We start from the raw sequence: 224,580 nt of genomic DNA, 5'->3' as shown, positions 1-224,580 counted from the left end.
GCACATTGTCGCTCCTGCTTGTCAGTTTTCCTAAACTCCTTATCCGAATCAATTTTCGTGAGTGATGTTGTTCGCTTTTGCTGACCTCTCTCCATCTTGCGAAAGTACTTCTTTATCAACAAACCCACCTTTTCTTCATCCGCAATCTCTTGAGATTCAACAAGTTTTTGTTCTTCAATAGCTTTGAGCGCAAACGACTTTTCATTCATCTTCTCTTTCTTCTTCAGCTGTATTTCAAACGCCTGCATCATTCCAACTACCTGATTGTACTTGAGCTCATCAGAATTTAAGGACACGTCTATGGCAGACCTGTGTGGTTGAAACTTGTCAGGCAGACTTCTAAGAATATTTTTCACCAGCTTCTTGTCCTTGTATCATTTCCCCTAAACTACAGCTTCTTGCGCAATACCACTCAACCGACTACTATAATCTGCCACTGACTCGGTTTCAGTCATGTGCAAGTTTTTGAAGTCTGATGCGAGATTGTCCAGCCTTGTGCGCTTAACCCTGCATGTGCCTTCAAATGTGACGACCAAGATATCCCATGCTTCCTTGGCTGCTACACACCCTTGAACTTGATTGAAGATGTCCCTTGGCAGAGATTTGAAGATAACTAACAGCGCCTGCGAGTTCTTGATATGTCTATATTTTGTATCTCCTTAGCATGCATTTGTCAAACATTTAGCTAGGATAACTAGTCGTTTTGCATCATTTTAGAACCTTTTTTATACACTTTGCATGTTTAGGAAGTTTTTGCATCATCCTTGCATACATTGTGCATTTCCGAGTATTTCAGGTGTTTAGGAGACATCGGAAACGCAGACTCTCAGACACGCAATCGAGCCACTCTGAAGTCACCAGTCGGGAACACTCAATCGAGCCATTCTGAAGTCACCAGTCGGGAACACTCAATCGAGCCACTCTGAAGTCACCAGTCGGGAACACTCAATCGAGCCACTGGACGCACACTGACAAAATCGCGCATGTCAGGAAGGTGCTCCATCTTACACGCTTCAGCAGATTCCCGAACCGACGTTCTATCTTGTCGTTTTAAGTTTTAGGGATTCACACGTTTTTTTAACTATAAATACATTTTGTTAAGTCTTTGTCCTGGGACATCTTATCTTTTATCCTGTATTGTTTCTTTTCCTTAAGGTTAACCTAGCCACCGAAAAACGTTATGAGACTTGTAATCCGAGACCTTTGTGTTTATTCAGTATTTTCAACTGATTTCTTCTACAAGTTGTTCATCTTATTTTTATCTACCTAATAATGCTTGTTTCAATGTTTTCTATGTTTGCATCCTTGATGATGATTTTCGGATCTGAGTAGTGTAGTAGTTCTTGAGGATGGGATAAATTAGGTGGAAGATCTTAGGATTTAGAGTGTTTAAGCTTTGATTTGTATGATTCCCTTCTGGACTAGAGTTAGAAATACTTGTTTCTCTCTGATCAATTGGAACTAGGTTTTAGACATTTCCGCACCCAAAAGGTATTCGATGAAATGTCTGACCAACTAGTGCCAGAGACTTACGTTCCTAGCCTAAGAAATTAGTTGTCTAGGATGTTTGTTGACGTGAATGAACTTGTTTTTCATGCCATGCTTGATCATGTTTTTCTAGCGAGAGCTAGGTTTGGAAGTGATTGAGTTTGAGTAGCTTCCGTCAAGAGATTGGATTAGCTAAGAAGTGATTTTCATTGTTTAGGGATGGTTTGCTTGTGGCATGTTAAATACTCTATAGACTAGGATACTCCACCGACATCAATTACTCCCATCCTTAGGACCTCTTTCTTTCTAATTTTTATTACATTCCTGAGACTGTTTCGTTTCTTGCCTTTTTAGTTCATGCTTAGACTCGCTTATGTTTTTATTCATTTTCGCTTCTTGTCATGCATTCTCGTTTCTAGTTCTGTGAATCATTTTTCGTTTTCTATTGTCATCATTCTAAGACTGTTAAACAAACACTCTTTTTGAATTGGCTTGACTTGAGATTTCTTGATTGCATCTTAATTGTTAGTAAAGTTTCCCAACTGGATTGACACCTTAAGTATTACAACTGCATAAGGTTAATTGAACCTGCTAGGATAGACACACAAAAAGCCCAGCATCAATTTGACGCCGTTGCCATTTGGGATTCGTTTTGCTACATTTACGATTTCAAGTTTTGCAAGATTAAGTTCTTTTATACTCATCATTCTGAGTACTGACTTGTTTTGGTTGTCTGCTTGTTTGTTTTGCATCTCAGGAACCTGTTGATTGCAACCTTGCATGCACACCAGATCAAGAAGGCATCAGAATCTCCTTCCTGTTATCGATGACATCAATCGGTTACAACGACCACGAAAAGCTCGTCAACTCACTGATCATCCTGCACCCGTTACAATGGAACAACCGAATGGACCACATCCAGGACCGCGAAACATTGGTGTTGGGGATGCACTGAACACTCATACTCAGCGTGCTGTAATCGTCCCTCCCGCCATGCAGAACAACAACTTCGAAATCAATAGTGGTCTGATCTCCATGATCTAAGGAAACAACTTTCACGGCTTGCCTATGGAGGATCCACTCGACCACTTGGACGAGTTCAACCGTCTGTGCAGTCTCACCAAAATCAACGGCGTGAGTGAGGATGGTTACAAGTTGCACCTCTTCTCATTCTCCCTGGGAGACAAAGCTCATCAATGGGAGAAAAACTTTCCCAAGGGATCAATCACCACCTGGGATGGTTGCAAGAAAGCATTTTTGGCCAAGTTCTTCTCCAATTCCAGAACAGCACGTCTCAGGAATGAGATTTCTAGCTTCACTCAGAAGAGCTCAGAATCATTCTGTGAAGCCTGGGAGCGTTTCAAGGGTTACCACAGCCAATGTCGACACAATGGTTTTAGCAACGAGTCACTGCTGAGCACTCTCTACCATGGTGTACTACCAAAGATACGCATGCTGCTTGACACTGCTTCTAACGGTAACTTCCTGAACAAGGACGTAGATGAAGGTTGGCAACTGGTTGAGAATCTCGCCCAGTCTGACGGCAACTACATTGAAGACTATGCCCGCACAGTTAGAGGCGACGCTGGGTCTGAGGAGATGTACAAAAAGGACCTCAAGAATGTCAATGAGAAACTTGACCGTATCTTTCTAAGCCAGCAAAGGAGCATTCACTTTGTATCTGAGGATGATCCTTTCCAAGTTCCAGATGGGGAGGGTGAGCAGACTGAGGAGATCAGCTATGTCCAGAATCAGGGTGGGTACAACAAAGGTTACAACCAATACAAGGCAAACCCCAATTTGTCTTACCGAAGTAGCAGTGTTGCCAATCCACAAGATCAGGTGTATCCGCCTCAACAACAACAGCAAGGTCAATAAAAACCTTTTGTGCCTTACAATCCGGGATTCGTTCCTAAACAACAGTTCCAGCAGGTTATCAGGCTCCCTCAGGACCACCGACAGGATTCCGCCCTCAACAAGTTCAACCTACTACAGCCCCAGATCAAGAAATGAAGCAAATGATGCAACAACTTCTTCAGGGTCAAGCTAGCGGTTCTATGGATACTGCTAAGAAGTTTGCTGATATTAGTCAGAGGATGGAATGTTCCTACAATGATCTGAACGTCAAATTCGAAGCTCTGAATTCGAAGATAAGGTACATGGAAGGCCAATCCACATCTACTTCTGCACCAAAGTCTGGCTAATTCCCAGGGAAATCTGTTCAGAACCCCAAAAAAGTTTGCAAACGCAATTACGCTAAGAAGTGGGAAAACATTGCCTCCCAGACAGGGAGTTCCAGACGTCACTGAGGACAGTGAGGAGTTAGATGGGGATGATTTTGTTCAGGATGAAGCTCAGATGAAGAACCCAGCCGAAGCAGTCAAGGATCAGGTTGAACCAGTGAAGCATTCCGAACCTGAAGCTGCTAAGGAGCATGTTGTTTTTGATGACGGACCTGCGAGGTTCATCCCTCCACCGTACAAGGCTCCTCTACCATTCCGAGTGAGGTTTAAGAAGCAGCTTACTGAGAAGTACAAAGCCTTGTTCGAAAAACAAGTCAAGGAGATTGAGTTGAGAATGCCATTGCTGGATGCATTCGCACTTGTTCCTCACTACCAGAAATTCCTCAAGGACTTAGTGATGGAGAGGTCAAAAGAAATTCAAGGCATGGTGGTACTAAGTCTTGAGTGCAGTGCAATCACCCATAAGAAGATCGTACCCAAGAAGCTCAAAGATCCTGAATCATTCACTCTACCTTGCTCCCTTGGACCTATGTCTTTTGACAGGTGCCTATGTGATCATGGCGCTTCAGTTAATCTGATGTCACTCTTTGTTGCTACGAGGTTGGGTTATACAAGGTTCAAGGGTTGCGACATCTCTCTCATCCTTGCAGACAGATCAGTGAGACTTCCAAATGGTGTTTTAGAAAACTTATCCATCAGGATCAGAGACGTGGAAGTGCCAACCGACTTTGTGGTTCTGGAGATGGATGAAGAACCAAAAGATCCTCTGATCTTGGGAAGACCGTTCCTGGCGACAGCTGAAGCCATCATTGATGTCAGAAATGACAAGATTGACCTCAATATGGGCGACGACTTCACTATGAAGTTTGACATCAAGGATACCTTGAAGAAGCCAACGATAGGAGGACAAGTCTTCTACATTGAAGAGATGGATAAATTGGTTGATGAGTTGTTAGAGGAATTAGCTGAGGAGGATCATCTCAAGACTGCTTTGACCAAGGGTGGAGAAGAAGGGTTCCTGCATGAGGAGACCAGTTGTTACAAGAATCTGCTAGACTCCACCAGAGGAATTCGAGCAGCTATCTAGAACTCAAAACTCTCCCTTCCGGACTCATGTACGTTTTTCTGGGAACAAATTCTACTTATCCTGTCATAGTGATGCTAGGTTGAGTGATGATGAATTGAGGGTGCTAGTAACTTAGCTTAAGAAATTTAGAAAGGCTATAGGTTATTCTTTAGATGATATCAAGGGAATCTCACCTAGTCTTTGCACACATAGGATCAATCTTGAAAATGAGTCTTATGCTAGCATTGAACCCCAAAGGAGATTGAATCCTAACTTGAAGGAAGTAGTAAAGAAAGAAATTTTAAAACTGCTTGATGTTGGAGTTATCTATCCTATCTCTGATAGTACTTGGGTATCTCCAGTGCACTGTGTACCTAAAAAGGGAGGAATCATTGTTATCAAAAATGAAAAAAATGAGCTAATCCCAACTAGGACCATCACAGGACATAGGATGTGCATTGATTATAGGAAGTTGAATGCTGTTAGATCATTTTCCTCTGGCTTTCATTGATCAAATGTTGGAGAGACTAGTTAGTCATCCTTATTACTGTTTCCTTGATGGGTATAGTGGATTCTTCCAAATCACTATCCACCCAAATGATCAGGAAAAGACAACCTTTACTTGTCCTTATGACACTTTTGCCTACAAACGCATGCCATTTGGTTTATGCAATGCTCCTGCCACCTTTCAGAGGTGTATAACTTCGATCTTCTCGGATTTGATTGAGGAGTCAGTGGAAGTGTTTATGGATGACTTCTCTGTATACGGTTCCACTTTCTCCTCTTGTTTGATAAATCTGTGTAGGTTATTGACGCGATGTGAGGAGACAAACCTGGTGCTGAACTGGGAGAAGTGCCATTTCATGGTTGAAGAAGGGATCGTTCTGGGACACAAATTTCTGAAAGAGGAATTGAGGTTGACAAGGCAAAGATTAAGGTCATGGTTCAGCTTCAACCGCCTAAGACAGTGAAGGACATTAGAAGTTTTCTGGGACATGCTGGGTTTTACAAGAGATTCATCAAAGACTTCTCAAAAATTGCAAGACCATTGACAAGGTTGTTGTGCAAGGAGGTTGAGTTCGAATTTGATGCAGCATGTCTGGAAGCCTTCAGCAAGATCAAGGAGGCGTTAGTTTCAGCACCCATAGTACAAGCTCCAAATTGGGATCACCCTTTTGAGATCATGTGTGATGCTTCAGACTTCGCAGTTGGAGCATTCTGGGACAGCGAATTGACAAGAAGTTTCATGTCATCTACTACACCAGTCGCACCTTGGACGAGACTCAAGGAAGATATGCAACCACAGAGAAGGAACTCTTAGCAGTTGTGTTTGCATTCAAAAAATTCAGGAGTTACCTTGTGGGTTCGAAGGTCATTGTGTATACCGATCATGTTGCTCTGAGACACATATACTCGAAGAAGGATACCAAGCCAAGACTGTTGAGATGGATTCTGCTTCTTCAGGAGTTTGATATGGAGATCGTTGACAAGAAAGGAATAGAAAACGGAGTTGCAGACCACTTGTCAAGAATGAGGATTGAAGATGTTGTTCCCATAGATGATTTAATGCCTGAGGAACAACTTTTGGTCGCCAAAGTTTGTGAGCAAATGCATGACACAGAGCTTGACAACCTCGGAATCAGATGCATGGTATGCAGATGTCGTGAATTACAAGGTTTGTGGAGAAGTTCCTGATGACATGGATCCCTACAGGAGGAAAAAGTTTTTCAGAGAGGTCAACCACTACTTCTGGGACAAACCCTACCTGTACAAAAGAGGTTATGACGGTCTGTTCAGGAGATGCATAGCAGAAGGGGAAGTGCAGGGAGTGCTTGAGCACTGTCACGCCTCCACCTATGGAGGTCACTTCGCCACATTCAAGACAGCCCAGAAGGTTCTTCAAGCAGGTCTCTAGTGGCCAACCTTGTTCAAAGATGCTCACAGCTTCATCACCAAGTGTGATGCTTGTCAGAGGATGGGCAACATCACAAGAAGGAACGAGATGCCCCAGAATCCGATCCTGGAAGTGGAGATATTTGATGTTTGGGGTATAGACTTCATGGGACCTTTCAACCCTCCATCAAATGGTAATGTCTATATTCTGGTGACAGTTGATTATGTATCTACGTGGGTCGAAGCCATTGCCGGTCCTACCAATGATCACAAGGTTGTTCTAAAGCTGTTCAAAAGTATAATTTTTCCAAGGTATGGGATACCCAAAGCAGTGATCAGTGATGGGGGAACTCACTTCATCAACAAGGTGTTTGAGAGTATGCTGAGAAAGTATGGGGTCAAGCACAAGGTGTCTACTACGTATCACCCTCAGACCAGTGGACAGGTTGAAGTCTCAAATAAGCAGATCAAAGGTATCTTGTCAAGGATTGTTGGGGTTTCGAAGAAAGATTGGTCTGTCAAGCTGGACGAAACTCTCTGGGTGTACAGAATAGTGTTCAAGACGCCAATAGGCAGAACACCATTTTAGTTGGTATATGGTAAAGCATGTCATCTCCCTGTGGAGGTTGAGTACAAAGCGCTTTAGGCTATCAAGCTTCTGAACTTGGATATTGATACAGCTCATGCCAAGAGGACTCTCGACCTACATGAATTGTAAGAAATCAGACTTGACGCCTATGAGAGCTCAAAGATTTACAAATAGAGAACCAAGAATTTTCATGATAAGAAAATTGTTGTTAAGGAGCTCAAGGCTGGAGATCAGGTTTTGCTTTTCACCTCCAAACTTAAGTTATTTCCTGGAAAGCTTAAGTCTAGGTGGTCTGGAAATTTTGACGTCAAGGAAGTTCTGCCATTCGGAGCCAGCACTCTTCTGAACAAGGATGGTAGTGAATTCACTGTTAATGGTTAGAGAGTCAAGAAATATTTAGCTGACCAAGTCCGACCAGAGGGGTCTTCTGTGCTCCTCCTTGAACCCCAAAAAGCATAAGGAACTGAAAAGTCAAGCTAAGGACTTTAAACAAGCTCACTTGGGAGGAAGTCCCAAATGTATCACTGTAAATATATATATATTTTTTTTTAGGATCCTTGTGTTTTTCATTTTTTGTTTTTGGTTTTCTTGTATTCAGTAATCTACTGAAGGGAGTATGGACAACAGAGATAGAAGATACAGAGTGAAAAGGGAGAGTGGGGTGAAACTTCTCCTTCTTTCAAAAAAAAAAAAAAAAAAGAAAGAAAACGCCCACGTGAAACCTCCCTCTCCACTTAATCTTCACTCACTCTCTTTCACTCCACTTGCTTTTCTCCCCCACCACGTGAATGTTCAATGCTCTTGTCACTTCACCTCCCATCCTTCTTGCTCCCTCTCATGAGACACAAAGACTTTGTGTCAGCTCATCCACCCCATCACTCCACTACCCCTCCTTCTTTCCTCTCCTCACTCTCGCAACTCTCCTCCTCTTTAAATTACACTCTCCCCTATCTTCTTCACTCACCCTCACCCTCACCATTATCATCTTACTTTTACTTTCTCTCATCTCTCTTGTCACCTCATCCACAGAACAAGCAAACCCTCAACAACTCACTTCACTCTCTCTTTCTCTTGGTTTAATTTTCATACCTCATTGACTGCCGCCACGCCACTCCACCGGACTTGCTATGCGAATATCTCCACGCAACCGTAGAAGTCACCAAGCAGAGACCGACGATCTCGACGACCCTGGACCGGCGTGAAGTTTCCCCGCCGAAATCTCACTCAAACCGACCGAAGCTGCAATCTCCGCCGTGCTCCGTTCACTCGACCGAGTTTAGTCTCGACCAGTTCGTCGTCGCCAGTTCAACATCCGTTCCCAACCATTCTCTCGAGCCAATCTCAAAATACCGTTCGAGACTCTGCAATCGAGCCGACGACATCAAGCTTTACTCGAGCCTCGGTCGTAACACCTCTCTCGAGCCGTTCTCACACCGCCAATCGAGCCGTCGTCATTTGCACCGCTAGAACTAGTTCCCAACCACTCAATCGAGCCAGACTCTCGCGCCACAGCCAAACTCATCAATCGAGCCGGTGTACCTCTTTCTCTCGAGCCACTCTCACCGACGTCTTGTTGCCTCAATCGACCCCTCAATCGAGCTGTCAGTCGAAAACTCACTCGACCGGGGTTGACCTACAACTCCGATGAAGCTGTTCTCTCTTCGTCTTCAATTGAGCCACCGCTGCACAACACTCCCAGAACCGTTCCCATTCCAGCCGACGAAGTCACTCTCCCAACATCAATCGAGTCGTATCCGAGATGCGTCAATCGAGCCGTGTCCGAGAAGCGTCAGTCAAGCCGTCTCTAGGAAGCGTAAATCGAGCCAATCGAGCCACCACCAAAGTCCTGCTCGAGTCGTCGTCTTCACACCTTCCGCTCTTGATACCACTCTCGACTTTATCTTCAACTCGATCCGAACTCAAGCAACCGAGCCACATCCCGAACTCAAGCAATCGAGCTAGTTTCACCTCCCCAATCGAGCCGATTTCACCTCCCCAATCGAGCCACGCTGTTCTCGCCTGTCCGACCACCGCAATCGAGCCAACTCCGCTGCACACGCTCGTTTGGATTATCCTCTCTTTGCACTTTACAGTTTTAAACTTTATAATTGCTTTTGTCACTTGTGCACTAACATATTAACGCTTATCTTTGAGTTCATCATGTCTCAACGGAGCAGAAAGAGTACTGAGATAATAGAGGAAATGCGAGATGCATATGGTTGTAAGGCTGGAGAGCGCTCATCGCCTAAGTCTATGGTGAAGCGCTTCTTAGAAATGAAAAACATGGTCGGCGAAGTTGTTGGAGGTTCAGGCCAAGCGGCGGGGTCAAGCAGACCAGCCAATCCGCTCACTAAGAGCAAGAGTCGCGGGAAGAGACCGGCACAAACTTCTAACTCAAGAGAGGAAGGCAGTGATTACGAACAGGAAGAACTTGAGTCACGTTCCGCGCAAGCTCCCAGGAAATCCGTAAGACGGAAATCAACCGAGACGAAACTGACTCCCAAGGAGTATTACAAGCTGTTTCAGCAGTTGGAGTTCAGCGGAACAAGATACCCTCATGTCGAGACTATGGAGCAACTCGGGATTGCGGAGGATGTTCAGTACTTATTTAGGCGATGCCATCTGGAGCGACTCATGAACACCCCTAAGAATGGGTACAAAGAGGAGACTATCCAGTTCCACTCTACTTTGTAGATGCACTTATACGCGGATGAGCCAGGCATGATGTCTGATGGAGGGCTGGGGTACATTACCTTCCGCGTTCATGGTCAGTTCTACACCCTTACTTTCAGAACCATCAAAGAGATCTTTGGATTTCCCAGCGGAACGGGGACTATGCCGCAGTTCGACAGGAACAAAATATCAGCATTCTGGGCGACGATTGGTAGCACGCCCACATTCACTTCATCGAAAACAAAAGCGATGAACGTGAGAAGCCTAGTGTAGCGTTACTTCCAGGAGGCACTGGCCAATGCATTCTACGCCAAGGAGATTAAGGGATACATCACGAACGGCGAGCTCGAGATGATAGATCTAGCGCTCAAGGGACTCTCATTCACGGTAATGGATGGCACCGAGCTGCAAGGTGACACGTCCAACACTTCCGTCTTGCTCTACCTCCTCAACTACATGATGTCATACAAGACTTGGGTCTCGAGACTCAACAGCAACAACTCTCCTTGAGTGATGTGTATGGGCAATGTGGCGACTTGGTTTCTTGAGGCTGTTGGTGTTCCATTACTATCCGAGCCACACTCACCACGCTAGATTGACGCGAACAACCTGCGGCAGTTGCGCACTCTGGAGCGGGGTTTGAGGCAGGGACGGTTGATTTACAAGTTTGTGCATCCAGAGGTTGGTCCCTCAAGATTACTCCTGCCTTGCATCGAGCTGACTACTATCTTGAGGGGTGAAAATGTAAAGTTCATACCTCCCACGGACACTCTGTACGAGTGTGGGGATGAGATGCCGCGGGTAGAGATTGCAGAAGCAGGAGCAGACCCGATGGAGGAGGACGAAGTTGAGTACCGCCCTGAGCAGTTTCACTTCGAAGAATACTCAGACCCGAGAATGGCTAAGGGAGTCAGAGCAGCTCATGAACGCCTCAACAAGCTTCAGCAATGGGGGAAGGCCAGAGACAAGGCGTTCAGCAGCTTCACCAAGACAATGACAAAATTCATGCGCAAGTTTAGCTGCCCGAGGACACCAGACCCATGCCGGGACAAGCCTCCGTGACACTCGAGCCAACTCGTCAGAGAACACTCTGTCACGGGATAAGCCTCCGTGACACTCGAGCCAACTCGTCAGAGAACACTCTCTCGGGAGCGTCAACCTACACCCGCCCCTTCATGCCACTCGTCACATGAATCTCGGGAGAGAAGGAGACAAGGTTCACGTGGTTCCAGAGCCTCTTCAAGTTGTCGATCAGCGCGTCGTTCCGCAGCTCAAGGTGAGCAAGAGGTTGAGCAACATGTCGAACATCAAGGCGATTATCCGCCTACCGACGTAGTTGTGCTAGAATCGGACCATGGAGAGTCCAGAGTCGATGACATGCAGTGTGACGAGCAGCCGAACATGTATCAGAACACGCAAGCGGTTGAGCAGCAACTCGACCACCCAGCTGAGGTCACTCCTGCGGATCCCGAACACGGTGAAGGACAGAGCCATTATCACGCACCAACTCCATGGGCGAGCACCGACTCCTTCTTCTACTACTGAGGTACTCCCACCTTTCCTTGTATATACCATTTCATTCCTGCATTGTTTCTGTTGTGATTCTTAAATCCTCCTGCAAATTTTTCTTACACAGGAGACTGTGTAATTTAAGTTTGGGGGAGGATTTGAGATGATGTATCTGACGTTGTGTCTTGTGATTCTTATTTCAATTTTTTTGCATCATATCATGTTTGAGTTTGCATCCATATATTTGCATAGAAAAACTATAAAAATTTGAAAAAAAATCGAAAATTTCCACACAAAAAAAAACAGAATGTTCATGTTGTTTACATTTGCATATTAGGATTGAGTCTAGTGTCATTCATATAGGGTTGTTGCATTTAGCATAGGGGTTGATGATGATTGTAACCTTGTTAGCATGTTGGATTCAATAGGATAAGATCAAGGCCCTTGTTATTAGTTCTTTGATGCTTGTTGATTGAACTTGAAATTGTAAGATTGAAGCATGTTTTGAATTGATATCATTCCCTATCTACCTGAACCTAATCCTGACATACAATTATCTTGTTATGCATTGAAACTGAACTCATGGATACCACATACATACTTGGATTATCTTTCTCCTTTTTACCACCCTTGTTAATCCAAGTAGTTGATTCCCATCTTTGGAACAGTTCCCCGCACCATTAACCAACCCTTCTTTCAAGCCAATTGTATTCTTGAGTGTTAGGCCTTTTTCCGAGTTGAGCTTGTTAGAAAGTGTTAGGTTCTAACCAACAAGAGTAGGATCCTGTGTAGTTCTAGTTAGCGTTATCCGGACTAGTAGGACTAGGTGAGAACTCGATTTTGGGCATTGGGTATGGATTTGTGCAGAAAAGTGAAGAGTAAAAATAAAGTAAAGAGTAGAAAGTCTTTAGAAGGGGAATGTGTTTTCAAAGTTTACAAGTCTATTAAAGGATTTAGGTTGAGCAAAATAATGAGTTACTGGTTCTGGACATAAAATGAAAAGATTAAAAAAAAAAAAAAAAAGAGTAAAATGTTTAAAATGTCTAGAGTCTGGGATATAGTTTAGCATGTGACTCATTAACACTTTCCTTAGCATGTGACTCATTAACACTTTCCTTAGAAATATGGAATCGTTATATTTTGAAACTAAACTATATCCCCTCGCATGTGACTCATTAACACTTTCCTTTTTTTCTTAATCATTATATATAACATGCATTTTAAAAATAGACCTTAAGAAGGTTTTTGATACAAGAACACTACCTCAAATAGTAGATAGTAATATTGGATCATGAATTCTGAACTTGCAGTGGTAATTTACAGCTTAACTCCCTTCTCTCTTTTGTAGAAACTTTGAATAAATATATTTCAATAACAATTCTTTCTAGCATATGCATTTGCGGTTGATCCACTTTATCATTAGACTTTGTCACACTTTGTGTAGGTGAGTCAAAAAAAGTATGGTACTTAAACTTTGTTCCTTACAAGAATACTATGCATTTTCTTTGAAGAAGAGAAAGTAGGCAAGGGGAGAGCGCCATGAAGACTATGTATAGTATTTTCTGTGCATATTTAAGCGCCATGAAAACTACTAAGTCGGAGATGAAAAGATTGGCATTTGATTTAGAAGAGGATATTTCAGTTTGCTGCCGATCCATTCAACTCGATCGGGTCAATCTTTCTTAATTCTCCCATCCACATATTATTCTGAATTTTTTTAGGTACAATCTCATATTACGGTGTACAACTTGCCATTTTCTATTATTTGCAGTTGTATTTATACTAACCAAATTGATGTATGCGTGTATACAAACAAGGTCATCAAGTGAAGAAAGAAAGCGCTGCTACCCTCCAAACCTGTGATTCGGAAGAGAATATTCAAAAAGCATGGAAAAGCAAAACATGCATACAACTCCTACTAATTATTGCCTCGAAGGTATATTCAAATCTTCTTTGAATTGGTCAAATCAAGCAGGGTTTAACAAGGTGATTAAGATTATAGATTTGACCCTCGCTTTCCTAACACTTCTAATTAACTTCTTTGTTTTTTCAGACCATGGTTGATGCAAAGAGAAAAAGTATCCACTCACTCGAAATCTTGAAATGATTTTTCTGGGTACAAGTTTCAAGCCATACTTGATAAACAACGCAAACATGGGCCACATTACAAAGTTTAGAGTGCTAGATGGCTACAGATCAACGTGTTGTACGTAATATTTTCTAAGCGTGTTCTTTAGCTAGAAAATTATGTCCAGCAAATGTGATGTGGTTTTATAAGGGCTATGAGTGTTTAAATAAACTTTTGTTTGTCGTTTTAATGCCATGACTATTTACCTACTCACTTGAAGTATCTTTCTTTTTGAAATCAAACACAATATATAAGAAAAGTTAACTCGTCACATGATTTCAACTTATATTTTTGGTAATACTCTTAAACTTTTTCTTACCATTCGGTGACTTGTGAAACTAAAAACTGAAACTGAAAATGTTTAAGCATACATCGGCCGACCTTAGAGGTCTTTTCTTTTCGTAAGAGCATTAACGTCTGATGACACACAAAACAATTTTTTTAGAAACCCAACAAGAAGGGATGACAACAACAAAGATAACATCACAAATATAGCAATACAAGTGAATAAAATGCTAATTCAAAGGGTGAGGTTGAAGATCGTTCGAGTGGTTGGCACATGAATAATTTCTTGGTGACAAGTTAGTTCGGCTTCGTATATGTTTTCCTCAAAGTACAACAAGGGAATGTAACAAAGCTCGGTCAGATGACATATATAAGAATCAGAAGCTAATATACTCATATGTTTTAAACATGTTGTCAAGTTTTTCCTTTTTTTGACATATTCAACTAAATCAGAAAATATATAGTGATGGGACTGATGGTTAAGTTACATGTCTCTTTGATGAATTCTGTTCTGGATGAGGGCAATGATCATGTAATGGGAAATGCACATCAATCGAATTCTGTAATCAAGGACTAAATTTGGGTAAGATATATTTTTTTCATGTCTTTTATGATTGTAGTTTACATGGATGATTTACATTTTTTCACTCTATCAACTGATTTTTCGTTCCTTCTATAATCTACCTTCGAACCCATCAAATGTTTTACAAGCAAAAGAAATTCATTTACAAGTCGGCCATGGTAGATGGCATTGCTTATCCGTGGGAGATGGTTCCTGTCATTTGCGATGGGAATGGTGATCGGAGGTGGTTTCTCTGGTTGCCCATAGATGCTCCTGTAACCATCGGATTTGTGAACTAGTCCATTGTTGTCATTGCGTTTTTGCGTTAGTTTGCGGAGAAGTTGTAGGCGCCTTATTCGGAGGTTTTGAAGACTGACCTCTATTAGGATTGCTCATGGCAACTAGGATGGGACTCCAGCTCTTTGGCAACTTGGAGTTGTGGAAATCACTCAAATTTCCGAGGTTGGCATCTCGGAATCGGTGTTTCTTCTCTCGTTTCCGCTAAGGATCAATGTTTTCCTTCATTGTTGTTGTTTTTGTCTGTTATTCTGTAGATTTTATTTTCTCAGCTACTTGTATTCTTTGTAACTTCTGGCACAAATTCGAAAATGGTATAAATACTTCACATTTTACCCAAAAAAATAATAATAAATAAAAAAAAGTCGGCCATGGTAGAGATCCAAAAGTTATACCGTACCATGAAAAAAATTCTCATAGTTCGCAGATATTGCGATAGTTGGGCGTATTTTGATGTCCAGGTAGGTGATACTTTGACATATAATTGGGTTGATATATACCGTATCATATTTTTTTTGATATACATATAGAGGGTTGAAGGATGTAGAATATGATTCTGAAAAAAATACAGTTAGTGAAAAGGGTGCTGGCATGAACAACTTCAAGGTGTCTTCTGATGTACCTTTAGTTCAGTGTTTGATGATGATGACCAAAAGATCTAGAAAGCATAAGGCATTGCTAATGTTTTTTTAAGACTTTTATGGCCAAAACTTTCCTTTTTTTTTGGTGAACGGCCAGGGGAAGAGACCCCCAGGATTTTATTAAGAAAACTTCAAACAACAATTACATACGGACTCGCCTATGGCTTTGAACACCACACACATCATCACGCAGCAAAGGTTCCACTAAAACAGGAATTACAGCAATACATAAATTATAGATGCTATATTGTCACTACAAGAAAACATGATGTTTTCCTACGACAGTAGATACCAAAAGTTTTGGAAGGATACTTTTCCTACCAAAAAAACTTCAATTTTGTGACCAAACATAACATTGGAAGGAAATAAGAAGTAAAAATCCTACCAGAAAGTACATGAAAAACGGAATGAAATTTCCTTCAAAAATCTTTCAAATTTTGTTGTCGAAGGAAATTTAGAAGGAAAACAGCAGGAATATCAAAGGAACAGACCCGTAAAGAATTTAGAAGGAAAATATCTTTTGCATTTCCTTCTAAATATAGTTCGAAGGAAACAAGTAGGATTTTGAAAGGAAAAATTGTCGTAGGATTTTAAAAGGAAAATTTTCTTCTACTTCCCTTCTAATATTATCTAATAGGAAATATTTGTAGGAAATTGGAAAATAAAGGGAAAATAATTTTGATGTCGGCACGTTAAAATAAGCGGGATATAAAGCGGGTGAGTGGTGGGTGAAATAGTAAACTTTTTGGTAGGAAATGAGAAGGAATCAGATCTTTACTTGCCTATATAATTGAGTTCCCTATACATCTATTCGTATCTAAAATCACAACAACAAAAAAAACAAAAAAACAAAAATTACGCTTCAAGCAAAAATATTTTTGTTATCAAATTAGTTTGTTCTAAAGAGAAAGAATGAATAATTTTCGCTCGTGGTTGGATATGGAAAGATATGCGGGTGGCTTTCCGAACGGGATGCTTACGACGGAATATGCAGCAGGATTCACTGAATTCATGAATGTCGCTTTGAATCAAGAAAGCTGCTTAAAAAGTGGTAAGATGTTTTGCCCTTGTCCATCTTGTAACAATAATAATTTCATCGACAAGGATTTAGTATGGGGACATATTTATAGAGATGGAATTATGTCAAGTTACAAAGTATGGTTTTATCATGGGGAAAATGATGCATACCATGTGGGTAGTACTAGTGGAAATGTGACGGAGAGGGTTGAAGAATCTAGATTGGGAGAAGAGGATATAGGAACAGTTCAAATGGTTCATGACGCATATAGGGATAATATGCAGGCATATCCAGAACCTATAAATAGAATAGAAGAACCAAATGTAGAAGCAAAAAGATTTTATGATATGCTAGATGCTTCAAAGAATAAGCTATATGAAGGTTGTAAGGAAGGACATTCTCCTTTATTCGCCGCAACTAGGATGATGAATATAAAGACGGATTACAATTTGTCAGAAGATTGTGTAGATGCTTGGGCAGATTTTGTGAAAGATATTTTGCCAGAAGACAACATTTCACCAGCTGCTTATAATGAAATTGAGAAGCTTGTTCATGGACTTGGTTTGCCATATCAGATGATCGATGTTTGTATTGACAACTGTATGATTTACTGGCAATCAGACGCTGACTATTTAGCTTGTCGATTTTGTGGAAAGCCCCGGTTCCAGGATACTAGTGGAAGGTCTCGAGTACCGTTTAAGCGTATGTGGAATTTACCGTTAGCAGATCGATTGAAAAGATTATATCAAGCAGAGCGCACCGCTGCAGCAATGAGATGACACCAAGAGCATTCAACTGACGGGGAGATCGCGCATCCCTCAGACGCAGAGGCATGGAAACATTTTCAGAGATTGTATCCTGCTTTTGCAGCAGAAAGTAGGAACGTCTACCTAGGACTATGTATAGATGGTTTCAACCCTTTTGGAAAGCATGGGCAACAATATTCTTTGTGGCCAGTTATTCTCACACATTACAATCTGCCTCCATCATTGTGGATGAAGCGAGAGTTTCTATTTCTCTATGTGCTTGTCCCTGATCCAGAACACCCAAAGAGATCTCTTGATGTGTTCTTACAACCTTTGATTCATGAGTTACAAGTCCTATGGGAGCACGGAGTTCAAGCCTATAATATCTCTTGGCAGCAAAATTTTACTCTTCGGGCGGTGCTAATGTGGACAATAAGCGATTTTCTAAAGAATATCTACCTCAGCAAAATGGAAAAAAAAAACAAAAAATCTTCAAAGCATTCAAAGTTTAGGAATCCTCTACGTTTTTTTGTGAAATGTAGATATAACACGTCGGTAGATTTTTTACTGAGCGTAGCCCGGATTATCCCCTAGTATAATTTTAAAATGAACTAAAAAAAAGAAAAAAAAAAAAAACATGCACACAGACACAGTCTGCATTAAACAAACAAAAATTTTAGTTAAAGTTTTGGCAACCCTGTTTAGTGTTTCCTAACCAAATAACAAATTGATACCCAATTTAAACATCTCACAAATATACTCGAAAATCACAAGAAGTTTTTTTTGTTTGATAAAAAAATTTGACGAGAGAGTTTTAAAACATTCCAAAGCCGACTCAAAAAGAAGCTTTTCAAACGTTGTTTTGTATAATAACAATCTGTAAGCGGCTGGAAGATTTTTTGATTTGCTAAACCGTATAAGCTCCAACAAGTGCATTGTTCCTTTGAGCTTCGTCCACATACAGATTAAGCCGTTCCATAACACGACCATACTGAATCAAATATTGCATATTTATGTACACGCAACTCGAACCATGCAACCAGCCACCACCAAAACCCTTCACCTCAACGACTTTAAGCGTCCTTTCCAAACACTATAGACTAATTTGATATAGCCAATATTTACTTGGGTCAATCTCAACCGGTAACAAAAGCGTCTGCACATTTTAAATCAATCCATTAAACCCAATCATTACTCTTTTGACATCTTGATTTACTGTGTGTTTTAACAATAACAAGATCTATATATTGTAGTAACTTAATTTATTACCTTCATAATTGGTCTTGGAGGAACCATTTAAAACTTGAGAGATTCCAAATCCGGACAGTTATTAAAGTACCTAATCCCTACAAACTCATATGGATGCAGACTCGTCTTCAACTGTTTAACACCAGATGTTGCAACTTTATCCTCCACATTTTGGAATTTGGACCATCTTTCTCCCCCGAAAAAAAAACAAAAACGTAAGTAAAGGTCTGATCAGTGATCATGAGTGTGTAAGATGTTAGATATGTAGAGTGATTTTGTATATACCTGGAGGAAATATGAACAGACAGTTAAAGTCTTAGCATAAGAGAGATGTCGTTACAAGATGTGCAAGGATTTCTCCGGTTCCAATAGTATATGTCGTCTCCAAATCAAAATCTAAGTCTTCTTGCATCTGCATGCTCGTTAACTCTCAATAAGTAAAAAGTAAGGAACTATTCCAGAATACTTGAAGATTACTGCTTTTGGTATATCAAATTTACAAACCGGCTCAGCGATCAATCGCAGTCTTTAGAGACTAATTCTCTTAACTAAACGTTTTGGGTTTTCACCCAAAACCATTTCTTCATCTCCAAGACTCGCACAGTTTATGAATCTCAAACTCTCAAGAGACGGAAACTTGGAAAGCAAGGTAGTGACTTCAGAGATCTGAAGCCAACCGATTGTGAAGCTTATTAGCGCAGAGTCGAGTTCTTGAATCTTGTCGAGTTGTTTCCACAAGCGTATAGTTTTAGTGACTCAATGTTCGTTTGATTGTAAACACAAATCGGGTAAATTGATCAAAAATTGATGATTTTCGTCTAGGTCCCTTCGAAGTATGAGCCATGATGAGTTTTTTGAAAATCATAGAAATTTTAATTTCGAAAATCATAGAAGAATTGTATTAAAGATATATAAAAACGAAGATGTATATAAAATCTTAATATTACTCAATAATTCTTTATTATCTATGGTTCACATAGATGACCAAGTCCTCATTGTTTCCAAGAAGTTCAAATTATTTGGAAAATCAACCAAACAGAGAACAACATCATTAAATGGGACAAATAAACAACCCACTACTACTGAGAAGTCTTGATCATAGGCTCTGCAACTCTTCGAGGATCGTGTACAAGAACCTGCACATCCCCTGAAATATTCTGTAACATCTTGGCTCCATCATGTGCCTCCATCCTCTGGCATTCCGCCATATCATTACGCACGTAAAGCTCCACTCTTTCTAGTACAGGCCCATGCGCACGTCCGGGACAACGCCTACGTCCGGACTGAATCAAAACCGTCAAAACATTTAGCTCTCCATAGCAACCACTGAAGTTTCTCACGACCACGACCTTAAGTGTCTTAGGAAGATTCTCATAGGCAAGATTTTTTTTCCAATATGAACTTGGACCGACGCCACAATATGATTTAGCGTACTGCGATATATCAAAACGACAAATTCTGAACTTTCAGGGAAAATCATACATAGTAAAAGGAACTATTGTTCTCAAATTCAGTACTACTATATATAGTAATCTTACCGAGAAAAGGCTTCGACGGATGCATTCGAAAGTTAATGTTTCCAGGTTAGGGCAATTATCGAGGAGGAGCCTAATTCCTTTAAACTCCATGACATGCAACCTCGTTCTCAGCACCAGATGTTGTGTTTCCATAGGACGAAGTATAGAAGACGGATCATCACATTCTTGGATAGCCTTCAAAAAGAAAAACACATGCATGCACTATACTCAGATAAAGATAACTGTCAACTAACCGTCTTTATACAATCAATTACAACGCAATAGCTTATAAGGTAAATATACTACACATACTACTATATTAGCTACTACTACATATTCCTTTTATCCACTAGGCTATATATTAAAATCTTTCATCGGGAGAATCGTTATATTTTGAAACTAAACTATATCCCCTAGTAAAATATTGTTCTCAATTCTCATTCTCAAAGATATGTTAATAACGTGAATATGTAATGTAAAGATGTTAAGAGTTAAATGTGTACCTGAAGGAGAAAAGAGCATACACTTAAGGTTCTCGCACCTCGAAGACTGTTAAGGAAGCCAGAAAGCATAGTTCCTTCTAATTTGGTTCTTTGATTGGGTTCTTCGTATTCGCCCTCTGCCTCAAAATCTAAATAAACTTCTTTAAACTTATTCATTTTCTTGACATCAAAAGCAAGTATTTGGCCTGAGTACTTGAATATCTCTACATTAGGCAGATCAAAGGAACAAGCCATGTAAAGAGAGAATTCACAGTTCTCAAATACAAATTCCTTGATATCTCCGGCTATGTTGTTGATAACAACGCCCCAACAATAACTAAAACTTAGACTCTTGAGCGTAGGAGAGGTTAATATCAAAGACTCGGCCCCTGTGAGTTCGATCCAACCTATAGAGAGCTTTCTAAGCGATCCAGAGTTTGTGAACTTCGAGGGGTCATACCCGCACGAATATATCTTCAGCGATTCGAGGGTTCTTAGATTGTAAACGCTTGCTGGTAAATGCACATAAACCTCGTAATACCTCGACGCATCGGTAGTGACTGACCAATAAAAGTCTGTGAAATCAAGAACTAGGTTCTTGACTTTTCTTGCGACTGCGAATTCGACCAGGCACTCCATCTCTGCCGCAAATCCCCATGGAAGAGAGAACTTAATCTAGAAGGTTTCTATGCAGTAACCGTGATATCGAGAGACCCATTGACACATATAGTTAACAAACGAAATCCTTTTGGATCTTTTGTCGGAGACAGAGCGGGCCACATACTCGGACTCCTTGAAAGAAATGTTTTTGGTCTCACGACAGAGATACCTCCACCTCTTAGAGAGTAAACTGGTCCTTAAACATTCCTTAAACGACAAACAAGAGATGATCATAATCAGAAGAACATCCGGTAGATTGGATAATGCGTCTAGTTCGATACTTGAAGCCATTCTCTTCGAAGTCATATTTTCCAATCGAAATCCTAATATGCATAAAACAAAAATCGTTAGTGAATTGAAGTTATCTCCTTGGCATTTACAGTTTTAAATTTTCAATAAACATGTCCGAATCTATTGCACTAGCCATAAAACAATAAAACAAAATGACATCTTTATATATAACTTTTTAAAAGGAATAACAAAACAAAATTACAATAAGAATACATACAACATCATTTTTATCATTCAAAATCAGTGGACGCAGATGGTGGAGCAAGAAAAACATTAAAGTAAAATCATTAAAATGTAAATACAGCACATATATCTCATAAATATTTAAGCAAAATAAAAATATTAAAACAACAACGATTTTTAAAAATAAAATTAAAGAAGAACTGATGCACCTGAAAACTTTGTCTTCTTGCGGTTATGCCTGTTTAAGATCTCAAGATTTCTTTTTCTTCTTTCATTAAAACGTATTTTTGAAGGTTTTTTTTTTCTTCTCTTTTAATCAATATGTAATTTTGTAATTCTGATGAGTCATAGTCATATAGTGAATGTGGTAAATGTTTAAAAAGGGAAGAAATATAGGTACATGATATATATTTCAAATAAGGGTAGGTGATGGCTATTGGCTCACTTGGATATATATTTCAAATCATGTGTTAACATCTTATCTCATTTTTTGAATTACAGCAAACAAATTATTTATTAAGAAAAAAATCTTATTTGGTTAAAATCTTAAATTAAAAGTCAAAAGACACAAATATTTATTAAGAAAAAAATCGTATTTGGTTAAAATCTTAAATTAAAAGTCAAAAGTCTTAATTTGGTTAACTTATTTGCTTTTTTCTTTTTGGTAAAAAATCTTATTGGTATTACTAAAGATGCATTTTTATTGATTATATATCTTTTTGTGGTCAGAAATGTGACCAATTATATAAAATCCCTTACTCTGAAGGATAATTTAAAGAAATGAATATGTTATGGGATTTGTTTTCGATAATTTTGTTCAAGTGAGCCAATATCCATCAGACCATCACCAACCCTAAACCCTTATCTTTTTACACCATCATATTGATTACCCTGAATTGCTCTTCCTTTTAAACCATTTTACCAACCCAAACGTAGAGCAAGACCCTTCAAGTTTCATCATCCACCCATCCATTTGCCACGTATATCTCAATATAGTTTCTAACACAGTAGAGCAAGACCCTTCATGCGGTGGGGGACACACAACATTTGGTGAAAACGAAAGATGCTTAGCATATAAAGGATCGTCAGCATTTTTGAATCACCTTCAGTGCATACATGTTCCGACCAAGAATATTTTTTAACAATCTATCATCTATGCCATATGCTAACTGAAAAAAAAAATGTTGTAAGGGTATTAGGGTAGAGTCAAGAATACGGGTAGGTGATGATGGCTCATTTGGATATGTTTTTTCTTTCTTTCAAAACCATGTGTTAAAATACTCTTTTCATTTTTGGAGTCATACCATCTTTTTTCGTTTTGGTAAAAGTATTATTTGGCTAAAATCATATGTTCTGAGTCAGAAGCTTGAGATGTTAATAAAAGCCCCAAAAGCAGCTGACAAGTCCCTAAGATTTAAATTTTGCCACTAGATGTCATCTTCTCCACTCAGCGTTTCAGCAATCTTTTCTAGACTAAGTAGGTCTTGGCATTTGGGTATCCGATAGGGTTCAGATCGAGTATTTCGGTAAGGGGGTTCTAGACATTTACATTCAGGTATTTTTAGTATTTGGATCGAGTTTCGGATGTACACCCATCGAGTTTGGTCCAGATTCGGGTACTCGAACTTAATCCAAAATTAAACAAGACCAAACTCAATGCCATTCATTCAATCCAAAATTAAACAAAACCGAAAACAAAGAGAGACCAATGTTCAAACTTCAAACCACAAACAAACATCTCCATGTCTTAACAAACCAAGTACTAAAGAAACAACAAAGTAAACAAGTTTTCCAAATGAAACACCAAGTGAAAAACTAGCTGACACACCAAGTGATTGTAACACCAATTGCACCAAGTGAAACACCAAAACAACAAAACACCAAAGCCGATAGTTCGTGTCCTCTTAATGATGAATTCCTAAGAAAATAAGAAGCATATTAGACGATTATGAATAGAGTAAAAGAGTAAGAGACAGACAATACATTGAACTTATTTACCTTGTAGTTGTAGTCGAGACCTGAGTGTGACTTACTCTTCAATGTAGAACTCTGAAAACAAAAGAATTGGATGAGTTAACATAAAGTATAAGAGAGGCAATAACAAAAAAAATGACAAGATATACAAAACTATTCCAAGTCTATCTTCATATTCCACTTCTGCAAGTATTTGTGCATTTGTAAGCACTTTTGATTCAATTGCAATGTATTGTTTCATCCACTGCTCTATACACATCAAAATCTCAACCATATAGGGAGTTAGGCAACTTCTATGTGGTTCTATTATCCTACCACTTGTGCTAAAAGCACTTTCAGATGCTATAGATGACACTTGCATAACAAAGACATCACGAGGCATTTGCGATAAAATAGGGTACTTGCCACAATTGAGTTTCCACCAAGAAATAACATCATAGTCAGTTCCCATCATCATATTCGGATTCTCAACAGCCTCTTTCAGATATGTAGTCAACCCATCATTTGTTTCTTTAACTTCAATCTCATTTAACAATGCTTTGTACCTTTTATCAATTGTAAAAAACCGAGGAGTTTTTCACTCACATCCGACTGAGATAACTGAGAAGGCTGAGATTTAACAGACCTTTCACTATACTGCTTGAACATATTAACCAGAAGATTATATACCTTGTCATACATTTCTTTAGCTGTCGGAGTCTCTTCACCATACAACTCTGCAAAACAAATCTTTGCCAAATGCAGCTTCTTACTAGGATCAAACACAGTTGCTATTATCAACATTGTATTGATATTACAAATGTCATCCCAATACTTATCAAACTTCTTATACATTTTCTCAGCCTTTTTCTTCAACTCAGAATCATAACTAGAACACAACATGTCAAGATTTGTTGAAATGTTGACTATATCCCCATAACACTTATGCACATTCAGTCTAGTAGAAGCCGAGACAATCAATGTTAAGTTGTAAAAAATCTCCAGAAACTTGTCTAACCTTTCAATAGAACGCCAATTATTCAAGTTAGTAGGTCGAATTCTCTTTCTTCCATTATCAATCTCCAAGAAATGATCATTGTATAACTTGTCTTTTGTCTCCATCTTATCAAATGCTACCCTATACTTAATTGCCCTCTGCAACATCAAATAAGTCGAATTTCACCTAGTCCTAACATCCAAAGGCAAACTACCCCCTGTCATCTTAACATAATCTATCTTCTGGTCAAATTCGTTTTGCCTGTTTGTGTCGGATCTAAAATACGAGATAGCATTCCTGATTGCAACTACATTCTCATCTACTTCAGCAAATCCATCTCTCACAATCAAATTAATGATATGACAAGCACATCTCACATGCATAAACTCTCCTTTCATAACCAAAGACTCATCAGACACAAGAGAGAAAGTAGTCTCAAACTTACTCAAAGCATTTGTATTTGCGGTTGCATTGTCCACTGTCACAGAGAATACCTTCTCTATGTCCCACTCAGCTAAGCAGTCAAGAAGAGTAACTGCAATTTGTTTACCTTTGTGGTCTGTCACATACTTGAATCCTATTATAAGCTTCTATTACCGCCAATGTGGATCAATTTAATGTGCTGTTTTAACCATATAACTTGCACCTGTGAATATCAATCAATATTAAGACAAAATATAAGTGAACTCAAGAATGAACAAATATCCTGTCACATATATATGAACTCAAGAATGAACTTCTTGAGTAAAAGAAGGATATATGACATTACCTGTCACATATATCACTAACCCAAATATATGTTGTATGTGAGACTCTTTGCTTGTTAGAAATGAACCATTTCCTCATAGTAGATTTTCTCTTAACAAACATCTCAAAAATGTTCCTCATGGCAGTCCTTCTGAAGTGGAGTTTATATAGATTCACCCACATGCGTATACATAAACATATATATATTAGTACTAGTTTAACAATGAAATCCAAATATATGTAGTTAAAGGAACAAACAAAAGAAAACAGAAAGACATACCTTATTACAGAAATGTCTCCAGGCCATATTTTCAAGAAACAAATGATGTTTGGATGCTCAAACCACCGATCAGAGCAGAACTCATGTTTGGTTTGCCACATCGTCACAACTCATATTCGAAGATAGTGTCTGGTCATCAGACTTAAATGGCTTCGCCATTATTCAAACTTCATATATTAAGAGCATCAGACCTTACCGGTCATTTAATATATGTTTGGTTTGCCACATTGTCACGACTCACATTAGAAAATAGTATCTGGTCATCAGACTTAAGTGGTGGAGTATCTGGTCATCAGACTTAAGTAGCTCCGCCATTATTCAAACTTCATATATTTTGATTAAATTTATAAAAATAAGATGTACATAATATCTTTTTGTACCACTTAATAAATTTCGTCTTAGCTATGGTTCACATAGATGACCAAGTCCTCATTCTTTCCGAGGTTCAAGTTATTCAAAAAATCAAACAAACCGTGAACATCATTAAATGGGACTACAACAAAAAAAAAAACAAAACTGAGTGAAGTCTTGAAATAAAATAAAATAAATTCTTGAGTAGCTCAACATTTCAAGGTTCGTGTACAAGAACCTGTACATCCCCCGAAATACTATGTAACATCTTGGCTCCATCCTCTGACATTCCGCCATATCACTACGCACGTAAAGCTCCACTCTTTCTAGTACAGGCCCATGCGCACGTCCAGGACAACTCCTACGTCCCGACAGAATCAAAACCGTCAAAACATTTAGCTCTCCAAAGGAACCACTAAAGTTCCTCACGACCACGACCTTAAGTGTCTTAGGAAGATTATTATAGGTAAGATTTTTTTTCCAATATGATTATATGAACGTGGACCGACGCCACAATATGACTTAGCGTACTGCAATATATCAAAACGAAAATTTTTGAGTTTTAGGGAAAATCATACATAGTAAATGTAACTATTGTTCTCAAATTCACTATTATACTATATAGTAATCTTGCCGAGAAAAGGCTTCGACGGAGGATATTGAAAGTTAACGTTTCCAGGTTAGGGCAACTGTCGAGGAGCCTAATTCCTCTAAACTCCATGACATGCAACCTCGTTCTCAGCACCAAATGTTGTGTTTCCAATAGGACTAAGTAGATAAGACGGATCTTCACATTCTTGTGGATAGCCTTTCAAAAAGAAAAACACACATACTCCGTTCAAGATTTTATATATATACATCAATCAACAACGCAATAGCTTTAGCTTATAAGGTAAATACACTACATACTACATATAAGCTACATATTCCTTTTATTCACAAGCTATATAAATCGAGGATACATTTTATTTTGAAAGAGTGGAAAAATAGACCTATATCCCCTCTAGTAAAATATTTTGTTCAATTCTCATTCCTCAAAGAAATGTTAGTAACGCTGAAATGTAATGTAAATATGGTAAGACTTAAATATACATACCTAACGGAGAAAAGGGCATACACTTAAGGTCCTCGCACCTCGAAGACTGTTAAGGAAGCCAAAAAGAATAGATCCTTCAAACTCCAAATGAACTTATTTGATGACCATATTCATTCTCTTAAACATCAAAGGAAAGAATTTGGCCTGAGTACTTAAAGATCTCTACATTAGGAAGATCAAAGGAACAAGCCATGTAAAAAGAGAAGTCACAGCTCTCATATACAAATTCCTTCATATCCCCGGCTATGTTGTTGATATCAACACCCCAACAATAATTAAAACTTAGACTCTTGAGTGTAGGAGAGGTTGATAACAAACACTCGGGCGGAGGGAGAGAAGGATCATATGACACCCATGAATTTTTTTTTTTTTTTTCAGTTTAGCTTTTGTTAAAATTGTTGTAAACTAGAGGATTTAGGGAGCGAAATCTCTTAGTCTTATTGATGAATGTCGAGGTTACAAGTATATATAATAGGAGTACAAAAGGCTAAAGCCCATAAAGCAATCGAGTACATAAGATAGGCCATGGGCCGTAAAGCAATGGCCAATGGGCGTACATGCGCGGACCGGTATATGGGGCGTAAGGCCATGTCCTAACGGACTGTGAGCGGGCCGGTCCATAGAGTCCACAAGTGTTTTACAACACTCCCCCTTGGACGAGATGACTGTGCCATGTTGGATAGGATCGCTGCAATGTGCTTAAGGGATGCTGCCTCATTAAAACCTTACCAGGAAAACCCAATGGGACAAAACCTTGGTGAAGGAAAAAGAGTACAGCACACATTGCTCCCCCTGATCCAAACATCACTCCAAGTCCAGAAGCCTCCGCATCCCAATCTTGTGCGTGAGCTTCCTGAACGTCGATGTCGGCAATGCTTTGGTGAAGAGATCGGCTGAGTTGTCGCAGGACTGTACTTGCACCACTTGAACTTCTCCGGCCTTTTGTAGTTCATGTGTGAAGAAGAACTTCGTAAGTATGTGCTTCGTCCGATCTCCCTTGATGTATCCTTCCTTGAGCTGTGCAATGCAAGCCGTATTGTCCTCGTAGATGACGGTTGCTTCCTTGCTGTCTTCTAAGCCGCTATCCGTCCGAATATGCTGAGTCATGGACCGCAACCAAACACACTCACGGCTGGCTTCATGGATGGCTAGGATCTCCGCGTGATTTGACGATGTGGCAACAAGAGTCTGCTTCATCGAACGCCAAGAGATCGCCGTACCGCCGTGCGTAAACACATAACCTGTTTGTGACTTACCGTTGTGTGGATCGGATAGATAACCTGCATCAGCAAAACCAACTAGACCATCTTTGTTATGGTTAGTATAACATAAACCAAAAACAACCGTCCCTCGCAGGTACCGTAGGACGTGTTTAATACCATTCCAGTGCCGTATAGTTGGACAAGAACTATATCTTGCTAGGAGGTTCACGGCAAAGCATATGTCCGGCCTAGTGTGGCTAGCGAGGAACATTAACGCTCCTATATCACTGAGGTAAGGCACTTCAGGTCCAAGAATTTCTTCATTGGCCTTCTTAGGAGCAAATGGATCTTTATCCAAGTCTAAGCTTCTAACAACCATTGGGCTAGTCAATGGGTGAGCTTGCTCCATATTAAACCTCTTGAGTACTTTTTCTGTGTATGCCTTTTGATGCACAAGGATCCCATTATTTCTGTACTCAAGCTGCAATCCCAAACAGAATTTTGTTTTGCCTAGGTCTTTCATCTCAAATTCTTTCTTGAGGTATTCTACAGTTTGGGCGATTTCCCCAGAGGTACCGAGGATGTTTAAATCATCCACGTAGACTGCTATTATCACAAATCCTTTGTTTGCAAACTTCTTTATGAATATACATGGACTGATTGGGTCGTTCTTATAGCCTTTCTTAGCTAAATAATCACTTAGTCGGTTATACCACATTCGACCACTTTGTTTCAGTCCATAAAGCGATTTGTCTAGCCTTATGCAGTATTGGTCTCGAGAACCACTTTTACCTTTATGTTCTATACCCTCTGGTAATCTCATATAAATCTCATTATCCAGTGGACCATATAAATAGGCGGTTACAACATCCATTAACCGTAAATCCAAATTTTCTCTTATGGCCAGACTTATTAGATATCTAAAAGTCGTTGCATCCATCACAGGGGAGTATGTCTCCTCATAATCTATGCCGGGTCTTTGAGAGAATCCTTGTGCTACAAGCCGTGCTTTGTATTTCACTATCTCATTTTTCTCATTTCTCTTTCTTACAAAGACCCACTTGTGTCCAACTGGTTTAATGGTAGGTGTCGTCCTTAAGATCGGACCAAACACACTTCTCTTCTTTAAAGAGTTTAACTCCACATCAATGGCTTCTTTCCACTTAAGCCAATCTTTACTTTGAGTGCACTCTAATATGGATGTGGGTTCTAGATCCTCATTTATCTCAAGTGCTACCTTGTTTATAAATATTTCATCAATGTCGACATTTTTCCGGTTCCATTTTATTCCAGACATTATGTAATTGATTGATACTTCATTGTTATCAATTCCTTCAGGTTCTTGAGGTTCAGCGTCCTGAACTTCACCTGGTACATTAATTATTTCCGCGGCCATGTCTGGTTTTTCGATAATTCCCTGAACCTCGGCCTGTTTTGCACCTTTAGACTTTCGAGGATTTTTATCTTTGGAACCTAACGGTCTACCTCATTTCAAACGTGGTTTAGACTCTGTAGCAACTTGTTTATTGTGTTCCTTCTGAACATCAATACGTACTGGTGCATTGCAAGCTGGTATGTACGATTTTGTTACTCTCTTTGGGTCAGCAAAGGAATCTGGCAATTGATTAGCTAGCTGTTGTAAATGTATAATCTTTTGAACCTCTGCATCACATGCTAGAGTTCGAGGATCTTGCCAATTTAAGGATGTTTGATTCCATGTTAATTCCTTGACCAGCTTGCCGGTCTCACCACCTATCGTAGGGAATTCGGACTCAACGAATTGACAGTCCGCGTATCTGGCCTTAAATAGATCTCCTGTCAATGGCTCAAGATACTTTATTATGGTGGGAGACTCATATCCCACATATATTCCCATCCTCCTTTGAGGTCCCATCTTAGTTCTCTGTGGTGGAGCAACGGGTGTATAAACGGCACAACCGAATGTTTTGAGATGGGATAAGTCTGGCTCTTGACCCGATAATAGTTGGGATCATGAATATATGTGTTCACTAGATGGCCTGATGCGTATGAGTTCTGCTGCATGTAAGACCGCGTGTCCCCAAGCCGACACAGGAAGCTTCGATCTCATTAACAATGGTCAAGCTATTAATTGTATACGTTTAATGAAGGATTCGGCTAATCCGTTTTGTGTATGGACATGTGCCACAGGATGTTCCACACTCACCCCCATGGACATACAGTAATCATTAAACGCTTGGGATGTAAATTCACCAGCATTATCTAGACGTATAGTCTTAAGTGGAAAGTCTGGAAAGTGTGCTCTTAATCTTATGATTTGAGCCAACAGCCTAGCAAATGCTAGGTTCCTTGTGGATAACAAGCAAACGTGAGACCATCTGGTTGATGCATCAATCATAACCATGAAATATCTAAACGACCCACATGGTGGGTGTATTGGTCCACATATATCACCTTGTATCCTTTCCAGAAAATGTAAAGTCTCTTTTGTGACTTTTACTGGTGACGGTCTTTTGATTAGTTTCCCTTGTGCACATGCTACACAATTGAGATTTTTAGGGAAAACCTTTTTCTCTTTAAGATTGTGCCCATTCGAACTCTTAATCACTTTACGCATCATGTTCGAACCCGGGTGGCCTAACCGGTCATGCCATAGAGTGAATTGTTCAGTGAACATTTTGTGCTTAGCCATGTTAGCTTCTATCATGTTTATCCTAGCATGGTATAAACCAGTGGCTAGTGCGGGTATAGTCTCTAGGACCTTCTTTTGGCCATTTACATTTTCAGTAATGTATAGGAATTCTTTAGTTCCTTCACCCTTGGTTTCAACATGGTAACCATTTAATCTTATATCTTTAAAGCTCAATAAGTTTCTCTTAGAGCTGGGTGAGTATAGGGCATCACTTAGTTCAATGTGTGTGCCGTTACGCAACAAAACGTGAGCCTGGCCGTAGCCTTCTATCATGTTGGCTATACCCGCAATTGTACTAACATTTGCACTTTTCATTTTGAGATCTATAAAATATCTTTTGTCTCTTAGTATAGTGTGGCTGGATCCACTGTCCACCACTAGTTCACTCATGTCCTTGGCCATTTCTATAAATAGGACATAATCTTGTATTTTAATAAGACAATTATAAAATAAAAACCATTGCATTTAAATTTAAATAATCATCCAATACAATAAAGGAAAATAAAGCATAAAAGCATTGAAATTAAACCCCATTAAAACGAAAATCAATCATCATCTTGAAGGCAATCGGAAGTCTCTAGCAAGTCGTCATTCTCATGATCGAAGTCTCCTTCATCATCGATGTACGCATAGTTGGCTTCCGGATTTTTCTTTAGAACTTCTTGGTATGCACCAATGAGGTGTTTGGGAGTTCTACAAGTCTTGGACCAGTGGTTTGACATACCACATCTGTGGCAGACCGATTTGACCTTGGTATGTGGTTTAAAGGACCTACGGCCCTTACCACCACGTCCGCGGCCTCCTCGGCCGGCCTGTCCGCCACGTCCGCCACGGCCACTACGTCCTCTGCCACCACGGCCTTGGTCGTAGTTGGTCTCATGGGGCTCTTTTGGCTCCTTAGACTCCATTGTAGTTTTCTTTCCCAAATCAACCTTATTTGCTTCCGGTAATGGGACTGTACCGGGAGGTCTCATAGCACTGTTCATCAGCAACAACTCATCATTCTGCTCAGCTAGCAGTAAACATTCAATGAGTGCCCCATAATCGGCAAAGCCTTGGTGCCGATACTGTTGCTGAAGAACTCTATTGTTAGGGCTGAAAGTAGACAAGGTCTTTTCTATCAGCTCCCTTTCAGTCACCTCTTTTTCACATAACCTAAGGAGTGAGACAATCCTAAAAAGCTCAGAGTTATACTCCTCCACGGATTTGTAATCCTGGATCCTTAGGTTCTTCCAATCAAACTCGGCCTTTGGAAGGAGCACCGTCTTTTGGTGCCCGTAACGGCGTTTAAGCTGTGTCCAAAGGGCGAGTGGATTGTCTATAAAGAGGTACTGGCTCTTGAGACTCTCCGCAATGTGATGGTGCATATGTTGGAGACACTTTTTCTTTTTCTTATCAGTGCTCTCAACTTCCTCATCAATGCAACCAGCAAGGCCGTTTGACCTTAGGTGGATTTCGGTGTCTTTCACCCATTCCAAGTAGTTCTTTCCAGAAGCTTGCAAGATGGGGTAGTCTAGGCTTTTGAGGTTTGCCATCTGCATATAATATAGACAACCGATAGTTAGCATGCAATATTTGAGATCGAATCATGCAACAAATATTTATTCAGGTCATGCAGTATTTGAGACCGAAACATGTCTTGGGCCATGCGGTATTTGAGACCGAAACATGCCCTTTGGCCATGCGGTATTTGAGACCGAAACATGCCCTTGGGCCATGCGGTATTTGAGACCGAAACATGCCCTTGCCTATTATAGATTTCGTATGGTTTAAATTCATGCATGCAAAGACAACAAAATCAAATATGTATGCATGCAACAATTTCCTTATTTCTAGATAGGATTTCCTTTTCTTAAATTTCCTTTTAGTCTAGGATTTAGTAAATATTATTTTTAGGGTGTTTTAGATAATTACTATAACCGATTAGGAACTTATCCTAATCATAGTTTTTAATTTCCGATTTCAAAAGTTTTAGTTTTAGAAAATTAACAATTTTACTGAAAGCTTAATCGGATTCACCCTTAACTCAAGTTTATCAAATTCGGTTTTGAGTTTAAACAATCCTAGAACATGATTCATGCAGCCGAAATTTACATGAACAATTTATGCTTGAATAGATCCTATCTTTATACATGATCCGATTTCAATATGATGCATGAATGATCCGGTTTTTAATATCCTAGAACATGTTTAAACAACAAAATATTTCTAGGTTCTTATGCATCACAACAAGCATCAAACAACCAAATTTAATTCATAATATGATTGGTTTTAATTCTCAAGGAATCTAACAACCTAAACACCAACTGATTTTAAGTTTTAGGTTTTAGGGATCTTAAACTTTGTTGGTTGTGTACTTGTTTGTTTTAGGGTTCTGTATGTTTAAGTCCAAATTCGGATCATAGGGTTTTTAAGAGGGTTCGGCCATATCTTTACCTTTCACCGATTTGGATCTGACTGGATATGGACCGGGAGCTAACAGACCTCGGTTTTAACTCTCTCTCGCTCACGGACCACGAACAGGACCACGAACTGGATCACGAACAGAACCACGAACTGGATCGCGAACAGAACAACGAACTGGATCGCGAACAGAACAACGAACAGCTTCCCACGAACCGCTTTGTACTTCTCTCGTCCGGAATCACGAACCACGAACTCACCCCCGAACACGGACCACGAACTTCGATCAAGCTGTCGATAGAAGCTTGATCACGAGCTTAAGGTATGCTCGTGAACAAGGAGATCTTCGAACAGAAAGGTGTTTGATCTCGGATGGAAGCAAGAACGAAGACGGGTTAGGGTTTGTGAAAGAGAGAAGAAGATCAGCGGCTGCCTTAGGGTTTTAGGGTTTGGGAAGCGGCGGCTGCTTTTAGGGTTTAGGGTTAGAGGCTATCGTGCTGATAACGTGTTGTAAACTAGAGGATTTAGGGAGCAAAATCTCTTAGTCTTATTGATGAATGTCGAGGTTACAAGTATATATAATAGGAGTACAAAAGGCTAAAGCCCATAAAGCAATCGAGTACATAAGATAGGCCATGGGCCGTGAAGCAATAGCCATGGGCCGTAAAGCAATGGCCGATGGGCCGTACATGCGCGGACCGGTATATGGGCCGTAAGGCCATGTCCTAACGGACTGTGAGCGGGCCGGTCCATAGAGTCCACAAGTGTTTTACAACAAAAATAAGTAATTTACCCTTGTTGAAGAAACATATTGTCTTATTGACACCCCTCTCAAATTTGATTGACACTCCTTTCAAATTTTATTGACACCTCCCAATTTTCTAAGCAATCCTGACTTTGTGAACTTCGAGGGGTCAAACCCGCACGAATAAATCTTCAGTGATTTGAGGGTTGTGAGATTGTACATGCATACGGGCAAATGCACAAACACTTTGTTAGAGTCCCACATCGAAAGAAAATTAAGTCATTGGGCAATATATATAGTATGAGGCAAACCTCCTCCTTTGAGCTAGCTTTTGGGTGTTGAGTTAGGCCCATTACTAATATGGTATCAGAGCCTAGGTTCAAACTTCTCGAAAGTGGACTACCACCCGTGGATGTCCAGTCCCACAAACTTCACGCTACAGATGTCCAATCCTGAGCGTGAGGGGGGTGTGTTATAGTGCCACATCGAAAGAAACTTAAGTCCTTGGACAATATATATAGTATGAGGCAAACCTCCTCTTTTGAGCTAGCTTTTGGGTGTTGAGTTAGGCCTATTACTAATACACTTCGTAATACCTCGACGCATCGGTAGTGCTTGTCCAATAAAGTTCTTTGAAATCAAGAACCACTACAAGAAAACAGTCGATTTGCGATGGAAGAATCCATCGCAATTCCCTCGCAAATCGACAGTCACAAGGGATTTGCGAGACACAACTATTCCTCGCAAATCGCTTCTCGCAAATAAGCAGACATCGCAATTCCCTCGCAAATCTAACGCAATTTGCGAGGGATATATTCCTCGCAAATCCCACGCACATTGCGAGAGACGTTTGTACTCGCAATTGTCAAGCAAATTGCGAGGACTTTTTTCCATCGCAATGTTCGATCCGTCGCAAATTTTGCGACTACTTTGTGACGTCCATCTGCCTAGTACTGTTGGTATTCGCTAATTTGTAGCAATTCTTCATTTTTAATTTTTTTTTCTTTTACCATTTTTATGTTTGATTTTTTTTTGTGAATAATGTTTTAGATGTTAAAAAAATAATAATAAAAAGAACAGAATTGAAAATTCAAAATAGAATAAAACATAAATATTACAAAAAAAAAGTCATGTTTAAGTTTTCTCCCTCACGGGGATATCAGAACAAAGTGAGAAGAGTTCTTAAAAGGATTGAGAGAGAGAGGTCACGTTTCTGGTCCCAGTTTGGCTACCAGCTGCTCTCGTTTCACCTGTGTTGCCCTCTGGATTGGTGCCTTCCTGGTTGGTGCCTTCTGGGTTGGTGCCTTCTGGGTTGCTCCCTTGTTGGTTGGTCGGGTATCGAAACTCGGCAGCAAACTCAGGATCCTTTTCCGCGAGATAGTCAAACTAGGTTCTTGACTTGTCTTGAAACTGCGAGTTCGATCAAAACAGCTTTAAGGATCTTTTCTCGCGAATGTGGTTTCGCTTTATGAGTTAAGATTTTAAATTGAGTAATGTTATTTTTTAAATAAACTTTTTTTTATCTTATGATGCTTTTGTTGAGAACCATTTCGACTACAAATATGGTAACTTAACCAAAATAAAACTTTTTTCGTTAGGTACACATGTACTGCAAACTTTTTAATCCCTACAAAAAAAAATGTTTAAATTTCTTTACTTGTCCATTCTTTTACAACACTTTGTTTTAATTTATATATTCCCTAATTTTATTTCATTGTTCATTCTTGATTCCTGCGAAATTTTCTTTTCACAGTTTCCATAATGAATCCGATCGATGAAATACAAATGACAGTATAAACTTCTTTCTCAATATTGTGTATGTCTGAGATGGATTTCTGTTGCCAAAGTGTTGAGAGATGTTTGAACGATTCAACGTAAGTAAAGAGGCGGTCTTGAACACAAAAGGAAACACAAGTTTTATTTATTATAGCAACGACGGAGCGGTTCGAAAAAACTGTAAAATATGACAAACACATGCACAGATAAAACAAGGACAGAAACCACAAACCAAACAATAATTTAAGATATTAAACATTCACGCACTGACGCGCACACACACGCATTCAAAGCTAGAGTGAGGTCAATGACCAGGTCCTTGTGTGCCTTTGAAAGGCCTGTGGGGCGGAGGAGATTTAAAATGTAGGCCATGAACAGGACGACAAGCCCTGGGGAATCTTTGACATATACGGCCGAACGCAGGAATGCCGCCGGCACTAGGATGGTAAATATCTTCTGCACCTGCACCACCCAAAAAGCATTACATTATATATTACATGAGTCAATGTTTGATCATTTTAGTGCTCATTTGTTAATTTATATACGGATTAGTTCCAAAACTCAAACCAAAATCAGGATCCAACACAACTACAAAAATAATAAAAACCTAACTAATTAACGTAAAATGATACTAATTATGACCTCGGAACATCTAAAAGACCAAAAGACTCACTTTGTTTCTTGGCTTCCTCTTGTGCGCCAAGGGCTTTATCCATATGCGGAAACACAAGAAGAAGAAGGAGAAAGAGAATCATTGAAGAGACCATCGAAAATGTCATCTTAAGTTCTTAGTATTACCTCTTATTTTGCTTATTAGTGTCGCTCATGCTTATGCGTTTATATAGGCTAGGGAGGTAGCAATTAAAGAAATTTAAAGATATGGTGGGGATAATATATAGAAAAGGCTAAAAGACAAAGAAGATGAAGAAACCTGTGGACAGTCTAGCGAGAGACTTAAAACTTATAGTCATCGACGACTTAGTTGTGTCACTTATGAGTCTCGAAGTTTTGGTAATATTATTCGGTGAAAAGTCTTCAATCGCCAGTTCGCCATGCATGTGTCTGGCTTGTGGGTCTAGTACTGCATTGAATTGGATTCTCTTCATGTTACTTACTTCCTTACATATTTCTAATATCCTATATTTACTCCATGGTTATATTCTGTTAATCCGTACAAAATAATGTAAACAAAATCGGATTATACGTGAAAAAAAAAGTTGAAAACAAAAAAAATTAACATTTACCGTATTATTTTTTTCATTCTGCAAATGTTCAATTATCTTGACTTTGGCAACTCGCGTCGTCTAAGTCGGATAAGGATAGACCAAATCCGTGATTGATTGTTATTTTTGCTTTTTTTGATAATTCGTTGAAGAACCTTGGAAGGGTTTGGATAGCCCTGCTAAAATCTTTTATTTATCCCATAAATATCAACTAACCTTGTACGAGAACCAAAAACCACAATTTGTTCCTTTTTGTTTTTTTTGCTGCGGTTGGATTTAAGATGATGGACTAAATAAAAATACAATTTCAAAACGAACTAAACCAAAAAAAAACAGTCTGCATTAAACAAACAAAATTTTCAGTTACATTTTGGGCAACTCTGTTTCCTAACCAAGTAACAAATTGATAGCCAATTTAAACACTTCACAAAAAGACACTCGAAAATCACAACAAAAAAAAAAAAAAAAAAAAAAAAAAAAATTGGATTAAAAAGTTTGACCAAAGAGTTTTAAAAACATTCCAAAACCGACTCAAAAATAGGGTTTATTTCAAACATTGTTTTGTATATATAGTTACAATCTGTAAGCGGCTGGAAGCTTTCTTGATTTGCTGAACCATATAAGCTCTCCAATAAGTGCATTTGTTCCTTTGAGCTTCGTCCACATACAGATTAAGCTAGCTCCATAACATGACCGTACCGAATCAAATACTGCAGTACACGTAACTCGAACCAACCACCACCAAAACCCTTCACCTCAAAGACTTTAAGCGCCATTTCCAAACACTCTAGACTAATTTGATGAAGCCAATATTTACTTGGGTCAATCTCAACTGAAAACAAAAGCGTTTGCACATCAAAAATCAATCCATTAAACTCAATCTTTCCTCTTTTGACATCTCGCTTTACTGTATGTTTTAACAATTACAAGATCTAGTATAGTAACTTAATTAATTACCTTCATAATTGGTCTTGGAGGATCCAATTGAACTTATTAATCAAGTTCGATCTTGATCCCTACAAACTCATATGGATGCTGACTCGTCTTCAAATCAAAGTTGCAAATCTTCATCCTCCACATTTTGGATCATCTTTCTCCAAAAAAAAGAAAAAAAACGTAACTTAAGGTCTGATCATGAGTGTAAGATGTTAGATATGTTGAGTGATTTTGTATATAAACAGACAGTTAAAGTCTTGTCGAGACTCGAGTTGATTCCACAAGCGTATAGCTTTAGTGACTCAACGTTTGTTTGATTGTAAACGCAATCGGGTACATCGATCAAGAACTGATGATTTCCGTCTAGGTCACTTCGAAATATGAGCGAGGAGGAGTTTTTGTGAAATGCTTTATATTATTTTATATACGAAAATCATATAATTTTAAATATATATATAAAAACAAGATGTATATAAAATCTTAATATTTCTCAATAATTATTTATTATCTATGGTTCACATAGATGACCAAGTCCTCATTCTTTCCAAGAAGTTCAAATTATTCGGAAAATCAAACAAACAGAGAACAACATCATTAAATGGGATAAACAAACAAACCACTAATACTGAGAAGTCTTGATCATAGCGCTGCAACTCTTTTAGGATCGTGTACAAGAACCTGCACACCCCCTGAAATACTCTGTAACATCTCGGCTCCATCATGTGCCTCCATCCTCTTACATTCCGCCATATCACTACGCACGTAAAGCTCCACTCTTTCTAGTACAGGCCCATGCGCACGACCGGGACAACGCCCACGTCCCAACTGAATCAAAATCTTCAAAACATTTAGCTCTCCAAAGCAACCACTGAAGTTCCTCACGACCACGACCTTAAGTGTCTTAGGAAGAATCTCATAGGTAAGATTTTTTTTCCAATATGAACGTGGACCGACGCCACAATATGATTTAGCGTACTGCAATATATCAAAACGACAAATTATGACTTTTAGGGAAAATCATACATATATAGTAAATGTAACTATTGTTCTCAAATTCCCACTGATATATATTTATAGTAATCTTACCGAGTAAAAGCTTCGACTGAGGATATCCAAAGTTAACGTTTCCAGGTTAGGGCAATTATCGAGGAGGAGCGTAATTCCTTTAAACTCCATGACATGCATCCTCGTTCTCAGCACCAAATGTTGTGTTTCCATAGGACGAAGTAAAGAAGACGGATCATCACATTCTTGGATAGCCTTCAGAAAGAAAAACACATGCATGCACTTACTCAGATAAAGATAACTGTCAACTAACCGTCGTTATATCCATCAATTACAACGCAATAGCTTATAAGGTAAAGATACTACACATACTACTATATTAGCTACTACTACATATTCCTTTTATCCACTAGGCTATTAAAAACTTTCATAGGGAGAATTGTTATATTTTGAAACTAACCTATATATATCCCCTAGTAAAATATTGTTCTCAGTTCTCATTCTCAAAGATATGTTAATAACGTGAAAATGTAATGTAAAGATGTTAAGAGTTAAATATATACCTGAAGGAGAAAAGGGCATACAGTTAAGGTCCTCGCACCTCGAAGACTGTTAAGGAAGCCAGAAAGCATAGTTCCTTCCAGTTTGGTTCTTTGATTGGGTTCTTCGTAGTTGTCCTCTGCCTCAAAATCTAAATAACCTTCTTTGTACTTATTCATTTTCTTGACATCAAAAGCAAGTATTTGGCCTGAGTACTTGAATATCTCGACATTAGGCAGATCAAAGGAACAAGCCATGTAAAGAGAGAACTCACAGCTCTCAAATTCAAATTCCTTGATATCTCCGGCTATGTTGTTGATATCAGCACCCCAACAATAACTAAAACTTAGACTCTTGAGCGTAGGAGAGGTTAATATCAAAGACTCGTCCCCTGTGAGTTCGATCCAACCTATAGAGAGCTTTCTAAGCGATCCAGAGTTTGTGAACTTCGAATGGTCATACCCGCACGAATATATCTTCAGCGATTCGAGGGTTCTTAGATTGTAAACGTTTGCTGGTAGATGCACATAATCCTCGTAATACGTCGACGCATCGTCATTGTCTAACCAAGAATAGTCTGTGAAATCGAGAACTAGGTTCTCGACTTTTCTTGAGACTGCGAATTCGATCAGGGACTCCATCTCTGCCGCAAATCCCAATGGAAGAGAGAACCTAATCTCGAATGTTTCCATGCAGTAACCGTGATATCGAGAGACCCATTGACACATCTAGTTAACAAACGAAATCCTTTTGGATCTTCTGTCGGAGACAGAGCGGTCCACATACTCGTGCTCCTTGAAGGAAATGTATTTTGTCTCACGACAGAGATACCTCCACCTCTTAGAGAGTAGACTGGTCCTTAAACATTCCTTAAACGACAAACAAGAGATGATCTTAATCAGAAGTACATCCGGTAGATTGGATAATGCGTCTAGTTCGATACTTGAAGCCATTCTCTTAGAAGTCATCTCTTCCAATCGAAATCCTAATATGCATAAAACAAAATCGTTAGTGAATTGATGTTATCTCCTTTGCATTTACAGTTTTCAGCTTTCAATAAACATGTCCGAATCTATTGCACTAGCCATAAAACAATAAAACAAAAAGACATCTTTATATATAACTTTTAAAAAGGAACAACAAAACAAAATTAATTACAATAAGAATACATTTGTCTCTACAGACAACATATCCGTTACTTACCTTCCATACTGGTACACAATTATTTTACCTCTGTTTCAAAAACATAATTAAAAACAAAAACTATTGAAAGCTTTAAACTATAACTACTCTCTCACAAAATTTTCTAAACAATTTATTTTTCTTTTCGAAAATATCAATATAAGTTTTTTTTTTTTTTCAAAATCTGGCTATGAAATTCCTTGTAAACGATTTCTACAAAATATGCTACATATATATTGGTGAACATAAAAATAAAAAATGATGTTGTATGTATTCATATCCATAATCGATATGACAATTTTATCATTCAAAATCAGTGGACACAGATGGTGGAGCAAGAAAAACACTAAAGTAAAATCATTAAAATGGAGGTCAAAAGAAAAGAAAAAAAATCATTAAAATGTAAATACAGCACATATATCTCATAACATTTAAGCAAAATAAAAATATTACAACAACAACGATTTTTAAAAATAAAATAAAAGAACTGATGCACCTGAAAACTTTGTCTTCTTGCGGTGATGCCTGTTTAAGATCTCAAGATTTCTTTTTCTTCTTCTTTAAAACGTATTTTTTAAGGGTTTTTTCTTCTTCTCTTTTAATCAATATGTGATTTTGTAGTTCTGATGAGTCAGTCATATAGTGAATGTGGTAAATGTTTAAAAAGGGAATAAATATAGGTACATGAATATGCTACTGTAAAATATAAGGGTAGGTGATGCTTATTGGCTCACTTGGATATATATTTCAAATCATGTGTTAACATCTTATCTCATTTTTTGAATTACAGCAAACAATTTATTTGTTAAGAAAAAAATCTTATTTGGTTAAAATCTCAAAACAAAAGTCGAAAGTCTTAATTTTGTTAACTTATTTGCTTTTTTCTTTTTGGTAGAAAATCTTATTGGTATTACTAAAGATGCATTTTTCTTGATTATATACATCTTTTTGTGGTCAGAAAATATGACCAACTTTTATTTATAAAAAGAATATATAAAATACCTTACTCTGAAGGATAATTTAAAGAAATATATATTATGAGTTTTTCTTCAATAATTTTGTTCAAGTGAACCAATGCCCATCACCTACCCTTATCTTTTACACTAGCATATTCATTACCCTAAATTGCTCTTCCTTTTAAAACACTAGGTTTTGAACCAACTTGGGTATTTTTGATATTAAATTATATATAATTGACGATAGTTATGAAATATTATTTTTTTAAAACTTTGAGTTACTATTACGACAATAATTTTATTCTAAATACACAATTAAAAATTATAAAAATCAATTGAGTTTAAGAATCTAATCTGATCAAAAAAAGCATGAACCAATTTTGGTTTTTCTTATTCAATTGAAAACCATCAATTATGTCTTCATATTTTTTCATTTACTCTGCATATTTTTTCTTATTATCTTCTTTGTCAATTTTGCATGGCAGTTGTTATCGTTACTTTCACTGTCTGCTTCTTCGTTATACTTTTATATATACTTCATATTTCTTGTTTGATTTCTCGATTTCTTCTAGTGAATAATCATTGAGAACATTTTTGTTTTAAATTACAACATAACTTTTGTCCACTTTTTCATTATATTTTAATTTTTCCTCTTCCACGTCCGCTAGCTTCTTCACTTTTTTCATTGAATAATTATTCAAAACCTTTTTGTTTTAAAGTACTATACTACATCACTTACTTTTTGTTCCTCGTCCGATGTAAAACGTTGTAGATAATTATTTTATGTCCATAAATTAGACTTTTTCTTTCTTCTCAAAAAAATCTTAATAATACATGAAACTGTTGTGTTTTTAAAAATATTAAATAATGAAGTGTCCAATTCTGGTTTTTATTTTTTAAAATCCCATGTGGACACCATAAAGAGCTTATAGCTCATTTATCTTCTTAAATAATCTTAATAATATGTAAAACTGTTATATTTTTCAAAAATGTTAAATAATAAAGTGTCCAATCCCAGTTTATTGCTTCAAATCTCATGTGGACAACCATAAAGAGCTTATAGCTCTTATTTTTAAAAGAATTAAATATTATAATATTTGAAGGTTTTTAAAAGTTTTTATTTGCTCAAATAAAACATCAAATTAAATCGAATAAAAATTTTAAATTGGGACGCTTGATAAATCAAGTTTTTCTGCACATTCGTAGTTGGAACTATATTAGTCTTATATATAACGAGTCTGAACCATTGTGTAAAAATTTTCTAGCCGATGTGAGACGTTGTACATATGTCTTTTATTTTTATAGATTTAACTTTTTCCTTTTTTCTAAAAAACTATTACAGAAAACTTCTATATTTTTAAAAATGTTAATTAGTAAGATGTCTAATACCTATTGATTGTTTAAAATACTATGTGGACATTTTAAGCAAAAATGTTAATTAGTGACATGTTGAATCCCTATTGTCTTTTTTAAATCTCATGTGGACAGCTTTGAGAACTTATAGCTTCTCCTTTTATTTAGTATAGATAAAACATCAGATTAAACCGAATAAAACTTTTAAATTTGGACGCTTGATAAATCAAGTTTTTCTGCTCATTCGTAGTTTGAACTATACTAATCTTATTTATAATGATTCTGAACCATTGTGTAAAATTTTTCTAGCCGATATGAGACGTTGTACATATGTCTTTTATTTTTATAGATTTAACTTTTTCCTTTTTAAAAAAAAACTACTATAGAAAACTTCTATATTTTAAAAAATGTTAATTAGTGAGATATGTAATCCCTATTGATTGTTTAAAATATTATGTGGACACTGTAAACAAAAATGTTAATTAGTGATATTGAATTCTTATTTGTTGTTTTTAATCCTATATACACAGCTTTAAGAGCTTATAACTTTTTTATATATTTAGCATAAATTTACCAACCCAAATAACAGTGAAGTTCTTTCTCGTTACTTTAACGGTTTTCAAGAAATAAAATATCTGGTTTAAAAAAAAAAAATAGGATAATCTTAATGTCCTGTCATTTGCTTTACCGTGTGACAACAACACGGTACGGTGAAGCAACGTTTCATAAACGAGTAGAGCAAAGCCCTTTCATCATCCACTAATCCATTTACCACGTAAATCTTAATATACTTTCCAACACAGTAGAGCAAGGTCCTTCATGCGGTGGGCATATATAGGGGTCTTAATCGGGCTGGCCTCTAGGCCGGGCCGAAATCTGTAAAACCAGTATATGTTTGATCTCAGTCCTATTTGATCCGAAATATTTCCGAGCTTATATTTCAAAGTCCGAACCCGGTTCTAACAAGATTATAGGGTTTTCCTAAGTTTTTCCGGGCTTATCTTACCGATCAAAAAATCAAATTTATAGTCTTGAAGTAATGTTTAAAGATGCACTATAAAACAAATCAATCAAAATTTTAATAACTCATCTATATTCACTAAACCAAGAAAAGGTTTAAAACTAAATAAGATTTTTATACTTTAACCAAATAAAATAATATAATTCATATAAAATACTACAGATAAAAAATTTAAAAGTATTAAGTAAAGTTATTAAGTAAATAAGAAAACTAGAATTAGAGTTTTAAACTTTATTTACAATAAATCATTAATCAAATACTACAATCAAATAAATATATTACCAAAAAATTACAAATGTGCATTTTGGGTTGGCCTGAACCCGATTGGACTAAGCTCGAAAAACCCTATAACCTGAACGGACTAAGTCTGAGAAGTTCGATTTTTTTAATATATATATTTAAATCTGAATCCGGTATTTTTTAGAGTCGGGTCGGGCCAGCCCGTGGGTTTTGGCGCTAATCGGCATACCTACAACATTTGGTAATGAAAACGAAAGATGCTTAGCATATAAAAGGATCATCAGCATTTTTAAATCACCTTCAGTTCAGTGCATACATGTTCCGACCAAGAATAATTTTGAACAATCTATCATCTATGCCATATACTAACTGAAATAAAATAAGGGTACTAGGGTAGAATCAAGAACACGGGTAGGTGATGATGGCTCATTTGGATATGTTTATTCTTTCTTTCAAAACCATGTGTTAAAAATACTCTTTTTCATTTTCGAAGTCATACCAACTTTTTTCGTTTTGGTAAAAGTCTTATTTGGCTAAAATCATATGTTTTGCTTCATAATAAGAAGACCACAAATAACCAAATTGATTTGCTCAACAATAATATTATAATATAATTTTTTTTTGTGGTCAGAATTTTTGACCAATTGTTTTTGAAAAAGAAAAAAGGAATCTATCAATGAAATCTATAAAAACACCCAAACAAAAACACTTTGAAAGGGTATCTCAAAGGAGAAGGAGGAAGAAGAATATATAAATTTGTTTGACTCAGAGAGATTCAGTAATGGCAGCCTCTGCTACTTTCAGAGCCTCCGTTTCTTCATCTCCTCCTTCGTCTTCTTCTTCTTCCTCTTCTCAGCTCACCCATTTGAGATCATCACCCTTCAAAGCTTTCAACTTTACGCCTCTGTCATCGTCTCGCAGCTCCAAGTCATCATCTTTCTCCGTCTCCTGCACTATCGCCAAGGACCCGGCTGTTCTTATGGCCCCCGGATCTGACCCGGCTCTCTGGCAAAGACCCGATTCCTTCGGTCGGTTTGGCAAGTTTGGTGGCAAGTATGTCCCTGAAACCCTTATGCACGCTCTCTCTGAGCTCGAATCAGCTTTCTATGCTCTCGCCACCGACGATGATTTCCAGGTATGGAATCAAACTGATACACTTTTGCGTTTTGAATTTGCGTTTATCATTTGCAGATTCATAAAAAGTTTGGATCTTGTTGATGTGAAATGTAAATTCTAGGGCACTTGAATGAATGAAATGGTTAGAGATAATAGGGAACAGAGCGAGAATGATATAATTACGAATCTTGTTTTTGGTTTGGTTCATCTTGTTTCAATGTCTGATTCATGTGTGTTTTGTGTCAATGAATCCTTTGTTAGAGAGAGTTGGCAGGGATCTTGAAGGACTATGTGGGTAGAGAAAGCCCTCTGTATTTTGCAGAGAGGCTCACTGAGCATTACCGGCGTGAAAATGGCGAAGGGCCGCTTATATACTTGAAGAGAGAAGACCTGAACCATACTGGTGCTCATAAGATTAACAACGCTGTGGCTCAGGCTCTTCTCGCTAAGCGTTTGGGGAAGAAGAGGATTATTGCTGAGACAGGAGCTGGTCAACATGGTGTGGCTACAGCTACTGTGTGTGCCCGTTTTGGTCTGGAGTGTATTATCTATATGGGTGCTCAAGATATGGAGAGACAAGCACTCAATGTGTTCAGAATGCGACTTCTTGGTGCTGAGGTGATGCTTAAGAAATTATCTCATTGGTTAGCCATCTGTTTTTTAAATGCGAGAAACATTGTTTCTGAACCTTTTTCTCGGGTTTCTGGTGTTACAGGTGAGAGGAGTTCACTCTGGAACAGCGACATTGAAGGATGCTACATCAGAAGCAATAAGAGATTGGGTGACCAATGTGGAGACTACCCATTACATTTTGGGATCTGTGGCTGGTCCTCATCCTTACCCGATGATGGTTAGAGACTTCCATGCTGTGATTGGTAAAGAAACTAGGAGACAAGCGTTGGAGAAATGGGGTGGGAAGCCAGATGTCTTGGTGGCTTGTGTCGGTGGTGGTTCAAACGCTATGGGACTCTTCCATGAATTTGTAAACGACAAAGAGGTCCGGATGATCGGTGTGGAAGCAGCGGGATTCGGATTGGACAGTGGCAAACATGCTGCTACATTGACAAAGGGAGATGTCGGTGTCCTCCATGGAGCTATGAGTTACTTGCTGCAAGATGATGATGGACAAATCATTGAACCACACTCCATCAGTGCAGGGTACGTGAGATTCTCTATTTGGATCCACTAGCCATCATAAGTAGGGATGTTGGGATGAGCTAGATTATCGAATAGTCTACTTAGTTACCCGCGGTTGCATGAACATGGTTTGATTTTCTCTTACAGATTGGACTACCCTGGAGTCGGACCCGAGCACAGTTTTTTTAAAGACATGGGACGGGCTGAATACTATAGCATAACCGACGAAGAAGCGTTGGAAGGTATGTATCAATGCATAGTCTTTAGTTCTGTATCAATACATAGTCTTTAGTTCTGTATTCAATAATCTGTTCTTTGTTTTGTAACTTGCCTTTTGCATTCTCTTTGATTTGCGGTTTGCAGCATTCAAAAGAGTGTCCCGGTTAGAGGGAATAATTCCAGCGCTCGAAACCTCACACGCATTAGCTTACCTCGAGAAGCTATGCCCCACGTTAGCAGACGGAACGAGAGTGGTCTTGAACTTCAGTGGAAGAGGAGATAAAGATGTTCAGACAGTGGCTAAATATCTTGAAGTTTGAAGAGAAACACTTTTGTTTGTGTTTTAGTTTTCATTTTCAGACAATGAAATCCTTTTTGTACTTGTAATATGTTTGTACTTTGCTTCTCTCTGGTCAAGAACGTTTCCAAAAAAATTGGAAATAGAAAATGATTACCAATAGAACATAATCTGAATAAATGTATGATTTCCGAAAGAGGTTCGAGTGCTTTGTTCCTCAATTTGCTTTCTTTTTCTCGTAATCAAAACTAAAACCTACTTCTGCAGATACAACAAACATGAAAATATGAATCTCAGAACTCATACCTCAGCTTTTTTTGAAATTAATAAGCCTATCAAAGAAGACCTCTATGAGACTATGACCAATGCAGCCAATTTAATCGGTTAATAACTCCATCTCAATGTTACATTAGAAATTAAAGAATGAAAGAGGTCCAATTGTTGGAAGACATATATATTCGCATATACTATAGCATCTGCTACTGTGTCATGTTCCCCTTGTGATCCTTACGATTTAAGCAAAAAATAAAAAGAGAAGTGGTGACTTTGATGAATAAATAAAAGCAAAATAAGCAAATTGCAAATTCCCACTGGAGAGACTAGAGAGGATATTTTTTTAGTATATTCTTCACCACAAACATCTCTCTGCCTCTTCTGAACTCCCAATAGACATCTCTCTGACTCTTTTCCAAGTCTGAACCAAATCTAATGCCTCTGTTCCATTTCCAAGCATCAACATTAATTTTGTAATAAAATCCATTATTGATTACTATTGTCTGTTTGGGGTCCTTTGGTCAATAGACTCAATAGAAATAGAATACTCAATACTCTAGTAAAATATAACTTGGACATCAACTCTTTCCGACATAACTAGTTCATGTAAGTTAAACAAGAACCTTGTGTATGCATAATGACAGCAAAACAAGAATAATCTGGAGATAATATATTCTCTATTTCTTTATAAATGATATTTTCTCTCTTAGTTGAAAAGAGAGTTTCAGGGTGTCGTCTTATTCTCAAGGGGACAATATCTATATCCCACTTTAGTTACAAAGAGGCAATCTTCTCACTTCCCCCAAATTCAAAAAAAAAAAGAAAAACTCAAATTAAAAAACTGCCTAACACACTCTAAAAGCATTCTCGTGTCTTATCTCATTATTGAGGATATCTACATTAAGCTCTTTCCCTCGGATTAAACCGAATTCACTAGCTCAACACCACACCCGTACACCCTTATGTCTTCCAAATCAGAGTTTTGCCTGCACGAAACGCCAAAACAAGGATAAACAAACGCGAATCTTGATTCTTGAATTATATCAAACCAATAAACTTAAGACGGTTTCTTGATAATGTCTGAGGAAGTTGTAGTTAAGTGACTTAAAGTCTAGTCATATGGCAAAGGTACATCATGTGGGTGTGAAGTGAAAGCCAAGAGACGCTTATTTATATGGAGAATAGTGGTATTCTGGTCATTTGAAGGTTTTGTGTTGAGTGTTTTACCTGGGAATACAAGAAGGTTCCAAGGATAGCAATGGCAGCTCCAAGGGCGTTAACAGGCTGGACTGGAGTGCGGAAGATAATGATGGAGGAGACAATGACGGAGATACGTTTCATCGTGTTACCAACACTGAATGTCAAGGGAGAGATTTGGTCTAAAGACATGTAAGAGACTTGGTTGTAAAGGTGATAGAACACACTCTGCGCGACCACCCACCTGTAAATTTGATAAAAGAAACAGTGGAATCGTATAAGCTAATGGGATGGATTCAATGTCCTAATCACTAAAAAAGACTCCAGGAGGATACATAATCATTTGGATGATAACAACAAAAAGTGAGAGCTAAAGACAAAACTTGACAAGTGGGTCTTTCACAACAAGGAACAAGACAAAGAATGCACATAACACGTAAAAATGTAGTTTTAGTGTTAAGAGTTTAAAGAGTTGTCTTCTCGTAAGAGATTTTAAAAGGAACTTACCAGACAAACTGTGGTCCGACAGCAGCGAGCGCATTTTGCCAACCATCAACCCACATCTGAGGTCCTTCAACCGCAATCGCAAAGGGAGTGAGGATCAATAAGGACAACATTGAGAGACAGGCGTAGTAGTTCATTCCGCTCACAGACTTTCCCTTCATTCCTTTCTTGGAGAAGATGTTACGGAAGACGAAAGCCAAGTTCGAAATCATCGCTCCCATAAAACCTGAAAAGCAAAGCCATTTCAAAATCAGTCCCAACCTCAATATAGAACATTGGATATATGACCAACGTATCAAGAGATATATATTACCAATCATGTTGAAGTTAAGCTCAGTAAGGGCAGAGAGAGCGCAACCACCAATGATTGGAATGAGAGACAGGTAAACCGAAGTAGGGAAGGTTTCACCCAAAATGAACCTAGAGACAAGCACACTAAACGCAGGTTCACCACTCTTGATGATGTGAGTGAACGAAACCGCAACCTTTGACATACTCACAGTCGCAGCCACATGACCAATTGTATGCGCCACAGCAACCTTTACGCAAATCCAAACAAAAACAAACTTTTTAATACAACGAACATATCAAAATAGTTCAATACTTTAAAACTATATACTAGAAGCTAAATTATGACTCTTGATTATTTCAGAATTTAGCTATGAAATTCAGAAATTATAACAACAAAATTCAGTAGCCTATCAATACAAACACAGCCAAAAAAAACATCACTTTCTCTTCTCTCTCTCTCCCTCAGTAGTTTTTATCTCAGGAAGCAAACAAAACTAAGCATATCACTCAGGTAACAACAAAACAAACAACAAATATTCCTGCAAGATCTGCATCAATTTGACCTTAAACCTCAAACACCCATCATCGTAAACATCGAAATCAAACCTAAAGTTTCAACCTTTTTTTTTTTAACCCGAAAGCAAAAACTCACCAAACCCACCAAACTTCAAAATCCCCCCCCCCACCAACCCCACTTACCGGAAAAAGAGTTTTCCAGAAATCGAAATCAGTCTTGGGAGTCTCAACGATCCCAACAGCCCAAGAGATAAGCATCATCAACGAACCAGCGGCAAGAGAGAGCGTCGAGGTAAGCCATGGGTAAGGGTAAGCGTTCAAGACCTTCTTGTTGTAGATATTGAACACAACGTTCAAAGCCCACCAAGTAGCAAAGTAAATCCCGATCTTCAAACGCTTAGCCGCCTCCGATTTCGTTTCCAGCGCCGTAGCATCATCACCACCGATCGGAGGCTGAGGCTCTGATCGGTCAGCTTCGTAAGCTTCACAGGGTCTCACTAACGGAGACTTGGCTCTCAGAGAAGAGAGGTGAAGCGGCTTCGTGACGGATAAAACGGTGCGTTTTGGAAGCTCCGTCGTCGATGGAAAGGAGAGAGAAAGTGGAGATCTTTGGTGTAGAGAAGAAGGGTTTCGTCGGAAAAGTCCGATCTTAGTTGAGAAAGTTTGCTTCGCCGATAAAACCATCGCCGGAGAGGTTTTTTCGTCGAATTAAAATAAAATAAAAAATAAAAATAAAAAAAGTTTAAACCTTTCGATCACAGAGAGAGAGAAGAATGGATCAAAAGTTTTGACCTAAAATCTTAAGAAAAAAACGAAGAACAATTCAAATAAAAACGAAACAGAGATCTTAGAAAGTAAAATTAGATGGTCTTTGTTTGTTCGCTATGTTGTTTTATTTACTTTATATAGACTGAGAGAAAGTGAATTATATACTTCTAACAACTTATTAGAAGTATATATACGATATTGATTTTTTTTTTTATTTTCTTTTCTTAAATAAATGGTTATTCTTTACCAAAATAATAAAAAAGGGAATTAGTCACGTACTATTAAATAGGTTTTCGACTTTATGGTTACAGTTTCGGTTTTTGGTATTTTTGGCTTTTCATGTTTTATGAAAAAAATGTTACCTTATTTGAAAAATATACGTATACTTAAAAATCAAATTTTGGAGATTTTGTTTCTCCAAATAACGTTGTGTCAAAAATCGTAGGTGTGTTATGAACAGATTACATGTTTTTTTTATGCGTTATAATTATATGTTTTGCATTGGTGACATACTTTAGGAATCATTTTTGATTACCCTAGAAAAAAAATCACATAGAATTAGAGACGCCTGGTATGATTTATTATTTTCAGATGATTTTTTGTCCTTTTTTATTTTTATTTTGTTGTTTGTAGATTAATAAATACTTACAGCTTATATATATACATCATATTTTTTTTGGCAGAAAAAAAAAATCTAGTCATGAAATAAGATGCTTCGTAATATATAATAAAAAAAAAAGTCAATGGTGGTTGTACGTATCAACTCAAAAGTTTGCATCTCAAGTTACTTTGCTTTTAAAAAAATATCTCATAAACTAGAACCAAAGAAGAAGAGTCAGTGTGCCTTCATGCTTCAGCCCCATGCATTTCACACGAATAATAATGGTAAAAGATCAATTGGTTCAACCAAACTTCGTTGAACTAAAACCATCTTCTCAAGAAGTGTAATATAAAATTTAAAAAGGTTTATGAAGTTTGAACTGAAACTAAATCTCAACTTATGTAAAAGAATTAAACGAGTTTAGAAATTTTGAAAACTCTGATCAATGACGAGTCGAAAACTGTAACCATCGGATTGGTCACCCTAGTTTCAAGCATCTTTTACCCCAAACAAAAAAAAGTTTCAAGTGTCAACCATCTTCAAAAGTTATATGTACATCTAGGAGTAGGTGTGTTTTAGTACATGTCAGAAACTGAACTTTACTAAATTGTAGATACACGTTATAACTTGCCCGGCCGAAGCCCATTAGCCCCACCAAATCGTTATTGTGTTTTACTCATTTCAGAATATAATAGTATCAATTTGATTATCTTAACTAGTGCTATTCTTAATAGTTAATACGCAACAATATTACAGAAGAAAAATCGATAATCAATATACATTATGTTACAGCACTCGCAAAACTCATTATCTGCTAACGTATTTTGCATCATCACTCAGGAAAACAAAAACTTTGCAGCTAATTAAATGATTACATAACTTCAACTAATCTAATTTTTTTCATAAGCTCACAAACTTGCACTTTCACCCCAGTTTTAGAGAAACATAGATGTGATGGTTTTATCATTTCGAACATCTTATTAAAAAGAATTTTCTAGTTATTCAAAATGTTGATTTCATTTTTAATACTATTCTTCCTAAATTTTTACCAGTCAGCTCTTGTGTTCGTAATACGTGTTCTGTTTTAACCGCAGTTTTGACTTATGAGCTTCCGCTCAATTCCATAGGTTGGAGCATCCAATGCATGTATATGGGAGATCTGGTGTCCTGTCGGAAAGAATCGCTTCACCTAGCAGTGAGAATTTGGTGTGCTAGAAAAACATTAAAATAGTTAAATTTATTTTAATATTGTCTAACATTTAACAAAATAGACAAAGTATTAGGAAAAATATAAAATATTTTTCTCTTTGGATACGGCGGCTTAACAATCTAAGTCCTAATCATTAATTGGCCTTAACCGCTCTCTCATGATCATGTTTAGCTTAACAACTTCGGAATCTTTGGTGGCTCACATGCGAATGTCATAGCATGTGCATTTCAGTTTCCCGTGGCGGCACATTGCTATACGTGTCGATTTGCAATTTCACTTAGTTTCTCCTTATTTGGCCTAACTCAGAAGAAATTTAGAATGGGGAAAAAACACATATGAAATTTACTCTATGAATCTATGATTTTACTTATACAGTTATACATCAAGAAAAGAGATGCAATTTTGTAAGTTCGAATACTAACTTTCGATGAACAACCATATGATATGTTGAAAGGCTAAAAAGCTGTATGTTTATCTAACCATATGATATGACTTGACGCAACAAAACTTACTTTAATTGTAAATATACAAAACCATTGACCTATTTGATTATGTGTAAAGTACAAAATAATATTCCTTAGTTCAACAAAAGATTCCTTTGATCGCAATTTATTTAATTTTAAAGCGTTAATTGGAAACCCACTAATCCCTCCATTGCCACGTAGACTTTATGTCAAAACTACTATTATTTAAAAAAAATTATTTAAAATTTTAATAAAATTGGGTTATTGGATTCAAAGTTTTATAAAATCATTAAAAGTTTTTTGTTATTCAATTAAAATAAAAGAATCTAAGATTGTTAATGAATTTAATTATTCTGTTATTGGTTCATGATTTTAGACATTTTTTTTACAAAATAAAATCATGGAAAGTATCACAAAAATATAAGGATTGTTTGGAGCACTTTACAAGATTTAAAAAAACTAATCAACAAAACTCTCTAGCAATCTTTAACAATCTTTCACTTATTCACTTTTAATAATTTTGTTGAACTCTTCAAAAATCTTTATAAATTAAAATCCAATAACATCCCTTTACTGTCTTTTTTTCTTCACCCTAATTCATTAATAGAATACGGTTGAATTATACAAAACCTCTAGAAGAGTCAAGATTTCTTCGGAATTAAACCTAGTGATACATAAAAACGTCCAGAGAATTAGACCTAAAAAAAACATATAGAAAATATCTTGGCATCTCCAAACCCACTCTATTTTAGAATTAAAATTCTATTATAAAGCAACATTTGTTTCAGTTCTACTATATATTTTATTTTAAAATAGAGAAAATGATAGGATTGCTCTATATATACTATTTTAGAATTAAAAATAGAGTAATACATGAGAAAAACACAATACTCTATCTAATATATATATATATATATATATATATATTATACATTGGAGATAGTCAAGAAAAGTTAGAAGAATCTAACTAAAAAGCCAAAGCAAGGATACTAAGAACTTTTCTTTTGTGAGTAATCGATTAGTATTTCTATAGAACACTTTACCAATAAAGAAAGATTAATGATAATAAACAAGAAAATCCAAAATAAAAATGCTTCAGAGTTCAGACTAACTTAAAATAAATAAAAAAATAAAAATTAAAACAAGTTCAAATTGCTTTGATCTAGTGGTAAAGGGAGAAAAATCTCACAACTTGAGTTCGAGTAGCGTTGGTTATAGGAGTTCAAAATTTAAAATGATTTCTCCCACCTTTGAACTAAGAAGTGTTTAGGATCATTTCTGAATTATTAAAAAAAAAAAAAAAAAAAAAAAAAAAAAAAAAAAAAAAAAACCATCTCCGCCTGCAATAGTAACAAAACATCAAATTTATTTTCTATATTATCCGAAGAACGATGGTCCAAATTTCGTGTGTGTAATATGTTATGTACCTATATTACGACAGTCTATAAATCATCGGAAAGTATAGTGCTAATTCACTTTCAATAGTACTAACTACTAAGATATATTTCGTAATAGTTTACATTAGTGTGGTTTGTATCATCGTTCAAATTTAAATGTATATCCGTTTTTGAAATTTGGTTACATTATCATATTAATACATAATTTAGGTGTTACAAAACAATAACAAATTTCGAATTATATATTTTTATATTTTCATTATTAAAGCTAAATACTAATTAGTCACTGGAAAGCACTTCAAACCAGCGATGGTTTCAGTTTCAGAATGCTTTCGACAACCAAAAAAAAGAAAACGCATTTTTTGTAACTTCGCTTATTTTGTTTGATGTATCTTTCAAACCACTAGTTATGTCACCTTTTGTATATTTATAATCTTCAGCCTAGATGTAAATAGATGCTAAAGAAAAGAAAACCAACACCCTCAAATTATTTCGGCTTGGAACAATTGCGTTGTTTTGGATGAGGTGTGGCTGTCGATCCTGATATCACCATGGTGCGTTTATTATATCCAACCAACTGTCTACCTTCAAATTAACCGAGTTCTAGTCTAGATTTTTGTCAAAAATAAAAATCAAAAATAAAAGTCTTGGCTGGTTTCAACTCTCACGTTAGTAATCGTGTAAAACAAAGAATATATAACATGACGAAATAACAATTAAAATAAAGAAAATAAAGGACACATATTTATATAATTAATCCCTAAGTTCGGCATCTCAATAAAAGAATAGATTAATTTTTAAATGAAATAAAATCTTGGCAAGATCTTCTATTGACGTATGTCAAAGAGTTTTACAAAGTCAATGACGATAGATTACTAAATTAGAGGTTGACAAATTCTAAATCATTTTTGTTGGTTTTTTATATTAATTACCGAATAAACTTATGTAAAAAAAAAATTCAATTTGTGGACATTGTTCATTTGTTCTCACCCTCGTTATTTTTTTTTCGAGATCAATACACTTAATTCGAGCTTTAACATGCAAGGTATTACGGTATTTCTGATCAAAATTTCACATATAAAATGATAGCCTTGAACGAAAGCGTAAATTGATCTTAAAATATGTAAGAAAAACATTAAGTCCTTTTATTACAATGACTTACCATGAATATAGTTACAGAAAAAAACTAGACCTACATAAGATTTACAACTATAAGCAACCCATGAGTTAATTAGAAAGAAAGTGGCCACAAAGAAAATGAAGATTGACAAAAAGAAAAAAAAAAAAAAAAGACAATGAAGATTACAAAAACAAAAAACAAAAGACAATTAGGATGTCAACTAATGTCGGGTGAAAGTAGGACTTATGATCAATTTGCACCATGTTTCTTTATATTTTAGGTTTGTAACCCCATGCATTCAACATTCACATATATGCTCTCACATGCATCGATAAATGTTTGATTTTATGCTATCACATCCATATATTTTCCCTCTTAATCAAAAATGTTGTTTTGTTTGGAAGTGTAACAGCGAACGTGTGATTCACGAAAATTAAATTTAGTATCAGTATGTATGGTCTGCAGAAGTTTAACTTTATCAGCATGACAGCCTTCGATATTCTTCTCTTAAATCATGAACCATGCTCCTCAAGATATTGATACTATATTATTATAAGAAAAAAATGAAATGAGTCTACTATCACCATACAAAAATAGTTTAGTAGTATTGGTTTCATAATTAGATTTATTTGTGGATAACGTGAAACCGGCGCATTTTCTCGTTGATTTATTCATAATCCAGAAGTTAGTAAATTGATTATTCAATTGTGGGTTTCTTATGGACCAACAAGTGGATAAATAAGAGAACAATTTAAATAGGAATCTAATGATGTTTCAGTCCACTCTATTCATCAATTTATAAATCAAGAATGAAAATTCGAGGTCATACAATTTACAGTTGCAAGTTAATATCTTTTGTTTTTTTCTTAATTCCTTCCCATTAAAATTTTTTTGTTTAGGTTTTCAATGTAAAAATTGATATAAAATTTTATATTTAATTCAGATTACAAAAGAATATCATATTCAGTTTGAATTTAAAAGATATAGTTTAGTAAGAGAAATTGTAATATATTTAAGAAAAATTGTAATTTATTTTATTAACTGATATGAAAAGTGTCAATACGACAATTACTGCAAAACAGAAAAGTATTACAAAAGTTATTTACTGTGAAATTGACGATATATAGCATTATCAGTTTATAAGTATGTTATTATGGAAGCACAAATCCTGATACATAATTTTTTTTTGAATGATATTAAATTAGTCAACCAAAAAAAGATCTTTACTTTGTTTCTGTGATACATAAATTTTTTTGACACATCAAATATATTGATATAAAAAATACAAAAAATCATTAATTCAAACAAGTTGTTATAGATAAAATACAGGAGTATGAAACAATTTCGATAAAAAACTATATAATTTACAAATTTAAAATCAAAACTACTGTAACCCAAATTGAAAAAAATATTTTGAAGAAAAAACAGAGAAAACCAGAGCTTTTAAATTTCTTTCCACATACATATGTTTTTTTCCCTTCGACACACATACAAGGATTAAACGTGTTAATAAGAAATTTTAAGGTTTATATGATACACTTGGAGTATCCATTTTCGTGCTATCTTGTAAAATTTACGTGTAAATACTAAGTTGCATATTGTTTATCGACATTAATTACCCGAACAAGTAATTTACTTGTTAAAACCTGCTCCTCATTTTCCATTTCATATTATTTATATGGAGCAGAATGTGACACATCTCCCTCCAATCGTCACACTAGAATGCATAACATTATTTATAATATGGGTACCGGCTTCGCTTTTGTTTCAGATATCTATATGTTAATATGTATATATACCTATATATATAATACTTCTATATTATATATAATTAGGGGATAATGCACCAAACGATTATTCGATAGAAATTATATAAAGTAATCATAGAGTAGTTCGAGGGAAAATCATGTCCAAAAACTTGGAACCTTACTCTTTTTTTTTTTTTTTGAACAAACGGAACCTTACTCATGAGCACTTTTTATATGTGTAACCATATACAAATACATATATATATAGCCGTGATTAAGATATTACAAAATTTCGACATTTTTTTTTTGATATTACTATTCTAGATTATTGATGTTACAAACATTTTGATAATTCAATACTATTCATAAAATTTTCATAACTCAAGCTTGAATTTTATAATTAACTATGTATGTAAAAATTCATATTTGTGTTTTGATTTGTAGAATCACAGTATTAAACTGGTTTGAACATTTCAAACCAACTTTTATTACAACCTAATAGAGAAAAGAACAGATAGAGCGACCCCACAAACCAAGATTCCAAGCCAACATTCCCCATCATTGACAGCAAAATAAAATTAATTTGTAAGAAAACAATTATATATAATAATTTGATTAATTCATTAAATAGTTCACTAAGCTTATTAAAAACATATATTTCTCAAAAACTCTGCTATGTATATAATACACCCTCACGCATGTTTCATCTGTTGCCACCAAATTGCAAACCAACTAACCACACAAAGAAAACTCTCTTCTTCTTCTTTTTTATTTTTTCGTTTTCTCTTCCGAATTTTTCATGGAGAGTTCAATGAACAATGCTTTCATTATGAGCAAACTTGAAACAACGGCGTTTTCAGGCGACCAAACTCCGGAGGAAAGCAGCTGGACTATGTACTTTGAGGATTTCTTCGAGGCTTCTTCAAGCATAGTGCACGTCGGAGATTGCAGCTCTTCCTCCATCTCCGACGCAGCGTCGTGCGTGGCCACTAAGAAGACCCTCCACGTCTCTAAGCAAGAAGGATCTAATAGTAATTCCATGAACATCATCAAGAGGACAAGAAATAGAGAGATTCCTTTTGGTCGCCATCATGATCTTGAAGACACTGCCTCTTCTCCTTCTCATAGCCCTAACGTCAGTGTCTCCCTCTCTCTCTCTCATTCTCTCTACGAATATATGAATACGATTTTAACAACCAAATGGTGATAATTTAGTGGTTTTTGCCGCGTTGATCAACACAAAAGATCGAGTTTACTATTCACAATAATGCGGTAAAAACAAAAAAAACCTTGACTTAATCGTGGAAACACTACGTATTAGAGTTTACAACGCAACACCTTAATGGAAAATTTATGAACTATATTTAGTTATAGCATATATTATTCATTTACGTACCTTTGAACAATTTCCTTCTTTATTTTTATTTTCGTTGTATGATTTTTCTAACAACGTGTCTTTAGATAATCTTTCCCTCCTATTAGTTTTGCAAAAACACTCGATCGACTGTTTATTTATAAATTATAATCCATGATACATATATAATTATAATATCTTATCTATTCATTTTCTGATTATGGGGACATTGGATTGATAAGGTTAGACGTCAATGATAAGAGAATACTTTCTTTTTCTTTTCTTTTTTTTTGCCAAGAGAGACGACCAATTTTTAAATATTTTGGGTTTTGACTAGCTCATAATTGAATTATACTTCAAAAAAAAAAAAAAAAAAAACCAACAACTTACAATCTGTTCCATTTCTTAAGTTCCTATTTGACATCAATGTATATCATAATCAACTTTAAGAAGTCAAATGTACCTAATTAATTTAGGATATTAGTAAATGAAACTGTTATTAATAATTAACAGTTTATGATTTTTTTATTTTCTTTAGGTCTGTAGCATGATGAACCACCTATTGGACAACAACACTAGACACGGGGGTTGCATCGTTGGTGATGACACAATTAATGTAAGAAACACACTAACAATAATTTTAACTTTATATCGCTAGCGTTAGAGTTGATCAATCATATACGTTATACGAATTATTTTCGATGTCTAACAATAATTTACCATACGATAATTTTCAATAGGAGAAAAGAGACAGTGCATTGCAAAACCAAGGTGGATTATCAGTAGCCTTGGAGAAAAAAGGGCTTTGTTTAGTTCCTTTATCTATGGTCACCAACTATCTTGGTTGATATTTATATAATGGTCCTTATTCATTCTTTTGGTTTCCAATAATTTTTTTTCCTTTTAGAATATAAATATTTGGTAGATATTTTCAGTCATATATGTAATATAACTGTTGAGATATGCTTGTGTAACAAATTACATATGGCAAGTGAGTTGTACGGGGGCATTCATATTTTCACTGGAATATGCATATTTCGATTATGAGTTATGATTCTTCACACAATCATTAAGAAAAGTCTCAAAAAAAATTTATTTTTATTTTGTCTCGCTGGCTATGCACCAAAAATCAGTTTTCTATTTACCACATTCTTAACAAATGTGGTAGTACTCACCTAATCGCCATAGGTCACAAGATGACCGTGCATCTAGTTATATATTTTATTCTCCACACCAGAATAAAAGCCACAACGTGAGAAAGCTAAAAACGAGATACAAACAAATACATAGGTCTGAAATTTTTTTCTAAAGAGAATTGTGATTATGATTCACTAAATCTAGGGGTATATGACATACTTTGTAGTTTCTACTATAAACTGCATTTCAAATTTTGTATATGTAGTATAAGATTTTCAATTTGGAAAGCATTTAATCCTAACATGGCATGTTTAAGATATGCATATAGTTTCTATATTGTTTTGGAAAGGTAATCATATTTACTTGTTCCCCCTAAAATGTCAATCTCCTTACTCGCTCTATAATTTACGTTTTCTTTTCTTTGGGTATCAATGTTAAGTATAATTAACTTCTTCTTTTTGACATCATAATTTATCGTTTCTTTAGATACATGAGCTATAATAGGAAGATATATCATTCGTTTGCCCAAAAAAAAAGGAAGATTTATCATTCACTAGTCGTATCTAAGTTTTCCATTTTTTGGTCATCACTAATACTTTTTTGGTCATCACTAATATCGAAGCTAATATTAATATAAACCTCTTCTTTTTGATAGAGAATATGTAATATTTTCTTCGGCTTTCAATACGGAAAACCAAAACACAGAAATTAAAAGAGAAGGGATAAGGGAGAATGGAGGGCTGGGCGCCAGTGGTGCTTATAGGCTTTTTTGCAGTTTTTGCATTCTATTTATGTTTCTTCATCTATGTGTTTTACGTGTATTGTACCACCAAAGACGATAATCCTTCATAATCTGTTTTCTAGAAACATAATTTTGTCTATGTAGTTTTTTTTTTCTTTTTTCTTTTCTCATCAATATTAATCTATCGTTCCATTATTTTTGTTCATATATCTAAAAGTAGTTCTTTTGGCCAAAGTTTGTATATAGCCTTGGATCTAATTTTGTCCTTTGGCTGAAACGATGAACGTGACTTAAACCTCTCTAACTACTAATCAATGTCAGAGACTCAAAGTTGTTGAAACAAAACAACTAACAACTTAACTCGACGAAAAATCTACGATGTTGTTTACATATGTGACCCTGATTAGTTTCTTCGATAGTTTTCTAAACCTAATTTTCGTTATAAAAAAAAAACAAACCACATCGAAATATATAAACAGAAGATAAATTGAATATAAACCAATTAGCCAAACCAAAATCGATTTTGGAATAATCAAACCAAAAATTACGTTATTATAGAGATGAGAAGTCGTTACGAACGGTCATGGGTTTGGGCTTTTACACACCCCACCGTTTGTCAACAAACGCATCTCTCCCTCTCTCTCAACGAGCTTTGACCTCTTAATTAATCACCATAAAACATGTTAACGAAACCTATTTGATTAGATTAGTAGTAAAATAATTTGAATTTCTGTCTTTTAATCTTTTCTTGTAATCCCATTCCAAAACTGGACCCCCTCTTAAGATCTCTATTTGTTTTTGATAAGTTTTATGTAAAACGGAAAAAACAATCAGTCACAAAACTAGAGACCATTTTTTCATATATATATGCTTTGATAGTTCATTTTTAATATATATACTAGGTATCAACCCGCACTATGTGCGGGATAAATCGATTTAAATAAAGTATTATATGCAAAATTATTATTTGAGATTTAAGATTTATTTTGTGTAAAACAAAATATGTAAATAAAGTTTTTTTTTGTTTATTCAAATTTGCGTTTACTTTCGGTAAAATTCGTTTTACCAGTAAAATATTTGAACTTGGAAACGAATTATAAGGTGGTGTAAAAATTTTTGATGTGCTTTTGTGTTTCTAAAAATCAAATTCACATATTTTATGTTTAACATTATCATCTACATCACTATACCATTAAATAGATAAAAAAAATACTTTTTAGACTAATGGATTTAATTTAATCTAATCATAAGTTTAAAAAATGCAATGAGAAAAATGTATAAAAGTAGTAAATAAATGAATAATTTTTTTATTGTTTGTGAAATGTAATTTATTTCTAATAATTAAATATGTTATAAAAAATTGATAATTAAATACATTTCTGGATTTTAATTGTTGATTAATTTTTTCATTTTTAAAAACTTATAGAAAAGAACATTATCTTATATATGTCAATGATATATTTATGTAAACAATAATGAGGTGAGAGGAGAGGATTATAGATTTGTTTTTTTTTATAATAAATACAATTACAAGGAATTGTAAATAAGTAGATGTTTTGAGGGTTATTTGATAAAAGTGTTCTGAGCTCTGTAACGTTGACACATCAGCGTTTTTCTCAAGTGTGCTTCTCTATTAATATATAGGAGATTTTTCATTTTTAAAAACTTATAGAAAAGAATATTATCTTATATATGTCAATGATATATTTATGTAAACAATAATGAGGTGAGAGGAGAGGATTATAGATTTGTTTTTTTATAATAAATACAATGGCAGAGAGTTGTAAATAAATAGATGTTTTGAGGGTTATTTAATAAAAGTGTTTTGAGCTCTATAATGCTGACACATCAGCTTTTTTCTCAAGTGTGTTTTTCTATTAATATATAGGAGATATATATTTTACAAAACATTATTCTAATTTATTGGTGTTACAACATTTTGATGATTCAATACAAATAATTTTAGATCAACTTTAAGTAATAATATCAATTAATATTAATAGATAATTTAAATTTATACATAACAGAGCTTAATATATAAGATAATTTTATTTTGTTATTTATAAAAAATAATATCTGACCTAATTAATTAATATTCTAAGATCAAATATTATCTAGATTTCAAATATAATATATTTTTCTCAAATGACCAAAAATAGTATTTCAAATCTAAAATGTAAATATATGATTTTGTGACCAAAAAAAACTGTGAATTAATCACAAAAAAAACATATGAGAAACATATCTATTTATCTATTTATATGTTTTGATGAGAGAGATGGTCTCTCATTTGAGAAACATATCTATTTATCTAGCCATTTTCAATTAATATATATTTTTACTTTTAGTTTATTTTTAAGACAGCTTTCTCATTGACAGACTTGAGACTCAATAGAAGTGCTTTAAAAGCCACAACGTGAGAAATCTAAGTACGAGATACAAACTAAATACATAGGTCTGAATCTTTTCTAAAGAGAATTGTTAGAGACTTTTTTTTGTATTGTTTTTTCTTATGGGAGGAACAAGGAAATATTGTTGCTTCACACAAACGTTTGTGATAAGTTTTTGTGTATGATGTTAACATTAGTTTACAGTTTAGACTCGAAATCATTAGTAAATGATACTAATAGCTAAGCTATGATATTTCAGCAGTCTTCCTTATGTTTATGAGTTTATCTTTCGTTTATCTTTGGATTGCTAACTATTACCGCCTTACCGGCTTTCTATTTTCTTAGCCTGCCATAAAAATAATCGTTTTCAGTTATGATATTATATATATATATATATATATATATATATATGACATGCTTTCTACTATAAACAATATCGAATTTTGTATATTTAATATACGATTCTCAATTTTGGAAAGCATTTAAACCTAACATGGCATGTGTAGGATACGCTTATATATTGAATATACGTGTTTAAGATAAGCATTTAAACCTCAGTTTTTTTTTTTGTTTTTTTTTTTTAATTTTGGGTCCTAAAAGGTCAATATCCTTACTCGCTCAATAATTTACCATTTCTTTAGATTCAATTAGCTAATTGTATCAACGTTTTCCATTTTTTTTTGGTCATCAAAGTTTTCCATTAATTTTTTTTTGGTCATGGGTTTGGGCCATTTAACACCCCACCGTACGTCAACAAACTCAATCTCTCTCTCTCTCTATTGAAAAACTCGTTTACTAAAAACGGGAGATAGAGATAATTAAAAAAAAGACAGATCAACGAGCTTTGTTTGACCTCTCTTAATTAATCACCATCAAAAAAAAAATCATAGCTTTCTCCATAAACCACACAATTTTTTAAAAACATGTAAAACGAAACCTAGTTGATGATTAGATTAAGATTAAAGATTAGTAGTAAAAAAACAATTGCAAAACCAAGAAAGAATAGTTCTGTCTTTGTTGATCTTTTCTTTTCTTTTAATCCCATTCCAAAACTGGACCCTCCTCTTAAGATCTCTCTATTTTTGTTTTTTTTTCTTTGTTCTCCAAAATCGATAAAGAACTTAAAAGAAAGAATTGATCTTTAGAGAGGGTGCCAGTTTTTTGCTTCTTTTGTTCATCTTCTCCAATCTTGTTTATAGAAATAAAAACCCATTCTTTTGTTTGTTTTCTCTATCCTTTTCGTTTGATTTTCCCGGGAAAGTTTGCATTTTTAATTGAAAAAAGTTTGACATAAATGTGGGGAGCCTTCGCAGAACCAGCAGATTCTTATTACCAGATTCGTCCTGAGTGCACTGATGTCCCCAATACCAAATTCAAGATCAAAGTATGTTCCTTTTTCTCTGTCCAGCATTTGTATTCGTTTTCTGTTTTATCTATGAGATTTGGCTTTTTGCGATTCCCCTTTGTTGATTTGTTTCATTCTCTTCTCCTGTGAATTTGCATCCAATGAACTTTTTTCAGCTAAACTGTAGCATTGGGTTTATTATGAATGGGTTGAGTTGAATTCTCTGTTTTTGGAACTTTTAGCATTGGAATTTGATATTCTCATGGGTTGTGTTTAGAGAGAAATGCAGATTCCTCCTTTTGGAATTTGGAGATTTTGTTTGACGTTGTTCTGATGTGATTAAAACAAGAGAAGAGAGCTGTACTTGTTATGGTTTAAAAGGGTTGTGTACATCAATAGTGCTATGACTTGCTTAGAGTTCATGTTATTGTTTCCTTATGCTGATCTTCCTTAGTAGGATCATTTGATTAGGTTTTTTAGAGAATGGCAGAGTCTCGTTTTGCTGACACTACCTGACTTTTTTTTTCTTTCTTGATTATGTTTGTGCAGCCTGGTAAAACTCTGAGTGTAAGAAAATGGCAAGCTGCATTTACAACAGAAGGGTTCCTTGATATTGGCAAAACTCTAAATCGAATCCAACGAGGGGTAAGTCTCAAGACATTGTCTCCAAAGACTGCAACGTCTACTAATTTGTTCTGTATATGCAAACATTACTTAAATATTCCTGATATTTAGCCCTTATGTACCACGGTTTGCTCATCTATTGTTTGCATCCTTGACTGGTCTAGGGAATCCATCCATCGATTAGAGGAGAAGTCTGGGAATTCTTACTTGGTTGTTATGATCCAAAGAGCACATTTGAAGAAAGAGAGCAAATCAGACAACGTAGAAGGTGATTTTTCACACTCATACAAACAGTGAACTAGTTCTATCAAAATCCTATTTACCTTGAATTCTCTTGGCTGCTATATATATTTCCTTTCAGATTGCAGTATGCTTCATGGAAAGAGGAATGTAAACAAATGTTTCCTGTTATCGGAAGTGGTGGATTTATTACCGCACCTGTAATTACCAACAAGGGTGAACCCATTAACGATCCTCTTGTACTACAAGAAACAAATTTAGGTAAACAAGTTTTGCTTAAAGAAATAGTAGTCAGTAGATCATCAGTTCGTACTAGAAATTTTAAGCATCTTGATTGTTAAGTATTATCTCAGGTGCGAATGGTGCTGATTTCTTCAAAGAGCTTGCAAGCCGCGGACCTTTGGACAAGAAAGTTATTCAATGGTTGCTAACACTTCACCAGATAGGTCTGTGATCACTTGGCTTTGGTCACAAATAGAAAGTAGTTGTGAGAGAGATGATTCAATACTGTATATCATTCAATTCACTTGCGTATAACTCTTCTTTTCAGGTCTTGATGTAAACCGCACAGATAGGACTTTGGTATTCTATGAGAAAAAGGAGAATTTGTCTAAGCTCTGGGATATTCTAGCTCTTTACGCCTGGATAGATAACGACGTTGGTTATTGCCAAGGTAAGCAGTTAAATTCAGAGAAAGAACAGGTGTCTCCTTTGTTCAAGCCCTGAAAAGTTGATTTATTTACTGTTTCTTCTGACCAGGTATGAGTGATCTTTGTTCCCCTATGATTATGCTTCTTGAAGATGAAGCTGATGCTTTTTGGTGTTTCGAACGATTGATGCGCCGATTGGTACACTCTACTTCAATGGTTTTGTGTTCATATATGTTTGTCTTGACTCTCTAGTCAGATAATGTTAAAAGGTCTTTTCTTATTTTTCTTGAACTTGAAAGCGAGGAAACTTTCGGGATACGGGGAGATCAGTTGGAGTCGAAGCACAGCTTACTCATTTGGCTTCAATCACTCAGATTATTGACCCCAAACTTCACCATCACTTAGGTATCTATTAAAGCTTTTCTCACCTCACTTTTAACGTTGAGCAAAAGAGATCTTGATATAAAATTATGGATCTTGAAATGCAGAGAAATTGGGTGGTGGTGACTATCTCTTTGCGATCCGAATGATCATGGTTCAGTTCCGAAGAGAATTCTCTTTTTGCGACTCCTTGTACCTTTGGGAGGTAACGTTTATTGTTTTCTCTTTGTAAACTCATAAACTCAGAAACATTGCTCTTTGACTGCACACTAATAAAGAGTGATACATTATTTCATTGAGCAGATGATGTGGGCATTAGAGTATGATCCAGAAATGTATTCTCTATATGAGGAGCCTCAGTTCGAGGGAGAGAGAACTATTGAAGGTTCCTCCAAAGGTAAACCAAAGTCGATAAACCAATGCGGGAAGTACGAGAGAGAGAACATGAAGAACGGAGGGAAAAGCGCAGAAGGTCCTTTGCCTATTTCGGTTTTCTTAGTGGCTAGTGTTTTGAAAGACAAGAGTTCTAAGCTTATGACAGAAGCTCGAGGACTCGATGATGTTGTAAAGGTAATAATGCAGAGAGATATCACCGGAATGTATCTCATTTCCAATGAATAAACTTCCTCATCGATCCTTGTGTTTTGCACAGATCTTAAACGACATAACTGGAAACTTGGATGCAAAGAAAGCCTGTACTGGTGCAATGAAACTTCACAAGAAATATCTAAAAAAGGTTTGCTTCTACTGAGAAACTCTTATGATCCTTCTTCAGCTATCTTCTAAGTCTTGCTGATTGTTCTGTTTTTGTAATCGCAGCAGGCAAAGAAATAGTACTGGAGAAGATTGTGAGTAGTAGCGTTTTTGTATGTTGTTGTTATACATATTTGAGATAACTCACAAAATCCGGCGACAAAATGTGACTGGTCAGAGATTTAACGATTCATTGGGTGGCTAAGCATTCTGAAGAAAAGTAACCATGGAGCTTAACTTACACAACAACTTACTCGTTGTAAAAACTGTTCATACAAATCCATGTTGTAATCTTTGTTTCCACGAAAAGAAAAACTTATCATCGCTTCCTTTCTAAACTCATTGTTCCACTTGTATAAGCCGGATTATATGTGTAAATAAAAATGGAGTATTTGAATTACAGGTCAGACATATGAATATGTTCATGCATAAAAGAATTGTAAACTTCTTTTTTTTCCTCCTATTTTATATGGTTTTCCTCTGTTCTCTGAACATCTAAAAGTATAAACTCTTTATTCACTCATCAGCAGAGAAACTAGAGAGACATTGGACAGCTCTATCTATACATAACTACCACATAAATTTTAGCCCTCAAAAAGATGAATCATATGTCCTGCAATGAGAGAAGCCATTCTAAATAATCTAAAGATTTTAATAGCTACAAAACAGAACATGCCAACGGCCCAACGACATCTAGAAAGCTGCTTGTAAGAAGGAGAATAACGAGAACATACGCATTACGAATGAGCAGATAAGATATTTTACATAGAAGAAACACATCTCATTGAGAGGAGAAACAAAGACACCAGAGAAAGTTCAAGACATAAATAGTCACAGCTTAAACACCTAAACTCCTTTATTGCACTCCTTCAAACATACGAAGGATCAAGGGAAATTTTCATGAATTTAAAAAAACACCCTTTTTGTCTTACGCATCTACGGTTTCAGCTGACTCGGCTGCGGCTAAGACCAGCTCTGGGCTTAGATTTCCGACGAGAGTTCCATCAATGGCATTTGGTAGTCCCAAAGCTTTAAGAGCAAGCTGTCCAGCCTTTTGTCCCGAGATCATCATAGCACCAAAGGTTGGTCCCTATACATCACAACAGATTCACTCAGGACATGATATTAAATGGCTATCGAATATATAGATTGGTCCAGGAAATTGAAAAAAAACTCACCATTCTTGGTGAGCCATCGATCTCAGCAACTTCCATACCGGTAACGATCATACCAGGAACAACCTCTCTGGTCAATCTCACAATAGCGTCTTCAGCAGTGTTCATGTCCAAAGCCTTCATCCCAGGAACATGATCAATCATCCCAATGCTCCTCAACCTCTTGACACCAGTGGCTCCAAAAGGACCATCATGTCCACATGAGCTAACCACAATCTTGGCCTCCATGACGTTTGGGTCCATGCAAGACTGGGAGTCGTGGTTCTGAGCCACAAGAGCCCAGTTAGTGACCACACCACCAACTCTGTTTCCTTTCACGATCAGATCCTCAGCAGCCACGGCGTTGAAGAGCTTCACGTTAGGACGAGCCAAAAGCTTGCTCATGATGGTAGATGTGAACAGAGCAGCGTGCTTAACGACAACGTAGTTGTCTTGCTCATCGTAAGCAACACCAATCTCGTCAAGGAACAAGTGAGCTGGTTTGCGAACAATCTACCATAACGCATACAATCAAATTCCAGAAGAATAAAACCCTAACCCTAAATTAAGATCAATCTAAACCTAATTCTCAAATGAAACAGAATAAGATCTGACATGCAAATCAATAAAAGATCTTACCATGGCGGAGAAAAGCTGACCACCGAGCCAAGCACCACCACCAGGACTAACAGATTGCTCAATGATAGCAACCTGAACATTAGGGTTCTTACTGATCTCATAAGCACAAGACAAACCAGCAGATCCAGCACCAACGACGACGACGTCAGTCTCAGCGTAAGTAATCATATCAGTCATGTACCTTCTCGTCATCTCACGAGACACGATCGACTCCTTGATCGGGTCGAAAGTGAAAGCGTTCAAATCGTAACCAGCGGTGCTGGCGCGAACGGAGACAGAGGCAGATCGTGGTTTAAGACCGATGGAGATAGGTGCTGCGGAGATGGATGAGCCATGGAAAGAGGAATCGAAAAGCCTCTGTGGCTTGGTTGAAGAAAGAGAGAGAGTTGAAGCCATGGCTGCCATGTTTTTTTGTTGTTGTTGTTGTGAGCGAGCTTTAGGTTTTAGGGTGCAGTGACGAGGATGGTGAAGTGATGAAGTGAGGGTTGGTGAGTATTTAAATTAGAAGTGAACCAAGTAGAAAATATCTGGAGAGTGATGGCCACGTCAGAGATAAGGAACGAAGGGTCAGCGAATTTTTGTTCTTTATTTTTATTTTAATTTAATTATTTTTAATGTAATTATCATTTATGATAATTTTATTTTTTTGCATCAATGGAAAGCAACGGTCTCCTTTCTTCACGGTTTTGATTGAATGAAAATACTTTTCTTAAATCAACCCATATTTAGTAAAGAATTAAGCATAAATCCCGTGGAACATTGTTATATAAGGTAAGAAATATTATCAGATAATAATATATTTCAATTCTGAATTTTAGTCTTTGATTTGATGTATGAAAAGAAGAAATATATACTAATTATTTAGATACTATTGATTGCATGTTACAGTTTCAAAAAATTGATTTTGACTGATTTTATCGGATTGCCCTATTGCCCTATGGAGTGGAGTGGTGCCAAAAACCAAAAGATACGTGCAGTATGTACATGGAAATTAAGAATCATAGATTTGATTATGTTTGTTTTGTCCAAAAAAAAAAAGAAAAAAAGATTTGATTATGTTTGTATAAATGAATAATTATATTCAAATTCAGGTAATGTTATACAAAAATATCTCGAAGCTTTTGTGTGGAAACATCCATAGCCAGTTGCAGTGCCTGTGTGACCATTTGCAGCGAGTGTGTGGTGACACGAATTTCACAACAAGGTGAAATATCTTTGTACGATGGAGACGGCTTTTGGACTTTACTTGTGACAAAGACAGTTCATTTATCAACAGATTTGTGTGTTTGTGAATTATGAGAGAAGATACATCAACCTTTTTGATCATTCAACTTTTTGTGGTCCGTAACAAAATCTGCAATTTAGTACTTTGGAAAGAATCACAACTTCAGGTTGGTACACTTATATAATTTTTAAATTGTGAAGGAAAAACCAATAAGTATGACAATTTAGAAGAAGTTATCTTAACAATCTGATATTATTACATAGGTAAGAGTTGAAACAGAGTAACGCAGAGACAGGGGAAGAAGATGAATAAGTATGGGCATAAGCCATTAAATTCGAATACCAAACAGGAAGGACACTAGGAAGAAGACAGATTATGATCTTCCTCTACTCGAATCAAACCCGAAATTCGCAACAAGAAATCAAAAGGAGGGAAATGATATGTTTTTTTTTTATTATAAATAATATGCTTCTTCACTAGATAGCTTAGAAACCATGGATCTTTATGTTATCCTTCTTCACCAGACCAGCCTGTGCTTACACAGAAACAGTGAGAGATGAGACAATCATTCTTACACGGTTTGTATGATTTAAGAAAACTCGTAGAGCTAATTGTTTTTTACCTGAACAAGGAATGTGGAGACGTTCTTACGCTGGTCACCTTGAAGCTGTATAACCTACAAATCAACACAAAACAACATAAGCAAAACTTTAAAACAGAGAAGCTCAAATGTTCAGATAAGAGGCGGCCAAAGCATTTCGGTTCGTTCAAGCCAAACAAAGATAGTACTATATGATTAAATACAAACAACAGAGATATTATATCATCCAATGGATGATGTATCAATGAAGATTTGTTTATATAACCAACCTGTCCAAGTTCGGAATCCTGAACCACAGTGCCGTTGCAGCAAAACTCTTTCTTGAGGTCCTTAAGAATCTTGGTATAGCTGTACTCTTTCTTCAGGCCCTGGACGGTTGTCAAGCTTTTCCTACCATTTCGCTGCTGGACACGGATGTGAACGTACTCTTTTGTTCCGGCACCTGAGTCCTCAGCATTCGCATCAGCAAACGGATCTAAAACCAAACAAGAGCAAATGGAGAAAGAACACCATTAGAGTCTTCAAACTAAAAATGATGCTTTGAATAACATGTTAAAAGATATAAACAAATCTTCCAGGCAAAAACTTTTACAAGAAAACGAGCGTGCTAGATACAATTTCTGTAATCAGAAGAATCTGACAATAAATTCGTATGAGCATATATGAAACAAGATGAAGAAGATCAATGACTAACAATCTCAAGTTTTGGTACAGTAGATGAAACTTACCAAAGGCAGTAGGAACCTGGGAGTCAAGTTCAGACATGAAACTTAGTTGATTTGAGGGTGAAATTAACCGGGAAACTGAGATCTGTACAAGAAGGTTTAACCCTTTAGATTAAAATTGGGGAGGAAACATATGATACAACATGAAAACATCCAATCACAATCAATTCAGACATTAAGATAGTTAAAAAGAAATGTTTACATAAGAGTTAAGACACTGATTGGATCACAAAAGAACATTAACCTCGTACAGAAACAAGTAAGAACTACAAACAAACCCATCTCTCCAGATTCAATAAACCTCAAAAGAGGCCACGAACAATTCAAATGATCATCCTCAAAGTAGGATTCACAGAACAAAACTGTGCCTCAATTAAAAAAAAGTTCAATGTTTATATGTGTAATCGAGATCTCAATAAAGCCTGATCTAGTTCCAAATTACAATCTAAACTGGTTAATAAACAGTACAGCGAGAAATTATCAATTGACGACCAAAAACAATCATCGGTATTGAATTGTTACAAGAAGAAAGAACAAACTAAAAAGCAAGATCATATCTTATTAAATATCAATAACAAACAATCTAGAAAAAAATTCTCAATCGAAACACAAACAACGATGTACCCAAAAAAATTGAAGACGAACTCAAATTCAATCGCAGATCGGCAAAAAAGAAAAAAAGGAAAATGAATTGAATCGGTAAATCTACGAGAGAGGATTACAGATGAACAAAAAAGATACAAAAAGGGAGAAACTTTTTACCTGATTTGTGAAATTGGGGTTTCGAAGATCTGATGATGATCTGAGTTTTGAAGAGGACGAAGAAAAAAAGAAAACCCTAAATTTGGATAAAGTCTGCAACTTGTGTTTACGCCTCGACGGTGATAAAAAGACAAGAGATATTATATTTAATAACCGATAATGTCCACGTCGGATTTATTTCTACCAATCATACGATGACAACTCACTGCTATTATTTTCATTTAATTTTGTTTTTTTTTTTTTTTTAATAGAGAAAATGAGAAATTGCAAGTACAAAACTCTGGTCTTACTGAATACAGAATTGTTTTTTTGTTGTACTGACAATGATACGGTTTAACTCTCGTCACATAAGAAAACTAAGAAATGTAGGATTTGTACCAAAACATCATCACACGGTATTGAGTTTCGTAGCTTATAGTTTGCTTAAAAAGCTAAGAATGCAGAGAAAGAGAAAGATACTACAAACGACAGTAATTAAATGTCTCTTTGTTGCAGAGGGGAGGAGATAAAAGATTGCTATTTTGTTTATTCATCATCCTTGTAAGGGTACTCCTCTGCGACTTGTTTCAGTAGCTTCACCTGCAACTCATAAGCATCATCTCCTCTAAGAACATCACGTGTCCATGTAACTTCGGTCTTCATCGAGACCTGATCATTATGTGCAGACAATAGAAAATGAACATATAAACACTCAGCACAAACAAGTTCTTCTATGCTTGATAACGGAGGAGTAAGAGAAGTTCTTTTTCAAGTTTCTAAGGGAACTGTTTGTATTGAGAAGCTTGAAAACGCAAACTTATGTAAACAAAGAAGTGGAGATAAAAAAAAAGAAAAAAAGAAGAGAGGACTGACCATTTCCAAAGCTCCTCTAATGACTCCACTTAAGACATTGCAGTAGTAAAGACCTTGGCAAGTATCGGGAAGCTCCACAAAATCAACGAGCGGGTTGTCCTCCAAGATTATACTGCAGCAAGTCCCATCCGCGTCCCAGCTTGACACTGATGCAGTCACCCCTAAGAACATCTTGAAACCCACCTGTGTAATTAATAAGGTAAAGCCTGTTACTGCTTCTAAATATCATAATACCAAAGGAGATTAAACACTATGCCCTAGTTTGATACATAAGGTTTATCTATAGTGTAATATCACGCTGTTTGACGCCCAGGGAGACACTTGAAAACAGTAAAATCATGATACTAAACACGTAAGTCGGTGGAAATGGCATACCTTGGCAATCATTTCAGCAGTTTCCTTAAAGTCAACGCATCTGGAAACACCAGATTTGGCTAGAAACTCATCGATAAGTCGGATTCCAATGTTGTACCCCCTGCAGAATAAACAGAAAGCTAGTGATAATAATCGAACACTGACCAGTATAACCCTAGAAGTCTGAATGCTTTATTTGTCCCATCAAATGGCATATAATGAGAAAGATATATGAACAAAGGAACTACAGACATAATGTAGCAGAACTTCAAAAACAAGAAAGAAGACTTCAAACTTTCAAGGGCTCAAAAGAAACCGAAACAAAAAGCATAAAAGAAGAATTACATTTGATCAAGCTGTTTGTTAACTTCCTCGACTTCTTCCAGGTCAGTAAGTAACTGACGCACGATTGCACCATAGGTCAACGTGAACAACTCAGCATTCTACAAATACATCAGATTCCAAAAAAGAGATCAAACACTATCTCCATAACAAAAGATTCGGAATTGGCTTCTAGGTTTACTTCTCAAACCCTTACACAAAATTACAACAACACAACCGACAGCAATGAAGCATACAGAGAAAGAGGCTTATCATATGAAATGAACCATATACCAAATTCCAAATTCTATGACTCGAAGAGGCAAAGATAAAATCAAAAGAAACAGAGAGAAAACAAAAAGGAGGAAACTTTGAAATCTAAACTTACCACACGATCAATGCTAGAGAAGATCGCATCACCGGATCGAGGACCAACCGGAGCCATCTCCCAATTTCTCGAAACGGCAACTCTTTTTCTACATTAGATCCATATAGAAAAGTTACACTTCATCAGAACAGTACAAGGATTCAACTTGATCAGATCAGAGATAAGCTATAGAATTAGAATTAAAATTAAGAACCAAAATGGGATTGAATAAGACCAACAAAGTTAATCTCAGGTAGATCTACTAACAGAAGAGAGTGGCTATAAATGGAGTTGCACTTGACCCTTTTGTTTCGATTGAAACAACCAACCCCCAACAAAATTATCAATTACAAAGAAAAGATAAATAAAACAAATTCGTAAATTAAAGAATGGTCGCCGCGGGATGCAGATCAATTAACGGTCTAAGAAGCATCAAATTAGAAATGGGGTGAGAGAAAAATCCAATCTTACCAACTGATGATCCCTAAGTAAAACCCAAAAAAGCTATTTTGGCGATGGCAGAGACAGAGAGAGAGTATCGCTCGATCGCCAAAAAAAATTGTTTTCCATTGTGTTTAAATATATGGGCCGAAGCCCATTGGACTTTTCATTTCACACTATAGTAAAAAGAATAAGAATAGCTTGGTTGTTTGTTTAACTACATTGTATTGTAAATTGTTTGTTTAACCATATTCTACATCAAAAGATTTCCCATAGGCTTTTTTTTGTTTGTAAAACAACTGCATGTATCATATCATTAAACATGTCATTAACAACATTATTTACATATATACTAACACATGGACATATAAATTAAATTTAAATCATTTGATTTGTTAGATGAAAAAGATCTAATCTAAATAAAGTTAAATCGGCAAATAAAACTAATCATTTTTTTAGGCTCTTAGTTAGGTTTTTAGCAAAAAAAAAAAAAAAAAAAAGGAGATTTTCAAAAATATCCTTTTTAAATATCACTTTTCAAAAATACCCTTTAATAGTTTGTATTTTCAAAAATACCATTTTTAATATATAAAATGACCAAATTTTAAACTTTAAATCCCAAATACTAAACCCTACCTCATAAAAACTATACACTAATATAAAATAGAGAACTCAAAGCTAAAAAAAATTTCAAAAATTAATTTAACATATTGTAAAAGTGTAAAAGATGGTAAAATTGAAATTGTTAAAAAAAAAAAGAGTATTTGTGAAAAGGAGTATCTCAAAAAGGTATTTCTAACAAATTCTCAAAAAAAAAGATCAAAATTAAATCGAAGAGCAAGTGCAGTGCAAGATTTTCAAAGAAATTCTCATAAAAATAAATTAATTAACTATTTTAAAAAGTAAGAATCTAATTGATTTCAAATTAGAACTTTTGAGAAGAGGAAATTTTTCAAAATACCACATTTAAGTTTTTTTTTCAAAAATACCATAAAAGTTTTAATTTCCAAAAATATCAACAAAAGATTGTTTTTTTTTATTGGTAGAATAATTTTTTTAGATTTGGATTGACAAATTTATATTAAAGATATAGTTTTTAGAGGATAGGGTTTAGTGTTTAGATCATTTAAGTATTAATTTTTAATATAAAAAATTAATTCAATTTTGTGGTATTTGGGGATACATTTTACTATTTTTGTGGTATTTTTGTAAAAAAACTCATTTTAATGGTATTTACAAAAATTGCCCTTTTAAAAACGAGAGACTTTTTTTTCTACACATGTTACTATATAATTGGTTTAAATTTTGATTTGTATTTAAAATTTAAATAAATTAAGGGGGTGGTATTGGTCAGTGGATTGTGAGAGAATTTAATTGAATAGAATTTTAGTCATAATTTACAGATTTTTAGTGATAGTAAAAGATTCTTAAATCTTTTTTTATCAGTCCACCCATTATATTTTAATGGAAAATTATAGAATTTTAACAGAAGATATTGCCCTCGGCCTCATGACCTCTCTTTCTCCTTATGGCCACCGTCGTTCTTCTTCGATCTTTACGCCGCAGTGAACTCTTGATTGATTCAATTTTTATTTCACTAAAAAACTGCAAACATTGAAGACGGAGAATCAAATTAAATTTCCAAATTTAAACTCAGTAGTTATGCCCTTAATAAATAGCAAACGAAGAAGAGCAAACTCAGGGAAAAAAATATAGTTCATACTCGAGACTCGAGAGATGAGAACAGCCTAGCATAATAGATAATGTTGTCTTCTCCGTATTCAGTAATTTTCATAAATCAAAACTGAGACTAGAAGAATATGACGTGCTAACACAATACTGGAAACAGAGGATCAAATATACAAATCAGAATTCGAAATGAGAGAGGTTATGTACCCAATCCCTTTATTAGAAGAGAATTTGAGATTGATTGATTTTTCGTTTCAATCTTGAAGTCACTCTTACTTACATGGAGGGAGAGCTTCTGGTTCTATTCCAATGGAGAATCTTTAATGGAGAGCTTCTGACTCGATGAATCTATGACCCATAAATTGTTTTTGGAGAAGATAAGAATTTGGAAAATATGAGACGTTTTGATAGTCGGCAGGAACTTGAGCGATAGTTGCCGTCGGAGACTAATGATGAATTTGTCACGAGTAATTGATGAGTATATATATATATATATATATTTATCTATCCAAATCTCACCTTAAAAGCTAGGAATCTATTCTTCACATTTTACACTAATAATTCTCTTGAATTCTCGCTAAATAATGATGTTGTGTAAAACTAGATAACATCCAATAACACTGAAATTTAATAGAGTTAAAAAAGTAACAACTTGAATAACACTAGACTTCAAAAGAATTTATAAAATGTTTGATCGAATAACACTCGAATTCATCATTCTATTAAATTCTTTCACGTTCCACTGTCCAATACCCCCACCTAAAAGGTAATTAGATACTATTTTTTGGAAGAATATAAGAACAATTTCAGTGGTCAAAACCGATTCTCAAAAAACAATTTAATAGTTATATTTTAACAAAATAATTTCTTTTTATTATTTTTTAATAAATGAACCAATAGATGATCGCCGCTACAGTCGTCTCTATGAAGATACCGACGACGGTGAGACTCCTCGACTCTAATCCGCTGATGATTACACTAACGTATCTCTCTTCCTCTCCCTACCGAATCCACTCATTCCTCTTCGTACCAGAGGCGAAGTTAGAAGTTTCATAAAGCTTTGGATTGAATTCTTTGTGGGAGTGAGTGATGATGCTTTCTTTACCTGTTGATGTAGAAGAGAGGTACTGTCTCTGTTTCGTCTGCTTCTACTTGTTGGTTCTTTGGCATTGTTACACTTTTTGGATTGATGATTGATTTAGGTTTAGGTAGGTTACGGCTATGTTTGCCTAAATTTAGAGGCTATCCTTTTTTTTTGTGGAATAGAATCGACGCATTTTACTTGAAACTCATGAACGCCAATGACGTGTATATATACAACAAAGACTCTTTAATCTGTGCTGATTTTAGTTCAGGGAATGTCATTTTGAGTCTCACACATTGAAACTATAGAAGATGAAGCCAATAGTGTAGTCACTGTTGTGTGTGCATTTTGTCTAAATTTTGAAACTGATCAAATGTCATGTTTGTTCAATTGTTTTTAACAGTATTGAGGTGTATATACCAGACTCAAGATACATTGAAGATGGAGAAGTAGCAGCACACCAAGAATCATTTGATATGGTAACATGACCCATTGACCAAGATCATTCACACCATGTCTTGTGATCTTAGCTTGTGTTGTTTGTGCTGTTCTGATTCCAAAAAAAACTGTCTTGTGTCAGTTTCTGAATTCATATTAAATCAACCCACATGACTTCTGGTTGGATTAAAGAAATTGTGATGTTCTACAACTTCTCCACCTAAAACCCTACGTTAAAACAGAGGAAGTCACTTGCTAGCCAAGTATACATTTTAATTTAGTCACATGCTACTTAATTATGGTCAAAAGTCAAAACCTCTATTAATTAATCAACTGGAGACAAATAGGGAGAAAGCTACTTTAGTGTAACTCCATTATCATCATCATGTATTGTCTTCCGGTCAGTTTTTGAGTTAGTGATCGGTCTAACTAAACCAAACATATCTACGACTATATTGAACCGAGTTGTCCTCCAAGATTATACTGCCGCAAGTTCCATCTGCGTCCCAGCTTGCACTAATGCAGTGACCCCTAAGAACATCTTGAAACCCACCTGTGTAAGTAATAATAAGGCAGAGCCTGTTATTGCTTCTCAATAACCTCCTCCAATATTATGCTCTAGTTTGATATATATATAAGGTTTATCTATAGTGTCAAGTAGAATAAACATGCATACAACCTGCAGGGTAATTTCTCGCTGTTTGAAACTTCAAAACTGTAAAATCGTGATACTATAACAAGCAAGTCAATGGAAATGGCATACCTTGGCAATCATTTCAGCAGTTTCCTTAAAGTCAACGCATCTGGAAACACCAGATTTGGCTAGAGTCAATTGTGCTAGTTTCATTTGATTATGTTTCCTTTAAATCTTTAAAATATATTTTGAGAAGTTTAAATCTGAAAAGAAAAGGAAGTAGTGTAATAAATTCATGAATCGTATATGACTATCAAGTAAAATATATATATGTATATCGTTCGTAAATACTTGTAACATATACACTTAACATGTTCTTCCGGTATGTTCCTTTTGTGGCAAGGTTGTTCAACTCCACGAGCACTTCGGTTCCTCGAATTTTCTATTCTCCTTCCCTTCTTCCTCGCTATAGTTCGTCTTTTCATGCTTCTTTGATATCTCGTTATTGTACTTCTGTGTGCGCGAGTCGTCCTCATATCGATGTGGCCCTAAACTCGGTGGTGAAGATCTTCTACTTTTCTAGAGAGCCAGATATTGTTCGACCTTGGCAAACAACTGAGAGAGAATACTCAAGCTCCGGTGTAGTAGCATCTTCTAGAAGGTAAGTTTAAATATCTTTTAGAAAATTAAAACTAAGATATCTATGTACTAATAATTTGTTTTCTTGAGATTGCAAACAAATAGTTTAACTATCATAATTTTTTTTTTTTTTTGTGGTGTTGTGTGCAGCTATTTAATCCCAACTCCAATAATTAAGCATTTTTTAACTAGTGTTGAAAAAACCGGCCAATACACTGGTCTATGTTCTCTGGATATATTATATCAATCTATGGAGAATAGTGACATACGTGAACACTTCAAAATGAGTCTTGAAATGACAGGGGTTCTTATAAACGAAATAAATCCGCACTCAAGTGCTCAAGGAATTCTGAGAAAAGATTATGTCATTCTAGCAATTGATGGTGTTCCTATAGGAAATGATGAGACAAGTAATACTCCTGCATGCATACTTCTTTATTATATACCCCATTGATGAGTTCTCTCCATATGTGCAGTGTTGGTGATGTGAATTTATGTTTGTTGCATGCAGTTCCTTTCCGTAAAAAAGAGAATCAATTTCGAACATTTGGTTACTTTGAAGAAATCAGGTGAAACAGTCTTACTTAAAGTCTTAAGAAGGGGTAAAAAACGCGAGTTCAATATCAATGTAAGACATGTAAGTCATCTACATTTGTATCGACATATTTTTTATTAGAGACTTATAGCTTTGTAACTACTTTTATCAGATTATTAAATCATTGGCCATGCAATTCTTGCGTACAATCATTATTAATTGGTTCACTTAACCATTGTTACGGTTATCTCTTATATGCAGGAGCAGCAACTGGTTCCGGACCGATTTCTTCCAAGTTATTACATACTTGCGGGTTTTGTCTTTGTGTCTCTCTCTAATCCATACGTAGAAAATTCATATAAAATATGTAAATGTTTATTAGACAGAAAGGTCAAAAAGGCTGGTGAACAGATAGTCATAATTTCACAGGTTTGTGTTTTTCCATTACCCAATTTATTTTTCTTCTTAGTAAGTTTGGTTATTGAGTTGTTAGACTGAGGATAACTTGAGCTAACAGTTCCCTCTCTTTGTATCTCAATTTCAATTTAGCCATGAAAGCCTGCCTAGTGATAGCAATGTCTTAGTTATTTTGGCATCAAGATTTGACGGAGTTTTTGTTTTATGTTTTTTTTTTGGGGTGTATATTAGGTCTTATTGAATGACATAACCACAGGATACCGTGATTACAAAGAATTGCAGGTAATTCATTATAATTTCTTATTCTCAAATGAAAGTAGTCTTGAAGCACCGTGATCAGTTAATAATAGAAAACCATAATATATAAAAGAGATTTATATATAGTTTTACTTCACCTATATAGTTTTACTAAATCCTACAGGTGAAGAAAGTGAACGGAGTGGAAGTGTTGAATCTCAGACACCTAAGTGAGCTCATTGAGAAGTGTAGTGAAGAAGATTTGAGATTGGACTTAGAAAATGAACGAGTTATTACCGTGAACTATAAATCTGCAAAAGAAGCAACTCCGTTGATCTTGGAACTTCACGGAATACCATCGGCCATGTCCAAGGATCTTAAGAAAGAAGACGCCATACAATTAGTATGTTCCTCCGCAGCCGCAGCTTGACAACCAATGATTATTTATATGTCGCTAATGAGATCGAATTAGTTCATTTATTTTGTTTGATTCTTTTAAAATTATTAATCAGTTTTTAGTGTACAAACAAAAGCTTTTGATGAATCACTCTTCTACGCCTAAACACTCTTCTACGCCTCTGTTACTTGTATAAGAATCATCCATTCGCATCTAGGGTTTAACTGAACCAGTCAGCTCTATATTCGCCTCTAGGCCGAGTTTCAACCTAGTGAAAAAATAATGAGTGGCCATCAAGTAAACAAAACGACGACTCATAATCTCTCTCAAAACCCTGTGGCAAAAGCCCTCAATATCGTAGCCGCTCAACCATGTCGTTATGGTCTATTCGTATTGTGACCAGGTTCTGCAACTCCTCGAGCACTCAGGTTCCTCGGTTCCTCTCCTCTCGTTTCCTTCTTCTTCGTTCTGATCCTGTCCGTAACAATCTACTGCCAACGACGAGAGTTTCCCGTCTTCATGCTTCCATATCTCGTTGTTATCATTCCGTGTGCATCGATTCACAAAGTGAGTCAAGGCACACAGAATTATCTGCAATTGATACGGCTCTTGACTCGGTTGTGAAGATCTTCTGCTTCCGTAGTGACACAGATGTTGATAAACCTTGGAAGAATAGTTGGGAGGGATTTGCCACGGGCACTGGTATCCATAACTTTCTCTCTCTCAAAGTTTTTTTTCTTATTTTCTTTTGTGTGATTGGGACGTTTTGGTTGTGTGGTTTTTTTTTTTTTTTCTTATATAGTTTGACTTATATGAGGGATTTATTTAGGATTCGTAATTTTTGGAAGGAGGGTTCTTACAAACGCTCACATTGTGAAAGATCACACAGACTTGCAAGTGAAAAAGCATGGTTCACCCACCAAGTACGAAGCAATAGTTGAAGCGGTTGGGGATGAATGTGACTTGGCCATCTTAGCTGTTGATAATGAAGAGTTTTGGGAGGATTCAAATCCTTTGGAGCTTGGAGATATACCCTATATGGGCGATACTGTCTACGCTTTAGGTTATCCTCGTGGTACGTACGTGTTGAATAAAATGCTTTAACTTTTTTTGTATGAGTAACAATCTGGTTGGGATAAATTGACTAAATTTAGAAGCAAGAACAAAGATTTGAATCATGTATGGTATTTAGAAAATAATTACATTCACGACTGCCTAAAGATTAAGTTGTGGAATTTTCCGGGAATCATTTAACTAAAATTAACTGCTTTCTTAAGGTTATTATTATTATTATTTTTTTGGAATTATATTTTATTGCTCACCTTGCACATGGTAAAAAAATGGTCATGGTAGATGATATATTCATAAAAGAACTAATGATTTCTGTTAAGCGCTCAAACGCAGGTGGTGACACTATTTCTGTTACAAAAGGTATTGTATCGAGTGTTACAGTTAATCCTTACTGTCACAGCTCCACCGAGCTATTGACAATACAAGTAGATGCAGCCATTACTTATGGAAATAGCGGTGGTCCGGTCATTATGGGAAACAAAGTTGCTGGTGTAGCATTCCAAGGTCGTGTACTAGGTAAAAATACAGTGTGAGTTTGAAACTTTAAATCTTGAAAAATCTTTTTCCAAGTTACTAGATGAAATATGGACAATAGACCCATGTATTGCAAGCTTAAGTTTTTGCAAACAAAAGATTTGACTAACATTCACCTTCTTTTGTGGTTTTGTATAAAGGTACTTAATTATCCCAACTCCAGTAGTTAATCATTTCTTAAGTGTTGTTGAAGAAAAAGGTTACTACACTGGTTTTGATTTGCCGGATATATCCTGTCAAGCTATGGAGAATTCTAACATACGTAAACACTTTAAGATGACACATGGAATGTCAGGAGTTCTTATAAATGAAATGAACATGGTGTCAGCTGCTCATAAATTTCTGAAAAAAGACGATGTCATTCTTGCAATCGATGGTGTTCCTATTGGAAATGATGCGACAAGTAATATTTAGTTTTTTTCTTCTTTTTTTTTTCTCTTAGCTCACGAAAATATATACTTACATATATTTTGCACTCAGTTGATGAATCTTCTCCAACTATGTTGATGGAGTGAATTTACATTTGCTTCATGCGCAGTTGTTTTACGTGGAAAAGAACGAATAAATTTCAATCATTTGGTTTCTATGAAGAAACCAGGTGAAAAAGGTCTGTTTAAGGTCTTAAGAGATGGAAGAGAGCATGAGTTCAAAATCAGTTTAAACTCCGTAAGTCATCTACTTTCCTAGTGACATATTTGCTTTAGATAGTGAAACTTATTATTGTCCCCTATTTCTTGTTTAATTCGTTGCTTTCACATTGGATTTGAATGGAGGATATAATTATGAGAAACAATACGCATGCATGCAGGTGCAACCACGGCTGGTTCCGGTGCGCCAATATGATCCATTTGATCCAAGGTGTTACATATTTGCGGGGTTTATCTTTGCGTCTCTTTCTAAGCCAAAGATTGACAATTCTTCTGACGCCATATGTGATTGTGCTTTGAAAAGGAGGCCCGAAAAAGCTGCTCAAGAGATTATCATCATTTCAGAGGTTTACTTCTTTTTTTTTACCCAATATAATTTTAAAAATCTAAAATAACTTAGGAGATGAGGGGATATATATAACTTGAACTATCATGGTCCTTCTCTTGTGTCCTATTTCTTTGGCCATGAAAGCCTTAGCTAGATTAATTATAGTTTGAGTTCCACTTTCAAATATATGCATGAAAACAACAATTAATTATCTTTAGTTATTCTTGTATTAAGTTTTTTTTTTCCTCTTATTTTTGGTGTAGATGTTAGAGGATGACATCAACGTCGGATACTATAGTTTCAAAAAATTGCAGGTAAGTCATTTATTGCTTATTTTCAAATTAAAAGTTGTCCCAAAGTTATTGATCTTCATGCGTGTCTTTGAGAATCAGAGCTATAGAAGTTTTGCTAATTCCTACCCGATTAGTTTTTGTGTCTGAAAACGAGATACTACTATTTATGGTGTAAAAAGGTGAAGAAGGTGAACGGAGAGGAATTGTTGAATTTGGATCACCTACGTAGACGCATCGAAAAATGTCGCACCGAAGTTCTGAGGTTGGACTTAGAAAAGGGAAAGGTTATAATCTTGCACTATAAATCTGCATGCGAAGAAAATTTGTTGATCTTGAAACGTCATAGAATACCATCGAGCATGTCCTAGAACTCTATACTCAAATACTTTTCTTGGGTGTTATGTCATATCTGTGTCCTATTAGAGAATCCATATGAAGCCCAAAGTAGTGTCTTCTAAGAAGTCCAAAAGCTCATGTAAAGACCACCTTCAATGGTAAAAACCCCTCATGGGTCCTTACCATTATGTTAAACATAAATTTTGGAAAATTTCTCCTCCAATGGTAGAAACCTACTTGGGGTTTTTTAAGAATAAATACAAATATACAAAAAGAAACAAAAGGAGATGCTATCTTGCACATACAAGAATACAAAAAGAACAAAAACTCATTCGCTTGTACTCATGGACTTGTTGGTGTCAATGTGTCATCCAAAGGCTGATTCTGTTTGAAAGTGCTTGTACTTGGGTCGTTGCTCTTTGTTTTTGCTTCTTCAGTTTCCACCTGCAAAATCACAAATTACGGAGAGAGAGAGAATCACATAAATAGGGAGTGTTACTGTGTCCTATTTCTTTGGCCATGAAAGCCTTGCCTAGCTTAATTAATTTGAGTTTCAACTTTCAAATATATATGTATGATATGAAAACAAACCTTTGCATGGTAGGACAAAGAAGAAGCAAATGCAATAACAACACACGTTATTCGATTGATTTAATTTGTGAAATATAGCTACTGGAACCTTTTAAATGTTGTGCAACAAAGATTGGGATCCCTTATTTCTAGAGTGTTGATTGTAGTATTTGATCCAAGAAACTGTTATAGTCCGCAAAACAATCTTGTTTATATATATTCATCCTCAACGGATAGACTTAAAACAATTCTTTTAATCATAGAAATGCAAAATCATGAACTTAGCAGCTGGTCTCTGCTTATAACTAATGACACACAAGAATCTGAATCTAACCTTGGGAATCATTCACTGATATCTTTGAGGTAAACACAACTTGATGTGTAAATGCCTTCAAGTTGTGGGAATCAAACCACAACGAACGTGAAGCAGAGACATGATACATGAATTAAAAGATCTTGAAGCGAAAAGCAAGAAATGGTGATGTTTTACATCTTCCCCACCCAAAACCCTACATTAAAACACAGGAAGTTACTTCCTAGCCAAGTTTTCAGTTTAATTATGGTCAAAACCTCGATGCAATGTAATCGGATCAGTTTATGAGTGACGGTCTAACTAAACCAAACATATCTAACTAAACCGAGTTGAACCAAGTTTGTTTATAAAAAACCAATGAACTAGTATTATAGAAAGAAAAAAAACATTAAAAAATATATAAAATAACGTTCAACATTCCTCATCTAAGACCAGCGCACGTCACAGGGAAAATAAAAATAAAAAAGACTAACGCACGTCGTCGTACTCGTACTTACGGTGAATTTAATTGGTTTAGACTTTAGATTTGATTAAATGTGAACATTAGCTAAACACGGTTCGCTATAAACGATAATAAACTCTTTTTTTTTTTTTTCTTGGCTAACCGATAATTAACTCTATAATAAAATCAATAAAACTTCAATTAATATAAGGATCAAAGTATATAACCAACAAAACGAGACATTCCCAAATTAAATTAACTAAAATTAAGAGGAAGAGACGTGGAAGGTGGGTCTCTTTCTTCTTCTCTGTAGTAAATTACAAAGACGATACGTAAAAGAAACAACTTAATCCAATTTTTTTTTCCCCCAAGTTAAAAAAAAAAAATTTATATATATATATATATAAATAACGAACGAAAAAAATCGTAAATGAAGAAGGTTTGAAACAGCAGCTTTCGTCTCTTAAACAGTCTCTCTCTCTCTCTCTCTCTATCTCTGTCGCTCTTATCCTCAAAATCTTTCCCCCTTTTCTTGTTCTTAAGCGTTTCCAAAGTCTTAAATCAAAGATTACTCCTTCGATACGACGCTTCATTCTTTTTTTTTTTAATCTCTTTTAATTCTTTTACAATTTTTTACTGTTGCTTTCGTTTCTTCGATTTTTTCAATCGTTGATTGATTCTTTCTTCTGGGCTTTTGTAAAAATTCGATCTTTTTCTTTGTTTGTTTCTTCGATTGTGTGTTTCTTGCTTCGTGACAACTTGAAGAAGAAGCAAAAAAAATTCGAGTTTGCGTGTCTCTTTTTTTCAAGATTCTAATCAAAAAAATTTGTTAAATTTGGCTTCTTTTTCTCATCTTCTCCCCCGTTTTTCTCGGAGATTCATTTTCTTTTTTTGTTTGTTTCTTGGGAAAAATCTCAGGCGTAGATATAGAAAAATCGAAACTTTAGTTTTGATTCGGAGAGGGCTTTTAAAAAAGATCAAAGCTTTTTGATACTAAAAAGAGTTTTCTCTCCAACATTATGAAGAAGAACGGCGACGGTTCTTCTCCCAAGTCTCCGGACGGAGGAGTTGTGTCACGATCAGCTCGTAGCTCGTTTCGTGCTTTGTCTAATTGCCTTCGTGTGATTTCATCTGGTGCTTCTACTGTTGCTCGTTCCGCTGTTTCTGCTGCTTCTTCCGCCGTCAGGGACGTTGATTCTCATCACGATCAGGTACTTTTTCAATTTGGAAACTTTTCTTTACCTTAAAAGAGCGATCTTTAGGTTTTGTTGCAAGTGTTTGATCAGTCTTGGTTGATGAATTTTGAATCTTGGAAATAGGTACTATGGGCGGGGTTTGATAAGCTAGAGAAAGAGGATGATGATGCTCGAAGAGTTCTTCTACTAGCATTTCAGTCTGGGTTTCAAGTTTGGGATGTTGAAGATACTGAGAATGTTCATGTTATAGTTTCTGCATATGATGGTCAAGCATCCTTTATGCAGATGCTACCTAATCCATTAAACTCTGGAGTGTTAGATGATAGGTTCTATGAGAGCCGTCCGCTTTTGGCTGTGTGTGGTGACAGTTCTTGGGAGGATAAGTCAAGTAAACCGATTGGTTCTGAGGATCCTGGAAGTGAAACCGTAGTTGTTCCTACTAATGTCTATGTCTACTCGTTAAAGTCTCAGTCTTATGTGCAAACTTTGAAATTCCGGTCTACTGTTTACTCGGTTAGGTGCAGTTCTCGGATTGTTGCTGTACTTCAAGCTTCTCAGGTTCGAATGTCATATTGTTGTCACTTTTGCTTTTTTGATTTTGTGTGTTCTGAAACTAACAATGTGAACATGTATTTGCAGATACATTGCTTTGATGCTTCAACATTGGAAATGAACTACACGATTGTCACTAACTCCATTGTGTGTGGCTCCTTGGGTGTTGGATATGGCCCTCTTGCTGTTGGTCCACGATGGATTGCGTATAGCGGAAGTCGTATTGCTAACTCAAGCTCTGCAGTTTTCACTTCAGAACTTCTCTCACTGTCGTCATCACCAAGTGTTGCACAATTTGCAAGAGAATCGAGTAAGCAGCTCGCCTCTGGGATAGTAAATCTTGGAGACAAAGGGTACAAGTCATTGTCTCGATACTGTTCAGAGGTTCTGCCTAATCCATATATTCCTGGTTTGAAAAGCATTGGAGTTGCTAATGAAAATGTGCCAGATGCAGATAGCATAGGAATGGTAATACTCAAAATCTTCCTCAAGTTGCTTTGCTCTCAATTTGATTTCTAATTGGTTTTTTGCTTTGACGATATCGATGTTGTGTGCAGGTTATTGTCAAAGATATCACAAACAAAAGCGTCATGACACAGTTTAAGGCACACAAGAGTCCAATATCAGCTTTGTGCTTTGATCCAAGCGGCATGCTTTTGGTGTCTGCTTCGATTCAGGGGCACAATATTAACGTCTTTAGAATAATGCCAACAATCTCTACTAGCAAGGATGTGAACACAAAGACTTTTGCCCATCTGTTCAGGCTTCAACGCGGTTTTACTAATGCGGTAAGCAGAGTTCTTCTTCACCTACACATGTGGAAACTTTTGGTGCTTTTGTGTAACCTTAAATGCGGGGTTTTTTTTAGGTGATACAAGACATCTGTTTCAGCAATGATAGCAATTTGATAGTGGTTAGCTCTTCAAGAGGGACAAGTCATCTGTTTGAGATTACTCCTGAGAAAGAGGGAGATTCTCCGGTTCCTTTATCTGCAATCAATAGGATAAGAAGCAAAAACAACAGCGGATGGATTGGAACCATGAGTGATGCAGCAGCTGGAATTGTTGGAGGCTCTGTTCCGGGTGCAATCACATCCTCTTTCTGTTACTCCGATGAAAAGAGTAACAATAACTACTATGGTTCTCCTGTTGATTTTTGCTCCAAGACGAATCTTCTGGTTTTTGCTCCTTCTGGATGTCTGACACAGTATGCGTTACGTGAGCATTCGGTTGGTGTTGGTCATGAGAATGTGGCGATGACAGGGTTTGATTTTGAGTCTGGTTTAGAGACTGAAGGAAAACTAGCGGTAGATCCAATAAGAAGGTGGTCTATGATCCAAAACCAATCTAGGAGGGAGACGCAAGATCACCACAGTGACATATATGGAGGTGGAACATCAGTGGACTCTAAAAGTAAAGTGTTTCCGGAGGTTGTTAGAAAACAGAATGTTGAGGAAGCTTGGAAAGTGACTAAGAAAGGAACAACAAGCCGTGTGGAGGATAAGCGTCATTTGTTCATATTTGAAGCAGAGTTGCAAATGCATCTGCAGACTCAGCTACCGTTATGGGCAAGGCGAAAGGTAAAACATTTCCTTCTTCTTTGAGCAATAATGTGTTGTTTGAATGATCTCTTATACTTTTGTTATTTTGCACATAACAGTTTAGGTTTCAAGAACTGGTATTGAATCCGGGTGGAGAGATTAGTAGTGGTGAAGGAGGAGGGGAGATGGAGATTGAAGACATTCAAACTCGAACAATTGAAGCAAGAACAAGAGATTTGGTTCCAGTCTGGGGATATCTCCAATCTCCAAGATCCGAACAAGTGGTAAACGAGTGAGTTTTCTGAATCTGATTATGCTCAACACGTTTTTAAAAGTTTTTGTATTTGTCTCTGTGTCACTTTCCTGGCACTGATATTATGATACACAAACAGATCAATGCAGAGTCCTGCAGAAGGTGACAAAGTGACTCCTCTGGAGGGTCATGGAACAGAGACTGATCTCGGGGCTGTACATAGCGAAGAAGAGGAAGTGGATTAGTAGAAGAAGGTGATGTTACTATTGGTTCATTTTTTTTTTTCACACAAACTCAGGCTACGACTACAAAACAGAAGAAGAACACAACACAAAAATAACTCTGGAAAATTGTATAGAAAAGAAAAAGGGAAATTGACATATCTTTTTAGGATGTAAATAGCTTTATTACTCTTCTTTTTCTCTTACAGAATATTATTAGCCTCATTGATTCATGAACTATATAACCTTAGGATGTTAAACGTAATAAAAAAATAAAAAAGTTCTTTACATTTTTTTTCACGCACCTTTGTATAGTTTGTAATCAAGTTTGGAAAGAAAACGATCTTTTTCGACATATTGTTTACAAAGTACAATTTATGTTGTTTGTTCTTTCCTATAGCATAACTTTTTCTTTTCGTCGAGCAACGAAGCGTTGGACATAGTGAGATCAGTGATAACTGTCTGGACATAGTGAGATCAGTGATAACTTGACGTGCTATTTTATATCCACGGGGAGGCGCAACGTAATGTCCTAATTTCTCTTGAGCGTAAAAGTAAGAATTTCCCTTCAAAGACACGCCGCGTTGGTAATCTTGTATATGCCAGTTAGAAGTGACGTCGAGAACCCTCCATGAATGAGAGATGAAGTCGTAAAGTTCGTACCCGAAAAAGTCCTTGTCTTCAAAAGGGCGACTATCCATGAACTTCAAGATTTTGTGGTTACGGTTGATATCGTATCCTAGAGCATACGTGTCCAGTGTGTGGAATTTTGTTCTAGGTTCGATCCACCTTGTTTGACCCAAATAGGGGTTCCACACCATGAGCCTTGAGTTGTCTTTGGCTACGCATAAAGATAAGCCATCGCAGTAAAATATTTTAGCTATGTCGACTCCTTTAAGTAAATCTACCTGCTTTATAGATAGTTCAAGAAAATCTCCGTCTTCCTTGCTGTTGTTTTTGCGGCGGAGATGGAATCTCAGTGAACAAACCTTCGAATCCATCGCCATGAGCCCCAAAAACTGCTCCCTAGCCGCTCCTATACCCAAACCCCAATATTTGGTTAAAGCTTTCCACATCGTGCAAGTGGATCGCACGGTTCTTATAGATGTTATGGGAATCTTGGTGAATATCAACCCTACTAGTTCTGGTGGAAGATCGCAAATCCTCGTCATTCTCCCAAGTGTAAGGGTTTCGTTAACGATGCAACATATTATTTCTTTTATTAATTAGGGTTTTTTGAGAGCACACAAAAAATAACTCTCAAAAATTGTATAGAACTAGGATTTCACCTCCACTACACAGCTAAACTAAATTATAAATTATTGTATTTTAAATAATAATTTTAAATTTATTTAGTTTTTAAATTCTTAATTAATTAACTTTTGTCTAATTAATTTAGAATTTTGTTTAGAATTTTTTTTTCTTCTTACGTTTTATAAAGTTTATAACTTAATTACATTAAATTTGTTATTAGATAGAATATAAAATTCTAGATTTGTTTTGTTCTCTAGAATTAAGCAGAGGTATATGCTTATATATTATGTTGGTTTATATTTTTATGTGTATTTCATTTTTTTTGGAATATTAAGAATGTGTTATAGTATGTGTAATATTTTGTAGTTCATATACTAAATAATTTATAAGTTAATTTTCAAAACTATGATTACAAATCTATAGTATATATGAGATAAACTAATACTCACTCTGTTTCAAAATATAAGATGTTTTATAGAAGTTTTTTGTTCCATAATATAGGATGTTTTATAGAACTTGTTAAAAGTAAAGATTTCTTAATCTGCGTGTTTTAGTTAAAACATCATATATTTTGAAACGGAGGGAGTAGTTTTATTGTTGGTATATAGTCCAAACCCGCCATGCTAGACGGATCAAGCAACATGTTTAAAGATTTTTTAAGCCGTAAAAACTCATCATACGAAACCCGTGAAAGTAAAAATTAGTTTTAAATACGTTGAGATAAAAAATCTCGGCCATGGATCCTCCTCCAAGATCAAAAATCAATTTGTTTATTGATTAGACCGATTGTTTAGGAAATTTGTGTATGGAGAAAATATTGTTTTGTAAAATTGGAAAGTTAATATTAATTAAATTAATTATAAACTTAATACTTAATGTTAAATAAAATGGTTCCAATTTTTTTGGAAATTTATTTAGGATGGGAAAACTTTTTTTTCTAAAATAGAAACTTAATATTAATTAATTAAATGAAAAAAAAATAATAATTAATACCAATGACATGCTTGTAAATAGGTATGAATTTCAGGATTTATTTCATAAATGTTTCCAAAAATATATATATATATAGATATAAAAAAGGGAAATTGACATATCTTTTTAGGATGTATATAGCTTTATTAATCTTCTTTTTCTTACAGAATATTATTAGCCCCGTTGATTCATGAACTATATAATCTTAGGATGTTTTAACCATAATAAATATATAAACATCCTAAACATCCTAAGGTTTCTTAGGTGATAAAGGTCTAATCTAAATATAATTAAATCGGCAAATAAAACTAATCATTTTGTTTTTAGGCTCTTATTTAGGTTTTTAGCAAAAAATAGATCAAAATAAAATCTAAGAGCAAGTGTAGTGCAAGATTTTCAAAGAAATTCTCATATAAATAAATCAATAAAATATTAAAAAGTAAGAGAGATATATAATTGATTTTCAAAAAAGAAATTTTGAGAAGACTAATTTCTCGAAATACCAAACCACACTTAAGTAAAAATGGACTTAAGTGAAAATGGATATATTTTCTAAAAGGAAAATGCATAAAAAACACACACAAAACCTTTGCTCCACCACTCCATCGAAACAACCTTTCTTTCAATCATCTGCTCCACCATCGATCTCTTGAAGTGTGCAAACATTTTCTCACCGTTATTCCTGGCAATAACCCTTATAACCCTGTCTTTGACTTTCTTTTTCCTTCACCAAAGATGGGGCAATCTGCTGAGATGGGAAAGATATGGGAGTGGGCATACTCAAGATCAAGGACCCTGTCAAAATTACCAGTGACCTTTCTCGTTTCCACGATTTTTAGCTCTGAGGTATCTTCGTAATCAGCTGGCAATGACAACTAGACCAAGAACAGTCCTTGAGTCTCGTCTTGGATTTGATTGGGTCAGAGAATGGTGCCAAAACGGATGCCCTTGTTGCAAGGAGGTAATCCCAGTCATTATAAGAAATATATATAATTATATCCTTTAATTATTATGTAAACAAATCGGTTCTTCTTCCTGTGGAATGTAACTTGCTTCGCCTTTACTTGTCGATTCTTCACATCAACTTTGTTCCCACACATAACAATGGGAATGTTTTCACACACCCTGTTTAATAAAATATCCAACTCCCACGTTACAATTTTGAGCTTTTCTTGTTAATGACAAGAAAATATGCAATTAATTAAAAAAAAAAAAAAAAAAAAAAAAAAAAAAAAAAAATCTTGTACCTGCAGTGATCACTGTACCATGATGTCCCAACGTTCTTGTATGTGATCTTTGCTGTGACATCAAACATAATTATGGCACAGTGACCATGGATGCTGCAAAAAATTATTTTATTAATGATTAATTGATTAGCTAAATCCAAATCAATATGGAATTTTTTCAATTCATATTCTTATTATCCACGCAACTATAACAATCAGGCCCTAATGTGCAAACAAGAGAAGTAAGATTACACAACAATGTCATCTACAGAAATCATTATACTACAAATCTAGGATTAATATTTGGATTGATCGGATCTGAGTCAATGTATTGGTGCATAGTGATTGATTTAATGGAGGTGATTTTTAGCTATATATATATATATGTATTCACTTAGTTGGGATGCCATATGTGTATACATTGTAACCGACCATATTTAGGTGTAGGTTTTTTTTAACATCAATACAAGTTTAGTCTTGAGAAGAAGATACAATACAAGGACTGTTCTTGGGCGAGCTCCGTGGCTCTCTACCTCCTTCCCACTTGCACCAATGGGACCCCCAACAAAGGACACTTAACACCTGAGAGTTGCTGATCTCCTTCTCCCAAACTCTCGAAACTGGAACCTTGACCTCATAAGACTTATCCTCCCTAATTATGAAAAGGAGATCTTAAAGCTCAAACCAAGTTCCACAGGAGCTCTAGATATTTGGGCATGGCTACAAACAAGTGATGGAGTATACTCAGCTAAGTCAGGATATCTCGAAGCCTCCAAGTTTGCTGAATCCTCGAACATTGATACTCCGATCCACCCGTCTTACCTACCTCTGAACCTTTCAACTGGAAATCCGATATCTGGTCCCTCAAAACATCTCAGAAGACAAAGCTATTGTTGTGGAAAGCAGCCCAGAATGCTCTCCCGGTAGGAGAAAATCTCAAATACCGACACATAACTGATTCTGCATTATGCCCCCACTGCGGAGAGGAGGAGTCTTCCCTACACTTGTTTTTCCAATGCCCTTATGCACAGAAGTTGTGGGCTGCCCTGGTAACCTAGTCTCAGTAAAGGAAGGAATCATCAAAACAGCAAAGCTTATCTGCCTACCTCCTTCAGGTATAGGGTTAGGACCGATTGCCCCTTGGATCCTCTGGCCTCTCTGGACTACTCGTAACCGGCTGATCTTTAATAAACTGCGAATACCGGTGGAAGAAGCCTTTCTCCTCGCTGTTTCCAGAGCAAAAGAATGGCAAGCGGCTCAATCCCCTCTACCCAGAATCAACAAAAAACCGCGACCCTCTCCTCGATCCCATCGACCATCCACCTCTCTCATCTGTTATACTGATGCCTCTTGGAAGGATAATGAAAAGGCGGGACTTGGATGGATTATAAAGGATCGATTCGGACTCACCGTCTTACAGGGATTTATTTATTTTACTTCGGATATGTGTCTTTCCTCTAATCTCATATTCTCAAGATTCTTTTCTCGAGTTTGTGTGTGGGGGTGGGTGGATAAAGAGAGAGACTAGACAATTAGCATGAGCCATGAAACTCTCTTTTTCTAATTTCAACTGTTAAAAAAACACGACTTAGGTTACACCACCAAAATCAATTTGTTCAAAGGTTGAAATATATTGTGGAAACTCCCAAACCAAACCAAAAAAGTAACAAAATGTTTGAAAATTTCGAGTTGCTTTCACCGTGATGTTCTCAGCAAACAAAAAAAAAAAAAAAAAAAAAAACAGAGTTGTTAGGCATCAAGTGAATCTTTTGGCCTTAATTAGCCGCTAACTCGACCAAATGAATCTTTAATTTTAATCACTGTTTCTTACTTATTAAAAAATATATTTTATTGAGTAATGCATGTATGTAAGCATGGAAATGAAACAAAAATAGAGAAGAGAAAATACAGAAAATGGATACATTTTTAGAGTCTTACAGTCACAATGCAAGACAGATTTCATTATGGTCATTGGTGTCTCATAGAGGCCGTTTAAAGACTTATTTGTTTGGGAGGGGGAGAGTTAAAAATAACTTAAGAAAGAAAGGGTCTCAATCGAAATTAGAGAAGAAATTAGTCCTGAAAAAGTAAATTCTGAAGTTGAAGCTCCAATGTCTTTGTTCAAAGACTTTATTTAGATGTAAAGTTATGTCTTGTAACCACCAAACAGCTCCTTTTCATCTACACTCTCAATATTTTTTTAACATCTGGGCGTTACATTTTTTGCCTTTGACTTGTCTTTTGTCTCTCCAACTTTCTCTCCTTCAACATAAAGCCAAATCCTAAATCCACATCCTTTCTAACCAAACCGACTTATATCGAAATGGACCAAATATAATCCGAATTACATGTAATCAATGAATCATATATATGTTGAATTCCACGAAATTTCTAGGTACAGTACATCATAAAAAGTGGCATTCCATTAATTTTAAGAGTTTTGTGATTCGAACACTTAACCGAATGGTATACCGAAGCTTTTCATAGTTTATACAAATACAAAAAGAATACCCTGAATCCAAAAGTACCAAAACGTGCCAACAAGAATCGGATACATAAACAAACAATTGATACCACCAGCTTGGAGAATGGAACCGAAAACCAGGTAGCATAACCGGAAAAAACCAAAGTATTCTAACAAATACAGAAGAGAACCGTAACATAGAACCGAGGTGTTTCGACTTGTAACAAACACACATGATGACACATTTCTTTTGCCCTACGTGAAACATCAGAGTTAAGTTTTTTTATCCCAAAAAAAATATGAAAAAAAACAAAAATAACATCAGAGTTATGATCTGCCATTAATAACCTAAACACAAAGCAAGGTTAGGTAAATGACATGGACCCTTTTGAAATAAACCATACAATACATAACAACGTGAGATCCGGTTTCCTTCTTCGGACATTCAGAAAGAAAAGAAAAAAAAAAACTAAAACAGAGAGGAGAAACAGAGGAGAGATGCAATTGCATATATCTCCGAGCTTGAGACATGTGACAGTGGTCACAGGGAAAGGGTTGAGAGAGTTCATAAAAGTGAAGGTTGGTTCTAGAAAATTCTCTTATCAAATGATGTTTTATTCTTTGCTCTTCTTCACTTTTCTTCTCCGGTTCGTCTTCGTCCTCTCCACCGTTGATTCTATCGACGGCGAGCCCTCTCCTTGCTCCTCTCTTGGTACGTTTCTATCATTTCTTTTTTTTCTTCTATATCCGGAAATTATGTAAATAGTGAACTGTTGAATTCGTTATTAAAAAAATTATAGCTATATCTTTTTACTGAATACACAATTTACTTATTTTATGTATACTACATGCACAATTACGTCGAGCTGAGATATAAATATATTATCCTTAACAAATAGAATAATCTAAACCAAGACAGTGGAATAATTTCTAGAGATTTACGCTCAAAAGTGAATAATCCAAGTGCTGGTCGGTTTGTTTCAGCTCAATTTTGTGGTATTATGGTCAAGCTGAATCAGATTTATAAGACATTTATCTTTGTAATTAACAGCTTGCTTGGGGAAGAGACTAAAGCCAAAACTTTTAGGAAGAAGGGTTGATTCTGGTGTAAGTCCTCTCTAACCTCAGTTTTAGATTAAAGAGCGCATTTTATATATTTACCGTGGTGAAAAAGAGTGGTGAAGAAAGTAAAGTTATTTTTGGTTATTTTCTAGAATGTTCCAGAAGCTATGTACCAAGTTTTACAACAGCCTTTAAGCGAACAAGAACTCAAAGGAAGAACAGATATACCTCAAACACTTCAAGATTTCATGTCTGAAGTCAAAAGAAGCAAATCAGACGCAAGAGAATTTGCTCAAAAGCTAAAAGAAATGGTGACATTGATGGAACAAAGAACAAGAACGGCTAAGATCCAAGAGTATTTATACCGACACGTCGCATCAAGCAGCATACCCAAACAACTTCACTGTTTAGCTCTTAAACTAGCCAGCGAACATTCGATAAATGCAGCTGCGCGTCTCCAGCTTCCAGAAGCTGAGTTAGTCCCAACCTTAGTCGATAACAACTACTTTCACTTTGTCTTGGCTTCAGACAATATTCTTGCAGCTTCGGTTGTGGCCAAGTCTTTGGTTCAAAACGCTTTAAGACCTCATAAGGTCGTTCTTCACATCATAACGGATAGGAAAACTTACTTCCCAATGCAAGCTTGGTTCTCATTGCATCCTCTGTCTCCAGCAATAATTGAGGTCAAGGCTTTGCATCATTTTGATTGGTTATCGAAAGGGAAAGTTCCGGTTCTGGAAGCTATGGAGAAAGATCAAAGAGTGAGGTCTCAATTCAGAGGTGGATCATCGGTTATTGTGGCTAATAACAACGAGAATCCGGTTGTTGTTGCTGCTAAGTTACAAGCGCTTAGCCCAAAATACAACTCCTTGATGAACCACATCCGTATTCATCTACCAGAGGTAAGTTTGATCTGTGACTAGTGAAGATTATTCAACGGCATTAGGGCCTGCAACCTAAAACCGTCTTCTATTTTTTTGCAGTTATTTCCGAGCCTAAACAAGGTTGTGTTTCTAGACGATGACATTGTAATCCAAACTGATCTATCACCTCTTTGGGACATTGACATGAATGGGAAAGTAAATGGAGCAGTGGAGACATGTAGAGGAGAAGACAAGTTTGTGATGTCAAAGAAGTTCAAGAGTTACCTCAACTTCTCAAACCCAACAATTGCCAGAAACTTTGATCCAGAGGAATGCGCTTGGGCTTACGGGATGAATGTTTTCGACTTAGCGGCTTGGAGAAAGACTAACATAAGCTCCACTTACTATCACTGGCTTGATGAGGTAAATGGAAACACTAACTATTCAACAATCTCTACCAAGCAGTAATCAACTTAAACTCGAGACTATTTTTCATGTTATATGTTGCAGAACTTAAAATCAGACCTGAGTTTGTGGCAGCTGGGAACTTTGCCTCCTGGGTTGATAGCTTTCCACGGTCATGTACAGACCATAGATCCGTTCTGGCATATGCTCGGTCTGGGATACCAAGAGACCACGAGCTTTGCTGATGCTGAAAGTGCGGCTGTTGTACATTACAATGGAAGAGCTAAGCCTTGGCTTGATATAGCTTTTCCACATCTACGTCCTCTCTGGGCTAAGTATCTTGATTCCTCTGACAGGTTCATCAAGAGCTGTCACATTAGAGCATCATGATAACCACAAACCAAATCTCAATTTTTACATTGGCATCCCAGAGAAGAGATTCACAAGATCAGATCAAAACATAGGAGCACACTTTTCTGCCATGGAGTTTTCACTGCTCTACCGGATCATGTTTTGCTGTCTCTGCAGTCTCTCCTGTTTCTAATTTTTTTGTACTTTCAAACTCTTATGGCGAGGAAGTAAAACCCATTCTATGTATTAATGTAAGAACACATAAAGTGAGAGACGATCTGCCAAACTCTACTTAAATTTACATGTGAATATAGATAACATTGCACGTAGCAATTGGGAGTTTACAATGTCATATCATTGTTCAACAGATAACAAGTTACGACGATAACACGATATAGCGAAATCAACGATAAGACTAAGAAAGCCGAGAAAGAGGAGAGCAAAACAAATGGAGACTTTTCTTTTCAGCGGAAGCAAGAAGCAAACCGGTTGATGATTTTAACTTTGATTAAGCAACAGGTGGGCGAAGGACATGATCCTGAGAAGTATCGACTGAAGCAGGAGGCATGAACTGCCACATGGCAACTCCTGGGTAACTGATGATTGGCACCATCTTGTTTCCAGGAGCTTGGCCTTGCGCAGAAGCAAAAGCAGTTGGCATCATAGGTGGGGCTGGGAAAAAGCTTGGTTGAGGAGCATTCATGGCCTTCAGCTGCTGTTCCAGCTTTTCTTTCTCTGTCTTCAGCCTCTGTTTCTCATCTCGCAGCTCGTTTTTCTCAGTCTGATTTGACATATTCCAGAAACTAGGTAAGCATTTGATCATTTTATGTGGAGAACGGAAGATTACAAAATTTCACCTTCAACTCTTTGATTTTGTCCTGGAGACTTGAATTGGAGTCCTTCAGCTTCTGGGCCTCGCCCCGTAGCTGAGTCACCATGCGGACAGCATCTACCAAGATAGCAGCCTTATCTGTTTTGGGAGGATTTCCAGGCTCCAAAATTGTACCCAATTCCACAAACCTGTTATTCATTTAAACGTAGATAAGTTTTGGTTCCTCCAACGGAGGATAAGAAGGATGTACAAAATTGAAGAAAATTACTTGTCATTCAGCCTGTCCCGTCGCTGCTTCTCCCTACATGCTTTTGAGCTAGTGGCAGAGGATGACTCACATCTCCCCCTGAGACAAGTTATGACCAGGATTACTCATTTTTATACCTTGTCAAGCCCAAAATATGTCAGGAGAGCCAAGACATATCCCACAACAAGAGAACCATAAACAAGTGAATAGCGATTGCTCAAAAAGATAAATCCTGGAAAATGCTATCATTTCCGGGTCCAGTCGGTCTTTTGAAATAAAGCTTACCTCTTTTTGGATCCAGGTTCCTTGTTGGCTTCTGAGTTTCCAGCAGAGACATCAACTCCAACGCTGAAACAACAAGAAATACATCGAACCAACTAAGTTTTACTACAATGCAAACAATCAAAAGAAAATAACCAGAACCCAATACAACTATTTCCAAGATAGACTCTGAAAATCTATATTCAACCATGCAGCAACTTACAACTACTCACTACCAAGGAAGAAGAATTCATTACTTAATATTGACATCGTAAGGTCAAACCATCCACTCATATTGGAAGGCCCTATCCAAAAGAAAAGGAATCTAAATCCCACCTAACAAAGCCATATAGATCAACCGATCCCCAAATCAAGCAACATGTCAGAAGTTACACTAAAAACATGTCAGGCACACACAGTTGACTTTAGATAAAACAAAACCCAAATCCTCTCCTGAAGCCACGCTTCCTAACTTAACATTCTTTTACACACTTGTAGAGACATCTGAACAAGCTAAAACCCCCAAAATTATGTAATTTCAATGAATAAGAACTAACAACAAAGTCTCTATAACTCACTCAAACAATCCCACAAGCTTGAACTTAGCCAAAGTCTGTTACTTTACACTTCAAAATTCTCCTTTCTTCTCTCAAATTCAAACACTAACAACAACAAAATCAGCCCTTTCCTTAATTAACGACACAACTTCGCATACCAGAACAGACCCAAGTTCAAGAAATAAAACTGATTTCACCAGAATCAATTTTGAATTTCTTAAGAAACAGATCGGAACCCTAATTTAAAGCGGTTTTAGAAATGAAAGAGAAGTAAAAAACAAACCTGGAATTAGAAGAAACACCAATAGGTTGCTGAACCGGCCAAGAGAAACCAGGACCTTGGATTGTGAAACTTCCGTAATCAGCATCGATCAAGTCACAAATCCAATTAGCGTTTTCAGGCGACACCATCTCCTGAAGCTTTTTCCACCGGTGAAAAAAGAAAAGACGGCGAGGGTTTTAAAATTCCCCGGGGGAATTGAATTTTCCCAGAGAAGATCCGAAGAGGTGAAAAACTTAAAGCCAAATCGATTTCTGCCGTTGGTGGTGGAGGAAGAAGAAAACTGTTCGGAGGAGGGGACGAATTGTGGAATCCTGAGAAAACAATTTTTAGAGTGGTTTTCACGCGCACCCTTCTTTATCTTCTTGGGCTTTAAAGGCCCATTCTTATTTATTTTTTAATTAATTAATTAGTACCATGTAATAGAGATGTGTTACATCATCATCATAAATATCAAAACAAAATTTAATACTTTTTTAAAAAATAATGAAAATTAACTAACCAGAGTCCAGAGCATTTTCACCTAGTGGATATCATTCCCTGATTAGTAAGTAATTCAGTAGTTGAATCTGATTCTTTGCTATTTATTTGATCAACACTATCTCATGGAAATCAAGCTTTTTCTGACCTTCATGATATTCTTTATCAGGTACTATTACTTCAAAATTTATAATGTTTGAGTATATCTCTTTTTGGTGCTATTTAACGCGTAATTAAAGGTTTGTTCGGAGAAGAGTCACGATCTCTACGACAAATCAAAACGATGGTGATAACAAGCAATGTTTCGAATTCGAGGTAATGTGTAACATAACATTGTAACGTTGTGGATGATATCATGATATAGCCGAACATATGTTATTATTATATGTTTTGTGTTTAATTCTAATATTTGGTGACATAAAATGCATTTGATAATGAAAAAAAAATGAGAGAGAGAATTTAACCTAGTGAATTTTATATTTTATTCATATTATCATCGCATCAAAATCAAATTTAAATTTGAAAATATGAGCGAATTGTAAAAAAAAAAAAAAAAACAAGTCCAAATTGTTCGTAAATAGCCAAAAGTTGTATAAGTTTTTCATATGTTTTGTATTAAACGCTAAAATACAAGACTGATATAATTACAGTTTTAAAAAAGTAAATATGCACAGACAAAGATGTCTTCTAAGAATTGATTTTCTCAAAATGGGTGTAAAGTGTAAACGTGTAGTATAGTGGTAAAATATTCCTTTTTTAAACCAAAGAAAATGGATTTGTCTTTCTGTATGTTTCGACGAATACGATTATAGCAACAAGTATCATTCTTTCACCATTAAGCTGATTTCGATTAATAGGCTATAGGCCTATAGCAAAAAAAAAATGTTTAGCATTTTAAATTAAATTGATATAAAATATTTCCTTGTGTGATCAGGTTCGTTGGATCGAACAGATAATATTCGAGAACATGGTTGGATGGTCGTTTGGTCGTGATCTAGGAGATAGTTCATTCTTCTGCTTCCTCCCGTACAAACCATACATGAAAATACCTTAATTTTTCAGCATATTCCGTATCAAAATATATAATACTAGTATAGTACATAGATCATCACTCTTTGTATTATAACAGGTTTACATAATTATAATTTCTAAAAAAAATATTCAAACACAGGAAAGAAACGGCAGATTATATTGATAATTTTAAAGAAGCAAATTAAACACTACAACTATACATAACAATATATTTTCTAGGGATTGGTATCATTTTATAAAATACATTATCGTGTAACATTATTAAGGTATATAGATTGTATATATACTTTTAAGATAAGACATTAATATTAACTTTTCAACTAGCATTGAGATCATATATTCGTTTAAACCTTTTAAATTATAAATATAAGATGCCCCATCGACATCAGTCAGGTTTAAATCCAAAAATTTAACAATATGACATGGGTAATTTAATTAAAAACGGTAGTTCAAAAAGAGATTAGAAGAAACTTTCCTCAAATAGCACCTCTTTTTTGTTTTTTGTTTAAAGCCAATACTAGTAAAAATTATAGGCGTCAACTTATTTTCTTCCAAGAAAATAAAACCCAAATTTATAAATAGACTTATCAACTACTGATATAGGGATATCCATCCATACAGTGAGGTATATTCTCTAAATATATTTTTGTAACTTGTTAATTTGTTGTTTTGACCAAAAAAAAAAAAAGTTAATTTGTTGTTTATTCATGGTCCTTCTCTTCTTGTTATCTTCTTTATTTATATTTTTATATTACGTATGTATCTTAATAAATATATAAGTAATAAACACAGGAGATTATCACTTTTTCTTATAAAAAAAAACATTTCACTACTATTATTTGAAAATACGATCGGCTAAGCCAGTTGCTTTTAGTTCGATTAATGTAATGTGCAGAAGTGGCATTATGTATCAACTTGACTATTTGTAAAAAAACTATAATATTTTGAATCAAAAGTTAATAATATGAATGCTATATAATAAAGAAACAAGTATTTTACGCAAATATTTTATAGTTTGACTTGTTCTTTTCCCAAGTCCCGTGGAGGCATGAATTTTGCCATGTTTCAAGATGTTATTTACTTTACCTTATCTCAACATTTAGATGCAAATTCAACAGGAGTTGACTTAATCATATAATACTAGTACTACATATATTGCGTTTTCTAGGCCATATTCTCGTTCGATGTTCTAGAAAATAATTTGATTACGCGTGTGTGATAGCTGGTAAGAACAAATATCTATCGGCTTTAGTTAGTGAATTCATATCTAAGGAGCAAAATACACCAATATAATGGTGAGATGGTGGAACATACTAATTAAATACTAGAATTGAATTTGATGTTCTTATGTAATGATAATGGAACTATGATAACTTTATTTTCGAAGTGATATATAAATGGTTTTTCCTTTTTCCAAGTAACGAACCACATTTTTAATCATATGAGACGCTATGCATTGTCCGTGTATGTTGTGAAATTAGATATGGCAAAATCATTTTTGGACAAGTATGGCATATGATCCATGATTTTAAAAAAGTTTTGGTAAGTATTTATATTTTAAAAAATGTATACTAGTTGTTCAACAACAAAATTATTGTTATAGGGAATATAGAGAGTATGACCCTATCACAATCAATTTTGTTTTTACAATTGAGTGATTGACACATTCAAGTCAAACTGAATCTTATATCAACATCTTGGTTTTATGATTTTATCTGGTGTACATGTAACTCAATTCAACTATACAAAATCTATAACAACCTAAATGAAAAAAACAAACATTTATTTAGAATCAGCTGATCAAGTGGGGTTTCAAGTTGATCAATGGAATACATTGTTCTTACGGATGGTCAAATTGTCGTCATGTCCCATCCTGTTATGTGTTATTTTCATTTCCAAATTTGCGTTCTATATATCATTGATCGCTTTTTCATTTGAAGAAAGACGAATGGTATACTAATTACTAACAAAAAGGACTAATTGATCATGTTAAATTTTAGAATTAGTCATAAAATCTTGTTCTTTTACTAGAACACAAATCTTAATCATTCATATCAAAAATATGACCAAACACTACTACCATTAGACTTCTAGACAGAATAAAGAGTTATAAATAATATTTGAATACCAGAAAAAGATTAATATGAATCCGAACATCAGGAAGCAAAATCCTACTTATTGTCCAAAATAAAGGAAAAAAGAATTACAGAAACAAACAGATATTAAAATGCTAAACCAAACTATACAAATTACAACAAAAGGTCTTCATGTTTTCTTGCTAGAATCATCCCCATCCTTCATCAAGTCGTGACCATATTTTAAATACAAACATTCATTATAAATAACTTAAGAAATGAAGCTTTAGCTTCAAACGTCAAATCCCATCTCTTTCTTTCTCTTATCCAAGGCTCAAACGGTTTTCCAACGGTTTGATGTTAGTCTGCCTACGTGGTGTTCCAATCTCGCAAGCATTCACTCTTGCTGCGAATCTAAGAGAGCAAAGAGACTCACCGGTTGAAGAAGATTCCGGAGCAATGTTCACAAACATTAGCGTCTTCGAGTCACCGCCTAAGCAAGGCTGAATTACAAATGGAACATAGTTTTATTATGAGACACAAATCAAGAAAAGAAAGAAAAAAAAATTGTGAAATATCTTTTGATGGTTAAGTTAAGTACCTGGAGAAGATATGTGAGCTTTGAGTTTCGGAATGGTACATGATCTTCTTTCTTTGCTAAGGCGAATATGACATCGCCTAGAGAAGACAAACTTTTGTTGATTGCCTGAAGAAATAAAGAAAAAAATGTTTGAGAGTCCAAATTGCAAGAAGCCATAACCTTTGTTTAATGTTTCTAACAAACGTACTTGAGTTTCTTTAAGTCTATCTCCGGTTGATCCACTCTTTGATAAACGCTCACTCCCCGCAAGATCAATCAGGTTCAAGACACCTTGTACTTGTTGCTCAGTGCTCTGCAAAAACAAAACAAAAAAGCCAGTTTTGTTTATCACACAAAATAAACATTCTGTAAGAAGAAAGCTGGTTTGGTTAGTACCTCGTTAACACCAGAGATTCTTAGTGTGAAAACAAAATGGCTTCTAGACGATTGCTCATTCATCTGAGTCTTCCCCACCGATCTAAGGAAAAGAAAGTAAACAACATTTAATAACATAGTCGAATTGTTGGTATATAGTCAAATTGAGAAAGGGTTTTAGCTAATTTGCCTGTTACGAGCAGCATGATCTAAGAGGAATGAAACCTCCCGAGAGCTTTTAACATCCAAAATAGTAAGCTCAGCAACATGCGTGTTTCCACTAGCATCATGTTTAATAGCATGTTTCTGTGGAGAAACACCATTGTCTGTTCTGACTGCTTCTTTGTTTGTTGACAAGAGATCTCGGATCGTTTCATTGTATATTTCCAACATAGATACCTATACATATGATACAAGACTAGGAGAATTATATATCTACTCTAACCATAAAGACATATCTTATGTATACCTACTTAAAAAGACAAGATCAAAAACGTACCTGCAATTCATATTTCCAACCCTGAGATCGAAGAGACTGCCTCGTTTCAAATATTTGCTCCAAACAACGTGGGATCAGCCCTTTTTCCTCGAGGTTTCCTGGTCTACCCATCATTGTAAAAGTTTTCCCCGACCCAGTTTGTCCATATGCAAAAATGCACACCTACAAAATGGATAAACTCAACCTTAATTAGTCTACCAAAACAGTGACACATATAGAACAAAGTATTTTATTTGCCGTTTTCAGATTGATTGTTACCTTATAACCATCGAGAGCACTTTGAACAAGTTGAGAAATCTCTATGAAAACGTCTTGTTGTGATGCAGTTGGCAAAAAAACCTTATCAAATGTGAAAGAATGCTTTTGCGCTGTCCATAACAAAAAACAGACATCAATTGTTAATCCAATCAATGTGTCATTTCAGTAAGAACCACATTATTGCAGAAGTTTCTGGTTTCATACCATTTTGCATCAAGTCAATACCGCGACCAAGTGCTTCTAGAGATGTCGGGTAAGAAATAGTTTTTCCCTCATCACTATTACTCTCACCAGGCAATAGAGGTCTAACTCTACAGAACACACGTATATTGCCTTTCAACTCCTGCAACATGAGAAATAAACCAGGATCAGTTCAAGCTTACACATAGGGGACCAAAAAGAATGTGGCAGAGGTTTAGTTAAGTGAATTGTACAAGAATGGTATTGTGCAACTTCTTCCGTAGTTTTTCCCCTTCAACGAGTTTAAGTTCTGCTTCTTCTACTCGACTTTTCAGATCGATAATGCTTTGCTTCTGGTCTTCAAACTCATTTATTTTCTCAAAGGTAGTTAGATCAGACACCTAAACCATAAACAATCAACAATGTCATTAAAAACTTAAGAGGTTGTGAAATCTAATAAATGTTATGTGTTTCGCTTGAGAATGTGATAATAAAAACCTGCAGTCGTCTCTCAGAGGACACTAGTCGATCCTGTAACTCTCGTATCTGAGTACTCTGGGACGAACATGTAGTCTGGACCAAAAACATTTACATCATCTTAAGAAAAAATCAATTGGCAGAGAATATCTTGCAAGAAAATGTAAATGGATATGAGACCTCAAGCTCAGTTATGGTGTCTTTGAAGTCATTGTACTTGGTTGCCTCGGTTTGTAAGGTTTGTACTTCCACTAAATGGCGATCACGGTCTTCCTTGGCCTGCTGAAGCTCGACTTTGAGACTCGCAATTTCGTTTACCAATTCACCTTTCTGCTTCATGATATCTTCTTGAGAAGCCTAGCAAAAAAAAATCAATCACATTTTGACCTGAACTACAAACATTTACTACTATTGATCGGATAAAACAGAGCATCATATATACCTTAGAAGCAGCAAGCTGATCCTGTAACGCTGAAAATTGACCCTTCAAGTTGCCAATATTTTCGACAATGGCAGTCCTTTCTTTCTCACCGCGTTTTATAGTTTCATGAGCTTCATCAAGATCACCTTGTAGCTTGCTGTTATACAGCTGCAAGCTTGAGTTATACTCTTGCAACAGTTTGTACATGTCATTTACCGATTGTATCTGAACATAACAAAACAAACAGTGAACATTAGGTTTAAGTTAAGTGACAGCACTTCCAATCCTTTTTGAGTTTTCTCACCCTCTGGTTAGCCGTTTGAAGATCTCCTTGTGTTTTTCCTAGCTCTTCTACAAGACCAGCTTGTGCCTTTTCAACAGCAAGTCTTGTTTCTTTCTCTTTTCCAAGAGAATCATTCGCGGCCTAAAGCATAACATTATCGAATTAAAAACCACAAATATGAATTAGAGACAAGTAAGTTAACTTAAATTAACTGCCTCTTACCAACTTCTCCGTTTGTTCCCTGGCAAGTTGCATTTGAACAGATTCAAAGTTTTTCCTCAGCTCTTCAATTATCATATTCAGTTCCTCTTCTTTGTTTCTCAAACTAACCTCTGTCATCAAAATTGCACAAATATAAAGTTCAAAAATTCCCAAAATTTGAAAGGAAAAAAAAAGTCAACAGCTAAACTTTAATTATGGAAACACACCCATGTCAGCACAATGCTTCTCATTCAATTCCAACGCATTCTTCAACTTCTCTTGCTCAAAAGCGTAATCCAACTCGAGTTCTTGAAACCACCTAATGCAAAGTCTAAGCCTTTTTATATATTCCATCATATTCTCACATCTCTCCTGCAAAAACCAAAAACCACCAAGAAGAAGAACATTCAAATTTCAAGCTTAACTAATTGAAACCAAAAGGCCAAAACACATAAACAAAGTCTTTAATTAATCAAACTGACAAAACTATTTTGGTCCCACAAATTGTCTTATAACACAAATCAAATCTTCTTAAAGAAAAAAACAATAGATCCAACGAACAAAGCCAGTAAGCTAACAGAAATTAAAAGCTTCAGATTCTACCATAAGGATCAATCAAACACATAAACAATGTCTTCAATGCTATTGCCTAAAACTCAAAGGTCCCACAAACTGTCTTATAAATACAATCAAATCTTCTATAAGAAAACCAACGGATCCAACGAGAAAAGCCAGTAATAAAAAAAGCTACCTCAAATTCAAAACTTCACCAACTCAAACTCTCTCTCTGCTAATAGAAACCCTAATTGATAAAACTTACTCAACAATCAAATTTACAGTATAGACTATTTTTTTCCTACATACATCAAAACTTACATTACACAAGAAATTTTAGATTCAGGTAAAAATAAAAAATTGAGGTGGGGTTAAAAGTAGAAACCTTGTAGTTAAATTTGCTCTTGTACTTGATTCGTTCATTAAGAAGAGTTTCAACGTCATCTCTTGTGAACTCAACAGGACCATATTCAGATCCCGTTGTGCTCGCCGGAGCACTGTTCGGAGTCAGATCTTTTGACCCATTAGTCACCGGAGAAGCTGACCGGATTCTTCCATTGTTTGCCATCGCCCCCACCATAACAAACCAAAAAAAATGAAATTTTGTTCTCTACTTGTTACCTAAATTACTTCAAATTCCTCTCTCAATCAAAGCACACAAACCTGCACACACAAAACAAAGTTTGCATTTTTCTTCTTTCTTAGAGATCTTCAGAAAAAAAAAAGATAAATTTGAGTAATGAGATTAAATGTGGGAAAAAAAGGAAGGAAACCCGTGAAAGAAGAGATTTTTAAATTAGTAACCAAAACAGAACACTTTAAAGAAGAGTGAAGATATAAACCTAAAGATTGGAACTTTTAAGAGGTAAACAGACTTAGTGAATGAAATGAAAACAATGCCCAGATTTGTGAGAAGTACTTAGAGAGAGAGAGAGAGGAAGAAGACGAAGAGAAATTAAAAAGAGGACCTTTGGCATTTAAGAGAGAGAGATTGTGTTGTTGTTGTCCTTTGGAGTTTGTACCACAAAGGATTTGGGTTTTAAGAAATGGAGGCACGTTTCAGTTTTGTTCCTTCTCTCGTCTTCTCTCTTTTGCTGTTGTTTGTTGCTTCGCTTACTTCACATTTCTATATTTGTTGTTTGAATGTTCAGAGAGAGAGAAAGAGATGAGAGAGATGAACGTGGGGCCGTTGATTGGATCTGAAGTCACCGAGGTAATACAATCACAGCCGTTGCTTTATTAAGCAGCAACAAAGAAATTAGAAGAAGCAAAAAAAAAAAAAGTTTAATGTCTCAGTGGACTTCTTATGACTTTACTAATCCATACATCCGAATTTTTTTTTTTTCACAACTGAATATTTGAAAGAAAAAAAAAAACATAAATCCATTTTATTTTTGCTCAACAAAAACAAGGAGAATTATTTATGTGCTTTCTGAATAAAAAATAATTACTATTATGCTTTATCTAAAATAGGGACTTCCAAAAACTTATTTGTAATTCTTTTTAATATCAAGAATTGTTTTTTCTTAAAACACGTAAAAATGTAATTTTGATAATGGCCCAAATATTAAGATGGAATCTTCTCGCTTGGTTTTCAACAAAAAAAAAACGTTAAATATCTTTACCATAGGTTGTATCGGTAATCTCACTTATTAAAAACATAAGAAATTAATTTAAAAACTAATGACCGATTAATATAAATATCAAGAAAAAGCTAACTATAACGTGTCGGTAAAAATGCGATACGTCAGCAATTTAAGACGAGAGATTCTTTTCAGAAACCAGAAAAAAAAAGTGGATATTTTTATATACCGAAAATACCCTTAACATAACTCCAAAGCAGTCACGTCTCTTGTTCGAAAAGGTATGGGCTAATATTGTCCGAATGAAAAAATTGTCTTTTGTCGTGTAATTTTTTTAGATTCTGTCTCTCGTAACCCTGACGACGCAAGTTGTCAAAATTTCATGTGAGAGTCAGGGAGAGAAACAAATATTTAAGTCTAATGGTCCTCCGAACTGAATTGGCAGTTGAAATATCGTCGTTGATGTGCCTTGTTGAAAGTTGAAACTGATTATTAAATCCACCCTAGTTTAGTTTTAAACATTAAATTTGTTAATCTACATGCAAATATTGAGTACAATATACATGTAAGTTTAATATATTTTTTTAACATCATGTAAGTTTTATCTTTATACTGAGTATTTATATTGGGTAATTGACCCAATTCGGAAAAAGAAAAAAAAAATGAGATTAGTGATTGGTGACAAAGAGATATTAAAGTGCACATTCTAGACGCACTAAACAGCTTTAAGCTTTACTCACTTTAAATATATTCCTAAATTGGATCATGCAATAAACAAAAAAAATATTAATAATAACATTTTCATGATTGCAAACTTTGTGATTCACCCTGGAAACCGTATTGTAATATATATATATATATATATGAATATATATTTTTATAAATTATGTCTGGATAAAGCAGATATTACTTTATGCAAAGGTGATTACTGATTAGTAAGGTGGTGCAAGTTTCATGCTAAATTTGATTTAGTCAAACTAAACGATATAATAAAGAATTTAAGTATTACTACTATAGTACTATTAAACAAAAAAATATTAGACAATTGGGTTTTCTCTAAAAATCGTGGCGTCGAATATCAAGTTGAACAAGTCCCCGAACTCCCGAGTAGCAAAATAGTATAATAGATATTAAACGCGCATTTTCATAATTTATTGTTAAAGTTTTTATGATTTGTGGTCTGCATGTATGTATAGCTAATATCTGAACTTTTAATGTTATTAGAAGAAGTAGTCTCCGTTGATTTTTTCTTATTAATTTTTTAAAAAATATTGCTTAAGAAACTACAGCTAATTTTTTTTAAAGGCATTTTAAATGAAGTCCGAAACCTATTTTTTGAGAACTATCTTAAACTATTTAAATAGTTTTAAAATGAAATTGATATTAGAAGAGTACGTTAAACTATTGAAATTTGGTATAAGTGTGACTCGAAATTATGTATATAGATTGTTTAGCAAGAATCAAAATATTAATTCCCACGGCGTACATGTTTTTTTGTTCTATATCATGGCCAAATTACATGTATTCTTAATATATATGTCCCTCCATTGCGTCAAATCGGTGCCAAGTATTTTTTTTTAAAACTTTTTTTTCTTTGCAACTTTATCGTAACGTGAATTAGTTCATTATTGGAGACTTCAGCGTTAAGCCATGATTATTTACTCCCCACATCTAACTCTATCAAATTACATACTCAAAACTATATGGATTTCAATACGGTCTTTCCAACTTATTTCTCTTGTAGAATTAATCTAACTCGCTAAACATAAATTATTACACCGGATTGTAATAACGATCTACTATTTATGCTGTTATAATAATTTAACAAAATATATATATATCAAAGAGTATACTGTTTCAACATATAAAAAAAAACAAGAAATCTCCTGTATTAATAAATCCAAGATATAGGTGTCGCGAAACGTATAATAATATTGACCAACTTCTAGATAGTGATATTATCAGACAATTATTATTTTCTTCAAATGAAAAATTTCCATATAAATATAGATGTTAAGGGATTGCACCAAACACTTCCCATGAAGAAAAAGTTGTTGCCAAATCTCTTTTTTAATTTATGGTAGAGAGCTCCAAGGTTTATGTCATCTAAAGTCATTTTCGCACATCAAACTTAGTCACTTAGACCTACTTCTTCTGTTAAAAGAATAGTTTAATACTGTTCTGTTACATATATTCGTTAGCTTGTTCCCCTAACACACAATGAATTCCATTAAAGAAAAGACTATATTATTAACAAATTCAGTTTTTCATTTCCCATTTGAGTCATTTGAAATTCGAGAAAAAAATTAAGAGTTTTGAGATTCCTATAAAACAAATGTTCATTGTATATATGGACAATTCAATCTCATTCTTTTGTAAAGGAAGATTAAAAATTATAGTAATCATCATATAAACCTATTTTAGGAACAACAATTGATATGTATCCCAAACTTTTGCATTTTTTCTTTTTAATATATGCAAAACCAAAATAAGTGGTCCACTAATTTGGACTTTTTTTTCTTCTGTACCTCTACAAAATAATAATTACTCTTATTTAACCTTACCGGTAAACTGACCTGACACATCATTAATACAGTAAGGTTTAGTTGGCTCATTGCGTTAGACATCATTGATGTAAGAGGGATCAACTGCTAATGAAGTGAACTTTATATATGCACTGGAAAGAATGTTCAGATCTGAGATGGATTGTTATGTATAGTTTATATTTTCTTATAACTTAGTTTTGTCGTTGATATAGAGTTTTCTTAAGTTTATCTCATTCTGCTCTGCCCAAGTACAGTTCATGCTTTGGTTCAGATTCGATGCCTTTTTATGCGTGTGCGTGTGTGCGTACATGGCAAAAAGATATTCGTACATATTTGTTCAAATTTTTTTGGATAATATAATAGAATTTTCAATTTTGACATTTTAAAAAAACTACATCTATAAGTAGCTAGTAGTTATTGCTATGAGACAATAATTCGTGAGGATTTTGTTTTATGTTCAACCGAGAATGAAAAATGCCGATGAAGATTTGAATATTAGCCACATTTTTGTGGAAACAAGGGATACAGCACATGATGCGAATTACTTCTATTGGTGATGACAAAGCAACGGTTACAATGTGCAACTAATTTTTACAAATAATATTGCAAGAGAAATTTCAACATACATATATATATATATAGAGGGAGGTTAGAATCCTATGGACACTACATTAATGTTGTCTAACCAAAGAGAAATGTACTTTTGTGACATGGAGTTTATATTTGCGTCGGTTACAATCGTGATGATAATTCTACCTTTTGTGTCCACCACATAAAATCATCGTGTGATGATAAAACGAAAAATTCAAAGTAAGAAAAACCCACCACCGGCCCAAAATTTATACTCAGATTAAACTTGTTCTTAGAATTGATCTTGGGGATTCGGATCTCTAAGTATATATAGTGGTCTCGTCCTTGCTTGAGAGGAAAACTTCGGAGTTTATGGTGTTGGTGTCGTGTCGCTAGCTATGTTCGAGTCGAGACTACGGACGTAGTCATATTCCGACCACCGGCCGCTTCTCCAGTCGATGTTGACCGCAGATTTCTTAAGCACCATTTTATACATTGTTACATGATAAAGACTAAATGCACCACATCAATTAGTCCATTTTTCATTGAATCGTAGTCGTCTTAATACAGCATCTATGAAAGGCCATTTGACAATAACATAAGTCTTTATGGTCATGAATTTATTGGTTTGAAGCCCAATAACATTTCATGTGAGAATATATAACATGTCCAATATCACACGCCAGATCCAGACAATAAACCGGTTTAAGAATAGGCCATAAACTCTGATAAATAGTGAAGTGGTTCCGTTATACGTCTTGTGCTTTCTCAAAATGCATCGCAAATAACGCATTTTGAATATGTGCTAAAATGCTTATATATGTAGCATTCTTTGTCAATTTCATTTCTCCTTATGCTGACTCCTCCCTTCGTCATCTGCATTAGACTAGTCCCTTGAGTAAAATCATTAATACCGCACACATGCATTAGTGCAAATTAATTTTCCATATTCAAGAAAGAAAAAAAAAATCTACAGGACACATACTTGTGTGTGATTTATAAATCATTTGTCTATAATATATACTATCATTTATCCATCTTGGTGTGTCCACCACATAAATTCAGCACAGATCATTCTATATTAATAATACTCGTAGTAAAGAAGAGAAAGTTAAGAGAGAAAAAAAAACCCTAAACATAATACTCATCAAGGCCACATCAGATTAAAACTTGCTCTTAGAATTGATCTTAGGGATTCGGATCTCTAAGAAAGAGCAGTCTTCGTTGTTGGAGAAGAAAACTTCGGAGTTTTTAGAGTCGGCGTCGCCGGGGAGCTCGAGACGACGGACGTAGCCGTGTTCCCACCACCTGCCACTTCTCCAGTCACCGTTAACCGCTGTTTTCTTGTTGTTGTTCCATTGGCCACTAATCTCCATCACTTTTCCACTAACGTCCACATACACCTGCACGTTATTTTTCCCGACCACTAATATACAAGTATCAAAACTTTAATCAGTGTTTTTGTTCTTGAACCCTGAAGACATCATTTATTTTTACCATTTTCTAAAAACTATTACATGTTCTTGAACCCTCAAGATATCATTTATATAATTATTATATCACCTTGAAAGTGCATAATGTTAGCAAACCAAAAACAAATAGAAAAATTGTAGCGTAAGAAATACACGTACGTACGTACCGGGGAGATCGGATTTAAGGACATAAGCTTGATCGGTCTGAGACCAATCAACTCTACAGTGTCCTAAGCTTCTGAGGCTCGCCAGCAGAACCTCAGCCTCAAACTCCCACAACGGAAATGCATCTGATGGATCAAAGTACTTCCCAAACAAAAATGGGCTGTAAAGTGATCCCTCACCGAACACAGCTTTCTCCGAGCCTCCTCCTCCGCTCAAGAACCTTCGGAAAGATTCATCGCCGAGCGGTACGCTCCACTTTCCCGGCGTCTTGTCGTCGGTGTGGATCTCTAGTTTGAGGCTTCCACTACTACTCGTCATTAGAGAGAGAGAAAGAGAGATTGAGACGAATAAGAAAAAAGTAGGGGATGTGGTTGATTGTGTGTGTGAAAGTTTTCGAATCAATGTTTTATAGTATGAGTTTTGAGATATAAAAAGCTAACCAGAAGAATTTACATTAAGGGCCATAACTAGTAAAGTTTAATGGGGACATAAAAAATTAAAAAATATTCAGGTATACAAAAAATTATTAGACTTTAGTTTTAGATATTTTAGCTATTTTACATATCAGAAACTTGTAACTTAAAACTACTTTGAATATGAAAAAGACAATATAATAGCAAACGATCTTAGATATATAAAATATCAACTAATACTTTTACTCATATATATAATTTTTGAGAAATGTAATTAGGCAGACATTACTTTTCCCTACATTTTATTCTCTTGTAAATTTGTGGAGGTATATTTGTAGCATATTTATATATCATTACACTTAGATTGACATGATAGGTCCAAAGTTGGGAGAGATTCTTCTCTTTGTGACAATACTTTAAACGCGCTTAAAGTAAAGAAAGGAGAATATGTTCTCTTGACGTTAGAAATTGCTCCAAGGGTCACAAAGAAATGTGTCCTTATTTGCTTTGAGCCATACCATTTTGATTCCTCATCTTTATGATCACTGATATTAATATAGTACAAAAAAAACCATATTACAGGGCCACAGGGATGGCTGATGCATATATGTATAAGCAGATTTGACCAGTTAACAATAAACTTAGATTTTTATACGCATTTGATTTGAGTTTTCCGGTTCCAATGATGATGAATGGAAAAGGGTAGTTGCTCTCATGGAAGAATCTACGATTTACTTTACCAAGGGAAATAAACAATTTATCATTACTTTAAGTTTCTTAAGGAAAGTAAGAAAAATAAGTGTGAAAGAGAGGAATAGCGTAATGCACTAGATCGAGATTCGAAACTTTTTCCGAATCAGTCTTTAATTATTTTAACTCGTTGCTTTCCCAAAGAAATTTGACTATTGAGAGAGATGGTCCATGACTCCATGCAATGCATCATGCATATCTAAACATGGATTAAAATAAAGATGTCATCAGAGGTTAGCGTGATTGATTGCCTTAAAACTTTAATTTCTAAACTTTAGTTTAAAACATGAAGATTAATAAATCATTATGAGTTTAATGTTTTCCTTTTCTACATTACTTAAAAAATACTCAATACATGAGAGAAATAATAAAATTAGATAAACAATATCATAAATTCATAACTTATATGAAAATGAGTTTTGAGGAAATACTTAAAAAACAAATTTAAAAATATTTGGTGGCTTTCAGTACTAGTATTTTTTTCTAATTATCGGATACATAATAAATTATTGATAAGATAATAAAATAAATAGAAAAACATATATATACTTAAATTGACTAATTACCTTTTCGCCTTAAGTAAGAAAATCAAGAAAAAAACAGAATAATAATCCAATATATCAATAACTCTGCGTAATTTTCGAAAAAAATGAACGAAAAAAGCTTTCGAGAAAATTTTAATGAAGCTTGAGAGCTAATTTCTCCGTGAATTTTTCTCGTCGAAAAAAAAAAGAAAAAAAAAAAAAGGTTGAAACTTTTGTTTGGTCTCGCTGGTCAAAATTTTGGGTTTGGTTTGAGCGCACCAACGACGACAATCACCATTGAGCATTTTGGTATTGGATCTGGCCACCACAATCATTAGCACCAACTCTTTTTACCTTTTGTGCTGTCTCTTAGTTTTCTGAAAACGTGTATTGATCTCTCGTTGGGCATTGTTCTCGAAGCTTTTTTTATTATTGAATTGCGTCGAAGTCAGCTCCAATTTTCTCGATCAGGGTTGGTTGTTGAGTTTTTTGTGTTTAAAGTTTCGATCTTTATCGGAATTAATCAAAAGGGTGGTTCTGCATTAAAAATTAGTGATATTAATCGTTTCATTGAAGGAGCTTTTTTGATTACGTCGTTGTTGTTGGAGTATATTAGATGAAATGAGAAGCAATAGATATGTTTCGAATGATTCGAGGAGGAATGGGTGATCAGAATTGCACTCGTTTAGTTTTGTGGTTGATTCTGTTTTCTGGGTTCTTGGTGGTTACTTTGGAAGAGAATATAGAAAAAGATGAGACTTTTCTTAGTCAATTCATGGCTCCTCCATCAACAGGGCAGGTCAATACACAAATGGTAAGCCCTTTTGTGCTTTTCAAGTCTGTTTGATTCTTTTTTTTTTACATCATTTGTGATTGGGATTTATCTGAGAGAGCTTAATATGTAGAAGCTAGGAGATCCTGCAGCTCTGTAGTATACTTTTGAGGCGAGAGTTGCGAGATATTAGCTGTTTCTTGCTGAAAAAAACTAGGCTTTAGAGACTGAATTTGATTCATCTTCCCTGCAAGTATCCAGGTGTCTGAGAAAGAGATCATGTAGATCATTACGAGATGCTTATATCCTTTCCTCCTATATAAAGTCTATGGTTTTCGAATTTGTGTCAATCACGTATATTCTTAAAGCTAGATCTAATCAGTGGGGTATATATTTAGAGTGCATTTTGTTGCTGCTGTAGCTTTCAGTTTCACGCTTGTCGAGTTCCAGGTTTTTAGTGGGACTCTCTCTTCTGAAGTAGTTTAAAGCCTCAGTTTCGGATATGTAGCTACGGTGTTCAAGTTAGGTAGATAAAATGTCATATCTAGAAGATCCTGTAGCTCTGTTGTAGACTTATCCAGAGAGATAAAATGTAATATCTAGAAGATCCTGTAGCTCTGTTGTAGACTTTATCCAGAGAGATATGTGAGTCATATTCTTGCTGAAAGCGTTAGGTTTCGAGACTAAGACTGCGATATTGGTGTTGGTTCATGTTTGCTATAACCAAAATAAGATCATCGCAGGACGCTTACATTGTTTTCATCTTGCAAAATAGTTTGGATTCCCCATTTGCAATTATGCTTGAATTTATTTGTTGGCTGTCTCTTAGTTAATGCTATGATTCTCATTTTTTTTTTATAGCTTTGAAAGTTGTTTGTCTCATGTCTTTCGTACAATGTTTGACAGGTAGGAACATCATGGTCGCAGCGTTGCTGGCAAGATTCAGATTGTGTGAAGGAAGCTGTCGCAGCATTCAATCTATGTTTTCCAGGTTTGAAGGATAATACGGAACTATTTGGTTTGAATCATTCCCATCTAAAGCAGACTCTTCTTGATTGTATCCAAGAAAAAGGAAAGTTAAATGGTCATAACCCCAAGTATCTTGAGCTCCTATCATCTATGGTTGATACTACTCCGAGGAGAAACCTAGCTACTAGACCAGGCTCTTCCCCTTCTCCTTCTCCTTCCCCTCCCCCTCCCCGTCCTCCTAAGCGTAATCCAGGCCCACCTACTAGATCAAGATCCCCACCTCCACGGAGATCATCTTTTCCCCCATCAAGATCACCCCCTCCTCCTCCTCCTAAGAAAAACGTTTCTAAAACTCCAAAATCTGCACCTGTTTCACCTGCGAAAAAAAAAGAGGATCATCAGAAAACAATCATCATTGCAGTTGTTGTCACTGCAGTTTCTACGTTTTTGCTTGCTGCATTATTCTTCTTATGCTGCACTAGGGTTTGTGGAAATGGTTCAGGAGGCAGGAAAAATGATGAACGGCCTCTTCTCAGTTTAAGCAGTAGCGATTACTCTGTGGGTAATAATATATCCACTTTCTCACGGTACTAATCTTTATAATAATATGAAGATTCAAGTAGCTTTTTAACGTTTTCAGGTTCCTCTATCAACTATGGTGGTTCTGTCAAAGGAGAAAAGCCCGGTCATCAGTCTTATAACATTTACTCAAACCAAGGAAAAATGTCATCATCTTTCGATGGAAGTAACTCTGACGATTCGTATACGTTAGAAGAAAGGATATCACAAGAAGGAATGCATAATAGTAGTATTACCAATCACGGGATGCCACCTTTGAAGCCTCCACCTGGAAGAACAGCTTCTGCACTTTCAGGGAAGTCTCTTTCTGGTAAAGTGGAGCCACTTCCACCTGAACCACCCAAATTCCTTAAGGTATCCTCAAAAAAGTCTTCTGCTCCTGCGCCAGCTCCAGCACCACCAATGCCATCTTCTGTTGGTCCTCCACGACCGCCTCCTCCAGCTCCTCCACCTGGTTCTGGTGGGCCTAGGCCGCCACCTCCTCCTGGACTTAAAGGACCACGTCCACCTCCACCGATGAGTCTGGGACCAAAAGCACCCCGACCATCTTCTGGGCCAGCAAAGGCATCAGAGGATGATGGTCCCTCCAAAACAAAGCTAAAGCCATTTTTCTGGGATAAAGTTCAAGCAAACCCAGAACATTCAATGGTTTGGAATGATATAAGATCAGGATCCTTTCAGTGAGTAAACTTGATAGCTTGTTTCCCTAATATTCTATAACTTACATACAGTAACTGAATACAACTTATTTAAGAATGCTTTTCCAGGTTCAATGAAGAGATGATAGAGTCGTTATTCGGATATGCAGCAGCAGACAAGAATAAAAACGACAAGAAGGGGTCCTCTGGACAAGTTACTTTACCTCAGTTTATTCAGATTCTGGAACCAAAGAAAGGACAAAATCTGTCAATTCTTTTGCGTGCTTTGAATGCGACAACAGAAGAAATGTGTGATGCACTTCGCGAAGGTAACCTTCTTTTCCTTTATTTTTTCTAGGTGGAACATTGTCCCATGTGTTCTCTTAACATAAGTTTTGTTGAATTAGGAAATGAGCTTCCTGTAGAATTCATTCAGACTCTGTTAAAGATGGCACCAACACCAGAAGAAGAACTAAAGCTTAGATTATACTGTGGTGAAATAGCTCAACTGGGAACTGCTGAACGATTCCTGAAAGCAGTCGTTGATATCCCTTTCGCTTTCAAGCGTCTAGAGGCACTTCTATTTATGTGTACACTCCATGAAGAAATGGCCTTTGTTAAAGAATCATTTCAGACATTAGAGGTACGTTTCCTAATCTTTAACAAAAACTATGTTCTGGAAAGGAAAACAGATTACAGAGTTTCTTAGTCTTTCTCAAATATTTTGCTTCTTCTCCAATCTAAATGCATCTTCTTTTGTGTATATGAAAGGTTGCTTGTAAAGAACTTAGGGGAAGTCGGCTGTTCCTGAAGCTCTTAGAGGCCGTACTTAAGACCGGAAACCGAATGAATGATGGTACATTCAGGGGTGGTGCTCAAGCTTTCAAGCTGGACACTCTTTTAAAATTATCAGACGTCAAGGGCACTGATGGGAAAACAACGCTCCTCCAGTTCGTTGTTCAAGAGATAATTAGGACTGAAGGTTTAAGAGCGGCTCGTACTATCAGAGAGAGCCAAAGCTTCTCAAGTGTTAAAACAGAGGATCTTTTAGCCGAGGAAACCATTGAAGAGGCAGAAGAGAATTACCGTAATCTTGGACTTCAGAAAGTTTCAGGGTTGAGCAGTGAGCTTGAAAATGTAAAGAAATCTGCAAACATAGATGCTGATGGTTTAACAGGGACTGTTCTTAAAATGGGTCATGCTTTGTCGAAAGCTCGGGACTTTGTCAACTCAGAGATGAAGAGTTCAGGCGAGGAAAGTGGGTTTCGTGAAGCGCTTGAAGATTTTATTCAAAATGCTGAAGGTAGCATCGTGTCAGTGCTCGAGGAAGAGAAGAGAATAATGGCTTTGGTGAAAAGTACAGGGGACTATTTCCATGGCAAAGCTGGAAAAGATGAAGGGTTGCGTTTGTTTGTGATTGTGCGTGATTTTTTGATAATCTTAGATAAGTCCTGCAAAGAAGTCAGAGAGGCACGAGGAAGACCCGTAAGGATGGCCAGAAAACAGGGCTCTACAGCCTCATCTGCTTCTGAAACTCCAAGACAACCACCTTCAGTAGATCCTAGGCAGAAGCTGTTTCCAGCTATTTCAGAGAGACGCATGGATCAGTCTAGTTCAGATTCAGACTAAAATATTTAAAAATCTCTGGTTTTGCAACATGTTAGGACATAAATCCTCTGCGGTTTTGCTGAGAGCTTCTGAAGATGTTTTTTTCTGCTGGGAGTGGAATGGCATTAACTCACAGAGATGTCAGGTTTTAGTCAGTGATGATCAGATGAACAAACACAAAGGAAGCATTTGGAGTTGTTGACTTACACTGTCACTCTCTTTACCTTGTACTGACATTTTCTACTTTAGTTTTAGAAAACACACTCATCATTTTGTTTTCTTCTTAAATCTTGTTGTGCCATAGAATAGTAATCCTTTTTGTGTTTACTGTTGTAATATTACTATCATCAACGTTTATATATTCTTTTTTCTTTTGAATTGCAACCAAAGCAATCCAATTTCTAAATCCAAGTGCCAAGAGTTCCTTGTTGCAGAAAGAGACGAGTTTATCTTTGATCACAAATGATTTTTACAACTCTTTTAGACAAGAAACTCTCAAACTCAACTATGTAAATAATACTGAAACAAGATGTCCAAAACAAAGCCCCTTAACAACTGATAGAAAACAAAAGCACTAGGCCATTAGCTAGTCCTTGTTTTTATTGAATCAGAAGCGAAATAGAACAAAAGAGTCAGCAAGACATATTAGACCATCAGGATTGTTACACTCGTTTGGAAGCAAGTAACACTCGGAACTCAATTATGTAAATAATATTAGAGACTTTTGATATATTCACACAGAAACTGAAACAAGATGTCCAAAACAAAAACCCTACTAAACAACTGACATAAAACAAAAGCACCTAAACAAAAAGCACTAGCTAGTTATTGTGTTTATTCAATTCAGAAGCGAAAACAGAACAAAAGGAGTCAGCAAGACGTGTTTCTTCTATATCATCCTTGTGTTTTGAGAATCTAATCTTCCTGAGGCTTTGAAGGTCCAGACTTCTTAGGGAGAAGAAGATTGTGGATATTAGGCATCACTCCTCCGTTAGCAATCGTCACATCTCCAAGAAGCTTGCTTAGCTCCTCATCGTTTCTCACAGCGAGCTGAATGTGACGAGGAACAATACGTGTCTTCTTGTTATCTCTTGCTGCGTTCCCAGCGAGTTCAAGAACCTAACGAGAATGATTTTAAAACACATCAGTTTCAGTCTCAACCACAAACCATTAACGACCCCAAGACGATTAAACACACCCAATTCAAGAAAAAAAACCGCAATGATCAAAATACCCAAAAATGAGAACTTTAACTAACAAATCAAATTAGTTTCCATATTAGAAAGTACAAAAATTTCGATTTTAGACTAATCAAATAGACACAAAAGTATGTTCATTTAAGATCAATTCAAACACCAATCTAAACAAAATTGAGAAATATATGTTAAATTTTACAACTTTAACTAAAATTCCCCAATTCCTGAAAATTCAAGAACCCTAGATTCTTTCATGGATCGCCAAAAAGAAAAAGAAAAAAAACTAATCACGCAAAAACAGAGGAAGCCCTGATAAAAGTAGGTAAAGGGATTGAGAAAGAGATAGGGGAAAGTATAAAAAAGTAACCTCGGCGGCCAAATACTCGAGAACGGCGGCGAGATAAACGGGAGCACCAGCACCAACACGTTCGGCGTATTTACCAGCTTTCAAGAAACGAGCGATACGACCCACAGGGAATTGAAGCCCAGCTTTGCTACTCCGAGACGTTGCTTTCTTCGCCGCACCCGATCCTAGTGTTTTCCCACGACCCGCCATTTTTTTCTCAACAAACAAACAAACTAAAAAAATTTCTTGACGAATAAAACAAAAGAAGAAATGTGATTCCTTTATATATATATATGCGTTGGATGATAAAGTTATCAACCAATAAGAACAGAGTACGCGGATCGTAGATATATTAACCGTTGATTAAAACTAAATCAATGGCTGTGATCTGTTGCACCGCTTCACTTTTTCTTTGTTGGTTTCTTTTTGGAGGAGGGAATTTCCAAATTGTTTTAACGTGAAGTAGTAATAATTCGATTTATTTTATTGGATAATATATTATGGGCTGGTGAATGATATAAATGGGCCGTGTTTAGGTTTAGAGCCAACTCTAAGCCCATGAGAACCTCATAAACGTAGTAAAACGTAAATTAATTAATCAAATTTTGCTATTGTCGTGTTTTTTATAAGCTTTTGTTGTACATACATCAACAATTTAACCATTCTTAAGTTTTGAACTACTATGTTACTTTTGATTGAATTACTATAAAGGTCATCCTAAGGAAATGTTAAGTTAAGAACAAAAAAATATATATAGTATGAAACTGTGTCCACCTAATAAATTTTCAGTATGAAGTAGATGCAACATGCTAAGTCACACGATATTAAGATATCAAAGCTAGATTGGGGCAGACCAGTCAATGTGGTGTGGTCGATACGATGGTCCTATTAGGTTTTAGGGCAAAACTGGGAAACCAAGAACAGAAGGACATATCTATCTATCAATGTGTTTTTCAAAATTCAATTTTTCTAAAATTTAATGTTCTTTCGTTTAGAATTCAATATGGCTATAACGACACCCACACCTAACTTCATTCATCTACCACCCTTTGCGATATCTACAAGTCAATATTAAATGCACTTTGAAAGTTTGACAAAAATATACTATAACTTCTGATTTTTATTTTGATCCTTAACAATTATGTTATTGTCATCCATTAAGAAAATTCAATTTTCTAAAATTCTTATTCTTTCTCTTCCTATCGTGAAAAAAAAAAATATATATATATATATATATATATATATATATATATATATTTCAAGACTATTGTATTTACTTACTAGAGTGATAAAAGTTACATGGTATATTAGTCGTAATTTTCTTTTTAATTGTGTGCAAATATTTATATGAAGTTTCAAATGCTCTATATCCAGTAGAACCTCTATAACTTAATACTTTTTAAATTAATACTCGCTATAAATTAATAAATTCTTCCAATCCCGAGTTAGGCCAGTGTAAAAAATGACACATTTCGATAAAATAATAAGATAATATTTTTTTGGAAATCCTATGTAAAAATATGGTCCCAACAATATCATAAATTAATAATCATATAAACTGAGATATATATATATATATATATATATATCTAAAAAAATCTAGTGAAATATGATTTTATCGTTGTTTGCCTATTCTTAAATTTGCATTATTGTTGGAGCTCATTTCTAATTTTTTTATTGTTGTATTTTCAAATCGCATCCATAAATTGTGAAGAATCATAGATGCGATAATTGCTTCTTTAGTAATTGGTTTTAAAGGTACCACAATATCTTCTGCGACTTCATAATTACCATGAAGGATAGTAGTAACAATTTTTTCTAAACTTCTAACATTTCTCATTTTTATCTAGATAATTTATTAAATAATTGACATTCATCCTATTACGATAACCAAGATTATAAATTAAGAAAATTCTTTAAAAATGTGAATGATAACAAAAGTATCTTATTTTGTAATAGAAAAATTTCAATATAAAAATGAGAAAATCTCTTCATAAATTAATAATTATTAATTTATTGATAAATTAATAATTATAAATTAAAACCTCTATAAATTAATAAAATTTCATGGTCCGGATCTTATTAATTTATAGAGATTTTACTGTTTATATATATATTTTTTTGTCGTAATATTTAATGTACATAAGTTTTGTTTGTCTTAAAGATAATGTACATATTGATGATTACTGTAAATTGATTAGTATATTCCAAGAAATGTCAGAACGCTTCATTTGCTATTGTGGGAGGGCTTTTAAGAGTGAATTGACAGATGCAAGCGGAAAGAAGTGAGTTGATGAATTGGAATCAATGTTCTTGTTTTCAATTTATTTCAAAACGTAGTAATTCTCATTTAGTTGTCATTGAACAACAATTTGTCATCATTATAGTTTGGATGAACTTAGTTATGATAAGTGAGTGAATACATAGTTCTAGCCTGACTAGGTTTCGGACATCGTAGAAAGCTTAGTCCAAATATTAGATTCGTCAAATATGACATTTGTTTATTTACGACTAATCGTAGTCTTTTCTTGTTTTTGGAACAAACTTTACCGTAGTCTTTTACTACAATTCGTAGAATCTCACCGGTGAACTTGCCCACTACACACTCATTGATTGACGATTGTATTAACTGTAATTAAATTTTGTAAGAGACAGTTTAAAGGAAATTCCAAAGCTTTGGAGACATGAATTCTCTACACGGCAAGTAATTATAGGAAAAAAAGATATTTTATGTATCTTTAAAAAAACCAAACTTACTGAATTCATTACGATTTATGGTTAACATTCATCCTCTTAATGAATGCAAAGTTCATGAAATTATTAACCAAAAAAAGTTCATGAAATTTAGATTGTCTTTTTTTTTTTACCTTGCATCAAATTGTAACCAGAAAAGGGACTCCATCACTCCAATATTCAGTTTAACGAATAAAAAGACTAATTAGAATAATACAATAAAATGAGTATACTATTTTATGATTCATGAACATGAACATGAAAACATGAACAGGTGTTGGGTGATTTGTGAAGTCTTTTTAAGTTTTTTTACACTTTATAAGATTTCGCAAAAGCAGTAAATGAAATAAACATTCTCTCGTGTTATTACATCGATGAGTTGAGTCTAGTGAGACATTATAGACCATCCTTTAGATTCATATGCACGTACATGCCTTCTTATAAAAAAAAAATACTAAAACCATATTATTTTCTCATATCTCATTTAATAATCTCAACTGTATACTAGATTACTAGTACAAGACAAAAAAAAAATCACTTGCCTATTTTGCTTCTTCTACTTCTTCATTAATATTTTCATTTATATTTATTATTATAGTACCACTTCCAAAATAAAAATCCCCAAAAAATTTCAGAAGAAGATAGAGAAAGAGAGAGAGAGAGAGAGATATATCAAAACAAACAAAGAACAATGGAAGATTCAAGTAGAAAAAGCCAAAAGAAGAAGAAGAAGAACAAGAACATCCCAACTGTTTGGTTCTCACTCAAGAAGTCTCTCCACTGTAAATCCGAACCATCTGATGTCCACGACCCTACTAAACCATCCACTACCAACACCAAACAACACCTCTCCACCATCTCCACCAAGAGAAACTCCAGCATCGGAGGCGCCGCCGTGTGCGGTGGTGGCTTATCAGGATGTTCAAGATCGATAGCGAATCTCAAAGACGTAATCCATGGAAGCAAAAGACATTTCGATAGACCACCACCAATAAGTAGTCCTCGTTCTATTGGAAGCAATGAGTTTCTCAATCCCATTACTCATGAAGTTATCCTCAGTAACTCAACTTGCGAACTTAAGATCACTGGTGTTGGAGGAGACATGGCTGCTTCACCTGCCGGAGCAGCAGATTCCAGCGGCGGCGGAGGAGGAGGGAATGGTCGGTCAACGACTTATGTGGGTATGTTGAGACCAGGAACACCGATGCATTATCTTAAACGCTCAGCTTCTTACCGGAGCCAAACAAAAAAAGGATCTTCTGCTCTGTCCGAGAGAGACAGAGGAGAAGGGTTTCATACAAACAGGAGAGTTTCATTGGAGATGAACAGAGACTCTCCCATTAATGGAGGCAACTCGAACTCCTCTGTTTCTTGTCATAAATGTGGTGAACAGTTCAATAAACTTGAAGCTGCTGAAGCTCATCATCTCTCTAAACACGCCGGTAAGTATCTCAAAGTTCGAATCTTTTTTTCCAATCTTCACAATCGAAACTATGCAATTTGGGTTTCAGAATTACAAAAAGTTTCCAACTTTAGGAGAAAAAGTTCTTAAAAATCTCAACTTTATCGAAAAAACAGAGTTTTACAGTTTTAGGTAATAAAAAAATCTTAACTTTATCAAAAAGATTGGATTTTGATTATGAAATTAGGTTAAAAAGTTGTTAATTTGATCAAATCGTCCTCAAAATTGCAGTATCGGAGCTAGTAGAAGGAGACTCATCAAGAAAGATAGTGGAGATAATATGCAGAACGAGCTGGTTAAAATCAGAGAACCAATGTGGAAGAATCGACCGAGTTTTAAAAGTTCACAATATGCAAAAGACATTAGCTAGATTCGAAGAATACAGAGAGACGGTTAAAATCAGAGCGAGCAAACTCCAGAAGAAGCATCCGAGATGTCTAGCTGATGGGAACGAGCTGCTTAGGTTCCACGGAACCACAGTGGCTTGTGGTTTAGGTATAAACGGGTCAACGAGTCTATGCACGGCGGACAAGTGTAGTGTTTGTCGGATTATAAGAAACGGGTTCTCGGCGAAACGGGAGGAGAAGAACAATGGGATTGGTGTGTTCACGGCTTCGACTAGTGGGAGAGCGTTTGAGTCGATTTTGGCTAACGGTGGAGATGTTGATCGGACGGTGAGGAAAGTGTTGATTGTTTGTAGGGTTATAGCCGGGAGAGTTCATAGGCCGGTGGAGAATGTGGAGGAGATGAATGGGTTGATGAGTGGGTTTGATTCGTTGGCTGGCAAAGTTGGTTTGTATACAAATGTGGAGGAGCTTTATTTGCTTAATCCTAAAGCTTTGCTTCCTTGCTTTGTCGTAATTTGTAAACCCTAAAAAAATTATTAGTGTATTTATTTTTTTGTTTTGTTCTTTTGAGGGAAGAGTGAATTGTTATTTTTGTTGATAAATTTGTTTATCGTTATGATGAGAATTGAAATCAATAGAATTTGGAATGTAGTTTCTAATTCTTACTTCTAATTTTGTTGCATGTTGAAATGCGTCAGAGTGAGAATTTGGTTTCACGGGTGGCCTGTTGGTAAAAAGTGCTACTAAAGGCCAAAATTTTTATAAAGTAACAAAAAGTTAATTGAAAATGAAATATATAACAGAAATATTTCTTTTCTTGACGACGAGAAAACCTTTTCAAAATTTTGTAACATGTTTCCTAAACAAACTGTAATGAGAGCATGTCTTAAACAAACTATAATGAGAGCATGTTTAGCTGAATTCGTCTCATAGTTAGATGCTCAGAGTCGAGTCGAGGTACTAGTCGAGGGATCTTGTTGAAATAGCGTTAATGAGTTGAGAGAAATCAGTTTCCACTCTAAATTTTTTGATTCGCATCTCTATAGCTTCACACTTCAAATAGAGCTTAACCAATTCATCCACTCTGTCAATGGTCTCCATTGTTCCTTTTTTAAGTAATTGATTAAGTAACATGTTTTCCACCATTTGCCCTTTCACGTTGTTCTTTTTTGATTCATTATTTACGAAAATATATGAATATATGAATTAACCACATTATTATATTATCGTTCAAAGTTCAAACATAAACTTTATAATGAAAATATTTTTCACCACACTCGCAACCAATAAACATTTTTGTTATCTTTTGCTTCAATTTTTTTTGGGAACCATCCCCTTTTAGTCATAGATTACGTCCAACATTGTTTCATATAAAAGGCAGGGCAAATAAGAACAAAAATAACATTAATGGTGATTAGGCATTTTGTTAAAACGAAAAAAGTAAATGGTCCATATGATTCATAATGGTAGCGAGACAAAGCTTACGTCAAAGGTGGCGACAAAATTCTATCCCATGCAAAAATTTATTTGGAGCTTTAAATATATCTATCTGCAAAAGCCACCCACTCATAATTATCCCCTGAGGAAATGAAAAAAAAAACTCTGAATCTCTCTGAGCCCAATAATAAATATGAAGTTTCAAATCTTGAACTTTCGAATTTTGAAAAACATATAGTCGATAGTTATATCTAGGGCTCTGCCAAATATTTGTGATATACATATTTAACGATCTTAAAACTAGGAGTATTATTATTTGTTTTGTCAGAAAAAAAACTAATGTTTGTTAAAGAAGGAACAATAATTATATTTATATTGATAACTAAAGATAATAATATGTGTTAATATTAATCTTTTTGTATTAAGTTTATTTTTTCCCAATTTTATGATGCAAATTGGTATCCAACGGTATACAATTACAAAATGTAGATTTAGTTAAGTGGATACCTGAACACCGTACGTATATTGTAGCTTTGAAAATATGAATCGTAAATGTGCTAATCCACAGAACAAAACAATCAAAATTTGGATATTTTTGTATGAGATATATAAGAATATAAGGGGGAGGTATTGGTTTAGGATTTAGAAAGAATTTTAATGACTTTATGTTCTTGCTGATTGTTAAAATCATAGAAAATTGAAAGTTAAAAATGAAGGATTCTAAGAGATTGTTTAGAAAGTTTTTTAAAATCTTGATGATTTGTTTTTTCTAATATTGTAAAATCTTTCTATTTGATGAAAGAGTTTTCATGACTTTTGTTATGAAGGAAATGATATAAAATCCTAAATCAATAACATAAAATTTGAATTCATTAACAATCCAAGATTCTTTTGTTTTACTTGAATAACATAAAACTTTTAATGACTTTATAAAACTCTTAATCCAATAACACTAGATTTATCAATATTTTAGATAACTTTTTACAAATCCACAACCAATAACACCAAATTTTTAAAGAGTTTTTAAAAGTCTTGATTGAATAACAACATATTTTACCTAACTTTTAAAGTCATTAAATTTTTTTTCTAAATCTTAAACTAATACCTCCCCTTAACTGTATATTGGAATGAATGACAACGAGGCCTGATATGGACAGTGTATCTACTTCAACCTAAGTAAAGGTGGGATCACACCACATGAAATCTCTCGAAGGCAATTAATTCTGATTTTGATTTTTCAGTCGACAACAATCTTCTTTCATTATATTTGGTCAGAAACACTCGACAAACAATCCATGTCGTCATATTTTCAGATCTTTTTATATAATGACCGAAACGTAATCCACTTATAACATACTACGGTCGAAGTATGTGACATACTACGGTCAAGTATGTGACATATATTTGAAATTGTGTCTAAATATTTCATGTTATGTTTTAGTTACTCTTTTGACATATATTTTCTTTGTAGTTGCGGCAATCATGTGACCTACAACTACTATAATAATACCATGCGTTCCTAATTAGGTATCTACGAACACTGATCATTGATTAATTCTCGTTCGAAATAGAGAGCGGACCCAGAAATTTTTTTTGGGGAGGTCAATTATTAAAGAATAAACAATACTGGTGTTATATGGGGATTCGAACTCGGATATGGAGAGTCATCACTACAGAATTTTATACCAACTTTGTTCCTCAATAGGTCCGCCCAGATGATTAGTAGTTTGTGAAAGACTCGAAATAAGCAACATTATATAAAAGAAACGACCTTATTTGTCAGAGTCAATAACAATGATATGCCGTCGAGTTGTTTGTGAGAGTCAATAACTATGTAACATCACTTCTTGGCTAAATATGAGAAAATTATCAACTTAAAGTAAACATATAATGTTTAATCATGGATATTTTGATAATTTTACAAATTTCTCTTTTGTCCTTTCAATTTTTCTTTCTTTTCATTGGTTTTTTTTTTCCAATTTATTGTGCTGAGTTGCTGACTAATAAACTTGAAATGTCAATAAAAATAAATAATTGTAACAGTCCAAGACAACATTGATGTATCCTAGCGTTGATTTACTTATTCTGCACTAGGTGAATAGTCGTCTTTGTGTTCGTCTTTCCTGTTTCATGAGGCAAACATCTCGAGTGACCAATTTAGTTGGTGCTAATTAAGTCAATAGACTCACTACTCCGACTCTGTCCTCGCCAAGAATCTTTTGGGGTTGCCATTCACTTCAGCTTCTCACGGATGGTGTGGGATCCTTATAGATCGCGACTTGCTACGTAAAAGTTTAGGCTGGTACATTGGAGGCGGGAAAAAAGTTTCCAGTTTGGATCTCGAAACTTTTATTGTTGTTAAGGATCTTCATTGCCGTCCACAAATGAGTGGAATCCATCAGCTATCCGAACCCTCTTACTTCCATATGAGAATGCTATTTGCCCAATTATTATCAGCAACTTGCATTTGTAAGACTCTTTGGTTTGGCTCCTGAAAAGTCAGAAACCTATATCTATATATATATATATATATATATTTCATTTCTAGCTAAATATTCCTCACTACTTAGTATTAAGATTTCTTTTATTTTTATTTCTAACTAAATAAGTATGTATATCTGCCTGACCTAATTCATCACGGACAAAATTTTGTGTGTTTTGTTTTTGGATTTTGGGCTTTATTCTTTTGTTTGATATGTGGTGGAGTTCTGTGGGAAACTATTGTCAAGACCATGCATATATATTTTTAGAGCAATCCCATTGCACAACTCGTTGGGATGTCTTTCATTTGTTTAGTAATACATGCAAAAAAAAAAAAAAGTTTTAATCGTAATTTTTGTGAGACACAGCTCTCTGCGGCGATCGTTTTAGATCCACATAGATCCGATAGGTGTCAGTTTTTTATTGGTTAAGTTTTGCTTTTTTTTTAAAAAAAAATTTTTTTCTTCGTTTTCTTCTCTCTCGACAAAATCAAAACGAGAGAAACACAAAATCCAAACATCGAAGTTTTGATCGGTTTCCATAAACAATAGCTCTCGCCTCGTCGTCTTCTTCTTCCTGCTTTGTATTCATCGAGATCGGTTGATGAATACAATGGAGAAAGAGATCTCGCCTCGTCGTCTTCTAAATCAATTCGACGCAAGTCTTCGATTGGGTTTGTGTTTGGGATTCTCGAATGGGTTGTATCTTTTGTGTTTGGGATTCTCGATTGGGTTGTTTGATATTTCATAAATATTGTTGTATCGTTTAAACTTGGTTACAATTTGCGATATGTGGTACAAGAAAGATTTTCTTATGATTGTTAAATTGTTTTCTGAGAGTGGAATTGGATTGTATCTTTGTGATTATTGTGTCCGGAGGCATTAAAGGCTGCACAAAAGAGATGGACTACAAGCGATTTCGATGTTGGGAGGCCTCTTAGTAGAGGAAAGTATGGCCATGTTTATAAAGCACGAGAGAAGCGGGTTAGTGTGTGTCTCTTTTTACAATCAATGTTATTGTTTTTGAGTTATTCACAGAAAGATTTGTCGGAGATGCTGTTGATTTGATGTCTTTCTTCTTATATGCATACTTGAAACAGAGCAATCACATTGTGGCTTTAAAGGTTCTTTTTAAGACGAAGCTTCAATAGTCACAAGATCTCTGGATTTGGCGTCGCAAGATCTCTGGATTTGATATGCATTTTTTGGTCCTCCAGGTACTTTACATAATATCAATGTTCTTGACCGTTCACCAGTTTTTAATGACATCTTAGAAGGTCGAGCTCTGAGAGTAGATTACTTTGTCAATGGACGAAATTACAATATGGCTTACTACCTCACTGATGGTATATATCCGAAATGGGTAACATTAATCCAATCAATTACACTTCCACAAGACCCAAAAGCATCATTATTTGGAACATGTCAAGAAGCTGCCTGAAAAGATGCTGAACTTGCTTTTGGAGTCTTGCAAGCTCGTTTTGCGATTGTTAAAAATCCTGCACTTTTTTTGGACAAGGCAAAAATAGGAAAGATAATGCGAGCATGTATCATATTGCACAATATGATAGTAGAAGATGAACGAGATGGATACAGTCTGTACAATGTAGCAGAATTCCATGGAGGAGAAGGAAACGGGACTTCACATGTCGATTTATCATATTCTACATATAAGATTAACAATCTCGGCAATGTGATGGGTGCTTGGAATCAAGTTCGTGATACAACGCAATATCGACGGCTTAAAGCTGATTTGGTTGAACATATCTAGCAAAAATTTGGCACAACTCAATATTAGACAGATGCTAATTATGTTATTTATAATGCTTTCATATGTTTCTATCATTCTATGTTTTTTTTAATTATTGTATTCAGTTTTAAGTTTGTGGTTTTTTTGAGATTGTAATATATGTTTTAAAGTTTTTTTAATGTAATATATTTGTTTTTTTTAATAAATGTATTCTACTACTAGTTTTATTTTCTTAAATATTGCATACATTATATAACAAACATTTATAACATTATAAAATATGCTTTAAACACATTTTTAATAATAAAAAAATATACATCCAAAGATGACTAATGGGAGGACAAAAATTAAAAACAAGAATGTGAAGAAATTTGTATTATTTTTAGTATTACTAAAAAACAGAGACAATCAATTGAGTATGTGCAATGGCCATGCTCTTAGGATTAGTCAGTTTTGGCCCGAACAATAGGTGAGAAGTCGCCAATTGGCAGCTGGATTATCCAGTGCTGAGAAAGGTACCAGGAAAGAAAAAAAAGGATAGTGAATCTCACATTGGCTATTAGTGGAAAATAAGACTTGCTAAAATTACATGTATTGATCTTATATGTACATGTTGGTGATTAGAATTATTGGTTTATATATCTGATCGATCCGTGAACCAATCGTTTCAAAAAAGAAAAGGAGAGAAAATCGACAAAGCTTTTAATCGTAAATTGTCTTGAAATCTTATTATTATCTACAATTAAATACTTTACCGAAAGAAAGAAAATAGATATAGCTAGTATCATATAACGTCTTGATTATATGACATATTCTACGCTTACTCATATTTTTTTTTATTTTTCCACATAATCCTACGCTTACTCATAATTTAGTTCGTTTTCTTCTTTCTTGTAAATAATCTCAATCATTACTCGCCGTAAAAAAATAAAAATAATTATTCTTGTCTAGGTGATCCCCTATCACCTTATCTATTTATCCTCTGTTCAAACATCCTTAGTCATTTAATGACCTCCAGTACATAAGATGGCGAGCTACAAGGAATCCGCATAGGAAATGGTGCACCAAGCATCACTCACCTACAATTTGCAGATGATTGCCTATTTTTCTGTAAGGCTGATAGGAAAAATTGTCAAGTGTTAAAGGATATCTTTGATATCTATGAATATTATTCTGGACAAAAGATAAATACTTCCAAATCGATAATTACATTTTGGAGCAGAGTCTTTGGGAACACTCAAAACCGACTAAAGGAAATCCTTGACATTCCTAACCATGGAGGAGGAGAAAAATATCTTGGACTCCCTGAACAATTTGGACGTAAGAAGAAGGAAATGTTTGAATATATCATTGATATAGTCAAATAACGTACATCTGGTTGGACAACAAAGAAATTATCTCTGGCAGGTAAGGAAATAATGCTAAATTTAGTGGCTCTATCAATGCCATGTCTTGTTTTAAACTCCCCCTGGGAATTACATCTGAAATAGAAACTCTCCTAATGCAATATTGGTGGAATAGAGGTTCAAACCAACGTGGTATTCAATGGATTTCTTGGAAAAAATTACAGAGTCCGAAATCAGAAGGGGGTTTGGGCTTTAGGGATTTAGCAAAGTTCAATGACGCCCTCTTGGCCAAGCAAGGATGGAGACTTATTCATTATCCAACCTCTCTTTTTGCTAGAGTTATGAAGCACTGTTATTATAGGGATGAAAACATCCTGGATGCTAGATCAAGAAAGAATCAATCGTACGACTGGTCTTCTATCTTAATAGGGTTAGATCTTCTTAAGAAAGGAATGCAATACATTGTAGGTGATGGTCGAACTATACGTCTAGGAATGGATAACTTCATTGATACACATCCGCCTAGATTAGTAGATATAATGCCACCACAATCTACTACACTTTTGCATCATCTAATCTCTAAAACAGGAAATACTCGGACTTGGGACAATCATAAACTATCTACCTCGGTCCGAGAATCTGAACAGGAGATAATTCAAAAAGTATATCTTTCTCAAGAAGAACATCCGGACAAACTAATATGGGGCTATACTCGATCAGGTGTCTACTCTGTCAAATCCGAGTATTGGTTTATCACTTTGGATATACCATAAGGATCAATGGAACTAAAGAACAAAGTCTGGAAACTGCGATTATTACCAAAGATTAAACATTTCCTCTGGAGTGTAGTGTCACAAGCCATACCAACCACAACAAGACTCCGAAGACGGGGAATGAACATTGATCCTTTATGTTCAAGATGTCGGCAAACAGAGGAATCTATAGAGCATGCTCTGTTCTTATGTCCTTTTGCTCAAATGGCGTGGAGACTATCCAACAGTTCTGCTTTGAACATTAACCAACTACCATTGAATGCGGAAGAAACAATATCTCAAATGATAACCTTTTCGTCTCAAGCTACTAATAAATTTGATTCCCTTCTTCCATTTATTTTACTTTGGTGTATTTGGAAAGCTAGAAACAATCAAGTTTTTAATAACTACCGTGAGAGTGCAACCAAAACAGTTCTGCAGGCAAAGTCAAACACTACGGAATGGATTCGAAGTTTTCAAAACTTAGAGACATCACGACCAATCCCAAGAATGAACAATATTACCTGGCTACCTCCGACATATCCAGCTATTAAATGCAATTTCGATGCAAGTTTTGATTATCATACACAACAGGCATCAAGTGGATGGATTCTCAGGAACAATCGAGGAGAAGCACTTGTGTGGGGAGCAACAAGACTAATTAAGTTCAGTAGGATCTCCTTTAGAAGCGGAAACTAAAGGACTTTTAGCAGCGATTCAGCAGGTTTGGATCAGGGGTTATCATTCACTGATTTTCGAAGAAAACTGTGAAGTTTTGATTAAATTGGTTAACAGCAAACGCAAAATGTTGCTCTAACAAACCTCATTCGAGATATCCATCTTTGGTCATCCAAATTACAAAAAGTTTCATTTAATTATATCAAGAGAGAATGCAATAGTGTAGCTCATGCTCTAGCAAAATTTGATTGTATAGACTCTCACTGATTCTGTATTGAAGCCTATTTAGCTAATGAACTCTCTATGTAATGATCCATCTTAATCAATATATATTTCATTTGAGAAAAGAAAAAAAATTACTCTTGTCTTTTACAAATTCTAAATTGTCGTGTATCTAATATTGTAGCCAATAATGATTAATATTTTCTACAGAAATAGTAGAACAAATGAAATTATTAGGGAAGAAAAAAAAACTTCAAACAACTTACCAGTGAGTACGACTATATATTGATTTCAGAAACGTAGGGAAAACTAAAGAAAAAATAATATATTCCCTGAAAAATTAGAAAATCTGGTATAGTTTGAAAAGGTATAGAGACTAAAAAAGAATAAAGAATAATTAATGTATAAGATTTTAGGAAAATTGGAAATAAAAGATTTTTTTTTTAATATAGATGTACAAACTTTTTTAAAAGATCATTTATTTCTAATTTTCCCAAAAAAAAATTAGTTAAGAAAGTGTACTGTGTTTAAATATTTTATTTTATTACATGTAAGTTGACTTTTTTAAAAGTCTTTTTGGGGTCTATTTTCAATCTAAATTGCAAATTTTAATCGGGGCTTACCAAAAAACTTTTTAAAAATTTAATGGCATATACTGGCCACTATGGCAAAGAAATCCTTCTACATTATATAATAGTCCAAGACAACATTTAAGTTATTTAGGCGCCTCCTAGCGTTGATTTACTTATTCTGAAATAGGTAAGAAGCTGCCTTTGAGTTTCTTTCTTTCCAGTTTTTTGGCAACATCTCGAATGACCAATTTCATTGGTGCTAATTAAGTCAATAGACTCACTACTCAAAAATGAAAAATACTATATAAGTATGCTCCCCATAAGTTAAATTAAAGACACTACTTACTTTCTTGGTCCTTAAAATTATTTTTCTTTCTTTGTTAAGTATGGAATCAAGATTGCTTTTGGCTACTCAATCGGGTAGTGTTGGTGAATTATACTCTCTTATTCAAGCGGAGCCAAACATTCTTCACAACGTCGACGTTTTACCTTTCATCCACACACCTCTCCATGCAGCTTCTTCTGCTGGGAAGATCGATTTGGCAATGGAACTGATGATTCTTAAGCCATCATTCGCAAAGAAGCTAAATGGAGATGGGTGTAGTCCGTTGCATCTCGCTGTCGAGAACCACCAAGTCGAGTTAGCACGAGAGCTAGCCAAGTTTGATCCAAGTCTTGTTCGTATTCGTGGAAAAGGAGGTAATGTACCTGTTTCAGAATCTTGTTTTTTCTTTTGATATAAGTTTCAAAATCTTTAACAAAATATACTTTAAAATAACATATAATATAGAGTTATTTGATGAGAGAACTTTTTGTTTTGCATCTTATACGACGACAGGTATGACACCGTTGCATCTTGTGGCAAAGGACGGTGATGTCGAACTTCTAACAGATTTTCTTATAGCATGTCCTGAAAGCATTAAAGATGTGAATTTAAATGGAGAAACTGCTTTGCACATCACGGTTATACACAATAGATACGAAGAGCTCAAAGTTCTCACAGGGTGGATGCAGAAACGGCGCAATAGTGACGGTGCATTTACCGAGAACCACGTTCTGAACAGACGCGATCGTAAAGGCAACACTGCTTTGCACCTAGCGGCATACGAGAACAATAGAAAGGTATGTACTTTCCATTTTTTTTCTTTTAAAGTCGCTCATTCAATTTCTTTGAACTTTTGTTTCATCGTCTGTAATCATTCTTTAAGGTGTTTAAGTGGTTGATCCGTAATCTCTTTAAGCTAATAATTAATTACTATCCTAACTATTTGAGATGTGGTCCAATATAACCACGTCCACGTACAGAGTACTATCACAAATAGACCTTAAAACACTGTTAGACCTTAAATTGTAGCGGATTCGATCTATCCTAACAAACTCATTTTAGACATTTTTAACATCTTTAATTTGTAGAGTGAAACTCTTTCAAATTCACAAGCTGTTCTCTAAGGGCCGGTCCAAACGTTTACAGGTCTTTACTAAAAATAAAACTATTATATTTAATAATAAAAAATTAATAGTTTATCATCAATATAAATATATATTTATAAGTTTATGATAATAGTATATAATTTAATTATATTCTTTATAAATATATAGAAAATAATATAATAGACAAATACATATATCTCGCTTTCTGAAAAACAACTAATATTAAAAAAATTGTTAAAATTGCTTTATAAAACCTGTAAGCATTGTAACTCTGTGTAATTTTAAAAAGAAATACAGTTGACCACACAAAAAAAAATACATCTTAAATACGAAAACACATACAAGAGACTATTTGTATTAAAATAATTAAATAAATATGAATTGAACGAAATGTACACACTACACACCAGACCACAAACATTTAAAGAATAGTTTTATGTTTCAAAGAAATCGTAAACAACTGCTTATTTGGCTTATTCCAAAGACCAACACTAGTCATTCTTTTTGAATCATTTTATCTTTGAGTTGTTTGACTAATAATAGCTGTGAAATTTTTCTATATATTGTATTATACACAGGTAATTAAACAGTTGTTAAGATGCATGCCACTGAACCGGAACATCCAGAACAATGTTAACATGACGGCCCTTGATGTCTTACAAGCCAATGGATCTCACCTAGAAAAACGTACAGAAAAAATTATAAAAAAGTCGGGTGGTAAGACTAGAGACTCTCTAAACAATGTTGAGAAAATGTCTGAGTTCCTGAGAAGACCAGTCACTTTTGGGGAATATTGCAAAACAAAACTAGTACGTTACAGGAGTCAGGTGTCAGACGGATCACGAAATGCTCTACTAGTAATAACAGCTTTGATAATCACAGCTACTTATGAGGCTGTATCTGATAAGAAAGATAAAGACAGCAGCAAAACTGGGAATGACATCCTATTAGACGTTCTACTACTATGGGGATTCAATACGATAGCCTTTATCGCATCTATTGTGTTGACATTTATACTCTTACCAGTTGGTAGAGCATATACTCGATGGTATATGTTTATAACGGGGCCTCTCATCTGTTCTTATGCAATTACGATCTACAGGATGTATGATACATCGTTACTCATCATCCTATATCTAATGATCCTCTTCGGATTCCTCGTGTATTTACTAGTATTCTATGTGAGGTGGAAACGGACTACGCAGAAGAAGGTGTCAAACCCCAAAAGTGAGCTGATTTCTCAGGACTTCATCAAGACCATGGTGTAGCCAATTTGAAGCGTTAGTTTGTTCCCTATAAAATTATGCTTGTTATAAACGTATCCTTAGTTTTGTAACGTGCACTCATGTTGGAAATCATCACGTACTCTTAATGATTTTCTCTTTCGAATAAATATGTTTTCGTTTTGTTGATGAAAATCTTTTGAATTAATAAAATTGCATGTATATGTTCTGGTTCAACTAGTCTGATCGGCCCGCAAGTCTCATCCCTTTAGGAACATTGGATGACGATCAATATATATATCTTATTATATAAAGGTTGATGTCAAAGTTACTCATTAACAATATTGTGACACATGTCAAATATATCGATTAGATGTTGACATATGTCAAAAAATTTCTTTTTTTTAATAAACTTAGTAGGACTATATTTACAAAAAAAATACTCATTAACAAGATTATGACACATGTCAAATATATTAATTAGATGTTGGCACATGTAAAAAAAATTCTTTTTTTTTATAAACGTAGTAGAACTATATTTACAGAATTATAAATGTTTATATTTTAAAATTTTAATTTTCTAAATCAAAAAGGAAAACTAACAAAATCAATATATTTTTCATTGTATGCTAATTATATTATACATATGTTCTTAATAAAATTTGACATGAGTAAGCAAAAAATAAATTAATTAAGCATGTATATTAATCAATAAATAATAAAAAACAAAGTTAAAAAGAATAACATAAGTTATTTAACATAATTTTAGTCGGATATAAATTGAATTTATCGTTGTAATATAAATTTTTTATTGTAAGTAAGGACACAAAACCTTGAAAGGATAATGAACTTAAAAAGAAAAAATTTCAGTACATGATGTGTATTAGTATAGTTTTACATGTTTTATTTTAAAGATTTTAATGCATGTAGTAATATGAGAAACCTGAAAAAAATAGAAAAAATGAGTTTGTAGGAATGAATTTTTGTTTTATTGATGAAAATTATCAAAAATATTACTTATGAAATTATGACATATACAAGATTAATATTTAGGATATTTTTGGTTTTCCAAAATTTTTGTGGATATTAACCGATTTTCTTACTGATTATTTTTATTGTTAAATTTAAAATACTAAGCAATATACATATTATCTCATATCTTTTTTTTTAATTAAAATTTGGGGGATTTTCAAAAATATCCCTTTTCCTATATCAGTTTTTAAAAAGTAACATTTAATGTTGTCCATTTAAAAAAATACGCATTTTCTATATATAAATTAATTAAATTCTAAGACCTAAGCTCAAAATATTAACCCTAACCCCTCAAAACTATATACTAAATGTAAATAGACGACAAGTATGACACCATTGCATCTTGTGGCAAAAAAGAGGTGACGTCGATCTTCTTAAAGAGTTTAATATGTCCCGAGAGCATAATGTAAATGGAGAAACTGCTTTACAGATCATGGTTATGAACGATAGTTACGAAGAGCTCAAGGTTCCTAGAGGGTGGATGCAAAGAATACGCGACGATGATGCTTTGTCCACCGAGGCTTGCGTCCTGAACAGACGCAACACAGCCTTGCACCTAGCAGCATACAAGAACAGCCACCAGGCATGCTCTTACGGTCTTACCCTTCTTTAACATGAAACTTTATCCTAGCTAGTTGTTGATCCGTAATTGTTGTTAAGGTGTTTTATATTTGTGTGATAATTACCGTTAAGCCATGTCGTGAAAACATGTGTATATGCATAATGCAGGCAGTAAAACAATTGTTGAAATGCATGTCACTGAACCGGAACATCATGAACAAGAGTGGCATGACAGCCCTTGATGTCTTCCAAGCCAATGGACCTCACACAGTCACATGAACTGAGATATAGAGAAAATTCCACAGTTGAGACAACCTCTATTTTCCTAAGGCAACCTGTCACGTTTTATGAATATTGCTCTACGGGAGTGGCATGTTTTCGGAGTCGTATATCACAGCTAATTATCAGACAGCAGTCCAGCCGGAAGATGAAAACAAACAAGGAAAACCTCCGGGTAACCTCATATTAAAGCCTGTGCTACTATGGGAATTAAATACTATAGCCTTTTTCTCAGCTGTAGCCCTGAGTTTTAAACTCTTACCAGTTGGTAGAGTCATTTCAGTACCTCTCATCTGTTGTTATGCAATTTTTATGTACCTTAAGGTCAATCATGTACCAGTATTCATGTTTATGTATTTGATTGTCATATTCGGACTACTCATTTATCTACTTGTATTCTAGGTGAAGTGGAAGCCCACTACAAAGAAGAAGAAGAAGAAGGTACCGAAACCCAAAAGTGAGTTGATTTCTCAAGGCTTCAAGACCATGGTTTAGCCATTTTAATTGCTAATCTATTAGTTGCTCCCTGTAAAAGCTTGGTTGTTACACTCATTTTGAAAAATAATCTTAAAGATCATATCTTTTGAATAAAGTACTTCAAGCTTTACTCAGTGAAGCAAAACGGTGTTTATAGGGTAGAAATTTTATATTTTACCATAACAGGGATTCAATATATCCATCAAAATGCATAGGTCTATTAGTCTATATATCAAAAGTGCAACGAAGAAAAAAGAAGTGAGATAACTAAGATGCGGCCACTGCAACTTGGGTGGTTTCTTTATCCTTTGCCTCCTTAAGTTGCTTCCACTTCTCAATGGTGTCGATAACCTCCCCTGTTTTGATCAGATATCTTACCTTCTGTCCATCTTCAAGGACCTTGTGACCCACCCGGCTTACTACTTCCTTTTCTTTTGAATACAACATCACATTTGAGCTGTGGATAGGTGCTTCTATCTGGAAATCATAATTCATTTAGAAACATGATTTCTATTTTCTATCTTGGAAATTACAAGTAATTTTGAGTGGACTAACCTTGACAATTTGACCAGGTTCTCCCTCTTCTCGGCTCTTCATGTGTTTTGTTTTAAGGTTCACATCTTTGATCACTACGGTGCTGTTGTGAGTGAAGATCTTAGTAACCTCTCCAACTTTACCCTTGTCACGTCCAGATATAACTTTGACCGTATCTCCAAACTTGACATGCATTTTGTGTAGAATCGGAAGACTGTTTGGTTTGCATTCTTTTCGTTCCCAGCGCTTGAGCTGTAAGGCAACAACCACACATAAAATCATTTGAACAAACAACTCATCTTCCAAATCTCAAAAAGAAAACTGTTTCTGCAGACTAACCTTTGCAAGAACAAGACAAGGGTTCTCGGTAGGCTTGACCTACAACGAGTACAAAAACGATTAGCAGGGTAATCAAGAAACACATTTCGTTCGTTCATAAGAGTATATAACAACAACAACAAGGTACTAGCTACTACTAGTAAAATGCACCCATAGATTGAAGAGCATAAGAAGCTCTTGACATTTAACTGCTCATAAACTTCATCTCAATTCAATAGTAACACTACAAGATAGACAATGCACAAAATTTTATACCTCAGTAACTTTAAAAACGAGCAACACAGATTCAATTTTATCAAAATTTTCACTCGTTACTGAGATATTTGCTGAAATGGGTTTTGGATATCAAAAGCGAACAAATGAACCTAATCTACAACACACACAAGTGAACTACATAATACAAAAGCTTGAAAGAGATAAGGAAAACCTAATTCGAAAGATTAGAATCAGAATTCGAAAATTTTAAAAGTTACCGGAGAAGCGACGGAGAGGGAGGTTGGAGAAATTAGACGCTGACCAAGGAAGGAAGAGCTGGGAGATAGAGAAAGAGAATTGAAAGAGCTCTGAAGAGCAGACATGGTTGCCATTTTAATTCTCGCTCTGCAACTTCCCACTGGCTAAAGTGGCTAAACTGTTGTTTCTTCTTCTTCGTCCTATCCGTTCCACCGATGACGATAAAAACTTGGATAACGAATTAAAACGACAACGTTTAGACAGGCGTAATTAATGGGCTGGGCTATTTTTATTGGGCCTTGAGTTTATATATTTTAGAAAACATAGAACTCGTCGTTTCAACAGTGAATAACAAAAGAATATATATATTTGTTTAATTCACAAAAAGAAAAAAAGATATTGACAACCTACATCATTATAATCATTTCTCCTAACGTCTAAAAAAATCCAAAAGTAAACGAAAATTAGAAAGAAATCACATTTTAAAAGTTAATTATAATTATATATAAAAAAATTGATACTTCTTTTTCTTGTTTTTATAAAAAATCACAAGTCTTCAGCTATACTACTGTCCACGGAATTATCCCTCCGGTGAGTTTCCGACCGTAATGATCCGTTTGCGGTAAGCTCACCTTCTGACTCATCCACCACCGGAGGAGGAGGAGGAGGAGGAGGAGGCCGTGGAGAACTCTTCTGTCGTTTTCTGCAATGTCTCACTTTAATGACACGAGTCAAGACCTGAACAATGTCCCTCATGTTGGGACGTTTTCTAGGTGCACGAGAGATGCATTTGTATGCAAAAGCAGCAACTTCATTCACTTCTTGCAAATCAAATCTCCCGTCTAGTCTTGAATCCACTATCTCTTCCCACCCGACTTTTTCCTCTGCATTCATAGCCGCCTGTTCATCAACAAACACAAAGTTTTGGGACTTTATACATAAAGATTGGAGGATTTTGAGATGGTTTTTAGTTTTATGTAATATTACCAGCTCAACCAATTCCATTAGACCTTGTTGAGGGTTTCTTCCAGCTATAAGTTCGAATAGCAAAACCCCAAAGCCATAAACATCACTTTTCTTGGTGAACGTTCTTATGGAAATGTACTCTGGGTCGAGATAACCAAATGTTCCTCGGATGTTGTTAGCAGCATGTTTGTCTACCATTTCTTCTCTAGATAGTCCAAAGTCTGCAACCTGTAGTAAGAGACAATACACCAATGAGAAACTTGAGGTGGTTAAATAAACTGAGATCTCAAGGACGAAAGAAGATATATGTACCCGAGCTCTCATGGATTGATCCAACAATATGTTGGAAGACTTAATATCTCTGTGGATTACAGGAGGAACGGCCTGGAAAAAAATGAATATGACATGAATTTTGAAGTTGTGTTTTCCAAGAGATGCATTCAAATGGTGGATGGTTTTAGCAAGTAGCTTACCCCATCATGAAGATACTCTAGACCGCGTGCTACGTCTAAAGCAATATATACTCTCAAATCCCAGCTCGGCGGTTCATGTTTATCGCCTGTATCAAATAAAGCATTTTAGTGTGTCTCAAATCTTTATGGCTCATCAATTGGAGGGAGGAGTCTGAACCATCAATTTAATAAAAATGATATGCTACAAACTAGTTAAACATTGGATTGACAATTCATTTAATGCCTAGCAGATTGTTATAGTATGTAGAAATAGATTGTTGCTTACTGTACAAGTGAGAAGCCAAGCTTCCTTTACTCATGTAAACGTATATAAGCATGTGCTGTCCTTTTTCAGCGCAATAGCCAACCAAGTTCACTAAATTACGGTGATGCAACCTTCCGAGTAACATAACCTGAAAAGAGTAGGCAAGTGAATGAGTTTAGCAAGTAAGTGAAGCAGATGACAACTTATGGAAATCATGTGTCTGCCTGATGTTATATTTTACAAATGCGTCATGTTTTATTCAAAACTAGTTGTTCTATGGAAATGAGTATCATACAGAATCATCAGCAAGATCGCATAGATAGATCTTACCTCTGTCTGAAACTCTTTTTCACCCTGTTTAGAATCAGTGGCTAGAACTTTCACAGCAACAGTCTCACCGGTGGACATTTGAGCTTTATAGACAGGTCCAAATGCTCCTTGGCCTATCAAAGTTGTAAAGTTACAGGTTGCTTTCTGCAAATCCCTGAATCAGTAGCCACCAAAGAACATATGTTAAAATTGGTATCAAAACCAAGAAATGCAAGAATCTATCATATCCTCAAAAAAAAAAAAAAAAAAAAAAAAAAAAAAAAAGCGTAACAATTTGGATATTCACAATACCAAATCCAACTATACACTCTAAAACATGATATAGATCTCAGCATTCCCCTCCTAATGACCAAAGTAACTATCAGGAAACTATCTATGATCCAGAGAATTGTAAGTCAGAGAGAGGAAGGAAGGAAGGAAGGAGAGCAAAAACCTGTAAGAATACTCCAAAATGCCAGAAGCAGAGATGAAACTACTCTTTTTACTAAAACCATCAAGCCAAAGAGACCTGCCAGCATTCTTGGAAGAAGATTTAACAGGAGAATCAGGACCAATGGTGGAATCAGACATGATAACACAAGAATCAGATCCATTCTCTCTGATGGGAATGGTAGCACTTCTGCTAGAGCCACCACTATTCACAATCTGAGACTTTTTTCTATGGTACCTAAAGCAGAACAAAGATGAAACAGCTAAGACAACACCAATCACCAAACCAAGTGAGATCCCAACGATTAAACCAAATGATTCTCCTTCCATTTGTCTAAATAATGTATCAAATCAATCAATCCCCCCCCCCCCCCCCTCTTAATGCCTCAAGCTCGCCTCTGCCAAAAAAAATAATAATAATGGATCAGAGAGAGAGATTAAGGAATAGTTTAATATAGTAGTAGTAGTAGTAGCACAATATTGTCAGAGGAAGAGGAGGACAACAACTCATTTTGCTCTCATAGGAAACGTTGACTATCAAAAAAACTCTCTTTGAACAAATACTAAATGGATTGATTCATTCATATAAATTAAGAAAAATACCTCAACGAGATAATATCAATGAAGCTCAGAGTTTAATTTCGACTACAAAATTTCTCAAAAACTTTAAGCCAAAAATGCTAATTATTTTCTCGGGAAAATTTAGTAGAATCCAGGGAAAAGGAAAAGAAAATGAAACTTGGGGAGTCGTGCAAAAGTTTAGAAAACGCCGTTTGAATAATAAACATTTCTTTTTTTTTACTCCTTTTTTTTTTCCCCCTAAATTTCGTTGTTTAATTTTCAACTATTTCGTCTTCTTCTTCCTCAGTAACCAAAAACCCCCAAAGAAGACTTTCTCAACAACAACAACAACAACAAACAAATCCCTAGAATTAAAAATAAAAATAAAATCAAACCTGCTTAAGATCCAGAGAGAAAAGAAAAAGAAAAGGAGAATCGAACTTTACCAGTGCAGATGTGAAGGATCATAGAAAAAAGTGGTGCATTTGTTACAGAGGGACACGGTTACTCTTAAGGAAGAGAAGAAAAACAAAATTGGTGCAGAGGATTTGGGTTTGCTTTGATTACAGAGAAAAGAATCCAAAGAGAGAGAGAGAGAGAGAGAGTGAGAAAGAGAGAGAGAGAGAGAGAGAGTGAGAAAGAGAGAGAGAGAGAGGTTCTAGTTCAAGCAAACGATTACAAACAAGCAACAACAACAAAATTAAGCTTTTTTTTATTATTTTTAATGTTTAAATGTTGTGTGATGATGATGTGTAAAATAAAAAAAGGTGAAGGAGAAAAGCAAGATTCAAATGTTTTTTTTTTTTTGAACTTTTTTTTTACAAATGTAAACAACGTCTGCTTTTATAGTTAAAAATTGAAACGGAAAGCTTCTTTTTCTTTTTTCTTTTTCTTTTTTATTTTATTTTAATTAAAATGACAGTTACTCTTTCCTTTTAAATTAAATTCTCACTAAGATTTTGATTGTTATATTTTTTCAATATCATCCACGCATATTAAATGAAAGAAGATTTTTTTTTTTTACATCTAAAAAAGATTTATTTATGTGATAATTTTTGATGTTGTTTGTTTTGAAAAAAAAAATTATATCTGTGTCCGAAAAATAATATACAAAAAATTACTGTGTATTAGTCAGAGAAATTTTGTATTTTGTTTTATGTCTTTTATATACAAAAAAAAGAAGTAAATATTTACTAAGTTTTGACCATTAACCGAACATATTGTAGTATTGTGAAAGAAATGTATAGAAAGAAAGAATAAAAAAAATACTAGTCAATCTAATATTTAAAGTTATTTAAGTTTTTATGAGATTTTGAATGATTTTGATGATTTTAGGAAAATTGATATGATTTATTGTAAAATTCATTCATATCTTACCTAAAACCATGAGATTTAGATTTTTGTATTTTTAACTAAATAAATATTCTTAAAACCTCCCGAATTCCTAAAAAACATTAAGGGGAGTGTATTTAACTTGACAACTTAGTGATTTGCGAAAAATTTACAAATCTTATATTATTCTCATAGATTTTAAAAAGTCTCCTGAAATCTATTGTTATTGAACTAATGATTTAAAAATCTATCTTAAAATCTATTGTTATTCAAATCAGTTGGTGGATTTAGATTTTAATGATTTTTAGGAATTCTGGAAGATTTGAGAAAAAAAATTTAGTTAAAAATACATAAATCTAAATCTCATAGTTTTAGGTAAGATTTGAAAGAATTTTACAATAAATCATATTAACTTCCCTGAAATTTTCAAAATCAGTTAAAATATCATGAAAACTCAAATCACTTGAAATATTAGATTAAATACACCCGTTAATCCAAATCCACAAATTTAAATAATAGTAGATTTTAAAATAAAATTTTAAATCATCAATTCTATAACAGTAAATTTTAAAATAGATTTTAAATCATCAATTCAATACAATAGATTTTAATAAATTTTTAAAAACTCATAATAATAAAAGATTTGTAAATTTAACACAAGTCACTCAAAATTTCAAAGTTAAATATATACCTCTTAGTAGTTTCAGATATCGGATAACAAATATTTTGCTAAGAAATAGAAATACTCATATACTAATACTAAAACAAAAAATAATCTATAGTATGGAAAATAAAATAAAATAAAAAATGTAAATTATGTCTGTGTTTGTGTCGTGTGGGTTTAATGGGTCCCACGAATATGATTATACTTTAATTTATGATTGGATGGAGTATTTATGGTTTAAAGATCGTACTGTACATTCTTCTTCCCCATTAGTGGACTTTTTCGTTTTCCGCGACGCATTTTCCTGGGTTTTTGATTACCTGCATCACGTTCTTTGTATCTTTCCGTGCACCATCGTACTAAATAAAAAAACATGTTGTTATCATTATTAATTTATCATATTAAAAAAAAAATAGAAAAATTATGTAACTCGATTTCAATGTTTAAGTTACAAAAACAAATTGGATTATATAAACACGAAAGATTAAAGAAACGTTTTTTAAGTGTCAAAATTTTTATATGTATGAAGTTAGTTATACGTATAATGTATACATATAGATTGATTATAGATGGAGAAGAGATCATTTAGTACATGCTAGTTATCAAGTTTAAATCAAGAATGATCGAGTAATTCGTATAAAAAAAATAAGGAAAGAATGTGATCGAATTCAAAAAAAAAATATACAACAAATTTGACATAACATATTTTTCTTCAATAATTATGGAAATAAAACATATCTTAAATCGACTATCTCTTCATATAGAAGCAACTTCTTTGAAAACATCATATAATCTCTGATAGAGACTGTGACAAATAAATCAAAAACCTAAACATTTATTCTCTAAACATCTTTTCCATCATACATATGATATGAATTACGATATCTTGATGATCTATGGTGATATCTCGAATCTTATAAAGATATTGTATTATCCAAGTATTGGATTTAGCTTATCATTTGGAGGTTAGTTAATAGGTGAGAAGATAAAATGCAGCGGAACTATTAAGTCTATGGCTAGTAAGCAAGCAGTTACATACATACACCTAACTCACCTAATGTCACATTCAAGATTATTAGTTGGAGCTAATTTTCATCCCAATAAATTTTCAAAGAAACTATAACTGCTATAGACAGAATAAGATTATGAAATTAATTTGAAATGACATGAATTTATTGCCGATTTCTCACACTACCAATCTTATCCGTGTAATCGAAATTGAAAATAGTACGTTTAACTTGTTTTAGTTCTTCATCATGATGTGAACTTTACTTCGACATACATTATGGAGACATTTATCGATTTACACGATAAACACTAACTCGACAATTTATTAGTACAATAAAAACCAAGATAAAATCCCGAGATTATGCCACAAGTAATTCTAAAATACTTGGCCAAAAATATTCACCACAAGCACACGAAAGGAGAGAGACATTGTCATTGTCACACACAAAAAGATTTACGTAAAATGACATTCCTACTTAATTACACTTCAATAATATGCAATTTTAATAATTTAAAGATGTTTCTTTCTTATCTACAAATGTGAACTTTTTTACCCTAAACGGTGAAGAGCTGGAGTTGTATTTGTTCTCTTTACAAAACATGTTTGTTTTCTATTTTAAGGTTAATTAGTTTAAAAATAACCCCATAACTAGTTTGAATTAACTTTACAGTTTACTTGATGAAGAACATACAAATACGATATTTCTTTATTTGTTAATGAGTATATATATTGAGAAACAACATGGTGTAAAATCGTTTCTCTTTGTATCAAATTAATGAATAGAATTTAGAGGTACTTAAAAGAGTTACAAAAACTTTACAATTCACTTCTTTAAATTATACAGAGTGGCTTAAGCCAAAGCCAAGACAACCAAGAGAACACGTGAAGATCCTCCATGTTAATGTATTTGACCATTTTATCTATATAAACAACAATACAACATGTGTGAGAGAGGAAGATCATTTTAATAGATACACATACACTAATCGGATATTGTTATTTTATCGACATTTTAGTGTTTCTTTGCGTAGATTATATGTTATTTTCACGTTGGCGGAGGAGAGACTGGGGACGCATCACAAGATACTATTATTTTTCCTCTTCTGTGTATCTACACCCTAAAATCCTCTTTCTTTTCCATAGGGACGAGATTGAATTGAACGTTTTCCCAGCGAAAATTTATGTGATTTTTTTTTGTATACAATTATGATCCCAAAAAAGTACTAGCTTATGTATGGATGTTTTATTGTTGGTTCTAAAATAAATTACATGGTGTACCTTGGCAATATATGAGGATAGAAAGGAAAAAAAGAAGAAAAGAAAGAAAAAGAGAGTTAAATTATATTTGGGACTATTGTGAAAAAACCAATTATATATGGGACTTGAGAGGAAAAAAAAAGATGAATACGATAACTTGAGAGCAAATATTCCCCCAAAAGTTCAAAGTTTACTTGTTCCATGGTCGCATAATCATTAAGCAAGACATTTCCTCTCCACGTGCGCGGTACAACCCCATGTTCTCATGTCTCCCATGTATATAATGCATAGTCGTATATGTTGTATTTAAAGTTTAAACATACACACAAAATTATAATTTAGAGATTTATTGATTATGAAACGGAAAGGTTAGCCTACTACATGAGAGAATGTGATTAAAGATGCAAATAACGCGTTAATATATTAGGGTTTAAGAATTTGAGATAATTAAGGTATAAGTCTTTTCTCAATGATGCACTCGCTATAAGAATTAAATGGGCTTTGGCGGTTGGTCTTGTCCATAATACGGCCACCAACAAAATCACTCAAGAAAACTCACAAATTCACAATTCAAACTTCAAAGCCCAACAAATATTACGTACCTAATCAAACAAATTATTTGGATACAAGATCTTCGTAATTACCAAACATTAAAATGTAATTCAGATCTTGATACTTACAATTTCAAAGAAGGTGATTTTGATCTTCTGTTTTTGACGAAGAAAGGTAAGTCAGGTAGTGAGATTCTTTGGTTGATGTGCATGAGAGAGTTACGAATACTTTTTCTCACAATACCAATATAAATTGATGTCACCTTATGAATACTACTTACTTTATGCTAAGATTTAATTTCTAACGTTGGTGCTTCATTTGTATGCAAATATAGAAAACCAATTCGTTAGGATAAATAACCTGTTTTGTTTCTTCTTATTATCACTATTCACAATATCTCAAACTAACAACAATGTACACGTTTTCAAAACATTTAATAGAAAATAGAAAAGAAAAAGGTTTTTACTTGCATAAATATGAAATAAGGTTAAAAAAATATAACTACATATATAAGATAAGTTATACTAGCTAGGGAGTAGCATATTTGTTTTCGGGTTTTAAAAAAATATATTGTCGGCGTTCCGTTTCTGTTCGGTTGTATGTTCGGTTGATGCATACGTGTTGCATAGCCCAATTCAAATTCAGTTTTGCATAAGTTTAGATTTCGGTGGTAGTAATTATAATATCAAAGCAATATATACATACATTAATAGTGCTACATCCTTCCATTAACATATTTATTGCTACTATACATATTCATACGCATAATAAACTCCATAATAAACTTTTTTAAAAGATCAACTCAAAACATGAACGGAGTCGGTGAGAACGCCGGGATCACCGGTTCGAAAGCATCGCTCCTGCAAAACCCATAAAACAAAAAGTAAAACGTCAAGACATTTTTATTATACACTACCATTTTGTAGACATAAATTTTCATTATACTCCCTTCGTTTCAAAATATAAGATGTTTTAAAGAAATTTTTTGTTTCATAATATAGGATGTTTTCAAGTTTCTATACAACTTTTAGATTAGTTTAATATTTTATATTGTGCAGTATTGTTTATGATTGGTTGAACTTGTTAAAAGTAAAGACTTCTTAATCTGCGTGCTTTAGTTAAAACATCTGATTGGTTGAACTTGTTAAAAGTAAAGACTTCTTAATCTGCGTGCTTTAGTTAAAACATCATATATTTTGAAACGGAGGGAGTATCATTTTTGGTTACCTTGCCATTTACGACAACTTCTGTTTACTCACATAAAACAATAAACATACTGATGTTGACATCCCAACTATATCGAATCTTTATCCACAAAATATCATCTAATTAACTATCATCATTATCTTCTATTTATCTTTCCTAATCTTCATACTTATCTTTATGAATATTCTTATGTTTAGTACATCTTTTTTAATCATCATGAGTTCATGACTGAAGTTAAAACATTATCATAAATCTATATACCCTAACCATACTTAACACAAAAGTATCATGTAAACTTGATAGAGTAGTGTGTACCCGAAATCGTCACTACGGAAACGAACATGACCACCGCCCGATCGTGACGACGCGTCTCCGCCGTCGTTGCCTTCGCTTTTCCGACGAACTTTCTTCTTCTCTTCGTGCTTTACCGATTTCTTTATAGCCGGTTTGTTCTCCGAGATCACGCTAAGTGACGGTCTCCACTCTGCCACTTGTTGTCCAGGTTGACCAGCCACTCTAACGCGTTTCCGCCTCCTTCGCTGTTTCATTAGCGTTTGCGATTCGTCTGAAACCGAATCGTCCGCGGCTGTGGCGGTGGATTCTTGGAACTGCTGTGAACCAAAACAAGGCACGACGAGTTCCAACAAGAATTTCATATTCTAACACCCCACCACAACTGAATCACTTCTCTTCTCTTTATAGACTTTTTATTTCCTAATTAGAATCTTTGGAATTGGTTTCTTAAAAGAGGCTAATAATGGTTTGGGATGTTGCCACAGGTTAAGAAATTTTGGAGTGATGATACTCTTAATGGAACAGAGGCAACGCAATTTATAGAAGGAACTTGAGGTCTTGTGACTCACTTCATTACGTGGACATAGTTTTGTTATATTATTACGAAACTGCCCTTGATTGTTCTTATCTTAAACCGGAGTTGGTTTACGTTGAATTGAGAAATGGGTTAAAGGCTAATTATTGACACTGTAGTAATACATAGTTATGGTTTATTAATCGTTTCAGTTGGTATAGTCGTATACTAGTATTCATTATTTATCTTGTGATCTCTCAAGTCTAGTTCATGTTGGGTCTAATATATTAAAAAACATGATTCGATTTGTGGTACAGAATAATAGAGACCCGTGTTACAGATAAAAACAAAAGAAATATCTAAACCTGAACTCATGGAAACATTTTAGAGTGATTTGTTTCTGAAGTAGGATCATTTTATTTGGTCGACGTGAATCATTTTTGTTTCCGAACTTCTTGTATTCTTAGTATACAACAAATGCATTTTGCTGTCTCTTTAAAATAATTTTGGACCACTTTTATTATATTCAGAAGTAAATTAATTTTTGATTGCTATAGGTTCGCATACGGTGTTATGATATATAACGTTTCTTTAATTTGAAAGAAAAAACTCTTACGTAATTGTCAGTTTGAGATTGGTTTCGGTGAATTTCGGTTTGGTTTTTTTGGGTTAGCCTCTAGATAGAAGTTAAACCAACTAAAAAAGTTACTATGAATTTGATGTAATCGTGTTTTTTTTTTGGATCGATTTAGCTTAGAAATTAAGTTTTACCATTGATTTGTTAGTCTTTTTGACTCTTTTCTAAAATGAGAGATTAATCCGGTTCAAATCGCATGTGAAATGGGTACATGGTGAGTTGGTGACTTTAAATATTTTTGATGTAATCTTAGTATATTAACTAACTAAAATCATTCACATCCATTACCATTATCATATATTGTTTCCTTTGATCGGGGTCTTCCACATAGTTTCAAGTACGTTAATACATAGTCCTTTATAAAAAAAAAAAAAGAAAAAAAGTACGTAATACGGTAATAGTATATCATGATATGATGACATGATGTTACTTATATCTGCATGTGCTTATCATACGTGGCAATGAGAAAACCCTATAATAAATGTATATGATAAGAAGTAAGAACGTAAATACAAACTCCTGTAGATAAGAACTATAATAAATAAAATAAGTTCAGACTCATATCTCCTAACGATACAGAAAACGAAACGGTCCAAGTACTTCATAATATATGTGTTACTAATTCATGATACGAAAACATTTTCATTATATATAAACCATAATTCAATTCAACCACAGAGAACGACTCGTCTAAGATGCTGTCACATTTGAAAGGAATCACACATGCGGCGCAACAAAAACGACGATGACTCATCTTACTCTCATTTTCTCAATAATACCACGACTTTATAGATTATATATGAATAATGGAGGTTACTCAGTTAGTTATGTTGCTACTTGCTAGGTGTCAATGTGCTAATGTATCCATAAGATTTATTGATCGAATACTGATATGAATCTAATCCTAACCCACACGATTAGAACGAGAGGACACACGTGAGTTTATCGAATTTTCTTAAGATACAATGTGTGGCTAGGATTACATCTCAGCTTAATTAGTTTAACGAGAAATAACAAGAAAGCAAAGAACTGATACGATCATCGTCAATTGAAAAGACTTGATTAGAAACGTTATCCGATTAGATACAATCCTACTTGATTAGTTTATGCAGTTACATTTGACTTGTGCCCACTCCTCGAACTTGGAAACAAAGAAACATTTGTACACGTTTCCGTCGACATTTCTAATTACTAGCTAACATTTCATTGCGTCCAAGGAAGTGATCACAAGAAAAACAGCAAAACGTATCATCACTATTACCATTATAAGCCAAGTACATTCCAAAAATGGGTATTCTTTTGAATTTGGAGTCATATGATGTTGTAAAATGGAATTAGTTGCATGAGAAAGAGGGAATTGTCTCACCAAACGTAATTGGACAGCGAAGGAATGTTATAGTATGAACGGTATCTCCTTTGCATATTTTGTTTCCGTTTTTGTCATATAACATTTACTGCTTAAATTTATGTAAGCCATTAGTATTTTTTGATATTTCTTTTTGTTTTTGTTCAGTCCACATGTTATATAACAATGTTCGTGTAGATTCTAGACAGCTCCACGTGAAATTGTGAGAACTCAATGTTGTTTTGCATGTTGTGGCCCTACGACTCGTTACCATTTGTTTTCATCATCACTTTCAATGTTAAGTGGTTGCATCTAAACAAAAATTGTGAGTTAGTCATTGGCTAATGGCTACGGACCCATTGGTTTTATGAAAACGATCAATTAGCATATAACTACATTTCAAGATATTGTGGTAACCAAAAATCAACAAAACTGAACCGGGTGGTCTTAGTTTTTCAATCCCATCTTAAGCCGACATACAAAATCAATCATGTAAACAAAAAACAATCTAAACGACAACGTTTTAAATCTTTGTGTCTTAGCCGTATAAGCAAAACTACTCATATCCGCCTCTTAAAGAGCCCATTACATTTAACATTGTCTTGTAAATGACAGTTTTTTGGTTATTACTCAATAAATATTAATTTCGAGTTTCTCAACTTCCAAGGTAATAACAAGCCACTGACACAACAGTTTGATCACAGAAGAAGATAGAATGAAGCATAAAAATGAATATGAAGATTCATAAGAATCGAACAAAGCTGTCTCTCTAACGGTTACCATAATATGGAGGACGAGACATGTTGCTCTGAGGTTGATATGACGGCATTTGCTCTCTTGGTCTTGCATACTCTGCGAATATGACCCAACCGTCAAGAAACTGCAGAGAGCAGGTTAGCCATTTGGTATTTGTTAGCGTAAACTCTCTTAAATAGATTTTGGTTTGGTAATCGAGAAATGGATATTAGAAAGAGATAGTACCTTCCCATCCATTCCAGCTATGCCTTTTGCAGAATCTTCTAAGGTGGTGTATCTAACAAATCCAAACCCTTTGGAATATCCTGATACTCTGTCTGTGACAACCTTAGCTACAAAAAGCCAATTTGAGAGAAAGTAATCGTTACAGTTAGTTATCTTCACGATTCAGTTTAATACACATAAAGTGTCACAATACGAAAACGCACCATCAGCAACTTCTCCAAACTGAGCAAAAGCTGTCCTAAGTCCTTCAGAAGTAGTGCGCTTACTAAGCCCTGAAAATATCCCAAGTGGCACAAATATAGTCCTTTAGATATAAACTTTTCAACTTCACAAATAAGTAACATGATACAAAAACACTTCAGGAAACTTATGGCTTACGAAAGGATAGTAAATCAGACTTAAACATGTTATGTATTAGATGTGCTACATACATAAGTCTATGATATACTATTTGACCAAACTTTAAGTTATTATGACCATGTGATCAAAATGAGAAACAGAGGTTGCTTCAAAGCCCAATAGTAAGCTGCAATTTAAAAATGATTGACACTAGGAAGAAATTAAAGAAACACAGAAGCCTTGAAACTAAGTGTAAGACCAAGCTCTCTTGCACTTCATTCTTAAGCTAAGCAATTACACATTTTTAGGAAATGAGGATCATTACAGAATAATTGAGAAAACCACACCAAACTATATCACTCGTTGCAAAAGACATATATAAAATCTAAGACACAGCTTCATTTCTCAAAGACTCAAAACACATATAAATCTAAATCTTGTACTATTCAAATTCTAATCAAATGTTCAAAATTACTTATGATTTTGGGTTTCCCACAGGAATAGTCTAAATCTCAATTCAAAAGGAGTGATCTTTAAAACCACCCAAATCTCAAAAACCCAGATAGACTCGACCAAACGATAAACCCTCCAAAACCCCCCAGAAATGAATGAATTGAGAGATTAAAAGGGTTTTCAAAATTACCGGAGACGAAGAGGTTGGTGCTAGGATCAGCCTGAGGGCGAGCTGGTGTTTGGGTTTCAGCTTGTGGAGACAAAAAAGAGAACTTTGAAGTGTTTGAACAGAAGAGCCGTCTCAAACCAACCGGAGCCGAAGCCACTTCCGTCACCGCTCTTGATATCGCTGGAAGTCTCATAGCCATCGCCATTTGATTCAATCGAGTGATTCTTTCTTCGGGATCTTAAGGAAAAAGGTTAAAACCCTAAAACAAAAGCAGAGATCTATTGATTTGGATTTTTGAGAAGAAGCAAAGGGTTTATGCGAAAATGATGACCTAAACAAAAAGTAGACATAACTCAAAATTACGGATATACCCCTGTACTTAATTCAAAGTTTATTACCCTATTAATTCGGAGTACATGTTTTTTCTTTCCTTTTTTTGTTTTCTTCAATTAAACCTAAAAGTTAATAAGAATTGCATCAAAATGACACTGGAAAAATGGATAAATGTTAGTGATGTCAAAAAAAGAAGGAGAAATGTTAGTTTCTCATAAAGGATACAATTGTAATCACCAAATTAATAGAATAAATTTAATTTTTTGAATAAATAAATAAATATTAGTTTTCAAAAATTTAGCTCATTTTTTTCTGTCTAGTTAATATAGACGATATTTCATTTTAATTGCTAACCAATCAACAAAAAAAAAAAAAAACAGAAATTTGATATATAATTATACCACATTAATTTGGTTTTTGGATTTTTACTTGGAATATTTTCTTAAGATTTAAATGTATGAAATTTTCTATCATCTTGATCTCATTTTCAAAATATATTAAATTATCATATATTGTAATACTTATAATTAATAAATATATAAATTTTTATGCATATGTTTTGATTTGAATTTTTTTAAACACATTAAATATTCTTTTTCCTCATTCACCATGGTAGATTATGTTTATTCATTATCTCCATTTTTTTAGTGTATTGTTTTGACAAGATTTTTTTACCTCTATTAACCCCATGCAATTCCAAGTAGAGAATACATATTCCATGACATTCAGCATTCATGCAAATTATGCTAATTTATGTCACCTATAGAACTAGATTTGATGTTTTAAAGAGAAAATACAGATTCAAAACCGAACTAATTTATACTTTGACGTGGGATATATGGCAAGGTGTACAAATTGCACAAAATCTACTAATGATGGTAGAACAAAATCTACTAATGATGGTAGAACAGGCCAGACTAACATAAATGATTTCTTTGATATTTAGGATATATTTAGATTTTTTTTTAGTTATTGTATTTGAAAGATTTTGTTAAGATTTTAAATTATGAATTTTTTCTTATTATTATTTAAAATAACAATTATTTAAATCAAATATCATTTCCATCAAAAATACATTGAGTGAAATCCGACATCTTTATCAGCATTATTATACTTTATTCTTAGATCATCAAATGACTATGCTGACTCATATGAAATTTTCTCTTTCTTTGTTTGCTCAAAACTGCAATTAAGTTTATGATCTATATATTTGGTGTTAAAAAATAAAATTATATGCATTGAAAGAGTAAAAAGTTTATGCCATTTTTGGAAAGCGATGAAATGTTGCTTCAAAACACTAATGGTACTAAATACTAATAATGGTATTTGAGTCATTTTGTTAAAGAAAATGGTTGGTTGTACAAAAATATCACAATCTTTGGCGATCTAAAACTACATGCAAATTAAAAGGATGATGTTTTTCTAGGTGGCAAACTTAGAAAAAATTTTCTACTTCTAACATTCAAAAATCTAAAACTGCATGCTAAAAAAGTTCGTAAAATTAAGTTTTTTTGAATACACATAGCTTTCCAACTTAAATTAATCAACTTTATGTATATCTAACATCCACTATCACCCTCTTTAAGGTAAGTTAATTTTCTCAATTATGTAGTTAGATCCACTATTCCTTAAAATTAACAAATCTATTATTCATTTTTTTGTGTGCAACACAAATCTATTATTCTCGTTTTACATTTTAATACCCAAATTCAAGCAGCCAGTCAGAAATACATGTATTTATACCCTCAACATCAAAAAGACAACACTCAAAACTCAAAAAACCACTCAGAATCAATGCATGTATGTTTGATTAATCATAAAACACTGAAAAGTCCTTTATTAAAATTACATAATAACATTAACCAGCCAGCAAAAATATTTTTGATATGAATTTTTTTTGTAATTACCAAACATTATAAAGGTTGATTTATAGTTTTAAAGGGTCAAAAGGATTAGTTATCGAATAATATAATTTTGAGGACAAAATTAGAAAAATGATCTGTAAAATGGACCATTTTATCAATTAATGTATTTTTCCTATAATTTTGAAGATATTTGTAGTTATTGAATTTTGAAACAAACACATATTGGAATAGATAGATTTACCTAACTCTATTTTATACATAAGATGGGTATCTATGTTGATATAATATAAAGATTTAAATTAGTTTTATTTTAACTTATTAGATCTCATAATATTAATGGTTCGTGGATTTGGAAATTCTAGTAGGATTTAAGAATTTAGGTCGAATTGAATAGTTTTATAACTAAAAATAAATAATGTTAGAGGTAATATTGTCCATCATTAATATAGTGCATGTAAAAATCATCAATAGAAGATCTCGATGTTATGGGGAGAGATGCATGTTTAAATGTTCGTGGAACCGGTCATCATATCATATATGTTGCAGGTAGGTAATGATAGATTGATCATCATATGTAATATGATTAAATCAATATATATATATATATATATGGTAATGTAAGAAATAACGAAAAAAACATCAAATCAAGTAGATATGAAAATCATAAACTGGATTGAAAATTAAATAACTATATAAAAATAATTGCATATCAAATAACTATATAAACAAAAATATTGCATACAAATATAAAGACTAATTTCTCATTTATCATTTATCATTTATCATTTATGACTTTGATCAAATCTCTCATATTTTGTTGCAAAAGAGCCTAACTTATGATTATATAAAAAAATGCTGACGTCAAAATTCATACAGGGGCTTAAAAGAGCTCAGTAACAATTCTTACAAAATAACTCTTTCCTAAATATATTGAAATAACTTGGTTTGAGTAAATCCATTATAATTCGATATTGTATAAAAAGTGATTTTAACTAGTGTAGGAGGCATTTGCCTCTTCTTCTCCCTTACCAAAAAAAAAATGATTTTAAGTAGTATTTATAGTTGACTTTGATAAAAGATTAATTGAACGACGCACAATTTGGCTTAGATTTCTAAAACCATTAAAACTAACATAAACCACTAAGCATGACGACGAAAATAAAAAAATCAACGACCAAAAACATAAATAAAGAGCATAGGTAAATTATTTAGGTGAATAAATGTCTCTCTAACAGACTTTTTTTTTTCTTTTTTCTTTAAGTTTTTGGCACAAGTATAAAGAGACGTGTACAGTAAAAGGAAGAGTGAACAAATGTCAACACCAAAGAAGAGCCTTTAAAGGAAGAGAGCTTTTGTTTTGCACTCTTCCTCTTTTCTTCTTCAACTTTACAAATAGAAAACACACACAAAAAACTCCATTTTCTTGCCTCCAAATCTTTCATTTACACACAAAAAAGTTCATCCCTTTATCTTCCTCTCTCTTTCTCTTTTATTCATGCGACCCAAAAATGGAATCTTTAATGAGACTAGTCTTGGTTCTGTTTCCGCTCTTGCTCGTCTTCATCGTCCCTCTTGATCATGTTTCCTCAGAATCTATTAGCAGAGCAAATTTTCCAGATGGGTTTGTGTTCGGTACAGCTTCTTCAGCTTACCAGGTGACAATCTTCTTCTTCTTCTTCATCATCATCATCATCTCCAAACTGATCCAAGAAAGAGATGTGATTAGTTCGAAGGAGCTGTGAAACGATTTTGACAAATCGCAATATTTTCTTGCACGAAATCAGTTTGAAGGAGCTGTGAAAGAAGGAAACAAAGGAGAGAGCATTTGGGACACTTTCACGAAGAAACCAGGTATCAAATAAAAACAAACCCAGAGAACTTTACGAAGAACACAGAAAAATCAAGATTTCAGATGATTCAATGCTATTATTGTTCTTGATCAACAGGAAAGATATTGGATTTTAGCAATGCGGATACTACGGTCGATCAATACCACAGGTTTCACGTAAGTTTCACCTAAAAAAAAGAACACATTAGTTGACTTATGCTTGAAGATAAAAGTAGGGTTGCTTCTTGACAGAGCAAAACTCATCCAAAAATATCTAAGATAAGACGCAACAGGACATAATTGAGAGAATCTAAGAAGCAAGACCTTTCTTTTGTTTGTTTCCTATCACAGAGTGACATAGACCTGATGAAAGATCTGAGTATGGATGCTTACAGATTCTCTATATCTTGGTCAAGAATATTCCCTAGTAAGTCTAGTTCATTTAGCTGTGTGTGATAAGAGTATTGTTATTATCGAGTTGCGACGGGTCTATTAAACTCGGGTTTTGTTAACAGATGGAACAGGGAAAGTAAATCCAGATGGAGTTAAGTACTATAACAGCCTAATAGATGCTCTTTTAGTCAAAGGAATCAAACCTTATGTGACATTGTATCACTGGGATCTCCCACAAGCTTTAGAAGACAGATATGAAGGATGGCTAAGCAGAGAAGTCGTGTGAGTATATATGATCTTTTGATGAAAATGTGAAATGTTGATATGGTGAAATGATTAAGAAATCAAAAAGCTAAATAAATGGTGCAGGGATGATTTTGAGCGTTATGCATTCACCTGTTTCAAAGCATTTGGAGATAGAGTGAAGTACTGGGTCACTTTCAACGAGCCTCACGGGTTATCGATCCAAGGCTATGACACAGGGATACAGGCTCCAGGGAGGTGCTCACTTCTGGGACATTGGTTTTGTAAGAAGGGGACGTCATCGGTCGAACCGTACGTTGTAGCTCATAACATTCTGTTGTCTCATGCTGCTGCTTACCACACCTATCAGAGAAACTTCAAGGTAAGAAAACAAAACAGAACAAGTCTTATGATTCTAAGAGCAGAATAAAATGTGAGAATTTTCTATATGGAAGGAGAAACAACGTGGTCAAATCGGGATAGCATTAGATGCAAAATGGTATGAGCCAATGTCTGATTGTGACGAAGACAAAGATGCTGCTCGTAGAGCAATGGATTTTGGGATTGGATGGTAACTATAAGATCCTTTTATCTGTGAATATATGCATAGAAAAGCTAAAAGAGAGAAAGACCAAAGTGACATAATGAGATTTGAAACAGGTTTATGGATCCTCTAATCAATGGAGACTACCCAGCTTCAATGAAGAGTCTAGTGGAAAAGAGACTACCAAAGATAACACCAGAGATGTCTAAATCTATAATAGGGGCATACGATTTCATAGGAATCAACCACTACACCACATTATACGCGAGGAACGACAGAACTAGGATAAGGAAACTGATTCTACACGATGCTTCTTCTGATGCAGCCGTGATTACAAGCTGTAAGAAACAATACCATTTCTCATATCATTCTCATTACTGCTACAAAAACTAAATGAACTAATCTGATGTTTTCTACTCTTTGTTTGCTCCTAACTGTTTGTAGCTTATCGTGGAGGAGTAGCTATAGGAGAAAGAGTATGTATTTCTCTGATAGAAACCGAAGGTGTTTACTAAAAGAAATTAAACAGTGATTTGATGAGAAACTTACTTGAATCAGGCAGGATCAAGCTGGCTACACATTGTCCCATGGGGAATCAGGAAACTAGCAGTGTATGTCAAAGACATCTACGGAAACCCACCTGTATACATCACAGAAAACGGTAAATATCTCAAACCCCAAAATGTTATCCTCAAAAACCATCAATCAATAGAAAAAAAGTCATATTTTTTCTCCATCATCACAGGGATGGATGAGAAAAACAATCCATTCATAGACATGGAGAAAGCATTACAAGATGACAAGAGGATAAGCTTCCACAGAGACTACCTCTCAAACTTATCAGCTGCCATAAGGTAAGTAAGTGTTTCACTTAGCAAAAAAGATTCATTCTTTCACAAAAGAGTCTTTGAGTAAAAGAAAAAAACGTAAACTTTTGCAGGAATGATGAATGTGATGTAAGAGGATATTTTGTGTGGTCATTGCTAGACAATTGGGAATGGAACTCAGGATACACAGTCCGGTTTGGGATCTACTACATTGACTACAAGAACAATCTCACAAGGATCCCTAAAGCCTCTGCTAGATTGTTTCAAACTCTACTTAGCTCTTCAAGCAAGCTTTTACAGGAGAAGGCAACAGAACAAGAGTTCAAATTCCAAGAGAAATGATAGAGATCAAAAGACAGAGATAGAGTAGGAATTTTCATATATACACGGATTATTCATATACGGATCAAAGACGATTCAAGCCGAAACAGAGCTGAATCAAATGTAATTGATAAAAAGAAAAAAAAAACACCTTTTTAAGAGACATTAAAGCATAGTTACAGGATTAATGGCAACACGAGCTTGAGAGAAACACTGGAGACGATAACCATGGATTCACCTCCGTGCTCAGGAGCAAGAAATCGCCGGAAATTTGTTTCGGAGAGGGAGTGAGTTCTATAGCCGGAGTCATAGTTCTCGACGACGCCGTTTGGGCGATATATTTGATAAATTTTACCGAGTATGGGACTGTGAGATTTTAAAATTTCAGAAATCCCACCAAACTTTTTGTGATTTTCAGAAAAACCCACTCAATTTCAGAATATTTGTAGAGAAAAAAATGATGATTAATATTAAAAGATTTTGAGACAGTTTGCTCGAATTTGGTTGATTCGAATGTTTTATGTATCTGGATTTGGATTAACATGCGCCATTGAAATTGAAAGTTACATAAACCGACGATGAAAGAGGAAACCCAAAAATAACAAATAAAACATCACCGGGTTAGAAACTAGTGTATGATACCAAAGAGATTAGGCGTACTACCAATCACTATGGTAAAAAAAAAAAGAATTCCATGTACAAAGTTTTCACTTTGACTATGATTAATTGTCAATTGATATCATAAACGAAAGTGCTACTATGATGTGATTAAATGAGGCATAAGGAGATAATCCAAATAAATAATGTTTTTAACAGATCTTGGAGAGGAGAATCTGATGGCGATAAGAACTGAGATCGATGCCCCCATGACACCGGCGTCGGCGCTTGAGCTCATTCCTAAGAAGAAGTAGCTAGTGTTTGGTATTTACTTGTTAGTAAAAAAAAAATCTGGTTTTTAGTTATATTTGTGTGTGTTTAGTTTTATGTTTAAGTATGTAATGTTGGTTTAATCTCCGAGGGGTGCGCTAAAGGGATCTGTCGCCCTTAGAGCATCCTCAGCCGCACGTATCTCCATCGCATTCTGGACCTTGAGCGAGGCCTTGGTTTGTTGAGTCAACTCTGCCAACAGCTTCGCCGTTTCTCTTCGTTTGGAGCCATAAAACCTCATCGTCTTCATCATCATCATATCATCATGATGGAGAGAGAAGAAGAAAAAAAAATTTGGGGAAAGATTCGTTTTTTTTTTTATTTTGTTACAAAAGGCAGTCACACACAAATACTGACGTGACGTGTGGGTGGTTTGACTATTTTGGTTTATTAAAAACGAAGCATAAAAAGGTTTTGTTAAGGAGCTTATAATAATAATAATAAGTTATTTGCATTACATTATCAATGTTGCACTGTATTCAACTACTATTCATGTTAATCCGATACATAACCTCGTCTCTAAAATCTGTCAATATTAATCCTTTTTTTTTTTGTTTCTCTAAAGATTCTTAAAATTTGTCGCTTACAAGGTCATAGGATGAGGGGAGAGAGAAAGGGCCGCAGGTGTTTTCTATATAGAAAAAGATAATATACACACACAAATATGATTTTGTTCTCGCCGTTATAGTAGGGACCACAATATCTCATTTAATTCAACTTTTCCGTTGACCATGGAGGACTATTAAAAAAAATTTACACCATGCTCTAAAAAGTTGAAGCTTTCTATAAAAATTGATATTTCAAAATAAATAAAAAAAACCGGTCTCAGAAGCAAAGTATCTAGGCATCAGATATTATTTCTGTACCATGAAATTTTACATCTAATTTAAAATAACAAACATATATTACTCAATTAATATAAAAAGTATGTGTTCAACATACATATATAGTAAATTTACCGTATATAGTAAATTATATAATTTTAAAAATTTTATAATTCATAATTGATATATTTAAACTTAATAAAAAGTTTAAAATTATAAATATTTAAACATATTAAAATAACACAAATGAGTTATATTACATGACATGATTGAATTGATAATACTAATAAAATAAAATATTATTAATATGATACTTCAATATGTGTTAAATACTCATTTTACTATTTTAACAACATCAATATAAAATATGTCGAATCAAATTGATTTAATTATGATTGTATTAAATAAAAATTGTTGTGGAGTATATTGTGGATTATATACTAAACAACTAAAATTAACAAAAAAAAAATACATTAGCAAAATTAGTATTAAAATAGTACATTAATAAAAAAATAAATAAAAATTTGTCTCGCGGTATACCGCAGGTCATAATCTAGTTATATACTATAAATGTAACACCCCGACCGCCACCTCTTAGTGGACCCCATGTCCAATCTCAGTCCATGAGATCATCCTCCTTAATGCTCCTCACGTCTTCTCACTAGGCCCGTGAGCCCATCTATATCTGACGGTCGGTTTGCTATGTCCGGGAGGCTTTAAAGACTTGTTACCGTCCCTACAAATCACCACATCATTTTTCCCTGTGTTTTGTCCTCACTCGCACTGTTTCGACAGTCAATTTCCGAAAGGTCACCCATCCTGAAACTACTCTAGCTCAAGCACGTTTAACTCTGAAGTTCTCTCAGGACGCTTAAGCAAAAAGATAAGTGCACTTTGGAGACATAGGTGGCCAAATCAAATTTTTAAACCTCTACGCAAATCTCTAAAACCGGGTTGTCACAGTAAATTCGGCTTGTAGCCAGATTCTTAAGAACATTACTCTGCCACTGGATGATCAAAATCATATAAGCATTAAACAACTAAATTTGACAAAATGCGTATGCAATAATACATGTGATTACTGAGTTTCTCTCTCGAACTAGAGTGTGTACATATGCATGGCAAAATATAACAAAAACAACACGTGCAGCAACATTTTTAGTGAATAGGGGTGGAACCAGAAACACCTGCAATAATCTCTGATTTTGTGTAACCTCTTTGGCTCTATTTAGCCTAGTAAATCATTCCCAGTGAGAACTTCAGTCTGTAAGATTGGAAAAAAAAACCGTAACCGAAATCTTTATTCACACCAAAACTGAAATATGTTTTAAAATCGACTATATGAACCGAACCGAAACCAATTCATTCAAATTAACTAAACCAAACCGATTAGACCAAAAATCAATAAAACTATATACTACTACCTTATTATATACGTCTTTTTTTTTTTTTTTCAGTCTTATATACTAAAATCATAATTATTTAAAAAATAACTATTGATTTTACATGTTAACTTTGTTTTTTAATCACAAGCAAAACCAAAACATGACCGGAAACCGAAATAAACAGAGATTCAATTTTTGAAAGTTTTGGGAACAGTAAAGATAAACCGAAACTAATAAGGAGGACCTTGTATGTTTTTGGGTACAAGTTTCGTCTTCCTAATTTTGGATTCTCAATCTAAGCTTCACCGCGTCACTGTTTCCGGTCACCGGAGCTCCGTCTCTTCACTTCAATCCGACCAGGTTAGGGTTCGATATCTACACTGGCTACTGAGGAAGTGCGAGAGAAGTAAACAAACTTAAAAGTGATTAAAATGGTTAATGGCTTTCATTGTTTTTGGAGTACTGTACTTCGTGATTTTGATTCTCGGGTTTTTTTTTTTTTTTAAATCTTTTACTTAGGTTTTTGTTTGCATAGAATCAATGTTGGGGCTTGATTTGTGGAGTTTTCAGTGTTGTTTAATGGCTATTGAAGGTTTATCAAGTCCCCATTCTCTAAGGTTTTAGCTGAATGAGTTCAATTAATGATATGTTGCTTGATTCTTATCTGTAAGCACTTGCTATCATGTCTAGGTGAGCTTTTGGCTTTGCTTTAGAAATGTTTTTTAACTATGATAATATGAGAAAAGATGCCTAGAAATGAATGAGAGGTTCTATGTCTGCGACCTGTGTACTATGTACCCATCCTGTGTACTAATGGATGGATAGTGACTATAGGCAAAGTAGTTGTGAGGTTGATACCTTTGCTATTCTGTTCAGAACTTCAAAGATCCTTAACTTTATTAAACCAATTCAATGCTTGATGTTGCAATCTCTCTACACTTTTTACCTTCTGTTTTTCGAATAATTTACGAGGTATAGGCTTTTACCCTAGCTTGTAATTGCTTATTGACGGGTATAGGAGGAACTAGCAAGCTACAGAATCTGAACTATAATAATGGAAAAAATAGCATTCTACTCGTGTATGTAATTTTCTTTTTAATATTTACCATTCAATTCTAATTTCCGTATAGGATGTTATATATACTAACACGTCCTTATTATCGTTTATGATTAATCTCTTCCCATTTTTGTACACGGTAAACTTCCAAAGGATTCAGATGCCCAGAAAATTGAGGAAGATGACTTGATTCTTAAAGTGGGAGAGTGCTTAGAGGCAAGAAAGATGTAATGTTTGGTTACTTACTGCCGCAAATCAATGGGAATCAGTAGAACATCGATCTGACTTGCATTATTGTTTTCCCAGGAACGCTTGAAAGATAGGTCCACTCGGCCCACTGGTTCCTCACAGTTCTTACCCACTGGATTGACATCAGAGGTTTAAATTCTCACTCTTAAGAATATTGGCACAGAATTTTATACTCACCTCTCTATCCTGCTCTCACTTACTCGCAATGCTATTTCTACCTGATATTGGTACAGAATTTGACGAAAAGAAGCAGTGGCATTGCGAATGCTTCGTGCAGTGATGATGAAGACACGACTCAGATGTCTGGTTTAGCGCCTGCCACTAGAGGACGGAGAGGTTCATCGACTGCTAATACATCTCGCGGTAGAGCTAAAGCCCCAACCAGAGGAAGAGGCCGTGGTAAGGCCCCAAGTGCGATGAAGCAGACCACTCTTGATGGTTCTCTTGGTTTTCGCCAGTCTCAAAGGTAACTTTTTTAATTACGTTTAACCAGTTTAGGGTAGGATTCAAGGACGTGGAATGCTTTGATTGTCATCACTGGCTAGCTAATGTTACGTCCCTGCTTTGTCTTAAAAGCATATATCCATCTGAAGTAAATATTGCGTTAAACTTATCATGATTCTTGTGTTGATATTTATTTAAGGAGGACGATGAGAACACTAAAGGCAAAGGACGTAAAAGACCAGCTACTACTAAGAGAGGCAGGGGTAGAGGTTCTGGGACTTCAAAACGTGGTCGAAAAAACGAAAGCTCTTCTTCACTTCATAGGCTACTCAGCAAAAACGATGACGAGGACGAAGATGATGAAGACATAGAGAAGAAGCTTAACAGATCTCAGCCTCGGGTTTGTTAATCACATGATCTATTTTCCATTGTTTCATTGTTTCGTTACTTCGTGCTTATTTGCCGGTTTAAGCAAGTTCTTATGTTACATTTCAGATCAAAAGCTCACTTTATAGTACAACTTGTGAATGCAGGTTAGAACTTACAAGGAACTATGGAGCTCTAAGAAGATAAATCCATATCAAACCTGAGCTCTGACATCACAACGAAGCTTCATTTATCTGCTCTTTTCTAACGACCTCCCAAGCGAAATAACTTCTGAAGAAGAAAAACTAACACGAAAAAGAGTGTTGTGAGCTGTACAGAGAATTTTGTTTCTTGCTCTGTTAAGGTTTTGTTGTTTATGAACGAGGCAATATAGTTAATTAAATTTTCAGGGTGAAATCAAACCCCAAAAACGCAACAATTGAGCACTTTCTTCCACGGTTCCTCGACTTCATTGTGTGGGGACATGAGCATGAATGCCTTATCGACCCCCAGGTCCATTAAAATTTTGATTTTTGGAGTTATTGCTTTTAAATAAGAGTGAGGCACAATGTTCATTGCCTCTTTGAGCTAAAAGCGATTAAACTTTTGAAGGAGGTATCTGGAATGGGCTTTCACATCACACAACCAGGATCATCTGTGGCAACGTCGCTTATTGATGGGGAATCTCAAAAAGCCAAAGCATGTTCTTCTGTTAGAAATCAAGGTTCTTCACCTAACAATCTAAAATTTCATATTCACTTTGTTCCTACTGCTTAATCTATACACCTTCATGTATAGCTTTTTGCCTTTTTAATCAAGCATGTAAGCCTGAGTGAAAATACATGACTTACAGGGAAATCAATATCGTCCTACGAAGATACCTCTAACATCTGTGAGGCCTTTTGAATATGCAGAGGTAAAGTTTATTTTGCTTATATGTTATGGATGGTGGTGGCAGACTTCTTTGCTTACATATATATTCAGAGTGCAGATTGCTTAAAAAGGATGAAGGGGATATTGATCTCAATGATCAAAACTCAATCCTCGAACACTTGGATAAAGTGGTAACTATTCCTTCTTCTCATAGTTCATGTGGAGATTTTTCTCTCCTGCCTCCTTTTTGATTAAGTTTAGCAAGTCATTAAATTCCTATACTAATATCCTTACAAAATTGTTAGGTCAGAAGTCTAATAGAGAAAGCCAGCAAAAAAAGCTGTTAACAGATCAGAAGATCAAACTCCCATTGGTTCGAATCAAGGTAATTTGTTTACAAGTTTTATTCACTCTGCTGCAATTTCTAGCAACACTCGTATAATTAAACCTTTATTTTTCCTACACCACTAGAGGCTAGGCTCTGGCAGTCTGATGCTTGCACACGATAGCCACAAACACATGACTAAGATCTGGTTGAATCTCTTTCAGGTAGATTACTCTGGAATCCTCAAAGGTTTGGACAGAAATATGTGGGAAAGGTACCTAAAAATTAGTTACTGTGACATGATGATGACCATGTTAATATTTTCTCAGGACAGAAATATGTGGGCAAATCCTCAGGACATTTTAATATTTTCCAAGGCTTCTAAGAAGGGTCGGAGCGAAGGTCTGGACAATAGTGTATTAGCAATGTATTCAATTTTTTCGGGATTAAATTGTTGCTTATGCTTTTACTCTAGCTTGGAATTGCTTATTGACGGGTATAGGAGGAACTAGCAAGCTACTTTGTTGTGTGGGGTCGTTTGATATTAATGTATTGAGTCTAATGTTCATTCTGTTCTACTTTACTTTGTTATAGTTCATGTTTCTCAGTGAACCTGTAGCATCAGAATTCTGCCAACTCTACGTTTTATCTCTTGTTAGCATATCGGACACTTTACTGCAAAGTTCCCCTTTTACATATTGGAAGCGGCATTTTTATACTTTATTGTCTAGACAATGATGCATGTCCTGATAGTAGCACAGTTGGACCATTTTATTGCGTTTTTGTCTAGTTACTATATATTTCGATCTTCCATTTCACAGCCAACATCGATGATTCTGAGAGGCTTCGTCCAGAAGAACTGAACCAGCAAAATATAGAAGCTTTGGTAGCTGAAAGCAACCTGGTACATCCTGCAACCTTCTTTCCTTATAATTATCGTCTACCCCTGTAGAACTTCGCCACAGAAGGGTATAGACTTTGGAGATCTTTTGTGAACAAGGATGATAAAATAGCATTCTACTCGTGTATGTAATTTTCTTTTTAATATTTACCATTCAATTCTAATTTCTGTATAGGATGTTATGTATATTAGCACGTCCGTATAATCGTATATTGATTAACAAGATAAGGCAGGGGGATACGTTTCGGATTTGTATCCGATGCAGCAGGGCAATTAACAAACATTGAATTTATCATACAGCATAAAAATAGTTATTATTATTATTATTAATGGTGTTACTTTTCTATTTTAATAGTTTTTTCCCGTCATCTCTCTTTTTTTCACTAAACATAGATGCCATTTCTAATAAATCTTCAGTTTTGATGAAAGTATGAAGCAAGCATGTACATGTCACGTTTCAACTGCTAGGACTGCACAACTCCAAAAATATTACAAATAGATAATTAATAGAGTTTTGATTACAAATAAAAAAAAAAGTACTAAGAACATAAAAACAAAGTGAAAATTTTATTGGCATGGGCTCAAGATGCAACCTCAAATTCGACTTTGGACCATTTTAAGTTTTCATAAGCTTAAGAATTTGGTTTCAGTGGCGTAATTTTTGACAGGTGTAAGATGAGCTCATGAGCACGTTTCTTTATTATATAAAGATTAGTTTCCAAGAGAAAAGACCGGACAAAACTCCTAAACTCCCAAACTATACTAGTCTATATTTTGAGGTGGGATATGGTAGGGTGCCCCGTGGGTACAAAATTTACTTATGATGGAAGAACCACACAGAAAAACAGAGATACTTTCTTCGATATCCAAAACTTCCATGCGGTTAGAGCCCATGCCAGGAAAGGAAGAAGCAAGGACACAAAAAGGTTCAGACTTTGAAAGGAAAATGCGGAGATCTCCAATGTCTTCGGTGTAAAGAGCGTTTCCTTCTTCGTCAAGCTTGAAGACCATCACCAATTTCGTTTTCATTTTCTTCATACCACTGGCAGTGGTCTTCTTGTTCAACTTAACCAAGAACATTTCACCAGTGGGTCGCGACTCCACCAAGTGTTCACTCGTGCAACAGGAAAGCAAAAGCTCCCGTTTGCTCTTGGTCAGCTCAGGAAACTTTTGAAATCGTAACCTCTGAAACTTTGGTTGGTGCTTGTGCGTGCGAGGATCCCATGATCCTATGAGATGGCCTCCAGATCCGGGAATGCGAAACATCTCATCTTGCTTGGAATACATGACAGGGGAGGAGTAGAAGCAGGGATTTTCGATTCTGATGTTGATCCACTCGGAACGACTTTGAGCGGATCTACAAAAGCTGAGTTGAGGTCCCAAGAACTTGACAGCCACAATGCAGTCTTCATCCTCCGGAGAAGATGAGGACATGGCCACGTTGGTCGCGATTTGGGTTTGGCAACGAGGCAGAGTTACAAGCGGAGGCAGAGATATGCGTTTAGGGTCTGTATACGATGATGCATATGGGTTTAGATCATCTTGGAGACACACGATTCCGTCGTCCTTCAAAGTAGCTACCCAGCCATGAGATGCCCCTATCGTCACCATGGGATCACTATGCACCAACTCCAGGGGTACCTTCTTTTCCAAAGTAGTGCAGTAACGCTCATTAGCATTCATAATCATGAGTTTTCCGAGATCCACTCCACAAGGATAAGCGCTGACGATTGAACAAGGAGGAGTTTGCAGCGAGGATGATGAGAAGCCATTAGAAAGAATAACCGAGTATCTTACCAACAAAGGTTTACCAAGGCGGAGCCTCGAGAGCCGTCTTAGAAGCAGAGACATAAATGTTGCTTCTTTTTTTTTTCCTTTAGAAAACGCTAACTAGAAGTGAATCGGTGCAATATTTTTAGTTCGTCACACTTGAGCGAGTCTCTACCAAAGGTTTGGTGTTATGCATAATCGTGGATGCATAACTGCGAGACTCCTCTTCCATTCCAAAATTCTAGTTTACATTTTGAGGTGGAATGTGGAAAGGAGCCGAGAGTTCGCCAATATGAGTAATGATGGGGTAGGAATCATCCAGATGCAAAAATGTGTCTCCGTCCACATCCCAAATTAGGACGTTGTTTCTGCCCATGCCAGGAAAAGAAGCAGAAGGGACACAGAAAGGTTCAGATTTTGAGAGGAACATGCAGAGATCTCCAATGTCATTAGTGTAAACCGCGTTTCCTTCTTCGTCAAGCTTGAACACTAATACATCTTCTGTTTTCATTTTCGCAACACCGTCGACGATCTGAGCAGTCTTCTGGTACCATTTCACCAAGAAAGTTTCACCCGTGGATTCTGACTCCACCAAGTGGTCGCTTGTGAAGCACGAATACAGATGCTCCCGTTTGGTCTCTGTCAGCTCGGAAAGGTTTTGATAACGCACCTTCTGAAGCATGGGTTTGCGCTCGTGTTCACGGAGATCCCATGATGCGATTAGATGGCCTCCAGATCCGAGCATACGAAACATGTTGTCTTTCTTGGAAAAGATGATACGGGAGGAGTAAAAACAACGGTTATCGAAGCTTATGTTGTGCCACTTGGGTTTACTTTGAGAGGGTTTGCAAAAGCTGAGCTGAGGTCCAAAGAACTTGACAGCAACAATACAGTCTTCATCCTCTGGAGAAGGTTTGGACATTGACACGTTGGTGATAATCTCGGTTTGGCAATGAGGCAGAGTAACAAGATAAGGCAGGGGAATACGTTTCGGATGTGTATCCGATGCAGCAGGGTTTAGATCGTCTTGTAGTCGCAGAACTTCGTCTTCCATATCGAAAGTAGCTATCCACCCATGAGATGCTCCGATCGTTACCATCTCTTTGGTAACTCTCTTCATTATCAACTCCAGGGGAACCTTCTTTTCCAAACTAGTGATACCACCGTCATTAGCATAGCTAACGATGAGTTTACCCAGACCCCCTCCACAAGGAATAGCGCGGATGATGGAACAAGGAGGAGTTTGCAGCAAGGAAGTTGAGAAGCCATTAGAGAGAATAAGAAGAAGAGATGATCTCACGGACGCATATTTCCCTGGGCGGATCCTAGAGAGACGGCTAAGAAGCAGAGACATGAGATAGGAATTATGTACTTAGAGAAAAGCAAGAAAAAAAACCTAATGGAAGGAATTTGGTAATCTTGTCCAGCTAAAACCCTCGATCCATATAAGGTACTGTATAAATGGCCTTGGTCACCAAGTTTTGGTCTGACAACTTTTTTCTTTTCTTTATATTTTACTCCAACCAAATAAATGGACTTGCCCCACCAAATTTTCGTTATACACGAATTTATTTGGGAAGTGGACACAAATCTTGCTAAAAGAATTTGAGAGCAAAGCGTTTTTGGGATAAGAAATATATTTCTTTATATTTAGGTTGTTGTATTCATTGTATTGCTCGATCGATGTCTCACATTAGTAGTTGTATTGATTTGAATGACTAATGGTGGTAGTTGAGGAGGACATTGTCAACATTTGAATCGCAGTAGATGTTGTCAATTTGCGTATTATAAGCATAATTAGTAAACAAGATTTCCAGTCAACCATGTGTCTGTGAACTATAAGGTAAAATGGCAACAGATGAACATAACTACATAAGATAAGGTAAAAGCTCTTGTTCTGCCTAAACACGTTTAGATTCAGACGTTAAATCAACTTACAAATCTTGAGTCCTGCAAATGAAGTTTAAACGCTCCAGCAACATTCTTCTTTACCAGATAAGACAGTGAGGCGGGCACAACCTTCTCTTGTCTCATGCTACGGCTTACGGCACAAACTAAGGAAACTTCAGGGTAAAAGAAAAAAAACTTCCTCCAGACCAAAATGATAGACATAGTTGAAGTTTTGAATGCCAGCAGATTAAAGTTTTTAACAAACGATTCATGTTATCTCTCACTAATCTGTTTTTGCTTTCATAATATTGTAGACAAGTGATAAAACATCGCAAGGATCTCCTTATTTATAATATGAAAAGATCCAAAGACGGTTCCAAATCACTCCAAACAAGAAAAGAAAAAAAGTTTTAAACGATAACGAAGCAAAGGGAAAGAGAGATCACAGTACGTAGTTGTTTTTTTTCCGCTATATCGGCGAATTTCAGGAACAAAGAGAGATCTTAAGCACGTTTTAAAACTACCATGAAGATAACAACCACAGCTAAACCAAACAGAGAACGAGGGTCGTTGAACAACGTCTGCTTCTTGTCTTTTCCTTCCTCTGTTTCAGATCCTAACCCAAACAAACCCCCAAAGTAGGATGAGACGTTTTCCATCATTCTAACCACTTTTAGCTTCACGTCTTGCAGAATCTCCAAGATTTCTAGTGGCTTTTCTTCCATAACTTCACACTCGGTCGTGCTCGAACGTTCAGATTGGTCGTCATTATCAGATTCAACTTGAGAGGAAGCAGCTGACATATAGTAAAAAGTCTCTGTTAAGTTGCTTTTACATCATCAAGACATGTACACCAAAAGATTCACTAATTATAATTGAGTTTTCTTTACCAGTATTGTTGGTCTTGAGAAATTTCATAAGATCCTTATTCTCCATAACAGCATCCCAAACTTTTGGGTCACACGCAATGGAAGCAACAACAGTCTGTTAAAAAAAATAAAAACAATTAGACTCTCAAACATGTCAAAGAGTAAAAGCACTAAGCTTAACAAAAAGCAACTCAAAAGGGTTATATACCAAAGAAAGAGTCCAAAACCAACATACCTGCGCAGCCGTGTTTTCACTGAGAAAAGCAAATGCTTGAAGAGCAGCCTGTGGAACAGCTGACTCAACAGCTCTGTTCTCAGAAGATTGAAGACCAGACAGCATTTTAGAAACAGAACCACCATCATTTGATCCTTCTATAGCCGCAGAAGACGAATTTGGAGATGACATATACACCCTAATCCATTCATTAACAACCATAAAACCATACACATAAGCACAAGATCCATTTTCTAATTTCTTGAATTCTAATCAAGAAACAATGAAATGATAAAAAAACCAAACCCTAAAAAATCCACAAATCAAACGAATAAAAGAACCAAATCTTACATATTAATAGCTTCTTTGAGATCTTCAGTAGCTTCTTTAGCCTCTTCAAGACTAGGAGGTTTGCTGAAAACAACCCTAGGAATCGGCTCCTCTTCCTCAGCGAATTCCCAATCGTCCCAAACCGGTCTCTGCATAACCATCCCATCTTCTTCAACAGAAGGATGAACCACAGCCGTTGATATCGAAGCCGAAACCGGTTTAGACGTAGCCGTCGCCGCCGCTGCGGTTTTAACCCTAAACTGTTCAGACGCCTGAGAGAAGCCACCGAATCCTCCTGCTCCCTTGAATCCTCCTTTCGTAACTCCGATTCCAGCAACCTTGGCTGCCGTCGCCATCACTCTTCCTCCTCCCATGGTGATAAAGACGATTTCGATCACCGGTGAGATGATTCGGTTTCTTGATTTTTAGATTTTTTAAAGAAGGAGAAAAAAAGAATAATTAAATTTAATACCTTATCCGCGAAGGTAACAAAATGACGTCAGTTATAAAAATGGCCGACATTTTGATATTAATTAATTATCGTAATTACTGATTAGTTTTTCCAAATGTTTGATAAAATCATAAAGAGTATATATCTTATTAACGAATCTGTTTTGTTCATCTAGATTCGGTTTATCGTAATATTTCCGAGTTCAGTGCATATTTTTTTAATGATTCAGAAAAATCTTTTTGTTTTTGGGAACTATACAGAAATATATTTCTTTTTTTTATTATTTTCATTAATTAAATTTCAAGGATTACTTCTTAATCACGTAAAATTTCTGCTACGGGTTTTTAAAATAAAATGTTAATTTGCCTTGAATTCAGAAACTGAAATTAATGAGATGGTTGCGATTTTTTTGGGTTCCTTGGATGATGTTAAGGCTTCATGTGAGTTCATTTTTATTTTGTCGAGACTATTTTTATTTAACATTCGAAACGATGTTAGACTCTCTATACAAAAAAAAAACAAGTATAAGAAACATTTACTTTGTATCCGAAGAAAATAAAAATGTGTTTTTAATATATCTGATTTTTTGTGCGAACATTTCGATTCATTGATTGAGGCTTGATTGTACAAAGTTCGGAACCAATACAATTAACCATCGATAGTTGAACTTCAAAAATATTTAATGGGAATGTGCCTAGAATAAGCAAGAATGCAAGATTAAAAAAAATAAAAATCGAATCAAGGGACAACCGACGACTAAAACTGTGAAGCATCTTGCCTAAGAAGATATCATAACGAGTCATAATAATGCATCCCCACTTGGGGTAGAAAGCTGTAAATTGGTCACCTTCACTTGTGACATTGGTAAGCAATTCTACATTTGGGTAACAGGGTCTCGTTGAGTTCTGTTACATTTTCATGCCCCGTAACAACTGCTACACATAGATATAAAAATGAATATGTAACGTTTTGTGACGATATTTTCATTTTTTTGTTTCTTTACTAATTTCTACATCTGGTGCACAATGTTTATAGCCCTACCTTTTGTCAAAAATTGTTTTGACTTTGATGGAAGTTTGAAAATAAAATTTAAAAAAAGAGTTATATTCTTTGAAAAAGAAAAAAAGAATAATGAAAATGGTTGCATATTTGTAGAGAAATGAATCAATGATGAAGAGAGGAAAAAAATAAAGAAAATATGAGACTTTTCTTTTTTACTAACTCAAAAAGAAAATATAGAGTGTGTGCAGGATACAAATAATTTGTTTGAAATCCTGCACTCTGCATTTGGGTTGAAATGAAAAAATGAGTCCTCTTATCACTCTATACCAATTCATTGTTCTATGTTGCAATCTAAATTTGAGGTTCAAGTTTTAATAAGTTAATGTGCCTTTGTGTATATAAACAAGAACGAGTATTGTTTGATGATTTGGTCACGATGATCTGTTGCCAGAAAATGAATTAATTTTCTTTTGTGAGAGAAAGAATTAGTTAAAAAGTATTCAAAACTAACGAGGTAGAAATTGAATGAGAAGAATTGAAGTAGACCAAACTATTCAGAGATATTTTGTCTAGTATTGTTAAGTAATTATTATTATCTTTGTTCTACGTAAGTGACTTAGTGTAATGATATATAACCACAAATCCTCAGTGTGTACTAGGTTCGCAACTCACACAAATCATTAATGTACTAGGTTCACAACTCACAGTTACTGTAGTAAAGGAAAACATGGTTAATGAATTTTTCTTGATAAATGTTTTTATAAGATTTTACTTCAGTTTCATTAAGACCTAACTTTTTACAAGTTAATGCCCCTTTATATATGTAAAATTCAAATGAGCTCAACTATTTGAGCTTCAAATTCTCTATCTATTCTCATATTTCTCTTCAAAACACCTGAATACATAAATCCAATCATAAAATATTTGCTTTGAGTAACGGACCATCCAAAAAATCTTAGAATGAAAAAAAAGTTCATAGAAACAATGTAATTTGTATGAATTAAAATGTTATGTATTTTATGATTTTTTTTTCATTCTAAGATGTTTTGGATGGTCGGTTACTCAAAGCAAATATTTTATGATTGGATTTATGTATTCAGGTGTTTTAAAGTTCACTTATGTTTTTTGACGGTAAATTTTTGTTGCCGGAATTCGTCAACTATATTCAAATTAATTTACATTTAAACCAACCTTGTAATCCTCACAAACACACAACAAAAAACCACTTGCTACAAAACTATGACCCACTCGAATATAAGTAACTGATTGTCGAATCATGATATTACTAACAAAACATCAACAGTTTTAGTCAAAGATACTGAAATATATAGGATTTTAAACTTTTTTAAAAAAACACAGAATAGAACATTGGGAATCTCATCTTTACAAGAACTCTCAAATGAAATTATATTCTACTCATATAATTAACATACTAATCTTTCTGATTAGCTTACAAATTATAACTTTTCAAATAGACAATCGGGCTCTAAGGTTTTTCTCTCTACTTCTCACATTTGAGCTTCAAATCCTCTACTACCTCTTCTCAGCATCTTTTTCTTCAAAACACCTGAAAACATAAATCCAACCATAAAATCTTTGCTTTGAGTAACGGACCATCCAAAAATGTTAAAATGAAAAAAAAAGTTCATAGAAACAATGTAATTTCTCTGAATTAAAATGTTATGTATTCTTACCATTTTCTTTAAGTGGGGGGTTATTGGAACTAGCATAAGAGAACTGTGCATATTATTCATATTTGGTAGAGAGTAAAAAGATAACTGATAAATGTTTGGTAAAAGTTACTGATGGAAGTTACTGATGGAATATACTCCTCATTCAAACAAAAAACAAGAAAGCAAAAGAAGGAAAGGAAATGTTATGTCAGCAGTTACAGAGACAAGACTCGTATTGAAACTGGCAAATAATATCAGACAATAAAATCCAAAAGAGTTTTCAAAGTCATCGAAACATAAACGAGAAAGAAAAACACAACCCAAGCCCATGACTTCACGGTACCACATCATTTTCTCACAGGACACAGTAATAAGAATTTTATTTTTTTTAGTAATTCTAATAACGACGATCGAACTATAACAACTTAACAAGTGAAAAACATATATACACTACAACGGAGTCGGTATCACATTGATGATAGTCACGAGTGTTTTTTCTTTTTTTTTTTTGAAAATGTCAATTTTTGCAAGCAAACATTCAATCTAGAACTTTGCAAAGAAAACCATACATACTTGAATTTTTGTTGGGGTAAAAAAACAGCATTTATTAACACAAAAGAAAACTCTTGTTTTCACATTGTGGGATGTGTTTGGTCAGGTGTATCCAATTATCCATACATACATGTAGTTATATAGACTTCAATAACCTAAATTAGAACAATCAGTAACCTTCAAAGCCGACTAAATAGTTAACCAGACGTAGATAAATGCCAAATTTCTGATAATAGTTTTTTTTTTTTTAATGCTGGCAAAAGTTAAAATAGTTAAAACGAAATTTAAGATGATTTCTGTATTAGTCATCATGAAAATAAAATTAAGAAAATCCAAATATTGTTTTTATCAAAAAAAAAAAAACAGAGAAAAACTAAATTTAATTTGATTAAAAAAACTTACCGTAAGGGTTACACTTGGGAGGGTCTTCAAAGAGAGAGACCGAAAGCTGTTTATAGGCGACGCCGATATCAAACACAATGACGCCGGAGTTTGGATTCTCGACGACGATATCTTTCACCTGAAGCCACAAGAAGAGCTCTTTTTGCGATAGCCCTTCTACTCCGGTGAGGCTCCCATAGCTCAGATTCGCTCTCACGACGGCAGCGAAGTGCACGTTCGTCTCGAATTTGGCGTAACACGGCGCCGCTAGGAAAACCTCGAGACGACCGTCGTTGTGAAGAATATAAGAATCAACCTCTTGAGGTAACAGTCCCGCGGGGAGACCTTTTGCTCGGAGAACGTCGTGAACCGTCGGATACGACGGGGATGAGAGGGAAAAGGAGAGGAAGAGAGTGGTGAAGAGAAAGATCACACAAGAGATGAGTTTGTTCATAGCTTTTTCACTGAGTTAGACAGAGATAGAGAGAGAGGTGATGAAGTTTTTTATTTTACGGCGATGATTCAAGTGGGGGGGGGGGGGGGAGGAGGATCTTAAATGGGGAAAGAGGAGAAGCTGGAATGACTATTTTGCCCTTGGTTGGTGAGTGAATGGGGCCATATAATATGATAGATATGGTTAAGTGATTAAGTTCATAAGTTTCAAAAAAATTGGAGTAAAAATGGAAATGATATAGCGATTGATAGAGTTTCTTGGGGAGAAAAAAATTTCCCATGTGGAGAAATAATGATAAAGAGTGGTTGGACACACCAAAATTAGCTTTAAAACTTTAATAATACTGTGTATTTAAGTGTCTAATTAAGAAAAATATCTATTCATAACTAAGTAGATACATTGTGTATTAACCACCAAGGCTCCTATGAAGGCTTTTTTAGTAGATTATTATTAATTTTTTTAAATAATTAATTCATGAAAATTATTATTTTCTGAAATTGATATTTGTATCCTTCTAAAGATTTGTATTTATCTAATACGGATTTTGTTTATTTGAATTAGTGGCATCAGTTTTAAAAAAATTATAATAATAATTCATGGAAAGTAATATTTTTCTAAATTTCATATTTGTATCCTTCTATAGATTTGTATGTATCTATCTAATAATGTGAAGAAAAGTAAAAAAAAACGCTTGTGTGTTTTTTGTTTTTATTTGTCATGCAACAAAGCCATGTGTATAAAAATCAATAGTCTGATTTGTGTGTATTGTAGCATAAGAGAAATATAAAAAGAGGGACGTGCTATGTATGTATATAAATTAACTTTGATTGTAGGGTAATCCAACACCTAATGAGTATGAATTAGATGCTAGAAATTGATAGTTTAAGGAGTAATACAGAATGCTTCATCATTTACTTCTTGTTTATATTTTCCTTTTTTCATTTGTTGGTGATGAAAGCTTCTTACTAAATACACCTTAATCATAAGTAGTGCTCAATAGAGCAAGCAAATTTAAAACAAGTTGTATTCGGATTAAAAATGATGTATTTTAATAATATACGAAATACTCCAATTAGTTAGTACATTTTTTGCTTGGTTGTGTGATTCAATGTACATTATTATTATATAGTTTGACTGAGAATAAAAAATTTCACTTACGGTTATAAACCTTTTTCGTCTTTTAAGTAGTGCCACGTAAGCTCTGTGTCATATAGGTGCTTTTGCATGAAAGGGAAACAAAAGTAACGGTTAAATTTTGCCGCAGCACAAAAATAAAATAAAATAAATAATCCTCACTCTTTGAAGGGTAATATCGTCTTTGTAAGATTCGAATCGAATCTATCTCTTGTACTATATCCTAACTAAGATATATTTGGATTTTTTTTCCAACAAAAAAAAAGATATATTTGCTGAATTGAAATTTATTTCAAAAAATCGAGATAAAGTTCATAATATAACCTACAAAATCTTCTCTTTTAAATTTGCTTAATTAAAAAGAGTAATTACGGTAAAATTTGCTGAGATTATATTAAAAATTTACGGATATGCCACTGTGAGAGAGAGTCACGCGAAACACAGTTCAGTAGGGTCCAAAACTGAGGAAAAAAAAATGATTGCTTTAAACCAATCAGGGGGACCGGATTTTTTAACTTGACGATAGCTAATAGATTAACGCCACGGTGGATATTTTTGTACCGGTTACCTGGAGAATGAGTTGTCAATTGTGTTCGTAGCGGTCGTTTGTTTTGTGTGTTACTGTGGGTGACAGAAGGTAACCGGTTAGCTTGGCCCACGTGTGGCTCATGCAGCATTACACGCGTGAGACTTGTGTTTGCCTTTTGTTTTTATTTTTTTTTAGATTGTAGTTTCTGTTGGGTCCTTTGTAATTAATTAATTAATGGGAGTTTTATTAGAGAAATCATAACTCACCTCTGTGTGTGACACAAGATAAATTCTGTTTTATATGCATGGGACCTATGTATGTATGTATGTATTGGAGAAAATTCAACTTTTTCTTTTTTGGGTTTATTCTCAACAAATTAAGAAACTGATAAATGTTATGTTACTCACGTTATTTTCGTATCATGAAATATTTTGAATTACTTTTTAGGTTGATTTGTATGTAACGGACATGTTGTTCAACAACCAAGAGTATATTTCAATTGACAGTTATGTCCAAGTATTTGATTTATGATTTATACAATCTTTTTTATGTTTTGATTGACTATAGTAGTGAACATTTCTATATTATGAATGTTAGTAAAATAAATAAACTCTAACTATAGTTATGATATTTATCCCATCAAAAATTTATTTAACAAGTATAATAAACTTATATTTTCAACATTTTCAAGTTAGTAATTGTATGTTGTATTACTAATGATAATATATTTTTTTATAAGTTATTTGTCGGAATAATTGTTTCTAATTCCGACAAAATCTTATTAAGTTAAGATCGGTCTCTTAACGACAAACATATTTTGACCAAATATTGATAATATAAATTGTTTTGTAGTATATTAATATAATAAAATAGAGATTGTTAGTAAGAATGATCGTGAAACAATAATTAAAAGAAATAAATACATTTTTAAGTTAGCACTTGTATATTGTATTACTAATAATGATATAATTTTTTATAAGTTATTTATCTGAATAACGGTTTTAAGTTCCGACAAAATCTCATTAAGTTAAGATCGGTCGCTTAACAATAAACATATTTTGATTGAATATAAATAATATACATTGTTTACGTAGTATATTAATTTAATAAAATAGAGACCGTTAGTAAGAATGATCGTGAAACAATAATTACTTGAAATAAATACATTTTTAAGTTAGTAGTTGTATGTTGTATTACTAATAATGATATAATTTTTTTTATAAGTTATTTATCGGAATAATAATTTCTAATTATAATAAAATCTCATTAAATTAAGATCGGTCTCTTAACAACAAACATATTTTAACCGGATATAGATAATATATATTGTTTTTGTAATATATTTATATAATAAAATAGAGATTGTTAGTATGAATAATCGTGCAACATTAATTACTAGAAATAAATATATTTGAATTTATTTATCAGTACTTGTATTTTCTTAGTACCGACAATGATTATTATAATTTGTTTGATCTCACTAACGTTTTCTAAAACGATAATAATAGTTTTATTTAAGTTATTTATCTCAGTAATGATTTTTAACTTTGAACATGCCCACTTATAAATTTCTTTAAATTAGGTCGATCTTTTGGCATCAAGCATGCATCTTTATTAATTTCATCAAAATAAATCAACTTTTTGACATCAAACATTCTTCGTAATTAATTTTATTAAATTAGATCGATCTTTTGAAAACAAACACATTGTTTCCGATGATGGGTAATATATATCCAAATGTTTTAGACTTTTAGTATGTTTAATAGAAGTAAGTGAAGACCGCTAATAAGAATGGTTATGAAAGATCAATTCCACCAATAGTTAATATTATTTTTATAAAAATTATAATATTTCAATATAATAAATGATTTGATTTTACTAACGTTCTCTAAAAAGTATAATTACATATTTCTTTAATTTATTTATTTATTTCAACAACGATTTCTAACTTTGAACATGCTTTCCTATTAATCATATTAAAATAGATCAATTTTTTGGCGTCGAGCATGCTTCCTTATTCATTTCATTAAATTAGATCGATCTTTAGGCAACAATCACATTTTTACATATGATGAATGATCCTAAAAGGACAATTTTAAAAACAAAACTTATATAAAATTATTTATGAGTAATTTTTTTTACGGATGCAAAGTTGACAAAATTTTATAAAAATATAACCATTTAGTACAAAAGTTGGTTTTATCTCACCAAAGTTCTCTAAAATTGTAATAACATTTAGTTATAAATTATTAATCTTCTAATGTATGTTTCCTATACTCTTTTTCAGTCTTAGTGCCAAGAGGTGCACTTGCCCATCTATTCTTTGGGCTAGCTAGATAGATCATAGGAAAGTATAATTTTTAATGTTGGCTAGTACGAAATTTATGGTTCTTAAAGATCAAAACTTCAAATCTTCAGTGTATCAGAGTAAGCAAACTGAGATGGGAAATAAGACATAAAATAGCTATCTAGAGCAGGCGGTACAACACGACTTATATAACAAATGTAAGGCTTATGCCTAGCAACTTGTCTTTTTCATTATCGAATAAATTAATACCAGTAGCAACTAAATAACCGACCACACAATCAAGAAGAAATATGTCGTTATCAAAACCTTCATAAGCTTCTCTATAGTACTTCTTTTTCAAATTCTTCTTCACATTTTTATAACCTAAATACTAGTGATGAGTTATATACATATTTTAATAACTATTAGTTTTTAACTTTTAAACCAAAAAATGAAAATTTAAAATACCGAATGTTACCTTTCATTTTAGAAAAATCTATTCCAAAAACCAAAAAATAAAAATCTCAAAACCGAACATCATCAAAAAGAAATCTCAAACGAATGGTTTTATTCTCTCTCCTTCGAGACTTGTCCTTTATGGCGTCTCTTGGGTCTAGTAACTGCTCTTATTTTCTCCGGTGAAGCAATTGTCCACCGACATATTCCCAACGGAGTAATTTGCAGGCTTCCCTATGATAAGGTTGAGAATCACCTTAAACGAATTGATTCCATTTGCTTCCCTTTTACCAATCAAAACCTTTTTTCCCCCAAAATTTCAGATATCAAAATCTATCAAAATATTTCAGAAATTTGGGGAACTATTTCAACTTCGACTTGGAAGAAGAAGAAGCAAATATGGATAAAATTTTCTCTCGTCCATTGTCCCTCTCAACAGAGGTGTTATCTTCCGTTCGATGATGATTCGTTTACTCGTCTAACCATTGGCGGTGTTCTTCCGGTTACATCCGGCGTTGTCTTTCCCATGGATTCATATTCCATCGGCCGTTGTTTCATACTTATGCAATTTCAGGGGCAAATCCTAACGGCTTTGCTTTGGAAGAAACCACCATGGAGAATAGTACGAGATCTTGGTTTTGGAATCGTACTTGCCTCCACTATCAGTGCACATGAGGTTAGTAATTTACCATATATATGGCATTCCAAAATAGAACCAGTGCAACAATTATATGGATGTTGGAGAGACACACTGATATTGGAGGCTAGGAGGAAGGGATATTTATATGAAAAGTCGGTCAGAAAATATTTATCATTATGTCGACAATCATGGATATTATCTACAATTAAGAAAGATGTCATTTCTTTGTACAAGAGATGGCAATATGTATATGGTTTGCGATGTAACAGATGGATCACAACTACTGATTTTCGAAGAAATTATTGGAGTTTCAACAAAAAGATGATAACCAGAAAACGAAGATTGAAGACAAAGACAAAGAAGGAAAATAACAGATTTATTACTTTGTTAGGTATAAGTCTTACCTAGTAAAGGAAGCAGCGTGTAATTTCACTTTTTCGATTATTTCGTTTTACTTTACTATTGGTTGTATATGTATGTTGATGAATAACTATGTATTTTCTGATTCAAGATAATAAAATCAGGTTAACAAAAAAAAATCTCAAAACCTAAAATTTGAAAGATTTGGTTTAGCAGCATTCGGACCGACTCTCACAAAATTATCATCTACAAATTATAATGGGCCTATAGGATTCTTCTGGCCCAAATAAAGCCTACGAAAGGTTCACCATCTTCTCCTACTCATCGCAGATTCGACTTCGAGTCTCTCCGATGGATCTTATATGTAATTCGTATGCCAATGACTCCGACGACGAACCTGAACCAGTGGCCAACGAGCGTTTAACATCTGGAACCGCCGGCGCCGCACCTTCTATTCATCTGAAGCGTCCATATCCGTTCCCAGAGCAGCGACAGTACAAACCATCTCGTAGACCGTATCCTCCACCACACGGTTCCTATTCGGATCCTCAAACGAGCTCCTCGGTTACGTTGCCGGTTCCAGGTCGGTACGTATCAAAGAGAGAGAGATCACTTCTAGCCTCTATTTCAACGAATCCGAGTAAAGATCAGGGTTCCGATTTGAGTCAGAAACTTACCTCTAGCTCTCCTACTGGTAATTTCAAATCAAGCTTAATCAATTCGCTGTTAATTCGGATTTAGAATTAGAATTTAGTATTTGGTGTTAGTTGTTGATCACACAATATTAGCGTAATTGTTCTTCTTAAGTTTGAGTAAATTGCTTAGTGTTCGTTAATCTGCGTCATTAGCTTTTGTGGTTGTATCTGGCAATAAGTTACTAATAAGCTTTCTTAATCTCAGTACTCGGGAGTATCTCTGATTCTGATGTGCCTCGCCATGTTCTATCTTCGGTTACACATCGAGGATCCTCGTGGCGGACTGAAATGCCTAGTACGATGTCGATTTCGTTAACCGGACATACAAAGGCGGGTACTGCTATTGATTGGTCTACAACTCATGGTATGTTCTTATTGAGTCTCTACGGATTAAATTGGTTCTTGTTGGTGCCAATCTTTTTGTTATATCATCATTGGCCTCATTCATTTGTTCATTAGAGGTTATTTTGCAGTTCATCTTCTTGCTTCTGCGGGGCTGGATGGTGCTGTTTACGTTTGGAATGTGTGGAGCAATGATACTAAGAAGAAAGTACGGGGGTTTCTTCATCACAATGCACCGGTTAAAGATGTAAAGTGGTCAAAGCAAGGACTATCTTTGCTTTCTTGTGGGTATGACTGCACGTCGAGACTATTTGATGTTGAAAGAGGGGTGGAAACACAAGCTTTCAAGGAGGATCAAGTCATTGGAGTTGCTAAGTTCCATCCAGATAATTTCAACTTGTTTCTTTCCGGTGGGTCAAAGGGAAGTCTTAGGTTGTGGGACATTAGGGCCAACAAAGTCGTGCATGAATACGTTAGAGATCTTGGGGCAATTCTTGATGTTGAGTTTATCGCGGGTGGGAAGCGGTTTATCTCTTCAAGTGATGTGTCTGGGAGAAATATAAGTGAGAATGCTGTTATAGTTTGGGATATTTCGAGGGAGGTTCCTCTATCTAATCAGGTCAGTTTATCACTTTCAATAACCTTCTCCCTGTCATTTCTTCGAATTCAGTATTGAAAAAGGATTTATTTGGTTTGATGAAAAGTATATGTATGTCATTAGTAGAGTAGAATTTGTATGCTAACAGAGTTAACCTTAGATCGGGGAGGTAGAGATAAGCTGCATCTGTAGACATACAGCAGAACATGTTTATTTGTATTGAATTTTTGTAGTTGTTTCCCCCCTCAGGTCTATGTAGAAGCATATACATGCCCCTGCATCAAACGTCACCCGCAAGACCCAGTCTTCATTGCTCAATCACACGGAAACTACACTGCAATCTTCTCAACAAACCCACCTTTCAAACTTAACAAATACAAGAGATTCGAAGGTCATTGGGTCGCAGGTTTTCCAATCAGATGCAACTTCAGCCCGGATGGAGAAACATTAGTCTCTGGCTCATCTGACGGTTCCATATACATGTACAATTACAAATCCACTGAGCTCATTAAGAAGCTCAAGGCTTATGAACAGCCCTGCGTTGATGTCACATACCACCCCGTTTTGCCTAACGTGGTCGCAGCTTGTAGCTGGAATGGACAAGTCTCTGTTTTTGAGTGATCTCACAATGGTTAGTAGTAGTAGTACAAATAAAAAAATTATGGTCTCACCATTGTTGTAGTAGCTTAGGAGATGGTAGAAAACGAAATAGAATGGGGCAGTAATTGTAACCAATATCCCTGTTGATCTCGTCTAAGGTGATTGTATGATTGCAAGAAATTTCCAGAAAGAAAAAAACGATGGAGAGGGGACATGTTTGAAACTTTGTCAGAAGGCAAATTTAATCAATTTAAGGGTTTAACTTTTAAACGAGATTTTGTAGTGAATTTTGCTATCTGGAAAACGAGTCAGAAATTTTTCAATTATTACTATCCTGACTATGTATGTATGTGAGCGTGAGACTGACACCAAATATATGTTCTCTGATGTTCTCAGAAAACTATGAAATTTCTTTTGACTTCGTCTTGCTAACTACAACAAAAAAAAAAGAAGCTCTTTATATTTACTCATAGATGTTGGTGAAGTTTTGATTTTTCAGCCCATTTTCCTCTTCAGAGACTAGCTATTGATATTAGTGTATATAACCCTTTAGAATAAATAAAACATGGGGTGCACACAAAAAAAAAAAATAGAATAAGTAAAACATATTTATTGCAATCGAATTCATATCCTCTATATACTAAAAGAAAAGCATTCTGGAGAAAAAAGCTGATGTGTCGTCGCTAGAGAACTTAGTACCTAATTTATTGTTCACCCTCAATATTCCATAAAATTACATAAAACTGTCATTGCTATATATATATATATATATTTGTCAACTGTCACTGCTGTTCAATTTATTTATATACACAATATTTTGCTCCTATAAACTCTAAAATTAGTAAATATTATTTAAAAATTGATAAATATTATCTCTTACATATTTTCTAAATTAAAATAATTTTACTATGTATTGTAATACAATAATATAACTATATTATGATATGTAAAAATATATATATTTAAAATCATATCTTCAGAAATATAAATAATGTTACCTTTCTAATAATTTTATAAAGCTCTAATGATGAAAAAATCAAAGATCATTTAAAACTGGCTCAATGTTTATTCTTTTATTAAAAACAATAACTATATTTGCCCAAAAAAACATATGATCACCAATTAAAATGACATGAATATATAATTTAATTTGGATAACTATGTAGTTAAACATTATATATAAATATGTAGTTATAGTGTTTTTACAGAAATCTTTAACTTTAGAAAATCCAGTCCAATAAAAATGAAAATAAGTAATAATATTATAACAATATAATAGCTTAGATATATAGGGATCTAATGACCAATTAAAATTTATAAAATCCAGTGATATAATACCATAACTAAGACCAATTATATAAGGGATCTAATGACCAATTATAGTCTTCCCCCTCACGTAACAATTTTGTAATTTTATTTCTCCATCAATTACGGACACATATATTACTTAAAAAAACTAATAATATCCCAATTAATAGATTTCTCCTTAATAAAATACCTTCTCGTATCTCTTATATAAAATACTCACGCTTTATATCACATTTTATTATTTTCCCTTCTCTTACTATATTATTTACATTAAATTGTCATTAGTATAACTAAAGAATATTTCATTCAATAATTGAAAGAAATCTATACTATTAATTGGGGAATACACTTAAGGGTTAAAAAAAATCATACCAAATATACATGTTGCCAAACTGACCCAATTTACATATTAAGAAGAAAAAAAAAATTAAACAACAGATTTATTATATTTTAGGAAATCGTTCAAATTAGTTCCATAGTAATCAGGTTATGAGAATTTTGTGTTGGTATATTCATGTATGATAAAATATGGGACGAGAATTTTGGGAACAAGAATTCAAGCAGAACATATGCGGACATACTATTTGCTCATATGAATTACGAGGAATGGAGTTTTTTTCGGGTCAAAAAAAATTTAAACATTGCAATGAGACATATTAGACGGGTTTGATCGCTTGACAATTATATTTTTTAAAATATTATGCAAAAATAACTCCGCACGTACGTGCGGGTCCGAACCTAGTCAATTTGTATACGTATTGGATAAAAACATATTTTGAACAAAAGGAATGAAATATATATTATTACTCAATTAATGTGGCCAGTGGCCACTAATAAAGTGTGTTAGTAAGTTTGATTTCCCACCATCAACTTCATATGTAAAGGCTTTTGTTTTGGGCAAATTTCATATGTAAAGGCTTTAACCCCAAATATCAGCTTGCAACTTTGCAAGTGAGTGGCACAATACACACACACACAAACAAAAAAAACACCTATTATGTTTATGTCATTATTGTTTCTTACCTCTTCAACAAGTACAAATAATATATTTAGTAAAATAATACATGTACAATTCTAAACATGTATATTTTTTTGGTACTTGAAGAATACATCTATACTAGGTACCAACCCGCAAAAACCGTGGGCTGAACTTTTTTATGAATTTTTTTAATAATTTATTTTTTCATTATGTTATTTAACTTATTTATAAAGGTTTGTGATTAAAAAATCGGTTTGCTTATATTAAAATTTTGTATTTTAAAAATGTTTATTGGAAACATGTTAATAAAATATTTGCATGTAATGAATAAAATTGTTTAAACTTTTGTCAATTAAACGGAACTGTTATATATTTTATTCGATTTGATTTTTGATAAAAAATTTAACCCATGCTGGAAAAGTTTTTTTTGATAAAAGTTGTAGTTATATAGATTTTATTCGATTAGATTTTTAAAATCTTAGCTATTATATATATATATATATTAAAGTGCGAATTAGTTTTGATTCTAATAGATTTTTTTTTTACTTTTCTACAATTTATTTTATTTTATGTGTCCCCAATTTTCGTTTTTAATTAATTATATTTATTTATTTAATTAATTAATCTTAAGTAAAGTTTTCTAATAGCAATTAAATGTAATTTTTTACACATTTTGAGGTTAGTTTCATATTTGTACTTCCCAATTAATATAGTAGGACTAATACTTTTGCACCAGTTTTTGCTCAGAAATGTTTGTTAGAAGTTTTACATTGAATGCTATTTAATGCTTATATTCATAACCAAACAAGTTTAGTTAACTTTCTCTACTATCCTTATAACCAAACACAATAAAAATATTTTAAATATTCATATATATAATGTTCTATAATTAATATAGATATTTACAAGATTTATTCCAGATTAAAAAAAATTAGTCTCCTCTTTTTGATGTTAAAATTTAAATGTAGTGAATATCATATAATACATAAAGTTAATAAAAATGTGTATTTTTCTTGCATATATTGTGATTTAAATTTTTAAAAACAAACATATATTACTCAATTAATATAAAAATGTATGTTCAACATACATATATAGTAAATTTACTGTATATAGTAAATTATAAAATTTTAAGAAGTTTATAATTTATACTTGATATATCTAAACTTAATAAAAAGCTTAAAATTATTAATATTTAAATATATTAAATTTTCAAAATTACATAAACGAGTTATATTACATGACGGGTTATATGACATTATAGGATTGAATTGATAATACTAAAAAAATAAACTATCAGTAATATGATATTTCAATACGGGTTAAATCCTTATTTTAATGTTTTAACAACACAAATATAAAATATGTCGAATCAAACTGATTTAATTAAGATTATAGTAAACAAAAATTATTGTGCGATATACGACAATTTATATATTAAATCACTAAAATTAACAAAAAAGTATATTAGCAAAATAAGTATTAAAATAGTATATTAACAAAAAAAAATTTAAAAACTTACTTCGCCGTGTATTACAGTTATAATCTAGTTAGATAAAAGTATTAGAATAAAAAGTGGATGTGAATATAGCATAAAAATACAGTCGAGTTATGTAATATATATGTATATATTGTATATACCATATTTTAAAAACATTGATATCCTGAAAATTGTCTGAATTTTTTAGAATGTCGAATTACTCGTACTCAGCAGAAAATTGTTAAACATGCTGACACAAAAGGATAATGAAATGGCGAGACACGAACCTTTTCATGGGGAGCAATTATAGAAAGTGGGATTCCAACAAAAACAGAAAACAAAAAAAGAAGTCTCCTTATCTTTCACACCCCACTCACAAGTCACAAACCGTATAAATATATTGAAGGAATCATGCATCGATGACCAAAACATACACACACCACAAGTCAACAAAAAGAGGAAACAATTATCTTTTAGGATAACCCAATTTAGAAAACGTCTTCATCTTTTTCTTTTTGTTTCTTAAAACAAATTGTTCTCTCCATCTTGTCATTATTATACCTCACCATTTTCTTCTTCTTCCTCTTCTTCTTCTTTGTCTTCTTGATCGCACTAAGTAGACAACCAAACAGTTCATTTCCAAGACATTAATTGGTCCACAAACACAAAACCCTTTAAAGCTTAAAGCTTCCCATTACCAAAGCCTGTCTTCAAAATTTATAAGTTGTATTGAATGAATCTAATTATTACCTCATTTTCAATTTGCAAGGTGTCTACTAACTATTCAAGTGCACTATTGGAAACTATTGTTATCCCAAAAAAAAATATGTAAAAAATTAACCAAGTGCAATATTGGCAATTTTATCCTCCCAATAATATAACAAATTTTTTGAAAAATCACCATTTCAATTTTTTAAAAGATTTTATTGTCTTCTTGGACCTCATATTAATATATACCTTACAAAAGCCACTCATATACATCACTTTTAATAGATACGAATCGAATAGACGTGACATCAATCTGAAACTCTTCTAACCATGATGCCGAACTTTGAATTTTTGCGTTTGCTAATTAGTGACATGATTAAAAATATAGTAATGAATTACGTTTTGATCGAAATAGAGTTATCGAAAGAGTGTCATGTGGTCTAAATTGTCAAAAACATAATATACGAACTCTTTTCAAATGCTCTTTTGAAACAAAATTAATCTCATTGTCAAAGAATAAACACTAGAAAATTCCATCAAAAACAGACTTCTGCATGACGTATGCGCATATAATTAACTTTTTAACCAGCTTAGAACTATGCCTAGTCCAACACTGATCTACTAAATTATAGTCAAATGTGATTTGATCCGATTTGTTTGCCGGTTTTATTTCCCTCTCTACTTTTTAATTTTCATGGTCAAAACCCTTTTTCGCACACTTTTCTATATTGTATTTCTCATGTTGCTAAAATCTTTTAGATAATTCAATTCAAATTTTCCAGATTAGGGTCGAGTGTATGCGTCTAATATTCTTGCTATATTCCTAACCTCCCGTTTAATATTTAAATATACTGTTTTCTGCGAACATATTAATGCACCCTATACGCCTAGCTATTATGCCTACATCTATACAACTCTATGTTTTCCACTTATGTCTTGAGTTTGTTCCCCACCTTCTTTGGTCTCCAACAAAAGATCTTCTCCTTTTCTTTTTTACTTTGTTTTCTTCTTTCTTGTATCATAACAATCTATCATTTTCTCTCAAAATTATTGTCAGCTAAAATTAAAATATAAAGGGCACTAACCATTTCTCAAAGCTACAAAACTTCATTGCATCATCCGAAACCTCACCAATTTCTAAATTATTTTCCACACCCTCAACCCCACATATCTAAAGTTTTTTCAATGATACGACAAGAATCAGCAGAATTATGATTGCTAGGACTAACCCTGTCAAAGTCATGTAATATGCCATCGTGTAAATTTGTTAGATCATGGCTCCAATCACTATTTTATATACAACGAGAGCACATTAATGGATATATATTTGTTTTTTAATTTAATGTTAAATTATATTCAAAAGAAAATAAACGTTTTTACAACTAGTGCAACAATTTCTGAAAAAATTTAGAAAATTACATCAGATTAATCTAAACCAGTCGAGATTGTAACCAAACTTGATATGCTTCATTATAGTGTCGATCCCCATCTTTCCGATTGCAGTAATTTGAGTCTTGATTTGCTTATCTGCCCAATCAATGAGATAATGAGATGGTGTTGATGCTTCTCCATGCCGTCGCCCATTACGCTCTCGCCAAAGTGTGTAAACAACCACTTGGAAAACACATCTTTGAAGAAAAGCTTCCACCCGTGATTGTTGCTGATTCGAGATAGAAGTAAGATTTGTCTCCCAGTCTGTTGTATATTGTATGCAAAAAAGCCCTTTGGCCAAAGCAGCCCACACCTCAGTAGCATAATGGCAAGAAAAGAAAAGATGGTTCCGAGTTTCTAGATCAGAGTGGCATAGGACACATGTACCATCCGTATCTCTGTTCCAGCAAAGCATATGATCCCCCGTGGATAGTTTGTTCAGAGCCGCCAACCACACACAGAAGGAGTACTTGGGCACCGCGTGAGCAAACCAGACCCCTTTGTGCCAAGCAACCACGTTCGATTCCAAGTGTCTCGAGTAGAGAACCCAGAGCGGAACATATCATTCTTGCCTTTCCAATGCAGACTATCAGGAACATCGCGACGTTGTAATCGTTGAGTGTGCAAAGCATCTTCCATGTCATTAAGGTGAGGTAGCCTATGCCGTCTCCTTCGATGGGTGTCCCATACTTCCGCTAAAGTGCTCTGTTTTGAAATCCCCATGTCAATGACTCCACGATCCCCTCCAATATCCATAAGCCTATTCATTGGGGACCAATTATCATACCAAAAAGAGGTTTTCTCCCCATTGCCGACCACCATGTTGCACAGTGGTTTAGCCATATCTCGATACTTCAGGAGTTTTCGCCATATCCACGATCCACGAGTCGTAGTATCGCTCACTGACCAAAAGGATTGGCAATAGGTTCATGTGAACCCATCAAACCCAAAAAGAGTTATCTTGTGACGCAAGACGCCACACCAACTTTAAGCAACCAACAACGTTAGCTTCCTTAAGAGATCGTAGTCCCAGCCCCCCCCCCCCAGACTTTGGCCTGCAAACTGAAGACCACGACACTTTCGCCTTATGACTGTTCATTTCCACACCAGACCAAAGAAAAGCGGAGCACAGAGAATCAATTTCAGCTAAACAGGCATTTGGTTATTGGTAGGCTGCCATCCAAAAGTTACATGTGCTCCAAAGGACTGAAGATATAAGATTTAATCGTCCTGCAAAAGATAGGGTCCGAACTGTCCACGAGCCAATTCGTTGCTGCAACTGTTCAAGCAGAGGAGCCAAGTCAGCATTGGTAAGCTTTTTGGTGATCAAAGGGAGGCCGAGATAGCGGATAGGAAACTGTCCATGAGCAAAAGAGAACCAAGTAGAGATTTGATCAGCCGTTGATGCAGGAACCCCCGCCAAAAACAGAGTCGACTTCTCCATACTAATTTTGAGGCCCGATAGTTTTACGAATTCATCAAACACGGCCACAATACCTTCCACATACCGCTCCTTCCCGTCCGAGAGAACCATTAGATCATTCGCAAAGCTTAAATAAGTGAGACCGAGATTCTTACAACGCGGGTGATACCCAAAACGACGTGCACCAGCGGCCTTATCCAACAATTTAGTAAGCACTTCCATACAAATAACAAACAAATACGGTGATAAAGAGAACCCTTGTCGAAGACCACGAGAACTCCTAAAATAACCAACCAAATCACCATTCACCTGAACAGAGAAGGAAGCAGTAGTGACACAAAGCATGATCCAATGCACAAAAGTAGGTGGAAAACACATTGCCGTGAGAACTTTCTATAAAAAACACCATTGCACCGAATCAAATGCCTTCGATATATCAATCTTGATGGCACAACGTCCTGATATTGACTCCTTATGATAATCCCTCACCAATTCAGTAGCTAACAAAACATTTTCAATCAGTAGCCAATCTTGAACAAAAGCTGACTGATTACCGGAAATAAACTTTGGAGGACCGACTTTAACCAATTTGCAAGGATCTTGGATATAACCTTATAGAGAACGTTACAACAGGAGATCAGTCTATAATCTTTCATTTCCTTAGCAAAAAAAGACTGTACTGCTAAAACAAACTCTGTCCCAATCAACCCCCATGCAGCCTTATAAAACTCAGCAGTGAACCCATCTGGCCACGGTGATTTGTCATTTGGCATCGAAAACAACACTTTCTTAATCTCAACCCCCGTGACAGTTCGTGTGAGTTGTTGAACATCCAAGTCCGAACACCGAAATGGCAACAACTGCTCCAAATCCTCAACCCGACTCCCTTCAAAATCACTAGGAACCAACTGAAGGAACTCCCGAAAATGTCGCTCTGCTTCAGCTTTAACCGCATCCTCTGTCGCAGCTATTCTCCCATCCGGACAAACTACCTCTTTGATGGTATTTATAGACTGTCGATTTGTCATTGCTCGATGAAAAATGTTATTGTTCTTATCTCTGACCTGCAACCAATGCAATTTAGACCTCTGTTTCAGGAATTTCTCCTCTAGCTAAGCCAGAAAATCCCAACGAGTGTATGCAGCATTCTCATCTGCCATCGCTTGGACAGAGAGATGATCCAAAGTCGCATGTTGTCGTTGACATAACGTGGAATAAGCCTCCTTCACACGTTTTACAAGGAAACTGAACCGGTCCTTTGCCAACCTCTGGAGTGAAGGTTTTAAGTCTTTTAGCTTCTTAGAGAATCAAAATAGGGTTGAAGTCGACAAGAAAAGTGGCTGTGTAGCTTGCCAATACTCATCAACCAAAAGATAAAATTCCTCCATCTCAGCGAGAGCGTTAATAAACTTAAAAGGTTTGCGAGAGGTTGAACCACTAGTGTCAGCTTTGAACAAAACTCGACAATGCAGATGATCGGAGCAGCCACCAGCCTCAAAAACACTGTAAGACTGTGGGAAAAGTCTTGTCCATGCATCATTTATTAAGACACGATCAAGTTTTTTCGAAATCAGATCATTTTCCCGCTTGTTACACCAAGTAAAAAGGGGGCTATGGTACACCATATCTGAAACAGAGCAGTAGTTGGTGTAACAAGCGGGAAAATGATCTGAGAATCCTGCATACCACTTGTTACAAACGGGTGGTCATCAACCTGAGAATGCTCCGCCATGTCTAAAGTTTCATTAAAGTCTCCAAATAGAATCCAAGGTTTACTTTGAATAATTGGAGAATCGTAGTGATCTCGCAATTCTTGCCAAAGCACCTTTCTTTGCTCCACTGTGTTCAAAGCATATACAAACGAGCAAAAAAACTCTTCCTCTTGATCTGGAAGTCGCACCGAGCAAGTTATCAATTGCTCACTCTTATAAAACGGACTAAGTCGCACATCTGGTCACCACATAACCCATATACGACCTCGTGGATTATGTTTATAATTCGTCATAACTGACCAATCTCGAAAGAGCTTACTCTGCAACCTCTGAGCCTTACTCTCCCGCACTCGAGTCTCCAACAAAAAACCAAATAGAAAATCAGTCCCTCCTACCTACTGCTTGATTACGGAATGTTTAGAAATTTTATTTAAGCCACGAACATTCCAAAAAAAAACTTGACATTAAGGTTAATAAGGAGGCTTCCCACTCTGATCCTTAGGGGCATCCCTAACAGAAGGAGCTAGAAGTTTGGAAACTATTTGATGAGCTGTTTTGGACTGACGAGGCAGAGATGGGCGCAATTGTACTTCTTGGCGAGCACCATGAAGTTTTCCTGCAGGTCCCGTGCCTAGGTCGAGTTGTTGAGTTGGTAAAACTGGTGCAACCGTAACAGCTGAAGTATCTGCCAATGGTGCATCCCCTTTTTCCTCGAGGCTAGGACCCGTGTCATTATCCCCCTCTTCCCCTAACACAAAGTATGAATTTGAAAGAAGAGAAACCGACGCAGAGGTTAAATCTGCAGGGCGTTTCCCCGGACTACTACGACCAGATTTTGGAGTGATCCAACTCTCCTCTCCCTCTCCAGCAACCTCCAAGCCAGTAGAGCTAAGCACACCCCGATCATTACCCTCCTCAGGAACACCCTGTTGTGTTGCAACCGCAGGAGCAGTCACTTTACCTGACACCGAGACTGATAAACTCTATTCCTCCAAACCTTCCGCTGATCCTACCAAACATGTTGTGCTAAGATTCCCCCACTTCTTATAGCAACTACACCGAGGCGGTAACCAAGGATATGAATACGTGACAGTGGAATCAATCTCCCCTTCCTCCTCACCCGTTGAAATAAACTCTTTCGGTAATTCCTTGGTTAGGTCAGCCTCGACCAAAATCCTTGCTTCATTAAAACTTTCACAGGCCTCTGTTTTGGGGTGAAGACTGATAGGCTTGCCCACTGCACTTGCCAAAAAACCTAGCCCCTTATCCGTGAACATTGTAGGTGGAAGATTGGTTAACTTAATCCACAATGGAATGGACTTCATTGCTGGCTGAGTTTCCTCTACAAAAGGAGTCCATTTAGAGACTATCATAGGGATGTCCATGATATTCCACATTCCCCTGTTCAGCACACGATGTCGCATGCCTTCTTGCCGAATACGGAACTTAACTGTGGTCTCATTTACCTCAAACACATCAATCAGAGAGGATCGATTTCCCAAACGCCAAATTTTATTCACAATCATGTGAATTTTACCAATATGAGGGGCTTTAGTGTTGAGAAACCTACCAATCACAAAGTCTTCCCAAAGCGGCTTGGCATCAACGAAAACGTCCCGCGGTACAAAAACCTTTGGTTGTCCATCAATCTCCGAGATTACAAACTTCTGGTGAGTTAGAACCTGCTTCGTAGCAACTTACAGAAACGAACGCTTCTTAGGCTGATCTTCTGTCACAGACTGAGCCGACGAAGAGATTTCCACTGCCAAATCTGCCGATACTCCTTCAACTCTCTCCATAGAACCAACACCAACTGCACTGAGTTTTTCCTCAGCCAGAACGGCCCTAGAACGGCTCGGAGCAGTCGCTGACGGCGACATCCATGGCCAGAAAGCAAGAAACCCTAATCGCCCTTTTTTAACCTTTACCACATCAGCACCCAAAGCCAAAGAAAGTTTTTTCTTAGAATGATCTTTTCGAAATACACTTGTTAGTTTAGTCGTGGTTAATCAATCGTTTTTCATATTTTTGTTAACAGATAAAATTGTTCATCATGAAAATAATGTGAACAAAAATATCAGTGGAAGATGATCAATTGTTGAGGTTTAGATCAATAGTATTTAATCCTCGAGACATCTCATATATTAGGGATAACAATATGATACAAAAACTTGAACGAGTATCCTGACAAATATATAATTCTATTTTTGTTTTTTTCAGTACGAGAAGTTTCAAATGCTTTTAGTTGAGGTTCAAGGGTAAACACTTCGGCCGGAATGACTAACAACAGTTGAGTCTTTTCGCCCACATCAAAAATTAGAAAAAGATCTCGCCTTATAAGATATTTAAAATTCTCTATTCATTTTCAATTGATTTTGAGTTGAATCTCTATAATCTAATATCATAAACCTATGTATCACAATAATATTACAATGGATTTAATTGACTGAGATGAGTAAAAAAGTAAATTATTTAGAACTTATTCAAAACATATCTTTATTTATTTTTATTTTTTTGTATATGGTAAGTCAACTAAACATTATTTTAAGAGATTTCCATACTTTTAACTATTTTAGAGTCAAAACGAATGTATTTATCAACTGTCTAACTAAAATTATTCTTTAAATTAAAATTAATCAAGTTTATTAAAAAGACCGTGATTTTACAAAAATTTACAGTCACGCCGTCACGGAGTCGCCCAAAAAAGAAATAAGAAATACATACAGCTACAAGCCTACAACCTTAGGTGAATAACTATGTTAATGGATAAGCGAAAATATAGAATGATGCAAAACAAACCGATGTAAATTGAAGTGAATGACATGAAATTAGTGTTTTAATGTGACACTCGTTCATATGATATAAACTAAAAGATCTAAATGTTTTTCAAGGAAAATGATATAAAGAGTACTTGGTTAATGGACCCACCGGTTATGGTAATCGGAGACATGAACCGATGGGCTTAAAGTTCTTACGACTTAAAAAAAAACTTAATTAATTTAATCGCTTCTCATTGGAGCTTAACTTCATGGTCTGAAGACATTTTGATGCATTCTTAATTAGTATTTACTTATTTGGGAGACTAATTAAATACCAAGTTGCTTTGTTATTTGACTTATTTGTATCCCAAAATCGATTCTTCACTCTTCAGTCTTTCGCTTAACCATGAGGACATGTCCCTACCTTACACAAAAATGCACCACCCTGCCTAATAGAAAAATAAATATATTTATTTTAAAAGCTTTACAACAGCTCCACTTTTTAAGACTTCCAAGTCGTAAAGCGTAAAACATCATAAAAGATTTAGACGTTTTAACTTTTAATTACTACTACTACGGTACTACCACACATCATGTTTCATTCTTAATAATATTCTACTCTTATATTGACCAACCGTAACCAGACCTATTAACTATAGCTTATTCCATTACAAAACTTACCACGCTTTAATGTAATTTTTAATTTTACCTCAAATTCAGTTGATGACAAATAATATGGATTGTGTGATGTAAACAGAAAAAGAGGGTTGTGTCTGACAGATATATCAGGCTCTATCTTATTTTTGATATGGTATTTTCACAACCTTTTCTCCCAAAATGATGGGGTTTTAGCCATTTATTTTGAATGATTATATGATCAATTTTTGACCAACTCGGTCAATTTTAGGTTAAATATGAATTTTCGCTAGAGTTGGATTGGTATATGTTAGGGTTTAAATACCATGTTAAGTTTCATAGGTTATGAAATCTAAATCAATTGATGTTAAATGAACTAGCGTGTGTCTGCTAGTATTACAATAAAAACAAAATCGAATTACAGTAAATCTATCGTAGGGCAGTTTTAATAAAGAAGTTGGTAAAAAAAAAAATCAGCTTTTTGCATAATATATGTCTATAAATAACAAAAAAAAAACTTTAAGCTAATTAATACCTTTTTGTTTAATAAAAGAATGGAATCTCATTCCATTTAGCGAGGTTTTGATGGTAATCTATTTACAAATTGTTATTATCATGTTAACACCCTAAGCTGCTACTCAGAAGACTTATTTATGCCTAGATAAACTAATTAGCATTGTTGGGTCACTATGAGATTGTAAGATCTATCTTTAGAGTTTAAAGTGTGCCTCTTTTTTTTTCGTCCCATCTTGTCAATCTTTCTTGGATACATATGAATGTTTATCCTTTCCAAAATTGCTAATCACGCGTGCTTTACATCGTGCCATTTATCTCAAATCTAAGCCTAAGTCTCAAACTCATGATAGTAGTCAGTGTGAGAATATATAATATAAAATGAAAACTACTAACATTAATTTCAAATATTATAACATTTGACTGAAACGAAATATTGAAAAGGTAAAACCGACACACTCATTTTTTATATTGTTGTTGCATGTGATTGGAGTCCATACCATCCATTTATTCTTCATTTAGTTCCTTGTGTTATCAACTTTGGTACGTCTTAAAGTGTATTTTGAATCATTCGGTCTTTGCTGTAATATTGTAAATTCCTATATATAGAAAATAGCAAGTTTGTTATATATTTGTAGTCTACATAGACCATTGTGTTGACTATAAGCCGTAAGCGAGCTAACCCACCTTGGAAAATTTAAGCAAATTATTGGGAGTCAATTAATTTCCTTCTTTCTTCGGTAAACTATGTCTAAACTAAAATTTTGGCATATGCATATCTATCATGCGGATTACACAATAGCCAATTATATGCGCATATTATTAAAATTTCTCAACCTATGTCATGAGAAATTTTGAATCCGAATAAACGATGCCAAATTAATAGATACAATGAGGGTCACGTTATGTTTGGTGAAACATTACTACTTCGGAACATCTTGCTTTCCAAGTTCTCTCTAATAGGAATTCATATTGTTTCATTAAAAGACTTCAAAATAATATTAAGCAAACTATTGATATATATAGATAGAGAGTTGGTCTAAATGATCAATTAATAAATTGTTACCCTCAAATTATTTAGTAGCCTACATTCGTATACAGATGTAAAAAGAGGACACTTGAGAGACAAATTCCCAAAGAAAACTGGTAATCGAAAGCATGTGTGGTTTCAACTTTTAATGGTAATAAATGAAGGGAAGAAAAGTCTTTTATTAATTATATATGTGTAAACAAATGCATGTGGTGAAAGCTGGAATAATGCTGAAAATTTTAATCCCAATATTTGATCTTTTGATGAACTATCTTACTTACCCAAATGAAGAGGATGAAACATTTTGATAGATAAAGATATAAAGACCAACAACAACACTATTTCAAAATACATGCATCGTACCCTAGAAGAAATGTTTTTGTCTTTAAAAAGGTGCAAATAGAGAAGACATGAAACTCAATTTGTCAAGGCTTCTTTCAATCGCAAGAATTTTTTTTGCCCTAGTTTCAATTAGTGGTTTCTTTTAATAGTTACCTCTCAATAAAGTCAAGGATAAGGATAAAGTCAACAGTACTTCTATATAATTTTGATATATGCACGACCGATCGATTTCAAGATCAATAATTGTCACGACAAGAGATAGAACTAAGATGTAGACATTAAGCTTTCGATGGGGACGATGCTAGAAGTGGTGTGGTAGGTATAAGTGTGGTAAATATGTTAACTGTGGTAGGTACAATCCGGATGATGATATCATCAAAATACTGGATGGTAAAGAGATGTCACATAACTTGGAATAAATTATTGGTGCATGCATTATAATGATGATAAAAAAATTGTTCAAACTAGTCATATTTATATATTAAAATTGATTGTAAGAACAAAGAGAATTGGACATTTACTAGTTTAGTCGTTTATAAATCATCCTTCTTTTTTTGTAAATATATATGAAGATGCTGTGTGCCCTTACAATATAGACTGGCCATAAGATCAAATATTTATCCGATCCATATATCTCATTTCTTGTAGTTATATTTAAACTTTAACACCAGATAAAACTAGAGACTTTAGAGCTAAACACAGCAATGTTATTACTACCGGTCCGGGTCAATAAGATATTCAAATTGTAAAACTACTTAAACTTTTGTCGTATAAGAAGGTGCTAAAGTTTACCTCTCTCTTTTTTGTTTTCTAAATCTAGTGTATAATTGGTATAAATATGTAAAAGTATGGAATTATATCGTGTTTACGGGTTAAGTTATCAGTAAATGAAATGATAATATTTAGAAGAAAAAATAAAATGGCACCTTGTGATGATAATGGATGACGAAGTGACGCATCGCATTGGAATCATGCTTTTAAAGAAAGTTTTAAAAATCAAATCAAACCTTTATTTATTTGTTCGTGATTTTGTTTTTACCTTTCCGTCCTGTAATATTGTCCTTCCCCTCGTTACCAAATGTTCAAAAGACAAATTGATGTTCTGCTTTTATCATTTGAAAGCTTTGTTGAATATTTTGTCATTTCATTTCTCACTCGTTTATATATATATATATATTTGTGCCATTGTCTTTCTGCTGAGACCGTACGATCTTCTCGTACAAAATAGTCAAGAACATATTCACATTGAAACCCCTTCTTTCCAATTACGATTCACCTCCCTTTGAGGTTTCTAATTTAAACATGTTGTAACGGACATACAAATCAAAAGTCTAGATGCATGGTGGTTAAATGGAGAAAGCTAAAAAAATCCTTACTGATCTGCCAAATTTGTATGGCCGAAAAGCAATTATATATGCCGCTTAACCTAAAAGTTGAATTCAATATTTAACGAAAAATTAATGATATTTTTTAAGACAATATTTAAAACAAATAAAACAGTAAATAAGCCAAGTAATTGGTTTATTCCATTTAATAATATTTACAATGTAGAGCCCCAAATTTGGTGCTGAAATCAGTGAATGATTTATGAGAAAATTTTACAAAATCTTTTTTATGACCTATATTATATGTATTGCGTTCCTTTATAAACATATCACACATATGAATCGAGTAAAAAGAAGAAAACTCCATGATTTATGTCACTATTATAGATTCCTCCTATCTACATGAAAAGATGAGAAATGGAGTTTTAAAACACAATCTCCAAAGCCCTTTTCGACTGTCAAAGAGAAACCACTTTCTCATGTGGTTTTTTGAATCTTCCCTACCCAATTAGAATTAGTTTCAGTCGTCTCCACTTTAAATCTAAATTTATAATCTTGCTTACTTCCCTTAATTATTTATATAATTTTAACCTCTTCATCAGACACGGTCCTACCTTCACGTTACAGTACACTAATGTATTATAGTTTTTTGACCAAAAAATGTAAATATTAAATTGATAGATTATGCGTAGCTTTCAAATGCATGAGGTATTGAGGTAAGTTTTATTTGTATTTGTATTTATCCGTATGGACTGGTATGAGAATTTATTCAGGTCTTTCCATGGAAATATAAACTTTTTTTTTTCTTCTTAAAGATGGATATATAACTTTATGACGAGATTGATAGATCATCTTAATATACGATATAGAATGCGACTATGCGAGACCTGGTTTGAGACAAATGTATTGGGAAATCAGAGTGAGTGTTATGAGATAATTCCACAAAAGGTCCGGCAGATCATATTTTTACATGTCCAGTGGATGGCTCCTGGTTAGTTGATACTTGATAGTGTCATATTTTTACATTTCTCTTTGGTTTTTTTTTTTTTTTTTTTTGAAAAAGTTCTCTTTGGTTTTGGATGGTTCAATAATTTGTCCAACAATATTGACATGCGAACAAAAAGTTTATCGAAAAACTTGACTACTTTTAACTCCCAACAAATGATAGAGGAACCCAGTAGTTAATGGTGATTTAAGAAAATTAGTGTGTATAAGTCACAACTAGCTAGCTAGGGTTTTGAGTTTTGACTACATCTCACGGGATCGGTAAACAAGAAACAATTAGGGACCACATCATTGATTTCCACGAACTAATGTGATAGTACTATTAATCAAATTAAACTACTTCATAAGCAGTAGTAGTATATAAGTATACTTAAACAGTAAATTATTAAATAACGCAGATATCCTATGTGCTGTTCCCTGGAAGTAAATCATAAAGCCATCTTTAAACATTCAACCATCCACATGCACGTTGTGACACCATCATTATAAGTTATTCGAAAATTCAGCAATTAAATAATAGCATAGATTATCAGCTTTAATTATATTATCTGTTCTCGTTCCTTTTTCAGTTTTCAGGAATATTGATTTGCATGTACGTAGCTGTACGTACTACGTAGGTATGAAAAAGATACAAAACTCAGATATATTATTGTCATTACGTACTAGTTTTTCTTGCTTTACGAAAAATATATCACGTGCGACGCATATGATTTATAGGTTTAGGTCGAATGTTACATGCATGGACGAAACTAATATTTTCTTAACTCTAAACACTTCAACTGCAAGAACTTTTTTTTCCATCCTCCACAAACAAGTTACAAGAAACTTACTTTCACCAACAAAAAAAAATGTTACAAAATAATTAAATGCACATCATATTTCACTTGGTTTGGGCGATTTGATATCCTTCACTATCGTAGGGTCATTATTTACTTAATCTCAACTCTTTTTGTAGTTGTTTCTAATGTGTCAAAGATATTTACTATGATACTGACTCATCCACGTATGGCGATACAGTGGTGCGTGGTCTGGCTAGGACCCATGGCGTAAGTAAATTCACTATAAGCCTAAACTCTGCGAGTGGGCTACTTGATAATTTAGGTTTACAAAATTTTAAAAGAAAAAAAAAATGACATCTTAAGAGAAAAAAACAAAGGGAGTCACTGGTCAAAGATATGCAACGATCTGTCGGTGCCTCCCATATAGCCCTTTCCGTATAGCACAACAAAAACTCTTGTGTTGCTTTGTGATGAAACGTATAGAGAGTCAGAATCACCAAGTACATAAAATAAAAGGTCCAGAAAACTCCCTGCACTAACTTAGTTAGAGATAATGAAAGGGTGCGGTCCTACCTTCCCTCTCGGTGCACCCGCTTCCACCTGATTTTCAGCCTATCATGTGGGGAGCTCCCACGTGGCTTGACCGGATGTTCCGTGTCGGAAACAAAATTCTTAAAACGATCAAACCTCTTCTCCAGTGTATTTAATTTTTGTTGTCATTATTCAGATATTGTATAAGCTTGGTCTAGCTACTTTTTTCTTGAAATTTCCTATTGGATTTAACATTTATGGATCATCCCCGGAAATAACGGATATTGCGAGCCTAAATATCAACAAAAGGGTACAAAAATACGGGCTGGATTGTGTTGTCATATTGTGATGTTTTTTACGAAACTTTCCATTGCGAATTTTACATATAAAAATGCTAAGAATCCTTTTAAAACCAAATCATATATGCATAGGAAAAAATAATTCAGGAATACTAGTACGAAGTTTGACCTTAATTAACAAAAAGCGTGACTACTTTGGAGAACTTAACTTTTTTGGTAAGTCAAAAACTGTACCTAAGTATCTGACTTTTCAATAACATGGAAAGAAATAGTACATATTTAAACACGAATTAAAGATTGTTACGCTATATGAACGTCTACGCATATACGTTATTTGTTAGGCACCGATTTATAACCTAAAATATATATCAGTCACTTTCTAGCTATGTGCACCTCTCCATTAATTAATACTGCATGTCTAGTACTTGATTTAGCCTTGATCATATGTTTTTTTTTAAAAAAAAATCTAACACATAAATTTGATTATTACTTCTTTTATACTGATTTACGTTTTCTCTACGGATTTTCTAAACGTTGTTTGATCGTATGTTTAGTTTTAATATATTGGTTTTATTTTATATTTTATCAGTAGCTTTGATTGATGTTGAGTTTTGAAAGATATTCTTCGATTAAACATTGTTGCTTGTCGAATAAATTTTTGACTTAATTGTCAACGAAAGAATATATATTCTTTCTCTGATAGGACAAGTAATTCTAATTTCTAAGTGTTTTATAATTAAATACATATGGACATATAATATTAATATATTATAGATATTATTTTTCTTTTCAAATAAAACGGCTCATCACAAAACTGATAGTATGAGAGAAATTTCGTTTGTCTTTGTGAACACTTGCAGATTTTCATTAATCCTGTATTTGGTCGGATAAATTGTCTATAGCTATAATTTTAATTTACAGTATACTTCTTTTAAAGGTTAAAATAAAATCCATTATTAGCAGACTATATATCTTTATGTATAGCGTCTTTCAATTCGTTAGCATCTTCTTCTAGAATTTGCTTGCACTATATAGTAGAACATTCCAAAACAAACAGTACTGAGAAATGAGAAGTTAACTAGATAGACAAGAATATAAATTGGAAAGCAAATGACACACTTTGACGGGAATAATATCTTTGCTATATATTACCACCTTGTTCTCGTATCTCATTCTAGTTAATACCAAGACTAGACTTTGAGCTCAAATATTACTATCCCCGATGTGATAATTCAGTAGTAATTAACAAACTTTTAAACAAATTCGAAAATTTAATTTTCATTTTTGCTGTGTTTGTTTTATTAAAATGTTATAAAATTATTTTGAAAATGTGTTCACACCGAACAAAATGTTGAAAATATAAACTCATTTGATTTTCATGGATGACCAAAATGATAACAAATCAAGCAAAAAAAAAAGTCGCATGAAAATAAACTACGTGAAGGCACCAAACTAGTAGTAGTAAACACAAAGTACACGTGTCAACCAATCACTATGGAGTCCAGCTGTAATGGTCCCTAGTGCGATACATTGACCATAGCGTGAGAAACTCGAAAGCGAACGCCGTTATTTGTGTGTGTACCGGGAAACGGAAGATGGTGTGTTGTGTTGTGTTAGCTTAGGGTTTTAGAAAAGTCTCTCGTGGGAGGAGAGGAGCTTTGCTGCCGGTATTTTGTGGGACAACTCCGTTAGAAACTACTGCGGATTCACCGGGGTATTGCCCGTTTCACGGTCCTGGTCAACCGGGTAAAAATATCCCGTTATAAAATCTGTGCCTTGATATATATGCCCTTTTGTATCTCTCATAAGCTCATGTTTGCTTTTGTATCTTGTCTCATTAATTAGTATAAAAATTATTATAGTTCCTAGTATGTGATTTCGTTTCACTTCGAGTTGTGTCGTTCTTGAACTTATGCAACATGATCATTTTCATCAACAATATAACATTCTAGTAAGTTTTAATATGGACCAATGACATTAGGCTAGCTATTATATGTTGCATGTTGCATGATCATTCCATGACCCTTTTTTTTTTACAGCACATGATCATTTCATTTAAGGGAATAATTTAAGTAAAATCAGTGGGCAGAAAAAAATATTCAACCATACTTTATATTTTTATTAACTAAAAAATAAAGTGGGCGAATTCGAGAGTAGTATATATACAAGTTTGAATGTCCTTAAACTTTAAAGAACCTTTTCTCTAAGCCAATACGGTAAAATCAAATAAAATAAAATTTCGTCGAATAAATAAAATATATAAATACCACTTTTTTTTGTAATGAAAACGAAATAAAAGAATTAAAATTTCAATTAAACACGAATAGTAAGCCGTTCACTTAAATCCTGGATTTAACATAATGCGAAAGTACATTTACACCCTTCGATATCTTTCTTCTTCACCTTCTTCCTTCTTCCTTCTTCCTTCTTCCTTCTTCCTTCTTCCCTCTATATATATTAACCCTTTCTCTTCCATTCTTCCTCACACCCTTCAAGCTTCAACAAAACCAGATCAAGCTTCTTCACCGATACCATATCACTCTTCTTTAAGCTTTCTTCTTTTTTCTTAAGTTCTCTCATTTCGAATCTTGTAACACACAAAAAAAAAAAAAAAACCTAAAACGATGCCTGAGGCACCAAAGATCGTATCTTCTTTTGAGGTTTCTGATCAGAGCCTCGCGGAGAAGAATAAGAACAAGCTCCAATTCATCGAGGACGTGACAACTAACGCGGATGATGTCCAGAGACGAGTTCTTGAAGAGATCCTTTCACGTAATGCTGACGTGGAGTACCTCAAACGACACGGGCTCGGAGGACGAACCGACCGTGAGACATTCAAACACGTCATGCCTGTCGTTACTTACGAAGACATTCAACCTGAGATCAACAGAATCGCTAATGGTGATAAATCCCAAATCCTCTGTTCTAACCACATCTCTGAGTTCCTCACAAGGTTTGACCATTTGATCTCTTTGTTCCTCTCTTACATTTTCTTGATTCTTTACGTTTTATAAAGATCCTCTGTTCATGCTTCTCTCTGTTTTGTGTTCTGTTTCATCACTTAGGCTAAGTTTTAAGATTCGAATCTCTAATGGGGTACTCAAAAAAACCTTTATCCAAAAAGAAAAAAAAACCACAACTTTTTTCTGATGGGTCTACTTTTGTCGAAATCATTGGAAAAAAAAATATGCTTAACATGGTGTGGTTTATGTTGATTTGTGTGTAAACAGTTCTGGGACTTCTGGTGGAGAGAGGAAACTGATGCCAACAATAGAAGAGGAACTAGACAGAAGATCACTACTCTACAGTCTTTTGATGCCTGTGATGAACCAGTTTGTTCCTGGTCTTGACAAAGGCAAAGGAATGTATTTTCTCTTCATCAAATCCGAGTCCAAGACACCTGGTGGTCTCCCTGCTCGTCCTGTTTTAACCAGTTACTACAAATCCTCTCACTTCAAGAAAAGACCTTTTGATCCTTACACCAACTACACAAGTCCCAACCAAACCATCCTTTGTCCTGACTCTTACCAGAGCATGTACTCTCAAATGCTTTGTGGTTTATGCCAACACAAAGAGGTTCTTCGTGTTGGAGCTGTCTTTGCCTCTGGTTTCATTAGAGCCATCAAGTTTCTTGAGAAACATTGGCCTGAGCTTGCCCGTGACATTAGAACCGGTACTCTCAGCTCCGAGATAACTGATCTTTCTGTTCGTGAGGCCGTTGGGGAGATTCTTAAACCGGATCCTAAGCTTGCTGATTTCGTCGAATCGGAATGCAGGAAGACCTCTTGGCAAGGGATCATCACTAGGATTTGGCCAAACACCAAGTATGTGGATGTGATTGTGACTGGAACAATGTCACAGTATATTCCAACTCTGGATTATTACAGCAATGGTTTGCCTCTGGTCTGCACAATGTATGCTTCTTCCGAATGTTACTTTGGTGTGAATCTCAGGCCGCTCTGCAAACCAAGCGAAGTCTCTTACACTCTCATACCGAACATGGCCTATTTCGAGTTCTTGCCTGTTCATCGGAACAGTGGAGTCACTAGCTCAATCAGTCTTCCAAAAGCACTCACTGAGAAAGAACAGCAAGAGCTTGTTGATCTTGTTGATGTCAAGCTTGGTCAGGAGTACGAGCTTGTAGTCACCACCTATGCTGGTAAGAAAACCAACCACCTTTCATTGATTTGAACTAAATCTGATCATCTTTGATTGATTTGATTTAGATGGAATCTTTAGTTTTCATCTACTCATATAAGATTGAATTATTGTTGAACCTTTTCTTGTTTTGTGATCTTTATAGGACTATACAGATACAGAGTAGGTGATGTCATAAGCGTGACTGGTTTCAAGAACAATGCGCCTCAGTTCAGCTTCATATGCCGCAAGAACGTGGTCCTAAGCATTGACGCAGACAAAACTGATGAGGTTGAGCTTCAAAACGCAGTTAAAAACGCGGTAACACACCTTGTTCCGTTTGAAGCTTCCCTCTCCGAGTACACTAGCTATGCGGACACATCATCTATCCCGGGCCACTACGTCTTGTTCTGGGAGCTCTGCTTGAATGGTAACACGCCAATTCCTCCCTCGGTCTTCGAGGATTGCTGCTTAACCATAGAGGAATCACTTAACAGTGTGTATAGACAAGGAAGGGTCAGTGATAAGTCCATTGGACCGTTGGAGATCAAGATTGTCGAGTCAGGGACTTTCGATAAGCTCATGGATTATGCAATAAGCTTAGGGGCTTCGATCAATCAGTACAAGACACCAAGGTGTGTGAAGTTTGCTCCGATCATTGAGCTGTTAAACTCTAGGGTTGTTGATAATTACTTCAGCCCCAAGTGTCCTAAATGGGTCCCTGGTCACAAGCAATGGGGGAGTAACTAAAGAAGAAACTTTGAGGAAGAAGAGTCTCTATGAGTTCTAGTCCCATTTGAACTGTTTTTGTAATCAAATGAATATCGATGAAAGCTGATTAATTATATATCATGTCTTGTGTGTCTAATTTTAATCTTTATTTTAATTTTGCTCTACTGTTTTCGTTATAAAATATGTTTAGCTCCTAGTCATATGTACATAGCCGGTGTATGTTATCTCTTGTTGACTCTTTTAAGTTCTCCAGCCTTTCAGAAGTTTTAATCCAGTTTTACTGTTCTTGCAATTAGACAGGGTTAAAAGTAAAAAATTATCATTATTATAACATACATTACATTACGCATACGATGAGAACTTTACTTGTTTTGGTACTTGCTTCAAAAGGCAAAATCATCATAAAGCCATAATTCTCTCTGATTGTTATGCGTTTTTAGTAAATTACACTACTATAGTTTTCTATAGACCATCGAGAAATGAACAAGAATCATCAAAAGGTTCAAGGATCGAAAAAGAGATTATTTTTAGGCTTCAAGGAATATAATTAGTTGATTAAATAATAGAGAGCATGTAGATGATACATTTTCAAGTTTTCATGTGTTAATAATATTCAGCATCTTCATACATGGCTATTATCTAACTCTTTTTGCATTCTAACAGTTTACAACATATATAAAGATACTATATAAATTATATACATCATCTTGGAAGTAGCAAAAAAATATGACGAAATTTTGCCAAGTTGTGAGAACAACTGTTCCCTGTGTCCATCAGAGACCACAATACTGGCTTGAAAATGCTTACATTACTCAACTCAACTTAAAAGTAAAGAAAACAATTTACACCTCAAAAAAATGGCAAAAAATCTTTTTTTGTAATCGAACGAACAAAGACAGACAAAGACGTTGTATAATGTATATACAAATTATCTAACATTATTGTTTTCGTTTTCAGATTTTAATATTTTATCTACGTGTTGCGGTTGCAATACACATTACACACAATGGCTTCTGACTTAATTCAGAGAAAGATGTTTTAGTTTGAAATTACTCAAGTAGAAAGTGACAAATTAATATGTACATGCAACCGATTCTTATATTATTTTTTTCTAAGTATAGTCATAATTAGCAGCTAGAAACTATTGTAAGATTTTAAGATAACCAAGATCTCCATAAACAGTTGACTATTTAATGAATGTAGTAAGTTTATTTTTATTTTTTAAAATTGAATGTAGTAAGTTTAGATTACGATGATATTTTTCTTTTCATTTTTAAGAGGCAAAAACAGAGATTAAAGACATATATTTGTTTTGATTATTGGTATCACCATTCACCAACATTTTTTATACTCTTACCTAATATTGAAACCAATTTTTGTTCACAATCATTATCATGGACTACAAAGAGAATGACATAAACTTTCAATGATTTTGGTATGGCACAAAACCGAGTGTCGGTTATTTGCTGGATTTGTCACGTGGCCATTCAGACAATCACTCAAAGACATACTTACACGTGTGGCTAAAAAAATTTGTTTGTTGACCTTTTTCCCCGAGAGACCACTTAAGGTACACCGCACGTGCAGCGCAATTAAAACTTTGTTCCCTATCTGGGCTTACAGTGTAGGCTCATTATATTCTTGGCCCAGTGTTTCTGTAGCAGTAAAAACGACAGTGTATTATGATGTGTTCCGGATTTCGAATTTTCCTGTCTCCCTGTTTTAAATTAATATTTTAAATTCAGTTTCTTTTAAATAGATAACACAACAGTGCCTCGGTTTTTTTTTGTATGACAAATAATTTTCTAAAAATGTTTTTCATTTTATTACTTAATTTTGTTTCATATTTTATGCTGAAATTTCTCTGCTAACATGAAATTGTATATGCTTATTCGAATAATAAAGAATTTAAGTGTTAGTTTATGCCACATCAGAACAATATCATGATAAGTATAAACAATTATTGATCCGAATAGTATAACTACAAACATACTCATCATGGGCCGTTGACAGTGGAACGTGTATTTATAGTATACATTTTTGGTAAAATATAGATGTACTAAACGTATTGTATACTGACATAAACACATACACATACTGACATACAGTGACACACAAACCACAAACATTACTCTAATGCAATGTTTGTATGTCTCCTGACCTTTATTGCCAATATCATCATCATAATGTACATCTTCTTTCACGTAATTTTCATTCATTTTCCTAACCAAATTGGTTAACCCACTGCCTATAACATTATTTTATTTTCCTAATTTCCTTTTCTCCTATACTGACATAATGTGAACAATTTTTTTTTTAATGGGTGAAAGCTGTAAAGAGAAGTAACAAATTATACAAGTGTAAATTGAATTAGATAGTTTACCATCGTTTGACCAGAAAAAAAAAACAAGATATAGTTACCATCGTTTATACCAGAGTAAAAACAAGATATAGTTACCATGAAGTGTTGATGGTGGTGTAATTTCGATTTCAATATGGGACGTACAAGTTATCTACTTATGCTGAAATCACTAGTAATTGAAGATTTCATGATTTGTCAGTCTTTTTCGATTTAAGAAAACTTAGCTAAACAATTCATGTCCTATAGCTAGCCGGACTCTTTGATGGTTTGTTTCGGCGTGGGATCAGCTCAGTCTCCTTTGATGGTTGTGCTCGTGGTGGGTATGGATTCCGGTGTAGCTAGCCGGACTCTTCTCGCTTTTCTCCCTTTTCAGTGTTGGTGTTGTTCCAGTCCTTGGCCTTACCACGGAGCTTCTGTTTCTTCGTGTCGTTCTCGGTCTCTCCTTCAACGGTTTTCTCCTGCTTCTGGTCCTATAGAGTGAAGGACTTTGGATCTGTGGCACAAGTGGAGGCTTCCTCAGCGTTAATTTGCTTTACATTTGTTGCTTTTGGTTGTTCTTGCGGCTGTTAGGCTTGCCGTGGTTGGGTTCTCGGTTCTCCGGTTAACGGCGAGTCTCCTCTGCTTTGTGGGAAGACGTTGGTGACAGTGGCGTCTTTCTTAGCTGCTAGTTTGTGGTTATGCGTCGGGTTCCCTTTTTCTCTGTTCCGGTGGTTCGTTGTTGGTATTTGTCATTTCGTGTAACAGTTTTAGAAGTAGCGTCAGACCCGGGTGGAATCTTCAGGAGAAGAATAGAGGCGGCGCTTTGGTCTACATGGCTTTGCTTATCCGTGGGAGATGGTTCTTGTCGTTTGCGATGGGAATGGTGACTGGAGGTGGTTTCTCTAGTTGCCCATAGATGCTCCTGTAACAGTCGGATTTGTAAATAAGTCCATTGTTGTCATTGCGTTTTTGTGTTAGTTTGCAGGAGAAGCTGTAGGCGTCTTAGGAGGTTTTGAAGGCTGGCCTCTATTAGGGTTTGTTCGTGGCAACTAGGATGGGACTCCAGCTTTTCGGAGTTATGGAAATCATGCAAATTTTTAAGTTTGGCACCTTGGAATCAGTGTTTCTTCTGTTTTTGCTTTGGTTTACGTTTCATATTTAACTGTTTTGTTGTTATCTGTTTATTCTGTAGATTTTGGTATTTTTTCTGCTACTTCATGTACTATAATTTTCTTAAGACCTATATCTTCATCTTACCGAAAACTAGAACTACAAGGACCCACAAAAATAAATAAGCAATATTTGGAAGAAAACAAAAACTAAAAAAAAGAATAAGAAATGGCATCGTCATTGGAAATTATATCTTAGTAGATACCATGATTCAACGAACGACATGATACTTTTTTTCTGGGTCATGTACATGAATCAACTTATACCTAACATTGTGTTGCCACTCGTTCATGCAGCAAACTATTGAAATTGGGATGTGATCTTTGGGAAAATCGATATTTTCATACTCAGTGAAGGGGTATATTGAATTTCTACCCCAGCTTTAACAATGAGCAAATCCATACATTAACTTAAATAAAACTCAAATTCACTACCCCAACTTGTAAAACTGTGTTGAATCATACACAAGCCGTAACGGTGGTAAAAAACCGTTAACGGCTGCTTACGTGGAAGCCACGTAAGAAACGACGTCGTTTTGAGAAACAAAAGAAACAACTTCTTTTTCTCAAAACGACGACGTTTAATGCTTCTTCTTCTTTTATGCTTCTTCTCAAAACGACCCCTACCATCTCCGTCTGCTCATCGGCGTTTCCTCTAGCTGGTGTTGGCTAACTTAGTGCATCAGTTCGATTGGAGATCACCAGTTGAATATATAGAAGATCAAACCGGTGTCGTTGAATATAACCGGTATGGTGATTCACCGCTTGTTCCCTCTTTAAGCTAAATGTGGACGTAATAGCTGCAATTGCTTTAACGGCAACAACGATACCTCCTCCGATGATGAATCAGATCTGTTCGGTGGTTCAATCGACGGTTGCGACGCTTCTGATCATCTCAAGGTAAACAATCACAACAAATCTATCACTTGTTGTTCCTTCTTCTTCTTCTTCGATTTCTCTTACCTAATTTTGTTAATTCCTCGATTCTGAAATTCAGACTTTGATCCCGTGCATAACCGTCGCCAAGAGGAATCTGTTAGCCGACGCGACGAAGATTGTAGAAGATCGTATCAGTGAAACGAAAAGACGATATGAAGAAGATCGTCAACGAAGGACTCTTATCTCTTAACTACGATTCTTCAATCTACAAATCTAAATGGGATAAATCTCCTTCCTTCCCAGCTGGTATTAACACCTTCTTCTTCTTCTTCAACAACTTTTGTGTGACTGACTGACTAATGAATTTAATTTTTGTGCAGGTGAATATGAGTACATAGATGTGATAATCGGAGAAGAAAAGTTAATAAACGATGTAGATTTCCGATCAGAGTTCGATATAGCGAGACAGACGAGTGGTTACAAGTCTCTGCTCCAATCTCTATCGTTCATTTTTGTCGGAAAATCAGATCGGTTGAGTTTGATCGTGTTTTTGATATTGGAAGCGGCGAAACAGAGCTTGAAGAAGAAAGGGATGCATTTTCCTCCTTGGAGGAAAGCTAAGTACATGCGATCTAAATGGCTTTCTTCTTATACGAGAGCTGGAGGAAACGCCGATGAGCAGACGGAGACAGTGGGGGTCGTTTTGAGAAGAAGCATAAAGGAAGAAGAAGCATTAAACGTCGTCGTTTTGAGAAAAAGAAGCTGTTTCTTTTGTTTCTCAAAACGACGTCGTTTCTTATGTGGCTTCCACGTAAGCAACCATTAACGATTTTTTAACACCGTTACGGCTTGTGTATGATTCAACACAGTTTTACAAGTTGAGGTAGTGAATTTGAATTTTATTTAAGTTAATGTATGGATTTGCTCATTGTTAAAGCTGGGGTAAGAATTCAACATACCCCTTAGCTGGGATATGAAAATACCGATTTTCCGTGATCTTTGTTATTATATTAACTCTTTCTTATTGTATTTAAGGCTACATCTCTGTTCATGCCTACGAAAAATGTTACACAGTATAGCTTGATTATATAAGGAAACATATGTATCGCTTAGGTTTCTGTCACTTTGTGCAATGTTTAAATAAATCTAAATTCTAAGCGAAGAAACCATAGTGACCCTCACGTTTAATATATTAGTTTGAAGACTATTTCAGATCTAAAGACTATATCGCTCATCGAGCGACATTAAAAAGAACAGGCATTTACTGGTCTCTTCCTTATCATAAAGTCTTTCAGATCCAATAATACTATATCAATCCACAACCGTAGTAAATTGGTAGAGCATATCCATGAAAATATAGATAATTCCATCCATGAACTAATTATGATCCTTTTTCTTCTATATATCACAATATATATAGATAAATAATGCTGTTTTTGTCTAGCTTAACTTTATTTATGTAGTTCATACGTAAATGTCTTTTTGGAAAGTTTATGAAATATTATTCTTATGGATTTATTAGTCATGAGTCTACTGACCATTTTAATATATCCAAGTTTTTCTTTTCTATTAGATTGTTTGTGTGTGTGTGAGTCGAGGAATTAATTGTACGTACTAATCTATATCTACACTATCGTCTAAGAATCCTTCAGTAATCCTCGTGTTGGAGCATATTCGAATCCATGATGCTCAAGCTTAAACGAACCCTTATAATTAAGATTAAACTAATATCAAAATGTTCCTGTAGTAACTCCGGGAGTCCGGGGTACGGTTGATAATGAATGAAATAAGTAAAGAATTGCTGAACATTGTAAGGTATTAGGTATACTGTACATTTGAGTATAATATTATGCGTGTGTGGATTAAGAAAATAATTTTCTCTTTTTGTGATACAAAAAAAACTCACTGAGTTTGGAAAAGCAAAGGAATAATAAAAATTTATCAAGAGCGAGCTATTTCTAGTTTGTAAAAGATCACATGATTAACAGTATAAAAGGGCCTGGCCGATATAAAACAAGTTTAAAACGCTGATTGTAAACGTCAAGCAACACTTTTTTTTATTTTTATAACCAATAACTTTTTTTTTGTCAGACCACTTGCGATTTCATTATTCAAAAAGAGTTAAGGACTCTACAAGCATTGTTTAGGCTACAATATAGAAGGGCATTTTCCAATGCCAAAACAACAATAAGATAAAGCAGAGATAGAATTAATCGACAAGAGATTCTTGAGAGCTTTGAGCCAAGTTCTTGGAGGAGCTTGATACATTTGAGGTCAAGATTGCTGACAGGCTCTTCCATGAACAAATCAGTGGATGAGGAGAAAGCCACGGTCATAAGACAATTTGGCGTTTAGAAGGTATCAAAGCTTGGCTTCTTACCGGTTGGAGTACACGGAGAAGGGGCTTGATGATAGGTCGAGATTGGTTGGTAGTAGGGATGTCAAAATGGGTCAAAATTAATGGATTGACTCAAACCAAACCAATCCAAAAACTTATTGAGTTGATAATTTGAGTATTAATGGGTTAATGAGTCAAATTGGTTTATGAGTTTAGTGGATTGGGTTGAAATAGATTGGATTAAAATGAGTTTAAGGGTTGACCAAAACCAAACCATTTGATTAATTTTGAATACTAGATTAAACCAATTTTTCTTTCTGAACAAAACCCATATTTCATTTCTTACGAAGATATTTCTTATTTCATTTCTTACGAAGATATCAATACTTTCGATTTCGATTTCGCTCTCTCTCCCACTTCGTCTTCTTCGATAGACTCAGACTTCGGATACATGGGTATGATCTAAATCTTGTCTCCCACTTAAACCCATTTAAATTATGTTCTCATGCTTCATATTTTTTTGATTTGTTTCTTTTGTGGATTCGATTAATTCCGTGTTTAGCTTGATTCGATTAAGTGTTTAGCTTGATTCGATTCGATTGATTCTGTGTTTAGCTTGATTCGATTCGATTGATTCCGTGTTTAGCTTGATTCGATTAAGTGTTTAGCTTGATTCGATTAAGTGTTTGTCTCTAATGGTTTAAGGGTTTTAGCTTGGTGTTGTTGTTCTAGCTGTGGTTTAAGTGGATGTGGTGTCTCTAATGGTTTAAGGGTTTTAGCTTGGTGGTGTTGTTCTAGCTGTGGTTTAAGTGGATGTGGTGTCTCTAATGGTTTAAGGGTTTTAGCTTGGTGTTGTTGTTCTAGCAGTTATGTGCTAGTTATTTGCTATATTGTCTCGTTTTGGGCTGATATGAAATACGATTTTTTGTGTTTTGGTTTGCAGAACAAATGATTGATGAATTGAATGATGAAGAAGAACCCCCTAGTGGTCTTGTTGGACAATCATCATCATCAAGTGCATCACAATCTAGAACACTAGTAAGTTCTTCTCATCATGAAAAAAGAAGTAAGAGGTCATTAATGTGGAATTACTTTGTAATAGAAAAATCTGATGATGGTGAAGAAAGGGCTTATTGTAAGAAATGTCCAAAGAGTTATTTGTGGCAGCCTACTAGTGGAACATCTAATTTGAAAAGACATTATGAAAAATGCTCACTAAATGCTCCCAGTAATGTGCAAGCTTTTTTATGCACTCGTTCTTGGATACATGGTTACAAGGTGGATGGAGAAGGTAAGAAATACTATAGTTTATCAGTTTGCTTTACTTGGATTAGTTTGAATTACTTAAATTTTCTCTTATAAATTGTAGATGACAATGGCGAGACTGTTATTATTCGATCGGATCCAAATTCTGTGGATTCTTCCTGCCCTACAAGACCAGAGACTTAAAACCGCCATCATTCAGAGGTGAAAGTTACATAAAACCGCAGATTAGTTTTTATGATGTTTTTATGAGGATCATAAGGAAGAGGATTCATGTGCGTGTGGAGCATGTGCAGGAGTCCAAGGTGTCCAGAGGAGTCCAAGGTGTCCAGAGCAGTCAAGGTGTTAGCTCATTTAGCTTACTTGAAACTTTGTTTTAAAATTTATAGTTTTTTGTATTGACATGTATTGCAGTATTGGAGACATATATCATGTTTATGATAAACAGTTTATGTATAAAATTACATAAGCTTTGATGATTTTATAAAATTACACAAAGACTAAATTTCTGATTATGATATAATATGGATCAACTCATTTAGCCCATTAATCCATTAAGCTAAATGAGTTTGTGGGTTGATCCTAACCATTTGCTTAATGAGTTGAGTTGACTCATTATCCATTTAATACTAAATCTCTATGGTTATGGGTTGGTTTGGGTTGGTTTACCCAACTTGACACCCCTAGTTGGTAGTTCTCTGGAGCTTGCAGGTAGATGCAAAAGTTGTCACAGGATGAAGACTGGCCTTGGAAGCAAAGCCGTAGCCAAAGAGGCCACTAATCAAGATCCATATGTCAGCCAACATCCAGCAAGAGGGTTCAAACGACAAAGCCAAACGAGATACAAATGCCATGATTCTTAGAGAATTAAAGCGAGGCCAAAGCAACAATGATGAATTACTCCTCAAATGGAGTCCATAGAATGTGTAATCTTGATCACACCATTGGCTAAAATATGGCTTTAACACATGAAACAAGGGATCATATATGGACTTACATGGATTTAGATATGGAGCAGCAGTTGAGTGGAGGGTATTCCCGAGGCTAATAAATTGGGCATGATAAGGCTCGATGATCACGGGACATGGAGAAAGGGGGTTGTGGAGGTGTCGGTAACCACCGTTTCCTTTGGTGTGGTTAGAGACTAGAACCGGAGGTCCCGAAAGCTTTGAGCTTTGATGAACATGATTCGTCGAGGACTTAATCCGGACCAGGATTTGCAGTTGAAAATAGTTGACCCAAGATAGTGGTATCGATAGAAGATGTAATTTATGTCGAACATTCTTACACCCATCTCTAAAGAACCTTGAAGTCGGGTTTAAACGAAGTTCCGAATTTTTGTACCTGGGTTTATAGGTTGAGGGCTTTGCGTTTGAAAAGCTTAACGGGCCGAAAGATGAGATAAGACCCACCCAAGTAAACCCTAGTTTCACAAACGGATACCAGGGAGAAAGATGAATGCGGCGGCTGACCGTACAAGGCAGAGAGCTTTATGGGGCAGGGAACTCCTCTGTTGAGTGACAGATCGAAAGGAATAGCCGGTGGTCATGGTTTGATTCAAGGTTGGAACCTAGGTCCACTGGAGAAAACCCTAGATTCATAATTGCTTGCCAAAATGAGGATTGAAGGAGATGTCTGCCCGAACTTGTCAGAGAGATTTGCGATGCATGAATCTTCTCATGTGCTTGAGGGATCAGCGGAACTAGACATTGGCCGTGAATTGAATCAATTTGGGAAATTAGGTCCACTGGGAAAAATCCTAGTTTCTCCAACAAACGCCAAGGTGAGGGAGAGTTGTAGTGGAGCTTCTCCGGTGAAAGATAGATCAGCCGGAACGTACACTGATTGGGTTTTGGGTCGGAGGCAGAAGCGAAAGGAGTCAGAGAAGGGTTAAGAAAAGATAAAAAATGGGGGGGGGGGGAAACTTGCACAAAAGAACACTAAGATAAATAGAACGAAGACAAAAAAGAAATGTGCCGGTGAAATCTCGACGCCGGCGAGCAGCAGCTCCACCGGCGTCAGAAGGGTTGGTTAAAAGGAACTCCTTGGAAATCATGTCTGGGAGAGTTTTTTCTTTTTTTTATTTTGTTTTTGTTTATAACCAATAAACTATTAACTTAAAAAAGAGTTAGGAATCATTGTTATGAGTGACTATGTTTTTTTCTTTTCACGGCACGGCTCACTGGCCTTATGACACCCACAAGGGGAAGAGGAATTGCATCGAACTCCTGGTGTTTAGCTACCCAGTCAGTCGTCATAGCCACTTGGCTTATGGGGATCTCTTTGTCATTGTTCTGAGTGACTAATGAAACATTTAGTACTTGAAACCATTTCAAGTCTTCATTTTCGCTGTAGAGTTTTAGTAATTGCAAGTAATGTCAACACTAGTTTTTTTCTACATTACAATCCAACATTGGTTTTTTTTTGGGCCACATTTGCTAGTAATGGGACTTTACTGGGATTCAATAAATATTGCTCTCTCACTTTGCATCTTTCTTTGTTGTTTTTTTATGATAAGTTGCTTAAAGTTTTAATATTTTTTTTTTTTACAAAATATATCATTATATTTCTGATGTAATTTTTGTTAGTAAGAAGTTCAACATTATATGATAAAAGTGTAAAACGAGAAATAAGTTAATGAAACCAAAAAATTCAAGTATAACAAAAGTTAACTATAAGAACAATGACGACGCATCTTTTGTTTGGAGTGTAACACAAGTACAAATCATACATATCTATACGTAGAAACAAAGACAAGAATTATTGCTGTGAAATAATATCATGTATTTTAAGATAATAATTAAACCCGAAAAATCACAAAAGTCCCCAAATTCAAAGATAAAGAATTATATGATTTATAAAAACAAGAACCAAACTGTTCTTATTGATACCATAATCGTCCTGAGCTCTAAGCAGTAGATCCCTTGAGCTTCTTGGTGATAGTGGCAATGTACTTGCCTTGGTGAAATGCTTGTTGGAGCTCCAGCTCTGTTGGCTGCCTCGAACCGTCTCCTGCAAATGTTCCAGCTCCATATGGGCTTCCACCTTTCACATACTCCATCTCAAACATTCCCGCGCCAAATGTGTAACCAATTGGGACAAATAACATCCCGTGGTGGACCAGCTGAGTTATGGCCGTCAATCTATAGATTACAGAAAACGTTTTCGATAAGTATATATATAGATTGTAAGAGATGATGCCAAGTGTTTGTTCTTGATGAGAACTTACGCGGTGGTTTCCTGGCCACCACCTTGAGAGCCAGTGCTGTAGAAGATACCAGCTGGTTTACCAGCGAGTGACTGAGTCCTCCAGAGTCCACCAGTTGCATCTAAGAAGGCTTTGAACTGAGCAGCCATCATACCAAATCTTGTTGGGAAGCCAAAGACAAACCCATCAGCTTCAGTTAGCTCGTTGGGAGTGATGATTGGGGATTCACTCTTTGGTGGTGCGCTCATCTTAGAAAGTGCTTCTTCTGGTAGCGTCTCAGGTACCTATGGCCAACAACAATTCATCAATTCCAATGATTCACATAGATTTATATAACTTAGAATATGCAACAACACATGTTATTGTAAAAGAGTTGCAGCAAGAATGAGGAAATCCAAAACCTGGATAAGCAGAGTCCAAAAAAGAAACATGTCCTCTTAGTCAAATCAAGTCAGTGAAGCAGAACACTTAATGCCATATACCAAGTAAACAGGCAGAGAAGAGTAATGCCATATAGAAACTAAACAACGCAGAGAAGAGTGATGCCATATAGCAAGTAAACAAGGCATGGAAAAGTAATGAATCTCTCTATGAGTCTAGAAATTGCAAAGCAGATGATCAGTCAAGAATCCAAAATTGAGGAACTTGAAAATGGAAATGGCCCAAACTACTTTAAAGACTCAAATCATAGTATTAAAGACACTTCATAGCCTTAGCTTGGCTTGGTAACTAAGCAAGAGTACTTCATCAACAGAAACAAAGTAGTTAAAGCCCTTCTTCTCACCTGCCATAGCTTGGCTTCAACACCTTCAACAGAGGCAGCTCCTTTCCTTATCTCTTCAGCCAATTTCTCCACATGACCATACATAGAATAGTACCTGCAAATGTCAATTGACTAAACTTGAGATCAAACCCACCAAAGCCACTTAAGATCAAACCAACAAGTGGAGCTAAATCAGGATCCATAAAAATTCAGTATCAAAGATCCAAAATTGAATTAAAAAAAATACCAACGAAACAACATATAAAGCAAATTACTTTATCAATAAAAGTGGAGTTTCAAGCAGCCAAAATCATAAATCAAACCATCACAAAGTAAGAAATATTCACATAAATCAAACAAAACAATTGAAAAATTGAGTTATATAAGATCAAATCAAATTCAGTGAAGTGAATCAGAAAGCGAACGCATGGCTTAAGAGCGTAACCCATCATCAATTAGCTCCTAAAAAATCGCAAAGTTCAAAAAAAAAAAAAAAAAGTGAAACTTTAACATACACGATATATACTTTAGTCGCCATCGTAGTACGTCGCTCGTTCTTCTCGAGAATCTATGAAGAAGATACTAAAATACGTTTTAGAGAGATTGATTGATTGTTCAACGATCCGAAAATGGAGAAAGCGTATTTATAGAGTGGGAGAAGATGATCTCTGTGTTCTTCTTCTTCTCTATCCTTTTTTTTTTCCTTTTTTTTTTCCAAATACTTTTCTTAATTTCTTTCCCGGTACTCTTGATTTGATTTCGTCAAATTCAACCCCCAAAAAACTATTTGTTCAACTTTAAGTGACTTGTGTCATTGTGTGTGTACAAAATAAAAATAACAAATATTATGTTTGAATATACACCCCATAGTTTCTAATTTATATTAATTTCCCTTATATATTGGCAATTAAACTTTGGTCAAAATACAAAATCAAACATAACATTTGTTTAGTAAAATTTTATATAAAAAAAAACATCAGTTTGAAGAAACAAAATGTTACGCCTTATCTTTAAATATTAAATAGAATTCACGAATTTTCATTATTATATTTTTTGGTAGAAAAGGAACATTAATACTAATCGCATGGGCAGTAAAAAAAAAAAAAAAAAAAAAAAAACTAATCGCATGATGTCATGTTTTTTGTTTTGTTTATACTTAATTAGCTAACAAATTAAGAAACAAAACTAACGGGGGGGTTTTGAAAAATCGATTAATAGTAGGGGGTAGACGTGGTCAAATAAAAACGCAGTCGTTTGGCACCTGGTCTTTGCATTGGATGGAAAAATAAAGAAAAGTGGGGTTGGTGCGGGAAATGAAAAACCTTGGTTTTATTTTAAAAATAAATAAATGATAAAAATAACATAATAATGATGATATATTGCTGTCACGCTCATCATCATCATGTTCGTTTTCCCTCAATATTGTTTTTAATTTCTGTACATAAAAAAAAAAATAAAAAAAACAGAGCTTTCAGCTTATACTTGTTTTCTCTAGAAGATGTCTTTTCAAAACCTGAAATTATGGTGTTTATCTATTCAAAAATTCCATGATTAAATAACTAATCAATCTTAACACAATATTGACACTAGATGTTAGTAACCAACATGTCATAGTTCTAAAACTAAAATATTTGCAATACAAAATGGAAGATTATATATTTTAATAAAACTTTTTTTTTGAGCAAAAATTTTTTAATCAAACTAAAGTCGTCGTAAAATCACAAATTTCTGGAATTCAATTTTTATTTTATTTTTTATTTACCACACCAATCATTCAACCTCATTTTAGTTACACCTAATGCATAGCCAGCACATAATTCACCACTAATTTGAATCATAAGTTATAAGAAAATATGGATAAGATATTTATGGAGAAGGATTGAGAAATTGAGAAAGTGAAACAAGTCAACGAATATGGTCCGAGCCCCATGAAGACAACACCGAGTAGGTGTTAAATTGACCGGAGGGTAGGGTCCAACAAATATTGTCCGTCCGATCTCCGATGAAGACAATCTAGATTCTAGCCATTGGATCTCGTTCTCGACGGCTCTTTGATTCAATTCATATTCCGATTTCAAGCTCTTGCATCATCGCTCTCGTCATTATTATTATTTGTTCTTTTTTTGACTTTTAATTTTCTACATCTAAGCATAAAACTACGACTATGCATCTAATTTTCCAACCAATAATAAGTTAATATATAACACAGTATAAAATTACAACTATACGTTGTTTGACGATAGATATATACTATATATAGTAATAGTTGTGTGATACGAGATCAAATAAATGAATGTGGACGTGATTTTGACGGGTCATCCTATCAAATGAGTATCGAATGCGTTATTGTTTTTTCTTCGTTTGCATAATCATGGTGTCAGCACTTGAGTATTTCATTTCTAACTACTAGGAAAACGTCGACATAGATATGAGAAGCATCATGTCATTTCATATTGTTATTTAAGGTAATAATGCATTTCTAGTTTTTACTGGTGTTTAAGTTCGATGTGCCAAGTTATTATTGGTTCTTGAGTCTATATGTAAAATATTTATTGGTCACTAGTTATAATTACAATCCATGGTTGTTGTTTCATACTTTCAGACAAAAGAGGAAGCGCAAGAAAAAAAGAAAAGGAGAAGCACTCTCTTATCTTTGTTTTCTTAAGTTTAAGTAGAATTAGTTTTTGAAATAAGATAATCAACCTTATTGTGGAACTAATTAAGTATTCGAAACTATGTGTTCACTCATTACTCTTGGAAGGATTGGATCCACCTGTATATGTATATTGTAGATTTGTAACATATAATCTTCGAATTACTATTTTTAAGTTTTAATAAAAGTATTAACCAGAAGATAATATGATGTATAAACAAATTAAGATAAAAAGAAAATGATAAAAATGCCAAAGTTGGCCTGCGATTCAAGGATGCTTCGCTTTTACACCCCATTTCTTTTATAATGATCAGTTCACCCCTTATTCTGCTGGATATGTCGTGGAAACAAAGTGATCGGCTTTATATAACTTTATTGACCAAATGAAGTGTCGCTTAAGATACGTACATGCATGATTTGGTCTTCTCTTGCAGGATCTCATGAACTGCATGGCTACACGCATTAGCCTACCTACATGATGATATATATACACTCGCAATGTGCAACCTATATTTTGCTTTATAAAAGAAAATTGACCAATGAAAAGTAGAAATATGATCAGGTGGGTTGAAAGTTGAAACTATACTCACAGATCTAATAATTAAATGTGGACTTTGATGAGTGATGATGTGTTAAGACGTTTGTTATAAATATTTTTATAGCCTCTCCATTTTCTTTATATGTGAAAGGAAAATTTTATTTTATTTTAGTTGGCCATTTAATTTTTTTTAGAATTTTACTTAGCTCTCCAAAAACAAAAACCCAACTGTAAAACCACAAGATCTACTTTATTCAAAGACAAATCTTGTTTATATATAACATGAAGATCCAAATGTTTAAATATTATATGTTTATGTTATTTTTTCTCGCTCTATAGGAGGAAAAGAGCAACACATTTGCAAAAATCAAAGAGGCTCAAATATATAGTCATAGGCCATATCACATTTTGAATATCTTAGACTTAAAACAAACAAAAAAATCTTCGACAAAGAAGGATATATAGACTCTCTACATCTCAATCGAATAATTTCGTCAAACAAACTGAACATCCCTACTTCACATACACTTGCATTACAAAAAAAGTGAATATTGTGACCAGAATAATGTGACTATTCTTTTGGTCTGAATATTATAACAATTTACATACAAAATTGTGACATATTAACATGATCATAAATGCGTTACCATTTTTAGCCGTAATATTATGACTGGCATAGATACGTTACCGTTTAGTCATAATATT

The 224,580-nt window shown here is 34.8% G+C and overlaps 33 protein-coding genes, 2 long non-coding RNA genes, 1 other non-coding gene and 3 pseudogenes across 53 annotated transcripts; 15 read left to right on the top strand and 24 right to left on the bottom strand.

Annotated features, from left to right (window-relative positions):
• Nucleotides 1–2,778: 2,778 nt before the first annotated feature.
• Nucleotides 2,779–2,885, bottom strand: LOC147935443 (small nucleolar RNA R71). Its single transcript, XR_015573362.1, has one exon. It is a non-coding gene; the product is annotated as a small nucleolar RNA R71 (small nucleolar RNA).
• Nucleotides 2,886–19,310: 16,425 nt separating this feature from the next.
• On the bottom strand, nucleotides 19,311–21,472 carry LOC104726006 (putative F-box/LRR-repeat protein At1g56400). The gene is made up of 3 exons (XM_087471906.1): nucleotides 20,407–21,472; nucleotides 19,925–20,098; nucleotides 19,311–19,819 (listed from the first exon to the last, which is right to left on the bottom strand). The coding sequence occupies exons 1-3, from the start codon at nucleotides 21,022–21,024 to the stop codon at nucleotides 19,466–19,468; spliced, it is 1,146 nt and encodes a 381-aa protein (XP_087328032.1). The 5' UTR covers nucleotides 21,025–21,472; the 3' UTR covers nucleotides 19,311–19,465.
• A 4,592-nt stretch (nucleotides 21,473–26,064) lies between these two features.
• Nucleotides 26,065–36,519, bottom strand: LOC104728894 (putative F-box/LRR-repeat protein At1g56400; annotated as a pseudogene).
• Nucleotides 36,520–38,368: 1,849 nt separating this feature from the next.
• LOC104728893 (putative F-box/LRR-repeat protein At1g56400) lies at nucleotides 38,369–40,429 on the bottom strand. Its single transcript, XM_087471905.1, has 3 exons — nucleotides 39,468–40,429; nucleotides 38,986–39,159; nucleotides 38,369–38,874 (listed from the first exon to the last, which is right to left on the bottom strand). The coding sequence occupies exons 1-3, from the start codon at nucleotides 40,170–40,172 to the stop codon at nucleotides 38,539–38,541; spliced, it is 1,215 nt and encodes a 404-aa protein (XP_087328031.1). The 5' UTR covers nucleotides 40,173–40,429; the 3' UTR covers nucleotides 38,369–38,538.
• Nucleotides 40,430–44,758: 4,329 nt separating this feature from the next.
• LOC104726004 (tryptophan synthase beta chain 1, chloroplastic) lies at nucleotides 44,759–47,162 on the top strand. Its single transcript, XM_010444757.3, has 5 exons — nucleotides 44,759–45,331; nucleotides 45,574–45,930; nucleotides 46,028–46,470; nucleotides 46,597–46,691; nucleotides 46,813–47,162. Exons 1-5 carry the CDS (start codon nucleotides 44,978–44,980, stop codon nucleotides 46,986–46,988), a joined length of 1,425 nt encoding a protein of 474 aa, XP_010443059.1. The 5' UTR covers nucleotides 44,759–44,977; the 3' UTR covers nucleotides 46,989–47,162.
• Nucleotides 47,163–47,899: 737 nt separating this feature from the next.
• Nucleotides 47,900–50,768, bottom strand: LOC104726003 (glucose-6-phosphate/phosphate translocator 1, chloroplastic). Its single transcript, XM_010444756.3, has 5 exons — nucleotides 49,931–50,768; nucleotides 49,254–49,479; nucleotides 48,944–49,166; nucleotides 48,467–48,680; nucleotides 47,900–48,225 (listed from the first exon to the last, which is right to left on the bottom strand). The coding sequence occupies exons 1-5, from the start codon at nucleotides 50,429–50,431 to the stop codon at nucleotides 48,214–48,216; spliced, it is 1,176 nt and encodes a 391-aa protein (XP_010443058.1). The 5' UTR covers nucleotides 50,432–50,768; the 3' UTR covers nucleotides 47,900–48,213.
• A 6,996-nt stretch (nucleotides 50,769–57,764) lies between these two features.
• LOC104726002 (vascular-related unknown protein 4-like) lies at nucleotides 57,765–59,456 on the top strand. The gene is made up of 3 exons (XM_010444755.2): nucleotides 57,765–58,190; nucleotides 58,948–59,025; nucleotides 59,150–59,456. Exons 1-3 carry the CDS (start codon nucleotides 57,855–57,857, stop codon nucleotides 59,255–59,257), a joined length of 522 nt encoding a protein of 173 aa, XP_010443057.1. The 5' UTR covers nucleotides 57,765–57,854; the 3' UTR covers nucleotides 59,258–59,456.
• Nucleotides 59,457–62,719: 3,263 nt separating this feature from the next.
• LOC104726001 (uncharacterized) lies at nucleotides 62,720–67,071 on the top strand. Of its 4 annotated transcripts, none has more exons than XM_010444753.3 (12): nucleotides 62,720–64,062; nucleotides 64,573–64,668; nucleotides 64,812–64,915; nucleotides 65,009–65,148; nucleotides 65,241–65,333; nucleotides 65,438–65,560; nucleotides 65,647–65,735; nucleotides 65,837–65,942; nucleotides 66,026–66,123; nucleotides 66,222–66,488; nucleotides 66,571–66,654; nucleotides 66,738–67,071. In XM_010444753.3, the coding sequence occupies exons 1-12, from the start codon at nucleotides 63,973–63,975 to the stop codon at nucleotides 66,750–66,752; spliced, it is 1,305 nt and encodes a 434-aa protein (XP_010443055.1). In that variant the 5' UTR covers nucleotides 62,720–63,972; the 3' UTR covers nucleotides 66,753–67,071. The 4 variants fall into 4 exon arrangements, with proteins under 4 accessions (XP_010443055.1, XP_087328028.1, XP_087328030.1 ...); XM_087471902.1 differs by having other exon boundaries at nucleotides 63,529–64,062; nucleotides 66,741–67,071; XM_087471904.1 differs by having other exon boundaries at nucleotides 63,651–64,062; nucleotides 65,230–65,333; nucleotides 66,741–67,071.
• A 315-nt stretch (nucleotides 67,072–67,386) lies between these two features.
• Nucleotides 67,387–68,931, bottom strand: LOC104726000 (thiamine thiazole synthase, chloroplastic). Its single transcript, XM_010444751.2, has 3 exons — nucleotides 68,465–68,931; nucleotides 67,850–68,338; nucleotides 67,387–67,761 (listed from the first exon to the last, which is right to left on the bottom strand). The coding sequence occupies exons 1-3, from the start codon at nucleotides 68,867–68,869 to the stop codon at nucleotides 67,600–67,602; spliced, it is 1,056 nt and encodes a 351-aa protein (XP_010443053.1). The 5' UTR covers nucleotides 68,870–68,931; the 3' UTR covers nucleotides 67,387–67,599.
• Nucleotides 68,932–69,911: 980 nt separating this feature from the next.
• Nucleotides 69,912–71,911, bottom strand: LOC104725999 (protein translation factor SUI1 homolog 1). Its single transcript, XM_010444750.3, has 5 exons — nucleotides 71,778–71,911; nucleotides 71,019–71,100; nucleotides 70,560–70,765; nucleotides 70,312–70,365; nucleotides 69,912–70,219 (listed from the first exon to the last, which is right to left on the bottom strand). The coding sequence occupies exons 2-5, from the start codon at nucleotides 71,053–71,055 to the stop codon at nucleotides 70,175–70,177; spliced, it is 342 nt and encodes a 113-aa protein (XP_010443052.1). The 5' UTR covers nucleotides 71,056–71,100; nucleotides 71,778–71,911; the 3' UTR covers nucleotides 69,912–70,174.
• Nucleotides 71,912–72,125: 214 nt separating this feature from the next.
• Nucleotides 72,126–74,269, bottom strand: LOC104725997 (uncharacterized). Of its 4 annotated transcripts, none has more exons than XM_010444749.3 (6): nucleotides 74,143–74,269; nucleotides 73,693–73,780; nucleotides 73,329–73,426; nucleotides 73,005–73,104; nucleotides 72,630–72,812; nucleotides 72,126–72,425 (listed from the first exon to the last, which is right to left on the bottom strand). In XM_010444749.3, exons 2-6 carry the CDS (start codon nucleotides 73,747–73,749, stop codon nucleotides 72,303–72,305), a joined length of 561 nt encoding a protein of 186 aa, XP_010443051.1. In that variant the 5' UTR covers nucleotides 73,750–73,780; nucleotides 74,143–74,269; the 3' UTR covers nucleotides 72,126–72,302. The 4 variants fall into 4 exon arrangements, with proteins under 4 accessions (XP_010443051.1, XP_010443050.1, XP_087328027.1 ...); XM_010444748.3 differs by having other exon boundaries at nucleotides 73,939–74,157; XM_087471901.1 differs by having other exon boundaries at nucleotides 73,911–74,147.
• Nucleotides 74,270–75,421: 1,152 nt separating this feature from the next.
• LOC147935442 (uncharacterized) lies at nucleotides 75,422–76,261 on the bottom strand. Its single transcript, XR_015570952.1, has 2 exons — nucleotides 76,082–76,261; nucleotides 75,422–75,717 (listed from the first exon to the last, which is right to left on the bottom strand). It is a non-coding gene; the product is annotated as an uncharacterized LOC147935442 (long non-coding RNA).
• Nucleotides 76,262–80,553: 4,292 nt separating this feature from the next.
• Nucleotides 80,554–83,423, top strand: LOC104728892 (putative protease Do-like 3, mitochondrial). Its single transcript, XM_010447813.1, has 8 exons — nucleotides 80,554–80,884; nucleotides 81,012–81,257; nucleotides 81,587–81,782; nucleotides 81,928–82,190; nucleotides 82,326–82,453; nucleotides 82,596–82,781; nucleotides 83,026–83,076; nucleotides 83,235–83,423. The coding sequence occupies exons 1-8, from the start codon at nucleotides 80,554–80,556 to the stop codon at nucleotides 83,421–83,423; spliced, it is 1,590 nt and encodes a 529-aa protein (XP_010446115.1).
• A 1,709-nt stretch (nucleotides 83,424–85,132) lies between these two features.
• On the top strand, nucleotides 85,133–88,768 carry LOC104725996 (autophagy-related protein 18f). Its single transcript, XM_010444747.3, has 7 exons — nucleotides 85,133–85,927; nucleotides 86,036–86,470; nucleotides 86,552–86,932; nucleotides 87,022–87,252; nucleotides 87,333–88,043; nucleotides 88,124–88,296; nucleotides 88,397–88,768. The coding sequence occupies exons 1-7, from the start codon at nucleotides 85,736–85,738 to the stop codon at nucleotides 88,500–88,502; spliced, it is 2,229 nt and encodes a 742-aa protein (XP_010443049.2). The 5' UTR covers nucleotides 85,133–85,735; the 3' UTR covers nucleotides 88,503–88,768.
• LOC104728890 (F-box/kelch-repeat protein At1g24800 pseudogene) lies at nucleotides 88,557–89,650 on the bottom strand (annotated as a pseudogene).
• Nucleotides 89,651–94,753: 5,103 nt separating this feature from the next.
• LOC104725994 (putative galacturonosyltransferase 12) lies at nucleotides 94,754–97,404 on the top strand. Its single transcript, XM_010444745.2, has 5 exons — nucleotides 94,754–95,106; nucleotides 95,446–95,501; nucleotides 95,609–96,358; nucleotides 96,440–96,742; nucleotides 96,830–97,404. Exons 1-5 carry the CDS (start codon nucleotides 94,773–94,775, stop codon nucleotides 97,112–97,114), a joined length of 1,728 nt encoding a protein of 575 aa, XP_010443047.2. The 5' UTR covers nucleotides 94,754–94,772; the 3' UTR covers nucleotides 97,115–97,404.
• Nucleotides 97,355–99,644, bottom strand: LOC109124762 (transcription factor ILR3). Its single transcript, XM_010444746.3, has 5 exons — nucleotides 99,256–99,644; nucleotides 98,440–98,502; nucleotides 98,176–98,253; nucleotides 97,933–98,095; nucleotides 97,355–97,856 (listed from the first exon to the last, which is right to left on the bottom strand). Exons 1-5 carry the CDS (start codon nucleotides 99,381–99,383, stop codon nucleotides 97,584–97,586), a joined length of 705 nt encoding a protein of 234 aa, XP_010443048.1. The 5' UTR covers nucleotides 99,384–99,644; the 3' UTR covers nucleotides 97,355–97,583.
• Nucleotides 99,645–102,868: 3,224 nt separating this feature from the next.
• On the bottom strand, nucleotides 102,869–108,205 carry LOC104725993 (kinesin-like protein KIN-14N). Of its 2 annotated transcripts, none has more exons than XM_087472256.1 (17): nucleotides 107,637–108,205; nucleotides 107,054–107,331; nucleotides 106,341–106,485; nucleotides 106,135–106,244; nucleotides 105,934–106,053; nucleotides 105,651–105,854; nucleotides 105,389–105,565; nucleotides 105,230–105,304; nucleotides 104,986–105,132; nucleotides 104,756–104,894; nucleotides 104,552–104,661; nucleotides 104,294–104,455; nucleotides 103,985–104,193; nucleotides 103,816–103,897; nucleotides 103,628–103,732; nucleotides 103,441–103,545; nucleotides 102,869–103,342 (listed from the first exon to the last, which is right to left on the bottom strand). In XM_087472256.1, the coding sequence occupies exons 2-17, from the start codon at nucleotides 107,246–107,248 to the stop codon at nucleotides 103,163–103,165; spliced, it is 2,265 nt and encodes a 754-aa protein (XP_087328382.1). In that variant the 5' UTR covers nucleotides 107,249–107,331; nucleotides 107,637–108,205; the 3' UTR covers nucleotides 102,869–103,162. The 2 variants fall into 2 exon arrangements, with proteins under 2 accessions (XP_087328382.1, XP_087328383.1); XM_087472257.1 differs by having other exon boundaries at nucleotides 107,511–107,878.
• A 4,088-nt stretch (nucleotides 108,206–112,293) lies between these two features.
• LOC104725992 (21.7 kDa class VI heat shock protein) lies at nucleotides 112,294–113,737 on the bottom strand. 3 transcript variants are annotated; one of them, XM_010444742.2, is made up of 2 exons: nucleotides 113,007–113,737; nucleotides 112,294–112,793 (listed from the first exon to the last, which is right to left on the bottom strand). In XM_010444742.2, the coding sequence occupies exons 1-2, from the start codon at nucleotides 113,320–113,322 to the stop codon at nucleotides 112,531–112,533; spliced, it is 579 nt and encodes a 192-aa protein (XP_010443044.1). In that variant the 5' UTR covers nucleotides 113,323–113,737; the 3' UTR covers nucleotides 112,294–112,530. The 3 variants fall into 3 exon arrangements, with proteins under 3 accessions (XP_010443044.1, XP_087332404.1, XP_010443045.1); XM_087476278.1 differs by having other exon boundaries at nucleotides 112,294–112,770; nucleotides 113,007–113,600; XM_010444743.3 differs by having other exon boundaries at nucleotides 112,294–112,770; nucleotides 112,999–113,428.
• Nucleotides 113,738–114,521: 784 nt separating this feature from the next.
• Nucleotides 114,522–119,663, top strand: LOC104725991 (formin-like protein 5). 2 transcript variants are annotated; one of them, XM_010444741.3, is made up of 6 exons: nucleotides 114,522–115,505; nucleotides 116,370–116,994; nucleotides 117,073–117,691; nucleotides 117,779–117,978; nucleotides 118,057–118,292; nucleotides 118,421–119,663. In XM_010444741.3, the coding sequence occupies exons 1-6, from the start codon at nucleotides 115,329–115,331 to the stop codon at nucleotides 119,276–119,278; spliced, it is 2,715 nt and encodes a 904-aa protein (XP_010443043.2). In that variant the 5' UTR covers nucleotides 114,522–115,328; the 3' UTR covers nucleotides 119,279–119,663. The 2 variants fall into 2 exon arrangements, 1 of the variants encoding a protein (XP_010443043.2); XR_015571161.1 differs by having other exon boundaries at nucleotides 114,745–115,505; nucleotides 117,766–117,978.
• A 294-nt stretch (nucleotides 119,664–119,957) lies between these two features.
• Nucleotides 119,958–121,113, bottom strand: LOC104725990 (histone H2A.6). Its single transcript, XM_010444739.3, has 2 exons — nucleotides 120,821–121,113; nucleotides 119,958–120,376 (listed from the first exon to the last, which is right to left on the bottom strand). The coding sequence occupies exons 1-2, from the start codon at nucleotides 121,007–121,009 to the stop codon at nucleotides 120,173–120,175; spliced, it is 393 nt and encodes a 130-aa protein (XP_010443041.1). The 5' UTR covers nucleotides 121,010–121,113; the 3' UTR covers nucleotides 119,958–120,172.
• Nucleotides 121,114–124,003: 2,890 nt separating this feature from the next.
• On the top strand, nucleotides 124,004–126,000 carry LOC104725989 (uncharacterized). The gene is made up of 2 exons (XM_010444738.2): nucleotides 124,004–124,974; nucleotides 125,226–126,000. The coding sequence occupies exons 1-2, from the start codon at nucleotides 124,224–124,226 to the stop codon at nucleotides 125,867–125,869; spliced, it is 1,395 nt and encodes a 464-aa protein (XP_010443040.2). The 5' UTR covers nucleotides 124,004–124,223; the 3' UTR covers nucleotides 125,870–126,000.
• Nucleotides 126,001–129,871: 3,871 nt separating this feature from the next.
• Nucleotides 129,872–131,029, top strand: LOC147935441 (uncharacterized). Its single transcript, XM_087472983.1, has 3 exons — nucleotides 129,872–129,932; nucleotides 130,476–130,604; nucleotides 130,704–131,029. The coding sequence occupies exons 1-3, from the start codon at nucleotides 129,872–129,874 to the stop codon at nucleotides 131,027–131,029; spliced, it is 516 nt and encodes a 171-aa protein (XP_087329109.1).
• Nucleotides 131,030–134,727: 3,698 nt separating this feature from the next.
• Nucleotides 134,728–137,469, top strand: LOC104728889 (ankyrin repeat-containing protein BDA1-like). The gene is made up of 3 exons (XM_087475894.1): nucleotides 134,728–135,277; nucleotides 135,417–135,700; nucleotides 136,588–137,469. The coding sequence occupies exons 1-3, from the start codon at nucleotides 134,965–134,967 to the stop codon at nucleotides 137,275–137,277; spliced, it is 1,287 nt and encodes a 428-aa protein (XP_087332020.1). The 5' UTR covers nucleotides 134,728–134,964; the 3' UTR covers nucleotides 137,278–137,469.
• Nucleotides 137,470–138,591: 1,122 nt separating this feature from the next.
• Nucleotides 138,592–139,599, top strand: LOC147935440 (ankyrin repeat-containing protein BDA1 pseudogene; annotated as a pseudogene).
• Nucleotides 139,600–139,731: 132 nt separating this feature from the next.
• On the bottom strand, nucleotides 139,732–141,187 carry LOC104725985 (large ribosomal subunit protein uL24c). Its single transcript, XM_010444736.3, has 4 exons — nucleotides 140,928–141,187; nucleotides 140,455–140,493; nucleotides 140,137–140,367; nucleotides 139,732–140,058 (listed from the first exon to the last, which is right to left on the bottom strand). Exons 1-4 carry the CDS (start codon nucleotides 141,039–141,041, stop codon nucleotides 139,849–139,851), a joined length of 594 nt encoding a protein of 197 aa, XP_010443038.2. The 5' UTR covers nucleotides 141,042–141,187; the 3' UTR covers nucleotides 139,732–139,848.
• A 69-nt stretch (nucleotides 141,188–141,256) lies between these two features.
• On the bottom strand, nucleotides 141,257–144,640 carry LOC104725984 (calcium/calmodulin-regulated receptor-like kinase 1). The gene is made up of 8 exons (XM_087471899.1): nucleotides 144,357–144,640; nucleotides 143,354–143,747; nucleotides 142,921–143,074; nucleotides 142,612–142,738; nucleotides 142,347–142,432; nucleotides 142,186–142,257; nucleotides 141,895–142,101; nucleotides 141,257–141,807 (listed from the first exon to the last, which is right to left on the bottom strand). Exons 2-8 carry the CDS (start codon nucleotides 143,677–143,679, stop codon nucleotides 141,454–141,456), a joined length of 1,326 nt encoding a protein of 441 aa, XP_087328025.1. The 5' UTR covers nucleotides 143,680–143,747; nucleotides 144,357–144,640; the 3' UTR covers nucleotides 141,257–141,453.
• Nucleotides 144,641–149,386: 4,746 nt separating this feature from the next.
• LOC104725982 (uncharacterized) lies at nucleotides 149,387–150,927 on the bottom strand. The gene is made up of 2 exons (XM_010444733.3): nucleotides 150,246–150,927; nucleotides 149,387–149,584 (listed from the first exon to the last, which is right to left on the bottom strand). The coding sequence occupies exons 1-2, from the start codon at nucleotides 150,584–150,586 to the stop codon at nucleotides 149,527–149,529; spliced, it is 399 nt and encodes a 132-aa protein (XP_010443035.1). The 5' UTR covers nucleotides 150,587–150,927; the 3' UTR covers nucleotides 149,387–149,526.
• Nucleotides 150,928–153,317: 2,390 nt separating this feature from the next.
• On the bottom strand, nucleotides 153,318–155,012 carry LOC104725981 (organelle RRM domain-containing protein 2, mitochondrial). The gene is made up of 4 exons (XM_010444732.3): nucleotides 154,684–155,012; nucleotides 153,905–153,973; nucleotides 153,702–153,808; nucleotides 153,318–153,600 (listed from the first exon to the last, which is right to left on the bottom strand). The coding sequence occupies exons 1-4, from the start codon at nucleotides 154,865–154,867 to the stop codon at nucleotides 153,490–153,492; spliced, it is 471 nt and encodes a 156-aa protein (XP_010443034.1). The 5' UTR covers nucleotides 154,868–155,012; the 3' UTR covers nucleotides 153,318–153,489.
• Nucleotides 155,013–158,043: 3,031 nt separating this feature from the next.
• LOC147935439 (uncharacterized) lies at nucleotides 158,044–161,306 on the bottom strand. Of its 2 annotated transcripts, XR_015571160.1 has the most exons (5): nucleotides 161,168–161,306; nucleotides 160,418–160,508; nucleotides 159,478–159,687; nucleotides 159,285–159,346; nucleotides 158,044–158,560 (listed from the first exon to the last, which is right to left on the bottom strand). It is a non-coding gene; the product is annotated as an uncharacterized LOC147935439 (long non-coding RNA). The 2 variants fall into 2 exon arrangements; XR_015571159.1 differs by lacking the exon at nucleotides 159,285–159,346.
• Nucleotides 158,369–161,179, top strand: LOC104725980 (putative beta-glucosidase 41). Of its 2 annotated transcripts, none has more exons than XM_010444731.3 (12): nucleotides 158,369–158,515; nucleotides 158,645–158,711; nucleotides 158,807–158,865; nucleotides 159,040–159,115; nucleotides 159,204–159,363; nucleotides 159,451–159,706; nucleotides 159,780–159,895; nucleotides 159,985–160,208; nucleotides 160,313–160,344; nucleotides 160,427–160,529; nucleotides 160,614–160,722; nucleotides 160,809–161,179. In XM_010444731.3, exons 1-12 carry the CDS (start codon nucleotides 158,369–158,371, stop codon nucleotides 161,035–161,037), a joined length of 1,578 nt encoding a protein of 525 aa, XP_010443033.1. In that variant the 3' UTR covers nucleotides 161,038–161,179. The 2 variants fall into 2 exon arrangements, with proteins under 2 accessions (XP_010443033.1, XP_087328024.1); XM_087471898.1 differs by having other exon boundaries at nucleotides 160,614–160,726.
• A 3,052-nt stretch (nucleotides 161,307–164,358) lies between the features above and the next one.
• On the top strand, nucleotides 164,359–168,616 carry LOC104725977 (double-strand break repair protein MRE11-like). Of its 5 annotated transcripts, XR_015571101.1 has the most exons (14): nucleotides 164,377–164,512; nucleotides 165,363–165,436; nucleotides 165,516–165,587; nucleotides 165,692–165,924; nucleotides 166,102–166,302; nucleotides 166,436–166,600; nucleotides 166,679–166,781; nucleotides 166,881–166,992; nucleotides 167,122–167,184; nucleotides 167,253–167,332; nucleotides 167,447–167,526; nucleotides 167,691–167,715; nucleotides 167,796–167,868; nucleotides 168,288–168,616. XR_015571101.1 is itself a non-coding variant. In XM_010444727.3 (6 exons), the coding sequence occupies exons 1-5, from the start codon at nucleotides 164,402–164,404 to the stop codon at nucleotides 166,271–166,273; spliced, it is 651 nt and encodes a 216-aa protein (XP_010443029.1). In that variant the 5' UTR covers nucleotides 164,359–164,401; the 3' UTR covers nucleotides 166,274–166,302; nucleotides 166,436–166,707. The 5 variants fall into 5 exon arrangements, 1 of the variants encoding a protein (XP_010443029.1); XR_015571100.1 differs by lacking the exon at nucleotides 168,288–168,616 and having other exon boundaries at nucleotides 164,359–164,512; nucleotides 165,363–165,425; nucleotides 166,436–166,781; nucleotides 167,691–167,824; XR_002034188.2 differs by lacking the exons at nucleotides 167,796–167,868; nucleotides 168,288–168,616 and having other exon boundaries at nucleotides 166,436–166,781; nucleotides 167,260–167,332; nucleotides 167,691–167,757.
• Nucleotides 168,617–169,043: 427 nt separating this feature from the next.
• Nucleotides 169,044–170,305, bottom strand: LOC104728887 (uncharacterized). The gene has a single exon (XM_010447810.2). The coding sequence runs from the start codon at nucleotides 170,216–170,218 to the stop codon at nucleotides 169,130–169,132; it is 1,089 nt and encodes a 362-aa protein (XP_010446112.2). The 5' UTR covers nucleotides 170,219–170,305; the 3' UTR covers nucleotides 169,044–169,129.
• LOC104728886 (uncharacterized) lies at nucleotides 169,044–171,590 on the bottom strand. Its single transcript, XM_010447809.3, has one exon. The coding sequence runs from the start codon at nucleotides 171,489–171,491 to the stop codon at nucleotides 170,379–170,381; it is 1,113 nt and encodes a 370-aa protein (XP_010446111.1). The 5' UTR covers nucleotides 171,492–171,590; the 3' UTR covers nucleotides 169,044–170,378.
• A 756-nt stretch (nucleotides 171,591–172,346) lies between these two features.
• LOC104725975 (uncharacterized) lies at nucleotides 172,347–174,094 on the bottom strand. The gene is made up of 4 exons (XM_010444726.2): nucleotides 173,462–174,094; nucleotides 173,132–173,309; nucleotides 172,918–173,011; nucleotides 172,347–172,823 (listed from the first exon to the last, which is right to left on the bottom strand). The coding sequence occupies exons 1-4, from the start codon at nucleotides 173,812–173,814 to the stop codon at nucleotides 172,531–172,533; spliced, it is 918 nt and encodes a 305-aa protein (XP_010443028.1). The 5' UTR covers nucleotides 173,815–174,094; the 3' UTR covers nucleotides 172,347–172,530.
• A 2,102-nt stretch (nucleotides 174,095–176,196) lies between these two features.
• Nucleotides 176,197–178,192, bottom strand: LOC104725974 (uncharacterized). Its single transcript, XM_010444725.3, has 2 exons — nucleotides 177,521–178,192; nucleotides 176,197–176,460 (listed from the first exon to the last, which is right to left on the bottom strand). The coding sequence occupies exons 1-2, from the start codon at nucleotides 177,951–177,953 to the stop codon at nucleotides 176,402–176,404; spliced, it is 492 nt and encodes a 163-aa protein (XP_010443027.2). The 5' UTR covers nucleotides 177,954–178,192; the 3' UTR covers nucleotides 176,197–176,401.
• A 5,492-nt stretch (nucleotides 178,193–183,684) lies between these two features.
• On the top strand, nucleotides 183,685–185,864 carry LOC104725973 (uncharacterized). 2 transcript variants are annotated; one of them, XM_010444724.3, is made up of 4 exons: nucleotides 183,685–184,053; nucleotides 184,260–184,418; nucleotides 184,528–185,015; nucleotides 185,244–185,864. In XM_010444724.3, the coding sequence occupies exons 1-4, from the start codon at nucleotides 183,711–183,713 to the stop codon at nucleotides 185,613–185,615; spliced, it is 1,362 nt and encodes a 453-aa protein (XP_010443026.2). In that variant the 5' UTR covers nucleotides 183,685–183,710; the 3' UTR covers nucleotides 185,616–185,864. The 2 variants fall into 2 exon arrangements, 1 of the variants encoding a protein (XP_010443026.2); XR_015573108.1 differs by having other exon boundaries at nucleotides 183,689–184,053; nucleotides 184,514–185,015.
• A 20,444-nt stretch (nucleotides 185,865–206,308) lies between these two features.
• On the top strand, nucleotides 206,309–209,015 carry LOC104725971 (indole-3-acetic acid-amido synthetase GH3.6). Its single transcript, XM_010444723.3, has 3 exons — nucleotides 206,309–206,807; nucleotides 207,085–208,013; nucleotides 208,158–209,015. Exons 1-3 carry the CDS (start codon nucleotides 206,479–206,481, stop codon nucleotides 208,739–208,741), a joined length of 1,842 nt encoding a protein of 613 aa, XP_010443025.2. The 5' UTR covers nucleotides 206,309–206,478; the 3' UTR covers nucleotides 208,742–209,015.
• Nucleotides 209,016–219,364: 10,349 nt separating this feature from the next.
• Nucleotides 219,365–221,802, bottom strand: LOC104725970 (NAD(P)H dehydrogenase (quinone) FQR1). The gene is made up of 4 exons (XM_010444722.3): nucleotides 221,200–221,802; nucleotides 220,706–220,799; nucleotides 219,943–220,205; nucleotides 219,365–219,856 (listed from the first exon to the last, which is right to left on the bottom strand). Exons 1-4 carry the CDS (start codon nucleotides 221,220–221,222, stop codon nucleotides 219,622–219,624), a joined length of 615 nt encoding a protein of 204 aa, XP_010443024.1. The 5' UTR covers nucleotides 221,223–221,802; the 3' UTR covers nucleotides 219,365–219,621.
• Nucleotides 221,803–224,580: the final 2,778 nt, after the last annotated feature.

The sequence above is a fragment of the Camelina sativa genome, chromosome 11 (assembly GCF_030686135.1).
Source record: "Camelina sativa cultivar CO46 ecotype springtype chromosome 11, ASM3068613v1".
Lineage (NCBI taxonomy): Eukaryota > Viridiplantae > Streptophyta > Magnoliopsida > Brassicales > Brassicaceae > Camelina > Camelina sativa.
The sequence above is the reverse complement of the archived record's forward strand: the minus strand, read 5'-3'. Positions and strand labels throughout refer to the sequence as shown.

Bases quoted from the DNA above. Each gene is read 5' to 3' on its own strand.
- LOC104725994 (XM_010444745.2), top strand. From the start codon at position 94,773: ATGGACCCTTTTGAAATAAACCATACAATACATAACAACGTGAGATCC. The intron at 95,107-95,445 runs GTACGTTTCTAT...TGTAATTAACAG, and splicing joins CTCTCCTTGCTCCTCTCTTG to CTTGCTTGGGGAAGAGACTA. The intron at 96,743-96,829 runs GTAAATGGAAAC...TATATGTTGCAG, and splicing joins ACTATCACTGGCTTGATGAG to AACTTAAAATCAGACCTGAG.
- LOC104725991 (XM_010444741.3), top strand. From the start codon at position 115,329: ATGTTTCGAATGATTCGAGGAGGAATGGGTGATCAGAATTGCACTCGT. The intron at 115,506-116,369 runs GTAAGCCCTTTT...AATGTTTGACAG, and splicing joins GGCAGGTCAATACACAAATG to GTAGGAACATCATGGTCGCA. The intron at 117,979-118,056 runs GTAACCTTCTTT...TTGTTGAATTAG, and splicing joins GTGTGATGCACTTCGCGAAG to GAAATGAGCTTCCTGTAGAA.
- LOC104725975 (XM_010444726.2), bottom strand. From the start codon at position 173,814: ATGGGAGGAGGAAGAGTGATGGCGACGGCAGCCAAGGTTGCTGGAATC. The intron at 173,012-173,131 runs GTATGTTGGTTT...TTTTTTTAACAG, and splicing joins GTGAAAACACGGCTGCGCAG to ACTGTTGTTGCTTCCATTGC. The intron at 172,824-172,917 runs GTAAAGAAAACT...ACTATATGTCAG, and splicing joins TCTCAAGACCAACAATACTG to CTGCTTCCTCTCAAGTTGAA.
- LOC109124762 (XM_010444746.3), bottom strand. From the start codon at position 99,383: ATGGTGTCGCCTGAAAACGCTAATTGGATTTGTGACTTGATCGATGCT. The intron at 98,503-99,255 runs GTTTGTTTTTTA...TTGTTGTTTCAG, and splicing joins GGTGTTTCTTCTAATTCCAG to CGTTGGAGTTGATGTCTCTG. The intron at 98,096-98,175 runs GTAATTTTCTTC...AATGAATAACAG, and splicing joins CGGGACAGGCTGAATGACAA to GTTTGTGGAATTGGGTACAA.
- LOC104725974 (XM_010444725.3), bottom strand. From the start codon at position 177,953: ATGAACAAACTCATCTCTTGTGTGATCTTTCTCTTCACCACTCTCTTC. The intron at 176,461-177,520 runs GTAAGTTTTTTT...TTATGTTTTCAG, and splicing joins TCCCAAGTGTAACCCTTACG to GTGTTTTGAAGAAAAAGATG.
- LOC104726002 (XM_010444755.2), top strand. From the start codon at position 57,855: ATGGAGAGTTCAATGAACAATGCTTTCATTATGAGCAAACTTGAAACA. The intron at 58,191-58,947 runs GTCAGTGTCTCC...TATTTTCTTTAG, and splicing joins CTCCTTCTCATAGCCCTAAC to GTCTGTAGCATGATGAACCA. The intron at 59,026-59,149 runs GTAAGAAACACA...AATTTTCAATAG, and splicing joins TTGGTGATGACACAATTAAT to GAGAAAAGAGACAGTGCATT.
- LOC104726003 (XM_010444756.3), bottom strand. From the start codon at position 50,431: ATGGTTTTATCGGCGAAGCAAACTTTCTCAACTAAGATCGGACTTTTC. The intron at 49,480-49,930 runs GTAAGTGGGGTT...ATTTGCGTAAAG, and splicing joins TCTGGAAAACTCTTTTTCCG to GTTGCTGTGGCGCATACAAT. The intron at 48,681-48,943 runs GTAAGTTCCTTT...TCAAATTTACAG, and splicing joins GTCGGACCACAGTTTGTCTG to GTGGGTGGTCGCGCAGAGTG.
- LOC104726004 (XM_010444757.3), top strand. From the start codon at position 44,978: ATGGCAGCCTCTGCTACTTTCAGAGCCTCCGTTTCTTCATCTCCTCCT. The intron at 45,332-45,573 runs GTATGGAATCAA...ATCCTTTGTTAG, and splicing joins CCACCGACGATGATTTCCAG to AGAGAGTTGGCAGGGATCTT. The intron at 46,471-46,596 runs GTACGTGAGATT...TTTCTCTTACAG, and splicing joins CCACACTCCATCAGTGCAGG to ATTGGACTACCCTGGAGTCG.
- LOC104725980 (XM_010444731.3), top strand. From the start codon at position 158,369: ATGGAATCTTTAATGAGACTAGTCTTGGTTCTGTTTCCGCTCTTGCTC. The intron at 159,364-159,450 runs GTGAGTATATAT...TAAATGGTGCAG, and splicing joins TGGCTAAGCAGAGAAGTCGT to GGATGATTTTGAGCGTTATG. The intron at 160,723-160,808 runs GTAAGTAAGTGT...AAACTTTTGCAG, and splicing joins AACTTATCAGCTGCCATAAG to GAATGATGAATGTGATGTAA.
- LOC104725971 (XM_010444723.3), top strand. From the start codon at position 206,479: ATGCCTGAGGCACCAAAGATCGTATCTTCTTTTGAGGTTTCTGATCAG. The intron at 206,808-207,084 runs GTTTGACCATTT...GTGTGTAAACAG, and splicing joins ATCTCTGAGTTCCTCACAAG to TTCTGGGACTTCTGGTGGAG. The intron at 208,014-208,157 runs GTAAGAAAACCA...TGATCTTTATAG, and splicing joins TGTAGTCACCACCTATGCTG to GACTATACAGATACAGAGTA.
- LOC104725981 (XM_010444732.3), bottom strand. From the start codon at position 154,867: ATGGCGATGGCTATGAGACTTCCAGCGATATCAAGAGCGGTGACGGAA. The intron at 153,809-153,904 runs GTGCGTTTTCGT...GGCTTTTTGTAG, and splicing joins GTTTGGAGAAGTTGCTGATG to CTAAGGTTGTCACAGACAGA. The intron at 153,601-153,701 runs GTACTATCTCTT...TGCTCTCTGCAG, and splicing joins TAGCTGGAATGGATGGGAAG to TTTCTTGACGGTTGGGTCAT.
- LOC104728893 (XM_087471905.1), bottom strand. From the start codon at position 40,172: ATGTGTCAATGGGTCTCTCGATATCACGGTTACTGCATGGAAACATTC. The intron at 39,160-39,467 runs GTATATATTTAA...TTCTTTCTGAAG, and splicing joins TATGCCCTTTTCTCCTTCAG to GCTATCCAAGAATGTGATGA. The intron at 38,875-38,985 runs GTAAGATTACTA...GATATATTGCAG, and splicing joins TCAGTCGAAGCTTTTACTCG to TACGCTAAATCATATTGTGG.
- LOC104725993 (XM_087472256.1), bottom strand. From the start codon at position 107,248: ATGGTGGGGGCGATGGCAAACAATGGAAGAATCCGGTCAGCTTCTCCG. The intron at 106,245-106,340 runs GTGTGTTTCCAT...TTTTGATGACAG, and splicing joins GAAGCATTGTGCTGACATGG to AGGTTAGTTTGAGAAACAAA. The intron at 105,855-105,933 runs GTGAGAAAACTC...TGTTATGTTCAG, and splicing joins TTCAAACGGCTAACCAGAGG to ATACAATCGGTAAATGACAT.
- LOC104725989 (XM_010444738.2), top strand. From the start codon at position 124,224: ATGGAAGATTCAAGTAGAAAAAGCCAAAAGAAGAAGAAGAAGAACAAG. The intron at 124,975-125,225 runs GTAAGTATCTCA...TCAAAATTGCAG, and splicing joins TCATCTCTCTAAACACGCCG to TATCGGAGCTAGTAGAAGGA.
- LOC104725985 (XM_010444736.3), bottom strand. From the start codon at position 141,041: ATGGCAACCATGTCTGCTCTTCAGAGCTCTTTCAATTCTCTTTCTCTA. The intron at 140,368-140,454 runs GTTAGTCTGCAG...GTTGCCTTACAG, and splicing joins CTTGTCTTGTTCTTGCAAAG to CTCAAGCGCTGGGAACGAAA. The intron at 140,059-140,136 runs GTTAGTCCACTC...TATGATTTCCAG, and splicing joins AACCTGGTCAAATTGTCAAG to ATAGAAGCACCTATCCACAG.
- LOC104725996 (XM_010444747.3), top strand. From the start codon at position 85,736: ATGAAGAAGAACGGCGACGGTTCTTCTCCCAAGTCTCCGGACGGAGGA. The intron at 87,253-87,332 runs GTAAGCAGAGTT...GGTTTTTTTTAG, and splicing joins AACGCGGTTTTACTAATGCG to GTGATACAAGACATCTGTTT. The intron at 88,044-88,123 runs GTAAAACATTTC...TGCACATAACAG, and splicing joins CGTTATGGGCAAGGCGAAAG to TTTAGGTTTCAAGAACTGGT.
- LOC104725999 (XM_010444750.3), bottom strand. From the start codon at position 71,055: ATGTCTGAACTTGACTCCCAGGTTCCTACTGCCTTTG. The intron at 70,766-71,018 runs GTAAGTTTCATC...GTTTGGTTTTAG, and splicing joins CCAGGTTCCTACTGCCTTTG to ATCCGTTTGCTGATGCGAAT. The intron at 70,220-70,311 runs GTAAAAAACAAT...GTGTAAGCACAG, and splicing joins TCTCCACATTCCTTGTTCAG to GCTGGTCTGGTGAAGAAGGA.
- LOC104725990 (XM_010444739.3), bottom strand. From the start codon at position 121,009: ATGGCGGGTCGTGGGAAAACACTAGGATCGGGTGCGGCGAAGAAAGCA. The intron at 120,377-120,820 runs GTTACTTTTTTA...CATTCTCGTTAG, and splicing joins TCGAGTATTTGGCCGCCGAG to GTTCTTGAACTCGCTGGGAA.
- LOC104725984 (XM_087471899.1), bottom strand. From the start codon at position 143,679: ATGGAAGGAGAATCATTTGGTTTAATCGTTGGGATCTCACTTGGTTTG. The intron at 143,075-143,353 runs GTTTTTGCTCTC...CTACTGATTCAG, and splicing joins ATTTTGGAGTATTCTTACAG to GGATTTGCAGAAAGCAACCT. The intron at 142,258-142,346 runs GTAAGCTACTTG...ATTTTTTTCCAG, and splicing joins TAGAGTATCTTCATGATGGG to GCCGTTCCTCCTGTAATCCA.
- LOC104725970 (XM_010444722.3), bottom strand. From the start codon at position 221,222: ATGGCGACTAAAGTATATATCGT. The intron at 220,800-221,199 runs GTATGTTAAAGT...TGACATTTGCAG, and splicing joins GCGACTAAAGTATATATCGT to GTACTATTCTATGTATGGTC. The intron at 219,857-219,942 runs GTAAGTTCTCAT...TGTAATCTATAG, and splicing joins GGTGGCCAGGAAACCACCGC to ATTGACGGCCATAACTCAGC.
- LOC104725973 (XM_010444724.3), top strand. From the start codon at position 183,711: ATGGATCTTATATGTAATTCGTATGCCAATGACTCCGACGACGAACCT. The intron at 184,054-184,259 runs GTAATTTCAAAT...TCTTAATCTCAG, and splicing joins TACCTCTAGCTCTCCTACTG to TACTCGGGAGTATCTCTGAT. The intron at 184,419-184,527 runs GTATGTTCTTAT...GTTATTTTGCAG, and splicing joins TGATTGGTCTACAACTCATG to TTCATCTTCTTGCTTCTGCG.
- LOC104726000 (XM_010444751.2), bottom strand. From the start codon at position 68,869: ATGGCAGCCATGGCTTCAACTCTCTCTCTTTCTTCAACCAAGCCACAG. The intron at 68,339-68,464 runs GTAAGATCTTTT...GCGTTATGGTAG, and splicing joins GTCAGCTTTTCTCCGCCATG to ATTGTTCGCAAACCAGCTCA. The intron at 67,762-67,849 runs GTGAGTTTTTTT...TGTGATGTATAG, and splicing joins TCGATGGCTCACCAAGAATG to GGACCAACCTTTGGTGCTAT.
- LOC104726001 (XM_010444753.3), top strand. From the start codon at position 63,973: ATGTGGGGAGCCTTCGCAGAACCAGCAGATTCTTATTACCAGATTCGT. The intron at 64,916-65,008 runs GTGATTTTTCAC...ATTTCCTTTCAG, and splicing joins CAAATCAGACAACGTAGAAG to ATTGCAGTATGCTTCATGGA. The intron at 66,489-66,570 runs GTAATAATGCAG...TGTTTTGCACAG, and splicing joins GACTCGATGATGTTGTAAAG to ATCTTAAACGACATAACTGG.
- LOC104726006 (XM_087471906.1), bottom strand. From the start codon at position 21,024: ATGGAGTGCCTGGTCGAATTCGCAGTCGCAAGAAAAGTCAAGAACCTA. The intron at 20,099-20,406 runs GTACACATTTAA...TTCTTTTTGAAG, and splicing joins TATGCTCTTTTCTCCTTCAG to GCTATCCAAGAATGTGATGA. The intron at 19,820-19,924 runs GTAAGATTACTA...GATATATCGCAG, and splicing joins TCCGTCGAAGCCTTTTCTCG to TACGCTAAATCATATTGTGG.
- LOC104728887 (XM_010447810.2), bottom strand. From the start codon at position 170,218: ATGTCTCTGCTTCTAAGACGGCTCTCGAGGCTCCGCCTTGGTAAACCT.
- LOC104728892 (XM_010447813.1), top strand. From the start codon at position 80,554: ATGTCGTTATGGTCTATTCGTATTGTGACCAGGTTCTGCAACTCCTCG. The intron at 81,783-81,927 runs GTGAGTTTGAAA...TTTTGTATAAAG, and splicing joins GTACTAGGTAAAAATACAGT to GTACTTAATTATCCCAACTC. The intron at 83,077-83,234 runs GTAAGTCATTTA...TGGTGTAAAAAG, and splicing joins ATAGTTTCAAAAAATTGCAG to GTGAAGAAGGTGAACGGAGA.
- LOC147935441 (XM_087472983.1), top strand. From the start codon at position 129,872: ATGGAGAAAGAGATCTCGCCTCGTCGTCTTCTAAATCAATTCGACGCA. The intron at 129,933-130,475 runs GTTTGTGTTTGG...TTGGTCCTCCAG, and splicing joins CGACGCAAGTCTTCGATTGG to GTACTTTACATAATATCAAT. The intron at 130,605-130,703 runs GTATATATCCGA...CTGCCTGAAAAG, and splicing joins GGCTTACTACCTCACTGATG to ATGCTGAACTTGCTTTTGGA.
- LOC104725982 (XM_010444733.3), bottom strand. From the start codon at position 150,586: ATGAAATTCTTGTTGGAACTCGTCGTGCCTTGTTTTGGTTCACAGCAG. The intron at 149,585-150,245 runs GTACACACTACT...TGGGTTTTGCAG, and splicing joins TTCCGTAGTGACGATTTCGG to GAGCGATGCTTTCGAACCGG.
- LOC104725997 (XM_010444749.3), bottom strand. From the start codon at position 73,749: ATGGCTCCGGTTGGTCCTCGATCCGGTGATGCGATCTTCTCTAGCATT. The intron at 72,813-73,004 runs GTATGCCATTTC...TTAATTACACAG, and splicing joins CTGCTGAAATGATTGCCAAG to GTGGGTTTCAAGATGTTCTT. The intron at 72,426-72,629 runs GTCAGTCCTCTC...CATAATGATCAG, and splicing joins TTAGAGGAGCTTTGGAAATG to GTCTCGATGAAGACCGAAGT.
- LOC104728886 (XM_010447809.3), bottom strand. From the start codon at position 171,491: ATGTCTCTGCTTCTTAGCCGTCTCTCTAGGATCCGCCCAGGGAAATAT.
- LOC104728889 (XM_087475894.1), top strand. From the start codon at position 134,965: ATGGAATCAAGATTGCTTTTGGCTACTCAATCGGGTAGTGTTGGTGAA. The intron at 135,278-135,416 runs GTAATGTACCTG...ATACGACGACAG, and splicing joins TCGTATTCGTGGAAAAGGAG to GTATGACACCGTTGCATCTT. The intron at 135,701-136,587 runs GTATGTACTTTC...TATTATACACAG, and splicing joins CATACGAGAACAATAGAAAG to GTAATTAAACAGTTGTTAAG.
- LOC104725977 (XM_010444727.3), top strand. From the start codon at position 164,402: ATGTTTTTGGGTACAAGTTTCGTCTTCCTAATTTTGGATTCTCAATCT. The intron at 165,426-165,515 runs GCAAGAAAGATG...TTGTTTTCCCAG, and splicing joins AAGTGGGAGAGTGCTTAGAG to GAACGCTTGAAAGATAGGTC. The intron at 165,588-165,691 runs GTTTAAATTCTC...ATATTGGTACAG, and splicing joins CCACTGGATTGACATCAGAG to AATTTGACGAAAAGAAGCAG.
- LOC104725992 (XM_010444742.2), bottom strand. From the start codon at position 113,322: ATGACGAGTAGTAGTGGAAGCCTCAAACTAGAGATCCACACCGACGAC. The intron at 112,794-113,006 runs GTACGTACGTAC...CTTGTATATTAG, and splicing joins CCTTAAATCCGATCTCCCCG to TGGTCGGGAAAAATAACGTG.